Source organism: Phocoena sinus, chromosome 2 (genome assembly GCF_008692025.1).
Source record: "Phocoena sinus isolate mPhoSin1 chromosome 2, mPhoSin1.pri, whole genome shotgun sequence".
Taxonomy (NCBI): domain Eukaryota; kingdom Metazoa; phylum Chordata; class Mammalia; order Artiodactyla; family Phocoenidae; genus Phocoena; species Phocoena sinus.
The window spans coordinates 71,031,974-71,290,691 of NC_045764.1; the positions used below are offsets into that span (position 1 = coordinate 71,031,974).

The window sequence follows — 258,718 nt, forward strand, 5'->3', positions numbered from 1 at the left end:
CCCAGATAGTCTTGGGGGGCAGTGGAGGAAGGCGAGGCCCCTGCCTCCCAGAGCTCACCCCAGCAGAAAGCTTGATGGTTGGAAGGAGCAGAGAACCTGTCGTAGGAGCTGGGGTTGGGGGACCACTGACTCCCTCCCTCCCTTGCTAGTGCAGAGGTGTTTCTGAGCTGGAACAGAAACTCCCCATTCCCAGCTCTGCCCCCAGAGAGAGGCTGAGAGGATGACCCCATAAGGGGGCAAGCAGGTCTCACCAATACTATGTTCTACACTTTCCCCCCGCCAAATTCCATCTCACAGGGGCCTCAGAATCAGGAAGCTGAAACCTCCTGGAAGGGAAACGATCCACCATGAGGAGAAGTGCTGGTGTTTCATTACCTCCCTTGTTCTCTAGGGCCCCATCAGTCAGGGACCCTGCTCTCCTTGTCTGCTGTTCAGGGAGTCCTCTTCTAGGACCCTCAAACCTCTAAACTTCTTGGTCGCCCATCCTAATGAAGGTCTGCCTCTGTCTCTATTCCTACCACCCAGAACACTGCCACATCTTCTAATGGACCTCTCTTGTTTTTCCTGCCTCTCTCCCTCATACAAGGTCTACTCTCTACCTAGTAGCACAGACCGTCCAAAGGCTTCACGCTGTGCTTAAAACAAAACCCGCCCTCCCCACCGTAGTCTACACAGCTCTAAATGACCCAGCCCATCTCTCATTTTCTCTCCTACCCTCTCATGCATGGGGCTCCAGCCACAGCGACATTCTTCCAGTTCTTCAAACCTAACGAACTCTTTCTGCCTCAGGACATTTATACTCACTATTTCATCTCTCTGAAACACTTTTTTTTTTTAGAAGGTTTGTGGGTTTTTTTTTAATTTTTAAATTTTATTTATTTTTGGCTGCCTTGGGTCTTCATTGCTGCGTGCGGGCTTGCTCTAGTTGCGGCGAGCGGGGACTACTTTCCGTTGCGGTACGCGGGCTTCTCATTGAGATGGCTTCTCTTGTTGTGGAGCACGCACTCCAGGCACGTGGGCTTCAGTAGTTGTGGTGCACGGGCTCAGTAGTTGTGGCTCATGGGCCCCAGAGCGCAGGCTCAGTAGTTGTGGCGCACGGGCTTAGTTGCTCTGCGGCATGTGGGATCTTCCCAGACCAGGGATCAAACCCGTGTCCCCTACATTGGCAGGTGGATTCTTAACCACTGTGCCACCAGGGAATCCCTCCCTGCAACACTTTTTCCTTACTCTTCACCTGGTGGGCTTTGCCTAAAACTTCTAATTCTTAGCCTAAAACTCACCTTCTCATAGACACCTTCCTTCCTGACCATCCTATCATAAGCACCTTGTCTCTGCACTCATTCCAATATTACTGTTACTGTTTGTTTATTGTTTCTCCCTGGTGTCCCCAACTCGGCCCCCAGACTCAGTACCAGTGAGACAGGGATATGGTCTCTTGTCAGGGTTTTGCCACCATGGTGCCAAGCATGTAGTAGATGCTCAAAAGAAGCATTGTTGATTGAAAGACTGTATGAATCAGTGGGGGAAGGGGATGTTGGGAAGAGGCTAGGGAGAGGAGGGAAGGCCTGGGAAAGAGGCAGGAAGGGAGCAGGGTTGCTGAAGGGTTACAGGAAGGCCTGCAGAGGGGTAACAACAGAAATCCTCTTCCTACCTTCAGAGTTAGACTCTTATCTCTCGCTCTCTCGCTCTCTCTCTGAAGACCATCATCCACCTCATTCACTTACTTGATTTTCAGCTGTTCCTGAGAAGTCTCAAATCAATGGATTTTCATCCCCATTTATAGAGGGAGATTTGATGCACCTGACTCGTAAAACATTTGGTAGTAAACCTGCAGCTCCTTATTCCACAGCATCTCATTCAGACCTGAGTGAAGATCCAAATGAAGAAAAACAAGATCCTTGACCTGGAGACATTTATGTCTTTGGGGAGATAAAACAACTTATGGAGAATATTTTCCTGTAAAGAGGAACACGTGACATGATGTACACTCCAAAGCAGTTATTACAGCCAAAGGAAAAGTGTGTTTTCTGTATACTTTAAACATTGGCCCTCTCAGTATGTGAACAGTGATCTAAGTTCCAGTCTCAGATCACACGGCCCTAACCAGGGTTTTCTGAATGCACACTCCTGGCGTGGAGTCTGACCCAGTGCGTTTTCCACAAGGTCGCTGGTGATGCTTATGCTCCTGGTTGGGGGCCACACTGTAAACACCTGTCTCTTGACGCCCACACCAGCCCTGCCAGGGAGGCGGGCCATTCTCGCCCCACTGTACAGACGTGAAGCCTGGAGATGAGGATCAAGGGCCAAGCAGAGGGCAGGAAGGGCTGGGGGCAGAGGTGTCCACCCCCGACACGCCCCCTCTCCTGGGGCCGCCTGGTCGCGGGCGCCCAGGTGGGTTGGACCGCGTCTCCGCCCTGGCTCGGCCCTCGCCTTCCACTGCCCTCACACAAAGCCCCTTTCACCGGCTCGGCTTCTACTGGGCAGCCGGCGCTGTTCCGGAGGTTTGGTTAACCCCGTTAAGAAAACAAACAGCTCCTGGGCCTCGGGCGGGCAGGGGGGCGCCGCTGGGCACAGAGACTGGATGCTTTCCCCTCCCCGCGGGTGGGCGGAGGCGGACTGACCTGGAACCCCATTAACCCCGGGCAAGGCTGGGCCTGGACTGCTGGGATGGGGGCTGGAGTTGGAGGTTCTGGTCGCCAGGGCAACCTTTGACAACGCCCATGCCTCAGCGTCCTTACCTGTACCACGGGGAGTTGTGTGTAGACTAAGTGACATCATGCTTCCAGAGTGTTTGGCATGGGGCCTGGCACACAGGAAATAAACATTAGCTATTCTTATTCGACTGAATTATACAAATTCGCTGTTTTTGCAGGCCAAAACTGTGGGGTTTTGCCAATTACATATGGTCCGTCCAATATTTTGTTAATGATTCATCTCTGAAACAACAAAAGCAAATTCTTCTATTCCTTTTTCAGTATCCTGAGGTTGCAAGGTTAGCTTAAAAACAAACAAACAAACAAACATTAGTTACTCCAACTACTAACTCTGTGATCAGGCTTTTCCTGATTTTCTCATTGTGCAGCCAAAAACAGGTAAAAGAATGAATTAGAAGCAGAGGTTGGTGTAAATCAGCAACCATCCTGTTCATCCTAACAGCCTCAGAGCACTTACTAACTGCTTAATAAGTACATCTTATAAATTTGAAATAATAATAATCAAAATAAAAATTTTTATGTTGTGAATATTGGACTTTGGTACAGATGTCTAAAAAATTAGTTCTGCTGCCACATTTTAAATTACTGAGCTAGTCTAAATTCATCATTTTATAGATGAGGAAACTGAGGTGTGAGGAAGGGAGAAGTGGGCTGTGGAAAGGGCTGTGTTAGGAAGGCACCTCTGACAAGCGTGTCCTGCCTGAGCCCTGAGAGCAAAGTCTGACCCCCCGTTAGACTGGTGCCCGGCTTCCCAAGGGACAGGTAGGCTCCAGCCAGCAGTGTCAATCCTAGGAGACCCCCCGCCTCTTGCCCAGAAGACAGAGGCAGCTCAGCTGCTTCAGACAACATGATGCAAGGCCAGAGCAGGGGGAGCTGCAGAGACCACTCCAGCCACCCGGTTTCGAGGCAACAGCTTCCTGGGGAGATTTTTCTGGTGCTACAACAACTCCTAACATCCCTTAGGGTGGTATGTCAGGGGACCAACCGATTGCCCTTCTGGTGCGCCCGCACCAGGGCTCAAGGAATAAAGACATGCTCAGGTACCCTCAAGTCACAGGACTTAAGCATGGAGGAAGCCGTGGGACTAAGAACTAAGGACAACAGGGAAGCTGAGAGGCCTCCAGGTCTGGAATGGAGATGCACCTCCACCCGCTCTAGCCCTGGATACTGTCTGGGGTTTCGCAGCAAGTTGAGTTTTTACTCTCTGCCATTAATGGTCCCCAGCTACTCACCCAAGCTGTTCTCTGTCTTCCAGCTTCTGCCCCTGCCACACACTGAGCACATCTGGGGAGAGTGTCTCACAGGGTGAGAGAAGCTCAAATGCCCACCAGGTCAGGTGGGTAGCTTCTCCTTAACAGGCCTGCTACATGGATTTGTTCAGGTCTTTAAGAAAACAACTTAGTGGGTTAGTGTCTAGGTCCTCCTTGTCCATCCCCGACTGGATCGTATGGGATATGGGGGTGCAGACAAGCCGAGTCAAGCAGACTGAGTTCAAGTCTTAGCTCTGTGGTGCGACCTTGGGCAAGCTGCTTAAGGTCTCTAAGCTTCAGTCTTTTAATGTAGATAAGGACGCCCACCTGGCAGAGCCGTGGTGCTGGATGAGTTTCAAAGCCCTGAGCCCGCTGGCACAGGGTGGGTGTTGAACGCATGGCAGCTCTTGGTTATTAGGCCCCGGGGTGGGATGGGACTATCGGGGCGGTCTGGATGCTGCCCTGCATGTGTTCCTGGCTGCCACATGCCTCATCATCTTTTTCTGGTGAGGCTGCTAATATTCCCAAGGGGACACCTGCTACTGGGCCCCTGTGGTCACCATCACTGTCACTCATAATGGAAGAGGAAGCTGAGAGCTCTGAAGCTAGGAGGGGGCAGTCATTTGGAAACAATCGTCACATCCCTTTAGGGAAAGGTCCTATCTCAGTTTGGACAGGGTTTTTCTTTGGGGTTTTTTCTGGACCCAGAGGCTGAGCAGCTGGCTTCCTCTGAGCAGCCTCGGTGGTGGGGCTGTGGGGATTTCTGCCCCAGAGGTCTGGTCATCAGAGCCAGAGGGGCATTTCCACAACAGGCAAAGGCAAAGGGGGGAGGCCTTTCTGGGGCAAGCAGTGGAGCAAGTGCCTATCACCTCCCCGCTTGCAGGCCCTACCTGGAACACTGAGCACCGATCCTGCCAACCAGAGCAAAGCCTACTGAACCCCAACTCAGGCCTGATTTCTGGATCTCGTGAAAAACCCCAAGATCTGGGCCCGTAGGCTCGTAAAACAGTAATCTCCACAGCTGAAGGGCAGTCACTTCCCCCTGAGGCTGCCTTTGGAAGTGGAGGACGGCACCTAGATGAGTAGGAACACAATCCATGACCTTAAGGAGTTCAGAGCCATGGAGGCTAATGAGATAACATAACAAACACAAGCGAGAAAGACCAGAGGTTTAAGAGGATGACAAAGTGCCATGCCAAGATCTATAAAGGAGGCAGGGCTCCCACTCCAGTGTGGGTCGGGGGTGGGTGAAGAGTAGATCAAAGAAAGCTTCCCAGAGATGTACATATAAAGTAGGCCTCAAAGGATGCAGTGGATTGTTTTCCCATAATGAAAATAGCTTTATTTAATATTTACGATTATAAAATACACAGAAATTCCAAGCAATATCAAATAGTATAAAAATTTTAAATAATGCAAAATTCCATCCCTAGAGGCAACCATAGTTAACAATTCGATCAACATCCTTCCCATATATATATAATTTTATATAAATGCAGACCATATCATACATGTAATTCTATAACCTACTTTCATTCAAAAATGAGTTTTTCTTGTCAATAAATATAGCTAATATCATCTTCAATGGCTGTATAATATCTAATTACGTACCATAATTCATTTAATCCCTTCCTGCTGTACATTTAGATTGATTTCAAATTTTACAACTGTCAACAATGCTATGATGGGCCTCTTTGCACAGTCTTCTTCATGGACTTGGTTTCTACCCCAGTGAATGTTCTGACACATTAACCAATGCCCTCATCTCTATTTATTCACACTCTTATCCACAATACTGAAGGCTGGCTGTTTCAGACAGGCGTAATTCTGAGATTGAAGGGAGGGATGGGGTCTGAGATAGGGTGCTTCAGGAACAAAGCCCAATATTAATAAAGGCTTCTTAGGCCACACAGAGTGAGGAAGGAAGCAGCATATGTGGAATCCGTTTCCATGAGGTATGCGCACCGCTGTGAAGGACTAGGAGATAAACAGGAAAAGGCGAGCTGGGGTCCTCTCACAGAAGGCTGTGAAGGCCAGGTGGCAGAGCCTACAGCTGGAGATCACTCAACAGTTACCTCCTGATATTTGGCACCTATTTTAAGCCCAGATCTTTTCAGGGGCCAGGGGGTGATAAAGATGTTCCACTTTGGAGAGTTTATTGTCTAATTTTTTTTATGCCTTAACTTGCTTTTTGTGCTTCAGTCACCTGCCTCCTCTCAACCTATCCCTTGTAGCAGTTGAGCTCCTATTGATACTCTAAGGCCCAAATCAAATATTACAGAATTTTTATTGTTTGGCAGAGAGAGCCAACATTAAACCACACAAGTGGTATCATAAGACACTGGCAGATGTCACACCAACCCCGGGGCCAGAAGACAGGGATAAGCTGTTCTAGTGCATTTCTGACTCTGAGCTCAGGCCTGCCTCTTCCCCAGTGTGGAGCTGAGAATCTCAGCCAGTGACTCTGAAGACCGGGTGTCTGGTTCAGTCATGTGGCAGCTGCAGCGAAGGTGTGTCCTTCCTTGCTGCGGGAGGGATCACCATTCTCTTCCCCTCCCCTCCTCTCAACCCCCAGGCTGCTTGAACTGGTGGGGAAAATCCCACCACCTTAGGGCCTGCTGTCCCTCAGAATCCATGGTCTTCAATCCCATGTGGGCCCTAAGCACGTTCAGCAAAGGACACTCCTTCCATCACCATGTTCCCTCCTCAACCAGTTCCTGACCCCATCTTTAGACTTCCATTATCTTCTCATGCTTTTAAAAATTTGAGCTGCACAGGCATTCTTTATTTTCTTTAGCGTTCTCAGCTACAAGTGCATTCACAATGAAAAGCATCTGGAAAGAGCTTAATGTTACAAATATCTCTACGTGTGACGCTTCCGATCATTTCTACTTCCTGCATTTGTTCTGTCACTGACTACTCATCCTCCCTGGGGTCCCTCCAGCTCTAAACCCTCATCTTCAGGACTCCAGAGCCCAGAGATTCATGGGGGAAATAACCCAAGGGGAAGCAGGAGAAGTAAGACTCATCTCCATACCTCTCCTCTAAACCACCTGACTCAAAATAGGTAAACTAGATATTCCTATCTGAGAACATTTTAATTCTTCCCCAGCCACACAAAGCAGCGAGGCTCCCTGCTCTGTGTATTTTTGCATTTACTCCCAGACAGGGCTGATGGCTATTCCCTTTATCTCCTCTGAATTTTATTAACATGCTAGGTCTGACCCACCTTTAAATAAATCAAAGCCAGCTTTCACTCTGGATCTCCCGCATCTCTCAGCACAGTCCTCCCTTCCCATTTAGAGGAGTCTCTGACACGGTCAGCACTTGCTGTGCCCTCTGCTTTCCTGCCCATCTGCTCCAAACCCATTCGGCCTCCTGTATTACCTATGTCATGAAAGGCTTCACCGTCTACCCTGAAATCCAAGCCAGAAGCTGGCGGCTCATGCCAGCCACCATGCTCTCCCTCGGGCCTCTCATCAGATCGGTGGCCAGACCACAGTGGCTCTTCGCCAGGTCCTCCACCTCTCTCTGAGCTCCAGCACCATTACTACGACCCTCCTCGGCACTCTGGCAGGCTCTCCTTGCCTCCAGTCTCATACCTTCTGATATGTCTCCATCACAAATGTGACCATGTTATTTCCTGCTTAGGTCCCTCCAGGAGCTCCCCACATTTGCAGGATAATGTTCAAAGTGCCCCACAGGTCACAGGCACTGTGTGATCCAGCTCTTGCTCGTCACTCTCCGTGGGCCATCCACTAACTTAACTCTGCCCACATCGAGCCGCTTGCATTTCCCTACATGTGCCCACCTCCCACTACACGACACAGGGAGGCAGAATGGTCCCAGCAGAAGAAGCAAACACCTCTTCACCTTTAAGACAGCTCAAACATCCCCTTCTCCAGTTTCTTTCTCCTGAGTCCCCAGGTGGAATGACTCCATCTTCGTGGCACTATCCCCCCCATACAGCCCAGTCACTTAACCTGCTATTGGCCTTCTTAATTTCCATGTCCGCAAGCTCTGCACAGAAATGCACAGGCCCCAAAGACAGCTGGCCCTATCAGCCTCGAGACAGGAGGCCGAGCAGGAAGTTCTGAAACCAGAAGGGAGCCCATCCCAAGGAAATAATAAAAACAGACTTACATCAAGATGATCACTGGATGGAACAAAACAAAGCAAGGAGAAAGTTTTAAAATTTAGTCTGGAGAAAAGAGTTACAAATATGGAGAGGATAAGAATAAACTTTATGGAGCTAGACTGAAAATATCAGTGTGGATTCATGATTTTTAATATCTAATTCTTTATATCATCTATCTCCATCTCTCTCAATATTTCCATATATTTTTATCTGTAGCTATTTCCTTGTTCTGTCTGCCAAGAGCCTAGAAGCAATGACATTCCAGTAGCAATGGGCACACTCAGCACCCAGCTCTAGGTTTCTAAATATCATTCTCCATTAAAAGGAATCAAGATTCCCTGGAGAAATGGCTGATTCCAGGGCTGGGGCAGGGAAGATACAAGATAAGCCTGAAACATCTTGTTAAGCCAGAAAGTAAGAAAGTGTTAAAAAAAAAAAAAAATGAAGGGGATACGTTAAAAAGACACAAGAGCCGGCTAGAAATCTGGGACAGTTTGAGAATCAAAACAAATTAAAGCAATGGCTTGCAACTTAGAGTAAATAGGAATCCATTGATCCGTACTTATAAACAAGTAGATTAATAAATAGGGAGGAAAAATGCTGTTCTTTAGAAGTAGAATGCCAAACAATAAATGTAGAAGAAACTATGGAGTGAGAAAATCACACTGGATGAGGAATAAAATATTTACATGATATCAAAGTATCTCCCCACAAATAACTTGTTAATTACAAAAGGGAAAAGAGTAAATTTAAAAAGGGAAACCTGGCAGACATCAGCTTAACCAAGAGATCAGAGTTAATGTCAGCATTAATGGGACCAACTAACATCACATGCCAACTTAAGATGCACTGAGGACATGTCACTTCTGTGGTGTTCTTGCCCAACATACAAAAACCTAATCTAGTCATGTGGAACCATGAGACCAATCCACGTTGAGGAACATTCTACAAAATACCTGACTGTATTCTTCAAAAATGCCAAGGTAATAAAAGGCAAGGAAAGGCTCAAGAAGTCTGGATTAAAAGAGACACATGTAATCATGTGTCACAACTAAACGTAACACATGATCCTACACCAGGAATCACTATGAAGGACATTACTGGGACAGCTGACACAATTTAAATAGAGAGCACGTGTTAGATTAACAGTATTATTATTATTATTATTTTCCGGTATGTGGGCCTCTCACTGTTGTGGCCTCTCCCGTTGCGGAGCACAGGCTCCGGACGCGCAGGCTCAGCGGCCATGGCTCACGGGCCCGGCCGCTCTGCGGCATGTGGGATCTTCCCGGACCGGGGCACGAACCCCTGTCCCCTGCATCGGCAGGCGGACTCTCAACCACTGCGCCACCAGGGAAGCCCAGATTAACAGTATTTTATCAGTGTTATACTTCCTGTTTTTGATAAGTGGTTATGGTTATAAATTATGAGAGGATGTCCTTATTCTTAAGGAAAGGCATACTGAAGTTTTGGGGTAAAGGGGTACAATGCCTGCAACTTACTCTCAAAAGATTCAGAAAATACAACATATAAATACAGATAAAGCAAATCATTAAGTCATAAAGCAAATGGGATAAAAATGTAAACACTTGGTAAATGTGGGTAAAGGATATATGGGAGTTCTTTGTGATATTCCTGTAACTTTTCTGTAAGTTTAAAATCATATTAAAATTTTAAAAGTTACCAAACAAACCAGGAATCCAACAGCAAGGGATAAGTCAGAATTATGGTACAGTCACTCTATGGAAGCCTTAAAATTACACAGCCTTACAAATAAAGTCTGTGAAGATAGATAACAAAATAGAAAAAATGCTTATAACTTATACAGTGTTGAATGATAAAAGCAGGATACAAAATATTTTATGTGTATATTATTACAACTAAGCAGAGCAAGCATATAAGACTGGAAGGATAAAATCAAAGGTGGTAATAAGGATATTAGGGGAAGCTGATTCACTTTGTTATAAAGCAGAAACTAACACACCATTGTAAAGCAATTACACTCCAATAAAGACGTTTAAAAAAAAAAGGATATTAGCGGGGAGGGAGAGATTGAGTGACTTTTTCTAAAAAAAAAAAAAAAAAAAATCCACATATTGAAAAAGTACTTGCCGGCACTGGCACTCCCCGTCAGGCTGGTGGACTGGAGATCAGCGCTGCTTGCTGTTTACTGCCGGTTCCTGCCTCACGCTGCCCTCCCCAAAGGTTGACATTGCCCCCACAAGAACCGACAGAGCCGGGCATCTCTGCAGCTGGTAGGGCTGGGAGTGGGAGGTTCCTGCGTGCATGCAGCCTGCCAGCTTGTCCCACAGAGCAGCTTCACAGTCTGCTCTGACCAGCAAGCTTAGCAGCTGCGGAGAGCTGAGGGGAAGCCCAGCACGGGTGCATCCAAGACTGGGCCTCCCTGGCCAGGCCAGCACAGAGACCCCTTTGAACGCCCTCGGCTTGTGCTCACCACACTCGGGCCTCTTGCCAGCATGCTCCCTCCTGGGCACAGATAGTGAAGCTTCTTGGAACTCAGAAGGTTTAGGAATTCTGGGATGACTTTATCTAGAGCCAGAGTGCCTGGTTCTGTTGTCAGTGGGATAAAGTGCTAAGTCCTTATCAGTCCTTTACATTTTTAACATGGACCAGTCTACTGAGGACATGCTTTGATGGGCAGCAAAAAGATGTTCAGAACGCAAGGCTTTGCGATCAGAAAGCAAGACTCTCAGAGAACCCTGGGCAGCTGAGGGAAACAGGGCAGGAATAAAAGTGAAAGCTGGCCTCCTCTGCAGGAGAATTGGTTTTGTCCCTCTTATTATAAGAGATGTGTTTAAAACTCCTTCCCTAAAGAAGTAGGAGTATGAGTTAAATAGATTAAGAGACCCTCAGAACAGGTAGCTGAGGTAGACAGAGAAAAGGAAATTCCAGATCCATAGGGAAGCAGGGGCAGAAGCTTGTGAACTCCTGTGGAGAGGAAGTAACTATACCTGGCTATACCTGGGCATTTCTTGGTTAGGAGTATTCCAGACCTGCTTCCCAACTGCTCCCCAGCCTAAAGCAAAAAGCACCACCATTCTGAGTCATGTGACCCGATTTTAAAGTATTTTATTACATAATCTTTTCATGGCACCATCAGGAGTAACAGAAAATGTTATTCCCAGTTCCTAACCACATCCTGAAAAATATACATTTGTATTTATATATTTATATCAATACTCCACCCCTATCCCATAATTCCACCATCTAGTATAGGTTTTTTGCTTAAAGCAAGAAACTATTCTCTCAGGTAAGAAAATATATATGGAAGCTAAATGAAGGACTGGTTAGAGTGACTGGGGACAGCTTGGCCATGGGGGCAGGGAGGAAGGGGTGAAGTCCAGGCTAGGCAGGATGCATCACTGGGGTCCAGCAGAGGTGGAGGAGGACAGTGTATAAAAAGGCAGCGTCAGGCAGGTGGACTCTGGTGTCCTTGGTCCATTAGGAGATGGCCTTTGCCTCAGGAAGGAAGGCTTCCCAGTACTTTGCCAGCTGCAAAGAAGTGGGGTCAGTAAGCAAGTGTCCCCATTTAGTGGCAGAGCCTGAGCCTGGAAGGGGAACAGGCACAGTGCCAGGGCACTCTCCCAAGTGCCTCAGCCACCCACAGGGAGGCCTGGGCTAAGGCCAAGCTGAGGAAATGGCTTTGCTGACAGTGGACCTTGGGACAGATTGGCCAGCCAGCCACACTGCCCTTACCTCTCTAGACTGAGGGAAGCATCAAGTGCAAGGGCAATATCTGAAAACAGTCCTGGTTCTAACCTGGAGGAAGTACCCCCATGGGGGCCACAGCTTGGCTCAGCTCAGTCAGCTCCTCACAGGCAGCCACTGTTTCACATACTGATTGGGGCCTCAGCCTCAAGAGGGTTAGGTGGTATCACGGGGTTATAGGGAGAGGAGAGCTGGGGTTTGTTCTTAAAAACTAACTCATTATAGGATTAGGGCAATCCTGCTTAGGAAGAGACCCTACTGGATGCGCCACATTAGAGAACCAGGACCTACTTTCAAGTATTGATTAAGCAGGGCCCAGCCCCTCTGAAGCAGGGCCAGATCATCCTGTCACCAAAGCCATAAGTAGGCAGCTGGCCTTCGGAGCAAGCAAGAGAGGATGAAAGCCATGCATAAGTTACATACCTGCTGCTGTGAATACAGGAGTGTCTCAAGGTACTTGATCACGTGGTTTTTGAAGTCCTTGGATTTCTCTTTCTAAAGGAGACAGGATTCTACACTGACCATCCAGACAGTTGCTCCTTCCCCTCTTGATAGGGTGCTGATGTTTTTTGCTGACCAAGGCTGAGCACAGCCTCAGAAAGTAGAGACAACAGCTGGATTGGCTATAATTTCCAGCCAAATAGCCTCTTGCAAGGTTTTCTTGAATGGTGGCAGGGTGGGGAAGGGGAGTAGAGGGTTTATGACAGCTGCAAGCTTTGTTTTGTGCTCTGGTCCAGCAACAAGTGTAGGACAGCCACTTTGCCTCAGGAACAAACACACGAACATGAACACACACACACACACACACACACACACACACACACACAGAAGGCCACGCCTGTTCACAACAGCTGCCAAGTCACTGGCACCGCCATCTGTCTCCCTACTCAATAGAGACTTGGACAAAACCAACAATGTTACTAAACCAGGCACTGCACACTTGTGAGAAGCAGGATCTTCTATCTCACCTCAAACCGTATCACTTCTTTTCGGACCACAGTTGAAATCCTTTCAAAGTCCCTTTCATACTGAGTCACCCGAGACTCCCACTGGGAAGAAAAGGAAAGAAAGGATCACTTAATATATTATGGTATTAAGTCTTTACCTTTGAATAGAAATTCTGTATCTGAGACCTCAATTGGCATTTGTCTGTCCCTCTGGGTAAGATTAGATATGGAGATTCAGCACGTAAGCCAGAGTCCAGTAGAAGGCCATCTTTCAGGCTGGCTGGGAAAGAGATGCTGTGTGCCTCAGGCCAAGTCTGGTTCCTAAGAAAGCTCTGGTACCCCAGAGGCTCTGGTTTAGGTATTCGCCAGCAAAGCTGGGAGCCCCACAGAAATGAATTTAGTTCTCACCAGAGTGGGGGGCATATCTGAATCATCTTGGAGCTTTTCAAAGACCCAGCCAGGACTGCTCCTGCAGAGACTCTAATTTGGCAAGTTTGAGTGGAACAGGAAAGGAGAAGGAGGGCCAGGTCTCATGGCAAGCCTGGATCATTCTCAGAGGCTTCCCCAGCAGCTGTCCTTTAGACTCAATCAGTTCTCTTGCCTGCTGTGGGGTTCTAAGCATCTGGGTGGGATGGGACCCAGGCTCATTCAGGAGCCAGCAGAACACCCCTGCTGGGCTGCCTCGGGGGCCTCACCTCTACGATCTCATCCTTGGCCTGTTGCAGCTTGTCAGGCTTGTTGGCCCACAGCAGCCGAGCCTCAGCCTCCCGCTTCTTCTGCAGTGTGGCTTGAGCATCCTGCCAGCGCTGCCACATCTTCATGCGCTGGTCAAAGGCGGCCTGTGAAGGTGGAGGTTGGGGAAGAGCACAACCAGCCCTTCAGGAGCTCTGCTGGCTCTGCCTTGGGGGGCTCTCCCAGCAGCTGTGCTAGGGAAGGACCGAGCAAGGGCAGGTTCTGCAGCCACGTGTTAGTGCCCAGCTGGAAGTTTAACATCCAAAAGCACAAGCTTGGGTAAGACTCCTCTCCAAGGATCCAGTGGGCCAGCGCCATGCTGCTTCATGCTACTCCCAAGGCTGGAGGGCTGGGAGCACAGTAGGTGGCCTGATGCTGGTGCCCAGTCCTATGGCTTTGGAACTGCCTCTCTCAGATCAGTCAGTTCATGAGTCTACACACTTTCCCTGAGTATCTGCCATGTGCCAGGAGCTAAGAATACAATGGGGAATGAAACACATGGGCCTGCTTTCATGGAGCTTGTAATCTAACAGGAAAGGCTGACACTGTATTACTAATTGCCAATAAGTAATTATAGGTATGCAGAGTACAGAGAAAACAAGCACAGTACTGTAATAAAACTGGGGATCTAGCTTAGCCTGGGTGACACATCAGGGAAGGCCAACCTAAGGAAGCAAACTTTAAACTGATACCCGAACAATATACAGGGTGAGCTTAACAGATCTTTAAATAAACACTTAAACCTACCACAGGGACACACTGCTTTCATCTCATCCATACATTCAACTGTTCTAGGCTATCAAGGCCCCCAAGAAGCTCTCCAAAGTCCACCTGCTGGTTTTCCATGTTTCTAGCTCCTTGACCACAATCAGTGTTTCCAGAGGATAGCTGTTTGGCCTAACAAAACCATCCTGCACCACCACTGGCTTTGTAGGCTTCAAGAGGCCTGGATGAAAGACCTGCGTCTGGGGCAGCCTCCCAGCCCTGCTCCTTTTGCTCCCCTTCCCTACAAGAGCTCCCTGGATGTTTTCTAGGCCTCCTTAGTGCAGGCCTTTGCCGAGACTTGAGCCTTAGGGAGTGAAATGACTCCAAAGTTACCTTCCCCCGCATTGTCACTGCTGCTCACCTCAATTTCTAAACAGCTGAATGTCAAAGGATTAGGTAAAGGGTGACCTCAAATCCAACCTAACTCCCTGGGCTAACTGTGGTACAGCTGCAGGTTCAGCAGAAAAGAAACATCTGTTCATCTCTCCAACCCCATAGCTAGCTCATGATTACGAGGAGGGCAGGTGAGGGGTCTCTGAAAAAAGACCAGCTTGCAGTTCTGTGCTCTAAGGCGAGCTGCCCCAGCTAGGCCTCCCTCACCCCTGTCCATACTGGCTCACCTGGCTTGAAGGTCATATCCAAGTGCTGAGCTCTCCAGAGACCCCAAACAATACTGCTCTCTGAAAGCTTCCCCAGAGAGAACCCTTCCCTGGGACGGCTCTCCAGTCTAAGTAGTCTGACCAGTTCCAAAAACTCCCAAGCAGGTTATTTTTTCAGCCTCTTATCACTCTGGAGTTAGCAGCAAAGCAAACAGCAAGGGGAGAGGACACTAAGCAACCTCACAGGCTATATTAAGCACCTCTACCACGGAGGAAATGAGAGTCCTGGGTGCAGCTTGGCTCTTGACAATACAGGAGCTCTCTGGCGAGGGCGAGGTTGGGGACGGGGAGTGGAGGTGGCTCTGCTCCAACTCAGAGGCTCATACATTCTGGTCCCAACCTGGGTCGGGCAGACTCAGGCCCTTTTAGGGCAGGCGCCAGCCTCCCTCTTGGCTCTTTCCTCTGTCTCAGGGAGGCCATGTGAGAGCTAATATCACTGCCCGGTGAAGCTTCCTTGGCCACTCTGAAAGGTCAGGGGAAACCAGAGTGCCCTGGTCACCAGAAGAGAAGGTGAGGTGCTCGACCTGAGGGGCAGGCTGCAGTGTTACTACCGGTGTGGTCAGCAAAGCTCACAGTGGGCTCTGGTGACAAGCTCTCTTGGCCCCCTGGCCACACTCCTCCATGCAGCCAGTGCCAAGCCAGTTCTGTTTAGTTACCTGACTGCCCACATTGGAGGGACAAGTGGAAGCCAGCAAGAGCTCTTACCAGGGCAAAGCCGCCACTTACTGTTAAGGAGGCAAAGACCAAAGGACTGAGGAAGTCACTGCTCCAGGGGGACAAGACCGCAGGTCTGTAATAAACCTTGCTTGAAAAAAGGAGCACAGAGGATACTGTCCAGCTTCAACAATAAGGAGGGCCCTACTTGGAAATTCAAGAGTGGTCTTTTCTCCAAATTCATTTAAAAAACTGGCTGTGGGCCTCAATGTGACTCAGTGATAACTAAAAGTTTAATGGACTTTTTGGTTTACGAGACACCTTCTCTTTTGAGAGTAGAAAAAATTATTTCGAGCTATAATGGATGAAACCATCTTGGGAACAGGAAGAGCAAAGGAAAAGACAAATTAAATCAAGTGGAGGAGAAAGAGGAAAGGAATGAGACGCTTACACGGACTATGGCCAGGAGGCGAATATAGTCACTCAGGAGCTCAGCAAGGAGGAAGAAGTCATTGTTGGCCTGTTCCTGGTGGAGCTGCTCGATCTTTTCTTCCACCTCAGCCAGCTGGGAGAGTGCCCGTGACAATGCTGTGTTGTCCTCAGAGCTCCCGAGCATGGCGAGACTCTTTGCAAACTGGGATGTGTTCAGCGCTAGCTCTGGAAGGAGGAAGATAGCAGAGGCCTCTGATCTCCCAAGGAAAAGGGACAAGTCGGCTGGCACTGCAATGGATGCCTTAGCAATGCTGGCCCCCGCATGTCTGGCAACTGTGGGCTCTGTAACCTAGTCACTTACACCACAGCTAACTGTATTCAGAAAGTGAGGGCAATGCAGCTCGGTCACTTGAGCAGGGAGAGGTAACTGCTGATCTTAGTTTCCCTAGGTTAGGCTTACTTGGAAGAAGCAGCTCCAATATTCCTGGAGAACCAGGGGCCAGTTAATAAAAACAGGCCAATGGCATGATTCTGATTTTTACGTTAGAGCTTGTGGTAAGCAGCCTTCTGCAAGAGTGAGTGTATGCACACTGCATAGTTTTGCATGCGCCAGAGCAGGACAACTTTGTTGTATTTTAAGCTTTGGTTCACTCTCCCCGCCCCCGCTCCCCATCTCTTTAAAAATGTAAAAACCATTCCCAACCCAGAGCAATAGGCCCATGGCCAAATACAGCCCATGGGCTGGGTCATATTTTGCCAACCCTTACATTGCCCTCATTCTAATGGTTTTCTGCCTGTTTAGAGTTCTGATTATCAGCATGTTTAAGGCAGAAAAGGAAAGCATTCAAACTTGGTAAATTTCACTAGCTCTTAAGTAAATCTCACCAAAGAAAGGTGAAGAAGGGTTAAGAGACATATATGGTTTCCCGCATTTACATATTGCTCATTGGACCATGTAGCTAAGGCATGTAACATCATTTTGGATATAAGCCACCAACTCAAATGCCACCAACAGAAGCCTACATCCCAGGTCAAGCTGTAACTGGGATGGCTTCCTTGTACCTCTCCCAGGTAAAGAGTACAATGTCCTCAGTGGTAGAGTCATGTTTCTTGCCAGGAGATGCAGGGCATATCTTTTCGATAAGAACATCAAGGACCAGGTGGGCTGAGAATTTCAACTTGAATGGCTGAGAGGCTTGGGAACAGCATACCCTCCCATCTCCAGCTCACTGGAGACATCAGTTTCCCCCACTTCCAAGTGCATTTCGGAGGTTTGTTACCTTTCCTGTGGTTGACTAGAGTTTCTACAACGGCATGCAGTTTCCGTAAGCGCTGTTCCTCACACTCTACCTCCTGGAGCTTCTCCTCAAACCACTGAAACACACAGGCCCAGAGCTTTAAAGGAGGCTACTCATACAGGTATAGAGCAGTCTTTCCTTAGCAGTTTTTTTGTTTGTTTGCTTTTTAAAGGGACTGAATTATCATAAAAAGAAAGTCTCTAATCTCAGAAATTTCAGGACTCCTCAAGGCTTCTGACCCATAAGCCTGAGGGGGTACGGAAAGCTGAGAGGCACAGGGCTACTCACAATGTCTGATTCATTCATCTTGATGGTCATTTTGCTGACTGCATCTGTGGCTCTGTTGAACATCTTGAGGAGACCAGCACCACTGAATGTCTGGGTACCCACGGCGCGTGGCAGCTACAAGACCAAGAAGGCAGGGTGGCAAGTTATCTGCTGCCCCTATTTTAGGTTCAGAAGAGTTAGTATCCATCAGATGGCATGCCCAAAACTTGCCAAACAAATTAGTTGAACTGTAGCTTGTTATTTTCAAAGGCAGTTAGACAAATCCATAACTAGCATGTAAAGAGAAAAAAAAAAAAAAATCAAAGGACCACATTAAATAGAATCAGCAAAATTTTCAGCTTCTGATATTGTGTGCAGAAAGAAAGCAGAGTGTTACGTGGCCAGGTGACCTCACATTGAGATAGTCTGCCCACCTAGGCATGAACTGCTTAAATACCAAACACGCTTTTGTTAAAAGTCAGAAGTTCTTTTGGATGCATACTCTGCACACAGCTAGACTTAAAATCTTGAGACACTTTGAAGTCGTGCTGCAAATCCATTTGGATTTTCCTCAGTGAACAAAGGTCCAAGGACAAGAACATAATTTATTCAGATTGAGGCTACTTTTAGGGACAATCTAGTTAAGTCACGCATTCCGAATACTTAGAAACAATTTGACTAGTTCAGTCTTCCCACTCCTTTCCAAAGGCATGAAAGGGATGCTGAAGAATCCATAGTGTATATAGTATACCACGCTGAACAATTAGATTTTAGTGCCCAGGACTCTTGAGGCACTGGTTCTCAACTCAGGGCCATTTTGCCCGCTAGGGGACATTTGGCCATGTCTGGGGATAATTTTGCTTATTAAAACTGGAGGCAGGGGGGACTTCCTTGGCAGCGCAGTGGTTAAGAATCCACCTGCCAATGCAGGGGACACGGGTTCGATTCCTGGTCTGGGAAGATCCCAGATGCCGTGGAGCAACTGGGCCTGTGCACCACAACTACTGAGCCTGCGCTCTAGAGCCCGTGCACCACAACTACTGAGCCTGCGTGCCTAGAGCCTGTGCTCTGCAACAAGGGAAGCCACCGCAATGAGAAGTCCAGGCACCACAACGAAGAGTAGCCCCTGCTCGCTGCAACTGGAAAAAGCCAGCATGCAACAATGAAGACCCAACGCAGCCATAAGTAAATAAATAAATAAATTTATAAAAAAATAATAATAAAACTGGGGACAGGGAGGTGGGGGAAGGTACTGGCATCTAGTGGATGAGGCCAGGGATGCTGCTAACCCTACAAAGCACAGGACAGCCTCCACAACAAAGGATGATCCAGCCCAAATGTCAGCAGTGCCACTGGAGAGAAACCCTGCTCTAGGGGTACCAAGCAGGGCGTGAAAATGAAAAGTGGATTTAGGGATCCCAGAGGAGAAAATAGATTTAGAGCATTAGACAGAGAATTTTTAATTTAAAAAGTTCATTTTGGGGGCTTCCCTGTTGGTGCAGTGGTTGAGATCCGCCTGCCGATGCAGGGGGCGTGGGTTCATGCCCTGGTCCGGGAGGGTCCCACATGCTGCGGAGCGGCTGGGCCCATGAGCCGTGGCCGCTGAGCCTGCACATCCAGAGCCTGTGCTCCGCAGGGGGAGAGACCACAGCGGCGAGAGGCCCGCGTACCCCAAAAAAAAAAAAAAAAAAAAAAAAAGAGTTCATTTTGGGGGGGAAAATAACCCATATACTTAGTACCATTTTCTTAATTAGAGTAATACATAGGATATGCAAATTAAAGAAAAATGTAAAAATAAAATGAAAAAAATAAATACAATAGTCCTACCCTATCACTTATTTTTCTCTAGTTTTCTTTCCTATGAGATATAACATTGTTTTATTCCAGTGTTTCTTTTGATCCTTAATGACTAACAACGTATTTCTTCCGCTGTATTTATATGTTGTTTCATGTTTCACTTTTTATAATTCTTTTTTTAAACTGAAGTATAGTTGATTTACAGTATTGTGTTAGTTTCAGGTGTACAGCAAAGTGATTCAGTTATATTTCTTTTCAGATTCTTTTCCATGATAGGTTATTACAAGATACTGAATATAGTTCCCTGTGTTATACAGTAAATCCTTGTTGTTTATCTATTTTATATATAGTAGTGCATATCTGTTAATCTCATACACCTAATTTATCCCTCTCCCTCATAATTCTTTAAATGTATGCTTCCAGTGAATTTCTGTATATTCTCTGTTTATGATGGGAATTAAGTATTTGTTGTATCGATATATTTCACCTAATTCTCCAATTATTAGCAACTGAGCTGTCTCTAGTTTTTCACAATCATGAATAGCCTACGCATAGCCTGTTAAAAAAGACTGTCCACTTGAATCAACACTTTTGCTATATGCTGGCAGTTCTGTGCTCTGTGGTAACTGGTTTTGAACTAAAACCCCTCAGCTCCTGGCACAAAATAAGCATTCAATTTGAGCCAAGTAGTAACCTATGAAAGACATTCCAAGGACCTGCCCAACAGATCACTGTGTTGATCTAATAAGACAAAGACAAAACTAGGTTGCAGTTTGACCTCTACAACCAGTTACTTTTATTTATTTATTTTTTTGCGGTACGCAGGCCTCTCACTGTTGTGGCCTCTTCCATTGCAGAGCACAGGCTCCAGACGCGCAGGCTCAGCAGCCATGGCTCACGGGCCCAGTCGCTCCGCGGCATGTGGGATCTTCCCGGACCGGGGCACGAACCCGTGTCCCCTGCATCTGCAGGCGGACTCTCAACCACTGCGCCACCAGGGAAGCCCTACAACCAGTTACTTTTGACTGCAGGCAAAGCTTCTTTTATTTCAGAGGCTGAAGAATACTTGTCACTTTTGGGTGCTTACAAACTAGGATGTAGTCTGAGACTAGGCTATACACGGGTGCTCAAATATTTGTTGAATGAACTAGTTTCATTTCACAGGGGCAGATATGAATTGTGAAATTCAGTTTGTACAATACTAACCTCTTCTTTTTCCAAGAACTCCCTGACATCAGGGTCCTGTAACATGGTAGGATGATTCACAATCCTCTGAAGGTACCTACGGGGTAAGGAGTTATCTGGTTAGCTAACCCGGCCTCACAAGGTTTGGAGTATCATACAGGGGTACAATGTCTCTCATTACTTTAAAATGTCCTCAGATAAGGCACTTAAGTACAAGCACATTCAAGTTCATATTCTTCACATTTCCAAAAAGGGAAGAAAAATAACTGCTCAGAAAGTGACCTCAGAGCCATTCATGTTTGACTGTTGAAGAAGGAGAATTTGATTGCTCACTCAAGGTGGGGAAAGAAAAGAAGATGTTCTGTTCCTGAGGTGGGAAGGAAAGAGACTTAGGAAAGGTTAGAGATAATATGGAGGTAGGAATCTTTAATTCACTCAGGTTTCACCACTACTAACTCCAGCAAATATCTCATCGTAATTAAGTCTCAGTTTCTGCTTCTCATTTGTTCTCATGGTATTCAAGAAAATAGTTTTAGGGTACTTACCTTTCTAGAGCAGCCCTCCGTTTTTCAAGAAATTCTGCAGAAGAAGAATCTTCCTTCCCAACTTTTACTTTTGTCATTCCTGGAAAAGAATTTAAAAAACAAAAAAAAAAAAAAAAAAAAAAAAAAAAACCCATATATCATCATGAAAAGTATAAGGCTGTAAAAAAAAAGCCCACAGGAGGAAGGCAATGAGGACAGCTCTACAAAATACAACCAAAGTCCACGTCTATGTCACGAGCAGGCATGAACAAAAGGTTCTTTTCGTGACAGTCAATTTTTAAACTAGTCTTAAAGTGCTGAAGGTTCTACGCTCTGGGATTTCCAGAGCATATGTTTTCTAAAAGGGGGCCATGGGGCTCTGAGTAAAGATTAACAGACATCAGTTGATTGTAATGGGAAGATTCCTTGCCCCATCTCCTTCCCCTCATTCAGTTAGTACATTTCAATCTGGAAGGAACAGCAATCATTGAAGACTCCAGGATACCAATACAAACACACACACACACACACCTGTAGAAGCTAAAACCAGAGCCTCCTATTGCACTCAAAGAAAGAGACCATGTCAAAACATACTATTTCTCTAGACCACGTGTAATTTATAGGAAAATGCTGGAAATAATTTTTTTAATTAATTAATTAATTTTTGGCTGCGTTGGGTCTTTGTTGCTGCGCGCAGGCTTTCTCTAGTTGTGGCGAGCGGGGGCTACTCTTCGTTGCAGTGCATGGGCTTCTCATTGCGGTGGTTTCTCTTGTTGCCAAGCACGGGCTCTAGGGCTTTAGTATTGTGGCTCGCGGGCTCTAGAGCACAGGCTCAGTAGTTGTGGCACAAGGCTTAGCTGCTCCGTGGCATGTGGGATCTTCCCAGACCAGGGATCGAACCAGTGTCCCCTGCATTAGCAGGCGGATTTTTAACCACTGTGCCACCAGGGAAGTCCCGGAAATACTTATTTTCTAACTGCAAGAGTCTATACTGCTATTAAAAGTAGTCTCATATACTAAGTAGAAAGTATACGGCAGAAAGAATGCAAAGGAAAGAATCTAAGCAGAATTAAAGACCACAGGCTTACCTATTAGGCTCTTCTCCGGGGGAGGAGGGACGATAAAGCCATTCTGGGAGTGTTTCTCTGAAAGCTTCTCATAAAGACCCAGAAAGTCACTAAATCTTCTTTTCACTGCAAACTGTTTACTTCTGAACATTGGTAAGCTCGTCTTGGGGAAAGAAAAAATACAAGGCGATCTCATTTTAAATAGGGGATGAATGAGTATCTTGAAAGTCATCCAGCTGACATCAAGGGCATCTTTTTCCCAGATCCCTGTCATTTAGCCACTTGGTAAATAACTTTCTCTGAGATTCTTACTCTTGTTTGTTTGTTTGTTTGTTTTCTGAGCTATAATCCCCTCTGGCTGTCTGGGAATCTATGGAGCCCTTCTCAGAATAATGATTTTAAGTGCATAAAATAATATACATTAGATTACAAAGGCAACTAATTAAATTCAAATGTGGTTTTCTTTGCAGGTTAAGGGCTCTTGCTTTAAGGAAAGAGATGTTGCAATCTAGTTTAAAGCTAGAATTCTATAGTCCTCTATTAACCCATTCACCCTGCACTGATTTATTAAGGGTATTAGCTGCTGGAATTAAAGCAGCTAAACGGAAGAAAAGACAGAGTAAACAATGCCCCTAAGGGGGAGGATCAGACGAAATCTCTACACTGTAGACACTTTAACCTTTAAAGTGTCACAGGATCTAGAACACAGGGGCAGGTCAACAAGTAGTAGAGAGATAATATAAAGAAAACTTCTAGTAAAAAAGACTAGGCCTACATCATATTGAGAGATCATTTAATACTCACCAGACAGGCAAAATTTAAGGAGGTGGGGCCTTGCCAACTGCTGGCAGAGAAGTGTGTCAATGGGAACTTTTACATACTGCTGATGGAAGTATAAACTGGCACAAGGACTTTAAAAAGCAGTTTATATTCCTTTTCTTCAACATTTGCACTACCTATGACCCAGGGGAACTATTCCTGAGTATATACCCAAAAGAAACTCTTCTTATGTGTACACCAGAAGACATGTGCAAGTATGTTCACAGCGCATAATTACAAAAACTGGAAACATGCCAAATATTCACAACAGGAACATGAATGTATTATGCTATAATCACAAAATGGACTAATTAACTACAGCTACACACAACATGGATGGGTCTGAGGAACAATGGTAGTAAAGAAAGCACTATATTTAGCATGATACCATTTTAATGAAACTCAAAAAAAAAGCAAAACAGTACATTGTTTAGAGATACATATGGGAAGACTTTTTAATAAAGGAAATGAGAGACAACTCAGGAGAGTGGTTGCCTCTAAGGTGTGAGGCAGGGGATAGGAGAGGGAGAAACACGCAGGTAGATTCAATGGTACTCATCTTAAGACTGGTGGTAGGTTCGGGGCTTCATTTTTTATGCTTCATAACCTGCATACAACAACGTGTAAGTTTTGTATGCATTAATATTATATAAAAAAGGAAGACCAGACCCGAGGGGCAAAAGGTTAGGGAGAGCATTAAAAGAAGTTCCACATAGGAAACCTCAGAAGAACTGATGATTTTTAAACAGGTGATATAGTTTGGGGTGATCCGCCAAACTAGCTCTAAGCCACATAGCTCTTAAGAGGGATGGTACTATATCAGATACACCACATGTCTTAATAAAACTTACAAAGTTTCACACTGAAGTGTTAGCTCTCTGGAAGAAAAGTGGAAAGGCTCAGATGAGATTACCAAGGGGATGCAGACTTGCTCCATCTTGAGTAAACTTGAAGGAAGATGTTGACAAAGAAACTAAAGAAATACCCAGAAATAATCTGAATGATGACCTTCTTGGTATGAGCACCCAAGTCTATTAAGGTGGTCATCAGCAGGGTCACTTGGACTCACCTGTGTTGTAACTTTGTAGGCCACATAGGCATTCATACCATCCCCTGTGGGGAGAACAAGAAAGCAGGAGAGGATTATTCTGTAAACCAAAGCAGAACTAATCTTGCTAACATTTAACCAGGAATCATAAGCCAGCCACAGGAGCTGTGTACAAGAAGGGATATCTGTTTCATCTCTAGGCTTTATATACTATCCTATAATCCAGTTCCTACTTTGTCTCAGGACCTCTGTGGCGCATATCATGGCCCCATGGATGCTGGCTGGGCCCCAGTTTAAGTCAGACAGGAGAGTCAGCCTCCTGTTCCAAAGCCAGGCTCTATTTATATCCTCCACAAAGCAGCACTGGATACTGACAATCCATCGCTTGTTACCATGCCAGTATTTGGGCTAGTTACACACATCTGTCTAAATCCAAACAATTCTCTTGCTGTATAAAGCAGGAGGAGGAGAAGGAAGCAAATGATGTAAAAGGAAACAAGAAGTTCTACCCTAAGCTAGCTCTGGGCTCCATTTGCTCTTTCAGAAGTACTGCGCCAGTCCCTCCACTGGTGCTGGGGGACACTGACCCCTCTCATCTAGCATGTTCACCCAGGGCAAAGGGCCTGGCAGGAAGACACTTCGGCTGCCTGATGTCACACAAATCTCTCTTTCCTGGAGGAATTATTTTTCTGAAAAAGGCTTTGACTGTTCAATAATTTGGGATTCAAGCAATTGTTTTTCTCTGTGGTAGTGTCCTGACCTCAACCACTTAGGGACATAAAGGCACCACTGACTCCCTGAGCAGTGAAAAGACACACATTGGACTCGAGACAGACATAACTCCAGTGCTGGGCTCTGGCACATTAGGCTGGTTTCATTCCCTTCCTTCCCACCCCGATTCTTCCCCACACCAACCAGGAAAACGTAGGTCAACAATTACTAGCTGCCAAAGCCTCTGAACTGGTCCTGGGGTAAGGGCCCAGGGGAGGAACGTGCAGTTCTAGACCTGCAGGGTCACATATTACAACTTGGGTTCACTGAGATGGCTGGGAATAACTGCTTTTATAAATTACACAGAGAAGTTGGAGACTGTACAGGAAGAGAGGGCTTGCTTTCTTCATCTATCCAAGCCCTACCAAAAGAGCAATGTGACACAGACCTACTAGAGAATGGACTTGAGGACACGGGAAGGGGGAAGGGTAAGCTGTGACAAAGTGAGAGAGTGGCATGGACATATATACATTACCAAACGTAAAATAGCTAGCTAGTGGGAAGCAGCCGCATAGCACAGGGAGATCAGCTTGGTGCTTTGTGACCGCCTGGAGGGGTGGGATAGGGAGGGTGGGTGGGAGGGAGACGCAAGAGGGAAGAGATATGGGAACATATGTATATATATAACTGATTCACTTTGTTATAAAGCAGAAACTAACACACCATTGTAAAGCAATTATACTCCAATAAAGATGTTAAAAAACAAACAAAAACCAGAAACTATTTAAGTAAAGCTTTAGAAATTATATTTATTACCACTGTTAGTTCTCTTCTAAACCACTTAAACTATATTGCCTAATACTACTAAGGATGCTTACCACTGATAAAAGGAAAAAAATCTAAATTTACTTTATAAACTTTCAAATTTTCAGTTGCATAGTCATGGTCAAATGTCCAAAAGGTCAATTCCATGATTTAGTGCCTGCAATTAACGAATGACTAAGTGCAAACATACATAAAAACACAGTAGTGAAGTAGGATCTTCAGACACTTTGCCTGCTTATCAGCTGTTTTTACTGAGGCAATGTGTAAAAAAAGAGACATACTTTCATGTCCAGAGCTTATAAGATACGGAGATACGGAAATGTCCTAGAAATGCAGCAGTTTTAAATTTGTTAATTTCCTAAATAATTTCAGGAAGTTGAAAATGACATATGCAAATTACCAAGGCTCTAAAAAGCAATATCCTGGTAGTGAGACTCTTATTTAGATGCGTGTGGGAATGAGAAGCTCATGTTGAGTAAACAGCCCACGCAAACAGAAGGTGCTGTTATAAAGATCAATATGAATCTTGACGTAGCTGGTTTCTTGGCATCGACATGACTAAGAATCTACTATGGTGCAAGGGGATGAAGGTTTATCACCACAAGTGATTTGTGTTTAAATAAATCTGATCCACGGGATGTTTAAATTAGTTATGCATTGAACTGTGTCCCCCTAAAAAAGATATGTTGAAAATCCTAACCCGTGGTACCTCAGAATGTGACCTGATTTGAAAACAGGGTCTTTATAGAAGAAATCAAGTGAAAAAGGGGTCAGTAGGGTGGGCCTTGATTCAATATGACTGGTGTCTACATAAAAAAGGGACCTTTGGACAGAGACAGACACACATAAAGGGAAGATGATATGAAGGCACCAGGGAGAATGCCATGTGACAATGAAGGCAGAGACTGGAGTGATTCATCTGTGAGTCAAGGAAGCCTGAGGCTCCAAAAGCTAGAGGAGAGGCACGGAACAGTCCTTCTCTAGTGCCTTCAGAGGAAGTATGGCCTCACCAACACCATGATAAGACTTCTGGCCTTCAGAACTCTGAGAGAATAAATTTGGTTTTTTTTTTTTCCTTTTTTTGCGGTACGTGGGTCTCTCACTGTTGTGGCCTCTCCCGTTGCAGAGCACAGGCTCCGGAGGCGCAGGCTCAGTGGCCATGGCTCACGAGCCTAGCCGCTCCGCGGCATGTGGGATCTTCCCGGACCGGGGCACGAATCCATGTCCCCTGCATCGGCAGGCGGACTCTCAACCACTGCGCCACCAGGGAAGCCCTCTACCAAGGATTTAAAAAAGCTAATAACTAGCCTAAAATCAATGTGCATATAGAATATTCATAAATATTAGAGAGGCAAGAGAGAATCCTAAACATGTAATCCAAAATTCTGGTCCAGGTTCTACCACGGGCCATACATTGTGACCTGACAGGAAGGCTACATTTCATTTATTGGTTCTCAATTTCCTCTACTGGTGGATGAGGGAATTGTATAAGATGCTCATAAACATCCTACCAGTGCACCAGTCTAGGAAAAGTAAAACTCTACAGTTTAACAACAAACCATTTTGGCATAAAGTCTAATTAGATTTTAAAAATTCTTGTTCCTAGTTCAGAACAGACAAAGGGTTGGAAATCACATTTTTCCTCTTAACCATACAAATATCACCCCTACTTAATAGGAGGAAAAAGCTCTGTGCAGCCTCTTCTCTTAGAGACTATACCTGGAACAAGGAAAGTTGAGGCCTGTTTGCTCTCCGCTCACTAAAAGGTCTCACAAGCTTGAGACACAGGAAGGCTATCCTAAAAATCCACATTCTGGTCAAAGTTAAGTATTGTGCTTTTTGAAAATCTAATTTAAATTTGATCAAAATTCAACCTGGGTTCTTTAATCTTTACCTATGAAAGAGAGATGCAGATTTCCCCACTTTATTAGACTATCAAGAGTACATAGTAAAAAGACGTGTAACAAGAAATCCAAATTTCTTGAGGGAAAAATACATCCAGCATCCCAAGATTTTAAAACGTGTTTTTAGGGTGCTTAAATGGAATTTATGATCTCAAGAGGGAATAAAATGGTGTCAACAACTCTGTGGGAGAAGCCAATTTTGGGTTTTTAAAAAGGGATTCGAATAATATTTGATTTTCTGATTTTTCTTTCTTAAGCCAGAAAAGGCCTAAATAAGTACTGGTAACTGCTGTTTCTGGCCTTGGAAGCATAGCAAGGGGCATAGTTTCATAGGAAAGATAATGATGAAGTATTTCACACTAGCTAGTTCAGCTCTGGAGGTAACCATTAAGAAATTAGCTAACTGTGCTTTCCACAGCCATATCCTAACATCACAGGGAGTCCCAAGTACACTTACCTATCTTCTCAGGATCAGTTATACCAACTGTCAAGTCAAATTGGTCTTCCTCTTCTTCTTCCTCTAGCTTTTAAAGAGAAGACAAATCGTGAGATACCCCAAAAAAGGCTATATTAATTTTACTCTGCATTAACATTACATCAATATAATAACATATATTAGATATAGATATATCCTTCTACACATCAGTGTTCAGCTCTGTCCATTCCCAACAATCTTGATGAAGCAACTTCCACTACTTTAAGTTGGAGCTTGCACGAAGGTCTTTGTTACATCTATTCTCTTAAAACATTATTTTGATCATAACGAATAATTACTAGGTTTTGGAAGACTTGCCGCTGTCAGGCTAAGGAGGGAATGAGGAGACACTATACTCTTGAATATGGGAGCTTCGGACACTAAATATCATTAATGACCATTGAAAGTCTCTGTGCCATCTTCTGGGTAACAGATACTCTGTCCAGGAAAGAGTCCTTTATTGGATTTTGGCTGTTCATTAACCGTAAGAGTCTTCTTCAAGAGTCATACATGTTATATCAAGGTTCAAACGCAACTGAACTTCAGACTGGCAGCACAGTCTTAAACATCCAAAAGAAGACCAACAGCACAAATTCTCACCTCCTCATAGCTTGGCTGGGGCTTAGAAGAATTTGTGGCCTCCTGTGGAGGAAGAGAAATGAGTGTTTTGGCTGGCACCTTCTTCTGATTATTTTGTGTGCTGTCCAGGGATAGCTCCACTGTGGCATCTAAAAATAGTTGATATTTTATAATGAAAGAAGAGTCAGAAAAATTGTAAGCTAGAAAAAATGGACCTAAGATACAAATGCAGTAACACTGGGGGAAAAGTACTGTTTGCCACATCTGAAGATGACACTGTTGTTTTACCACAGTTTAAGAATGTTCACAATTACAGTTTTAGATCATCTTGCAAAGATTAAGTTATGTTTAATATATGCTGTCCAAGGGGGATAAAAATATATTGCAATATCTGAAAATCTTTCTAATCAAAATAGTTAAAAAAAAAAGTGCTAAAGAGCTGTCTTTGTCTAGGAAAATCTCAGCTGAACAGAACTCATTCCCTAAGTGCTCTAGGGAGGGGACTTTTAAAAGAGCATTATGTACCATTTTTAGGCATTACAATTTCTTAGGCAAATAATAAGAACGCACTCTAAACTAGGAGCAATGGAGCTAGAAGTTCAAAGCCTAAATAACTGAGTTTTTTTTTCTTTTTAATAAAGAAAAATATAAATATCCATTAGGGTTTGGCCTGATCAGTAAGTATTCAATTCTAGCCTTAGGGAATTCAAAGAGAACTGTTTCTTTTTCTTTTCTAGACTTTCATCTAGAGCTAAAATGAAACCAGACAGAGGGGTCTATAAGGCATAACCAGGTCCTAGATCAATGTTATTGTCATTAAAAGGGCTCCCCTGGTGGCGCAGTGGTTGAAAGTCCGCCTGCCGATGCAGGGGACACGGGTTCGTGCCCCGGTCCGGGAAGATCCCACAAGCCGCGGGGCGGCTGGGCCCGTGAGCCATGGCCACTGAGCCTGCGCGTCCAGAGCCTGTGCTCCGCAACAGGAGAGGCCACAACAGTGAGAGGCCCGCATACCACAAAAAAAAAAAAAAAAAAAAAAAGTTAATCATGTCTATAAACAAGGTTGCCAGACTGTCGGCATCCTATCAGGATTCTTTTCCTCATCAGGAAAAGAGAGGTGGTAATATAATCTGGCCCTACTGTAGGAGTACAAACCACACAAAAAGTATGCATAATGAACATGCTAGGGTGATAGGATTCTTTGAAGCAAGCAACCAGCTAAAGTATGTTTAAGAAATTCATATCATGCAGGCACCACATAAATAATTAAGTTATCCAATCCAATAAATGTGACCGAAAACGAAACAGGAATTTAAACATTTAAAACCTTTGGCTTATTAGAGTGCTACTAAAAGCCTTTTGAAGAGTTGTGCATTTTTTATTGAGAGTCCTGTGACAAATGTGACAAAACTTACATCAAAAATGCTTTTTTCTTTGTACTCTTGATAAGAGTAATGGAAGAGCCACTGGACTCCATCACAGAGATTCTGACCATCACTAAACTAATCATGTAGAAAGTATTAGAACATTTAAATTTCCACTGTCAATAACTGAAATATCTGAGAAACTACTCAAGTCCTAAACTAAATGTATCACTGTAGGCATTCCTTTCTATAGATATCTTATGTTCCTTTCTTAGTAATGAGGCAGTCATTGGCTGCTTTTGAAAACGGTTGGGGAATGAAGTAAATCAGAACCTTCATCAGCAATAAATATGTCCCTAATAAAGATCTTCTACATGTTCATATATAAAACCCAACCATGGGGTAACTCAGTCACACCAAGATTTCAGGTCTTCTTAAAGGGCAAATCATATAAATGTTAAGTTCCCAAAGATAGAAAAACTTTCTTTGCAGTCTGCCATATAACTAGATGATTCATTATTTGCATTTCTCCTCCAGAAATTTTATCCCAAATGTAAACATTAGCAGAATGAACAGTGGGCACTTAAGTTTCATAGAGGAAAGGAATTGGAAAATATTTGAAATCTTTATATTCTTTCTTCTAACCTCTTCTTCCCTTGTCATGTCTTAATTTCACACCGAGTTCAAATGTGAGAGTCCTCCCAAGATCCTCCCTTCCCAAGTCCACCCTCTCATCTCTTCCCTTCCTTATCATTCTCTCCTTTGAGGGTCTCATTCACATGGCAGTTTTAATTACCACCTCTAGGAAGTTGATCCCCACATTTAAAATTTAAAATATCTAAAACCCAAACTCACTCTCCCCACCTTCCAACTCAAAGCTAGTTTCTTCTGTAGAATGTAGTTCTCAAAATGGTACCATTTTCTTCCTAATCCTTGGGCTTGAAACTTTTGACTGTCTTCAATCCTTATTTTTGGACACCCGTTATATCCAATCACCAACACCAGATTCTGTTGATTTCAGTTTTTGAAAAGTTTTCACCTTTCTTTTCCTATTTCTATTACCTTATTTTTGGTCTTTACCATTTTATTCTTGAACTAATTTGTGATTGCCTTCTGACATCTCCAGTCTTTGTCCATTGCAATCCGTTTTATATAATAATTCTACCAGGTCAGTCTTTCCTCACTTTGCCCATATCACTTTCCTCAAAACTACCAATGGCTCTTAATTGGCACTAGGATGAAAATTCAAATTCTAATGATTACTGTTATCTAAAATCCTCCTAAACAACACTTCCAGACTTACCTTCCATGGCATCTCTAAGAAGCCCCTGTTTTGGCCCACTGAGTTTGCTGACTGTCCCTCAAACACACCATATACTTCCTGCCTAACCATTTGCACCCTTTCTCTTTTTCCTACATAAATCCTGCTTCTTCCAAGAAGTCTTACAAGATCACTCTAGAGCAGAGCTTATCAATGAGGGCACTACTGATATTTTGGGCTGGATAATTCTTTTTGGTGAGGGGCTGTGTACTGTGGGGTGTTTAGCAGCATCCATGGCCTCTACTCAGCAGATACCGGCAGCACTGCCAGGTGTGACAAACAAAAATATCTCCAACCATTGCCAAATGTCTTTGAATGTCTTTGGGGGTGGTGCAGGGGAAGGACCACCTTTTGTTGAGAATAGGGCAGTCCCTCTCAACAAAAAATTATTGGGCCCAAAATGTTAATAGTGCCAAGATTGAGAAATTCTGTTCTATACTAGTATTTTTCAAACTGCAGTCTGTTGTTCACTGGGGAATTGTGACAGTGATTCAGTGGGTTACAAACAGCATTTTAAAAAAAGAGAAACAACAGAAAATTTCAGATTGTATGGAGGGTAGTAAAGGCAAGTCATTTAATAAAACTTTTAGTTTTATACAAGTGCATAAATATTTGGATTATGATACAAAATGTATTTCTTACTATGAGTCTTGGTCATAAAAGTCTAAAACCACTGCTTTAGTCTCATCTCAGACCCCTCTGAGCTCCTGTGACCTAATATTTCTATCAGTCCTCTGGCCACATTTATATTATTGTTTAACAATTTGTCTAAATCACATTCTTAAATAACTGTATATTTATGTCTTACTCCCTAAACCTGTAAGAATCGTGATGGCAGGTACTGCCTTTTATTATGTTTTGGAATCCTCCACAATAGTATCTTACGTAGAGTTGTGTTTCTCATATATATATAGCTTTTTACTTTAACTCAGCAACTTAGAAGATTCCTAGCTTAAGTTTTGAGTCCATACTTGCCTGCAAAGAGATCCTGTGGCTCTTGGTCTTGTTCCTCATGGATCCCATTTTCTTTGGAGCCACTGTTGATGGGAAGAAGGGAAGCAATTCTCTTTGGAGATTGGGGCTTACTCTGAAAACAAAGAAATACTCTGAATACTATGAATAAAATTGTACCATTAAAAACAAACCTAGAGGACTTCCCTGGCGGTCCAGTGGTTAAGACCCTGCGCTTCCACTGCAGGGGACACGGGTTCAATCCCTGGTTAGGGAACTAAGATCCTCCATGCTGCTTCACATGGCCAAAAAAAACCACCAAAAAACAAACCAACCTAGAAAGTGACTTCTGATGCACCCCTCAGTTGCTCCCCCAGGTGTTTAGGGGAAGACAGGATCACTAGTCAGCCAGTTTAATAAGCAGCAAATCATTATTAGTTATGTAAGTGTGGCCTGAGTGATCACAGAGCTAAAATAAACTCACACATTTTAGGGTTGACTTTTAACACTATAACCCTGCTGAAATGCCCTACCCCAAAGCACATGATGCCAACATGGGTATGTGTATACAAAGATAATTTTCAAAAGAACCTGTCCAAATGCATTTCTCCTCAGTTGATGACCTTTATTCTTTCAAATGCTGACAGGGCACATTCTAGTGTCCAGGACACCACACTAGAGACCATAAATCAAGCTCTGATCCTGACTTATTTTGTGGCCTTGGCTGAACCATTCACTGAAGCCCAGTTATGTGGATATTACCAACCCTCCCGACAAGCAAAGGAAGGTATGACACTTTAATGTTGTTTGTAAATGTAACTTATCTTTTCATCCTTAACTTACAGAGACGCAATTTTCAACCAGACTCGTGTCAGGCTAGCAGAAGAAAAACCAGCCATGCTTAGCCTACAGGCACATGGTGAAAATACAGTCAGTCCATGGCCTTTATCAAAAGCTCAGTGATCCGCCGCAAGCAAGTGTGGGGTGAGGCCCCAGACCGGTACCAGAGTGAACAAAGCTGGATTGTGTAGAAAACTAACAGAAAGCTGAGAATCTGACTTCAAAAGCCATGGTGTCATATTAGAGGGTTTTGAAGTCAGACCCCAAGGCCAAATCAGTTAAAAGACCTGACTTAAGGAATCTTTTATGAAACATTTCCTTAACAAATCTGAGGGTGTTTGTTCCTTGGAAACAGGCCCTTTCTGACCCAACAGAACAAAGTGAAATGACAGATTTATTGGGTACTTTGAGTCTGTCATGCAAACAGCTCCATCCCAGTACTGGGGCCACCCTCAGGGAAAGAAACTGTTACCAATATGTAGATTTATACTAGCAAACAACGAAATTTTCTATGCTAATAAAATTTAATGAGCTTTTAGTTGTATGTGCTTAAATGTTACCAATTCTGTTAGAGACAGTGATCCTGTCTTCTACCTGCTTCCACAATCTTAAAAAACAACCAAAAAAAAAAAAAAAAAAATCACTGCCGAGACACAGACCACAAATAATAGGGCAAAACCAAACCCTACACTTCCCTTTTGCCTCTTAAATTGCCAACTACTTTCTTACATACACACGTCCATCCTATACTCTTGTGCTCTTGTACAGTATAGGGAACCTCATAAAAAGCCATCTGATGTCTTTTAATTCAGTACCCACTAATACCAGTTGCCTCTAGATGGAGATCTAAGAGAGATTAAAACTCAGATACATTAAGAATATACGTATATAAATGTAATTTACTAGTAGCTCACCAGAGAGACTAAAGAAACAGGAAAAGAACAGGTTAGAATTTACCCATTTTTAACAACACCGAGAAGAACCCATTCTTGTGATACGGAGATGAATAAAGGCACCTTTGTATTTCTGTTTTATCATCTAAACTTGGAAGTTTAAAGATTAAGAAAATTTTCTGGAGCAATGCTAGAATAGCAGTCTGTCTGGGAGAAAATATTTGCAAACGATGAGACCGACAAGGGCTTTATTTCCAAAATATACAAATAGCTCATACAACTCAATAACAAAAAGCCAAACAACCCAATCAAAGAATGGGCAGAAGACCTAAAAAAACATTTCTCCAAAGAAGACATACAGATGACCAACAGACACATGAAAAGACGCTCAACATCACTAATTATTAGAGAAATGCAAGTCAAAACTACAATGAGGTATTGCCTCACACGGGTCAGAAGGGCCGTCATTAAAAAGTCTACAAATAACAAATGCTGTAGAGGGTGTGGAGAAAAGGGAACTCTCTTACACTGTTGGTGGGAATGTAAATTGGTGCAGCCACTATGGAAAACAGTATTGAGGTTCATTAAAAAACTGAAAGTAGAGTTGCCATATGATCCAGCAATCCCACTCCTGGGCATATACCCAGAGAAAACTCTAATTCAAAAAGATACACACACCCCAATGTTCACAGCAGCACTATTTACAATAGCCAAGACATGGAAGCAACCTAAATGTCCACTGATAGATGAATGGATAAAGCAGATGTGGTATATATATACAATGAATACTACTCAGCCATATTGCATGGACCTAGAGATTATCATACTAAGTGAAATTAGACAGAAAAAGACAAATATGATATCACTTACACGTGGAATCTAAAATATGATACAAATGAACTTATTTACAAAGCAGAAACAGATTCACAGACATAGAAAACAAACTTAAGGTTACCAAAGGGGAAAGGGGATGGGGAAGGGATAATTTAGGAGTTTGGGATTAGCAGATAAAAACTACTATATATAAAATAGATAAGCAACAAGGTCCTACTATATAGCACAGGGAACTATATTCAATATCTTGTCATAACCATAATGGAAAAGAACATGAAAAAGAATATATACACATATATAACCAAACACACACACACACACACACACACACACACACACACACACGTATAACTGAATCAAGTTGCTATACACCAGAAACGAACAAAACATTGTAAATCAACTATACTTCAATCAAAAAAACAAAAGAAGAGCAGTCTGTCTTTCCCTATACTAATCAGAAAAGACAGATCCAGATGGATGGGATACTGTGGTGACAACTAGAGCACAACTACTGTCATTCTTCCTCTACCAGATCCTCTTCAAGCCCAAACCATACTTTGCTTGACTAGAACTGTGATGAGAACAAAAGCTTGTGCACTCTTAGTAAGCTAGGTAACAACTACCTTTGAGAATAGAAAACTGCTCCTCAAATATACTCTGGGACTCCATTCCAAAAACCACTAAAGGCTCAGTTCTAGGAAAGCTGAACATAGACTGATTATTGTATTTACTATTCTAATTTTTCCTCAGTAGTTCTTTTATAAAATTAATCTATATACACAAAACTTTGTATTCTGTTTTTGCCCCCTTTGTCATCTGAGCAGTTTTTTCATGTCTTTAAGGTTGTACAAAAATCCCACTTTTAGTGACTTAACTCTCTATCATATGTGTATACTACAACATAGTCATTTCCCTAATGATGGGCATTTAGACAGTTTCCAGGTTTTTATTTTTATCATCACAAAAAATATGGTTATGTCTATCCCTATATGTAAGTCTACATCTGATTATTTCCTTGGGATAGATTCTTAAGCAGAATTATTAAACGAAATTTTCAAAGGCTCTACTAAGCTCCCTTCCAGAAAAATCACAATTTGCATCCACCCCCAGGCCCCCACCCCACACCACCACAGCAACATTAAGAATTCTCTCTCTCTCTAAAAAATCTTTGTATGTTAACTAGTTATAAGTTGTCTTGTTCCCACATGTTTACTGGCCATCTGAATCCCTGTGATGTGTTTTGGTGTCCTTTGCCCATGTCCTTTTTCTATGCTAAGTTAGCGTTACTTAGATGTACACTTCTCTTACTTAAGTATGTTAACTCTCTCTCCGGCATATTGTATAGTACCCATGCCCCCAATTTTATCTCTTTTCTCTTTGTTTTATTTTTGATCTTAGCAAATTTATTCTCAATTGACTGATTTGGATTGGCACTGGCCTATTTCTTTAGGCCGAAGAGTACCCAGCACACAGTTGTCCTTTGAGGCATATTCTCAAGTTTTACTTAAAATCAAATACAAGAGAAGCTAAGCAGGACTATTTTTAAGGATAAGAAGAAATGAACCCCTGTTCATGGTACCCAACATTTATACAGGACTGTTGATAGAAAACAAGTCTTCCATGAGACTAGAGTTTATAATAATAGCTTACTTCTCATCAAAATAAATAGCCACCTGGTATTAAAACATATTTCATATGCCCAAGGTTAAAAGGCTAATTTTCATCAGTATTAAGGAATGATTTATATTAAAAAGCTAATTTTGAAGCAACAGTTTAAATTTTAGGAAGGACTCATTTTTGGGGGTGGAGGCACACTGATTACAGAGTGACAAAATCAATACTAAAAATAAGGCTTGCTTTATAATCCATATTTTAAAAATCTCTTAATAGTAAGTCACAAAACTTTGAAGGGGGCTAAATTTCTAGGCAATAGATAAAACTATTTTCTGTGATGAAATTTTTTAAATTTATTTTTTATTGAAGTATAGTTAATGTACAATATTGTATAAGTTATAGGTGTACAGAACAGTGATTAACAATTTTAAAGGTTATACTCCATTTATAGTTATTATAAAATATTGGCTATATTCCCTGTATTATACAGTATATCCTTGTAATTTATTTTATACATAGTACTTTGTACCTCTTAATTCCCTATCCCTATATTACCCCTCTCCCTTCCCTCTCCCTACTGGTAACCACTCGTTTGTTCTCTATATCTGTGAGTCTGCTTCTTTTTTGTTATATTCACTAGTTTGCTGTATTTTTCAGATTCCACATATAAGTGATATCATACAGTATTTGTCTTTCATCCTTCTCTGTCTGACATATTTCACTTAGTATAATACCCTCCAAGTCCATTCCTATTGTTGCAAATGACAAAATTTCATTGTATTTATTTTATATTTATTATTATTATTTTTTTTTGTGGTACGCGGGTCTCTCCCTTTTGTGGCCTCTCCCGTTGTGGAGCACAGGCTCCGGACGCGCAGGCTCAGCGGCCATGGCTCACGGGCCCAGCCGCTCCGCGGCATGTGGGATCTTCCCGGACCGGGGCACGAACCCGTGTCCCCTGCATCGGGAGGCGGACTCTCAACCACTGCGCCACCAGGGAAGCCCCAAATTTCATTTTTTTTATGACTGAGTAGTATTCCCGAGTGTGTGTGTGTGTGCTTGTGTATGTGTATTTTTTTTTTCACCACATCTTAATCCCTTCGTCTGTTGATGGACACTTAGGTTGCTTGCATATCTTGGCAATGGTAAATAGTGCTGCTACGAACATTGGGGTGCATTATCTTTTCAAATTAGTGTTTTATGGATATACACCCAGGTAGAATTGCTGGGTCATATAGTAGTTCCATTTTTAGTTTTTTAAGAAACTTCCATACTGTTTTACAATTCATATATATTTTATGTGTTGCAATTCATGGTCGTTATTATCATTACTTAAGCTCAAATCATTCCATCATTGGCCAGTGGGAACCTCTTCAAGTTGGCTCTGAGTATTTTTGACGTGACCCTGTAGTTTTTGAAAGCTTCCTGTTAACTGTAATGACAAGATTGTCCAGGCTCTTTTTGTACGTTTCCTACCTCACACCTGAAATCAGCCTGTTCTACGAGAACCAGAAGCCCTGGTTTCTTGAAATACTATTTCAAGACCACGGTCTGAGCACTAGGGGTATTCAGAGGTACCTGGGTTCATCAGTGTATCTAGAGCTTTTCAGTAGAAAGATATAGATACACACATTTGTTTTTAAAATGTTTCATGTGTTCATACTGACATTTTCCATTCAAATATCAAGACTACAAATTTCAAGTCTCCTTTCTTTCATATAAGAATTCTGATTCTCGAGAACACAGTGGATGATAGGATTAGACTGTCTCATAAGTATTCACTTGATTTATCCCACATTACAGTCTCAGGATAACAATGCTGATACTATCACCAACTACTATGATTACTGAAAACAGTTAAACATTTTTTTGCAAATGTTATCCCCATTCCCTTTCCTTTTTTAAAAATATAGTTGTGGGCTTCCCTGGTGACGCAGTGGTTGAGAGTCCGCCTGCTGATGCAGGGGACATGGGTTCGTGCCCCAGTCCGGGAAGATCCCACATGCCATGGAGCAGCTGAGCCCGTGAGCCATGGCTGCTGAGCCTGCGCGTCTGGAGCCTGTGCTCTGCAGCAGGAGAGGCCACGACAGTGAGAGGCCCGTGTACTGCAAAAAAAAAAATTAAAAATATAGTTCTTTTGTATCTGTAGTGTCAGAGCGTATGACCATGACATATGATGCTCTCTCCTTCTTATTCCTCCTTAAGTCTGAATTCTATAGGCAACTGCATCTTCAGTGCTCACCACCGGTCCATATGTCTATGTGTCTTCAGTCATTTTGGCTGTCTAAGGAAGGGCTCAGAGGAACAGTATTCTCTGGGTTCTTGTGCTTCTGTTTGTACTTACAAGAGCACTCAGACAGCCTAATCCTAACTCTCAGAGAGTCACTAGAAAGATATGCCAGCAAGACAGCACTTGTGTTAAGAGCAAACAGGTATTCCTTGCCAATTACTGGCTTCAAACCATGAGGCTCAGGCTACTAATGAAATTTCCTTAGCTCAGGGAAGGACAGATGTGGGCTTCCTGTCCCCCAGAGCTGACAGCCATTCAGTACTGAAAAGTACTGCTGTGATTCCAGGTATCTTCCGTTTACTTTAACCAGTTTTGATTCTTCCTCATGTTGCTCAATTGCTCTTTGCTCCAGGCAGAATCTTTGCATTATGTTCAAGGGACCTCAGAAGGGTAGTACAATTGAAATTCTCAACTGCATTTAGAGGATGAATCCAAATAAAAAGCTCAAGTAACAGTGCTTCTGGAAAACTGGGTACATACTCATTTTCCGATGAAAAATTTGGATAATTTAGTTAAGGCAATATGGAGCTACGGAATTGTGTGACAAGGAAAGGACAATTAGGAATAAGTCAACCCCAGAAGTTATACCCAGATGATAAAACGGCAGTCACGAAGTCTTTAAAAATTACGCTGGTAGGGCTTTCCTGTTGGCGCAGTGGTTAAGAATCTGCCTGCCAATGCAGGCGACACGAGTTTGAGCCCTGGTCTGGGAAGATCCCACATGCCGCGGAGCAAATAAGCCCGCGTGCCACAACTACAGAAACCCACACGCCTAGAGCCTGTGCTCCTCAACAAGAAAAGCCACCGCAATGAGAAGCCCGCACACCACAACGGAGTAGCCCCCGCTTGCCGCAACTAGAGAAAGCCCGTGCACAACAACAAAGACCCAACGCAGCCAAGAAAAAAACTTACACTGGAAGATCTTGGCATGAAATACTACTCCTTTTGCCACCTTTACTTCTGGGGAGAAATGAGCTAAGTGGGTCAGTGTATTAGTTTTCTATCATGGCTGTGACAAATTATCACAAATTTAACAGATTAAACAATGGAAATTTATTAATTTATAGTTCTGCAGAAGTCAATACAGGTCTCACTTGAGCTAAAATCAAGGTATCATCACGGCTGCATTCCGTCCTGGAGGTTCTAGGGGAGAATCTGTTTCCTTGCTCTTTCTAGCTTCTAGAAGCTGCCTACATTCCTTGGCTCATGGCCCACTTCCTCCATCTTCAAAGCCAACAATGTTACATCTCTCTGTGCCTTTCTTCTGAAGGTAGTGACTCTTTGTCTCTTCCATTTTTAAAAAATCCTTGTTACACTGGGCCTAATCAGATCATCCAGGATAATTTCCCTACTTTAAGGTCAGCTGATTAGCAACCTTAATCCCAACTTCAAATTTACCCTTCACTTTGTAACCTAAGACCTTCACAGGTTCCAGGAATAGGAGTGGACATGCTGGAGGGGGAAGTCATTCCACCTACCGCAGGCAGTGACTCCTCTCCCACACCAAGTTTCAAAAATGGCACAGATGCACTAAAAGTTTCTGTGCTTAGGAGAATGGACCTTAAGTGTCCACTGGATTTGGTACATCTTACTCTACAAACTGGGTGAATATCTAACTAACCCAAATGACTTCACAATATTACCCCCTCTCATAACTTAAGGAGTTAGAGTAGGCATTCTAATGTGGGGTCCATGAGCCACAGAATTGAGAATTGGGCCTATGAATTTAAATGGGAATAAAATTACAATTTACTTTTCACTAACCTCTAACTGAAATTCAGCATTTTCTTCAATTATAAAGACAGGCAACAAACCATGAGTAGCAGCAGTACCTGAGACATAGCTAATAAAAATTAGATATTTTTATTTGATATTACAGTTATTACATTATTACCTTAAAATATCATTTATGCTCATCTCAATTTAAAAATCATGGTATTAGACCTATCCCTAGATATTATTTAAAGCATTTTTAAAAAAGGATATAACATAAAATTATTCTAACGTTTTGATAATTGCATTTCAGTATAATTGGTTTCCTTTGTAATATTATGTATTTTATACATTTAAGAACATTATTCTGAGAATGGGTCCACAGACTTCCCTGGACTGCTAATGGGTCCATGACACAAAAAAGGTAGAGAACCTCTGAGCTAGTTCCTCTAGGACTAATGAAAATGGAAAAGGGGGAGCTAGAAGGGTGGGGGAAAATGAGCCTGAAACTGACCACTGAGTTAGTAAAGGAAAACCATGAGCAAGTGCAGTAGAGACCTCAAAGTGAAAGGCCATCCATGATCTATCAAAATTTAGCTACAGACATCCTACTGCATCCTCTGGTGTAACTTCCATACCAAATTTTTGGGGTCTCACACTAATAACTTGGAAGGGCCTGGAACTGAAGAAGGATCAGAGTACTAATGGTGCATTAGCTTCTAAATTGAAAAAGCAGAACTAACCCAGTTCAAATCTGCTCTGAAAGCAAAACAAAGCCCCAGCTGTCCATCTGGCTAAGCAAAAGAATACGCCAAAGTTGAGCAACAGACTTTTCCTGGAGATGAGATACTTATGGCTACTTGCTCTAGTAACTATCAACTACTCATGATTTATTTATGACAGCAGTTACTGAAGAGTGCTGAGAAGCTTTGAGGACCAAGGGAGAGAAATTAGAGTGTTCTTTTTCCTCTCCCTTCTCCCAGCCAAATGAATCACAAGTGGCCAAGTCATTAGAGTTACCCTGACATCTGAGTAAGTAAAGGGGCAGCAACTCCCTACAGAACCTAGAAGTCGGATCACAATGTTAGTTGCTTCTCTCATAAGCCCCAAACTCTAATTTTATTTCATTTTAATTTATTTATTATTTTATTTATTTTGGCTGCGTTGGGTCTTCATTGCTGCGTGCAGGTTTTCTCTAGTTGCGGTGAGTGGGGGGCTACTCTTCCTTGCGGTGCATGGGCTCTAGGCGTGCAAGTTTCAGTAGTTGTGGCACGTGGGCTCAATAGTTGTGGCTCGAGGGCTCTAGAGCACAGGCTCAGTAGTTGTGGTGCAAGGGCTTAGTTGCTCCGCAGCACGTGGGATCTTCCCAGACCAGGGCTCGAACCCATGTCCCCTGCATTGGCAGGCAGATTCTTAACCACTGTGCCACAGGGAAGCCCCCACAACTCTTATTTTAAATACATTTTAAGTTGGGTTCTTATTAGTCATCTTTAAGTCTTCTCTCATGCCCCTTTCTCCAAAAGTGTTTTGTAACTACTTTTGTTAGCTTCTCCTCCATAACCTTGAAAGCTAGGTTAACTGCTAGTACAATTCTATGATCAAGAAACCAATGAGTCTATGTACTTCAGGAAAATCTAAACTTATTAGAAGTTTACAATTTGAGCTGAGCATTAAAATGAATCTTCAGACAAAATACCAGTTACTGACTTTTCCAAGAACATCTGTATCAGACCTGTGTGAAAAATGTGTAATTTCAACTTCTGATCTTTTGATCAGATCTGGACCACCTGATGTGATGTTAGCTCCAAAAACAAGTGTTTGAGACAATATGCGTATAGAAAATACTACAAACTAGACGGACAGTTACCCATGACTATTTACTAATATTAGTTGTAAATGACTATACCATTAACTAAAGAAACTAAGTATTAAATCTGTTTAAAAATACTGTTGCATAGATTAACTTTAAGAAGTCTGATTAGGGAACTTCCCTGGTGGTGCAGTGATGAAGAATCTGCCTGCCAATGCAGGGGACACGGGTTCAAGCCCTGGCCCAGGAAGATCCTACATGCCGTGGAGCAGCTAAGCCCGTGTGCCACAACTACTGAGCCTGCAAGCCACAACTACTGAGCCTGCGTGCCACAACTACTGAAGCCCGCACGCTTAGAGCCCGTGCTCCACAACAAGAGAAGCCTGCCCACCGCAACAAAGAGTAGCCCCCGCTCACCGCAACTAGAGAAAGCCCGTGTGCAGTAACAAAAGACTCAACACAGCCATAAATAAATAAATAAATAAACTTATTTAAAAAAAAAAAAAGAAGTCTGATTAGGAACAGAGAAAGGACAGTATCAAGAAACTTACTGAAGACATGTTATACCTTTGGGAATAGCCACCACGCATTTTGCACAACAGAGAATTAAAATCTTAGCCAGTTAAACTATCAATTTCCTTAGAGCTTTTAATGAAATTACCAACTTATATCCAGATCTAAAGATGTTATCCTAAAAGCACTCAAAAGGAAATAAACTGGTCTTAAAAAAGAGCTGAGATAACATTGTAAAATGGTGCAACTGCTATGGAAAACAGTATGGAGGTTCCTCAAAAACTTAAAAATAGAACTACCTTATGATACAGCAATCCCACTTCCGAGTATATATGCAAAAGAATTGAAAGCAGGGTCTCAAAGAGATATTTGCATACCCATAGCAGCACTACTCATAGAGCCAAAAGGCAGAAGTAACCTACATGTCCACTGAAGGATGTATGGATAAATGAAATGTGGTATATACATTTGATGGAATATTATTCAGCCTTAAAAAGGAAGGAAATTATGATACATGCTACAACATGGATGAATCTTGAGGATACTGTGCTAAGTGAAATAAACCATTCACAAAAAAGACAAATACCGTATGAGTCCACTTTATGAGGTTATCTAAAGCAGTCAAATTCATAGAAACAGAAAGTAGAATGGTGGCTACCAGGGGCCCAAGGAAGGGGGATAAGGGGAGTTGTTATTTAATGCAGGAGATCTGTTTCACACAAATGTGAGTATACTTAGCACTACTGAACTGTACAATTTAAAATGGTTATGATGATAAATTTTGTTGTTTTATACCACAATTTAAAAAAAGCTGATTTGTTTTCCCCTCAGGATACATGTCATATTGATCATAGATGTAGGACTGGATTCTAAAAATACCATGCCCTTTTCTGTCTAAATGTTAACATGTAACTTATGTTTATATAATTCCCTATAGTCCATAAAACATTGTCAATCAGAAGCCAATTGCTATCCTTGACTTTTGACTACCAATAAAGGCTAGTGACATTGTTCTTTAAACACCAGTGGAAATATGTAAATAAGTCTTGATTAGCCAAAGACAATTTTTTCAATATATGATTTTTCATTTTCAAGTCCCCTGCTATTTTGTCTTTATCCTATTCTTTTTTTCTAGCCATTTCTCTAATTACAAGGGTTTCAATTTAAGAATAAGAGTGGTGAGAAAAAAAAATCTAATTGGTATAATATATCATCAAATGAAGAAGCTACCAGATTTGGCCAAAACCTGAACCAAGGATATCATTAATCTATGTTTCCCTCCTTTTTCTCAGCATGAGAAAGGCCACCACAGTTCTCCTCTTTTATTCAGAGGGCAAATCTAATGGTGGTCCTGGCATACTGCTAAAGAGATGAGCGTATAAGAGCTTCTGGGATGGCAGATAAAGAACTTGCTTCAATTTTACCTTTCCAGTTTAGAAGTATGCAAATAAGACCAGTGAGGTCAAATGAGATGTAAAAACATGTATGCTATTTAGTGTTTTTAACATAACAATTTTAAGAATTAGAAGAACCGAAAAGGGGCTCTAATTTAGTCTCTCTTTTTACTAAGGGAAAAATTAATCCTATCCTAGAACTAAGAAAGTTTTAACTAAATAGATACATATCTGGATTCAGGTCCAATCAAAGATTCAGATAATATATTTAAAATTTTAGACCTTTTTATTCACAGGTCCACAAAGTAAGAGGCATAAAGAAGATAAGGTCTTGAGTATTCTTAAGAACCAGACCTTCCACAAACTGGTTTTCAGGCTTAAGGCAATGATTTCAGATTTGTTTTAATAATCCTTTTAACTCCAGTCTATCCCATTCAAATAACTGGTTTGTAGATCCTAAAATGCATATCAGGGGCTGCTCTTTCCATTAAAAATCAAATCATATTTTTATTACCATATTAAGAAAGCCTCTTGGGCTCTAAAAGAGAGCAGATGGGATGATTAACAGCAGCAGCTGTTACATCAATGTCCAGGAAATTACATGCATACCAAAAATGAGTTTTAAACTTTATATGCCTCAGCTTCTCAATTCTTTAATATTCCTCTCTTTGCCTCCAACATGCAACAAAACCTAGTATGAAGATAAAAAATCAGTAGGATGCTACTGAAGTCATTAAGTGCCTACTTTGATGGCTTTTAATCAAATCAATCTTATTACCAGTTTGATTTTGATAAATTATATTAACCATTTTTAGGATTAATTAATTTAACTTCTCTAATTCATTATTAGATTTTGTGGGGTTTTTGATTCTTCGAGTAATTCTAGTTTACAAAATGCTCAACTGTTCTAAGTGTTTTACAGGTATTCTAATTTAATCCTCACAATAATGGTGGAGGTAAATACTATTACTATTCACATTTTACAGGTGAGGAAACTGTACAGAGTAAATAAGTACCCTTCCCAAGATTAAGCCAGCAAGTAACAGAGCCTGGATTTAAACCAGGCTTCAAAGCCCACTTTCTTAATTACTTTATTCTTCAATCTTGTTCCTTAAGATACAGAAGCACTGCAATCCATCTTCTCACACTGGCTCACAACTAAAGCATTTATTGTAATATAATTTGTATTGACTATTTAACAAAAATTTACAGCCTAACTAGTGAGGAATCTTGGGGTCTCGGCTTTCTGAAGATTAACATCAAGACAAGCTGCTAAAAAATGGCTTACGGGTGGCATTTTAGTTCCCTCAGCAACTCAATTTTCCTGGATCAAAATCTAAATAAAAATAATTTGGCTTTCTGTGGTAGAACAAGTTCATTCTGACCCCCCTCCTCCTCCCCTTAGATGGAAATTAGGCAAAGTATTTTCACTATCTTAGGAGACAAGTATGCATGCCTCTGGGAAGTAATCTGGTGAGACCAATCAAATCACAACCTCTTGAACTTACTTAGAGAACTTTAGAAAATAACAACTCATCTTTCCAGGGTCCTTTTTGAAAAATAAATCATCATTTACCAATGTGACCAATTGCTTTCAGAGCCAGAGTCTCTGTTTTCAGATGTTCAGTCTGAATATCTACCATCTCAGCAGTTATCAACAGTCGCTGTTCTGCATGGCTTATGAGGGAATTACTAAAGGAATAGACAAAAGATTTGTTTTAAATGGGATACAGAACTAAATTAGCAGCAAGAGTTATTTCTCAGAATAACAGAGACTTCATTTGACAGTCTGAGCTGTTATATAAGCATCAGCAAACACTTTTTGAGCTGGGATTATGGACTTAATTCCTAAATACAGTACACGGAAAAATCTAATGATTATCACAGAAGACATTGCCAAGAAACTTAACCTTTTTCCGACTTAAATGAGAGAAGCCTCAAACTTTTTCAGACACATGCTTGCATAAAGAATTTAAAGCTGTTTTATTTAGTCACTCATATACTGAGTAGCTACTATGAAGCTAAGCATTAACCAAGATAGAAAGAAACATACATTCACTCCTAGCACTGAAGAAGTTTTCAACCTGGAACTAACTGTACCAAATGGTATGAGTCAGTATTCATATAAAACAGCCCAAAAACATCTCCATTGGTTCCAGAACTGATTATTGATTTCCACATTCCACATATAAAGATGAGTTTTTTTCAATACCTAACTCTTATAAGAAACCCGGATATTACTATGGGAAACACCATTTCCTCTTCTCATTTACAGATTTGCTCCCACTGAGGTACTTAGGCACAAAAACCAGGGACAAAGCTTTCGATCTACGTAGTGGTTAATCTGGCAGGATCTCTTTTTCAACCGACATCTGGCAGGATTTTCCTAGAGATCAAAGGAGTCAAGTTAATTCTCCTAGACTAAGATCCAAAAGGACCTTTAGTAATCACCGGTAAGGATGGAGCTAACGAAAGGATTTGTGGGCAGGTCACTATCCTGGGCAACTCCAGATAACATTATTCATCCTTGGAACAGTAAGGCAAGGTAAATTAAAGTCTGCACCCCACCCCCTTATCTTGATCTATTAAATCAGCCTGGCAGGAAACCACCAGCAAACCAGCCCCGTGGGTCCGTGGGGCCGCAAGGCAGGGCCAAATGCCCGCCTCGGAAGCTCTTCGCTGTCACGGACCTCAGCTGAGAAGCCACCACATCCCTCACTCCTCACCGTCCGCCCAGGGGCGGGGAAGCCGGGCCCTACGTCTCGGTGCTCATCTAGAACCCAAGCCACGACTACTGTCACCAACGTAAGGTCTCGCCGGGCCCACTCTGCCCAGCCTCCCCAACCCTCGCTTAGCGTCGCTTTCCTTTGGGGGCGCCCGCCCGCCTGCCCCGAAGGGTGCGAACTCACGGCATCCGCGGCGCCGGTGAAAATATCCTCCCCTTCGGTGTCGCTGTCCCCGGCCTCTGGTTCTGACCCCCCGACTGCTCCCTCGGACTCCGGCTCCAGGACAGGGAAGGGCGGAGGGAGTCTTCCCGAAGCGCTACAGCCACCACCCCCCGACGCCATCTTCCTCCACCCACGGCGGAAGCCGCAACAACAACTTTATAAAGAGATAGTGCCGCGAGCAAAGCGTTCCAGCGGCTCGAAGAGGGAGGGCCGCTACCAGTCCCGCGGGGCGCGCGGGGCGGGGCGGGACGACCGGGGGCTCCTGCCCAGCCAATCCAAACCCTTGGTCTCAGGGCTGAGCTCTTAACACACGGGGCAAAGGGACAGAAAAGGAGGCGCTCGGGGACATGCATGTTCTTAAGGGCTCTTTGTGCTCTAGATAGCTCTATCTACCGGGCTTCTTAAGGAGATGAAGAAGCGAGTCTGAAAACCTCTTCGTGCCACCAACCCATGCCAAGCACAGTGGCTACATAGAGCTTCAATAAATATTTTTTTTAATTATTTATATTTTTAATTGTTGCTTTCATTGGGTCTTCGTCGCTCTGCGTAGGCTTTCTCTAGTTGCCGCGAACGGGGTGCTACCCTTTGTTGTGGTGCGTGGGCTTCTCATTGAGGTGGCTTCTCTTGAGGAGCACGGGATCTAGGTGCATGGGCTTCAGTAGTTGTGGCACGCAGTCTCAGTAGTTGTGGCTCGTGGGCTCTAGAGCGCAGGCTCAGTAGTTGTGGTGCACAGGCTTAGTTCCTCCGCAGCATGTGGGATCTTCATGGGCCAGGGCTCAAACCCATGTCCCCTGCATTGGCAGGCGGATTCTTAACCACTGCGCCACCAGGGAAGTCCTCAATAAATATTTTTGATTGAGGTCTCTGAACAGATACAGTAAAGTTTTGCTATTCATTCTTTCAACAACGTTTAGTTAATTCATTCAAGAAATATATATTGAGCATCTACTGTGTGCCTGGCACCCTGCTATGCATTTGAGATATAGAAATAAAGACGCTTCTGGCCCCCTAGGCGCTTGAGGGAGATGGGCATGTAAGTGAACAGTGCTATAATGTGCTGTGGGAGCATAGTAAAAGAGATCATCAATTCTGTTTGGAGAAATCGGGAGGCCTCAAAGAGGAGGTGAGACTTCAGTGTCCTAAATTTGATTACAAGGAAGTTAGAACTATCCTCTCAATTGCTGTGGAGTAACTGGAGTGGAACAGATGGCAGGGGAATTATTAAACTCTGAACGAAATTTTCCTGGGACCTAAATTATTCACTGGTTGTCTGGTGGGCCTAAAATCTAATCAGCTAGACAAGAGTTTAAAGATAAATGGGAGGAATATTACTCAGCCATAAAAAGAAACGAAACTGAGTTATTTGTAGTGAGGTGGATGGACCTAGAGACTGTCATTCAGAGTGAAGTAAGTCAGAAAGAGAAAAACAAATACCGTATGCTAACACATATATATGGAATCTAAAAAAAATAAAAGAAAACGGTACTGATGAACCTAGTTGCAGGGCAGGGATAAAGAGGTAGACATCGAGAATGGACTTGATGACGTGGGGTGGGAGGGCGAAGCTGGGGCAAAGTGAGAGTGGCATTGACATATACACTACCGAATGTTAAACAGTTGGTTGCTGGGAAGCAGCAGCATAGCACCGGGAGATCTGCTCGGTGCTTTGCGATGACCTAGAGGGGTGGGATAGGGAGGGTGGGAGGGAGGCTCAAGAGGGAGGGGATATGGGGACATGTGTATGCATATGGCTGATTCGCTTTGTTGTGCAACAGAAACTAACACGGTATTGTGAAGCAATTATACTCCAATAAATATCTATTAAAAAAAGATAAATGGGATATGTTATCATGGGATAATTCAGCAAGATAATCCTTACTTTCCTCTCAATAGACATGGTATGAGGGCTTCCCTGGTGGCGCAGTGGTTACGAATCCGCCTGCCAAGGCAGGGGACACAGGTTCGAGCCCTGGTCCGGGAAGATCCCACATGCCGCAGAGCAACTAAGCGTGTGCGCCACAACTACTGAGCCTGTGCTCTAGAGCCCGCGAGCCACAACTACTCAGCCCGCATGCTACAACTACTGAAGCCCGCGTACCTAGAGCCCGTGCTCCGCAGGAAGAGAAGCCACCACGATGAGAAGCCTGTGTACCGCAACAAAGAGTAGCCCCCGCTCACCGCAACTAGAGAAAGCCTGCGCAGCAACGAAGACCCAATGCAGCCAAAAACAAATAAAATTAATAAATTTATAAAAAGTAAAATAGAGATGGTACGAAACTTGTCATCAACTTTGACAAAAGGTTTCATTTGTTCGAAACTGCAAATTCCTCAACATCAGGGGTTGGCTCCCTCACAGGTCTGTGAGCTGCTTGAGGGTAAGGGCCGTGTCCTATCTTCGTATCCTTGGCGTCTATAGACCAAGTCTGGCAAATTAAGTATCGAATAAAGGTTTGAGATTTGACTGTAGGGATGGATGGATAAAAGTAAAATTAGCATCATCAACCTTGTTACTGGCATCCATCACTGCCACCAAACTGGAGGGCTTAAGACGTTCTTTTTAGGATGGCGATCTCCAATGTCACTATTGGACACACTGGACAGTCGGAAAGCTCTCTCGTTCTAAGTTATCTTGAAGGCGATTGGCAGAAATACTCAGCTCGTAGTGGGGAGCTGTGCTAGCCTGAGTCTCTAAGAGACGAGAAAACAGAAAGGAACCCCTCCTCCCGCCACGCCTAACCATCCTTACTAGGCTCCAAAGATATCCCGTTTAACCGCGACGGAAACTCACTTCCGGCCTGACTAGGACGTAAGAAAACTTTGACAGGAAGCGGCCCCCTCGGAGAAATAATAGTAGGGCGTCACCGTGCAGACGCTCTTCCAGCACTAGAAATCAAGATCTCCTTTCCCCTACCTCTTCAGGGTTTCATCTTTAGCTTATCCAGACGCTGAGTGAGGCAATTAACGGCGGTTAACAGACCGTTACCTGCCCCCGCCCACCGTTGTAGACTACAGATCCCATATTGCAGCTCGCCGTCTTCCAAAGAAAACGCCCATACGACCCAGCACGCAACGCGCCTCATGGGCCTCTAGGAATTGTTTTCCCCTTGTTCCGCCGAAACCGAGGAAAGCATGCTGGGGCTTGTAGTTCTCGTGGCTCCCTTACCTAGGTCCTTCGCGATACTCCGTCCGGTCCCGCCTATTCTCTGCCCTGGACCTTTAGGCGTCTCTTGGCCCGTTTGAAGACCAGGAAGTTGATAAGTCGCGAGGCTCGCTGCTGAGAGACGGTGGCTCGGGTGGGACAGTCGCCAGGGATGGCGGAGCGTAAGGATGGAGCGGGTGTCCGGACTGCTCTCCTGGACGCTGAGCAGAGTCCTGTGGCTGTCGGGCCTCTTTGAGCGGGGAGCTGCCCGGCAGCCCCGGATCATGGAAGAGAAAGCGCTAGAAGTTTATGGTAATTAATTTTACCCAGGGCAGCATTTGGTGGTATACGTGGAGGCGCGGGTAACGAGGGCCTCACCTGAGGGTTAAGAGTGGAGACTCGAGTTTTTGCCAGATCTCGTCCGGGAGCGTAGGAAGCTTTTTCTTCGGAGTCCTAAGTCACACGGGCATGTGGGTCTTTCTAGGACCCAGGCTCTTGCTAAACCCGGGGCAAGCCGAGCCTGGAGGTCTCAAACGCTTCATTTCCCTTGTCTGCCCCCACGTTCTAGTGGCTATCTCAAGACTTATGGGCAGAGCAAGCGTCTAGGGTGTTTGGTTAGGAAGCAAAGCTGGCCTGATTGCCCTACTTGAACCTCCTTCCTTCCTAGCCCCTGGACACACACTCCTCCTTCCGCCGCCGAGGGTACTGCTGGGTGACTGCCGAGTTGGGGACTGGCCCAAGGTCACAGCCACCCTCTTCTGCTGCAGAGGCCGTAGGCAGAGGTCCCCAAAAGCCCGGCCTTGAACTTATCGTTCTTTAACGCACCCAAGCCTGGTGTGCAAAAAAGAATACACACACTTTGAGTTATATATATGTATAACGTATATTATATATATGCACACACACATATTCTCTATTCAACCCCTGGAACCATCTTCATCGTACAGATGAGGAAATAGAGGTGTAGAGTGGTTAAACAACTACCTGGAGGCCACTCTGCCAGTAAAGAAACAGCAAAAACCAAAGCTCTTGTCTTCTGATTCCAAACTTAGTGCGCTTTTCATCACTTCATAATTGCTTTATGACTTGCCTTTTTGGGACTTATTAGTATTGTTTTTGAAAACTAAAACGACTGGATCTAACGAGCGTTCAAAGATTCCTGCTGACTTAGGGTAAAAGTATAACCACAAGAATACAGATAATGCAGGTAAGGATTATAGGCCCGTAGATAGAAGCCAGGGATGTTAAAGACCTTCGGAGTTAATCTGGTTTACCTCTTGCTAGGGGCAGGACTTAAACCCAGTCAGGTGACAAGTGTGAGTGGAATGATCTCCACAAAGCAGTAAAGCAGAGGTCCCCAAGAGCCCGGCCTTGAACTTATAGTTCTTTAACACACCCAAGCCTGGAGTGCAAAAAAAATACACACACAGTGAGTTATATATGTATAATATATATTATACATATACGCACACACACTTATATTCTCTATTCAACCCCTGGAACCATCTTCATTGTACAGGTAGGGTTTGTGGTTAAAGGTGGAGGGAGGTGTGGTCAAAAATTGTTTTACATAGCAGGTTGGAACTGGATCCTGAAGGTTTAAATATAAATGAAGAATTTAATATCAGTGCAGAGCCAGTAGAAGAATTTAAGTCAAGGGAGCAATGTGAGGAGAGCAACATTGCTTTCTAAAAAAATAAATGCAAATCCCTAGAAAAGGAGAGAAGTTAAATAAGGCGTGAGGTTTAATTTCAGAGTTATTTAACATATGAACAATATAATGCAGCTTGTATATATGAGCCTTACAGGGAAAAGGCCTAGGATGAAAGGGAAAAAATTCCTTTTCAAAAAAACCTGTTTCCCTGAGCCCTGTGTTTCACAGCCTTGTGAAGCCTCTTTTTCCTGCTTCCCTTTTCAGATTCTGTTTCTAATCAAGTGATAAGCTCAGGAGTTGCTGGGGAGAAGATAGAGTTTGATTGATTTGTTTTTCCCTGCTGGATTTCTGATTACAGGGATGCTGTGAGTAATAGAACAAAACCTCAGGCTTGAGAACATCAAGCCTGTCGCATGTGAACTCCCTCTGCTTTTTTCTACCTCACTATTTCTCTTATCATTCTCCTTTTCCATCTTTTTCTACAACCTCAGGGTAAGAAGGAAATCTTTTCCTCTCCACCTCGAACCCAGCCTCCCACATCTTTGGTCTCATTCCTTTCTGCTTATTTTACCAGCCTCCTCCCCTCCCCTCCTTGAAATTTCAGTGGCTCTTCCTCTATTATTTTTTCCTTCCTCTGTTTGATCCTTCCCCTTGGGCTATAAAACATACTCAAGTTTCCCTTATCCTTGTCATTGTTCTAGCTTTTTCTAAACGCAATGTCCTTTTTTTGCTCTTCCCTCCTTCCCTGTCAAAGCCCTAGGATTACATTTGCAGTTCCTTCTCACTTCCCCTTTTGCAAGCTGGCCTCTGCCTTTACCTCTCTACCGAAGGTGCTTTCTTACAGGTGACCTGAGACTGGCTTTAGCTTTCGTTAACCTGCATTTTTCTGCAGCATTTTTTTTTAAATTTATTTTTGGCTGTGTTGGGTCTTCGTTGCTGCACGCGGGCATTCTCTAGTTGTGGCGAGCGGGGGCAACTCTTCATTGTGGTGCGCGGGCTTCTCATTGCGGTGGCTTCTCTTGTTGCAGAGCATAGGCTCTAGGTGCACGGGCTACAGTAGTTGTGGCACATGGGCTGAGTAGTTGCGGCTCGCGGGCTCTAGAGCGCAGGCTCAGTAGTTGTGGTGCACGGGCTTAGTTGCTCCACAGCATGTAGCATCTTCCCAGACTACGGATCGAACCTGTGTCCCCTGCATTGGCAGGTGGATTCTTAACCACTGTGCCACCAGGGAAGGCCCTTTTCTGCAGCATTTGATGTTGTTAACCATCCCCTCTTTCCTTTATGCTGCGTTTTGCTTTTCTTCCTCCTATTGATCCCCAAATTTGGTGCTTCCTACAGATCCATACTTGGTTCTCTTTCCCTTTACATTTGTGATTCTCCAACTGGACTGCACATAAGAACAGCCTGAAGAATTTTTTTAAGTCTCAATGCCCAGGTCATACTGTGAATCAATTAAATCAGAATCCCTGGTAGGGTTCAGACACCAGTTTTTGTTTTTGTTTTGAAACATTCCTAGTGATTCCATTGTTCAGCCAAGGTGAAAACTATGGTTCTACTCATTGTTCTTTGTGAATCCCATGAGTTCAACAGCCACTCCAGCCTTGGTTCTCTTAAACCTTATGCCATAATTCAGTGTTTGCTGGAATGTTCCATTGGTTTGCCCCTTAAGCACCTCAGAATGATTATATATAAGATTTAACCTGTTTATCTCAGCCCCCACCCAAATTTCTTCCTTTGTTCTCTCTTCTTTTTTATTTTTATTTTTATTTATTTATTTTTTTTTTGCGGTACGCGGGCCTCTCACTGTTGTGGCCTCTCCCGCTGCGGAGCACAGGCTCCGGACGCGCAGGCTCAGCAGCCATGGCTCACGGGCCCAGCCGCTCCGCGGCATGTGGGATCTTCCCGGACCGGGGCACGAACCCGTGTCCCCTACATCGGCAGGCGGACTCTCAACCACTGCGCCACCAGGGAAGCCCCAAATATTTATTTATTTATTTGTTTGTGCTAGGTCTTAGTTGCAGCATGCAGGCTCTTAGTTGCAGCACGCAGGATCTAGGTTCCCTAACCAGAGATCGAACCCGGGGCCCCTGCATTGGGAGCGTGGAATCTTAATCGCTGGACCACCAGGGAAGTCCTTTTTTATTTTTATTCTATCTTTGTTCTCACAGGCGCTTAGATTTACAATCTTAGTCATCTTCCTTTTCTCCCTTTCCTTGTCTTCTTCATGCAAATAGTTGTCAGATTCTGTTGATTCTGCCTCTGAAATTACTTCTTCGTCTTTCCCCTCCTCTCTATTGCTATGGTCATGTCCCTGTTTTAGGCCCAAGTTTTTCAGCTAGTATCCCTGGCTCTGCTCTTTAGTTCTGAGTCTACCAGCTGACAGTGTAATGCTGTCCATGTCACTCCCTTGTTCAGAACCTCTTGAGGACTGTAGCTGACTCTAAAAGAGCCTTAATGGGCTGGCCTAAACTCTTAATAACTTCTTCCCTTATGCTGAGTTCCGTGCAAACTAAACTTGTTCTTTACTTTCCTTCACCTTAAATGGCAAATATTGAAATGTTACCCATTTTTTTGTTTTTGTTTTTTGTTTGTTGTGGGGTTTTTTTTGGCCACGCAGTGCGGCCTGCAGGGTCTTAGTTCCCTGATCAAGGATCAAACCTGGGCCCCTGCAGTGGAAGCGTGGAGTCCTAACCACTGGACCGCCAGGGAATTCCCCAAAATGTTACCCATTTTTAAAGGCTTGATTCAGATTCCATTTCTATAAATCCCAATACTGCATTCTCCCAAACTAAGTTATTTTTTCCCTTGAACTTCTATGACACTTTCCACATTCATATATTCTCTCTGCAAGGTTGGATCCAAGAAACTGGACATGAGGTAGTAATAATCCAAGAAAATGGTTTTCTCAAAAGGACACTAGTAGTGGAAATTTCTGTCAGAAACCTGGGGAGTGGCTGTAGTATTTGCTCAGACAAAAAGAAGTCAGTGTTTGGATTAGGACTGGCAAAATTGTTTGTATTTAGAATATTCACGTTTTAACATAAAACCTTTTCTCTGATGTTTCTTTAGATTTGATTCGAACTATCCGGGACCCAGAGAAACCCAATACTTTAGAAGAACTGGAAGTGGTAACGGAAAGTTGTGTGGAGGTTCAGGAGATAAATGAAGAAGACTATTTGGTTATTATCAGGTTCACGCCAACAGTACCTCATTGCTCTTTGGCGACTCTTATTGGTAAGGTTTTAGATAAAGATATTTATATATTAATTCTGAATTATTCTAGCTGATACTGACCCACAGTAACAATTAACATCATGTATCATACTTTATGGTTTACAGGATATTTTCTGTAGTTCTCAACAATTAGTGTATGAGAGGGTCAATATTATCTTCATTTTACAGATGAGGAACCTGAGGCTCAGAGAGTTTAAGGGACTTGCTCAGCATCATGTAGGCAGGAAATGATGAAGCTGAGGCTCAATTCCAGGTCTCCTGACTTTAAGTGTGTTTTTCCTTTAGCTATACCATGCTGCTTCTCTACAATTAATGGAGCCTGAGTGTGGGCCAGCTCCTCTCCTCAGTTCTGGAGATCGGAATGGGTGTTGTCAGACTAGCACTGCTGTCCTTACCATCTTCTCCTTTTAGCTGCTCTCTTGGCTTCTGTGTAGCATGGGGAGAAGTCCTGGTGGGAGGGTATTTTTTCAGGTAGTTTTCTTTTTGAGAGGTTGCATTCCCAATATTTTGGATTAGTTAGCTGTGAGATATACAATAGATATCTTTGAATGTATACTTTGTTAAAAAGAAGGTAAAGAAAGTTTATTTCAAACCAGATCTTGATCAGTAGGGAACCAATTAAATAATCAGTGATGGTGTTTATTAACAATGGAATACTATGCAGCTATAAAAAAGAATGAAGAAGCTCTCCATATACTAATATGGAAAGATCTCTATGACATACTGTTTGGAAATAAAAGCAAGTATAATATTGCTACATTTGTGTAAAGAGGAGCAAAAATGTACATTTATATTTGATTGCATATCCATAAAGAAAACATAAGAAATGAATATCTAAGATGGGTGTGGGTATTAGTGATGGTGGGAACTGGTCAGATGGGGGATAGGGTGGCAGGGAGACTTTATAACTTTTTATATTTTTAAGCTTTTGAACATTGAGACTATATTACCTATTTAAAAATAGACAAATTTATAAAAAGGATTGGAAAGGTAAATATTCTATTGTTGTTTCTACTATTGTTGTGAGTTGTCTTTCTTTTCTCACTTGTTGGACCTGGAATCCCTCAAGTAGTGGTTTCCAGCATATGGGGCACATCTTGAGGGACTAGATGGTCTGTGAATCCATAGATACTATTGTGGTTATAAAATTCCAATACTAGAAAAAGCATTCTTGAATACATATTTTTCGTCATTGGACAGTTTCTGAATCAGCAGATATCGAAAACAGATTTCAAAAAGTAATATTTATATTGTGTTTCTTAAATTATAAAAGTAACATGTTTGTTGGCAATAATTTTGAAATTCCACAAAAGTATAAAGAAGAAAAATTTTTAAAGTTGTCATTAGAATGTGTGCTCTAGGCTAAAATTCCAGCTCTGTCAGCTCTGTCACTCTTTGGTCTTGGGCAAGTTACTTAACCTTTCCAAGCCTATTTCCTTATCTGTAAAATACTGATAGTAAGGGTAGCTACTGAGTTGTAAGGGTTAAGTAATAGAAAGCATGAAGTAGATGAGAAATGTTTTTTAGTTCTCCTTAAATATTACTGTTTAGTTATATGGTCAACTATATGGTCATATAATTATATGGTCATCATTTTTGTAACCATTCAGACTACTTCTAGCCTCCTACAATTATAAATAATACTATGATGAACAGCTTTACACATAAATATTTTTATTTATCTCTAGTTATTACTTCAGGATAAATTTCTGTAAGTGGAATTATTGGGTCATATGGTAGAAATATTTTTAAGTCTCTGGGTAAATATTAGCAAGTCACAGGGAATTCGCTGGTGGTCCAGTGATTAGGACTCTGCACTTTCACTGCCAAGGGCACGGGTTCAATCCCTGGTCAGGGAACTAAGATCCCACGAGCCGCGTGGTATAGCCAAAAAAAAAGTTCATACTCTTTGACTGAGGAATTAAGGAAATAATTCCCTAGGAGAAAATAGTAGCATGTACAAAACATATATAGTAAATTTATTATAATAAATCCTGGAAGAAACTATAGTATCGATTAATACTGAAATGATATAAAAATAATGGCATTTCTTATTTCTATTGAAAATGATGAATATAATCAAGGAATCAAAGTATCTGTGTAAGAGTGGATGAAAAAGCTTGAATGATAAATTGAATTTGCGTCATGATTGCAGTTATTTTAAAAAACTGTGTTTACGTGGACAAAGATTGAGAGAGCACATGAAATAAAAATAACTGTAAAGGTGTCAAGATTAGATTATGGTTGAATTTCAGATCTCTACACCTTTTGACAGAGTTTTGTCACTTTTTTGGCCCTTTTGATATGGGTTTCATTTAAGACCATTGGCTTTTGAGAAGGTTGTATGGTAGTGTATGATAGCAATCGTGTTCAAGCAACATGACTGGAAAAGTCGATGAAGGGAGTCCTTTTTCTGGCTGATGCATTAGGAGGCATTTCCTATGATCAGGTAGTACTAAGCAGAGAAAGGCATCTGAGTCAGAGTTCCACCCTGACTGCTTAGGTTGTCACCTACTCAGTTACCCTGGTATATCATTCCAAAGACAAGGAAGACTCAAAGCGGGTGAGTGGGTAGGGCAGAAAAACCACTTGATAATCTTTTCTGTTGACTTAAACAAGAATGGCTGAAGGCAGGATACGAAGGGCATAGGGTTTGGAGTCTAGATTTAGCTTCCAGCTCTGCCACATATTAGCTATGTGATGTGGAACAAATCACTCATCTTGGTTCCTGGCTGTAAAATGAAAATGATAAAATAGTAATAGCTAACATTTACTGGATACTTATTATGCATCAACTGCTGTTTTAAGCATGACTATATTTACTCCTCATGCGTAACAACCTTATATATAGTGGTACTATTATAATACTTGTATAACAGATAAGGAAACTGAAGTTCAGAGAGGTTAAGTAACTTGCCTGGCGTCACACAGCTAGTGTGTAGTGGAGCCACTTTTGAACCCAAATTACCTGTCTCAGTTATGCTATACTGCCTATCTTGAGGATACTGATATTCAAGAAAGTGCTTTGTGAATTGTAAAACAGTTATTATTTATGGGTAAAATACCTACCAACAGTGACTAGAACACATGAGGATGCTCAAGAAACAAATTAAGGAGACAATGGGGGAGCAGAGGAAGGACAACCCTCCAGATAAGCTTTAAGGCAGATAGATACTCTAAAGGGAGACCCTTCTTCTTTTTTTTTTTTTAAGGGAGACCCTTCTTAAGGAAATTATATATTTTCTTTAGAATTCCCTAATATTTATTATGGAATTACTGTGTTGTAGACTCTAAGGTAGGCCCAATCTCATTGTAGCTCATTTAATTCTTTTTCCTTCTCTGGAATTTTTCAGATGATTCTGTTAGAAAACCTAGTGGTACTTTAGAAAACCACAAGCAAATTAATTTCATACCTCCCCAAAAGAGAGGTAGTCTAACAATTATGTTTTGCTGTGTTATGTTTGGGGTTTTGTTATTGTTGTTTATTTTTAATCAAACCAAAATACTAAGAAAATGTTCCTTATAACGTAACAAGCCCTTATGTATTGATACTAGTTGGGAGAGGAAATAAATTGCTCTAAATAAAAACCTGCAAAGCCAGGGAACTAGAGATTCATTCTGACCCTATTTTTCAAAAACTCATTACTGAGACACTTTTTCCTCATAATAAGAGCAGCTTGGTTTATCTTCTCTGTCTAGAGGTGTAGACTTAGTTAAAATTGTATGCCATATTTTATGGTGGGGGAGAAGTGAAACATTGGCACTGAGGCTCTGTTCCAAGCTGACTTTTAATTTCTCTTGGAAGTCTCAACTGGAAAAAAAAATATTGAACTGTGACTTGGTATTGGGGTGATAAACTGAACTTCAGAGGAGCTTGTTTTAGGGAAACAACTCTATTTGTACCCTGCAGGCACAGAGGATTCCAAATTTGAGAGATTGCTTGTGGTCCTTTTTTTTTTAAAATAAATTTATTTATTTAGGCTGTGTTGGGTCTTCGTTTCTGTGCGAGGGCTTTCTCTAGTTGCAGAGAGCGGGGGCCACTCTTCATCGCGGTGCGCGGGCCTTTCACTGTTGCGGCCTCTCTTGTTGCGGAGCACAGGCTCCAGACGCGCAGGCTCAGTAGCTGTGGCTCACGGCCCCAGTTGCTCCGCGGCATGTGGGATCTTCCCAGACCAGGGCTCAGAACCCGTGTCCCCTGCATCGGCAGGCAGATTCTCAACCACTGCGCCAGCAGGGAAGACCGCTTGTGGTGCTTTTTAAGTGGCTCTTACTTGGTTTTAAGTTTTTTTGTTTTTTTGTATTTTTGTAGTACACGGGCCTCGCACTGTTGTGGCCTCTCCCGTTGCGGAGCGCAGGCTCCGGATGCGCAGGCTCAGCGGCCATGGCTCACGGGCTCAGCCGCTCTGCGACATGTGGGATCTTCCCGGACTGGGACACAAACCCGTGTCCCCTGCATCGGCAGGTGGATTCTCATCCACTGCGCCACCAGGGACGCCCCGGTTTTAAGTTTTTGTGTGGCCTGACCTGTTGCAGGCATTCAATAAAGTTTAATGAGTGAATTGACCTTTGATGGAAGGCAAATTGATACAGCAGAAAGGACCTGCGTTTTGCAGTGGTTTCGGGTTCCAGTCCCAACTCTGTCATTTTACTAGCTCTTTGATCTTGGGTAAGTTACACTGTGACCTTGGTTTCATAATTTGTAGAATGGGATTGACAATACCTAGCTCACTGGATTATCATGAGGAATTCGTAAGATGTATCAATATTAAAGTTGCTAGGTAAAGGTGCCAGGCTCAAAGGAGGCGTACATTGGATTGAGCCTAAGCTCTTTTCAGCTACTGTTTTGTATAGAGACACCCAGACACAGCTGTATGCCTTTTCAAGAACCAATAAGAAGAGATAATTGGGGCTTTTTTTTTTCCTCCGCAGGGCTGTGCCTAAGAGTTAAACTTCAGCGGTGTTTACCGTTTAAACATAAGGTAAGGACTGTGTTTTTTGTTGTTGTTTTATAATAGCTTTGTTGAGATTTGATTCACATATCATACAACCACCTATTTAAAGTATAGAATTTAATGTTTTTTGGTATATTCACAAAATTATGCAGCCATCGCTACTATCAATTTTGGAACATTTTCATCATCCCAGTAAAAAAACCCATACCAATTTGCAGTCATTCCCCATTTCTCCTAAACCCTCTCCCATCCCAAGGCAACCACTTTTGTCTCTATAGATTTGCCTATTCTGGGTGTTTCATTTAAATGGAATCATATACTTTGTGGTCTTTTAAGACTGCTATCTTTCACTTAGAATAATATTTTCAGAATTCATTCATGTCATAACATGTATCAGTATTTCATTCTTTGCCTTGCCTTGTACTGTTCTTTTGTGTAGATATCACATTGTATTTATTTGTTTTATAATTTGGTAGACATTTGGGTTGTTTCCACTTTTTGTCTTTTATGAATAATGTTGCTATGAACCTTTGTGTGCAAGTGTTTGTGTGGACGTGTGTTTTCATTTCTTTTCCACCGAGGGCATATGTTTTCCATTTCTTTTCTTCCTGGATTCTATGGTAACTCGATGTTTAACCTTTTGAGGAACTTCCAGACTGTTTTCCATAGCCACTTCACCCTTTTACATTCCCACCAGCAGCCTATGAGGGTTCTGATTTCGGCACATCCTTGCCAATACTTATCATGATTATCTCTTTTTTTCATTATAGCCATCACTAGAATGTGTGAAGTGATATCTAACTGTGGTTTTGATTTGCATTTCCCTGATGGGTGACAATATTCATCCAAAAATTTAAAACCAATTAAGAACCACTTAAAAAGGGCCACAAGAAACCTCTCAAATTTAGAATCTTCTGTGGACCAAACCAACTGTTTGGTTACCCTGAGGTATAGTTTGCATAGGAATAGCAAGGTAAATGCTTGACTCTTCCCCTTTATTTACCATTTTTCAGAATAATGAGTCGTGCATAATTTTAAGCCAAAGTAAATGAGTATAGAGTGATTTTATACCACTTCCTTTGTTGTTTAGAATAAGAGTTAGTGTTATGCCACTGAGGGAATGTATATGGTGTTTTGTCTTTTAAAGAAGACTGGACTAAATGGTCTTTAGGGTCTCTTAGAGCCATAATAGGCTATGATTTTCCCCCTCATGAAAAACATTTATCTCAGTAGTAAATAAGTATATGCGAATTATATCACATGCTCCAATGTTCCCTGAAAAATAGACATATCTTTATCATATAGCATGATTTATTTACCACAAGATTTGCAATAATTTTGTGGGTTTGTCTCAAAAGCTCTGGTTCTTGGAGGTTAGCTAGTTTAAGGAAGTGAGTGCAGCAGGACCAGGAGAGATAGCTTAACCAGTATTGTACTTGAGAATAAATTTATCAAGATAATAGTAGATGAGAAAAGGAGGATACTGAAAACTATATATTGTGATCCCATTTTTGTAAAGTACACGATAAAAAGAAACTTCTAGCCTTGGTGTGTGTGTGTGTGTGTGTGTGTATGTATGTAATGTGTGTGTGTGTGAAATCTTAAATTATGTGGGTATAGAGAAAAATATGGAAGAAAGTACACTAGATTATTATTATTTTTTTTTTTTGCGGTATGCGGGCCTCTCACTGTTGTGGCCTCTCCCGTTGCGGAGCACAGGCTCTGGACGTGCAGGCTCAGCGGCCATGGCTCTCGGGCCCAGCTGCTCCGCGGCATGTGGAATCTTCCTGGACCAGGGCACGAACCCGTGTCCCCTGCATCGGCAGGTGGACTCTCAACCACTGTGCCACCAGGGAAGCCCCAACACTAGATTATTAATGTGGCTTTCTTGTGGGGTGGGGCAGGAAGAAAGCTTAGATACTGATTTGGGAGGAAGAGGTAGAGTGCAGGGGATATATATTGTTGAGTAAAACATGTATGAGATCTCACTTGTATAAAATTGTAGGTTTGTATTCATTAAAAAATAATCAATGGGAATACCTGCCGCGGGCCTTCCCCACATGACCAAAATAAAAAATCCTACTAACTTCAGCCCTCATTTTAGAGAAGAATGTGAAGATTTGTCCCAAGTCTACAGGATTTGGGCTTTCATCCCTAGACTCTTGAGTCCATTGTATATTCCACCTCACTCATCTTAGAATGCTCTAAATGTTTTGCTTTTAATGTATTTTTTTCCTAGTTGGAAATCTACATTTCTGAAGGAACCCACTCAACGGAGGAAGATAGTAAGTGAATTTTGAACCATTTTTAGAAAACAGCTTCATATAGTACTTTATCTTGGGTATTACGTTATTCTGCCAGCCAAGTATCTATTGGGTCATTTGCAAAAAGGAACAAAATCAGCTCTTAGCTTTTCCTAAGCTTTTCCTTAATCAAAGAAATTTTGATTAAACAATCTAAATTAATGGGTTCTTCTTTACTTGTACTTTGTTCAGCTTGTTTTAGGGGACAGTGGTCATTTGAAGTGTAACTAGAGTTAAGCCCTGTGGATATTGACTGGTTTAGGCTAGTGCCCACACATCTGTGAGGAATATCCAGCTCTAGGAACTTTGAATTATAAGCGCTAAAAAGAGCTTGATTCTTCTCTTTGGTGGCAGGATAGAGAGCTGTGTACTTGAAATTGAAATCAAAGGTCCAGCAAGTAAAGCTTTAGGGAATCTTGGGGTAGGTGTTGTCTTCCTGGGTTAATGTATTAAAATGGGAGTAGAGAAGCATTTTTTGTATAAAGGATCTTTAGCCTACAGAGAGAAATAAAGTGGCAGCTGCTTAAAAATAACAGAGGTGGGATTTAGGAAAAGCAAAAGTGGGATTACAGGGGATTTTTTTCTCTTTAAGTCTCCCCTTCGAAACTTATGAATAACTAGCCAAAACCTGCGTTAAGTTCTCAAGGAGTTAAATTCTATTTTAACAAGCTAATAAAATTACTGTCTGTTGCTGTGTATTGACATAGTCCTGCTAACTTTTGCCTGTGTGTTTTGTAGTCAACAAGCAGATAAATGACAAAGAACGAGTGGCAGCTGCAATGGAGAACCCCAACTTACGGGAAATCGTGGAACAGTGTGTCCTTGAACCTGACTAATAGCTGTTTTAAGAGCCACTGAACTGGAATCATTTGATATATTTGTTTAAACTCTTTGTAAAATGTAAAAGACTCATGTTTAATATGTAGGTGATTTGTACCTCAGTGCATTTTTTTAAAGGATGATTTCCAAGCAAGATTTAATTATAAGGTAGTACCTAGTTTGTTCAGTGTTTAACATTCTCAGGATTTGTAACACTTAAATGATCGACAGAAAAATATTTTCTAGTAATTATGTGTCAGATGAGTTGCTATTTTTCTGATGCCCATTCTGATACAACTGCTTTTCATGTCAAATATTTACTGTGCCCAAATGTATTCAGTTTAAATCATTACTCTGTAAATAAATAAAACAGAGATGATTCTTGTATACACCTTAGAATGTTTTTATTTAATTGTAAATTTTAGTGTAAATATTAGCACTAAAAGATATTTCCAAAGCTTTGTTTTCTGATTATTATGTAAAATCAGAGATAGGAGAACCAAAAAGAACCCTTAATATCAGGCCTGGGCCCTGACTTCCTTCAAGGAGAGTCCTGGACCCATTTACAGATAAGGAACAAATGTGAAGAGGGCCAGGTGACTTATATAGTTTTGAAGATCAAGAAGTCCCCAAAGAAATTTTGATTAAACAATCTAAATTAATGGGTTCTTCTTTACTTGTACTTGGTTCAGTTTGTTTTAGGGGACAGTGGTCATTTGAAGTGTAACCGGGTATGTTAGGAAGCTTCCGAGGTGCCCCCCCGCACCCGATGATCCTTGATTCCTGATATTCGTGCCCTTGTAGTTTCCTTCCATATTGAACCAGAACTGGTTGCCATGACTAAAAAAGAATCAGAGGTGACAGTGTGTGATTTCTGAGGCTAGATCATAAGAGATGTTACTGCTTTCACCTTGTGATCACTTGAGTTGCTCGCTCTGCAGGAATCCAGCTGCCATGTCCTAAGAACACTCAGACAGCCCTGTGGACAATTCCACATGGAGAGGAATTGAGGCCTTCCACCAACAACGAGCACCAACTTGCATACCATGTGGGGGAACCACGTTGGAAGCCATTGTGAAGCCTCAGTCAGGCTGACATCTTGACGGGAACCTCACTAGACCCTGAGCCAGAAGCCACTCCCTAATTCCTGATGCAGAGAAGCTGTGAGTGATAATAAATGTTTATTGTTTACAGCACTAAGTTTTGGTGTAATTTGCCATGCAGCAATAAGTAACTAATACACAAGGTATTAGAATAGAACTCCTCTGCCTCAGATTTAATTGAGAATTCTAAGGGGAAAACATGAGAACTTGTTCCATGGCTCTTGAACCCCTTTATCCACTTCAAGAATATGAGTTTTGAGAGAACAGAGAGGATTTGGTAAGAAGATTGATGAAGAGATTTCTTTGGTTAAAGCTGTTGCTATGCTGAGTTCCAACCCCCATCTTGGTGGAAGGGTGAGGAAATGACACCTTCTACCACTATCTGCTGAGGGGAATTTCAAGGGGACAACTCAGAGAGTTTGGAAATGTGTCCATTTCCAGCCAGAAAAGTGGTGCCTGACTCAGGCCTGAGAAAGCAAGCAGAAGTGGGCTGAAGGCTGGGGCCTGACTCCTGCCCAGGAAATCTAGAGGGTGAGAGAAAGGCAAGGGTAACTACCTTGATGACAGAGCCCTGGGATGCACAAATGTTTCTCGTGGACCATGCTGTGGGGTCATATTTGACATTGCTCAACAAGCCATCAGCAGGGCCAAGGAGACCTCAGAGAAAGGGTCTGGAGGTGTACCGCCTGGTGCCCAGGGACTGAGGAGAGAAGACGGCAAGTGAGCAGCCAGGATGGAGATGCTTTTGCCAGGGTCCGGGGGCACAGCGGGAATGCCTGGTAAGCGTACGAAAGTGCCAACCTAAGAGAAAGAGCCAGCTCTAATCATCAGGCAGAGAGAGCACGAAGCCAAGCAGCTACGTAAGATCTGTCCCATCTCTGGTGCTCCTCCCTCCCTCAGCTCCCGCAGTGGCAAAGTTGAAGAGGGGGAAAGAGGAGAGAGCAGAGGACCCCATCCCATGGCTCCACTGGAGGTTTCAAGCCTGAAGCAAGCTCAAGTTAGGAAAGAGTTGATGTCAAGTTTGTAGTTCTAACTATTAGATGTGACTAGATAATTCAGTGTAATGAGATTGTATGGTTAAAAGTGACAAGACGACTTAATCTGACAGAAGTCATATGTCTGCCCAAGTCTTCACCCATGGGCAGAGGAAGATCATGCCTTCTCAACAAAGTTTCAAAGGATTAGTGGGGGACAAAAATAAAATCAATTCTTACACAACATACTGGTTATAGAAGTCCTTTTAAAACCATCTTGGGGACTTCCCTGGTGGCGCAGTGGTTAAGAATCCTCCTGCCAATGCAGGGGACATGGGTTCGAGCCCTGGTCCGGGAAGATCCCACATGCCGCGGAGCAACTAAGCCCGTGCGCCACAACTACTGAGCCTGCGCTCTAGAGCCCGCGTGCCACAACTACTGAAGCCCGCACACCCAGAGCCCATGCTCCACAATGAGAAGCCCGCGCACCACAACGAAGAGAAGCCCCCGCTTGCCCCAACTAGAGAAAGCCTGCGTGCAGCAACGAAGACCCAACACAGCCATAAATAAATAAATTTTAAAAAATCCCCAAACCATCTTGGCTTCTGCTGAGGCTCTGCACTGTGGGAATATCCCAGCAGAGCTTCATCCCCTTGATCTTCGTCTCTTGAGAAAAACCTCTAACATTGTGGCATCCGAGCACCAGCTTTGTGGCAATGTCACTGTCGATTCTTAATCTTTTGCTGTGAAAGCTCTCATTGGCTCCTCTCTTTCTTCCCAGATCTTTAACAATTGGTTATCCAGCATACATAAATAGATCCAGAAGTAATAAAATATTGCTGATTTTTAGTCATCATTGTAATCACTTCTTTCTAAATTACAAACCCACTGGAAAGGTCCTTAGGACCAGCACTAAGTTTCCCGCTTCATGGAAGTCTGCCATCCAGGGCAAGAGCTAATAGTACCTGGTGAACACTCTGTCCCATATTCTCCCACCCAGTGCACACGTGCACACACAAATGCTTTTTGACCAGCTGTCTGCCTCTACAAGATACGACAAGCATCGTCTGAGTGGGCTCTGAGGCTCACAGACCAGGGTCAAATACACATTGATCCCCAAGTACTGACCGTTTCTCATCCCTGGAGACTTATCTAGGGCTTAAAGAGTAGGGCTGTCTTTATGTCTTCTGATGAAACCCTGATACATGAAAGTCTCATTGCCACTTTCAGGTGGCTGGAGTCGATTGAAGTCAGAGATCCCTAGTGTATGCTCTTACCAACTCAAGCACTTACTCACTGGTGCTCTCACCGACAGATACTTAGTGAGCACTTTTTAAGTATCAGGCACTGGCTTAGGTGCTAAGGATACAAAGATGGATCAGCCATTGTCTGTCTTCCTTCAGTTCATGCTTACCAACCTCTGCATTCAGCCCCCTCTTCCCTGCAGGCAGTGAGTGATGCAGGCTGTCCCGTCTAGTGTCTGGGCTTGCCCTAGCCAGGCAGACATGGAGGCTAGTCAACCAGAACCAAAGACAAAATCATCCCTTAAGGGACTGTCTGGTGAGGAAACCAGTGATGGTACAACCAGAAATGTGTTACTGCTGCAGGCACCCCCATCCTGCTGGCCCTGCTGCTCTTCAAAGTTAGCTGTAACTGCTGTACTCGCTGCTACTGTCAGAATGATATCTCTTCTATCCCTGCTATTTTGTGTGACTCACTCCAGCTGCAAAGTCCTAGATGGGGTCTCTAATGGACTGATCCCAAGTCCCGTGTCCATGTCCTGGCTGCCAGGGAGGCAGGAGAAAGGAGTATCTGGCCTGTATGAGGAGTCCGTCTATCTCCCAGCAAGACTTAACACGGTAGGAATTGCTCAAATACATCAAGAGGGTTAATGTAGTCTGATGACTAATGTCCGCTACGTTAATATTATATTTAAATGAGTTTGTACTTTATCAACCATAACAGCATCTACATACAAGTGAAAAATAGAGGTCCATAAATTCACAAAATGTGTTTGCTGGCAGGGTCAGCAAATTGTTTCAGAGAAGGGCCAGATAGTAAAATTTCAAGCGTTGCATCTCTGTTGCAACTATTCAACCCTGCTTTTGTAGCACAAAAAGCAGCCATGACAATATGTAAATGAGCACAGCTGTGTTCCAACAAACATTTATTTACGGACACAGATTTGAATTTCTTATCATTTTTATGTAGTGAAATAGTCTTCTTTTGATTTTTTTCAACCACTTAAAAATATAAAAACCATCCTTAGCTTGTGGGTTGTACAAAAGCAAGCATTGGGCTGGATTTGGCCTGTGGGTCATTTGCCAGGTCCTGATCTGTAGGGATGATTCTTAACCTTTTTGGAAGGTCTCAGACCTCTTTAAAAATCTTATAAAAGATATGGAATGGACGCTTTCCCTAGAGGAAAGAGGCACTCACATGAAACTTTGCAAGTGATTCCAGCACTTTCATGGATTTGCTAAGGAGTAAATAATCCTGGTCTCTAAATCATGCTAGCTGAGCCCTTGGGCTCCCATTCCTTTAAGAACTCCTCAGAGCCCAGGGGTTCACAGCCTTGGTTGGGAATCACTATCTAGTTAAGTAATCAGAAGCTTTCTCAGCTCCACTGTGGAGCAACTGCTATGTGACCCAAACTGCTGATGTCTCCAGCAGGAGCAGGATACAGTTAACTGTAATTAGGGGAGGACTATCTACTAGGAAGGGGAAGGATTGCTGTAATAGTGGCCTTGCATTCATAGCCCAGTTGGTGTCCCTCATGTGTTAATACAACGACAGAAAACAAGCCAGTGAACCGTGAGGGATGAACCTCATCACTGACACAGCACTACTAGAAACAACTCTATTTTTTAAGCTGCAGGTGGGTGCTGAGTATCTGTTATTTTTTACATCTTTTTTAATATATAAATTTTTTTTTTATCACTCTGGCTGCCATGTAGAGAATAGAGTCATTCCTTGGTATCCTCAGGGAATTGGCTCAAGGACCCCTGCAGATACCAAAATCTGTGGATGCTCAAATCCCTTATATAAAATGGCATAGTACTTGCATCTAACCTACGCACAGCCTTTCATATACTTTATTTTATTATTTTTTTAACATCTTTATTGGGGTATAATTGCTTTACAATGGTGTGTTAGTTTCTGCTTTATAACAAAGTGAATCAGTTATACATATGTTCCCATATCTCTTCCCTCTTGCGTCTCCCTCCCTCCCATCCTCCCTATCCCACCCCTCCAGGGGGTCACAAAGCACCAAGCTGATCTCCCTGTGCCATGCGGCTGCTTCCCACTAGCTATCTACCTTACGTTTGTTAGTGTGTATATGTCCATGACTCTTTCTCGCCCTGTCACAGCTCACCCTTCCCCCTCCCCATATCCTCAAGTCCGTTCTCCAGTAGGTCTGTGTCTTTATTCCTGTCTTACCCCTAGGTTCTTCATGACATTTTTTTCCTTAAATTCCATATATATGTGTTAGCATACGGTATTTGTCTTTCTCTTTCTGACTTACTTCACTCTGTATGACAGACTCTAGGTCCATCCACCTCATTACAAATAGCTCAATTTCGTTTCTTTTTATGGCTGAGTAATATTCCATTGTATATATGTGCCACATCTTCTTTATCCATTCATCCGATGATGGGCAGTTAGGTTGTTTCCATCTCTGGGCTATTGTAAATAGAGCTGCAATGAACATTTTGGTACATGACTCTTTTTGAATTTTGGTTTTCTCAGGGTATATGCCCAGTAGTGGGATTGCTGGGTCATATGGTAGTTCTATTTGTAGTTTTTTAAGGAACCTCCATACTGTTCTCCATAGTGGCTGAACCAATTCACATTCCCACCAGCAGTGCAAGAGTGTTAATATATAAAATATTTTATAATTAAAATGTTAAAAAACCCGCTGGATCTCACCTGGGCCAGTGGTTGTCTTTGACTCAGGTTAGGCTGCCTATAGGGCAGAGGTGAACTCAGTCCCTGTGTGAACTTGTTTGGGAGAGATGAACTAGGGGAAGGGGGAGGATAGCAGTTGCTGTGTGGGCTATAAAGTTCTCTCTAAGGGCTATTAGTATCACACAGACCTTTGAGCTTCACAATGGAGGTGGTTCAGAGCACAGGCCCTGCTGCCAACATGCCACCTTGTTCTAATCGTGAACTTAGCCACTGTGTGACCTTGGCCAAGTTACCTAACCTCTCTGTACCTTAGTTACCTCATCTGTAAAATGATGATATTTCTTTTTTTTTTATGCGTTACGCGGGCCTCTCACTGTTGTGGCCTCTCCCGTTGCGGAGGACAGGCTCCGGACGCGCAGGCTCAGCGGCCATGGCTCACGGGCCCAGCCGCTCCGCGGCATGTGGGATCTTCCCAGACCGGGGCACGAACCCGTGTCCCCTGCATCGGCAGGCGGACTCTCAACCACTGCGCCACCAGGGAAGCCCCAATGATGATATTTCATAGGACTGATATGAGGATTAAGAGGGAATGCTTATAAGTGCTGAGCACAATGCCTAAAAGATAGTAAATGCTTTATTAGTGTTTGTTAAATAAAAATAGAGGAGAGAGAGAATTCCCTGGTTTTCCAGTGGTTAGGACTCGACACTTTCACTACCGTGGCCCGGGTTCAATTCCCGGTTGGGGAATTAAGATCCCGCAGGCCACAAAAAAAGAGAAAGCCCCTTGGTGCTAAGTTACTTACTTGGTGGAGGCAGCAACTTTCCTCCCTGGCTGGGTGCTGTTACTTCGGAACCACTAGATGGCAGCAAAGCGCGGGCTTCCAGGTTTCCAGTTGGTCGTTGAAGAGCAAGACTTCTTGAAGAGTCCTGATGTCAGCTGTCCTGGGTGTTCTCTGCCCCCGCCAGGGATCTGCCTAAGGGCGCCCTCAGGGCACACTCACCACCACTCTGACTGGGCTGCATCACACTGGGGGCATTGCAGTCTGCGCCTTTGTTCTGACGGGGATGATTATCACAGAAGCCTTTCTCGGATGTGGAATTAACGATGTCAAAGTTTATGGTAATTTTGACACTTCTGACACATATTGGTTGCTGAATTGCCTTCTGAAGAAATTGTACCAATTAATATCTCACCAAGAATGGGGGTTTGTGTCCCTGTCCTGCACTAATTAATATTGGGTATTATTATTTTTTGACCTAGTATTTCAGCTTTATTGAGGTATAATTGACATAAAATTACAAGACGTTTAAAATGTACATCGTGGTGATTTGATGTATGTGTACATTGTGAAAGGATCCCACCCATCTCATTAATTAACACATCCATCACCTCACATATTTATCCTTTTTAGGGGGGAGGTTAGAACATTTAAGTTCTACTCTTTCAGCAAAATTTAATTATACAATACGGTGTTATCACTACAGTCGCCATGTTTTTCGTTAGCTCCTCAGACCTTATTCATCTTATAACTGAAACTTTGTACCCTGTTACCAACCACTCCTTATTTCCGCCCCCCCCCCCCCCGCCCTGCCCTGGCAACCACTCTTCTGCTCTGTTTCTAGCCTTCGACTTTTTTTTCTTTTTTTTAAGATTTCACATATAAGTGATTCTATGCAGTATTTGTCTTCCTCTGCCTGGCTTATTTTAGATTAATTACATTTAAAAAGTATTCCAACCCATGTCCTCAAAAGCTGTATAATCTTCCTTTACAAATCAGAGTTTTTATTTAAATTGTATAAAAACCATATATGGTTTGCATTTTTGTTTTCTTATTAGTCATCCATTTTATACACATCAGTGTATACATGTCAATCCCAATCTCCCAATTCATCACACCACCACCACCCTCGCCACTTTCCCCACTTGGTGTCCATACGTTTGTTCTCTACATCTGTGTTTCAATTTCTGCTACTTGCTCTGTGGCACGTGGCATCTTCTGGACCAGGGCTCAAACCCGTGTCTCCTGCATTGGCAGGTGGATTCTTAACCACTGCACACCAGGGAAGTCTGAAAAAATATATATATATATTAAGGTGGGAGATAAAATAAAATGTATTTTCCCCTTTGGGGAAGTTTCCTTTGATTTTACCCAAACTCCTGGGGGCTAGTTCTGTAGCACACTGTTCATATCCTTGGTTGTCATGAATGTGTTTTCTAATATTTCCTATCTTCTTCAGATGCTCCCTTTATCTCCCACAGTGTTTTCTTGTTGAATTATTTCAGGCTCACCTTGGTCATAATGAGGGGATTCAGCTTTACCAAGGGCATCGGTCTTTGGCATTTCCTACGAGGAATGCCCACCGGCCTAGGGGTCAGGAGGCCTGAACTTTAATCCTGGGCCCTCCCCGAACAAGTGTAAACTTGGGTAAAAGTCACTTCCCCTCTTTTGGCCTCCTTCTTCCTTCTATTAAATAAGGTGTTAGATAATCTCTAAGGGACCTTCTGGTTTTAACTTTCCACCTACCACAGTGGATGCTGGCTTTCTGGAGCTTCCAAGGATTCATTTACATCATTAACAACCACAGGAGTAATTAATGTTGAGCTTGGTCCGAGGTCACTAATCCGTTGATTCTTGCAGAATTAAAAATGATTATGACCCTTTAGGAAGGCTTATTAGTTGTTCTCTTTTTTTTTAAGGGATGTTATGGTTCTTAGGTCTTTGTCGTTGCTGTTGTTCTGATTAAGCTAATTGAACTAAACTGCCTCACATCAGCTGAGTTTCCTTGTTGCTGGGTTCCTGAAGCTGTCACATTGTGTTCCTCGGCTACATTAAGGTGAGGTCTGTTCAGATGAGTCAGAATATAAAATGAATACGTGTGCCAAGCTCAAGGTTGCCTCAAAGGGTGAATCTTACCAAGTTGCAGAGCTTTGCTGGACCTTCATTTCTCCAAGTGGAATACATGGCTACTATCAGGGATCATGGGGGCCAATTCCGTGTTAACCTAATCCTACTATCTGATTTTATAGGTAAGAAAATGGAGGGCAGGAGATGTTGAGTGACCTGTTCACACTCACGTAGCATGGGAGAATCAGAGTCAAGCCTATGTGGTTGGGATATATGGAAAGTGGCCTGGTTTCCAATTAAGGTTGACTAATAGTCAGTGTGTGATTCGGGCAAGTCATTTCTCCACACTGATTAAAATGAATTGAAAGATAGAATAGAACGTGAAACTTTCTAGCTTAAATATTTTGTAGACTAAAATAGGGGCTGGGTAGATTGACAAGGAACTGGTAAAAAAAAAAATAGGACATAAAAATCAAGATATGATTCTATTCATTTTGTCATTTTCATCCTTTTCTGAAGGATATTTACATCTTCATATGTCTCCACATTAGTGATGTTTACTCTTAGCAAAATTTTTTCTTTTGTAAAATTTAATTATTTTATTTTATATTGGAGTATAGTTGATTTACAATGTTGTGTTAGTTTCAGGTGTACGGCAAAGTGATTCAGTTATACATACACATATATCCATTCTTTTTCAGATTCTTTTCTCATATGGGTTATTACAGAATATTGAGTAGAGTTCCCTGTGCTATACAGTTGGTCCTTGTTGATTACATATTTTATATATAGTAGTGTGTATATGTTAATCCTAAACTCCTAATTTATCCCTCCCCCTAACATTTCCCCTTTGGTAACCATAAGTTTGTTTTCGAAGTCTGTTTCTGTTTTGTAAATAAGTTCATTTGTATCTTTTTTTTTAGAGCCCACATATAAGTGATATCATATGATAGTTGTCTTTGTCTGACTTACTTCACTTAGTATGATAATCTCTAGGTCCATCAATGTTGCTGCAAATGGTATTATTTCATTCTCTTTTATGGCTGAGTAATATTCCATTGTATGTATGTACCACATCTTCTTTATCCATTCCTCTGTTGATGGGCATTTAGGTTGCTTCCATGTCTTGGCTATTGTAAATAGTGCTACAATGAACATTGGGGTGCATGCAGCTTTTCGAATTATGGTTTTCTCTGGATATATGCCCAGGAGTGGGATTGCTGGATCATACGGTAGTTCTATTTTAGTTTTCTGAGGATATTCCATACAGTCTTCCATAGTGGCTGCACCAACTTACATTCCCACCAACAGCGTAAGAGGGTTCCCTTTTCTCCACACCCTCTCCAGCATTTGTTATTTGTAGACTTTTTAACAATGGCCATTCTGACTGCTGTGAGGTGGTACCTCATTGTAGTTTTGATTTGCATTTTCTTAATAATTAACTATGTTGAGCATCTTGTCATGTGCTTTTTAGCCATCTGTGTGTCTTCTTTGGAGAAATGTCTATTTAGATCTTCTGCCCATTTTTTTAAAAATTATTTATTTATTTATTTAGGTTGCACCAGGTCTTAGTTACGGCGTGCATTTGGGATCTAGTTCCCTGACCAGGGATCGAACCTGGGCCCCCTGCATTGGAAGCATGGAGTCTTACCCACTGGACCACCAGGGAAGTTCCCTGCCCATTTTTTGATTGGGTTGTTTGTTTTTTTGGTATACAGCTGGATAAGTTGTTTGTATATTTTGGAGATTAATCCCTTGTTGGTCACTTCGTTTGCAAATATTTTCTCCCATTCTGTGGGTTGTCTTTCAATATTTTTTTCTTTTAGCAAGATTTAAGAAAAGAATACAATGCCCTTTAATAAGTGCTATTGCTGAGTAGAAATGAGGCTGAGGAAGACTGACTGAGTTCTAAGAACTTCAGCACTCATTAGTAGGTCTAAAGGCTTAATGAGCATTAATGGGTACTAAACACAATATTTATTAATTCTTTTCTGCAATAAAGAGACCTCCACTGATACAAGCATGCTATTCTCAGAGCAACCTCTGTTGTACATATTTTATTGATTAACCTAGTTTTCTTTGATCATAGAAGCAACATAGAAATAGCAAAACCAAAAAAAAAGTCCAAAAGATACAAAATGAAAGCTAGAAGTCTCCCTTTCCACCCACTCCAGTGTTACTCCCCAATGACAACCACTCTGAACAATTTTTAGTTTTAGGTTTTTGCTAATTACCATAATAAATATTATGTTTTACTTTCCCCAACTTTTGATTTTGAAAAATTTCAAACTTACAGAGAAGTTGCAAGAAGAATTCACCTAGATTTATCAACTGTTCAGCTTTCCCTCACACTACACATATACATATTCTTTTTGCTGAACCATTTGAAGAACAGTTACAAACATAATGCTATTTCTCCCCAAAATACCTCAACATGCATGACCCAAGAGGAAGGACATTCTCTTCCATAACCACGATATAATCCTCCCAGTCAGAAAATGTAGCGCTGATATGATTATGTAATAAAACATCCATATTCAGATTTCCACAATTGTCCAATCATGTCCCTTTTAACGTTTTTAAAATCCAGGATCCAATCACTCATCACACATTGCCCTGAGTTGCTATGTCTCTTCAGCCCCCTTTAATGCAGAACAGTCCTGTTTTTCTTTCACGGCGCTGATATTTTTAAAGAGTCCAGGTGAGTTGTTTTGCAGCATGTCTCTCAGTCTGGATTTGTCTGATTGTTTCCTCATGATTAGTTTCAGCCTCTACATTTTTGGAAGGAGTACCACATAGATGATGTTATATCTTTCTTGTTCCATTTTTACTGATGTTAAGTGTGGACTTTTTATTAAGGTGCTATCTATTCCTCTGTTGTCAAAGTACCCTTTCCTCGTTGTCATTAATAAGTAAGTCTGTGAGGAGATACTTAAGAGACCCTGTGAGCATCCTGTTCTCCAACAATGTTTCGATCAGTGTTTTTTGTTTCTTTGTTTGTTTGCGGTACACGGGTCTCTCACTGTTGTGGCCCCTCCTGTTGCGGAGCACAGGCGCTCCGGATGTGCAGGCTCAGCGGCCATGGCTCATGGGCCCAGCTGCTCTGCAGCATGTGGGATCTTCCCGGACCGGGGCACGAACCCGTGTCCCCTGCATCGGCAGGCGGACTCTCAACCACTGCGCCACCAGGGAAGCCCTCAATCTGTTTTTTGTTTTCCTTTTTGTTTTTCTTTTTTGGGGTGCTTTTGTTTGGTTGGTTTTTTTTTTTTTTGGCTGTGCCATGTGGCTTGTGGGATTTTAGTTCCCTGACCAGGGGTCAAACCTGTGCCCCCTGCAGTGGAAGCACAGAGTCTTAACCACCGCACCACCAGGGAAGTCCCACTCAATGGTTTTAATATCCAATGACGTGCCACGGAATAGGAAGGCCAGCTACACGGAGGTCAGGGATCCTCCAGACGTGTGGAAGGAGACACCCGCGGACTGACCAGGTCTGGCCCTGAAGTTCCTCTTCAGAGGAAGGTGGGGAAGAAATGCTCTCCTCCCATTCTTCCCTCATGGATCTACCACAGGCCTCTGATGGGTCCGACCACATTACCAGCAAAAAGAAGGATGACAGGAGAAGGATGTGGAGAAGGAGGGCAGGGCTTGTTAACAAACTCAGGGAAGTGAAATCCTAGCTTCAGCTCAGCAGATGTGACTGTGCCATCTAGGAAGAGTTCTCTCCTTAGAGATGCCTCTCTACCCTGCCCCCCAGGCATTCAGGCACCTCTGGGCACCCTTGGGGCTCTGTCTGGCTTGCCCCAGAACATGGGATCCTGGCATTTATTCCCAGGATATCTCCTCTGCTTGGCTTTGAGGCCCCTGGAGGGCAGGGCCTGTGCCTCATTTCTCTCAGAGCCTGGCCCAGGATGTGCACCAGGAAATGTTTGAAAAATGAATGAGGCTGGAATTGAGCTGAGCCTTGGATAAATGGAGGGGAAAGGAAGAAAGTATTTCAGAGACAGAAGTAGGAACAACGTGGCTGGAGAGATAGGGCACAGGTGACAGACTGTCTTGAGAGAGGGAACCATCTGTTTTTTTTTGTCTGGGCCATACTGCGCAGCATGTGGGATCTTAGTTTCCTGACCAGGGATAGAACATGCGCCCCCTGCAGTGGAAGCGCGGAGTCTTAACCACTGGACCACCAGGGAAGTCCTGGCAACCATCTGTTTTGGGAGGGAAGCTGCCATTTGTGCCAGTGCTTTCTGAAGTATTTTGTCTGGTCCTGAGAGAAAGGTGTAATTATTCCCATTTTACCGATGAGGCAACTGAGGCTCAGAGGGGGAAGTGACTTGCCTAGAAAGTGGCTGAACAGGAATATAAATAGGCCTGTCTTATTCCTGAGCCTAGAGAAGGAGATGGTGGAATTCATAGCCCTAAAAGTGGGCATTGTTTGGGGTCTCTGGCCAAGCACCCAGTGCCCGTGTCACCAACCTCTCCCTAAACAGGAGATAGCATGTGCCTGGATCATGATCCTACCACGTGACCCCTGTGCTGGCTCAGGTGGGAGTTGAGGCAGTAAATGGCATACCTTCAGCCCTTTGTACACACAGCTACTCCCACCTAATGTGCCATCCTTCACTCACCCCACCCCCTACTCTCCTGGTTCTCTTCTTTCACGTTTGAGTCAAGGCTCTCCTTGCCTTAAGGCACCTCGTGATGCCTGCTGGAGTAGACCTGACACTTGACCAGGCATTAAGTCTATTCTTCCTCCACCAGCACCTAGCCCCAGGGGGTGCTCTTGAATGTTTGCAGAAACAATGGGTGCGCCCTTGTGCCCAGGAAATCCCCATTGTCCAGGGCTTCCAGGGAAAGGCAAGGCCTCCCATGCCCCAGCCCCTTTCAATCTCTTCTCCCCTCCCCTGCCTTATCCTTACGGTGGGGTCAAGGCCTTGCTGAGTCCAGCCAGGCTAGAGGTGGAAGCATCCACCTCTGTTTGCAAGAGCCAGTGGGCCTCCTGAGGGAGGAAGCAGGAAGGGCGGCCAAGTCTGCCCCACACCCTGACCCTGCCTGGCTGGGCGTGGGAGAGTAGAGGGCACAGGGCAGGGTACAGAGGGCTGGGAAGGACTGAGGAACCAGGCCACTTGCCACCACTGAGAGGAGGAGGCTTCCTGCCTGCCTTCTACCCAGAGGGCTAGCCAGCTGGGGAGGAGCCAGCTGTGTCCTCTCCTGGCCTGTCCTGATAGCATAAGAAAGCTGTCAGTGCTGGACCCACTGTCAAGCAGCCGGCAGTCCAGTCTTCATTTGACTCGTTGTGGACCTGCTCAGGGCCAGGCTGGGGATGGGTGGGGTGTAAAGATGAATAAGATCCATTTCCTTCTCTAGGGGAGCTCACACCAGACATTGAAGGAACAATAAACATAGTAATACTCATTGAGCACTTATGGGCCGGACACTGATCCAAGTGCACACATATCCGTAACTAATGGAATGGTCACAACAACCCACGGGGATTATGAGGCACAGAGAGATCAAGATGGTTCCCTGCGGGACTTCCCCGGCAGTCCAGTGGTTAAGACTCCACACTTCCACTGCAGGGGGTGCGGGTTCAATCCCTGGTCAGGGAACTAAGATCCCACATGCCGCATGGCGCTGCCAAAAAACAAAACAACAGAAACAGGAGAAGGTTGCCCAGGATCACACAGTAGGTTGCTCATTGGGATCCACAGTAGGCATCCGGCATCGGAGTCCCTGCATTTAGCCCTCTCACCGTGCATCCTCTATGCCAACCCCAGTGCCGGCTGCCCCAGCCCACACATGCAGCATCTCAGTCCTGGCTCTTGTCTCCTCGTCAGCAGGTTGGTAGGCTCTGTAAACTTGCCAGGTGCCAAAGTGTGCCTTAGGTTATCCCCACTTTCATTGCCCTTTAGTGTCCCCCATGGTTACATCTTCCCCGTGGGCTTGTCTTCTCATCCTGTGGAAGCTTCAGGTTCCTGTGACTCACCAGTCTCATAGGCTGGGGGAGTGTCTTGCACAAAGCAGGTGCTCAGATGTGTCTGTGGTTTGGTGGGTTGATGGAGGAGGCTTTCGTTTCCCCAGGTCTCTGGGACATGAACAAAGTGGTTCTCAGCCTATACATTGGAACCACCTGGGGAGTTTTAACCACTACTGAAGCCCAGCTCCCACTCCCAGAGGTTCTGATGTAATCGGTGTGGGGTGCAGTCTGAGCATTAGGATTTTAAAACACTCCCAGTGTGATTCTGATGTGCATTCAGGGCTGAGAACTCCTGGAATGTAATATGTGGCAGTTATTAACTTTAATTATACATCTCTCCATCCGACATATGATTAAGTGCCAGGGACTTGGGTGCCCTTGGGGGACAATAGAAAACAAGACAGTTATGGTCCCTTACCTTGTGACATTTACATTCTAGTAACTCAATTTAACAGGCTTTACTGGGTTGGGGATGTCAGGCATTGTACGGGCACAAAGATGAACTGGACACTAATTACAACTAAAATAGAGGAAGGGGAATGCCAATTAGGTACAAACCAAGAGTGGTAGGGTTCAGGGGAGAAAGGCATCTGGAGGGCAGATCGGGGAAATTTCCATGGAAGATATGTCACCTGAGAGGGCCCTTGAGGGATGGTTTGAATTTTGTAGGATGGGATGAGGGGGTGATGATGGAATGGCTTAAACAAAAGTATGGAGGCAGGAACAGCCAATAATCCAAGCTGGCAAGAAAGCTGGATGTGCACACACAAGAGGGACGAGGATGTGCATACACAGTGGGGAAATGCATGTCGGAGCCTTAAAATGCCAGGTGAGACATTTGGAACCACGCAGGAACTGAGGCTGAGGTAATTCTTAGCACTTAATCCCTGGACCTCCTCCTGACTTCATTCTGGAGTAGGTGTCCTTGCTGCCACCACCCTCAGGGTTTTCCCTTCCCTGCCCTCTGCCACCTCGGTCCCATGTTCAGTGCTCAGTAGCCTCAGGTGAGGTTCTGATGAACTCACTCCACCCCAAGCATAAAATGCATTTCCAGATGATATCTCCCTAGGCACTGCATTTGGCAAGTAGAATGGAAAGAGCACCAAACTGCAAATGGGGAGGGGACCTGGCTCTAATCTTAGCTCTGCCCCTCACCAGATGTGTGACCTTGAGCAAGTCACTTCTCTTCCTTGAGCCTCAGTTTCCTCCTGTGAAAAATAACCTGGCTGGATGGGATGATTGACAGCGACACTTCCAGCTGCGACTTCTCTGACTAGTTTGCCATGTGTCAAATTCAAGAATGTCCTTTTTGCCTTGGGCAAGGGGACATTGCTGCTGCAAATTAGGTACTAAGCATGAGACTCAGAGGGGGAAGGGATGGAGAGGCTACATGTAGGTGCTCCGCAGCCTCGCCTGAGCCCAGCCTTGGATTCATCATAGCACAGGCACCGGCCATGTGAAGGAAGAAGCCTTCAGATGATTCCAGCCCCCAGCCATTCAAGTCACTCCCACCCACTGAAGTCTCCCCATTTGAAGCCCCAGACATCGTGCAGCAGAGATAAGCCATACTTGTGCCGTGCACTCTGTGTTTCTGACCCTCAAGGCATGAGCCTAACAGAATTGTTTCATGCCACAGGCTGGGGTGGTTTGTTACACAGCAATAGATAATTGGAAATGAGGGAGGAGGTATGAGGATGGTCTGAGGATGAAGGGCCTCCTTATGCTGGTGAAACCTCACCAGTGGTTGTCCTCCTGTGGCCACTGACTTGGAGAGCCACCTCTGGTCTTGGATATTACTTTCTCAAGGTAGCCTGGTGCTCTTGGGAGAGGTGGCTCAAAGCCTGCGCTGTCCTGGAATGTTGTCAAGTTTATGAACAAGAAAGCACCGGGGTCTTTCTAGAGGCTGTCACAGACTCTGAAGTACCAGTCAGCTGGGGGGTGGGAGAGGGCTGGTTGATCTGTACATCTCAGTACCCCAGTGTTGGGAAAGGCTAAAGAGGGGACGGGGGCTTGCTCACACAGGTAGAGGTCCTCTAGGTGCATCTTACACATTCTGTCTCATTTTAGTCCCACAGTAGCTCCATTAGACGCTGTAAGAAGGAGTGTTTACCTACTTTACTGATGAAGAATAAGGTCAGGTGCCATGCCCAAGACTATACCCACACCGGGAACGGCAGAGCAGAGCTTTGAATCAAATGTAGGACTCTGAACCTATCACCCTTTCCTCTTGGACTGTCTTGAGGAGTGCCCTGGATGAATTAGGGATGGAGGCTCTGGGAAGGGGCCTTCATTTATTCTCCCTAAACAGCCTCTTGTCTTGAAATAAGACAACTGAACTTGACTTACATTCTGTTTCTATGTCCTTCCACCACCCCCTCCACTCTCATTCCTTTTTCCTCCCGGGATTTTTGGCAGAAGGAAGAGAGGAGCACTCCACTCCCAAGTCTTTCATTAGGGAAGCCTTGATGTGATGATGTGGGGTGATGTGGGGCTTCACCAACGTGCCAGGCAGGGCTGGGGGCACGGAAGCCAGGCTGCTCCCAAGTGGGGGTGGGGATGAGGGGATGGGGTGGGGTGGTGAGGAGGGAAGTGTCCCTCCCCCTCTCGGCCCCCACCCCACTATGAACCGTGGATGGTGAGGTTTCCAGAAGAATCTGTCCGTTGTCGGAGCACTCTGACTGGGAGGGAGGAAGGGGCATATTCCCTGGTGGGACTTCCTCTTTCACGGTGGAAGCGGGGGACAAGGAGATACCATTTTCTGAGTGATCATGCCAGGCTATATCCAGTGTATCAGCTCATTTAAATCAGTTTCCAGATTAGGCTTGGAGAGGTTAGCCGACCTGTCCAGCCACACATCATGTAAGCGGCAGAGCCCGCGAAGACGCCAGGTCTTGCCACTGGCTCTCGCCCCCTCTCCTGGGAACCTCAGAGGCCAGGAGGTGCACGCTCCGACCTGGTAGAGAGGCTCTCGGCCCTCACCCGGGGGCTGTCCTGAGGGGACTCCCGGTAGGGGGCGCTCCGAGCGCCGTCTCGGGCCTCCGGGTGCGCCTCCAGCCGGCGCCTGGGACGGGACCGGCCGCCCCGCCCTCTCGGCTCCTCCGCGGCTCTGCGGGCAGGCGGGCGCCCACCGCGCAGGGAGCGGAGCAGAACAGAGAGCAGCGCGTCCGGCCGCGCTCCCCGTGCCTACCGCGCCTCCACGCCCGGCGCCGCGCAGCCTCCCGCCGTGAGTAGCGCCCGTCTGCAGGCTCGACGGGCGGGACAGGGCGCAAGGCTCGGGGCTGGGGCTAGCGGGGGCAAATTGCTCCGGGGCAAGTCAGCGGCCCGGTCCCTGACGCCGCCCCCCCGGGTATGGCCGGCCTTGGCCTTGGGTGTTCTGGCCGGCCCTGGACCTCAGGGACTGCCCGCTGGGCCCCTAGGGCTCGCTCCGAAGTCTGGCACTTTGACCCGAGGAACCGGCTGGGAGCGACTGGCAGACCTGGCGCCTAGGGAGGACGGGAGACAGACTTCCATCAAGTTAGGACCCCTTGACGCGGGGGAGGGTCCCAGATTTACGGGGGGAGGAGAGGGCCCAGATCTTTTCAGCATCATCTACTTCGCATACCTCCTTCTCGCCCTCTTGCGAAGAGGTGATGCGAGGAGGGTGCTCCGTACCCAGTCAGCTTTCTCTGTGGCAGAATGAAGCTGTGGTCCCAGTCGGGAGCCTGGGCTGGGGCAGAGTTAGGGTGGGCAGTTGGTCTGCGGCAGGCTGGGGTTTCGACCCCAGCATAGGAGGGTGTTGTCAACGGTTTACCCGACTGTGGTTCAGACATTGTGGATGTCTCATGGCATGTGTGGGTCTGCCTGATCCTCACTGTAACTCTGCAAGGTGGAAATTAGGCTTCTCACTTTGGGAGGGAGAGGAGGCCCAGAGCCGTAAGTGTTGAGGCCAGGCGGTGGTAGGTTAGGAGTGCACACCGGAAGAGAGGATGCATAGCTGCTGCCTCGCTGGCAGGTGGAAAGGTCGCTGGGGGCGGGTGGCCCCCGACACCTTGTACTCAAGAATCCGGTGGGGGGCAGCTGGGGACCTCTGCTGTGGTTTCTGACATTGTATTTCTCAGCTGCCTCTGTGTAAGGTATTCCTGGGAGAGCCCTGGTGACTGAGGGGTGTTGGTACGTTGGCCTCTTCACGATTTCCTCCGGAGTCCTGTTCTTCCCCAAACCACCCATCTCCCAAGATGTGTTTTTAGCACCTGAAGTGGCCCCATTCGGCAGCTTTGGGAGAGGCTTGGGCAGGGGGTGCAGGATTTTGTGGATTTGAGTGGGTGTGTGCTGGTTTGGGGTGAGCTTCCTACTGGCAGGAAGAAGACCTGAACTGACCCTGACCCTCTCCCTAAGGCCTCCCTGGTTGTTAGATGTGGGGGGTGACCAAGCAGGCTGCCCAGCGGAGCTGGACCTTTACCAGGAAGATAGTTTTCTCATGTCAGCTTAGGCAGGTGGCTGATCTCAGAGCCCCAGCTTCCTCATCAGAGATCAGGGTGGGTCAAAGCCTCCAATGCATGGAGGGCCACTGTAATGCTGGATGCCCCTCCCTTCTGTTGGCAGCCTCCTCCTGAATGTGATGGGGGCGAGGGGCAATCATGGTCCCATTTCACAGACTTGCACTGGGTGAGGATCTCTGAGAGTTCAGCAGGGTGAGCTGGGGCCCATGGGGGAGGGGCTTAGTAGGGTTGAAACTTCCTTATGGGATGATCCTCCAGCCCTGGAGGCCTCCTCCCAGGTTGTCCCTCAGGAGGCCACCGACTTCGTAACCCTCGTGCCACCATTGGAGGGTTGAGGGTACTGTCAACAGAAGCTGGGGGAAGAGCAGCTGGAGTGGGCTAGCTGTGTGACTTTTAGCAAGTCCTTTCCCCCATCTGGATCTCAGTTTCCTCCTCTTGTAAAACAAGTGGGTTTGACCAGACAGCAGTGGTTTTCAAACTCCTCCCACCCATGAATTCTCACACAGAACCCCAACATATAGTGTAGATAAAGTGGAACTTCTCTGGCTCCCCTTCCTCATGCTGGTGGCTCCTGAGCAGAGTCTAAAAATCCCCTAGATGTTCTTAGAGATCTCTTTCTGTGAGGTTTTAGGAAATCTGTGTTAACCTTTCAGAAGTGTTGCCTAGTATTAGGGTTGGGGGGCAGGAATGTGAATTCTAGAGATTCCATTAAGAGAAATGTAGGCATTAAGATGGGCCTCAACCTTGGAATGTCTGGAACCGATGGATGGCCTGTGCCCCTGGCCAAAAGTTGTAGCTGTGCCCTCTGCCATGTGGTTTCATCTTTTCAGGGCCAGAAAGATGCCTGTATCTCTGGGTCCTTCTCCGGGTCCTAGCTGGTGACTGTAATTCCACCTCAGGATGTCTCCCCTTTGGTTTCATGTCTCTAAACTGGTAAAATGCGAATTCATCTTGGGGAGAGACGTTATGAAGGGGCTTTGAGTTGTTATCAGCTGCTTCTACCGGATGAGCTGTCTGAGCAGCAGCCTTGAGAAAGACAGCTGGGGCACTAAATTTACATCAGCCAACATTCATGGAGTGCCTGCTGTGTACCAGCTACCACAAGGGGACAGAGGTGAGAATGTCACAACTCCTGCCCTCATGAGGCTCCAAGACAACAGGCAGGAGGGAGGGAACTCACATTTGTTGGAACCATCCAAGGACTGTGAAAAACACTTAACATATGTTATCTCATTTGTCCAGTAGATATCAGACTCGTGTTTTAATTATGTAAAATTTTGATTGCCTACAAAATAACTGTACATACCATCAAGAAGCATCATTGTCAGCACCCAGAAACCTCCTTGTGTCCCCTTCCAGGCACAACCCCTGACTGAGGCGTAACAACTATTATGACTTCTAGCACCATGGATTTGTTTTACCTAGAGGGAATCACACAGTCTGTAGTCTTTTGTGTCTGGCTTTTCTCATTCAACATTATGTTTGTGAGTCTCGTCCACATTGTTGCAGGGAGCAGTAGTTCACTTTTTCTCATTGTTGTATAATAATTTCATTGTATGGGTATAACTCAATTTATTTATCCATTCTTCTGTCGATGGCCATTTGGTTGTTTCCAATTTTTAGTTATTACTGACAGTGCTGCTGTGGACCATTTTGGAAAACATCCGCATGTGTTTCTCTTAGGTACGTCCGTAGAAACTGACCAATAGTTTTCCAAAGCAGTCCCAGTGTATACTCTCCCTAGCAGTTTTGAGAGTTCTCCAAATACTCACTAACACTAGGCATTGTCTAGACTTATTTCCTATGTAAGTAATTTGAAGCCCAGAAAAGTTGTCTTGTGCTGTTTGCTAGTAAGTGGCAGAGCCGGGATATGAACCCAGGCCTCTGTGCCTGTGGAACCTGTACTCTCTCCCTCTGGGTTACACATTGACATAGATTATGAAATAAACCAGAACGTGATAAGCTCTAACCCTAAACATGTGTAAAGAGCCCTCTTTGGGAATGTAAAGAGGAAGAGAGTTTTAATCTGTTTTGGCAAGAAAAAGGGTCATGGAGGCTCATAGAGATGGTAGCATTTGAGCCTGGCTTTGTGGGAAGGGAACAGTTTTGCTAGGAGGGCCTTCCAGGTGCCCCCCCAACCCCCTGAAAAGGGCCCAACTTGAGCTGGGGCGTGGCAGGGGTGAAAGTTTTGGGGGAATGGGAAAGGTCTACTTTTGCCTGTAATATAGGATTTATGGGGGAGGGGGCTATGCTGAAATGGTGAGTTGAGGCCAAACTGGTGGGCCTGGTTTGAGCTTAGGGAACTCCCCTGGCCCCCAAGTTCTGGTCACTCAGGATGTGGAGCACAAGGCAGGGGCTCATTGTTTTCTGGGGAGGTGGGGCTTCTTCAAATCCAGCTCAGCTCCTGATAGCGAATGCAGCCAGCCTCTTGCCAAATGGAGGATCATAGCTGTTCCTGGGACCATTCTCAGGGTATCTGCCAACAGAATATTTTTGGAGTTTTCTGCTTCCATCTAGTTGTGAGAAATTAGTAGCTACTGTCACCTCCACCCCCAGGATCTGACCCAGATGGTTTATTTGGAAGTATTTTTTCAGCAAAAAGATGACGATAGATAGCAGTCCTGCCCCCCCTCAGTGCTAGTCTCAGGAGGTTTGCCAGGAATGGGGGTTGGGGGCGAAGGGGGCCAAACTTCTGACTCTGATCAAGCCAAACTTGCCAGGAGAATCCCAGTACCTTTTCCTCAGAAGGGAACAGAATTGGTGCCTCAATGGCTATGGGAAGCAGAAACACAAACAATGGCCTGGAATGAGTCAAATAATAATGATAATCATCGTTCTTATTTGCCCAGCAGTTTATGTCCTTATCACAATGGATCCTCACATGGATGTGTGAAGTATGTGATATAGACGTGATCACCCCAGTTTACAGAGGAGGGGGATTGAATCCCAGAGAGGGTGCCAATGTGCTATGGGTCACATGGCTAATATACACCCAGATTAGCCTAGAACCGGGGATCCTGGAGCCTGCTTTTCTCAGGATTCCATGCTTGCCAGGCCCTGGATGAGCATGGAGTGAAGACCAAGCAGGGAGGAGGATGTGTGATGCACAGGCAGGAGGTTGGCAGGTGGCCCTGAGAGTAAGGCCTGGGAGCCAGGCCAGCTCTGCCTGGAGGTCTTCAGGGATGTGTGTGACTCGATGGAAGGGAGGGAGGCAGGTGGCATGTTGGTACCAGAGCTCTGGTTTGTAGGGGGCAGAGGTGGAGGAAAGAGGGTGAAATGTGTACATCACCTGAGAGTTAGAACAGCTTCAGCCACTTGACACTGATGAGACGTGCCCTTAGGTAATGGTGCCTCCACCCAGCCTGGTGAAAACAGTCTTTTGGGGTTCATGGGGCCCGGCCGTGGTTGGTCTCTGATTGCCAGGCAGAAGAAAAGCTGCCAGCACTAGCCAAAAGGAGCTCTGAGAGGCCTTTGCTAATGACTCTTGAAAGATGCATCCACAGGTAGCTGGTTTTATCTTTGTGATGCGCAGGCTGTGTCCTGGGCCCTGTCCTCGGGGTGCTGTCCAGGGTGGCATGTGGCTGTCCCAGGAATGGGTGAGCTCCTTAGGGCAGGAGGATCCCAAGGGAGGATGCAGACCGTCTCTTCTGGTGGAGTGGTGAGTGCTCTGCGTGGTTCAGAGTAGTCCTGTGGTTCTCATTAAGGTGCCCTGGGTAGGCAGAGTTAGCTCCATTTTACAGATGAGGAAACAGCCTCCTCCCTCTGACAAGAGATGAGGTCATAGAGCTAGTTGTGGACAAATTGCACCTAGAACCTCAGGCTCCTAACTCCTGGTGCCTACTGTAATTTGTCACACCACTCCCAGGCATCTTTCCCTTAGGGTGATGAGTGAGAGAGTTTGAAATCAGTTCAGACTCCAAGTTGGGTGGCACAGCGCCTGTAGGAGCTGAGGCCATGCACATCCCTTACCTTTCTACTGCATTTTGTGGTTTATAAAATTAATATCCTGATTTGCAGTGGTGTTTACAGTACTAATCCCTTTTACAGATGAGGAAGTTAAGACTCTGCCGTTTAAATGACGTAGGCAACTGTGGGACTTGAACCTGGAACTTGACTCAAAAACGAGTTCTGTTTTTCCTGCATCACAGCTGCCTCTTTTCTCAATAGACCTGAATTTCATGAGAACAAATTGCCGAAGTTGCCCATGGCCCTGTTTCTCTGAACTTGTTCAGAGCAGATCTGAAGAAGTGAGGAGGGCTATTTTTGTCTCCTTAACAAATGTGATTAATATAAATCAAATAAGAATGGTACATCATTGGTCACAGGTGAGGAAAGGCTTGATCAAGGCTGTTCTTGAGGAATGAGGGCTGTGGGTTATCTTTAAATTATTAGCTTCCAGGCAGCCAGTTACTTTTGGGCCTAGATTCAGGCTGGTACCAATTGACACGTCTGTCCTAACCTCAGGTATTTTCATGTTTCAGGGCTGTACGCTCCAGGCCTCAATGAGGAGCCCAAACATGGAGACATTCAAGCAGGAGAAGGTGGAGGACTTTTATGACATCGGGGAGGAGCTGGGGAGGTAAGTGGCTGTGAGAGGTATACTGGTCAGTAGATCTTGTAGGTCATGGGCTTGTCACAGGACTCGTGGGAAGCTTTAAAAACAGTCCTGAGGTTTATTCATCTTCATGGGTGCGTCTGCAAGGAATCATCTCTCTGGAAATGGAGACTTGCCAGGAGAAAGGACTAGAATTGCTGAGTTCCGTGTTTTCAGTATAACCTGGCTGACAGTTAACGGCAAATCTAAATGATTCTTGTTGTATCTGTTACTTTGCTCCCAAAATCCTCCCCAGGCTCTGGACTGAGATGTGACCTGTTGGTTTTCTTCTCCGAATCCCACTTGGGATTCTCCGTGGCTCCCAGGTGTTGTTTTTTTTTTTTTAATGTTTATTTATTTATTTAGCTGTGCCGGGTCTTAGTTGTGGCACGTGGGCTCTTAGTTGCAGCATGTGGGATCTAGTTCCCTGACCAGGGATTGAACCCGGGCCGCCTGCATTGGGAGCATGAACTCTTAACTACTGGATCACCAAGGAAGTCCCTCCACAGCTCTCAGGATTTTGTTCTGTAAGCTCAGAGCCTGAATGGGAGGTGAAATCATCCTCCTGAAAATGGCTTTAGATTGAGTGACAAGCCACATGAGCCTAGTTGTGAAGGTTCTTCAGATCTGAGTTATTGGGTGCATTTTCAGGTTTGCTAAACCCACAACGCAGACAGGAGTAAACTCAGATCTGAAAGTAGTTACTGTCTGGAGAGAAATGATTTTCTGAAGCTCTCTTCTTGCCTCTCATTTGTAACAACTGCTAGTATTCAGGTGGTACTTTAATGATTACAGAACACCAATCTTGGAGTTTGAGTCTCACAACAATTCATGAAAATGGGAATTATTTTTACTCTTATTTTTCTTGAGGAAACTGTGGTCCAAAGAGCTTAAGCAAGTTGCCCCAAGTTGCTCAGCCAGCAAGTGACATGGCCAACGTCTGGCCAGTCCAGTCTGTGTCTGCACACCTGTCATGCTCTCTCCAGTGCACATGGTTCTTGCACACTCACACATACTTGCGGTACACCCGGCCCAACCCCTCCACACACCCAGCAGAGTAAAAATCTGGGGGTTCAGGGCCTTCACTGTATCCATGATGCACAACGGGAGCCTTTCCCTTTAAAGAGCTCCTGTGTCAGGACTAATTCTCTTACTTTCTTTTCTTCTCTTTTGTTTATTTTTTGCAAATATATGTATATATTTATTTCCTTTTATTTTAAGCACACTGAATTTATAGGTTAGTGTTTTAATACAGTTTTAAATATTACATCTTAATGTATCATACAGGTTTGCTCATGTCATGAAATATTTTAAATGCAATTTTATATTCCCTTGTGTATGCATGCCTCAATTATTCAGCCATTTCCCCTACTGTTAAAAATATGCAGTTTCCATTTTTTTTTTTTTAATTTTCATTGCTAAAGCTATAGTGAACATCCCTTAACAGACATTTCTGATCCTGTGTTTGTTTCCTTAAGATAGATAGCTAGAAGTTGGGTCACTGGGTACTTTTATTTTAAAAAAAAACTAGAAAGAACTTCAAAGCCAGAGGAGCCTTACTCAGTTAAGAATGGAAAGTGCAGTTATGGGAATTCCCTGGTGATCCAGTGGTTAGGATTCGGTGCTTTCACTGCCGGGCCAGGTTCAATCCCTGGTCAGGGAACTAAGAACTAAGATCCTGCAAGCCGCGTGGTGAGGCCAGAAAAAAGAAAGTGCGGTTTCTTCAAGTTTAGGGAGTGCTTGTCCTGCTTGACTGGATGGGTCAAGAAGCAAGTGTCTGCAGAGTCCCAGAGTGTCCCAGAGGGGGAGATTCCTCAGCCTTCTGTCTGGGCCATTGCCACTGGCAATCCGGGGCCTGTGAAGGGCTGGGAAGAGGCTGGAGGGTGGTCAGCTGGACTCTGCCTCTGAGTGAGAAGCGAGGATCTCTTCGCCTCGGGCGCTCCTCCTGAACTTGGTGATGCTGGGGGCAAAGTGGCATCCTTAGCCACAGACCCTGGCAGGCCCTACCAGTGGCTTTTGAGTCGATGGCCCCATGTTGGCCATGTCCTGTGTGTAAGGGTCTGTGCTAAGTGCCCTGGGTACAGAGATGAGCATGACATGGGGAGTCTTTGCCCTCCTGGAGCTCCAGCCTGGCTATAGGGGCAGCTGTGCACATAACGAGGGCAGCGTTGGATGGGATTATGTCGGGTGGGCTGTGAGCTGAGAAGTCAGGAATTGGGTGGGGGGGGGGGCTTGGGCTCTGAAGAAGGAAGTAGACATTTCCCGTGGAATTCATCTGTTATCCCTTCTTAGTCCTGTCTCTCCCCCATTCCATACCTCAGAGCTCTTAGAACTGGAAGAGACCTCATGCTCTGGGGTCCTCCATCTACAACAGGGTATGAAGGCCCCAGGTACCTCACAGCCTGGGGAGCCTTGGAAGAACCTCCCGTCCACCACCTGGTACCTGCAACTTTTCTAAGGTTCTAAGGTGCTGGCTGGACATAGGGTGAGTAAGAGGCAGCAAAGGTCTGAGGCCTTTGGAATGGCTTGTCGTCCTAGGATTTGTGGTCTAGAGCAGGGGTCCCCAACCCCTGGCACCGGTCCACAGCCTGTTAGGAACCGGGCTGCACAGCAGGAGGTGAGTGGCAGGCAAGTGAGCGAAGCTTCGTCTGCGGCTCCCCATCACTCTCATTACCGCCTGAGCCATCCCCCCTCCCCGTCCGTGGAAAAATCGTCTTCCACGAAAACAGTCCCTGGTGCCAAAAAGGTTGGGGACCGCTGTTCTAGAGGTCCGACGAGCTGGAAGGCCTTTAGAGGTCTTTCTTCCAAGACCCTCGTCGGACAGTTGAGGAAACTGAGCCTCAGAGAGGGGAAGAGTCTTGCCGGGGGCCATAAACAGGCTGGAACTAGAGCTGCCTTCAGATGACTGCTGGGCTTCAGAAGGGGCAGTGCTATCTGTCTCTCCTCCTCTCTTCTTCATGTAACACACTGTTGCGGGTGTACCTCGTGCCAGGCGTTGTCCGAGGCAGCGACGAACAAAATCGACGTTCCTGTCCTCTTGCAGCTTGTGTTCCATTGGCAACAAGTGATTGAGGGATCACAAAAGGACAAGTCACTATAGAGTGTGTGATGGGCTATGAAAGGAGAGAGAGGGATGCTCTGAGAGAGAATAGGGGATGTAGTTTGCCCTGGGTGGCTGGGGAGGCTGCTCCGAGGAAGTGGCTGAGGGTAAATGCGCAGGCAGGGGAAGCAGCATGGATGCAGGCCCCGAGGTGGGGAGAGCCTGGGACCTGAGCTGCTGTCAGGAGGCCAGTGTGGCCGTGGAACTTGAGCTGGGGGCAAGCAGTGCTAGATGAGGTTGGATATATAGCTAGAGGCCAGACCCAGCCTGCGAGCTCTCTGCCAACACAGACTGGTAGAGAGATTTGGCCTTTGGGGACACACAGTTTGAGGTCTGGGTCCCTTTCCTAGCAGTGCAACCTTAGGACAACTTACTTGACCTCTTTGAGCCTGAGTATTTTTTACCTGTAAGATAGGAATAATAACAGTAGCTACCTCGTGGTTGTGGGGGTTAAATGGGATGCTGGGTCTGTGGTGTCCCTCACAGAGCTGGGCACAGGGGAAGTGTTCAGTGAAAAAGAGCTTCTGGCCTTTGAAGTAAGTTTGGGTGTCAAGGCCCCATCTCCCACTTCTAGAGCCTCCCAGCAGGACAGTGTGGGTCTCTGCAGGAGGAACAGCAGGAGGGGTTGTTCTTATGTTTGAGAGGAGCTTTATGTAAACCTGTTTCCTTGGCTGTCTGTGAGCACCCTCCCCTAGACTCAGGGCTGTCTCATTGACTTTAGCTCCTCCTTAAGTCCTTACTATGCAAAAATGAAAATGAGTGAGAGTCACTTTTCCTTTTTTTACCTGTAATGACAGATGGAGCTCACACAAACATCATGCTGAACGAAGGAAACCAGATTCAAAAGAGCCCATAGGGAATAATTCCATCTGTGTCAAATTCAAGACAGGCAGAATGAATCCCTGGTGCTAGAAATCAGAATAGTGGTTATTCTTGAGGGACTAGTGACTGAAAGGGGGCATGAGAGGGATTTCTGGGGGACAGGTATTGTTCTATTTCTTGATCTGGGTGCCTCTTTCACTGATGTGTTAATTTCCTGAAAGTATGTTAAGCCATACTTGTATATGTACATTTTCTTGCAGGTATATTGTATCTGAACTAAAACTATACATTAACAAACAAGGAATCTTTAAGTCCACTCCCTGCCCTGGTCTGGTCCCCGAAGGGCATGTTTCTGATGCCTTTGGAGGCCTTGTATGTCCTTATCCTACAAATAAGAGAACATCTGTGAGAAAAGCTGCAGAATCCAGCTTTGGATGTGGACATCATGCCCTGGCCTGAGAGTCTTGGGCACAGCTGGGGCCCACCTGGCCCTGCGCATCTCACCTGATTTTCTGGCTCACATTTCGGCCCCAGCCTGCTGGGGATGCTGGAGGTTGTCAGCTGTTTCTGGGAACAGTTGGAGAAATGCTGGCCTGCAGCTTCTGGCCTCTCCCAGCCTGGGTAGCCGCTGTAGGGCAGAGCAAGGCTCATAAAGAGAAACCTATCTAACCCCTCATTTTATAGATGAAGCTAAGACCACAGAGGGGAAGTGACCTGTCCAATGTCACACGGTGAACAGGTGATAGATCAGGGTGGGCACTGGTGGTCTGACTCCTACTCTAGGGCTCTGGCTACCACACCATAAGGACCCACAAAGCACAAACTTATTTTTCTCTTTAACTTGACTGCTTTTGGGGAGTGGGGGAGAATATGTGGTAGGGTAGTCTTTTTTCTTTGACCTTGAGGGTAGGGTAGCAGGGTCAGAGTCAGAAAGGTGAGCATTTGGGAAGGATTGATGTTCCCTGGGGAAGGGTGCTGGTGGATAGGCCCAATAATGACTACTGTGTGTCTAAGGGTACAAGGTAATTTAATGTAAGCAGCATATAATGATCAGTGGTTTCTTTTTTCCTATACTTATATTACTTCACTTAGATTTTTTTTTTATGCGTTACGCGGGCCTCTCACTGCTGTGGCCCCTCCCGTTGCGGAGGACAGGCTCCGGACGCGCAGGCCCAGCGGCCATGGCTCACGGGCCCAGCCGCTCCGCGGCACGTGGGATCCTCCCAGACCGGGGCACGAACCCGCGTCCCCTGCATCGGCAGGCGGACCCTCAACCACTGCGCCACCAGGGAAGCCCTACTTCACTTAGATTTTTAAATTATTAGATGAAGCATAAAATCATAAAATGTTACTGTTGAACTGGATCTCAACAAGAATTTAGTCCAGATCTCCGTTTTATAGACAAGAAAAGTGAGGCCCAGAGAAGGGAGGTGATTTGTCCAAAGTCACAGAGCCAGCAATACAGGAGCTGAAACTTAAAGAAGCTTTTCAACTACACTGTGCTGGTTTAAACAAACAGAGGAAAACCTCTCTATATGTAAATTCAACTTTTATCCACAGCCCTCACCTCTCTCAGGGAGCCTCTCACCATTCATTACCCCACACATCCCATCATAACCTCCCCAGCTCCCCTGGTGAAGATAGCGGCCAGGAGCCCTGCTACGTATAGGAGGCTCACATGTGCAAGGCATCCTGCTAGGCACTTAACCTGCAGAATCCCCTTTTATAGGGATAGGAGCCTTGGGCCGTGGAAGGAGCCACTGCTCTCAAGCCTCACCCTTCCTAAACAGGCTGAGGAATTCCTTGGGACAGCTGCCTGCCAGATCTGAGTCTCCCAATGGGGTCCTCTGTGGTTAAGATCACCCACCACACATGCAGCTTAGCCAGAGCAACTTCTTTTGGGAGAGAAACAAAAAACCTCCAGGAAATGTGTAGAGCTCAGGTGTACCCAGGCTGGGTTCTATAGCCCAGTCTAGCCACAAAGCTCTATAGAAAACAATAATAATAGGTGTTTGGATTTACCTGTCTCTGTCCTTGGGAAAAAGCGTTTCCAAGATGAACTCAGAGGCGAAGGGGGTTTTATTATTTCTTTTCAAATTAAAAATTTTTTTATTGTAGAAGTAATGCATGGCATCTGTCATAAACTTATGAACAGTTAGAGTAGAACTCCCTCTGTCCTCCCGCTAAGTCTCACATCCACAGGTAGACTTTGATGATAATTGTCTTCTGTTGCCATTCAGAACTTAGTCTAAGTAAAGCAAGTGTGAATGTAGACCCAGATGGGATCATACGACCAGAACAATCTACAACTTGCTTTTCTCACTTAATGAAATACATTGAATATCTTTTTACAGTATATAGATCTATGAGACTTACTTTGGAGGAAAGTTTTGTTTTTTTTTAAATAAAACGTTTAAGACAGTTTAAGCCAACAAAAGATTAGCAGCCTTAACCTAGCAACTGTTTTTAGTTCTGAGTCTTACCTTCTAATCTATCTATGGCTATTTCTCATGCCCACACAGCCTCTCCTCTTTTGTGTCTGCTTAAGGCCTGCATGTGCTCAGAGTTAACATTCCCCCAAGTGCTAAGCTCCTGGGGGCAGGTTGCCTAGACCAAGGGGAGCAGGAGAAATGCTCAGGCCCTGGGATGACCGGTGATGAGATTAGGCCTATCTCACATTTGTTTGTGCTGGGCTGTCAACTCTTTGAAGGCAGGTCCGCAACTGCTCTCCTATTTTGAGCATCACGGCAGCACTGGAACAGAGGCCAGAGGCCCCCAAATCTTCTGTGACTTCTCTTTGCTCTCGCTCTTCTCTCACTCTTGGAAAAATTAAACTTTTCCCTCAAGGTCAGGATCAAATGCCATCTCTCCTGGCAAAGCCTGCCATGACCCACTCCCTCTACACCTACCCCCTCTACCACACCCCCTCTATGGACTGTATTACCTCTTATTCTGGACCCACACCTCTATTAAGTGCTAATGTCATCATACCTCATGTTACATAGAAGGTTCACCTGGTCATCTTCCCTGCTGGACCCAGGGTCCTCCATGCTGGGCTCCTGCGTACTTTATCTTTTATCCGTTCATTTTCTGCCCCTATCCACCTCCCCACCACACCCTCCACCCTGCCACAACCCCAGTAGCGTCCAGCCCAGGCCTTTTACGCTTGATAAGCGCTCAACTCCCACAGACACCACAGTTAACTGCAGAGTTGTTTGGAACCTGCCTTGGTTCCAAAAGCTCAGCCAAGCCCCCAGCTCCCATAGGCCTTGGAATGCATGAACGTCCAGGATTCCCCAAACACAAAGTGAGAAACAAAACACACTCCATTTCCTGGACACATATTGTTTTTTTCTTCTTACTCTTTTTTTTTTTTTTTTTCTTTTTGGCTGCCCCGCGCGGCATGCAGGATCTTAGTTCCCCAACCAGGGATCGAACCCAGGCTCCCTGCAGTGGAAGTGCGAAGTCTTAACCACTGGACTGCCAGGGAAGTCCCCATTACTCTTTTTTTTTTTTTTTAATTGAAGTATAGTTGATTTACAATGTTGTGTTAGTTTCAGGTATACAGGAAAGTGATTCTGGCTATATATATATATATTCTTTTTCAGATTCTTTTCCATTATAGGTTATTATAAGATATTGAATATAGTTCCCTGTGCTATACAGTAGGTCCTTGTTGTTTATTTTATATATAGTAGTGGACACACATTATTGTATTTAATCCTGGTAGCACCTTGTGAAGCAGCTGCTATTCCCATTTTACACATGAAGAAATTCAGTCTCCAAAATGTTAGGTAACTGGCTCAAGAAATACAGACCACCTGCCTTATCAAGGAGAAGGCAAGTGGGAAATTCCACTTCGTGCAACACAGCAAATCTCAGAGAAAGTCAGAAATAAAAGCCAGAAACTTCTCTAGCCAGAGCCCTGTTTGCCTCCCTGGGCTGGGATTCTCGTGCTTGTCTGATCACACACATGCTTATATTTCCTGCTGCCGGAAAGTGAAAGTGACCGACGTAAGTTAAGAATCTTCTGCCCTCATGTCAGTATCTGTGCCAAGTACTTCCCATCTTCTTGGAACAATATGAGCTGGATCACATTCCCACTTCACAGTTGTGAAAACTGAGGCTCAGAGAAGTTTTACAGTGGCGGCTGGTCACTCATGCCAAAAAAGCTTTCTGACTGCTAACACCGAGCTTGTCTGTGCCGGGCCCAGGAAGCCCTCAGCTTGGTGTTAGTGGCAAGGAGGTCTTTTGGGCCACAGCTGCACCCCAGACAAGCCAATGGTTTCCAAAACGTGAGTGAGTGTGTGTGGATGTGTAAGTGCACGTCTGTACTCATTGTCACAGTCCAGAGACTCTTCTCAGGCACCCACTGTGTGCTGGGCACCGTGATGGATAGAGGAGACTTAGGGCTCAGGCCTTACCCTAGAAGAGATTAGGGCTCAGTTGTGGCACAGGGGTACTCTCCTCCAAAGCTAATGAAATGAGACGTTGGAACAGGCCACAAGCTAATAGGGGGACCCCCAAACACGTGCCAGTTGTTCAGCGGAGGAAGCTGTCACCCTGTGTGGGGCAGCTCCTCACGGTGTAATCCTGGAGATGGCACATAACCACCTCAAGGTCAGGGCTCTGCCAAAGACTGAGAAGCAGCAGGCCCGGACTTGGGCAAGAGGGCGCGTGGAGAGGGTTGAAGGGAGGGGGCTGCCAGGAGGACAGGCAACTGCAGGGGCCCTGGAGGAAGGAGGGAGGCGCCTTTATCACCCATTGTCAGGCAAACAAAGCACAAAGCCACTCAAACAAAGTGGCTGCATCGCACATGCTTCAGTCAGAAGCTGGCACATGGTGCAAACCGCTTGCCCCGAGGTAGCGGTCTCACTGAGCTCAGTTTGCATTATGAAAATTGTAAGAGCGAGAGGGAGGTCCTATGTGAGGATAATTGAAACCGTTATATACCTGTATCTACGGGACACACTTTCCTTTCTACTTATATATTGCCAGCCTGTACATTTTGCATTGTGTTGTTTTTTGACTCAACATTGTTTTATGTATACCTTTCCATGTATCCAGAGCCCATATAACCTAAAAATATTTTTGTTTCAAAATAATTTCAAATTTAATAGCAACATTTTCAGAATAACAGAACTCCTGTATATCCTTTATATACAGGAACTCCTGTATATCCTTTATATACAGGAACTCCTGTATATCCTATTCTAGGAATAGGTGGACTTGAGCCTCCCAAATAGACATACCAGGTTTTAACACTTTGTCACCTCCTCCCTTGCTGTCTCCTTCCTTCCCCACTTTCTCCTTCTCCTCCTGCCTTTCTTCCCTCTTTTTCTTTCCTTCAGTTTCTTCTTTCCTTTCCTTCTTTCTTTTTGTCTGTCTATCTACCTACCTACTTACCTATTATTGTTTCCGAGCCGTTTGGGAGTTGGTTGTGGACATTATGCCTCTTTATCCTCAATGCTTCATTATGCATCTCCTAAGGACACGGGCATTCTCTTTCATAACCACAGTACAACTTTCAAATTCAGGACATTTCACTCTGATACAATATTTTTATCTAAGCTATCATTCTTGTTCCAATTTTGTCAATTTTCCCATTAGTGTTCTTTAAAAAAATTTTTTAAATTTTATACAATTTTAAAAGGTTAAACTCCATTTACAGTTATTACAAAATATTGGATATGTTCCCCGTGTTGTATAATACATCGTTGTAGCCTATCTTACACCCAACTGTTTGTACCTCCCACTCCCCAGCTAGTGTTTTTTATTTATATATTTATTTAAAATATTTTATTTATTTATTTGGTTGTGCCGGGTCTTAGTTGCAGCAGGCGGGCTCCTTAATTGCAGCATGCGAACTCTTAGTTGTGGCATGCATGTGGGATCTAGTTCCCCAACCAGGGATTGAACCTGGGCCCCCTGTATTGGAAGCTTGCAGTCTTAACCACTGTGCCACCAGGGAAGTCCCCCAACTAGCAGTTTTTCTCCCTGCTAAACAGGATCCAGTGAAGATCATATATTGCATCTCCTTGTCATATATCTTTAGTCTCCTTTAATCTGAAACAGTTCCTCAGCCTTTCTTTGACTTTCGTGACAAGATATTTTTGAAGAATACTGGCCTTTTAAAACAGATACAGTCCGTATGTTTTCATTAACTCATAATAATCTGCTATATAAACATCCCCAATTTACTAAACTTTCCCTATTGTTTCTCACTACTAAAAATAAGTGTTTCTGTGAACATATTTGTTAATTTCCTCTCTCTGCATTATTTCTGCCAGTGCATTCTCAGAGGTGGAATATAAGGTCAGAGGTTATGGCTGGTTTGTATAATGGCTGAAACTAGAAATACTGAACCAGTTTACCAGGTCACCAGCATGTGCTTATTTCCTTATGGCTTTGCCGATACCCTTTCATTATTTTTGTGTAGTTTAAGAGTTTTGTAAAGATACCTTAATGTTTTCACTGTGGAGAAATTTAAAGTGGTTGAAGTCTTCTCCCTTAATTCCAAATCTTGTTCTCTGTGCTACTTTACCTTTTTTCATGGTGTTTCTATTTCACTTTCATATTTTGAAGTTCTGATAGCAACACAAGGCAGGTAAGGCAAGTATAATCATTCCCATTTTATAAGTGATGAAAATCAGGCCCCGTCAGGACTAGAGGCAGAGGTCTTCCTGTAGACTCATGGTGTTGCCTTCCTCCCCCGAGAGGTAGAGGGGATTCAAGGTCTTTGGGGGACCCCAGAACTCTGGCAAAGGGTTCCACTTCTTTGTCTCTACTTTTAAAAGCTGGCTGGAATGGTTTTTTTTTTTTGGCCATGCCCCACGTGGCTTGTGGGATTTTAGTTCCCAGACCAGGGATTGAAACTGGGCCCTCAGCAGTGAAAGCCCAGAGTCCTAACCACTGGACCACCAGGGAATTCCCTGGAATGGTTCTATAAGAAAGTTTTCTGTGAGGTGCTATTGGGAGAGGGGGTGCTTGGGGAGCAGTGTGTTTTGAGGGCGAAGGAGAGAACTTGGTTTCCCTGTATTCTCCCTTGCTGGGGAGACCAAGGTGAGGGGTAAGAGCCGCGGCCAGTGGTGGGAGTTAGGGCCTTAGGTACCCATCACCTCAGCTGCAGTAAAGCACCAGGGCTCTGGCAGTGCAGGTGGGAGGTCATGTGAAGCCCTCCAGAGCCTCCCACAGAGGAGATGCTGCAGCCTTCAGAGTCTCTCTTCTGGAGATTGCTCTAGCCCCCAGAGCAGCCTTCAACAGGCTTTAAAGCCCAAGGACTTTAACCTGCAAGGGCTCCAACATTGTCTAGTCCAGGGGATGGGAAACTATAGCCCTACAGTCAAATCCAGCCTGCCACCTACTTTCAATGGCCCTGGAGCTAAGAATTTTTTTTTTTTTTACAAAGTGTGTGGTTGTTTTTTTTTTAACTTTATTGGAGTATAATTGCTTTACAATGTTGTGTTAGTTTCTGCTGTATAACAAAGTTAATCAGCTATACGTATACATATATCCCCATATCCCCTCCCTTGAGCCTCCCTCCCTCCCTCCTTTTCCCACCCCTCTAGGTGGTCACAGACACGGAAAGAATGGGTTTTATAGATGACCAGTTGCAATAGATTTGATGGCTGGAGCACTAACTTTGGACCCCAATTAGGCAAACTGTTATCTGCCCCTGCAATTCCATTCTTCTCATGGCAGACCTGTATTACAAAAAACAAACGAAACAGAATAAGACAAATGCAATTCTTATTATATTTTGAGTTTCATCAGTTAAAATTTTGTGGAAATTTAGTTTTCTCCTTTGTTATGTAAGTTCCAACTCTGTGCTTCCAATGCAGGAGGTGCAGATTCGATCCCGGGTCGGGGAATTGGGATCCCACATGGTGCAGGGCCAAAAATACTACTACTACTACTACTAATAATAAATAATAATATCCTGGATTTTATTTCTTGGCTCTCAATGCCTAAAGTATTTACCATCTGACTCTTTGTAGAAAAAGTGTGTCTACTCCTGATCTACTCCAGTATGGTTTACTAGTTAAGCAGCAAAACTTCAAAAAAGTGACTTATTCTGGGGTGGGGGACAGGATAGAAACAGATCAAAGTGAGGTGCAGTTATGTAAAAGGAGGAAGAAGAGGTGAGCAGCGGTCCACCTGTGCTCCTTCCCTGCCCTCCGTCTCACACAGCCTGTGAGGAACCTCCGAGAAGCCCAGTTTCAGAACCACTGTCCATGTCAGTCTGTCCTGTCCTGCAGGGAGTGCTGGGGTGGAAGACGGGAAGGGAGGTCTGGGTATTAGGGATTGTGCATCCTCTCTAAACCTGGCCCTGCACTGGTCATGGGCTGTTACCTAGTTTAACCCTCTTGCAGCCCTACGAGGTGGCCGGTGTTTCTCCCACTTTGCAGATAAGGAAGCCGAAGCTTGGAGAACTTAACTAACTTGCCGAGGGAAATGTCAGAGCTGGGATTTAAACCCATGACTTCTGACTCCTGGTCAAGTGCTCTTTGGGGGGGGTGGGTACCAAGCTGCCCAAGATTTTTCTTTCTGCCTGTGACCCTGGGCTCCCCTCCAGAGAACAGGGGAGGAGGTGGATACTGTTGTTTAGTGGTTTATTGGGGAATCTGCTGAGAGCCCAGTTGTCCTTGTTTAATCCATTTCCACGGCTGACACTGCTCCCCTGCCCACGCCCACCCCCTGGCTGCCTGCATCTAAGCCTGAGACCTCAGTGCCCTAATCTTGAATCCTGAGCTGCTGGTCCTTGGTGGCCTGGCCACAGGGCCTGGAGGGTGATGAATTATCCTTCCCTCCTGGGGGTGAGGTTTATTTGGCACCCTGGGCCCAGGGCCCACCAGCTAAAGAGGAGAACTTGGCTGCTCAGGGGCTGCAGTACGGTCCTGGGAGGCAAACGCTCCTACTGGTGTTTTGGAGGAGACAGGGAGATGGGGCAGAGGGGGAAAGGCAGCTGAGGGCCCCAGCAGGAGGACGGGCTCGGGGCAGCAGGCTGATGAGCCCTAGCCTGGTGGTGACTACTCCGGGCACTGCAGCCACAGGGCCCAGGTGTGATCCTGGCTCTGCTACTGTGAGCCGCTGGACCTGGGGCAGCTTCACGCTCATAGGCTCCGTTTCTTTGTGCTAAGATGGTCCCATTTCTCACAGGGTTGTTTTCCAGCCTTCTGGGGTCCCCTCCTTTAATGTCCAAATAAGAATAATGAGCATTCCATTCCAGGACAACAGGAAGTCCTGTTCCTGACTGAGCATTTCTGGGTCTCCCCAGGGAGGGCTCACATCCTCCTTGATGCTGTAGGTCTTTGGACTCAGGACCTCTTTCTCCTTCGAGACAAGGCAGCGCTCCCTCTGTGACCCTGTCTCAGGCACGGACTCAGGCCCGTTTCTGAGTGCCTGCCTTGCCACTGAGCCTGCTTGCAGGATAAACTGAGTTTCGGGTAGTGAGAGGAATTTCTGCACAGAGAAGGAAACAACTTCAAGTGGGGTAATAGATACCTCTGCTCCCCTGACTCCTGCCATCTGCCATGATGCTGGGGCCTTCCAGGACCCCTCCCCAGGCCCGAGATCTGCTACCATCCTTATACTTACCTCCCCAAAGAGACCCCCTATTCTTTCACAAGTTTAGGTCCTTGTTACAGCCTCTCCCTGAAAGGACCCTGGGCCTCTCTTTTCCAGAACCAAAGATCCTTTAAAGTTTTTCCCATGCAAAAAGCCATCTCTGACCATCCCCCCCACCCCACCTCCACCCCATTTCGGAGTCTTTTGCCTTCCTTATTACCAGTAACAGTTCTGAGCAGCTTTCAAAGTGATTCTTTTCCCATTCCTAGCACAGATGTAAGGGGCATAGCCTGGCATGTGGGAAGTACCCAGCAAACGGTTGCAGATACGGACAAGGTGATGCTAAAAGCCCAGCGGTCAGTTGTTTTGAAGAGCTGATAGGGAGGAGCTGGGTTGGGCTGCTTCTCCTCTGTTACCTCATTTGATCATGAGCCTCCACATTGGAGTAGGTGGGCAGGGAGGAAGTCACCGTCCCCATTTTACAGATATGGAAACAGAGGCGCAAAGACCCAGCCCTACCCTTGAGAGCAGGGCGGCCAGGTGGAGTGGAGATAAGGCTGGTGTCCACAGGGGTTTGTAAACACAGGTCCAAGTAGCAATCTTGAAAAGATTTCTTAGAGAAGGAGATTGTGTAAGACACCTTTGGACCCAGCTAAATCAGCAGTGTTTCCAGAGTTTGGAATTGTGAAATTCTTTCTGATGTTTCAGCTGAGCCCTGATGTAAGAGCCTTCCTGGGGTCCACACATGCCTCTGAGATTTCAGCTTTCTGCTGGTCAGGAAGCACTGCCAGGCCCTGGCTAAGCCGGTTTGGCTCCACCAACTGCCACCCCAATTCCCCTGGTTCCCAGTGTTGTTACCATCCAGGAAGTTCTGCGGCTGGACCATCTCCGGGGCAGCTGATCCACCCCTCTCCAATACACAGTCAAGAATTTGTCTCTCAGGCTCAGGTATTAAACCTAGGTGCGAATCCCAGTTTTACTACTCACTGCCTGTGTTACCTTGGGTAAGTTACTTCACCTCTCTGAGCCTTGGTTTTCTCATCTGTGAAATTGAGAACATACCACCTACTTTATCAGGCCAGGATTTGAACCTCCATCTCTCCTGACTCTAGAGGATTGAATGAGATTATGAGCGAAACATGTAGCACAGCGATTGTCATCTTGGGTAGTATATATGAATCACAGAGGAGGTTTAAAACAAACACACATGTATACATGCCAGGGATTCAGATTTAGAAGGTCTGGGGTGGTGCTCTGGCATCCATATTTTTTAAAGTGTCCCAATTTGTGTAGACTGTACACCTGGATCCAAGATCACTTCTTCAAAATGGTACTTGAGACACAAAGTAAGCTCCCAGAGCTGTTGGTTTCCTCCTTGCTTCCCTGATTGAGCAAGTCTATTATCCTCTATCGCAGTGGGCAATGTTACTTTTACCTCTGTGTTCGCTCACAAAGACCCCTGCTGGGATTCCCACCCACCCCCAACTTGTGCATGGTGTCTGCCATACCCGATATTCCTTTCTTGCTAAAACTGCCCTCTTTCCTTTTCCACCCTGAGCCCCTCACAGCCCCCTGCCCCATAGAGTGGAGCTGGGCTTGCTCTTGTGCAGGGGTGGCCCCCTGATTGGAACAGGGATGGTCACTTGACCCAAGAGTGACCCATTCATTGGCTATTTGGTGTCCTATGAGATGGCTGGCCTGAAAAAGCTCTGCCCACTAGGACCAGTGATATATTAGACAAAAGCCAATTAGATGGCCTCTCTCTGAGACTTGATGCACAGTGAGGAGGGAATGGGGCTGCCACAGAAGATGCAGTGATTCCACGAGCTAATTCCTTTGTGGCTTCTAGGTTCATTTTCTCTTCCTGTGTGTATCCTTCCAGTGACCGCCTTTTCCTCAAAGAGCCTAGGTTGCATGCCTTCCCTGTGTTGTCTGTGTCTCACCTGTGCCCGGAGCCCTGCTCCAGTTCTACCCATGCCCAAGTTCTGCTTCCTTACAGAGGCCCGTCCTGACTACTGCAGGCATGTTGACTGCAGACAGGGTTGGGTACACCTGTTCTACGTACCTACAGCATGTTGTGGATTCCCTAGTCGTCATTATTTGCCTTTGAGTCTGTTCCCGCTGTCTCTGGCATCGCCCCTTAACAAAAAGCTACCCTAAAGCAGCTTGCAGTCCAGTAAGCTTTCCAATCATAGGATCTGGAGGTCATTCTCTTATCTCCCAGTGCCTTACCCAGCGATAGGCACATAGTAGGTACACAATAAATGTTCGAATGAGTTCTGGTTTCAGTTGGCTCCCAGGGTCTCTATTCTGGCTTTGCACTGTGACGTTAATCAAGTTTCTCTTCCTCTCCGGTTCTCAGTTCCATTTCCTCCCTCAGCTCTAAAATGTCATGATGCTATGAAATACGCATCAAACATCTATTGGGTAGGAGATGCTTTGATGGGCATAGGGAGGGGTGGAGAGGGGAGTGAGTGCAGAGTTGTAGTTTATACCTTCTAGGAGCTTAAAGAGAGGTTGCAGGGGCACATAAACAAACCAACAAATAACCTCAGCAGCAATTCAAGAGCTGTCAGAACATAGTGCAGCCAAAAGAACGTTCCAGACAATCTATGTGATACTAGTTCAGAACGTGGCTATCTCCATGGACTGGCACAGTCAGAACAGGTTTTGGGAGGTGAGAGCTAAGTGAGGCACTGAGGGATGGGTGGGACTTGAATAGGCCGAGCAGTGAGTGTGGGCATTCTAGAAATTGGTGGACTTGAGCCTCCCAAATAGACAGGAAAACCCAAGGTGTGTTTGTGAGAGTGGGTCCCCCGGAAACTGGATGACGTGTTCTGATAGGGAAGCAGTGCATGAGCCTGGAGTAGCAAGGAGGGGATGGACAAAAGTCTAAGCTGCCATTAAAGTTTTACTAGTGTTGGTATTGATCACAGTGAGGGGAGGTGGGAAGGATGAGGGGAAGTTAAGACTATTGTTGATTTAATTGTCTTTTACTTATACTCTCTGTATTTTCTTAAAAAAAACTTTAAACATGTATTTCTTATGTCATATAGAACAAATTGCTTTTTAAGTATTTCATGCTCAGGAGTTTGGACTTCATACTGGTTTTAAGCTGGAAGAAAGGTTAATGGGATTGAATGAGGAAAAGGGTCATGGGGGACTTCCCTGGTGGCGCAGTGGTTAAGAATCCACCTGCCAATGCAGGGGACACGGGTTCGATCCCTGGTCTGGAAAGATCCCACATGCTGTGGAGCAACTAAGCCCATGCGCCACAACTACTGAGCCTGTGCTCTGGAACCCACAGGCCACAACTACCGAGCCCATGTGCCACAACTACTGAAGCCCGCATGCCTAGAGCCCGTGCTCCGCAACAAGAGAAGCCACCGCAATGAGAAGCCTGTGCACCGCAACGAAGAGTAGCCCCTGCTCGCCGCAACTAGAGAAAGCCCACGCGCAGCAGTGAAGACCGAGTGCAGCCAAAAATAAATAAATAAGTTAATTAATTAAAAAAAGAAAAAGGGAAAGGGTCATGGGAGGTGGCCCAGTGAGGAGTGAATCGCTATAAAGAATGTAAGGGGGGCTTCCCTGGTGGCGTAGTGGTTGGGAGTCCGCCTGCCGATGCAGGGGACAAGGGTTCATGCCCCGGTCTGGGAAGATCCCACATGCTGTGGAGCGGCTGGGCCCGTGAGCCATGGCCGCTGAGCCTGCGTGTCCGGAGCCTGTGCTCCGCAACGGAAGAGGCCACAACAGTGAGGGGCCTGCGTACCGCAAAAAAAAAAAAAAAAAAAAAAGAATGTGAGGGGATGAGGACCTGGAAGCTTCTCAAGGGAGGGATGGAGGCTTCACTGACTTGTATCCTTCACACAGAAAGAAAGGACTCAGTAAACCCTTGTAGAAAGATTAGCAAATCAGAGTGGCAGCCCCTAAAAGAGAAGGTAAAGTGATGGTAAGGATTCACACCGGTTCCTGCAGTGAGTCTCCCATCTCTTTTGCCAGAAAAATTCTGGCAGATACCCTGGGAGGTTTGGAAAGAGTCATTTGTCATTGTCCTCACTGGGCCACCTCCCATGACCCTTTTCTTTTTTTTAGATTAAATTTATTAATTTATTATTAATTAATTTATTTATTTTTGGCTGCGTTGGGTCTTCATTGCTTTCTCTAGTTGCAGTGAGCGGGGGCTACTCTTCAGTGTATGGGCTTCTCAAAACTTAAAACTATTCAAGTGTTAATAACTGCAGGTGCTCATTTAACAATAACAGTGTTGTACATTTCTTTTCTCTCTGTGAGATTGTCCAGAAGCCTATAGCATTGCCAAGATTGTCCAAGCCTTTTTAAAAAAAAATTTTATTGGAGTATAGTTGATTTACAATGTTGTGTTAGTTTCAGGTGTACAGAAAAGTGAATCAGTTATACATATACATATATCCACTCCTTTTTAGATTCTTTTCCCATATAGGTCATTACAGAGTATTGAGTAGAGTTCCCTGTGCTATACAACAGGTCCTTATTAGTTATCTCTTTTACTTTTAGTAGTGTGTTTATGTTAATCCCAACCTCCACCTTTCCCCTTTGGTAACCATAAGTTTGTTTTCTAAGTCTGTGAGTCTGTTTCTGTTTTGTAAATAAGTTCATTTGTGTCATTTTTTAGATTCCACATCCAAGCCTTTAATGACATGTTCTTTTCCTCCTTCTGAGCACCTTCTCTCTCATCTTCCTTCCTTTCTTCTACTAGTTGTACTCAGCCCTCAAGTCCAGTGAAAAGTCTCCTGTCCTTCTGAAGCCTTCCCATGGGTATTTCGCCCAGCTTCAGCCATCTATCCAGCTTCCAGCATCCATAGCCCTTACAATCTCTGCCTCATACATAATTGTTCTGAAGCAGAAGGTTTCCTGGAGGTTCATTCTGTATTCTGAGCCAAACTGTGAGCCCCTTGTAGGCAGAGGCCAAGGTTTATCATTCTTAGTGGTCCCACCACCTCTAGCATAGAGCTGGATCCATAGTAGGTGCTCAGTAAACACAGGGGCTGGTGTTAACGATAAATTGTACTCAGCCAGCACTGCGCCCCTGAGGGCTTGAGTTTGTGTTTCCAAGCCCAGGAGAAGGTAGAAATGCAGTGGCATTATTTTCATCACAGTCCTGTTCACACGACCTTCTTTGTTTTCTTGCCTGGAGGGGGTGGAGCAGGGGAACAGGCCAAGTGTGCAGAGCTGTTTGACATCCCAGCAGCTGTACAGAATGCTCACTTGTTCTCCCCTTTCATGTGCCAGAATTGCCGCACATCACAGCTTCTTCCTGCACTGGTGTTAGCCTTGTGGCTTCTGTCCTGCTCCTGCTTCTCCAGGAAGTGGCTGAGCCTGGTTCTGCGAACCCCAACGGGGTATCTAGTCCCAGATAGAGAAGATGCCAGAGCTTCCCCTTGTGGGCAGCGACCAGTCTCAACTGAGGAGGTGCCGTGGAAGTTCCAGGTCATGGTGGTGGCTTTCTTGGGGTTTTCTGAGGATAAGAGAAATGCAAAGATTCATCTGTGGCATCTGAGCCACCAGCCATGGACTTAAAGACCTTGATTCAAGTCCCACTTTAGCTGTCAATATGCTTTGTGACTTTGGGCGAGACACCTTCCCTTTCTGGGTCATGCAGCACTTTGGTGGTGCAAGTGGAACCTGATTGCAGGTCTCCTTGCTCCTGGTGCTTCCTCTTTCTCCTATTCCACAGAAACACTACAGGTGTTTGATATCACACCAAGTCACCTACCCTTTCGCTTTTGACTTGTTCCTGTTAGTACCTGAGGTGCTCTTGAGAGTAGGGACTTTCTTCAGAGGCCTGCTGTCAGAGATCTACCCCCAAAACGTGATTCTCCTACATTTCACTCCTTTCAGCCTCAGACTTCTTGGGGCTATGTGATGGGCCTGTTTGTCTCTCCTTTTTAAAATTAAAGTATATGGGCTCCCTTGGTGGCGCAGTGGTTGAGAGTCCGCCTGCCGATGCAGGGGACACGGGTTCGTGCCCTGGTCCAGGAAGATCCCACATGCCGCGGAGCGGCTGGGCCCGTGAGCCATGGCCGCTGAGCCTGCGCGTCCGGAGCCTGTGCTCCGCAATGAGAGAGGCCACAACAGTGAGAGGCCCGCGTACCGCCAAAAAAAAAAAAGTATAGTTGATTTATAATGTTCTGTTAGTTTCTGGTGTACAGGAAACTGATTCGGTTATACGTATATATAACATATTCTTTTTTCTTATCCTTTTCCCTTATGGTTTATTACAGGATATTGAATATAGCTCCCTATGCTATACAGTAGGACCTGACCTTGTTATTTAGTGTCTGTCTCTTTTGACAGCTGCAAAGAGATCCTTCCAGTAAAGGTGGGCCAAGTGACATTGCTTTGTTGAAGCAAGGAATGCCGTCCCATGACTGGGCTCCATAAAGATTTGTCATACGAGTAGATGGATGAGTGAATGAATGAATGAATTCTAGCAAGAGGCAAGAGAATTGGTGATGCCATGCGATCGCCTGAATCATCACTGTAAGAGACCAGGGCAGTCTTGGGAAGACCCCTCTGTGAAACTGACCATCTTAGGGCAGCACTTGCCCAATTTCCAGTCCTGGTGCAATGGGTTCTGTCCCCCACCGCCACCCCAGCTCTCTCTCCATGTCGATGCATTCAGCAAGACCGTGAAGCGAGAGCTGGGGTGGGAGTAAAGGCGTCCTGGCTTTGGTTCTGCAGCTGTATGTGCTTAGGCAAATCCTTTCCCTCCCCAGGGGGTCTCGGTTTCCCATCTCTAATGTTTAAGTGCCTTCCAGCACTAGCCTCCTGTGACTTTATGACCATGTGAAGCATCCTTGCTGGGTCAGAGGCCACCTACTCACCAGGGCAGGAGTCACCAAGGGCCATGGCACAGTAAAGCCTCCGGTGCCACTGAGACTGCTGTTGCTGAGATTAGACAGGGATGCTTGGCATCGAGGCTGTGCCCAGGGCCTGTTTTAGCAACACGGCTAGTAAATATTGACTCTGTGGCACGAAAATGGAAAGCAGAGATGACTGTGTTAACTCACTCAGAGGGTAGAAGTTCACCAAGCCCTGATAAGACAAGATGTAGTTACGCAATCTGTGGGCGTATCATTGACAAATAGTTGTTTAGGGCTGGGGAAAGCTGAAAATAGGACAAGGAAGCCTTCACGGCTGATCCACGGCTGCTGTCCTGTTGGCATAGGCTGGCCTGCTGGTTCATCGTTCATTTTTAAATGAATGGATACTTACATTCTTGAAGGATAGAGAAAAAGGACTGTAAGGAAATACACCAAAACATTCACTGTGACATTCTCTAGAGATGGTGAAATTGCCAGTAATTAAAAACTATTCTTCACAATCTACAACAATCACATTGCTTATAATCAGAAAAAGGTAATATATTAGAAATGAAATACCCTTTTTTGAAGAGTCTGAAGGAGCTTTCAGAATCTTCTAAGTACTTCAGATCTTTGTGTTTTGCCTACTGGACATTGTATGGTAACGTAGCTCTCAAAAACAAGAAAACTCCATATGAGAGAAGGTACTCTTCAGAATAAGCCCTGATCTAAGCGTGTTTATGTATTGATTTGTACCCATGAAATCAGAACGTGGTGGGATAAAATTCTGGTCACTTGAGATAGCAGGATTTTTTTTTTTTCTATGTAAACAAACACTGCTTTGAGTGCTTTCTGTTTGCCAGCCCTGTATTCTACAGTGACCAGGCCCGGCTTGGCCCAGAACTGGGCAGATCTGAGCACAGGGCACTCTGGTAAGTGGTTCCAGTGGTTCTGGTAAGGTAGCAGGAGCCAGGTATGGAGGAGGGACTAGGCCTTAGAATTTGGAAGGTAGGGGTGGGAGTGCCATTATATTAATAACAATAATTATCACTGATTAAACACCAACCATATGCCAGGAACCTTCCACATATTACTGATCCTTACAAAACTTTGTGTGATAGGCATTCGCTACCTTTTAGGGATGAGGAAAGCAGGGCTAGGAGAGTCACCTCCCAAAACTTCAGGGCCCATCAGCAGCAGGCTCTGGATTCAAACCCACATCTGTCTGACTGCAAAGCATTTGCTTTTCCCACCCTGCCAGGCTGCCTCTCAAGCAGTTTAGGGTTTTACAGGAGAGCACAGACACCTGCAAAGGGAGCCTGAGCCAGCAAGATGCATGCAGTCTCCATCCCGGACTGAGGGTCTTTGGAGGAAGACGCAGCCCCAAGCGTAAATCATCTGCGAGTAGCTACAGGTAGCATCCTTGTGTGCCAGCCCTGACCCCAGGACTGGGTCCATCTGCCCTCCTCGGCCCTGGGGCCACCCAGTGGGGCCATTGGGGCCACAAGAACTATGGGACAGGTGAGCCTTCTTTGAGGTTCCTTCTGGCTAGTCCAAACGGCCCTTCATCCTCATCATCCCTTGTGCGATGGGGGAGGTCATTTGTTGGGGGGGCAGTTGAAGTTTGGGGCTGCACAGTCAGGGCCTGTGGAGGAGGAGAAATTGGTCTGTAGGCCTACTTTGTACCTGGTTAAAACAACCAGTAAAAGAGTCTCATGGTGGTTTAGCTTTGTAGCTGGATCGCTAGAGCTAATTTCTGAGTCTGACCAATCGCCTCTTTCGGCCCAAAGATCCTGTTCTCACAGCCCTTGGGACTGGCCAGGAGCCTCACTTCCTCGCCCAGCTCCTCTGGAAATCTCTCTACTGTAACCTACCTGGAGAATGCTTCGTCTGCCCCCTTCACCCTGGAAGGCTTGCCTTCTGAGAATGAATGCCTCAGAGTTGAAGTTCATCAGTTAAAGTTGGTCTCCACTTATTTTGTTTTCTTAGGAGAAAGGATGTGAGTTTTGGGGGAGGGGCTGAATTGTGGTATGTGGTGTTTTTAAAAAACTATGTTTTCGGCCCAAGCAGCTGAGTTGATTGCAGCCCAGCAGCACCCGTTATGGAAATGGCTTATCTTGTGGTTCTCCAGAGTTGTGGCTAGAACATATTTGGCTTCCTGGCAAAACCATATAGGATTTTGAAATTTGATGGAGAAGCCTTCAAAGTTACCAAAATTGAAAGGAGTCGTGGCATCTGTATTCTCCTTCTGGCCCAGGGGTCTGGGTTTCTCTGAGGCTCACACCAATGTGAGTATCTGTTTTTTGACATAATAATGATAATCGTAATAATCACCTACATTTGTATAGAACTTTACAGTTTATGAAGAACATTCACATACATTATCTCATTCAATTCTTGTGGCTACATTTCTAGATAGGCAGGGACAATTAACCCTATTTTACAGAAGAGAAAATGAGGGCTCAGAGACGTTAAGTGACCTGGTCACACAGCTAGGAAGAGGCAGCATCAGAAGTTGAACCAAGGTTTTCTGACTCCAGACCAGGAAAGGCAGGGAGGTTTGCATCCAGTTTATGATGTGGACCTGCCATTGTGTTGGAATGCAGGCTCCCTGGGCACAGGGAGATGCAAGCAACCCAAGACTGTCCCGGGCCCAGCAGAGCCAGCCTCTGTAGAAGATGAGACGACCTTCAAGGTGCAACCTTCAAAGGCTCTTTCTGAGCCTTATGGTAAGTGGGTCTTGGCCCCCTGTAGACCAGCAGTGGGAGGACCCCATATTAAGAGCTCATAGAGCTTTTCTGCCCGTGGATGCCACCGAGTAAGCATCGTTGACGTCTCCCCGCCCCCTCCACTGCCGTCATGTCTAAGTCAGAGTCACCCAAAGAGCCCGAACTGCTGCGGAAGCTCTTCATCGGAGGTTTGAGCTTTGAAACAAGTGATGACAGTCTGAGGAGCCACTGTGAGCAGTGGAGAACGCTCACAGACTGTGTGGTAACGAGGGATCCAAGCACCTGGTGCTCCAGAGGCTTCGGGTTTGTCACATATGCCACTGTGGAGGAGGTGGATGTGGCCATGAATGCAAGGCCACACGAGGTGGATGGAAGAGTGGTGGAACCAAAGAGGGCCGTCTCAAGAGAAGATTCTCAAAGACCTGGTGCCCACTTCACTGTGAAAAAGATTTCTGTTGGTGGCGTTAGAGAAGACACTGAAGAACATCACCTAAGAGATTGTTTTGAACAGTATGGGAAAATTGAAGTGATTGAAATCATGACTGACTGAGGCAGTCGCAAAAAGAGAGGCTTTGCTTTTGTAACCTTTGATGACCATGGCTCTGTAGACAAGACTGTCATGCAGAAATACCACACTGTGAATGGCTACAACTGTGAAGTAAGGAAAGCCCTGTCTCAGCAAGAGATGGCTGGTGCCTCATCCAGCCAAAGAAGTCAAAGTGGTTCTGGAAACTTTGGTGGTGGTCATGGAGGAATCTTCAGTGGTCGAGGTGGCTTTGGTGGCAGCCGTGGTGCTGGGGGATATGGTGGCAGTGGGGATGGCTATAATGGATTTGGTAACAATGGAAGCACTTATGGAGGTGGTGGAAGCTACAGTGATTTTGGCAGTCACAACAATCAATCTTCAAATTTTGGACCCATGAAAGGAGGAAACTTTGGAGGCAGAAGTTCTGGCCCCTATGGTGGTGGAGGCCCATACTTTGCCAAACCCCGAAACCAAGGTGGCAATGGTGGTTCCAGCAGCAGCAGTAGCTATGGCAGTGGCAGAAGGTTTTGATTACTGCCAGGAAGGAGTGTGCTACTACAGGCTTATCAACTCTTAAAAAACAAAATTCCAGTTCAAGCTCATGGCTAAAGGGAGCATCCTTATGAGGACCTTTATCTGAGCCACTGTGCACTTCATTTTCACTGCCATGCAGTAGTCATTAGCTGCTATGCAGCTCGAATTAATCATTCAATTTTGTGAATGGACTTTTTAAAAATAAAATGCATTTAACTTTGGGGAAAAAAAAAAAAGAGCTCATAGAGCCCTGGGGTTAGCTGCTTTTGAACTTCGGGGCGGTAATTCCCACCTAGGACATACTGTCCTTGTCCTGCATGGCATAGGCAGGAGAGAGGGTGTCCTTGGCAGGGCAGGGCCCTGTGGGTCAGCCAGGCTGTGGTCTCCTGCAAGACCACAGCTGGCACAGGTCCCTGACCATGTGGTGCCCTCTCCTGCCGCCTCACCACCCTGCAGGGACCTGCTCTGCTCTTCTGCCCACATCACCTCATCCTTTCCTGCCCACCTCCTCTTAGGACGCTTCCTTTCTCCATGCCCCTTGCTTCTCTGGTAATTTCTCTCTCCTTCCTCAAAGGTGGCGCATCTTGTTTTTATTTAATGGTCTAGACTTTTCTGAGGGATCAGATCTGTTTTTTCAGTTAGACGTCAGCTCCCCTGTGGTACCTTGCCTGTGGTCTTTGGTAAATATTCAGTACCTATTGGTAAATACCATTGGCTACTCACCTGGCGTAGGAAAGTGTTTTGGGCTCCTGGCCTCGCCCAGGACCTGAAGTCTCCTTCAGAGACCTGAGAGCTGTTGGGACAATCACGCAGTGTTCAACCTGAAAGGGACCTTCGAGAGTATTTAATAATCCAACACGGGTTTTCCAGAAGAAGAAATGAAAACCCAGGAGGGAGTGATTTGTTCCTAAATTATCTGGTGGCTTTGAACAAGTCACTCACTTCCTGTGTTCTCATTTCTTCCTCTGGAAACCAGAGTGTTGGACTGTTAGATACTCTCAAAGCTCCCTTTTTAGATTGAACGTTGGATGATTGTCCCAACAGCCCTCAGGTCTCTGAAGGATGGTGTGTGATGCAGCAGGAAGTTTTTCCCCATGCCTGAGGGAGGGTCGGAGATACTCACTCCTCCACCTCTGCCCGCAGCACTGCTGTCTCCTCAGGTAGTACTAGAACATCAGACTGCAGGATGGATCACACTTTTCTCTGTAAGCAGTCTTGGAGATAACCCCACTTCCCAAGGGTCAGGTGCTCTGGGATGCAGGAAGGCCATCTTGGAGCCCTTGGTTAGAGGAAAATGAAGTAAATGAACACTTGACCGGAGTCACTGCACCTCCAGGGAGGACTCAGGCAGCCAAGCCTCCGGCTCAGAACCCTGGCTGGAAGGTGTTTCTTTCTGGCAAAGCTTCCAGTCACACCCAAAGAAGGTTGGGATTTGTTAAGTGCAATGACTAATTAGTCCTGAGGCGGGAGATCTCTACCCACTCACGATGGTATCATGATTCATTCACGTGAGGTTGGAACACTTACAGGGACTGGACCTTTGTTTCCTGTGGCTTCCATGTCCTGTGCAGACAACTGTATTTTTCCAGAATGGATAATTTCTCAAACCTAGCTTGCTTTCCCAGTTGCCGCCAGGAAACTTATAACTCTGGTCACTCGACAGGGCCCCCCTTCCTGGGTCTGCAGTTGTTTTGGAAGGAATGCATTCTTATCTGGGCCTCAGTTCCTTTCCTAGCAATGCAAGCGCTGGGCTAGCTGCTATCTCAAGGCCTTCCAGCCCTCAGGTTCTTTACTTTTTCTTGCCCCTTTTCCCAGCGGACACGTCTGTTTTCTTAAGGGATATGCTTCCATAGAGCTGCTGCAAGTAAATCAGAGACATCTCAGCTGCTGGGAAGTCCTATGCCTGGTTTCACCTTTCTGCCCAATTACTAAGTCTTAAAGGCACCTAGTGTCCTTTAAGCTGCCAGTTTTCTGCCTTTCAAGATCACGCAGACTCAATGTCTAAAATCTCGGTAAGGAAGGACAAGGTCTCAGCCCTGAGGCAGAGTTAAGGCCGGCTCACTCCCCTCTGTATTCCCTCAGAATGAAGGGTAGGACCTGTCTCACTCGTCAGGACATTTGCAGTGTCACTGTGACTGCTTCCTGCACTCTGGCTGTGGAAGTGATTTGTCTCCTCAGTGATTTGGTTGCCACCTTGTGGATCGTCTGGGGGTAGGGGTGGCAGGGGCCTCGGGCCTTATAGGGTCTAAAAATGGTTTTGCTTCCGTGCTTTCTTTTTGTCTGTTTGCCATTATGATGACACCGGAGATATAATTTATATCCTGTTTTCCCCAATTACATTACATTGTAAACATTGCCCTCTCATTTTCTCGGGGAATGTATTTATCGGCCAGGTGACATGATCAGGTTAACTTTAATAGTTGAAAAAGAAAACTAGTGGATAAAAAAAAAAAATCAAATAGTGCACTGAAAAGTTTCCTCCCCCATCCTCCTGAATCTTTCTAGCCCCAGGCCTCAGAAGGGACCATTATTAAGTTTCCATATATCCTTCCAGAAACTGTCTGTGCATACACAGCCATACATATGCATGTTCTGTATTTTTTTAAATGTAGATTGGATCAGCCTGTGCATGTAGATGGGATCAGAATGTTGTTCTGCAATTTGATTTTTTAACCCTGTGCATTTTCCCAGATCCGTGTGTGTGTGTGTGTGTGTGTGAGATGTTCTTTTTAACAGCTGCATAGACCAACTATGGATGGACCATAATGAATTTAACCGGTGACATTGAGGTTGTTACTACAATGCGCATCCTTGTATATACATCTGCATACCTCATTTACTCACCTCCTATCTGCCAAGTATGGTTCTAGACACTGACGATTCTGCAGTAAAAAAGACAGACTCCAGTGCCACACTCATACCAGTATAATTGTTAGATAAATCCTGGAAAGTGGACTTGTTGGCTGATTGATTTATCACATTTATTGAATGCATGTAGAATATTTTGTCACATGCTTGATGAATGTTTGAATTTTTGGCTGCCTGAAACTTTCTCCTTTACACTTGCCCCTGACCACGGTATCCGTACCCTCTCCTCAGCCCCCCAGTGGTTAAAGGGCCATTTACTGAGGCTTCAGGAAGGTCACTACAGCAGTGCTGGGTGATGACAGTAACATGTGTTTGCTGACAATTTTCCTTCTTTTTTTTTCTTAACTGACGTATAGTTAATTTATAGTACTATATTAGTTTCAGGTGTATAACATAGTGATTCAATATTTTTTAGATTATACTCAATTTAAAGTTATTATAAAATATTGGCTATATTCCATGTGCTGTACCATATATTCTTGTAGCTTATTTCTTTTATACATAGTAGTTTGTACCTCTTAATCCCCTATTCTTATTTTATCCCTTCTCCCTTCCCTCTCCTCAGTGGTGACCACTAGTTTGTCCCCTATGTCTGTGAGTCTCTTTCTGTTTTGTTATATTCACTTGTTTGTTTTATTTTTTAGATTCCATATATAAGTGATAGCATACAGTATTTGTCTTTCTCTATCTGACTTATTTCACTAAGCTTAATACCCTCCAAGTCCATCCGTGTTTTTGCAAACGGCAAAATTTCATTTTTTTTGTATTTTATTTTATTTTATTGAAGTATAGTTGATTTACAATGTTGTGTTAGTTTCTGGTGTACAGCAAAATGATTCAGTTATATATATGTGTGTGTGTGTATATATATATTCTTTTTCAAATTCTTTTCCATTATAGTTTATTACAGGATATTGAATATAGTTCCTTGTGCTATGCAGTAGAGCCTTCTTGTTTATCTATTTTATATGTAGTAGTTTGTATATATGTTAATTCCAAACTCCTAATTTATCCCTCTCCACCTTCCCCTTTGGTAACCATAAATTTGTTTCCTATGTCTGTAAGTCTGCTTCTGTTTTGTAAATAAGTTCCTTTGTATCATTTTTTTAGATTCCACATGTAAGTGATGTCATATAATATTTGTATTTCTCTGTCTAACTTCAATTAATATGATAATCTCTAGGTCCATCCATGTTGCTGCAAATGGTATTATTTCATTCTGTTTTATGGCTGAGTAATATTCCATTGTATATATATACCACATCTTCTTTATCTGTTCATCTGTCGACGGACACATAGGTTGCTTCTATATATTGGCTATTATAAATAACGCTGCTATGAACTTTGGGGTGCATGTAACTTTTCGAATTAGTGTTTCTGTTTTCATTGTATATATACCTAGGAGTAGAATTGCTGGATCTGTAGTTCTGTTTTTAGTTTTTTGAGAACCCTCCATACTGTTCTCCATGGTGGCCACACCAGTTTACATTCCCACCAACAGTATATGAGCATTCCCTTTTCCCCACACCCTCACCAACATTTGTTATTTATAGACTTTTTGATGCTAGTCATTCTGACAGGTGTGAGGTGATATCTCACTGTGGCTTTGATTTGCATTTCTTTGATGATTAGCAGTGTTGAGCATCTTTTCATGTACCTGTTGGCCAACTGAAAAATGTCTATTCAGGTGTTTTGGCCATTTTTAATAGGTGTGTATATATATATATATATATATATATATATAGAGAGAGAGAGAGAGAGAGAGAGAGAGAGAGAGTTGTATGAGCTTTTTATGTATTTTGGATATTAACTCCTTATCAGTCAAATCATTTGCAAGTATTTTCTCCCATTCCGTAGGCTGTCTTTTTGTTTTGCTGATGGTTTCCTTTGCTGTGAAAAAGGCTGGCACTTTTAAGTTCCTTGAGGTACGGCTTTGCCATGTGTCCTCACAATTGCGTGAGGAAGTCAGAGTGGCTGGCTTGCACTTTACAGAAGGAACTGGGGCACAGAGAGGTAAGATTGAGCTAAGGTTGATGAAGGGAGTCCTAGCTCCCCACAAAGCTGGCTGGTAGCAAGGCTGGGATGAGGACTCAGGAAGAGGGACTCTGCTTCCTGGGACTACTTCAAGGAGTGCTCAGAGTTCCTGCCATTTAAATGAAAGCATTTTACAAACAACCCAATCCAAAAATGGGCAGAAGACCTAAATAGACATTTCTCCAAGGAAGACATACAGATGACCAAGAGGCACATGAAACATCACTAATTATTAGAGAAATGCAAATCAAGACTACAATGAGGTATCACCTCACACCAGTCAGAATATCCATCATCAAAAAATCTACAAACAACAAATGCTGGAGAGGGTGTGGAGAAAAGGGCACCCTCTTGCACTGTTGGTGGGGATGTGAATTGGTACAGCCACTACGGAGAACAGTATTGAGATGCTTTTAAAAACTAGAGACAGAATTACCATGTGACCCAGCAATCCCACTCCTGGGCATATACCCAGAGAAAACCATAATTCAAAGAGACACGTGCACCCCAATGTTCATTGCAGCACTGTTTACAATAGCCAGGACATGGAAGCAAGCTAAATGTCCATTGACAGATGAATGGATAAAGAAGATTTGGTACATATATACAATGGAATATTACTCAGCCATAAAAAGGAATGAAATTGGGTCATTTGTAGAGATGTGGATGGACCTAGAGATTGTCATACAACGTGAAGTAAGTCAGAAAGAGAAAAACAAATATCATATATTAACGCATATATGTGGAATCTAGAAAAATGGTACAGATGAACCTGTTTGCAAGGCAGAAATTGAGACACAGATGTAGAGAACAAACGTATGGACACCAAGGGGGTAAAGCCGGGGGGTGGTGGGCTGAACTGGGAGATTGGGATTGACATATATGCACTAATATGTATAAAATAGATAAATAATAAGAGCCTGCTGTATTAAAAAAATAAAATTTAAAAAAATATAAGAGTTTTAAAACTGAAAGATGAAGTTAGTTTTTTCTTTTCACTTCATTCTAAAGGGCTTGCATTTCATGAATTCACTTAGAGCTGCTCTGTGCATTGCAGTAGCCAGTGGCCACGTGGGACTACTTAAGTTTAAAGTAATTAAAATTAAATAAAGTTACAATAGGTTGCTCAGTCATGGTAGCCACATTTCAAGTGCTCAGGATTCACATGTGGCGAGTGGCTACTGCACTGGACAGTGTCTACTGGATATTTCCATCATCCACAGCCCTGACTTCAAGTGTCCATGAGGCTGTAATGTTATTTTTCTCCTAAACTCATGTTTGTAGATGGAATTTTTGAGATCATCTTCACTCTCTAACTTTACAGGTAGGGAAAAGGGGTGTACAGATGGGAGGTGACGAGCTGCCCATGGTGGCATAGCTGAGGGTGCAAAGCTATAATTAGAACCAGACCTCCTCTTACGTTTCATAGTTGTTTTACAGTGTTGTGTTAGTTTCTACTGTACAGCGAAATGGAGTTCCCTGTGCTATACAGCAGGCTTTCATTAGCTATCTATTTTATACATATTAGAGACCTCCTGTAGGAGATTAGAATGATTAAAGTACAAACTGAAAATAAAGATGATTGAGAAGGCAGGCAAGCGGAGCCTTTGCCTGAAGGTGGCCTCTGTGGTTAGGAGTGATGCGAAACCACTGGTTTAAGACTGAGAGCCAAGTGGGGAACATTGTCATACTGAAAGGGTCAAGAATGCCTGTACCCCATGCCTCGTAGATTTTATCCTCCACTCAACCTCTGGCTCCTGAAAGCTGTAGTTAGGAAGATGAGCAGAGAGTACTAAGCAGTTAATAACTGTTGTTAGTATTAGTAGTAATACCGGTAATACTAATAACAACAACAGTTGTCAACTGCTTAGTACCCTGCCAATTTTCCTAACTACAGTTTTTAATTTTGGTGGTGGTGGTGGTGGTGGTGGTAGTAGTAGTAGTAGTAGTAGTAAACAGGAAGACAGGAGTTAAAAATTATGTCCATAGGGGCTTCCCTGGTGGCGCAGTGGTTGAGAGTCCGCCTGCTGTTGCAGGGGACGTGGGTTCGTGCCCCGGTCCGGGAAGATCCCACATGCCGTGGAGCGGCTGGGCCCGTGAGCCATGGCCGCTGAGCCTGCACGTCCGGAGCCTGTGCTCCGCAACGGGAGAGGCCACAGCAGTGGATATAAAAAAAAATTATATCCCTAGGCAGTCCTTAAAGGTGGAGGGAACTTTCTGGTATACCAAGATAATTCTCTTGTGTGTTTATGCTAGTGATTCTCAAATGTTAGTAGATATTGGAATTCCCCTAGAGGGCTCGTTAAACCATAGATGTTGGACCCCATCCCCACCGTTTTGATTCAGGAAATCTGGGGTAGGGCCTGAGAATTTGCATTTCTAACAAGTTCCCGGATGATGCTTATGCTGTTGGTTTGGGGGGCATACTTTGAAAAGCATTGGTTTATACCTTTAGGTGCTAAAGAGAACTCAGCTTAAGTTTCAGTGGCACAGATTTACATTTCTAACCCCCTTTTACAGACCCTCCTACCTATGCCCCAACTGTGCCCCGCCTAGAACCAGCCTCTGTACCACTCGGAAAACAGTTGTCATTACTAACCATGTCTGTGCTTCAGATTTTCAAACCTAACCACCAGTAAGTCTTGAGCTTCTACAATGTGCCGGTTTTACAGTGGGTGTGGTGGGTCACACTGATGAAGTGTAAGATATTGCCCTGCCCTTAAGAAGATTAGTCTAGTTTAGGGGTGGGAAAAACACAAACACAGGAAAGAAAAGGGTACAAAGAGATAATTGTCTTTTTGTGTACTCATCTTCGTAAGCTGAGACGCATTCAGAGGTGAGGATCCCTGGGGGTTGGCATGGTCAGGGAAGCTTCCAAGAGGAGTTAGAACTTGAACTTAAGCAGAGGTAGGATTTGACTAGGCAGAAGGTATCTCAGGATAGGCAAACGGGCAAACAGGAGAAGCCCCAAGGTGGGAATGTGTGTGTTGGGTTGTCCCTGCTGGGAAGCCAGAGTACAAAGGCCCTGGGACCTGGCCAAGGTGCATAGCCTTGACGGGAGGGGAAGACAGGTCTTGAGTAGAAGAGAATGTGATGGCATAAGTGTTTCAGGAAGATGGACTGGGGGATGTGTGGGGTGGACTGGGAATGTAGATGGAGGACTGTGGGCACGAATGCTGAGCAGGAGGTTGTGCTAAGTGTATTCATCTGTAAAAGTCTAGCTCTAGAGGGGGATGGGTATGAAGAGAGTCTAGTCAATTTCGTTCAGAAAATATGTACTGCAGCCCTACAGGGGGTCCAGCATTGTATTAGGTACCTGGGGGTACAAGGATGGGTGATTACAGGCTCTGCTGGAGGATCACAGTTCAGTGAGGAAGAGGAATATACAAAGAGAGAATTTCAGTAAAATGTGCTGAATACTATGATGTCCAGGACACAAAGAACATTTCTTTTTTCTTTCTTTGAATTTTATTTTATTTATTTTTATACAGCAGATTCTTTTTTTTTTTTTTTTGCGGTACGCAGGCCTCTCACTGTTGTGGCCTCTCCTGTTGCAGAGCACAGGCGTCGGATGCACAGGCTCAGCGGCCATGGCTCACGGGCCCAGCCGCTCTGCAGCATGTGGGATCTTCCCGGACTGGGGCACGAACCCGTGTCCCCTGCATCGGCAGGCGGACTCTCAACCACTGCGCCACCAGGGAAGCCCAGCAGATTCTTTTTTTTCAAATTTTTCTTAATGTTTCATTTTATTTTACTTATTTATTTATTTTTGGCTGTGTTGGGTTTTCGTTGCTGTGTGCGAGCTTTCTTCTAGTTGCAGTGAGCAGGGGCTACTCTTTGTTGCGGTGCACGGACTTCTCATTGTGGTGGCTTCTCTTGTTGTGGAGCTTGGGCTCTAGGTGTGCAGGCTTCCGTAGTTGTGGCACTTGGGCTCAGTAGTTGTGGCTTGCGGGCTCTAGAGCACAGGCTCAGTAGTTGTGGCTCATGGGCTTAGTTGCTCCGTGGCATGTGGGATCTTCCCGGACCAGGGCTCGAACCCGTGTCCCTTGCATTGGCAGGCAGATTCTTAACCACTGTGCCACCAGGGAAGCCCCAGCATGTTCTCGTTAGTTATCTATTTTATACATATTAGTGTATATATGTCAATCCCAATCTCCCAATTCATCCCAGCACCACCACCCCTCACTGCTTTCCCCCCTTGGTGTCCATACGTTTGAAGAACATTTCTAAGGAAAGATCAGGAGTGATAATAAATTCTGGCCGACTTTCCCGTGCTCATTTTGACAAAGAGGAGGTCTTACGTTTGTAGACTAAGAAGGGGTTCCTGCCCTTTTCTCGCCGTTGACTGTCATGTTCTTGGTGACCCTGTAGCCCAGTGATGTGTGGTAGAAACTGCTGACCGCCCCCCCTCCCAGTTCACCCCTGATTGGGTAATTACAGTTGTTGATGAAAAAGTAATCCGTGGATATAAGAAAGAAATGGAAAATTTTATTTGAGCCAGATTGAGGATTATAACCTGGGAAGAGCATCTCAGAAAGCTCTAAGAACTCTTGCACCCATTAGAAATCAAAACACAGTTACATGAGTTTTTTGAGACAGAGAGCTGTACATCAATGACGTATTATTGACAGTTCACACAATCCAGGTCTAAGTGTCAGTGTGGCCCCTTATAAGATCAAGAAGGAATGTTATCTTTTAAGGAGTTGTCTTGTTGCTGGGAGAATGTTCCTCTCTATGGTTGGGCAGGTATTCCTGTTGATGGGGGAGGTTTGGTCAATGCATAATGCAGATACACACTGCACACTAGAGGGGAGAGGGGGGGCCAAAGGGCAGAGAAAATTTTTTATGCTTAAATTTTTCTTGTCTTTCCATAAAATATGAATTTTATTTCACACAGTGTTCTTCTGTGCTGGTTGGGGGTGTCCATTTGAGTGTTTATTTTCTCTCTCTCTTTTCTACTGTTAAACAACACGGGAAGTTTTGAGAGGGAGGTTTTCACTTAACTATTTATCATCCTAGCACATTTTTGCCTCTGTGTTCTCTACTATTTTTTGGCCACACAAGTGTGTTTAAACAAAATGAAAACTGTAATCAAACTGTACGCATACCATCTGCGCATGTTCCCGTATCATTATTTTATAAACATGTCCCAGCTGCTTCTCCTGTTTATCATCTTAATGTTTGTGTCATCTTCCATTGCGACCGGAACAGCTAATTACCACCCAGTTCCTTAGTGGAAGATTTTTAGCTTGTTTCCAGATTTTCCTTGTCTATGGAGCTGTGCTCTCTCTTTTGAAGTCTCTCCATTAGCTACATTCCCAAAGAACCCTGCACTTGGACTCGGAATAATCTGATTTTAAGTTCCAGAGCTGTGGCTAGTTAGCTGTGTGGCTTCAACTCTCTGAGGCTCAACTTTCTGCTCTGTGATAATACTGACTGTGCAGGGTGTTGAGATATGACTCGGGGCCCATAAAGGACCTTTCATAAAGGACCTGCACATTTAGGCACAGTTGATATGACTCAGTAGAAGCACGTGAGTGGGTGTTTTTATGGTTCTCTTTTTATCTCTCTACGTAGAGATATAATTCACTGACCATGCAACTCATCCATTTATAGTGTACAATTCAGTGGCTTTCACTCTATTCCCAGAGTCGTGCATCACCACCACCATCAATCTGAGAATATTTCATTACCGCCAAGGAGAAACCCTGTGCGCACTAACAGTCATTCCCCGTTTCCTCCAACCCCCCCCCACCCCCCAACCCTAGGTAACCACTAGTCTGCGAATTTTGTCTCTATGGGTTTGCCTATTCTGGTCATTTTATATAAATGGAATTATATTTATGTGGTGTTTTACGACTGGCTTCTTTCATTTAGCATAATGTTTTCAAGGCTCTGTGTTGTAACATGTATCTACTTCATTCCTTTGAGTCACCAAATAATATTCCATTATATGGATATAGCACCTTTTATTTATCCATGTATCAGTTGATGGACATTTAGGTTGTGTGGTTCTTTAAACATTTTTAAAATTAATTAATTAATTAATTTATTTATTTTTGGCGGCGTTGGGTCCCGTTGCTGGGTGCGGGCTTTCTCTAGTTGCGGCGAGCGGGGGATACTCTTCGTTGCGGTGCGCGGGCTTCTCATTGCGGTGCCTTCTCTTGTTGCGGAGTGTGGGCTCTAGGTGTGTGGGCTTCAGTAGTTGTGGCACGCGGGCTCAGTAGTCGTGGCTCACGGGCTTAGTAGTTGTGGTGCACCGGCTCTAGAGCACAGGCTCAGTAGTTGTGGCTTGCGGACTGTAGAGTGCAGGCTCAGTAGTTGTGGCACACGCACTTAGTTGCTCTGTGGCATGTGGGATCTTCCCAGAGCAGGGATCGAACCCGTGTCCCCTGCATTGGCAGGTGGATTCTTAACCACTGCGCCATCAGGGAAATCCCTTACGTTGTGTGGTTCTTGATATGCAGTGCTAACTGACATCTATCAAACACTGTTGCATGCCCCAAGTTGTTTGATGTGCCAATATATAGGACTCTTGGTCCCTTTTTCGTCGTAACAGTCAAACCACAGAAATTACGTAACTGCTGGGAGAACTGTCGGAGAGCTGCCCCCCTGAGTTATGAAGGAGCCCCGTGCTGAGTAAGCCCACACGCTTTAGGAAGTTACCTTTGCCTTCCTTCCTGATGCTCACTTTCTCCAGGGCTGGGAGATCAGAGGAGGCAGCCCATTCAGGAGGCACAGAAGGCTTCCTGGAGGAGGGGCCTTCAAGGATGGAAAGCCTGGCTGAAGTAGGAGTAGATGGACATCTTGGGCAGGTGTGAGCAGGGGATAGATTGCCGTGATAGGAGAGTGGAGGGAAGATTTAGGGGCCCTGGGAACTGAGGGTGCCAGATTACAGGCTGAGGGGATCTTATACAGAAAGGGTTGTGTGGTGACGAACATGGTGAAGTGAGGTTGGGCCCGCTACTGTCTTGTAACTTTCCCCACTCTCTGTAGCTGGTGGAGGTTTTTCTGAGTGAGGTTCAAGCCTCCCTGCATATTCAGTGGCTTTCTGGAGCTGGGCTACCTGTGGGCAGGAGGGAAGAAGAGTCGCCACTTCCTTCTTGGCTCCCTGCGAGATTGATGTAATCTGGACTTGGCTCTCTCCTCTCCCAGCTGCCATGTAGGCGCCAAGGCTAAGCTGTTTGAAACATGAGGTGGGGTGGAGGGGAGGGGAGAGAGAACAGGGATGCCTGTCAGGAAACCTGTCTGGCCCTGGCTCTGTCACTGCCCGGGAGAGTAGAGGGCTCAGGCAGGTCCATCCCCTTGTCTGGACCTCGCCTTCCCCATCTGTAAAGTGAGGGTGATGGTGAGAAGTTCCCTTTATTTCCACAGTTCCATGAGCTTTGCCGACTTTTACTGTGTGCTGGAGATCTCAGACAACTTTCTGTGGTTGGTTCTGTCCTGCTATGGGGGGCTTGTGGCTTCTCTTGAGGGTCCTGATACAGGTGCTGGAACTGTGCATCTTTAGTTGGGGGTGGGGAGACAGGGGCTGACAGATATTGTAAAGTCCAGGATATAATAGGAGGAGAGATTATTTTGGTGTCTCCTGCTGCCTGACCAGTCAGCCTGGAGGGCTGTGTCCTCCGATGGCAAGGGCTGATTCTCTGACTCTGGCCTATTTTTTGGTAAACAGGCAAAAGCTACGTGTGTCAGATTCAAGTGGGGACAGACCTTGGTGGCAGGTGCCACTGTGGCAGCAGAGGGGTCAGGGCTGGCCTGGGGAAGCTGGGGGACCGGTGTGCTGGGGTGGGACCACTCGGTGCAGGTTGGTAATGAAGCCCTCGTGGGCATGATGGGGTGCCAGGAGACGGCACGAGCAGAGAAATGCTGGGCAGGCTGGTTCTGCCCGTGTGGCTGAGATTTACGTGTGTTGGGTCTTGTTCTACTCCTGCACCCAGTGCTTGTGTTCATTTCCCTCTTTTGTGGATTAGATGGTTTCTTATTTTATTCCCCTCCCTCCCCCAACTTGGCCATCTGTCTCCCAGTGTTTTCTGTTGGTCTCCAGCATGAGAGACTCTGGGCACATTGGTCCACGCCGGTTCCCATCTTGGGAGGGCACACGGCTGTCCTCCCACCTTCTGGGTTGTCTCCATCTTCTCCAGCACCTACACGTCTTCCCTGCGCTGCACTTGTATTCCTGGGCCGGCAGCTGGGGTTTAGGTCAAGGGAGGATAATGTTTCTGTTCTTGTTTCCAGTATCTGTGGTGACTATATTTAATAACCCCATGATCAAAACATATGGCCTCATGCACTGTAGCCTGAGAACAGAGCAAAATGTTTGCAATTGCTGCTAAAATCTAGGCAGGATGATTTGCTATGAACTGGCTGGATACCTGCCTTGTTCAGAGCCTCCTGGCTTCTCTAGCACCATAGGTAGGAAGATCCCTCAGGGGTGGGTATTGGACTTAGAAGATGTGTCTGTCCCATGAAAGGCAAGATCTTGCATCCTTAAGTGCAGGCTTTGGACCAGAGCAGGACAGCAGGTAGACCAGCTGAGCTCTCTGGGCTCAGTTTCCCAGCCTGGAGGGCGGGCTCTGCTAGTCTCTCTCCTTACTCACCTAAGTGCTAGAGGATTAGGTAAAAGTGTTTTGAAGAGCTCATCTAAAAGGAGCTATGGGAGGAGATGGAATTAATTGTTTCAAATGAAGAAGGAAAGAGAAGTCGTCACTGATTTGGGCCCTGAAGCCAGGAATGTGAGGCCGAATAACAACCTGTGGCTGCTGGGAGGGTGGGAGGGAGGGTGCGGCTCTCAGAGTCACGGGATCCTTGGCTCAGGTCCCTGGCTGACTCAGGAGGCGGTTCTGCACGTGCTCAGTGCACTTGCGTGTGGGTCCCAGAGCCTGTGAGAAAGCCCACTGCCAAACCAGGCAGCAGAGACCCCCCCACCCCATGCACATACAGCAGTAACAGCTTGGAAAGTCTTGTTTCCCACTAAGGAGATCAAAATCCTCAACACTCTACTGGTCTAAACAAAGCTGTCCCATCCAGGCAAAGGTATCAGCATGAGGCAAGTCGTGTTTGATGATGATAATTAAAAAAACAAAAAGAACCCCCTATTGAATTAACGAATCTAGGCATTGATCATTAGAAGCTGCTAATATCACCAAGAGAGAGGCAGCCAGGGTGCATGTACCGCCTGATGGAAGCACCACCTGTGGAGTTTTGCCAGAAACTCAAACTTGAATCTGATTAAGCCTCTCCATCCAACTACAGATTTACAGGATATACAGGGCTCAACAGAACGTGTTAAACAGCACTATGGGGGGTGCAGTCAGCAAACTCCACTCTGTGGGAAACTCTAGGTCAAAAGATCTATTATTTTCAACAAATGAATTGTGAGAAAAAGAGAGAGAGAGGGAGAGAAGGATAGGAACCTATAGATTAAAACAGACTTAAGAAACATTATCAATCAATTGCAATGTATGGGCCTTATTTGGATTTTGATTTGGAGAAACAAACTGTAAACAACCTTTATGACACAATAGGGGAAATATTAGCACCAACTAGATGATGATATTAAGGGATTATTTTTACTTTTTTAAAGCACAATAAATACTATGGCTATAGTTTTTTAAAAAGAGTCCTTGTCTTTTATATTTTTAAATTCAACTTAATTAATTTATTTTTTTAAATTTATTTTTGGCTGCATTGGGTCTTTGTTGCTGCACGCAGGCTTTCTCTAGTTGTGGGGAGTGGGAGCTACTCTTCGTTGTGGTGCATGCGCTTCTCATTGTGGTGCCTTCTCTTGTTGCGGAGCACGGACTCTAGGCGCATGGGCTTCAGTAGTTGTGCCTTGTGGGCTCCAGAGCACAGGCTCGCTCAGTAGTTGTGGCGCACGGGCTTAGTTGCTCCATGGCACGTGGGATCTTCCTGGACCAGGGCTCGAACCGTGTCCCCTGCGTTGGCAGGCGGATTCTTAACCACTGCGTCACCAGGGAAGCCCTTTAATTTTTTTTAAATTTATTTTTGATTGCGTTGGATCTTCGTTGCTGCACACGGGCTTTCTCTAGTTGTGGCCAGCAGGGGCTACTCTTCGTTGTGGTGCGTGGGCTTCTCATTGCGGTGGCTTCTCTTGTTGCGGAGCACGGACTCTAGGTGCACGGGCTTCAGTAGTTGTGGCACGTGGGCTCAGTAGTTGTGGGTCGTGGGCTCTAGAGCGCAGGCTCGGTAGTTGTGGCTCATGGGCTTAGTTGCTCCGTGGCACGTGGGATCTTCCCAGAGCAGGGATTGAACCCATGTCCCGTGCATTGGCAGGTGGATTTTTAACCACTGCGCCAGCAGGGAAGTCCCAGGAATGACACTTTAGAGATATGACGTGGGAAGGGGCAAAGGTCCCCTCAACTCTTACTAAGTAGCTGCCTCCTATGTATATGTGTGAGACCGATGGAGCTCATACATAGTCCCTGTGTTTGTGTGGCCTTTTGCAGTTTACAAAGTGTGTTCACTTTCATCATCACCTTTGGGCCTCACAGTAGCCTCACATAGGCAGGGATTACCCTCATTTAACAGAGAGGAAGCTGAGGCTGGGAGAGTTTATGACTTATCCAAACATGACAGCTATTTTGAGGGAGCTGGTACTGATCCCAGGTCATCTGACTCCTGAGATCACACATCCTGGCAGTAGATGAGTGACTCCAGGGGCCCAGAATGGGGCCCCTGCCTGTGCAGGCCTATCTTAAAAGTCAACAACCACCTGTGACTGAGGGAGAAAGGAGCATCCAGGGGTCAGCTGATGACCTTTCTTTGGATGGAACAAATAGTAAGTAGAAACTTGGGTTGATTTCTCTCTCATGGCCAAACTCTGGTGATGTTCAAGGATGGGTCAAACTTGACCCTGCTTGACTTTATAAGTAAACAAGATTCTGACTTTCTATCTCATCATCTCTCCCCAGGCCCCTGAATCAGTTTCCCACCAGTTTCACTCCACTCTTGATGAGGCGGTCAAGGTTAAGAGTAAAACTCTGGAGCCAGTCCCCTTGGGTTCAAATTTCAGCTTTGCCCCTTTCTGCTTGTGTGATTGGAAAATTGCTTCTCCTCTCTGTGTTCCAGTAGCCTCCTCTGTAAACAGGAGGCAGTAATAATACCTCCCTTATAGGGTTGGTAAGAGTACTGAGCACATTAATGCATCTTAGAATTGTGCCTAGAATATAGAAAGAAATTATTATTATTATTTTTTAAAAAAATAGTGAAAAGTCTTAAAAAACTAAGAATAGAGTTACCATATGGTCCTGCAATCCCACTCCTGGGCATATATCTGGAGAAAACTCTAATTTGAAAAGATACATGCACCCAAGTGTTCATAGCAGCGCTATTTACAACAGCCAAGACATGCAAGCAACCTAAATGTCCATCGACAGATGAATGGATAAAGAAGATGTGGTAGATGTATATACAGTGGAATATTACTCAGCCATCAAAAAGAACGAAATAATGCCATTTGTAGCAACATGGATGGACCTAGAGATTATCATACTAAGTAAGCCAGACAGAGAAAGACGAATACCATATGATATCACTTCTATGTGGAATCTAAAAAATGATACAAATGAACTTATTTACAAAACAGAAATAGACTCACAGACATAGAAAACAAACTTATGGTTACCAAAGGGGATAGCGGAAGGGTGGGTTATAAATTAATAGTTTGGGATTCATATATATACACACTACTATATATAAAATAGGTAGAAAATTCCCTGGTGGTCCAGTGGTAAAGAATCCGCCTTACAATGCAGGGGATGCGGGTTCGATCCCTGGTCAGGGAACTAAGATCCCACATGCCGCAGGGCAACTAAGCCCGTGCGCCACAACTACTGAGCTCACGCGCCTCAACTAGAGCCTGCGTGCCACAAACCTACAGAGCCCACGCACCCTGGAGCCTGCGTGCCACAACTAGAGAAGAGAAAACCCACACGCCACAACTAGCGAGAAGCCTGCACACCACAACGAAGAGCCCACACGCCGCAACAAAAGATCCCGCATGCCTCAACGAAGATCCTACGTGCCGCAGCTAAGACCCGACACAGCCAAAAATAAAGTAAATAAATAATATAATCAATTTTTTTAAAAACCCAAAAAACATGCTTTATAAAGAAATAAAAAATAAAATAGGTAAACAACAAGGACCTACTGTATAGCACAGGGAACTATACTCAATATCTTATAAAAGCCTATAATGGAAAAGAATCTGAAAAAGAGTATATATGTATATATATGTATAACAGAATCACTTTGCTGTACACTTGAAACTAACACAGCATTGTAAATTAATTATACTTTGATTAAAAAAAATAGTGAAAAGTCTTTGTAAGTAGACCAAGATTAGACTACAAAATAATGAGTGATTTGTTGTTGTTCTTTTTAAATAACTTGGAGAATCTTCCAAGGATCCTGTCAGTTCTGGAAAGAGCTCTGAAACTCCTTCCTGGGAATTGCCTTCTGTGCCAGACTGCGAACCATGTGAGACAATCAGACAGATTGTGGTCTCACTCTATGAAACTTCGGTTAGCTCTAATCCTCTGTTGAATGGAATTGTGTATGTGTGTATGCGTGACCTTTTCAGTAGGCAGATTAAACGAAAACAAGATGACATCAGGAATCTAGTTTGTATTTTAGATGTAGAACCCCAATTTCTCATACCCACAGCAGTTTCCAGGCCTCTCCAGTGAGAGAGAAGATGTGTACTGATAAATCTGCCAGTTGGTCATCTATCAGTTCATTCATTCAAAAACATTTGTTGACAATTATGTGCAAATTACTGTGGTAGATGCTCTGGAAGACACAGTGATAAATAAGAGAACTTTAAGGCCTTTAAAGATCGTTAATCTTCAAAAACATATTTGATCAAAGCACACATACAGGATATTGTTCACTTTTAGGGGAGGTAAAGCTGATTCATGTTTCTGACAAGAAGGCCCAAATCAAAAAGGAATTTCTGATGAACTCTGTTATTAAACTTTTAAAAAATCAGATTATCCTTTTCTCCAAACACCGTGGTTAATCCATGTCGAGCTGCAACATGTCCCCCAGATGTGGACCCTAAGTGCCACGTTGGAGGCTGTTTGTGCCACTCTCTCCGAGGCCCCTGAGCTTGGCTTCTCCCCTGTAACAGGAGGTCAGTAATACCTGTCCCCAAGGGCCTCCCAGGGATTTGGTGAGTATGAAATAAGAGAACTCACATAAAACCACTTTGTAAGTCATAATGCTACTTCAAGAGTAACTTATTATTCACGGAAGGAGTCGTTCAACATATTTTTATTCATTTGGGTCTGCTCATTATACTGCCTTTTCCAAGGTATGAAAACAGTCCCATAGGTCCAGACTTCCAGCAAGAAGGACCAAGACCAAAGAGGATTTGGAGGGAATTTGGGGGTACCCAGGATTCCATTAAGTAGTGGTTTGCTGTAATATTTTCTTAAATAGCACTTCTCAAACTAATATGTACATGAATCACCAGGGAGTCATGTTCACAGGTAGATTCTGAATCAGTAGTGCTGGGGTGGGATCTGAGTTTCTGCTTTTCTGCCAAACTCCCAGATGAAATCAATGCCGCTGGTCCAAGCCCCACACTTGGAGGGGCAATGTTCTCGGGGGTACAAGGTCCAGTGATGAAGAGAAGAGAGGAGGTGCAGCCCTGGGCCCCAGGAGGGAGATTTCCAGGAAGGCTATGTTGGGAGCTGTGGTGCAAGTCAGTGCCCCCACTTCCTTCCCATCCCCACCTGGAAGAGGCTATCATTTTCCTGGGCTGTGCATTTGCTCTGAATTTTGGAAACGTGCAGGGAGGAAGAGGAAGGAAGGAGATTGCCTCATCATGTATAGTAACTGTCTTTTCTCGGTGGCAAGCTGCATTTCGCTGTGATCTAGAGACAGCAGAGTGAGCCAGTTCCCACCTCCAGCGTCTGATGGGACAGTACAGCAGAATCCAGTGCAGACCAGAACTTTTTTTTTGCCAGTAGTGGAGGTGGTTGAAGAGTGTTGACTTAAGTGTTTCGAAGAAGGGAAAGACCGAGGAGTAAGCAGTCAGAGGGTGCTCCCACCTCCTTTTTTGCCAGCTTGCCAGTGCTGGGTGCTCTCCTGCTGCCCTCTAGCACCCCAAAGACCTCCCCTGCAGGGCCCGTCTTGTTCTTCATCTAAGTACCTCAGTTCTCCTCACCCCAACATTATCTCTTCTTCTATTACATCAAAATTTTCTTTTTCCCCCCAGCACAGATTTTTGTTGGTTTGTTTTGGCTATGCTGGGTCTTCATTGCAGTGTGCAGGCTTTAGTTGCAACGTGTGGGCTGTCTAGTTGTGGCACACGGACTTAGTTGCCCTGTGGCGTGTGGGATCTTAGTTCCCCAATAAGGGATCGAACCCACCTCCCCGGCACTGGAACGCAGATTCTTAACCACTGGACCACCAGGGAAATCCCCCCACCACCCAGGCATAGTTGAATTCTATTCTGCCACTTGGTAGGAAAGCAATCTAATCCAACTAATTCCTATTAAGGTATACATGACTGCTAATCCAACTATCTATAAGTTTTATGAGTTTTTGTGAGCTGTGACACACATGGATTTCTCCCCACTTCTCCCTCTCCAGGCGGACAGAGTCTAAGCCCTAGGGAGACCTGAGGCTTTGTAGAGGTCTCTTCTGCTGTAGGTGGTGATACCTCAGGAATCTGGGTGTGGGAAGAGCTATGGGGACAAAATCTAGGTGTACCTGGTATAGGTGTGTCCGTTCAGGGGGAAAGCTTCCCTCTGCCTCCACAGCAGGCTGCCAGTAAAAGCGGGAGGCTGTGACATAAGGGGAAGTTTGTAGTGGTGTGGTTTTCACATCGAGGCCTGTGTTGCAGACTTAGGGGCTGTCACGCATGTCTGTGTGTGTATATAGTAATCAAGCCGTGCTTTGCATTGTTCCCCTTTGATCTGTTTTGAACTTTAAACTTCTGTGTAAGATTTATTTGAAAAACAGTGTGATCTTAACATGAGAAAGGCTTAAAAACGATTGCCTCCGGTGAGCAGAGCTGGGGCAGGAGAGGAATGGGGCAGGGGGCTCTTGATTCCACTCTGTGGCCTTCTGTGCAATTTCATTTTTATTTATCCATGTTTGTGTGTAGTCCTTTGCTGAAGATTTTAAAAACTAAATAATGAGGGCTTCCCTGGTGGTGCGGTGGTTAAGAATCCACCTGCCAGTGCAGGGAACACGGGTTCAAGCCCTGGTCCGGGAAGATCCCACATGCCGCGGCGCAACTAAGCCAGTGGGCCATAAGTACTGAGCCTGCGCTCTACAGCCCATGTGCCACAACTACTGAGCCTGAGTGCCACAACTACTGAAGCCCATGTGCCTAGAGCCTGTGCTCCGCAACAGGAGAAGCCACCGCAATGAGAAGCCCGCGCACCACGACGGAGAGTAGCCCCCGCTCGCCGCAACTAGAGAAAGCCCGCACGCAGCAACGAGGACCCAACGCAGCCAAAAATAAAATTTATTTATTTATTTATTTATAAAAATAAATAAATAAATAATGAAAAGAAAAAGAGTTTTACTGCTAGAAAAAGTTTGGAACTCCTTGCCATAGTAGAAAGACACAGAATAGCTGTCGAGAGACCTGGGGTCTCTGGCTGCTGTGCTGTAAGCTGCTCTGTGACCCCGGGCAAGCTCTGCATGTTTTCTCAACTGTGAAAAGGGTCCTTCCTCTCCCCTGCAGTTTGACCCTACCGTTCTGTGAGAAACAGCTGGTGGCAACTGTGGGGCAGGACTGTCCCTCCCAGTTCCCACTGTGTCCTAGAAAAGCTTAGGACTGACACCCAGCCTGTGGATCATCATAACTCCCAGCCCCAGCTTGGTCAGATAATTTCTGGACTCGAGGGGAAGGGGAACTGTGACCAAATTACTCTGTGTCTTACTCACCTCTGGGATCCAAGGGAAAATTCCTTACAGAACAGAGCGTGACTGGACAGGTTTCCAGCAGAGTGGATCGGCAGCGCGCCCGAGCTGAGTTTAGTCTGTGTCAAAGTGCCTACTGTGTACTCTGTGAGAGCTTGGGCGTCCTACGGGTAAAGAGAGGTTCCACAAAGCAGCTCTGCCTTCAAAGAGCACGGGAGACAAGATATACCGAATGTTTAGTTTAGAAAAGAGGTTTCTGGGGGTGCCTTCTGCAAATACTTGCTGGCTCTTGTGTGAACGAGGAACTGCATCTTCTTCGTCTTTGTGTTCCCAGTGCCTACACGCAAGACTCCTGTATTCAGCTCATACTTACTGAGCGCTTCTAGGTGCCAAAAGCACAGCAGTGGGCAAGACGGAGCCATCCCTGCCTTTCAGGTGTTTACAGCCCCGGGGCGCTAAGGGTGGAGAGGGTGGAGCGTGGCATTCAGGCAAGTAGACAGAATACATTGGGCAGTAAGAGCTGTGATGGACGCCGAGTCCTGCACACAGAGGACACCTGTTATGGTCAAAGCAACCTCAGCTGCTCGCGGCTGGGCTTCCTCACACTTCCACTGGGTCCACTCCAGCGGTGGCCCACCCAGAAGAGACCCAGGGACCCAGGCAGAGAGCTCGGCATATGTGGGGACCCTTCTCTGTGTGTATATGAGCCTTGCCATCCAGAGCCAGCCTCTGGCAGGAGACCCTGCAGTGTCCCTGCCCTGGAGGGAACAGTGGGGTGACGGGAGGGCCGAGGGACACAGTCCATCCCCTGGCTGTCCTGGGCACTGATTTGTTGCGACACTCAGCTCTGGAGGGAATGCCGGGACCTGCCAGCTCTCGAGATGAGGCAGGAATGTTCCTGTCTGGCCAGTCTGGGCCCCGGGTGGCCCCTGTTTTGTTGAGGGAGGAGGTGATTTCTGGGATATTGAAGGGCAAGAAGGGGCAGCCTGCGGCCAGGGTGACAACATCTGTTTTGAATCGTGGTATGCACCGTCTGATTTATTCCTCCTCCACCTTTCAAAAACCATTCACTGAGCACCAAGGATATCCTGGGCTTTTGTGCTGTGTTCTCACATTTCTCTATTTAAAATTTCTCAACAGTCCTGCAAGTTAAGTGTATTATTTTCATTTTACAGGTGAGGAAACTGAAGCCCGGGGAGCTAAAACTAAAATCATATTTAGCAGTACAGTTAATGTGTATCACAACCTATGAGGTCGTTGTCATCCCCAGAGGCACAGAAAAGTTAAGAAACTCACCCAAGTTTCCAGAGCCTGCTAGTAACAGAACTGGGTTGGTGTTATCCTGGCGTCTTTCCCAGATTCGAGCCCCCTGCACCTTCGGAGCTCTGCTGGTTAACCTCTGCCCCTCTGTGACTCCAGCATGGGCCATGTGGGCGAGGTCAAGGTCACCCTGAGGCAGCTGGTGAGGGAGGCCTGGCAGGTGGGCTTCTAGAGGGAAACGGCCATGTTAGAGGCCGGGCTCTATTCTAGACAGCAGTTTGGGTAGACAGAGGAAAAACAGATCATGTTGGATGTGACGCATACCTTCCCAACGTCCTGACAGTTAGGCTTGAAAGAAACATGTCAGGCAGCATCAAATCCTGTAATGACTTAGAGCAGAGTTAGAGGAGCCTGGAAGGAGTGGCAGCCCCGAGGGCTCCTGGTAGCTGTTAATTGGGGCTGGTGATGACAGCGGAGATGGCACGGCTGCGACTCGGAGTCGCTTGCCCAACAGAGGCTCTGGCTTCTGCTGGGGAGACAGGGCTGGGTGGGAGGAGATTTTGAACAGAAATCTGCTTCTAAGAGGACTTGGACCTGTTCTCTCTACCTTGCCCCACCCTCTAGGGTTGTGGGCATAGGGAGGATGGATGTGGATCTAAAAGTCAGATCCCTTTGAGGGTGGGGATGAGGGAATGGGCCTCCTGTGAGCATGGGGCCCGAGGGGGATGGGAGTGGCACCATTTTATTCCTATGGGAACTGCCTTCTGCTCTGCAGTCGATCAACTTGTCCATTGGGATGGACTGTAAATGGCTATGCGGGTGGTCCTGCCTTGGCCCTTTAACTGTTTGGGGCCTCCATTAGCCATCTGTGAAATGGACCGAGTTCTGCCTTTGCAGGCATGCTCTGCAACTCCCTGTCTTTCTCCATGCCACAGTGATGGCAACACAGAACAACTTACAGGTATTTCCTCCTGCCCATGTATGGTAAGAACTTGAGGCAACGTACAGCCTGAGGCACACAGAATTTGAAAATAAAGGTGGAAGATCAAAAGACACTTGACTTCCAAAAGATTATGATTTATCAATTCTGTGGTAAGGCCTGAGTACCTGCATTTTTACCAAGCTCCCCTGCTGATTCTGTTACACCCTCAAATTTGAGAGCCACTGGTGCGAAGGAAGGAGGAAGGAAATACACCCAAGATCTGGGCCACTATCACTATTGTCACTGACCACCAAGACGACAGAAGGGAAATAAGATTACATCATTTTCATTATCTGAAATGAACAAGGGTATCAGTTTTTCAGGGTAGACAGACATCTTCATGGTACTAATTTCTGAAAGAAAGCCATTTCCTGCTGCAGCCTGTTTCAAAGGACACTAAACAACATCCTGGATAATTTGGGGGCAGGGGAGATGCTTTGCATCCCTAAAGGGGGTCTGTTGTGCTGGTCACCCCAGCAGCTGTGGCCCACCTTGGGGACACCAGGCCCACTCTGTAGCAGGACCTGCTCACCCTCTGATGCCATCCTTTTCTGCAGTCAACCAGTAGGAGGGGCATCGCCAGGAGCAAGAGTGGGCTAACTCTGAGGAAAGAGCCAGGCGTGGGGAATGAGAGGTTGCCTGTGTGGTGAGTTTGAAGGTATCTCTTGGACTGAGTGCCTAGGTGACCAACAAGGTCACAAGGCATAAGACACTTCCCTTCAGTGTGCCCCGAAGTCACAGCTTAGTGACAGGCAGAAGGAGAGAGAGGTAAGAAGAAAACTGGTTAACACCATCGGATGCTACAGAAGACCTAAAGCTCCTTTGTGGACAAAACAATTAGGGCAAATATTTGCAACATACACGGCAAAGGGTTCGTGTCACAAATATGTAAAGAGCTTTTACAAACAATAAGAAAAAGGCAAACATCCCAGTGGAAAAATAAGCCAGGCATATATAAGGCAGTTCAGATTACCAACAAACACGGGAAAAGATGTTCATTCTTATTTGTAATCGACTACAAGTTAATAAATTTAATTCAAGTGAAAACAATGAGATATCATCTTTCAAGCAGGAAAATGGTAAAGCTGAAAAACACAGTGAGCCAGTATTTGGTGAAATGTGTGTGGAGTGAGGAGCAGGGGATTTTGATATTTAGGGCTGTTGGGAGTATTACTGGGACATTGTTTCCGGAAGATGATTTGTCAAGTATCAAAAACTTTAAAAATGTACATAACTTTTGACTAAGCGTTCTACTCCCTGGAATTTACCTTCAGAAAAGATAATCAGGGATGTACACAAAGATTTATGTATAAGGGTATCTTATTAAGATACCCTTATTAATTATATTAACAATTAGAAGTAATATAAATGTCCAAAATTAAGAGTTTGCTCTAAAAACCATGCTTTATTTGTATGGTGGCATATTATTTAAAATCAGTTAGTAAAATAATTTTTAATGACATGAGTAAATGTTCATGATCTATTATTAAGTACAAAAAATTTTTAAAGCAGTTTCCAAAATAGTACATATGGTATCATCCCAGTTTCTTTAAAATAAATGAACAGTCTTTTTTTAAAAAGACCGTAATATGTGCTGAAAAGAAGTCCAAGAGAGCAGCCACCAAAATGATAACAATGGTTATCTCAGGAAGCTTCCTCTTTGTGCTTTTTAAAAATAATGAACATGCTCCGTTTGTAATAAACAAATATCAAGAACGTGTTCTTTTCCCAGAGAGTCTGCCAGTGATGTGCTCCAGCTGCGTGGAGAGCTGGCTGTGAGTGACAGGTCCTGCACCTCACTTCCTGCTGCCTCAGTTTAATTTAATTTATTTATTTTTATTATTCTTGTTTTTGGCTGCATCGGGTCTCTTAGTTGCAGCATGTGGGATCTTTCGTTGCGGTGCAGGCTCTTCGTTGTGGCGCGTGGGCTTCTCTCTAGTCGTAGGGCTCAGGCACCAGGGCACGTGGGCTCTGGAGTTTGCGGCACGTGGGCTTTCTCACTGAGGCGCGTGAGCTCAGTAGTGGTGGCATGTGGGCTTAGTTGCCCTGCGGCGTGTGGGATCTTAGTTCCTGACCAGGGATCGAAATCGCATCCCCTGCATTGGAAGGCAGATTCTTTACCACTGGACCACCAGGGAAGTCCCCCTGCTGCCTCAGTTTAGCTCTTCCTTTCTACACTGACGGAATACCTGCTTTGTTCTCAGTGTTCAGTGGGCCCTGTGAGATGAGTAGGACAGTTCTTTCTCCCCAGGCTCTTACGGGCTGGTTGCTGGGTAAGGTGAATGCCTCGGTCATTTGTCATGGAGGAATCTCTGCCATTTGGTGTGTTCAGCATTTTGCTGGATGTGAAGATGGTACAGGGGCATCTTTCTGAGAGTGCCTGAGATCTGTTCTTCTTGCCCAAAGCCCTGATCCCACTCTCTCTTTGGAAATTTAGTTGGTTAAAATGGGACTGACAAATCTCAGTAGCTTGAACCTGTGGCTGGACCCTGTGCAGCGGGAAGCCCAGAAATCACCCTGTGTGTCTCAGACTGATAGATGCATGTGACACCCTGACCTGCATCAGGGAATCCTAAGAGGGTGAGCTGGGATGGGGGTGAGAGAGACATCTTGGTCCAACTCAACATTTTTCTGATGAGTAAACTGAGGCCATGAGAGAGAAGGGGACTTGGAAATTGGTGACAGAGCCGGGACTCCAAATCCTGTGCTCTGCCCACAACATGGTGGTCTTCCCCATCCCCAGCCCTGAGTTTGGGAGAGGTGATCTGAGGTATTGTTAAGTATTGGTGAGGAAGCAAACCTGGGGTCAAAAACTCACAGAAATCCTGAGGAACAGAGAGCATCCACCCTAGATGGCTAAGAGTTGTGTATATTAGTGAAGATGTTGCAGCAAGAATCCCTTGAACATTAAAATCCAGGTGGACAGAAGAGAATTGACAGGAAATAATTGGTTGTGATTTTTGCACACCTTCATTCACATATGCAGATACATGTATATAGTCAGTCCCCTTCAGGGCCACCTTTTCGGCATGAATTTTAGAAAAGACCTTTTTTTTTAAAAAAATAAATTTATTTATTTTGTTGATTTCTTTTTGGGTGTGTTGGATCTTCGTTGCTGTGTGCGGGCTTTCTCTAGTTGCGATGAGCAGGGGCTACTCTTTGTTGCGGTACGGGGGCTTCTCATTGTGGTGGCTTCTCTTGTTGCAGAGCACGGGCTCTAGGCGTGCGGGCTTCAGTAGTTGTGGCACACGGACTTCAGTAGGTGCGGCACGCAGGCTCAGTAGTTGTGGCTTGCGGGCTGTAGAGCACACAGGCTCCGTAGCTTGGGCGCACAGGCTCAGTTGCTCTGCGGCATGTGGGATCTTTCTGGACCAGGGCTCGAACCTGTGTCCCCTGCATTGGCAGGTGGATTCTTAACCACTGCACCACCAGAGAAGCCCAGGAAAGACCTTTTTATCTCCAGTTAGTTCCTTCACTTGCCCAACGTGTGCCTAAACTTGCCACTGTTAAAGCCCCTCTTGGTCAAGGATGCTGCTAAAATGTGAATGTGTTACTTTGCACTGAGGGCAGGTTAACCCTTTGCCTCCCATTATCACTCAGTGTGAATTATGGGTAAATTATGGAAAGGATCCCCAGGGGATGTGGACCATGGGGAGGTCCAGAGTTCACAGGAGAGAGGCTGGGTACAGAACTCTTGGCACTAGAGTGGTCTGGCAAGTTGGGAGGGAGGTTTTATAGGTGATAAACTGTTCACTTCACCATTTTATGAGGGAGGACCCTGTCCCCACACAGTAATAACAGAACCTCGACTAGCCTGGATTTTTCTGTCTTCCTGTTGTAGTCCCTTTTTTGCTCTGTAGCATGAGCTCATGCAAAAGGTCACATCTGTTATGGTCCAGCCTCCTGGGCTCCACCTAGGCTGTGAAGGCCAATTGGCTAGCATTTCTGGGATCAAGCAAGTTGACCTGTTCTGCTGAAGTTCTTTCATTAATCAAAGGTACATCTGATTGTCAGGAACTCGGGTGGTGAGAAGGGAGCCCTACAAGCGAACATCATTGGCTGCCAGCCACTTGTCTTCCTTTCCCTCCACCCACACAAAGAGGAGAGGAAAGGGCAAGTTCAGCTTCTTGATGTACTTCCTCGAGAAAGTGGCCACTTGACAGGGAGGAAGTGAGGTAGAGAGGTGGTGAGTTGGGGCCTGCCCAGAATAAAGCATTTGTTTATCACTCCCTGCTTCTCCAGCTGTGGCGAGCTGACTCCCCCTTGCCTGTCTGCATCCAGCTTTTTCTGCCTGTTGGGCTGTACCCCGCAGGCCTGCAAGCCCTGTACTTGCCCAGCCTCAAGACCGAAGAAAAGAGCCCGGAGTTAGCGACAGAGACATCAGTGGTTTAATGGTTGGGGGGATCTTACGTGTCTGAAGCAAGGTCCTGGAGCGACACTTCACCATGTGCAGCAGATGACGGGCAGGACAGGGCAGCAAGTCTTCACTCCTGGATGGGAGAGTGAGGTTACCAGTTATAGAGGGAATTGATGTCAGGTTGGCTTATCAGTTACCAGGGAAACCAACAGAGGAGCAGGCCCCTCATGGCCCCTTTGATGAGCTATCTTGGTCAAGATGTTCTGATCTAGAGATTAGAACAATCACTAGCTGGGGCTGGGGGCTATGTAGGCATTGACTGAGTAGGCTCTATGATTAAGAGGGAAGGTCAGTTATGTGAGTAGGGTATAGGTGAGGCAGGGACTGGTCGAGCAGGGGATGTCCAGAGGACAAGAGAACAGCCGCCTTGAATGGCCTAATAGTACACTGTTGCACCTGGTTCAAATCCCACCTGCTCCTTAAGGCTTCCCCTGACTCCCCTTGGCGGATACTTTCTCCCTCTGTTGAACTGCTGCAGCGCTTACTGCTTCCCGTGCAGTTGACTCTGAGACAGCTCTTTCGATACATCCATTCCATATTTCTTTTTCCATGAGTGTTTGATCTCCCCAGTTGACTGTGAGCCCTTCAAGTTGTGGGGTGCGTCTTGTTTGTAGCACTTAGGACACTGATCCATACATGAGGGATGGAGGAGTACATTAGTGAATGGATGGATTGGTGAATGGACAGTTAGGTGGATGGGTGGGTGGGTAGTTAGGGGACTAGATGACAGGTGGGTGGATGGTGAGTGATGGGTGGTACCCTCCAAGGCTAACACTTCAAACCATAGTAACCTACCTCATGTCAGTGTCTAGAATCTAGACTCTAAACTAAGGGAAATACCAGAGGACACTGAGCTGTATTTTCAGTGAAAACCTTTCTCTGAATAGCCAAGTCCAACTTAAACGGAGCCTAATTTATTTCAGGCCTTGGACTTGTGGGCTCATGTTCATTTGACAACAGCATCAAAATGTGCTTAGACTTAAAAATAGATTCCAAAAGGTAATCAGAGCTCAGCTTGACTTGGCTCTGCTCAACAGGTCCTCCTTTTTTGTGCTTTAGGAATTTTTTCTGCCCACCCCCACAAGAAAATTGTGTCAGAGGAAGGAAGTTAGTCTGAGGGACAGGGAATTGAATGAGCTAAGATGTGAAAGCAGCTGCCACTGGCCAGCACAGGCAGACACCTGTGACTTCTTGGACAGGGGCCATTTGTAGGTCAGGGTTCAGCTCCCTGGAAACTTCTGGTTCCTGATGCTTATCCTACATGTATTCCTTACTGGTGACCCTGAGTTTGGCTTGGTCAGAGTAACTTCTTAAAAGACTAGATAATAATTTTGAGAATTACTTCATCAGTGTTTTCTATTTCTCCTTTATTTTTTTCTTTTTTCTTACAGTTTGAAATTGCTTTGGGATCATCAACGAGCATGCTTCCATGCTGTAGAGTGTACTTCTCAAATTGTGTTCCCTGAAGCCCTTGGGGTTCCATGAAGCCCCTTTAGGCATCATGTCGGTGGGCTCTGAGTAGGTGACCTCTGAGTGCCTCTCCCCAAAAAAGAAGTACTCCTTTTTTTAAAAAAAATAATTTTTTTTTATACCTGTTTTTGGCCACAATTGGGTCTTGTTGCTGTGTGCTGGCTTTACTCTAGTTGCGGTGAGCAGGGGCTACCCTTCATTGCGGTGCACGGGCTTCTCATTGCGGTGGCTTCTCTTGTTGCGGAGCACAGGCTCTAGTCACATGGGCTTCAGTAGTTGTGGCACACGGGCTCAGTAGTTGTGGCTCGCGGGCTCTAGAGTGCAGGCTCAGTAGTTGTGGCGCATGGCCTTAGCTGCTCCGCGGCATGTGGGATCTTCCCGGACCAGGGCTCGAACCCGTGTCTCCTGTATTGGCAGGTGGATTCTTTTTTTTTTTTTTTTTTTTTTTGCGGTACGCGGGCCTCTCACTGTTGTGGCCTCTCCTGCTGCGGAGCACAGGCTCCGGACGCGCAGGCTCAGCGGCCATGGCTCACGGGCCCAGCCGCTCCGCGGCATGCGGGATCCTCCCGGACCGGGGCACGAACCCGTGTCCCCTGCATCGGCAGGCGTTCTCTCAACCACTGCGCCACCAGGGAAGCCCTGGCAGGTGGATTCTTAACCACTGTACCACCAGGGAAGTCCCAGAAGTACTGCTTTTTATCTGTTTTGCATATTGGGCTTCTGTGCAAGATTTATTGGAGAGAGGGTTCCATACCTCAAATAAATTTTAAAGTCATCATCAGGAGACTAGAAAGGTATGGGCAACACGGTCAGAGAGGAGAAATGGGTTCGTTAGACAGTGGGTTTGTCTCACTAGCTGGGAGACAAGGCCATTTGAACGGCTCTGGGCGCTCTTGTGTTTGCAGGTCTTGTGCTGATGTTTCTGTCTGCTCCAATCTCCATGTGCCAGCTGCTGGCTTGGCTGCTGCCCCCGCGTGCCTCTCACTCCTCGCTTGCCCACCTAGCTCTTGACGTACTGCCTGCCTGGCTCCTGACGTACTGCCCACCTGGCTCCTGACGTACTGCCCACCTGGCTTTTGGTAAATTTTTGCTCCTTACCCTCATCTCTCTGGCCTGGAATCTTGACTTGCTGCTTCCCACTTCTGACACCCTTGTATTTCTTCACCCTTTTTTGGCTTCCTGGATGTCTGGTCCCTTGTTTGCCCTGACCTTGGGTGACTGTGTCCCGAAGTGTTTTCTGTCTTCCTGGATCCTGGCACCACCTGGGGACCCTGCCTTTCAACGGCCCCAGTTCTCTCCAGCACTATATTAAAGCTGGGATCTGTGGATGGGGTTCACAGGGGCTGAATCAGATTCAAGGCTGGGACTGGAAAATGGAGACCAGGATCCAGATATGGCGATCCAGTGGATGGAAAGAAAGAATAATTCGCGTTCACAGAGAATTATAGTTTACTTAGTGCTTTTACATACTTATCTCTCACTTTCTCATTATAACCTGGTAAGATTGGGATAGTCTTATGTCTGTGTTACACACAAGGAAACTGAGGCTCAGAGTCACAGTAGCAGAGCTGGAGATAGAACCTGGGTCTTTTGACTCTAAATCCTGGACTTGGGTATAGCAGGCCAGAAGCAAGTTGGTTACTAAGGCAATGGGAGAAAGATCTTGTTCGTGGGAATCAGGAGTGGCTGACTAGATATGAGACGTGTTGGAAGGGGGAGGGGGTTAAGAGGCAGGGTCAGTCAAGCCTGACCAGGCAGAGGAGTGGGGACACCATCCTCAGACAGGCTATTGCCCTGGGATTGGGGTGTGGGTCCTCTGGGATCAGGCTGACGTGGTTCCTGCGGACTGTAGATTTGAGCTCCTCTTGTCCACACATTTGACACATGTTGGTTGAATGTCCCATTCCCCCACCTGCTGGGCTGCACCTGGGGTGGCCATGACTGGAAGCTTCTAAGCATCATCCCCGCCCAGTGGTCCTGCAAACTTGCAGGCTAATTCCAGAGGAATCGTGGCTCATTGTTCTGGAGTGTGGGAAGAGGAACTGCAGTGATTGCTTGGGGGAAGCGGGAGGAGGAACCTGGTCCCCACATCCCTCTGACTTGGAGCACTTCCCATTTGTTACCTTTTACCTCCCATGGCATCTCCTCCCTGCGGGGTGGGGGGGGGTCTGCATTCTGTACAGCTCTGCCTCATCTCAGCCTTGACCAACTGGGGACTTTGGGGCAAGTTACTAAGTTCCTGGACACTTCAGAGTTGACTGAGAATGAGAATGAGTTAGACCCACCCTATCCGTAACCCTGACAAAACGCCTTTGGCAGTCAGCCCCTGGCAGTTGCCAGAACATGTCTAGTTGGCCATAGCCAACCTGGTGGGAGTGGGTGGGTAGTGGGAGTGGTCTTGCCTCAATGCCCGCCATGAGGGGTGCATTGTCTTTGGAGAATTCAAAACCAATGATAAAACTGAATAAAAATTAGTCTACTTTTTATTATCATCATGCACTGGCAATTCTCAATACTGTCAGTGATAAAATGCTCCTCCATTCTGGGGTGGGCCCCCTCCTCACTGTTTGGTACATCACTGCTGGCTAGTTACCTTGAGAGTCTCACTGAAGCTGGAGTCAGTTGACCTGACTCTATATTCTAACCCTGCTATCAGGGCCTGCTACCTGGTCCAACTACCAAGTCACTTAACCTCCCTAAGCCTCCATTTTCTGATCTGTAAAATGGAGCTAAGAATGGTACCTGCAAATATTAAAAGAGAGAATAAAATTACAGTTAGCTTGCAGAGAGAAAAGCTGGATGTAAATGCTGGGATGTCCACATTGCTATACAAAATCTATCTCAGGGTGTGAGATTTGGGTCACGCCCAGATTATTCTTTGACAGTGAAGAATTCGGTGGTAATTGAGCCAGGCTCTTCCATGAAGCTTAGGAGCTGGTGTTGGAGACAGCAACACTATTTTTGAGTTCTGAGAAGCCGGTCTAGGTTTACTCCTCATCTGATTCCTGGGCAGACAACAGGAGACCCTCATGGGGTGCCACCCTGGGCCCTGCCAAGTTCTGTCTGTGACTGTGATGCTGATCTTACGCAGCCTGCTCTGTTCTCCCGGGGCACTGAGTGAGTGAGGGGCTGGGCCCTTGGCCTGGGAAGAGGGGTGTGTTCCTGACATACTTGCAGGAGAGCAGCTGGCAGGAGCAGGGAAGGTAGTTTCTGTGTCTTGTGGATTTACTGTCCTTCACGGAAACCCTCCTACATGACTTTTGCAAGCCAGCCTCCGGCTCAGCGTTCCACCCACCCCCACCTCCTGCTTTTCTACTGTGCTGGATAGTTAAGTCCTTTGTCAGGCATTATCTCATGATTTCCCCAATAGCCCTGTGAGGTGGACAGGCGGGGTTTTCTCATCCACATTTGACAAGGGAGGACCCTGAGGCCCAGGGAGTTGAACAGGCTGCCCAGGGTTGTGACCAGTTAGTGGATGGGCCCTGACCAGAGCCCAAGTCTCCAGACATCAGCCCAGAGATGCAATTTGGAGAGTGAAGGGAAGGCTTCATTTCTGTTCAGAGTTGTCATGGGCTCTTAGGAGCTTTCTGACAGGAAGCTTTCTGAGGTGAAACCTCAGGTGGCAGGTGGAGGAAAACAACTGAGAAGGCAGCTCCTTGTCCAAGCCCACGAAGCTTTGGTGGCAGGTCACGGGGACCAGGAATTGGACCTCCGGACTACCCTCCCTTTGCTGCATTCAGGTTAGGAACTGACTCTTGCTAGGGAGGCGGGAATAGGAATATGCATGCTCTGCCTGTGTACATCAGTGTTTCAGCATTCCCATAATTTTTGAATTAGTGTTGGCTGTCACTTCCCTTATGGTCGGATGGCTCCTCTCTGCTCCCTCCTGGGATATACCCTGGGTGGCTCTGTCCTAACCTAGAGGGGCTCTCGCTGTCCACCCCTTGCCCCATAGCCTAGCTGAGCGACTTCTGCATCCCAGGGCCTGAATTTCTGGCTTCAGAGCCTTCCTGATGGGCAGACAAGGGCTCATCACCATCACTGCTTCCACCTGCCCTTGGGTCTTCTGGGGGGCGTGACGAAGCCACCTCAGGTCTGGCTTTCGTGCATCTGCTGTGGGTACAGTGACCAGGGGGTGCCCAACTGCAAACTTCCATTCCTGTTATTTCCCAGAGCCCGGGGTGATCTTCTGCCTTGATTTGCAAATCAAGGAAAAACTGTCCTGGTGGAAGAGATGATACTCCTCCCCTCCCATCCTTTTCTCCCCTCCCATCCTCCTTCTAATGATCAGATCAAAGAACTAAGGGAGAGGGTAATATATCAATACTGAAGAGGGTAAGGAATAATATGAGTAACAGTGGTGTACTTTTTTCACCTAGAAAATGGAGATAATCAGAAGACTGTTGTAAGTTGGTGTTTCTCAGCTTGGACTGCACGTCACGGTCACCCGGAAAGCTTTTAAATATCTTGATTCCCAAACTGCAGCCCAGACCCTGGAGATCAGAATCTCTGGAGGTAGGATCCAGGCAGCAGTAATTTTAAAATTCCCCGGGACTTCCCTGGTGGCCCAGTGGTTAAGACTCTGCGCTTCCACTGCAGGGGGCACGGGTTCGATCTCTTGATCTCTGGTTGGGGAACTGAGATCCCGCATGCCGTGCAGTGTGGCCAAAAGAAAAATTCCCCTGGTGATTCCAGTGTGCAGCCAGGGTTGAGAACCACTGCTCTAAGGATGAAAAGAGTTGGTTAATTGCTTAGAACAAAGATATCCCCATATCTGGTTGTGCACTGGACTCGTCAGGGGGTGGGGTGGGGATGTGTTAAAATCGCACTGACGCCCTGGCCACACATTGCAGACCATGTAGATCAGTGACATCTGCCTTCACGTGAGCCACTAACTAATAAGACGTAATAATCACCGTTTACTGGAGCTGCCTGTGGGCCGGCACGACATATTTCCGGTCTTCACAATTCCCTGGTAGGGAATCACAGTTCCTATTTTACAGATGAGGAAACTGCTGCTCAGAGCAGGTAGCCAGGTGGCGTAAGTTTCCTGAGGCCAGGCCTGTCTGACCCGGAAGGCTGCTCTCCCTGCCCAAGGCCTCCCTGCCCCAGGGCTGGCCTCGTGGAGCATATTCTGCACACTTCCCAGTACCAGCTCAAGGAGAGAGGGGAAAACCAGCAAGTGGCCTTGGCTCTCCTTGAGGCTCTCCAGGGCAGGTTGAGTAGAGGACCGCTGTCCCGTGAAGAGAGGGAAGACGAGTGACGTTACTTGGTATTTGGGTCTGTGTTAGTCACGCACTCTCAGAATACCTCCTTTTGGCTGGAGGAAGACGCCTGCTCGTGTTAGGCCTGACCCCCAGTCACCTCTCATTGCCGCAGCTGCTCTCACAGAGAGAACACTCAACCAGGAAGAGCAAACACTCATTTGCTTTCTGAGAGTTGGAGGAATTTTTCAGGCATGTGATACAGAAAAATGCCCCCGTTTCCCTCACAGGAAAAGGGAAAGCTCTGTCAAGGTAACCTGAAATATTTAGCTCTGCCTTATAAAATCCCTGTGCCTCCACTTCTGTGCTCTGTAAACTTAAACAAATCGCTTAAAATCCTTAAGCTTTGGTTTTCCCATCCCTCAGGGCTGCCAATGCCAGGCCCCTTGAGGTGTCAGAGAGAGAGGAAAGGAGTGTGGCCATCCCGACACAGAGACTTACAGCTGCCTGGGACTGGAGGCTTTGTCCAGGGTTTGGTGGCACCCACTAAGCAACCTGATGTCCCAAGGCCCAAAGCAGCTTCCAGTGACCAGAGATCTCACTGAATGTGTTCCCTCTGACTTCGGGAGGCTTGGCTTCACTCCACCTGTGTCAACCCCTAGTGTGTAGACAGCCCAGAGCCAATATTTGGGGCATACATAGCTGAGTTAACTCTAATAGTTTCGAGTTAGCAGACAGTGTGATAGACATTTGGCTGCACAAAGGCTTCCCAGCCCAGCCAAGCAGCCAGGGCCCTCTCCCTCCCCAGAGCTCCATCTGTATCTGATGTGTGTGCCTTTGGTCCCTGCCCCTTACTGTGCAGCTCAGAGCCTGGCACAGAGTAGATGCTCAGGTAGCACTGGGTGATTGGGGGATGAGGGGATGGAGAGATGCATGAACCTGTGTTTGGCAACATCTCTAAGGTGGTTGCCACAGAATGCTATTTAAGTGTTGGCATATATATTCCTTACTAGCTCTACTTGACTTTTTTTTTTTAAATCACTTTGGTTTATTTTGAAGGCTGTCTCACTAAGGATTATTCTAGTAATGGAGCGGTTCAGATGTGATGCTGTTTTCTGAGGTTGAGGCATATATCCAGAGCACTTGTGTGTAACTTTTACTCCAGAGCCACTAAGAGAGTACTTCTTAGGTGTGGAGTCTCATGGCCCCTTGTTTAGCCATTAAGCTGAACCTTAACATTTTCTGAGTTCTGTCTCAAGCAGTGGGTATTGTGATTGGCAAGAAAACATGGGGCACTGGTGGAAGGGGAGTGGGAAGACCCACAGGAGGGTGGCCACTGGGCAGTCACCAGGGACTTCGAGTGGCCCCCACCGATTGCCTGGACTGAGATGGTGAAACAGGAGGCCGCTGCCCTTCCCTGTGTGTGTGTGTGTGTGTGTGTGTGTGTGTGTGTGTGTGTGGTGGTGGGGCTGCCCCTGAAGCACTCAGGGAGGCTGGCCTAGGGCCACCTGCCACTCTGGCAAGGACACCATTTCATGATTGCTGTCTGGGTCCCTGGAGTGAAGGATTTTCAGGCCCAGCCCTGAAGGGCACTAAGTGTCATCTTGACTCATTTAACTATCTTAGTGGCTTTGTGAACAGTGGGCTGGGCACTCGGCCCTGGGGCCTGGCATTGCCATTAACTCTGTGATGACCTCAGGTGAGTCACTTCATGTCTCCTGAGTCTCAGTTTCCTAACATTTTACGATTCTGTGGTCCTATCAGTCTTCTCACCGTGATGAACACCCGCTGTGCTTACTAACAATGTTAGGCTGCCTCCACCCCACCCTCACCTCCACCAGGATCCCCCCGAACCCAGCTGGCATAGCCTCTGGCCTCGTCCTTAAGTGCATCATCCTCATATTAGCTCTGTCCCCTGTAGTCTGACTACTTGGCTCATGTCAGGTAATTGAGATTTTTATTTGTTGGGAGGGGTTGGAAACAAAGGTACAAACATGAGACTATAGAGGTGCTTTGTCCCCTCACAATTCCAAATAGATGAATTTGTACTTGCCTCCAGATAAGGGAGGCCCAAACAGAGGATTGTTACTGTTAGTATTTTGACCATGCTGACCACTTTTTGCTTTTTATTCTATTTATTTATTTATTTATTTATGCCGCACCTCACAGCACGTGGGATCTTAGTTCCCCAGCAAAACCTGTGCCCCCTGCAGTGGGAGCATGGGGTCTTAACCACTGGGCCACCAGGAAAGTCCTGCTTTACCTTAAAAATCTTTTCATTAAGTAGTATAAACCTCTGGACATTGTGGTTTCATCTGGTAGACACAAGACAGGGGTTCTAGCTGAGGCTTTGGAACGATGAGGCTGTGCCATCCAGATCAAACCAGTAGGCTTTCAGGGCCTCAGTGTTCCCATCTGTACACTGGGAGTGACAATACCAACATTCCTTCCTAGTAAAAGGTCAAGGATTCATATGAACAGAAGGGAAGCCCAGTACTTACTCTGTCTCAGTCACTGGTTCATGGCCAGGTGGGGATGCTGGCTGGTGGCATGATTTGTCCTGCCCTGGAAGAATGACTCTGAGTTACTGTGGCCTAGGGGTGACAACCAGGTCACTTCCCCAGTAACCACAGTGATGCCCTCTTTGTGTGGGTCTGTGTCCCCACAGCGGCCAGTTCGCCATCGTGAAGAAGTGCCGAGAGAAGAGCACGGGGCTGGAGTACGCAGCCAAGTTCATCAAGAAGCGGCAGAGACGGGCCAGCCGGCGGGGTGTGTGCCGGGAGGAGATCGGGCGGGAGGTGAGCATCCTGCGGCAGGTGCTGCATCCCAACGTCATCACGCTGCACGACGTCTTCGAGAACCGCACTGACGTGGTGCTCATCCTCGAGCTGTGAGTGGGTGCCTGGGACTGGGGGGGGCGGGGCAGCAGGGCGCAGGGGAGCTCCAGCCACAGGCCCCAGAGGGAGCAACAACCTGACAGAAGCCCGACCTGGAGGAGATGAAGTCAGTGGGAAGTGGTTTCCCTCCTTTACCCCATCCTCCTCCTGAACCTGGGCTTGCTGTGCAGCAGGGACTGAGGGCGAGGGTCTAGGTCTGACTTTCACTGGACCCTGGGGATCAGAGGGAAGAAGTGGGTTGTGCTGGGGTCCTTTCCTGGCTGGTGAGCACGTGGGAGGGTGAGGGGGGCAGAGGGTGGAAGGTGGAGCAGGGGGCTGTCAGGGAGAGTCTGTTCTACGAGGAAGGGAAGAACAAACATCCTCCAGGCTCTGCAAAGCCCTTCTCAGCCCTTTCCTGGGAAAAACCCCCCTGCCTTTGTGCTGTGTTTGATGCCTTTATTGTTATCATAGTAACTATTACTTAGAGGGCCCTGCTGTAAGCCAAGCGTTTGCTAGGTCCTTCATGTTGTCTTGTTCAGTCTTCACAGAAGCTGTGTTGAGGGTAGTGTCCCACTTACGCCAAGAGGACTTTGTATTCACTTTGCTGAGAATGTCTGTTACCTCATTTAATCCTCATAACAATCCTATCCCATGGAGACTCTTATTACCTCCATGTTACAGACAAGAACACTGAGAGGCTGGGTCATTTACAAGATCCTACAACCAGGACGTGGCGGGGCCAGGACTGGGTCCACACTGCTTGTGCAGATAGCTATGCGCTCGAGGTGGGATGGCCTTGGGCTGGCCCTGCAGGGGAATCCTTCACAGTCTGGTGGAATTTGGATGGGTGACACCACGACTCCAGGGGTTGATTGGCCAACTGGTGTCCCTCCTGGAGATGTCCCCCATGGATTGGGGAGGTGGAGGTGAGCCTCCGGTGGTTAGTAGAGTTTGAGTTGGGCTGTGGCACAAGTTGAAATGGCTGTGTCTAGTCAAGCAGCAAGACCGGGTGTCAAGAATGTTCTGAGCCTCAGAGGCGTGAGGTGTCTGCCAGTTAGCAGAGAAGTGGCAGCATTTGTCTCAGTAATCCCTGACTTTGTGACCTGGGGCAAGTCACCTCACCCCTCTGAACTATAAAGGAGGCAGCCATCCTTAACCTGCCTGTGGGTTGGGTGGACCACCTGACATTTGAGACCATTCTAATTTGAGAACTATGTTCTGGTGTTGTCAGCCTATAGATTTATGTAGCAGATGGGCATTTGCATACTTTTGCATTGGATTCTTAAATTATCCATCTCAATGTTTAAGTGCATAGAATTACCCATGCTCTCCCTTTGTCTAACTCCCAATGTGCTCTGTGTTTCTCCCAGGGACCTCTTAGCCAATTGGACCAGTCAGTGTATACACCTGCCTCACTCAGACAAGCCTGGTGGGTTCCCACAGATGTAGCCAGCCAAGTGGATGGCCCGAGGTGTGGCAAGCCCCAAGACTAAGGGTTAGCACTGGTTCCCAGCAGAGAGGGACAAGCCCACCTTTGCTGGGAAAGCCAGGCCAGTTCTTTAAAAGTCTGTTGTCAAAATTTTACAGCAACTAAAAAGGATTACATTCGTATGCCTACCACCCAAACACAGCTATTTGTTTCCCTGTGGTTCCTCTCAGTCTTTATCTATTTGCATGCAAGCATTGTACTTGTACAGTTTCCTGCTCTACTTTTCCCCCAGTGAACATAATGCCATGAATAGCTTTTTCCCTTTTAACTGACTATATCATGTTTCATTACATTACATACCCGTATCTCCCTGTTGTTGGACATTTGGTGTTTTAATTTCCAGCTTTTAACCATTACGCATTTTACTGCCATAAAACAACTTTCTTCCTGTGTTTTCCCCCTTTTCTTTAGGATTAATTTTTTTAGACAGATCCTCAGGAATGGGGCAATCGGGCTGACATTTTTAGGGCTCTTGGTATCCTCACTTTCATAGGACAGGTTAACCAGCACCACGTGCAACATGGGAGCGTTTCTTTCTGCCTGCAGCCTTGCCAGCCCTGGGTCATTTGTTTTAAAGCAGGGTTCATTATTGTCTTTTACAGTTATGATACTTTTTTGTCATTTTAATTGGCATTTCTGTCATCGCTGGGGTAGTCGTCTCTTACTCCCTGTTTGTAGAACCCCAGGAGTTGGGGTCTCGTATGCTCTTGAGATGTCCCTGTTTCTCCCAGCAGGCTTCATGGCTAACCAAGAGTTACATGCCCTCTTCTTGTGAGCTGTCACTGCCTGTAACATCAGTTGTCACACTGGTGCTCCTGTGAGCTGCTGTGTTTGTGAACTTCTGTCTGTTCGTAGTTTCTCTGTCTCCTCCTTTACTTTCAAGCTGCCTCATTGTCTCAGGGTGCCTGGCTATGGAGCTAGGGATTGCTAAGACAGTGCCTCAGTCTTGTGTGACCAGGGTCTGAGAGGAGGACCTTCCAGGAGAGAAGGGCTTTTCATGGGCTTTTATGTTTGGACGTGGTGACCTCTGTTGGGCTGCTTAGGAGCCTTTGGCCTCCTGGTCCTCACTGTGCCCTGCTAGGCTAGTGGGTTTGCCTGGTACTTAAACACGGGTGTCAGAGCCCACCTGCTCAATTGATATTTGCAGGGTTTGTGGATGGATCTACCTCTCAGCGCTGTTTAGTGCAGGGCTTCAGCTGAAGTGGCCAGTGCTCAGAGGACATTCCCAACCCTGATTTAAGTCCCCTTCAGCTGCTTTTACCCTGTCCATGATCGCCTGTGCAGCAGCTGTCAGGACTGGTGATGGCAGGGTTGGGAAGGATCGAGTTGTCCATGTAAGTTGACTTCTGTAGGGTGTAAAGAATATTTTCAAACTCTCAGTGGATTAACTCATGCCACATGTGGAGCTGGCTCTGAAAAATGTAGGTCTGCCCCGGGAGGGTTGGGCAGCCCTTCCATCCCAGGCCCCTGACCTCTCTGGGGCCTCCCTGACTCCAAGCTGTGGAAAGCAATACAGCGGCGGGAGCATACCAGGGCAGGGCCCGACAGAGCGCTCCAAGGTGGTGGCAATGCTTCCCAGGCCTTGAATTGAGTCCAGCTTTCTGGGCCCCAACAGCTCTGGCAGCATCCTTCCCAAATCACTGCCTACACAGGTCATTTGAGCACTCCCTCTAAATGGTTGGTTGCTTTTGAAAGAGTTCTGAAAAGCATTTCTAGCAGCCAGATGAAACTGCAGGGAGGAAGGAGGCAAGGGTCAGATTAGCAGGAAGGCGACTGGTCCTGGGGACACTGGAGGAGAGCAGAGGCTGGTTGTTAGGTTTTGCTTTTCCTCTTTAAGTCAAATTGTTTAGGGGTGTGAGAGGAGAGAAGCTTGGGTGGAGTGGGGATGACTCCATGGCAGAGATCTTGGGGCTGAGAAGCCCTTGGGACAAACTAGGTTTGGGGGTAGAAACAAAACCCAGGCTCCTTGATGGCCTTGGGAACAGGTGCCTGAGGATTGATGTGAGTGTCCCTGGCCTGGGTGTCCAGGGCTGGGACAGATACCCGGCAGGCTCATCAGCCTCCCACCTTTCCAAGTCTCTGGGGACGATTCTAAGGGTCACCATGGCTGTTCCCCTCTTCGTCCAAAGGAGATCATGTCTCACTCCGTCTCCTGCCCAGATCACATCTTCAAACAGAACAGCTGATTACTGTACCCCAAAGTCCTCACCCTGCCTGGGCCTTTACATCAGTAATTTTGGGTGACAGAACACATCCACATTATCATGAAGTTCTTTTACATTTACTCAGTGTTCTGTTTAAGGTAGGAAGGGCAGGATATGCCCGAGGTCACAGCCTTGCACCACCCAGCAAGGCTGGAAGTATAAAAACAAGGACTGGGCTAGGTCCTTGTGTTCCTGAGGGACACTGTGGATTTGAAAATTTACAGAAGGCTCTCGACAGGTCTCTTGAAAATGCCAAGACTTCACTTCTGTATGATACAGAATATTCTGTGCCATGTTGATATTTTAAATGTCTTACTTCTTTCCTTTTTTTTTTTTTTTTATTCGCCCACCTTCTCTTGAATGTCTTGCACAAGGTGCTGTGGAAGCAAAGGTAATCTAGCTGGGGAGAGAGCCAGCCAGACAGTGGCAGCCCAGTGTGTGAGGGCACGGATGCAGTCGGACAGGGATGGCAGATGACAGCCTAGGGCTTGGGGTGGCTTTGGGTTTTCTTTTTTGCATCAGCAACTCGAGCCTTATAATACGGGTAGAGTGTGGTGAGAGGAACACGTGGTGCACCGGGATTGAGAAGATCTGGATCTAAATCCTGGTTCTGCCACTTACTAGCTCTGTCACCTTGGGCAAGTCACTGCTCTCTTGGGGCCCCAGTTTCCTTGTTTGGGAAACCAGGACAGAAGTTCCATCTACCCCTCAGGGCAGATGTGAGTCTCAAGTGAGAGAATGCTTGGGGAAGTAACATCACACAGGTGGCAAACTCTAAATAAACTCAAAAACAAGCCCTCTTCCAGCACTACCACCCCCAACAATGATATGGTGCATGGTATTGGACTGGGGTCTGGGACTTGGACATGGTCTTGACCATGCACTCTCTTGCTAGGAGACCTTGCATGGGCACTTCCCCTCCTGTGGGCTTGGTTTCCTCATCTGTTACGGAAGAACTTCCAGGTGATGATGGTTTCTGTGCAGGGGTCACTGAGGGAGAGCGAGGAGTTTGCTTCCCTAGAAGTTTACTGTTAGCCTCTTATTATGGAGGATTTCAAACATATACAGAAGTAGAGAGAAGGATGTAAGAACCCTCATAGGCACATCCCCCAGCCTCACATTATCACCATTTTGCCAGTCTTGTTTTACATCAAATCCTACTTTCCCCGACTCCAACTGTTTGTTTGCTGCAGTACTTTAAAGAAAGCCTCAGACATCATGTCATTTTACATACAAACACTTTAGTATGCATCTCTCATTGACTGCAGTTTTTAAAATGCAGCCACCATGGATTTATCACACCTGACAGAATGATCCAACCAGCCAGGCCCTAGACCACCGAGGCTGTCTACACTCCAGTCCATAGTGATATTCCTGATGGACCCAAAGATACCTTTTTACGGTTGTTTTATTTGAATTAGCATCCAAATGAGGGAAGTCCACGTGCTGTGTCTGGTTCTTTTGTTTCCCGTGTCTCTTATTCTATGGCAGTTCTCCTTCCCTCCCTTTTAAAATTATTTATTTATTTATTTATTTATTTTTGGCTGCGTTGTGTCTTTGTTGCTGTGCGCGGGCTCTCTCTAGTTGTGGCGAGCGGGGGCTACTCTTCGTTGCAGTGCACAGGCTTCTTATTGCGGAGCACGGGCTCTAGGCTTGAGGTTTTCAGTAGTGTGGCTCGTGGGCTCTAGAGTGCAGGCTCAGCAGTTGTGGTGCACGGGCTTAGTTGCTCCGTGGCATGTGAGATCTTCCCAGACCAGGGATCGAACCCATGTCCCCTGCAATAGCAGGCGGATTTTTAACCACTGTGCCACCAGGGAAGCCCTCACTCCCTTTTTTGATGCCATTGATTTGTTGGGAGAATTAGGTCATTTGTCCTGTTGATTGTCTCACAATCTGGTTTCATCTTATCCCTTCCTCATGGTGTTGTTTAACTTGTTCCTCTATGTCCTGTATTTCCAGAAACCTATAGTTAGACCTAAACAAGATACCCTTCCTATTGGTGATGTTCAGTAGAAATATAGTGCAAACCACATATGCAGTGGAAATGCCAGATTTTCCAGCAGCCATATTGAATAAGAAGTAAAAAGATCTAGATAAATTAGGGGTTTTTTTTTTGTTGTTGTTGTTGTTGTTTTTGCGTTACACGGGCCTCTCACTGTTGTGGCCTCTCCCGTTGCGGAGCACAGGCTCTGGACGCGCAGGCTCAGCGACCATGGCTCACGGGCCCAGCCGCTTCGCAGCATGTGGGATCTTCCCAGACCGGGGCACGAACCCGTGTCCTCTGCATCGGCAGGCGGACTCTCAACCACTGCGCCACCAGGGAAACCCCGGAAATTAGTTTTAATAATATTTTTTATTTAACTCAGTATATACAAAATATTATCATTTGAACATGTAATCACTGTAAAACTTATTAATGAGGTAGTTTACATTCTTTTTCTCATCCTATGTCTTCAAAATGCAGTGTGTATCTTACACTTACCGCACATTTCAGTTCATTTGCAATGCAATGGTTAGAGTGCAGTCCTGCCAAAAAAATAAAGTTGTATTTAAAGGAAAATATTTTACACCACTTCAGTTTTTGAATTAAAATGAATTAAAATTTAAAAGTCAGTTCCTCAGTTGCATTGGCCGTATTTCAAATCCTCACTAGCCATATGTGACTAGTGGCTGCTATATTGGACAGCATATAGAGAGAATATTTCCATCACTGCAGAGTTCTGTCAATAGCACTGAACAAGAGGCTTAAGCAGGTTTAGGTTCAGTTTTTTAAGTTGCAGTACTTTGTAGGTGTTGCTGTATACTTCCTATTGTATGACGTTGTGTTCAGTTGTTCTGTTTTTCATGATGCTAAGATTGATGAGTGGGTCTATGTATGCTTCTGGACACTTTTAAAGAAAGGAAAAAAGATTCTGAGGCTCTTTATTTAGGATGGACTAGGTGGCAGGGAGTGAATGAGTCCCCAAACTGGGACAGAAGCCATTCTGGCCATATGAAAATCATTTGAGGACACTCTGTGTTATAGTGGTTGGGAGTCATTCTGCCTGGGTTTGAATCCTGATTCTACCACTTACAGGCTGTTTGACCTTGGGCAAGTGACTTAACCTCTCTGAGCCTCTGTCTCTTCAACTGTGAAATAGGAAACTAATAGTATTGTACTTTAGCTCATAGGGTATTGTGATGATTAAATGAGAACATGTACAAAAAGTATACATTATGCACAGAGTAAGTATTCAGTGAATATTAATTACCATTACTATGTTGCTGTTATTATAAAAATACAGGTTCTGAGGCCTTGCTGCTACAGAATCTAATTTGGTAGGGTCTGTGGTGGGACCCGGAAATCTGAATTTTAAACAAGTTTTCCAGGTGATCCTGAGTTCCTGGACTCTCTGGCCCAGATCCCTTCCTGAGATCTTTTCCTGGGGTGACCCTTGGCTATGTTGCAGCTCCAGAGAAGCACGTGTTGGCTGGACACTCCAGCATCTGTCAGAGGCCAAGTAAGCCCAGTAGGACTGCCAGATTTAGCAGATTTACCATTTTATCTGGCAACCATAAATCCCCAATTCAGATAAAACTGTAAACTAGTCTTTTTGCTCCATGGGTCTCTCTGTTCCTGCCACATCAAACATAGGGTGCAGGAGCATAGAATGTGAGGACAAAAGCAGTATTTTAGAGTTTTTAGAGATGAATGTAATTAATGGGTCTTGATGTTCAAGTTAGGGACATATCTTTGAAGAGGTCATCTTTTATAAGACGAAAGAAAGGGGCTTTGGGAACCATCTTGATCAGTCTGCTCATTTTGCAGGTGAGGAAACTGAGGCCTGCCTGGAGGGGGCAGGGGAGTGAGTTGTCCAAAGCCAGTAGCAGGGCTGGACTGGAACCTAAGTCTCCAGTTTCTGTCCCAGCATATGTTCCTCTTTGTCATCCCACAGCACTTGTTTCTGTCCTCTGTCACTTGAGTCATATGGTGGGGAGGGGTAGCACCTAGGATAACAAGGGACCTGGGCCTAGAGTGTGAGCAGAGACCCTTCTGGTGACACCCTAAGGGTGGTTCCTGCCCTTGTGATCCAGAGGGAGGAACACAGCAAGTAGAAATAGAAGGAAAGTCAGTCCCTGGGCTGGCTGGATAGAGCCCCAGAGATGAGTGAGGGGATTCTGCTAAGCACAGTACCTGGAGACAGGGTCAGGGGTTACACCCATGGGCTTGGGCTCAGGACACACAGGACTGACTGAGCCTGGGCCCTCCTTACTGATGTCTTGCAGAGTGTCCGGAGGAGAGCTTTTCGACTTCCTGGCCCAGAAGGAGTCCCTGAGTGAGGAGGAGGCCACCAGCTTCATTAAGCAGATCCTCGAAGGGGTGAACTACCTTCATGCCAAGAAAATTGCTCACTTTGATCTCAAGGTCAGTGGGGGCGGGGGGGAAAGGGAAAAGAATCAGGTAGGAAGAATGGGCCCAGTCTCTCCCAATGTCATTGCCAGGAGGGGTCAGCACCCACTAGGCCTTCCTCCCTCATCTTACAGTTGAAAACTCTGAGCTCCTGGGAAAGAAATGATGCCACAGGAATGTCCCCCTCCTGAGTTTCATTTCTCAGATTAGGTTTTCTTCACCTAGGGGCTGATGGCAAGAAGCTTCTGAATCAGACCACTGGCACCTTATCTCTTTCAGGAAATACACAGGGTGTAGTTTTTAAATAAGTAAGCCAATGACAGGAAACTTGAAACCAAACCCATTTCACAAGACTGAACTTTTCAGTAACCAAGAGCTAACTCCTGAGCGGGCGGAGCTAGACGCATTCAGATGAATACGGCTGAGGTTGCCTGGCTCTCTGGACCCAGCACAGTGTGCAGCATCCTTTGACCAGAGGTTATAAATCTTAGAGCCCAGTGACCACTGGCTGTACTCCCCCACTCTGCCCCTTACTGTGGCCATAAAACTGATTCCAGGGGCCACTGATCATTTGTGGTAACTGGTATTCAGGGTCGAGAAAGTTCACTGTGACCACACAGGACTTCACAAAGCAAGAGTGTAGTCAGAGTAGAAGGATCAGTTCCCATAGTAGCTGAGCTCAGTTGCATAGGCTGATGAGCCTTTAGAGTCACCGGAAGCATAAAGATCCCCCAACCTGTAATCAGAGGGACCCATTTATTGGGGAGGAGACCCACTGATTTTTTTTTTTTCGTTTTTTGGCTGCATTGGGTCTTTGTTGCTGCTTGCGGGCTTTCTCTAGTTGCGGTGAGCGGGGGCTACTCTTCGTTGTGGTTCACGGGCTTCTCATTGCAGTGTCTTTTCTTGTGGCGGAGCACGAGCTCTAGGCACACAGGCTTCAGTAGTTGTGGCGTGCAGGCTCAGTAGTTGTGGTGCATGGCCTTAGTTGCTCGGCAGCATGTGGGATCTTCCCAGAACAGGGATCAAACCCGTGTTCCCTGCACTGGCAGGTAGATTCCTAACCACTGCACCACCAGGGAAGTCCGACCCACTGATTTTTCTATCCAGAAATTCCTTTTGTGTTTCAAGCATTGTGCTGGGTGCCTGGGTGTTGCTACAGGTACAAAATCAACTGAGGCCTTGTTTGAGCTTAGTTCCTCTTTTCCAAGAACTTGTGCAGGAATCATAAAAGAGAGATCAACAACTCTAAGTGCTGTGATAGAGGGACGTACTGGGGGGCTGGGAGTCTAAATGAGAAGCCATCTAAGTCAGGCTGGAGTATCCGAGAGGGGCTTCCTGGAAGAGGTGATATTTGAATTGAGTTTTGAAGGACTGCCAGGAGTTATCAGAGGGGAAGGGCCTTCTAAGGAAGTGAGGCCAGCAGGTACATGGTCCTGAAATAACACAATGCATTCAGGATAGTACAGGCAAAGGGTGAATGTGCTGAATGGAAAAGCCAGGAGGAGAGCAGGAGGCAGACACAGGCCATGGGAGCTAAGCCAAGGCAGTTGAACTTTACACTGAGAGATATGGGCCAGATGAGCAGGGAGGTGAGGCGAGCAGATGTGTGTTTCAGAAAGAGCCCTCCAGCTGGGAGCACGGATAGAATGGGGACAGTAATCTGGGTGGGATGTGGCAAGTGCCAAACTAATTTGAGGAGGGGATAGAGTCAAGACCTTTTATAGAGGTTGCTCTGAGGATTGATTAGGTACCTAATTAGATGTGGGACATGAGGGGGAAGGCAGAGTCCAGGATGACACCCAAGCTCCAGCTGGCAGGGCTGGCCCAGAGAGGGTATGGTGTCTTGTGGTCTCAGAGGCTACATCAGGGTGTGGGCTCACGTCCCGTACAGGGATCCCACCCCAGCTCTTACTGTGCCCTGTGGGGTGACCTGCTGTGAGTCTCCCCTCCTTAGGCCAGATTGTCGCAGTATTTTGAATTCCTCCAATAGAAGACATCTTGCAGAGTCTCGCACAGGTGTCACGGGGTAAAAGTCAGGGTCACTGAGGAGTGTGTGGCCTGGGCAGGGCTTTGGACCTCAGGGTATTCACACACCAAGCAGGAAACGGGCTACCTGGATCGCACGTGTGTCTCCTTCCTGATAATGCTATGGGTAGTTGACTTATTTTCTCTGCCTTTGCTGGCTCCAGGAGGCTGGCCTCCGAATGGCCTCCTTTGTCTTTTCTCTCATGGGGCTGGTAGAGGCAGGCATGTGGAGTCCACAGGCCCCGATGACTAGAGCATGTCCATGCTGTACGGTTGGCTTCTATGGCAGCTTGCTGAAGTGGGGGGAGTTGTAGCCCGGTCAGGGTTTCACCCTCACTCTACCGTGTACCAGGAAACAACTGAACCTCGGTTTTTCAGCTTTAACACAAATGATAATGCTTGCCTGTCAGAGTTGTAAAAACGAGAGAGAAGCAGCATCAAGTTCTGGATACCAGATAGGTCCTCTGTAACAGTAGCTTCCCAGAACAGAGGAAAAGAAAACACACCTCCTGTTACAGTGTTTGGGGCCCTGATAGACTAGGAAGACGAAGCCTGCTAGTGCAATTCTAAATTGCCCAGCAGAGAGCTGAGATTGGTTGCTAGGTGGGGCTACTGGTGGGCGATCTTGTCTGGCTCCTGGGCTCAAGCTGGACATTTTCCACAACCTGGAGACAGTCTGGGTTTCCCCTGGATGCAGGTAGGTTGAGGATACTGCTGACCCCTACCCTGCCTTGTATCCTTAGAGGGGTATGGACAAGAAGCCCGCTGAATCCCCTACCCGTGGGTCCCTTGGCCCAGGCCCAGCTGGGCAACTTCAGAAGTGATGAGTAGCTGGAACTCAGTGGGATCACCTCGTGATTGACTAGACACTTCCTGGAGCCAGAATGTGGGTATGTGTTCCCCTTGGCTGGAACTTCCTGCCAGCTGGAGGGATCATGCAGAAGGTCCAGCTGGTAGCTTAGAGGGGACTTCTTGGTTCCATGTTGTTTCCCACCATATGAAATTCATTTTATATGAATACATTTCTCTTCCTGATTCTCCTTCTCCACGAGGGACCTCTGCTTTCCCCTCCTCTTGTATTCTGTTACTCCTTGCCAAGTGAGTCAGGCTCACTTGGCTGCCCCATGAGCACAGCCACCATTGTTATCTCCAGGCCCCTGCTCATGACCTGTTGTCCACGCTCACCTTCCAGCCGGAAGGAGCAGGTGATGGCGGAGGATCAGCTCTCTGGCCTGCCTTTGGAATAGGAATGACCTCTCCTCCTGTGTCAGCCATTGTGCTGGAATGGTAAGGCTCTACCCCTGCTTATGACACACTCCCAACCTTGTGGCAGAGAGCAAGTGAATGGAAAAATTAATGTACAATAAACAGCCTTGGTTAAAACAGATCATGGCATGTTCTTGCCCAGAAATCTGTGGCAGATCCTTGTCACCCATAGGATAAAAGAACCCCTTCTCAGCATGGGGTTTCTTAAACTGTTTTAAATGTTAAAATGTTTAAACATTTTTTAAATGTTTCTTAAACATTAAGGTCTTTCTTAAACTGCCTGAGCCCTGATTCTGGCCTCATCTACCTTTCCCCACTCGAAAACACTAGCCCCAGACACCAGGATGACAGATACCTGCCCTGGCCCCTCTTCTCTGTTCATGCTGTTCAAATCCAGGAAGCTGCTCGTCTTCCTTTTCTCTGCCTGTGGACTTCCTGCTCATCCTCCAGGCCCAGCAGAAATGCTATTTCCTCGGGTAAGCAAGCCTTTCCCATGCCTGCCAAAGCATAACTGAGAACCAACCTGCTTCCCTGCTTATCTTGCCCCTTGTATAGACTTCCACTGACAGCATTTATCACCAAATTCTCAGTTCTCTCCGGGCATCACTTTCTGCTCTTCTCTCTAGCGCAGTGCCTGACACATGAGTTACTCATCGTTGAATGAATGAGTGAATGAAGGAATGAATGGTTTAGTAAGACAAATGCACGCATGGAAATCATCTGGAAAATGCAAAAGAGGTGGCAGGCAGATTTCAATTCAGTGATGTGACATTTATTGAGGGACTGTTGTACACCAAGGGGTAGAGTGACAAGCATCAATAAGATATGGTACCTGCCTTCCAAGGGTCCACCATCTACGGGGAGATGGCCGTAGTGAGACTGGTGCCGAGGCCATCTAAAATAAAATCTACCCGTGACACTCACTAAGAAACACTCACTTCCGAGGGGTAACCTCTCTGCCTCAGCAGAATGAATACCATCCCAGTGTGTGGTGTAAATTCACCACAGACAGGCCCACTGGTGTGGGTAGGTAGAGGGGGTGCAGGTAGATGATGTTGCCCTGTGTTTACGTAAATGGACATGACACTGCGACTGACTGCCCCTCATCCTCGGTATCATTCAATGTGCCGTCTGGAGGATGGATACAAGGAAATGGGGCTCAGCACCACCCAGGGACCTCACCCTAGTACGTGATCCCACACAAATGAAGTCCTTGTAGAGGGTGTGTTTGTGTGGTTTTCTGTTTGTTTTGGATTTGGGAGTTTCCCCTCTGAGTATGGGTGTGTCTCCCCTACCTTCCCCAAATCCAACTTGAGAATTCAGAAATGGAAGGTGACCCTCAGGTCTGACTGGTATTTTAAGCAAAAAGAACACACCATGAGAATTGAATGAAATTGTATGCAAGCCGGGAACCTGGAACTCTGAGGGGACTTTTTGATTTATGCAAACAGTGTTAAGAAGAGTGAATTCCTGAGCAAGATACTCCAAAAATCCAAATTCCTCTGTGTCCCGATCATCCTTTGAGTTGTTTGTATGTTCATGATGCGATGGGGTCTGCTCACCAAGCTTTCATAAGAATGATACTAATACTTTAAATGTACGTTGTACTTTCTAGAATATAGCATGCTTATACATCTCTTCTCTCATTTGATCCTCACAGCCACCCACTGAGGTACAAGGTATTGTCACTTTTTTACACATAAAGCAATTGAGATTCAGAGAGGTTAAGTTACTTGTCCAAGACCACACAGGTACTAAATGATAGGGCTGGTACTTGAACTTAGCCAGTGAGGAGACACTAAGCACAGCTGAGTATCACCAGCTTTTATTTCACCAGATTCTAACAGTATGGATTTCTTACTTGCTTGCATCATGCCTTTTACACATAGTTAATCCGAAGGTTTATACTGTGCCATAAATTTATCCTTTGCACAGTTAATTTCTCATCTGGTTACCTGATTTTTTCTTTCTAATACGTTATTCCTCATAGTTCAAAAATTAATTTGTATTCTATTAATTACTATAAAATGTGCACGCATTTGAAAGTAGATCTTACAAGAATGAGATGATTTCCATACTAAAACCTTGGAACATGAAATAGAGGTGAGACTTGGCAGTTTTGACTGTCAAGGTAGGTTCGGGTGAGATTGTAAAAGTTTAGGGCAGAAGTTTGTGTAGGCAGTCACAGCCATAGAAGACTTACCCGTCAACATTTTTTATTATGAAAACATTTCAAAATGTCTGAGGAAATTAGAAGAACCATATAATGAACACCATTATGCCCTCCTCCTGCATTCAACATTTGGCCACATTTGCTTTACCTCTTTCTCTCTTTAAAAAAGAAAAAAAGGGCTTCCCTGGTGGCGCAGTGGTTGAGAGTCCGCCTGCCGATGCAGGGGACACGGGTTCGTGCCCCGGTCTGGGAAGATCCCACATGCCGCGGAGCGGCTGGGCCCGTGAGCCATGGCCGCTGAGCCTGCGCGTCCGGAGCCTGTCCTCCGCAACGGGAGAGGCCACAACAGTGAGAGGCCCGCGTAACGCATAAAAAAAAAAAAAAAATAAAAAAAAAAAAAAAAAAGAAAAAAAAATTTACATTTATATAGAAAGCATTTTATATATATATATATATATATATATATATATATATATACACACACACACGTGCATATGTGTGATTTTTAAAATTAAAAATAATATCTAATAAAAATTTAAAAGTTTTAAAATGTATGTAATTTATTAAAATTATGGTATAATTGGAAAGAAAATTGTAGCTATCTTGACACTTCACTCTAAACACTTCAATAAGCATCTCTCAAGATTAAGTTCAGTCTCCTACCAACCCACAGAACCATTATCACACTTAAGAAAATTAACAATAATTTGTGGAAGACCTTTAATTGGTAAAAAAAACATTATTCTATTGCTTATTTAGAAAGAAAATTCTCCTGACAGTGGAGAGAGAATGGATGGGAGAGAGTAGGCCAGTTGGAGGTAATGATAAGACTGTGGGAAAGAGATGAACCGAAGGTACCCCATAAACTTTTCTTAAAAAATGAAGTCAATGGTCGTTTATGCTATTATAAAAAGTAACAAAATACAGAAACATACAAAGAAGTTACCTGCAGACTCTCTACTCCAAAATAATCATTATTAACATTTGTTATATTTTCTCCAGCTTTTTCTGAACAGGGTGTGTGTGTCTGTGTGTGTGCACGTGTGTGTGTGTGTGTGCGTGTTAAGGTGTTATAACTATACTACTTCTACAATTTTCCTGCTTTTTTCACTCTACATTCTAACCCAAGCAGGCCACATGGGCTCTGTAGTGATTTACTTTGCTGTTGAGGCTTTTATACAAGTCTTTCTGATTTCCTTACCCTCTTGGCATGTTCTGAGGGTGGACCCTGTTTCCTGTTCCTCATACCCAAAGCTTAGCTTATGCCCCAGCCTCAGTATGTGCCCCATGGGCTCTTCATCTCAGCTCCATGCATCAGCATGGGAGCCCAGAGCCCTAGGGATGCATCCTGGCTGCTTCATCAACTACTGCAGGGCCACCCTAGGGTGACCCGAGGAGAAGTGAAATGAGGACACAGAGCTCCTAAATGGTTGAGGGAAGGAACAAAATGTGGCAAAAATTAAACCATGGAGAGCCATAATTGAAAGAGTTGAAATATAGCAGTAAATGTGTGAATTGGGAGCATTAAACCAACAAGCCGCTTTTTATGAGATACAGCAGGAGGCCACATGGGAAATGGAAAGAGGAGAAGATTGTGGGTCAAGCCTGCATTTAAGTCTCACCTCTGCTAGGTAAGGTTGGGGAGGTCATGGCTCTGACCTTTCCTGGCCTTGAAAGTGGAGATAATATTGCCCCTCACTTCCTCACCCAGGAATGGAGTGAGGGGCCAGGGGGAGATCAGTGTTTCTGAAAGGTCCCTGTAAACTCTTAAGACTCCTTACAAGTGCTGGCTATGAATTTTAACTAGCCTCCCTATGAGGCCACATTTCTCCCTATTCCTCTCTTTCCTCCAAAGGGATTCAGAAAGGGAGGTGGGCATGGAAGCACCCAAAGGGGTAAAGAATAAGGCGGTGCTTTCCTACCACCAGGCTGGGCAGATTCCCAACGTGGCAGGACACTGTGTGAGGTTGATATGGCTTGGAGTGAATATCATGATCCCTATTTTACAGATGAGGAAACAAAGACAAAAAAGCAGTGCCTTCCTCCTCTTTTGTCCTTACTACCTTTGCCATCACCATTAGGTGCTCAGAGTCTCTTTGCTACTTCCAGCTGCCCACGGCCCTCCACTCTGGGCCCCTGCGCAGGCCTGGCCTCCACTGAAGTATCATGTGTTCAAATAGTACCTTTTAGGTTCCATTCACATCTCTACCATTAGCCCTCCCCATGCAGCTGATCTCAGTAGGAGTGAAAGAACCTGACTCTGGAAGTGGTACAGGGTGGTGGAAAGGTATCTTGGCATGAAAAAACCTGGGTGAAAACCTAGCTGCACCACTTCTTAGTCATGTGGCCTTGAATAAGTTAATTAACTTCTCTGATCCTCAGTTTCCTCATCTGGGAATCACAGACAGTAACTTAGTCTACTCAGATTCTGCGCAGTGGTGTTCTGGTAGTAGCTGGATCTCCAATAAACATATGTACACACACACTAAATTATTATAAAGTCTACTGATATAAAGGTTTATAATGTAATTTACAAGTAATAAAATATATAAGACTTTTATTTTGTAAATTTCACAAAAATAAATTGATTCTTGTAGAACACTTTCCTTGGTTTTTGCTGACGTCTTGTATCAATACCAACCTATGGATGCAATAGACAAATGAGTGTAGTTCCAACAGGATTGTTCGTTGATATTTTTGTTTATGTTAACAAGTAAGGTGAAAATGAAGCAATGAAGATGTCTGTTGGAACTTTACTTGTTTGCCAATGACATGAGTGACTTCTTTGCTGAATTGGATAATGGTTTCTGAATATTGAAAAATATTTCTTCAATTTTCTCTGCTAGCACAAAATAATGGCTATAGACACGACACCCTTATAAGTTTAATCTCTGTTATTAAGTGATTTTCTGCAGCACTTCCTAAGTCTAGGATCAAGAAATCAAGTCCTGATTTGTAGTGTCTGCGGATTTCTGTGGTGTAAATACACCCACTGGGGCCAATTTCAAGGCACCAACTTGATGACACTGACTAGAGCTAGGAAGAGGGGTGCAGTAACATACCATGATGAAGTATTTCCCCCATTCAGAGATAAAAGGCATTAAATAACCTCAAGAACATAGAAAATAATAAAATATAATAGAAATAAAGAAATAAAATATAATAGAAATAGAAATTTATAATTCCTAATAGAAATTAGGAAGTAACACGTTTTTAAAAATTGATTTATTTATTTGGTTGCGTGGGGTCTTAGTTGCGGCAGGCGGGCTCCTTAGTTGTGGCGTGCATGTGGGATCTAGTTCCCTGACCAGGGTTCGAACCCCGGCCCCCTGCATTGGGAGCATGGAGTCTTATCCACTGCGCCACCAAGGAAGTTCTGGGAGTAATAAGTTTTAAGTATTTTAAATATAATTTAATTAAATATGTTTCTATAATTTAATTATTTTTTTTTTTTTTTTTTTTTTTTTTTTTTGCGTTACATGGGCCTCTCACTGTTGTGGCCTCTCCCGTCGCGGAGCACAGGCTCCAGATGCACAGGCTCAGCAGCCATGGCTCACGGGCCCCGCCGCTCCGCGGCACGTGGGATCTTCCCAGACTGGGGCACGAACCCGTGTCCCCTGCATCGGCAGGCAGACTCTCAACCCCTGTGCCACCAGGGAAGCCCTATAATTTAATTTTTAATATTAAAATAATATTCTTACATAGCTCAGTTTAACAACTGGCTTACAACATTCTTGCAAATTTAACAGCAGGCTCTCAGGAGCCGGTAGGCACCGGCTTTAGCCCACCCCCAGCGCTCTGAGACTCGGTTGGTGAAAGCACTTTGTAAACAGGACGATGCTACCTGCAGGCCAGCTGTGGTGGTGGCAGCAGTGGTGTAACAATAATAATGGCAGCCAGCATTTATTGAGGCTGTAGTAAATGTGCAGGCTCTTCTCTGAGTGCTCTGCATGTGTTTACTCCTTTTAACCACATGACGACCCTGTGAGGGAGGGAGGTTCCATGGTCGTGGCCATTTTATAGAAAGGGGAGGTTGCTCAGGGGCTCCTAGGTTTTATTGTGCCTCCTCAGAACCCCTTACCATATTAACATTCCCGTTTCGCAGATGAGGGGCCAAGGATCAGAGAGGTGAATGACTTGCCGAGGTCACACAGCTAGCCTGGGGCAGAAGCAGGGTTCAACCCAAGTCTGGGGACTTCCCTGGTGGCACAGTGGTTAAGAATCCACCTGCCAATGCAGGGGACACAGGTTCGAGCCCTTCCTGGTCCGGGAAGATCCCACGTGCTGCGGAGCAGCTAAGCCCGTGCGCCACAACTACTGAGCCCATGTGCCACAACTACTGAGCCCACGTGCCACAACTACTGAAGCCCGCATGCCTAGAGCCACAACAAGAGAAGCCACCACAATGAGAAGCCCGTGCACCGCAATGAAGAGTAGCCCTCACTCACTGCAACTGGAGAAAGCCCGCGCGTAGCAACAAAGACCCAGCTCAGCCAAAAATAAATAAATAAGCAAATAAATAAGTTTATTTATTTACTAAAAAAAAACCAAGTCTGTCCAATGAGAGGGCCCTCTTTAGTGCTGGTTCCCCAAACACTAGGCACTATATGATTTTGACTTTCTTGCAGAACTTGCTTTAGAAAACCAATTCTGGAGCCTCACTCCTGGTGGGTTGATTTAATTGCTTTGGTATTTTTAACACAGTCCCCAGGGGATTCCAATGGGTAACTAGCTCAGATGGGCCCCAAAGCACAGCTTGGGGCTCAGAGTGCCTGGATTCAGGCCCAGGTTCCTCAGTGGTTAAATGGAGGCTCCGACCATCCACTGCTTGGCGGCTGTGAGGAATAAGGTGATGTGTGAGGAGAGCCCAAGGCAAATGCTGGTTGTCGTGTGGCACAGACCAGAGAGCCAGCATTGCTGACTGGCCCAAGGCTGAAATCCAGTGGTCCTAGAATGGCCTTGAAAGTGAATTTTTATTTCCCTCCCTCTACCCAATAAGAGCACAGAGACAGTAGGTAGTGGTTTTCTCTGACTTTACCAGGCAGGGCTTCTAGAACCATGCAGCAGCCTCCCATAGAGAAGCAGGCCATGAGTGAATGTCCAGAAGCTGTGGTTTAACAAATCCAGTGCAACTGGGTTGGGGCCCTTCCCTAAGATGTGCATTTTCTAGGAAAAACATGGAGCTGGAGGGACTTCCCTGCTGGTCCAGTGGTTAAGAATCCACCTTCCAATGCAGGTTACAAGGGTTCGATCCCTGGTCGGGGAACTAAGAATCCACATGCCGCAGGGCAACTAAGCCTGCGTGCCTCAACTAGAGAGCCTGCATGCCACAAACTACAGAGCCCACGTGCTCTGGAGCTGGCGCGCCACAACTACAGAGTGCTGAAACTAGAGAGAAACCCACGCCACAACGAAGAGCCCAAGCATTCTGGAGCTTGCGCACCGCAACAAAGATTCCATGTGCCACAACTAAGACCTGATGCAGCCCAAAAAAAAAAAAAAAAAAGAGGAACGCATCAGTTAAAAAAAAGAAAGACAGAAAAACATGGAGCTGGACCAGCAAGCTGGTGAGTTACCAGAGCTGAGATGGAAATGCCAACTTTGCCAGCCGGCTGGGGTGATCTAAGTGGGCACCCTTACATCAGCTAGAGGAAGCGAGGCAACATGGGAGAGGAGAGAGCACACAGGCATCTTGGGCAAGCGTTTAACCTCTCTGAGCCTTGACTTCTTCATCTGTAAAATGGGGTGATGACGGTACCTACCTCAGAGAGTGAGAATCAAGTAAGAGGTGCGTAAACGCTTCGTAAACTAAGTGCTGTAGGTTTTGCTATGCGTGAAACTTCAGATTGGGTGCCTTTGGAAACACAGGCACTGCCCTCAGCAAGTGTGCAGTCTGGTGGGGGAGGCAAGACTAACACATAAAGGTCTTGGCAGTGCTTGGTGCTGCAGGTCAAGATTGCTGCACGAGTGTGGAGCTGGGAGAAAGAAGGAGGGCTGGGCTGGGTATCCAGATGATGCTTCCTGGAGAAGATAGCATTTTGACTGGGCCTGGAAAGATGGGTAAGAGTTCAATAGGCAGATGATAAAGACCTCTGGAGAGGAGCGGCAAGACCAGGAAAATAAGCACAGAGATGATGACAACGGCTACAGGCCACTTTATATGCCTTGTTTGATCCTCTTAGTAACCCTCTTGAGGTAGGTTTCATTGTTACCCCTAATTTACAAGTGAGAAGCCTGAGGCTGAGAGAGGTTAAGTAACTTGCCTGGTGTCAGACTGCTGGTAAATGGCAAAACTGGGATTCGAACCCAGGATCTAAGGCTCTTAGTCATTGTCTGTGTTGACTCCCTAAAAGCAGGTTGTGCAAGAGACACACATGTGACTACGCCGATTCTTTCATTCCTTTACCTGGTAAACCATTCCTGAGCACCTACTACATTGCAGTCCCTCTTGGGTGCGAGGGATGGAAAAGAGAGGCAAAGCCCCTGTCCTCCCCTGTGGGGCGTCAGGTTAGTGGGGAGTAGTTGTAGTGCAGTTGGTTCTCTGCCAGAGGTATGTCCGTGTACCTTGCCGGCCCTTGGGTAGAAACAACTAGCTGTGTGTATTGACGGGGAGGGGGTCACAGAAGATGTTCCAGTGGGGAAGTGCTGGAGCTGGGTGGTGAGAGGGGAGGAAGCCTGTCAGGAAGGCATTCCAGCAGAGTGAACTGCAGGTTGGGGTGGGGGTGATGAAGGTCCGCTGGCACGAGGCAGAGGGTGTGCTGTCCAGAGGTGGGAGGGCCTTGAATGTTGATGAAGGTGGACGTTGGGCCCGGGCCGCACTGGAGCCTGGTGGGGAAGGGCTGCCTGTGGTCTCATCTACAGTGTGCTGGGGGGTCGGTGGGGAGAATTTGCTTCAGCACCATGGAAACCTGCCCACAGAGCCCTGGCAGCATGCGGCCCTGCTTTCTCAGGTTGCCCAGCACTTGCTGAATAACCTGGGACTGTGCTTGACATTTCCAGGGAAGGTTCCTAGACAGCTTCCTTGTCCCCACAGCACAGACCTGGCTGGGCTCCAGCTCTGCTGAGCTGGGCAGCCTCACCTGGTGATGGGCAGGCCGTGCAGGCACCTGGAGAGGGCACTGGGCCGAGGGTCAGCAGACTTGGGCTCTGCTCTTTGCTTGGTATCCTTGGCATTTCCTTGACCTCTCTGGGCAGTTCTGCAGCATGAAGGAGCTAAACGGTCTCTGAGGTCCCTTGCAGCCCCAACATTGTGAGTCTGGGGGGGAAACGGGATGGGGGGAGGCAAGCAGAAGATGAGTGGGGGAGGAGGCAGGTCTGCGAAGGGCATGTTCTTCAGATTCAGCAGGGTTTCAGTAAAGTTCCCAGGGACGACTGTTGTCACTGCTGCATCCCTGAAAGGAGAGAGCAAACATAGCCACCCTGCTCTGAAATCTCCTTGGGCACCGCTCCTTACATGGACCATCTCCCTGAATTCTCAGGACACTGTATGCCTTGGTAGGTGTTCCCATTTTGCAGATGGGGAAACCAAGGCTCCAGGAGGTCCAATGACTTTGCCCAGGTTTCACTGTGAGAGGTAGAGGTGGAATCTGAGCCCAGGCCTGACTCTAAGCTCTGGTCTTTGGAACCTCACTTCATAGATCCCCTGAGGCTGCCTTTGTCCTGCAGGGGCTCTTAGACATGCTGTACCAGGCCAGTAGGGATCACCCGACAAGGGCCCCCCCCCCAAGAGGATCAGCTTCCAGATGGCACCATAGTAGGTGCCTCAGGCCAGATCCACTGGGCTGCTAAAGGGCACATTGGCCCACAGCTGTCTGCCTGATGGGCTGAGTTGGTGGCTTTATTTTAACAGGTGGGGAAACTTTCACCTCCTGGTGGCTACGCCATGGGCCCTGGGCTCGGCAGTGGCAGCATCTATGGAAATGTGATCCCTTCCTCCAGCCGTGCTTTGGAGGTGACGTCAGGTGTGTGGGTGAAGTATTTGGTTGAAGTAAATAAAGCTGGAGGAGAATGACAGGAGTGAGGGAGTGTGGATGGGCTCGCACTACCCCAAGGGCAGTCTGGCTTGGCAGTCTACTCTTCTTTCCTGCCCTGGAACCAGGAGACCTGAGGCTTTGTGGTCCTGCCTTGGGGCCCAGAGGAGTGGGAATTGGCCCAGCCAGCTTGGAGGATGTACCACCTGGCAGCTACAGGGCCTAGAGCTTGAAGAGGCTTTGGCTATCATCCAGGGTCTATTTTGAAGTTGGGAGACAGAGGCCCAGAGAGAGGAAGTAGCCTGCTTAAGCTCACACAGCCTTGGGTGGTAGAGTTGAAATTGGAATTTCCCAATACCCAGGCCTGGGCTCTTTTCCACCACCCTACCCTGGTGGTCAGTAGGACCACTGAAGATATTTAACCAAATAGGGTGCTGTGGTGGAGAGAGCAGGAGCTGGACTTCCCGGGAAGCTCATCCTGACTCTGCCATTATGAGCTGTTGGACCTTGGGTGCATGTTTTATCATTCTAAGCCTCTGTTTCCTCATCTGTGGGATGGGGTTGATAATAGTACCTACCACTCAGGGTGGCTGCAAGGATGACATAGAGTACTAGTGCAATGCCTGCCTTGGTAGATGTGCAGTAAGTGTCAGTCCCTACCTTGCTTCCTCGCCTCATCAGATTATTACGGGAGGTTGGGATAGCAAGAAGGAAGCCTTGCTGAAAGTCGGAGAAGCTGCAGATATGGGGTCCAGGTCCCCTGGCCAGCCTAGGATCTCCTTGGTAGCCTGGGCAGGAAGTAGGAAGCATTGGTGGCGGGGAGCCTGTGACCTCCGTGTACTCCCAGTCAGGGCTGGTCTGAGGTGAAGGTGCATCTGGTCCAAATGATCCAACTTGTGAGAAGTGAGTGAGGTGGGGACAAGGACCCAGGTCTCCACCACCTAGCAGAGCATTCTTGGGGGGCCCACCTCCCAGCCTGAAACCCCTAGACCCCCATCACTTTATGCAGACCTGTCTTGGGACTCTCTTTGCCAGGACTTCTGTTTTCTCACTGAAATGAGGGGGTTCAGCCCAGGAGGTCCTGACGCTCCTTTCTGAGTCTCTGGACACAGCACGAGGGCCAGGCCAAGGGCGGGGCGTGGGGCTGCTCACCAGGGTGAAAGCGTCACAGGAAGAAAGGCATCCTGGGATGGGAAACAGGTGTCGGGGCAGGAAAACAGCTGTGCCTGAGCCAGGGTGCGAATTTGCCCCAGGCTGCTAGGACCAAGCTGCATTCCCACTTCTTCCTGGGATAGATTCCCAGGACCCTTGAGAAGCAGGGAAGGGGGACCATTTAGTCTAGTGGTTAGGAGCACAGGCTTTGGAGTCGGACAGAAAGAGGTTAAACTTCCTGGTCCATGAATCAGTATTTTTTCAGTTTTGGTTTCTTTTCCTAAGAAAGAGGAATGATAAACACCCACCGTATAAGGTAGTGAGAGGGTCAGTGAGGTATAAAGTATGTCATGTGCCTGGTTAGCACTGGACCTGCACATTGTAGGGATTTACTAAATGGCACCTGTCTTCATTTGGGGAACATTTACCGAGCACCTGGTGGATGTCAGGCTCTATGCTAACCTTTGGGTAGTTGATAGGAGTTAAACCCTCGGGCCCAGTGGGGCAGACAGGTCGGTAAACTGACAAGCTCGAGGTAGTGGGAAAAGCACTGAAATAGGGGAGGTGCAGGGTTTGATGGGAACTGGAGTAGTGTCGGGTGTGGGCAGCAGGGGGAGGCTTTCTGGAGGAGGTACTATTTTTGCTGAAATGTGAATGTGAATTAGCCAGGTTGGGGGTACGGACAGTGCAGGGAGAGTGTCCCACGCAGGGGAGCAGTCACCTGCTGTGATAGGTTCTTGGGGTGGGGCAGGGGACAGACGGGACTCAGGTGAGAAAACGTGGCCTTGCATGGAGGTTCTCACAAGCCAGTGGAGAGGCTGTTTCCCCTGGACTGTGGGCCACCAAGGTGAGAGGATGCGAGGCAAGGATGCTTCTCACTTTTTTTTTTTTTTTACATCTTTATTGGAGTATAATTGCTTTACAATGGTGTGTTAGCTTCTGCTTTATAACAAAGTGAATCAGTTATACATATACATATGTTCCCATATCTCTTCCCTCTTGCGTCTCCCTCCCTCCCACCCTCCCTATCCCACCCCTCTAGGTGGTCACAAAGCACTGAGCTGGTCTCCCTGTGCTATGCGGCTGCTTCCCACTAGCTATCTATTTTACGTTTGGTAGTGTATATATGTCCATGCCACTCTCTCGCTTTGTCACAGCTCACCCTTCCCCCTCCCCATATCCTCAAGTCCATTCTCTAGTAGGTCTGTGTCTTTATTCCTGTCTTACCCCTAGGTTCTTAATGACATTTTTTCCCCTTAAATTCCATATATATGTGTTAGCATACGGTATTTGTCGTTCTCTTTCTGACTTACTTCTCACTTCTTAGGGAGAATCTCCTGGGATTCTCCCAGGGATTCTCCAGGAATGCCTGGGAGAATCCTGCCTCCAATTGTTCCTCCTTCCTTCCTGTGGGGTCCCTGCCCCCCACCCCTACTGCCCCCCAGTCCTGGGGACCACCAGGGCTAGTGTGTCTGCCTCTGTCCACTGCGGCTCCCAGCCCTGTTCAGCAGGTTTTGGGTGGTGGTCAGGAGGACCCGGACCGGGCCCCTCAGCCCCAGGGAGAAGCCTCAGGGCCGTTCCCAGGAAGAGAGAAGTTCCCAAAAGGTGGCTGAGGAACGTGGTGGAATGGAGGGAGGAGAAGCCCCCTGCTCAGGAGATGGTGGGCAGCAGGGAGGGTTCAGCTCACCACATGGGGTGCCAGGATGCTTGGGGTCCCTGGGCAGCCACCGGAGGGCCGGGTCAGGGCACTGGAGGGGGCCCCAAGCCTGCATCCTGTGTCCTGACCTCCCCCTGCCCTCACTCTCCTTTCTGCAGAGTGTAAGGAACCGCCCTGCCTTGGGAAAGGACTTTGACACAGTTTCAAAATAAGTTGAGAGAAATCTCCAGAGGGGGAAAAGAATAAACACACTTTTAAAATGCAAAAGGAAACATATTATATATTTTTTTTTTTAAAAAAGGAGGGATTCCTCGTCCAACACACTTGAGTGAAAGTTTCCAGCCACTGTGAAGTGAGGTCACAGAGACCAGGGAGCCAGGAAGTTCGGGATGGGGACACCTGGGCTGTCTTCAAAGCAGATTCAGAATCAGTTCAGCCAACTTTTAGGGCCACCCTCCACCTGCCCCACTCTGAGCTCTGCGCTGTGGGGGGTGGAGATGCAAAGACCTGAATCCTCCCTCCAGCTGAGGGTCCAGTAGAGCATCAAGGATAGACATCGAGAACTGTCGGACAAGAGAGAGTGTGACAACTGTCATAGCAGAAATGTTCCAATGAGCATGAAGGGGCCCCGGGGGAGGGAGGGTTCACGTCTGTGGATGGGGGGAGAAGGCTCAGTGCTGCTGAGGAAAGGTTTCAAGGAAGAGGTGGACTGAGTTAGACTTTGAAGCCTGGCTAGGATTTCAGTGGGCCGAGATTGAGCAGAGGCTTTCCAGGTAGAGCAGATGATGAGAGCAAAAGTGCAAGGTGGGAAATTCTCCAGTACTTCGAGAAACAGGGACATTCAGTTTTCTTAAACACTTATTTATTTACTTAGCTATTGATTTAAAACCGCTCTATTGAGATTTATATGTCACTAGCATGTAATTCACCCATTTAAAGTCTACAATTTACAAAGTTGCACAACTAACACTGCAATCAATTTTAAAACATTTTCATCACCCCCAAAGGAAACCCCGTACCTATTAGCAGTCACTCCGCAATCCCCTAGTCCTAGGCAACTCCCCATCTACTCTGTTTCTGTGGATTTGCCTATTCTGGGTATCTTATATAAATGCAGTCATATAATCTGTGGTTTTGGGCGACTGATCTTTCACTTAGCACCATGTTGTCAAGGTTCATCCACGGTGTGGCATGTATCAGTACGTCATTCCTTTTTACTTTTTTCTCCACCTTCATTCCTTTTTATGACTGAATAGTATTCTGCTGTATGGATATACCCCATTTTGTTTACCTACTCATCAGTTGATGGACATTTGTGTTGCTTCCACTTTGGGACTATTCTGAATATGCTGCTGTGAACATTTGTGTACCAGTTTTTGTGTAGATGTGTGTTTTCAAGGCATTCCATTTCGAATGGGATCTAGGACGGTCCTGGCGAGGAGTAGCAGGGAAGAAGATGAATAGAGGGACCTGCTCACCCACTGAGTGCTCTGCGTGGTTGGGTGGGAGTGAGAAGGCTAGGCTCAGGATCCTGTTCTAGCCTCACTGGGTGCCTGGGCTGAGTGAGGCCAGGGCAGGGCTGTCCCCCTACCTACACACCCCACCCCCTACAGTTGTGTTAGATCTGGCAACTGTTTTTCTGTTTGTTTGTTTGTTTTTTTGTGGTACACGGCCCTCTCACTGTTGTGGCCGCTCCCGTTGCGGAGCACAGGCTCTGGATGCGCAGGCTCAGCGACCATGGCTCACGGGGCCAGCTGCTCCGTGGCATGTGGGATCTTCCCGGACCGGGGCACGAACCCGTGTCCCCTGCATCGGCAGGTGGACTCTCAACCACTGCGCCACCAGGGAAGCCCAAGATCTGGCAGCTGTTTTACTGGGCTGGGAATAGTCTGGGCAGCTGGTATTTTCCCTGGAAATTAGGTGTTTTTTTTTCCTGTGTCCCACTGAGGGCCAATGTTAGTTAAACACATAGAGAAGTGTGAGCCATACCGTTAGTCTACAGGAGGGGAGTGTTGTCCACAGGAAGCTGACCAGCCAGGGGAAAGAGGTGGTCAGGAAAATGGAGGTCAATAAGCCATGTGTAAAGTGAGGCTACGTTGCAGTGCCCCTCCCCACCCACATACACCCAGAGAGGCAGTGGTTTTGTTTACAGGAAATGCTGCAAGTATCTCCCTGGCCCCATTTGACAGATGGGGAAACAGAGGCACTGCATTAAAGGGATCTGCCATTCAGAGACAGAAACAGGATTAAAGCCAGAGTCTGGTTCTGCTGTCAGCAGCAGGTTTGGTAAAACCCAGGCCTTGCCCTTGGCGTTGTGGCTGTTTTTGAGTTCACAGGAGAAGACTGAGGACACAAAAACAAGAAAGTGTTTATGCTGTTTTGGTGTCCCAAAAAAGAACACCAAACCCCACCCCAAAACCAAAGCAAAAACATAAAATAGGGCTTTAATTACCATCTTTTCTTTTATCCCCTTTCTTCTCTTTTTTTGTTCTCCAGCCAGAAAACATTATGTTGTTGGACAAGAATATTCCCATTCCACACATCAAGCTGATTGACTTTGGCCTGGCTCATGAAATAGAAGATGGAGTTGAATTTAAGAACATTTTTGGGACGCCAGAATTTGTTGGTGAGTTTTAGGCCTGTTTCTCTCCCAACTGAGAATCTGGGATCAGGAGGTAGAGAAATCCCAGTAGTAAACCCTGCGTGTGGAGCTGTGGCCTATGGGCTGAGAGATGATGCCTTGGAGACCCCCTAGAAATCTAATGAGTAGGGAAAGAAGTGTCTCACCGGCCTCTGGATGAGGGTCCAGGTGCTGGCCTTGAGCGCCCAGTGGGGCAGTGAGAGGCCAGGTGGGGCTAGAGCCCTTTGCAGAGTTAAATTCTCCCAGAGCTGGCTCCACTGCCTGCTCTTAGAAGAGATTATGAACATTTAAAATTACCTCGCCCTCTTGCATTCCCATAAACTCAACCTTTTCTGGAGTAGCTTTTGATTTCCTGAAAAAGAGAAGGGAAGTCTTCTGCCAGATGCCAGATTCAGCTGCTCGCCTCTCCTGTGTGCCTGACCTGCATTCACGCACAGGAGGCCCAGCTCCAGCAGAGCCCTGGCGGCTCTGTCTTCCCTCTGTGTCTCTCAGCCTTGGCCCAGGCCTGGTGGGACTTGCACCACAGGTCGGCGGGGAGGGGGAATGGTCATAAAGAAACAGCTTTGCAGAGGGGAAAGGAATGAAAGTTCAGAACCAACACCTCTCTGCTTTGGGAGTTGGAGTGGTCTTAGAGATGGAGGGAGGGAATGGTCTCCTCAAAGCCTGGGGGCTCAAACTTCTGACCACAGTCTAATCAAAAAGGAAGACGGGATGCGTCAGAACATCCACCCTGATAGATTTTCAGGCCACACATAGCAGCTCTGCAGGCACTGTGGAATGAAACTGCAGAGGCCCCACAGACCCCCTGGCAGGGAAACCTTGCTGTGTGCCAAGCACTATGCCTGGTGCTCTACAGGCATTGTCCAAATTAATCCTTATAGGATCTAATGAAGCAGATTTAAAATATCTTCTCCATCAAGTGCCTTGTTTAAGGCAAAACAACCAGTAGGTGGTAGAGCAGAGATTCAAAAACAGATACATCCAACATCAAAGCCTGTGCTTTTTCCATTAGACCACGTTGTCCTCTATAAGAAGACCTTGCCCTCAAGGAGTGTTCAATTTAGTTTTGGAAACAAGACATCAAACCATCAAATAAGAGTGCTGAAAGGATGTTTTCAGATCACCTGATCTAGTTTAAATGTGGACTTGGAGAGCTAGGGGATTTTACTTAAGGTCAACCAGTGGTTATTCTCCACCTACTATATGACAGTTATTAGGTACTGGGGACACAGTGATAGTAAGAAGCCACACTCAGACTGGCGCACCTAGGGTCACACAGTGAGTTGGTGGCAGGGCCAACTTGAACCTGGGGTGCAGGAGTCTAGTCTCAAATTTTGTTCAGGATAGCAGTTGCTGCCCGCCATTCACATATGTGGTAAAAATGCATGTTTATTTAAGTTCATACCAAGTGTTGAATGATAATAAATGGTTCAACTAGAAATTCAGGGCAGTCATGGAAGAGGTGACATGAGACAGGATGTGGTTAAGTGTAAGGGGAGTGATATAGACAGCTCTGAAAGACTGTTCAGACAAGATATCCACTCTCACAAGGTCAGTGGGATCAGTCCTGGCCTTGAGTCAGTGAGGGACAAAGTGCTGTCGCTGTGGGTGTGGGAGGATCTAAGGGGGGTTGGGAAGGAGCCAGGGTAGAGGAGGTGCACATCCTGGATTCAGAGTTACCACAGCAGGGGTGAAGGGCCAGAATGAGTGCATTTATCAGGGACCATTCACTGTCCACTCTATTTCTCTTTTTTTTTTTTTTTTTTTTTTTTTTTTTTTGCGGTACGCGGGCCTCTCACTGTTGTGGCCTCTCCCGTTGCGGAGCACAGGCTCCGACGCGCAGGCTCAGAGGCCATGGCTCACGGGCCCAGCCGCTGCACGGCATGTGGGATCCTCCCGGACCGGGGCACGAACCCGTGTCCCCTGCATCGGCAAGCGGACTCTCAACCACTGCGCCACCAGGGAAGCCCCACTGTCCACTCTAGATGGATCAGAGGGTTCACACGGGCTGGCAGTGTCAGTGGGATATTGATGGGCAGAGCCAGACTGTGGAGGGTTTTTCCCAGTGGTCTACTGGTAAATGTCTTAACAACCAGGTCTCAAAACAAAACAGAATACAACCCTAATTAGGTTGAATAGCATCTGCCAATTTCAACCTACCAACATGTTGTCACTGAATTCAGAGTTGGGCAAAGATGCACACAGTTGACTCTTGTGAGCCAGTGTGACACAGCTCCAGCCCAGAACTGGTCTTATTTGCACCTTACAGATATATAGGGTGGTTTCTCTAAGCCCCTGACCAAATTATGATGACTTCCTTTTCCCAAGACCCCTGAACACAGGGTATAAGCACTCTTCCCTATTCCCATCATTCTTTGAAATTTTAACCTGAGACCAGGGTTAAAAAGTGTCAGCTTCTGGGAGTGGGGTGGACCAGGTCTTCCAAAAGGTCCTCTCACTACAAAACTGGATTCTTGAGAAAAATATTATTTTTCATGCAATTCTGGACTCATAGGAAGTAAGATAAATCTTTAAGTGAAGTAACTCCTTCAGCATCACCTGTCCTGCCTATGAACGTAGAGCTGGAGCGGTGAGTAGCAAGAATATTCAATAGGAGGACCTCTCCTAAAGGCAAGTATACATATCAGCATTTATCAGAGACTAGCAAGATTTAGATGTTCAAGGATGTAGGATATTAAAATTATCAGATGTTGACTATTAAATAAATGGAACGTATATAGAAATAACAGGTAGACTCACAAGAATGAGCAGGCAACAAGAGATTCAAAAATGACGAGGCAGATTTTTCAAAGAACCAGATAGAACTTTAAGAAATTCAATATATACTCATTGAAATTTAAAACTCAGTGGATGGGGCAAACAGCAGATTATACACAGCTGAGGAGAGAATTAAAGAATTGGAAGACTGAGGTGGAAAAAATCAGCTAGAATACCACAGAGTGACAAAGATACAGAAATATTAAAGAGAGGATAAGTGGAATAAGTTTAAAATAAGAAGCCTAACATAGGTCTATTTGGATTCCCAGATGAGGGAATAAAGACAATACAGGAGCAATATCTGAATAGAACGGCTGAGAATTTTCAGATCTAATGTAAAAACATGCATCCCCAGATACAGAAAGGACAATGTATATCAATCAGAAAAAAAAAAATCTATACCTAGACACATTATAGTTAAAGTATAGGGCACCAGATACAAAGAGACGATCTTAAAAATCAGCCAGAGAGAAAAGACAGGTTACCTACAAAAGACAAAAATTAACGAACAAAAACCAATAACTGGACTGACAGCATACTTCTCAAGACAACAATGGAAACCAATGTCCAATAGAATATAATCTCCAAAGAGCTGAGGAAAAATTAAAACCCCATAATTGTGGAGAAATTATATTTCAAGAATGAAAGTAAGAGATTTAGAAAAAAAGCAAAAACAAAAAAGAACAACAACAAAAAAGACAAAACAGTTAACCTCCAGCAGATCTTCATTAGTGGAACTTCTAAAAGATGTACTCCTGAATTAAGGAAAATGACTCTGAAGGGAGTTCTCAATGCAAGAAGTAATAGGAGCAAAGATATCAGTAAAACATTAGGCAAATATAATTATTTTCTTTCCTAAAGAATGATAACGATGATGCTGATGATGAAGCTTTAATTGTAGGACTGAAAAAAAGAACTAGAAACTGAAGAAAATAACGTTAGCTAGGACAGAGTACTTGAAATTAGTGTTCTAAGTTTCTTGTATTGTTAGAGGAGGGTCAAAATTTTGATTTATGTTAGAATTCATTTGATATTCATAGTAAAGTCTCAGGGGTAGCCATTACAAAAGTAGAAGCTGGGGGAAAAAACAATAAGAAAACTAACAAAAAGCGATTTAGAAAGAAAAGACAAGAAAGAAGATGAAAAGCACAGATGAAAATGGACAAACAAAAGCACCTGAAGGACAGAAATGAGTGTGTATGTATATCGAGTAGATGAGCACTAGAAAGTGAACTGTGCTCCTCAAACTCACTATGGTGAACCACTTGGAAAAAAAAAAAAAAGTCTATCCTGGACTGCTTGTTCAGTAAGATACAATAAAAATAAATTCCTAGAAGAGTGATCACGGTTTGAGTGTCGCAGCAATGTCAAATTGCTATGCAAGTCTCTAAATGCTTACTGTCAATTTCTGTACATATCTTGTCAGGACCAGTGACAGTCTGCAGACTGTTTGCCTGCAGACTGCACTTTGAATATCACTGTCCTAGAGAAAGTCTTTCATGTGTGTCTCAGGAGACAGGTACAAAAAAGTTCATAGCAATGTTTTTCCAATAAAAGATAATAATATAATAAAAGAATAAAAGAAGTGGAAACCATCCAAATGATCAACAAGAGGATGACTAGAAGATGATCTATATTCACACAATGGACTATTATATAGCAGTGAAGATGAAAAACCATGGATGAACATTCAATGAACGCTAGAAGCATCATTTTGAGTGGGGAAAAAAAGTCAAGTGACAGTAGATCCCATGCAGTATGGCATCATTTTTAGGAAGCTGAAAAATAAGCCAGGAGAGTGGTTCCCTGCATCTGGGAGGGTGGGATGGGGGCACATCCTATAGATGCAGAGGTTTTGATATTATTCTAGATGAACAAACTTAGCCTTTCCCACTCCCCACCTTTTTCCATTCGTGGTTAAAAATTTCAGTCCCTCTCCCTTGTCTAGTTATCATCCTCTCTTCTCTATTTCATCACCAAGCTTTTTGTTTTGTTTTGTTTTGTTTGCGGTATGTGGGCCTCTCACTGTTGTGGCCTCTCCCGTTGTGGAGCACAGGCTCCGGATGCGCAGGCTCAGCGCCCATGGCTCACGGGCCTAGCCGCTCCACGGCATGTGGGATCTTCCCGGACCGGGGCACGAACCCGCGTCCCCTGCATCGGCAGGCGGACTCTCAGCCACTGCGCCACCAGGGAAGCCCCTCATCACCAAGCTTTTTTAGAGAGTCGTCTGCACCCTTATCTCCACTGCCCACACTCAGCACTCTCTGGGCACTGCAGTGAGTGTGAAATCCAACACTTGCTTCCCAGGGCTTATGGGCTTGATCACCAGGCACCATTTGGTCCTCTTCTGTCCCAGGTAGAGTCTTCTTTCCTAGACTCTGCACCTTCTCCTGGTCATGGCAGCATTCGCACGGCTCCTGTTTCCGCCTGTGTGATGGCTCTGGTCCACCCCACCCCCACGTCCAATACCCAGCCTGTTCCTGGACACCTTCCTCTGGATGCCCCTCGGGCACCACAGGCTCATCACCTCAGTGGCCACCAGAACGTCCTCCTGCTCCTCAGGTGGGACTTGCCCTCTTTCAGACAGACTCAGAGGAGCGTGGATTCCCTCTCTGCCTCCTCTTCTCCTCCATCGCCTTCCAGCGCTGACCTGACTGGTTTCCAGTGGAGAGTTCTCAAGCAGGTTTTGTTCTAGGCCGCATGGTCCCCTCCCGCATCTTCCTCTCCCCACCCTCCTCTTCCTTTTCCAGGAGTCCCTTTGTCCCGTCTTCCTCACCATCAGGATAAAAGGCAGCTCCCTTCCTCAGAATCCTTAGTGCCAGATTCACCCCATCTGCCTCTCTGATTCTCCTTAGTGAGGGCTCAGGATGGAGACACTTGGCACCAAATTCCCTCAAATTCTTTACTATCCTCTCTTCTCATTTTCATACCCCTGCTGACTCTTCAACATGGCTTCTTTCAGCTCCAGAAATTGTGAACTATGAGCCCCTGGGCCTGGAGGCTGACATGTGGTAAGTTGTACAGGCCGCCCAGGTGGCCCAGACCCCGGCTCTGGCTGACATCCCCCTTGACCGTGAAAACCTCTTCCTTCACACTGACCTTTCAGAGCCCCTGGCTCTTCTGGGTGTGCTGGACCCGCGGCCAGTTAGCACACGGCCGAGGCAGAGAACAAGGGGAGAGGTGAGGCTGGAGGTGCAGGCTCACCCGAGGCCTGCTGCAGCCACGGTAAAGATGATAGTGACGGTAGCTCATCCCACCAGTCAGCCAGGTGATTACCGGGAGCCTCATGTTCTAGGTGCTGTGCTGGGCCAGGGGATACCGCGGTGATGGATTCTCTGCACAGATGGGGCTCATTTCATGTGAGCCACGCTCTACAGTTGGCTAAGCAGCTTGATCACGTGGTTTTCTAAACTCCTCCCAGTGGTCCTGTGAGGTAGTTCTCATTATCCTCATTTTAAGAGGAGAAAGAGGCTCAGAGGTGATCATCGCAGCCTGCATGTGCGGGAGTACCTGATCTTGAACCTGGGTCCTTGGACTCAACGTCCAGCGCTTGATGACTCCAAAGAAGTCCCAGGCTGCTGCTGAAGAGTGGAGTGGGGAGGGACGTGGGACTCGAGATGGCATCCAGGGGCTGCCGTGAAAGGGCCCTCAGAACCACGTGGGGAGTCCCTTGCTGGTCTGGGATGACAGCCACGCAGCCCTGACTCGACGGTTCTTTGTTTTACAGGAGCATCGGCGTCATCACCTACATCCTGTGAGTATCACTGATCCCGGGGCTCTGACCCAGCTCAGATCCAGGGGGCAGCTGGAGGGATGAGAGGGGGCAGGCAGACAGACAGACTGACATTTCCTGAGTGCCCACCACGACCAGATGTGTTAGAGCCACACAGCAAACCTGAGGCTAAGTGCTCTCAGCTCCATTTCATACATTTGACCCTGGGCTTGGGGTTGGGCAGGAACCTGCAGCCCTCCATCCTGCACAGACTGTGTCTGCATCCCTCCTGTGGTCGGGGGTCCACCGCTCAGCCTCACCCGGACCCAGGGTTCCTGTGAAAATGTCAGTTTTCACTCCAAAGCCTTGGGACAGCCCTCAAGCTTCCATGGCCTTCCTGACCCTGCCTCTTCTTTCTCTGCCTTTCCCCCCACCTTTCTCAAGATCCCTTTTCCTCTCACATGCTCTCTCTTCCCTTTTCCCCAGAGTCTCTCTTTCCTGTCACTGAAGTATTAAGTGCTTAAGCAGAGATTTCCTGCATCGGGTAGTGGACCTGTCACTTTCCATCTCTGTGGCCTGGGGAAGAGACTGAATCTCTGGGCCTGTTTTTCTCATCAGAAAAATAGGAATCACAAACTTCCTGCCATGGGTGTGTTGTGAGGGTTAAGTAAGCCGACGTGCAAACTTCCCGGCACTGCTCAGACACAGACACGGCTGATTACTTGGTGTTCATTTCATCAGTACTTCCCAACTGTTTCCTCTCACAGCACTCCTGGAAAATGGTATTTTTATGGCACTCTGGGTAAGAGGCAGCCCACAGCCAGAGGGGATGAAGGATGGGGCACCAGCACTCAACTCTCTCAACATCCCTGTAAAGCATCCCTCTGGCTCCCCTTGGACTGGGAGCTCTGTGCGATGTGGTAGACACCTCCCGCCTCCCCCCGCCACCCCGCCCATCCTGTCTCCCGAGCTGCAGCAGCGGGTCTCAACCCTGGCTGCACGCCAGACCTTTCAATATCTACTCCAGATCTATGAAATCAGAATCGCTAGGAGCGGGGTCTAGGCATCAGTATTTTTTAAAAGCCCTGGAGGAATTTGAAGGAGGAATTTGCAGAGAGAGAGAATTTGCTGCATTGCTGTATAGTTCCAGACTAGAGCCAGAATATTCAGATGTTGACTCTTGACACCTTGATATCTTCAGAACTCTGGTTTCCATATTAAAAGAGTATGGAATTCCAGTGTCTCCAGGGCACACAATCTTCTTGTAGCTCATTGAATTCCGTACAGGTTATTGGCTGCCTGCTCCATGGTGGGCACTGTGCCAGGCACTCAGGATACTACCTGAAGGAGAATCTGTCCTGCTTGCCTGGAGCTCCCTGTGTGTGTGGGAGACACCGGACAGCGAACTCTTACCCTGTAGGACCAAGGTTATCCTTTAGGTATGAACATGGCTTTGTGAGACACAGATGGGAGAGCCACTGGTTTGCTGGGACTGCAGAAAGTTTAATGGGAGAGGGGGAGGGGGAGACAGAGAAGAGAGAGATTGATTTGAACTGGGCTAGAAGGAATGAGATGAATTCTCCTGGTAGAAAGGGAAGGAAGGGCTGTCCTAGCCGAGGAAGGGAGCGGTGAACTTCGTAAGTGTGGTGAAATATATGGAGCGTGTGGACCAACTTCTGATGCCTTGCTCAGGAGTTCAGATGTGATTCTATGGAAAACAGGGAGTCATAGAGGGTTCTTTGTGAGCTAACAATGGCAATAATAATGACCATCAATTCCAGAGTTCTTAGTATGGGCCAGGACTGCACGGAACAGTCTCTATATAGTTATTCTTCAACATTTTATATATACTTACTCACAACAGTCATGTGAGGTGGAGACTTTTCTTCAGGTTACAGATGAGGAAACTGCAGCTCAGAGAGGTTGAGTAACTCTCCTAGGTTCATACATGAGTGGCAGAGCTGGGATTCATATCCAGGATTGAAATATCAGATTTTTTTTTCCAGGGTACCTTGCTTTCACTATCCCAAGAAAGTGTCAATGGAGATAGGGATGACCTTTAAGAGGTATTTAGGAAATGGAACCGATAGAAATGGTGAGGGAACAGGAGGAAGAGTCAAAGATTCTGTGTTTCTAGCTTGGGTACGTTCATGAAGTGACATCATTAATAGAGGCAGGGAGCGCATGGAGGGGCTAGGGTAGGGCACAGGGACCTCTGGGACAATGGCACATCTGGATCATGAGTCAGGAGACAGTAGATTCAGGAGTCGCTACTTGAACAACACATTCCCCACAGACCCTGCAGGGGAACATCACTCACCCTTCCAGTCCCTAACGGCCCATCTATTGCCACACCTCTCAGGCTTTATGCTCAAGCTGCTCCCTTAGCCTAGAAGACCCTCCAGCTCCTTCTGTGACTGCTGACAGCCTCTTTGTTCTTCAGGACATAACTGATGCAAATGTCAGCTCTCCCATGAAGCCTGCTCTGGGCCTCCCCTCTGTCCTGTGCTCCCACAGCCCTTTTTCTGGCCTCCTGTTTTATTCTGTGCTCTGCTGGAGATTATGAAGAGCCAGGTCTCTGTATTTGTCTCCCCTCCCGTTTTGAGTCCCTTGAAGACACGGTTTCTCTCTATCACAGGTACTTCTCTCTGTCACAGGAGCTCTATAAAGTGTATTCAATTGGACTCATTTGAAGAGTTGCTGACTGCCCCCCCCCAGAGGGGGCAGCAGGGTTGTGGGGAGCCTCCCATGCCCACACAGCAGTACGAGTCAGGGTTCCCAGAGTCCGTCACCCCCACTTGCATCTACTTTCCCACAGTCATGTGTGTCCTCTCTGTGTGCCCAGCCTCAGTGGAGCATCCCCTTTTCTGGGAGACACAAAGCAGGAAACACTGGCAAATATCACAGCAGTGAGTTACAACTTTGATGAGGAGTTCTTCAGCCAGACCAGCGAGCTGGCCAAGGACTTCATTCGGAAGCTTCTGGTTAAAGAGACCCGGTAAGAGAACAGAGGAGGGCACTGGCTTCTCAGGTACTGACCCTCTCCTGCCACCTCTCCCAAAGCCGTGTCCGTCTGTCCCTGCTTTGCCATGGGCTATCATCGACCATTGTGGTCTAATCTGGGCAGGTGCTGAGGAGTATGGACTGGTCAAGACTTGGCATTCATCTTGTTTCCTCAAGTCGTTCTGGTTTCTTTTTCTGCTGAAATGCAAATAACTCTGTGTGTGTGTGTGTGTGTGTGTGTGTGTGTGTGTGTGTGTGTGTAGAAGTCAACCTGGGTTTCTCTAGGGCTCATTATCTTTTGCGGTCTGTCCCAAAGGCACCTGGAACTAGGATTCAAAAAGGAAAGTGGCAGGGTTTTCAAGTCAGTTCAGGATGGGAGTGGGCGGAAGTGGGCCCAGAGGGGTCAGAACAGTGGGAGAATAGGAGACCAGCTAATCCCACACCTTCTGCAGGGCCCAGGGTGAGCCCCGTGGCTGTGCGATCGAAGAAGGAGATGGGCAGGGGCTTATAGGGTGCTGGGTACCCAGAGCACGGCCTAGATGAGGCAGGGGTAAGGTCCACAGACTTTAGAAGACCATATCCTCTTGGTCCCACAGATTTTAGAGAGGGGCAGAGCGGGGTCGTCTAAAGTGCAGGGGCCCAATTTCCCTATTGAAGATCAGTGCTAGGTGGGATGGGATCACCCTACATGGGTACAGAGCAGGGAAGGGCAGAGAGTGGATCCGGGAGGCAGACAGAAAAACAGAGACCAAAAGGTTTTGCGGTGGAGAGCATTTATGACTCTTCCATAGTGTGGTGTCAGCCCCTTCAACTCCGGGACCAAAGATGAAGGTTTATGTGATGTCGTTTTATTGAGGTGTCTTCCTGGACCACTTTCTCTGGAATGCAGGGAATGCAGCCAGTTCCCCATCCACCTTATTGTTCTAGCTTGATGGCAGTGGTTGAAGAATGCCAAAAAGGAGGTCTAAGAAGAGTGAGAATGGAGACTGTTGCTCTCAGCTTCTCATGGACCATCACTGTTTTCTGATCCTCGTTGCAGGAAACGGCTCACGATCCAAGAGGCTCTCAGACATCCCTGGATCACGGTAAGGGCACAGTGATGAGTTCCAGTGAGCAGTTCCCTGCTCTGTGGCCAGGGCTGCCTGGGGCGGCCGGATGCAGGGGACCTATGGAAAGGCCTTTGCTTGAAACACTGACCCTCAAGCACAGACGAAAGCTAGTTGGGGGCTTCTAAGGGTCTGGGCTTGTTCAAATAGGTCTACAAGTTTAAGTTTCTATTTCACGTGTTCAGGTGACTTATGAAATGAAACCTTCACAAATGTCAGTTGAACTCCTTGTTCTTTGGGCCCATCTTACAAAGGGTTCTTTGTCAGAGGACACGTCACTGTCATTCTCAAAGCAGAAATCAGGACTCCTCAGTTGTAGAGAGAGATCAGTGACAGTTAAAAACCTCAACTTTGTAACCGGGGCTCCTTGTTTCTGACTTTCGAAGTCCTGAGTAAAGGATGACACTCAAACCGGTCACTGGCTTCCTCAGGCCCCTGGAGACTTCAGGGAATGGGGCTCTGAGGTGGAGGCCTGCTGGGAGAGAGAGGCAGCCACTCCTTAGGGCAGTTCCATTCTCTCTGGGGAGGGTGGGGACACAAAGGTGACTCCCTGCCTAACCCGCCTTGTAACTGGGCTTCCAGCTGCTGGGTTTTCAGAGGGCGTTGCAGTCTAGGCACAGTGAAGTGCCAGTGAAAAGCACTTTGGTAGGATAGGAATCAGGAGACTGGGATTTTGGCCCTACTTCTGCTGACTGATGAGATGTGTGCTCCCAGGGATGTCACCAGACTTCCCATTCACTGAAATTGTTAGATGGGAGAGCTGGCGAGGATGATCTGAGGGTGCAGATGAGAAGGGGCAGAGGCCCACGGGAGATGGAGAGCAGGGAGGGCTGGAGTGCTCTGGAGAAGGCCAGGTTCATCTGCTTGTTGAAGGATGGGGAAGGCCACGGGCCCTCCAGGTTTGGGCCCAGACCACAGAGCTAGGGAGTCTGGTGGGCTGCCTCCTAGCTCAGCTTGCTGAGTGTTGCCAAGGCCCAGGGAGCCCACCAGCCATGAGGGAGAGAAGCCCCCAGCTTCCCCCCATGAGCCATGGCCTTGTACGCTTCCGCCCTTGAGTGGATGCCTGCAGAATCCTGGCTCTAGCCTGCTTGTCTGTGCGAGCACCCTTAAATGCTATGCGTGTGGAGACCCTCTCTAATGGCCGTGGACCACCCTGCCCTGAAATGAGTGTGCAGGCAGCACCCGTCCTCCTCGACCTGACCTTTCTTACGGTCTGTGTGGGTGATCATTCCGCCCTGGTCCTCCCGTGGCCTGGCGCATGCAGTGAATGCAAAGAGGCTGCTCGTGTGCCGTCTGCCTGCACCTTGGACTGCCCTTGGAGCAGACGTCAAAGTAACTCTGGCCCTTCTGTCTAAACACCCCCTAGTCCAAAGGAGAGATCAGAACCCCTGAACAGCGCAAGGCAGAGCCCGCCCAGCTGAAGACCGAGCGCCTGAGAGAGTACACCCTCAAATGCCACTCAAGCATGCCCCCCGACAACACCTATGTCAACTTTGAGCGTTTTGCCTGTGTGGTCGAGGACGTGGCTCGGGTGGACCAGGGATGCCGGGCCCTGGCGGGGGCCTGTGACACCATCCAGGACGATGTGGAGACCTTGGTCTCCATCTACAATGAGAAGGAGGCTTGGTACCGGGAGGAGAGTGAGAGAGCCCGGCACGACCTGTCCCAGCTCAGGTACGAGTTCCGCAAAGTAGAGTCCTCGAAGAAGCTCCTGCGAGAGGACATCCGGGCCACGGGGTCCCGCCTCGGGAGCACAGCCAGGAAACTGGACCATCTGCAGGTGCAGTTTGAAGCCCTGGGGCAGGAGCTCTTGGCAGACTTACAGTGGCTCCAGGAACTGGTGGGCGGCTTCCAGCTGGAGAGTGGGAGCATGGACAGCCCCAGCTCCGTGTGTTGCCAGGACTCAAGTGAGTGCCTAGGGGAGCTGCTCAACAGATCACGCAGTGAGGAAGTCTAGGCCAGCTTGAAGCTCTGAGCACCAGAATCGAGTCAGGAATGCCTCCTGGATGGTTTGCTGAAGCCCGTTCCCAACTGCCCTGCCAGGGCATCGACTAGAATTCTCCTGCAGGGGTGTGTGTCTGTAGCATAGCCTTCCACCCTCTTCCCAGAATGCAGAATCACGGAGGGGCTAGCTGGTTATCCATTCTGTACCTCCTCTCACCAGCCTGGTTTTCTGGGAGGGTGGCTGGCAGGGCAGCTAAGCTGTTAAAACGATTGAGGATGAACACCCATCAGTGCACTCTCCAACGGAGGGAGGACGGCTAGCCCTGGAGAGATACCTGATAACTGATTTGTGATGATGGATTTGTTCACATCTCGCTTCCCACCTTGTAGATTGCAGGTCTTGGGTAATATTCTAGTTAACTAGGGATAACAGTCAGTTGGCTTGGTGCTTTCCTGCTGCTGAAGGAGGGATTCTGAATGCACAGAGAAAAAGATTACTTTCATTTATTATGGACTTTTCACTTACCAAGCATTTATGGCTTTGATCCTTAAAGGAACCTGTGAGACAGGAAGGTAGGTGGTATTATGATTGTTGTTACTGTCATTTCCATGTAACTGAAGAGGAAATTGACCTCCAGAGGGAAAATGACCGAGGTTCATTCATAGCTAGTTGATACGGATGCAACGGAAACCCAGGATGCCCGACTCTGAGATGAAGTATATGGGAAGAAATAGGCTCTACTGTAAAAATCCACGTTAATATTAAAGTTCAGATCCCAGAGGTAAAGTAAGCGTTTTCATGTATTTTGCCAAGTCAGGTGGAAGCCTTATACCTTCAGGCAATTGTCCTAAGAAGTGTGTCCTAGAAGGGACGCAGTTTATCGTTCCCATCCAGCTGTGTCCCTGTGTGAAGATCACCTGCAGAATAGGAGGGAAGGGGCAGCATCTTGCCCTTCTCCACTTCCCGCCTCTGGCTAAGGGCTCCAATCTCGTGTTGGGAATGAAGGCCAGAAAGGACTCAACAAGCAGGTTCCTTTTCTCATGTCCCTAAGGTCTGAAGAGGGTGGACATTAAGATTGGGGAGCCCAAGGCTCAGTGCTCCCCTCCTGACCTCAAGCTGTGCGCACCCCTCCCTGAGGACTGGATCATCTTGTCTCCCTTTTCCCGGAGGAGGGGCCAGCCAACTAGCTCACATAGAAAGAGTGTGGAGTGTGGGCCCAGTGCTGTGCTAGAAGCTTGGGGGTGAGGGAACAGATCGTATCATTTCAAAGTGCCTTCACAGACTCACAAACCCCCCGTCAGATAGGTGGGGTAGGTGTTATTCCCAATTTGGAGCTGAGGAAACAGAGAGGATGTGATTTGCCCAAGGTCACAATAGTGGCAAAAGTGGAGACTTTCTGATGATGTCCGTCGCTCCTTCTGCTTCCCCTAACTACCCCAGTCTCCAAGAGTTTACTCTCTGCTGTGGGGCAGGTTATACCAAGACACATCCATCTATGCATTCACAAAGAATTTCTAAGCACCTATCTACTGCCAGGCATTCAGCCTGGCCCCAGGGATACAATGTTGAGTGAAAACAGGCATGTTTCCTGCCCTCACGAAGTTTGCAGTCCAGTAACAGATTCCAACATTCATCAAGAACATTCTGCAAAGGTAGAACTGCAGCTGGGACCTATGCAATGAAAGAGAAGGATGCAGCACTGCAGGAGCCTGCAGTGGGGGATGATCTAGTCAGGGAAGGCATCCCTGAGGTGGTGACGCTGGAGCTGAGATCAGCTAAGCAAACCAGGGAGAAGGTAGTGCTCCCCACAGAGCTGTCATGCCAGGGCTCTGTACTGGGAGGGGGCCTGGGAGCTGAAATTGCTCAGACAGGAAGAAAGCTGGAGGGGAGAGAATAGAGTATGGTGTGGATGGGGCTGGAGAGAAGACAGGACCAGCAGGGCTTTGCCGTATTAAAGAGCTCTGCCTTCACCCCAAGAGTCATGGGGAGCCATGATGGGCGCCAGGCAGTCAACAGCCTGACGTGCTGGTGGGGGCAGGGATGCCCAGTGAGCAGCACAGATGGGGAGTGGTTTAGGATGAGGCATGAGATTGTGATCCCATGAAACCATTTCTTTAAAATCCTACCTCTAATTCTATTCGCATGCTGGATCGCTTCAAATATCATATATAACATTTGTAAGAGAACCTTTTTTCATCCACTGTAAGAAAGCATATTTTCATCAAATGTAAATGCATCATTATTTTATGACGCCAAATAAAGAAAAAAAAAGCCCAGGATGGGAAGTCCAATAGGAGATTCCACATACAAAGCTGGGACACCCTCACTGAAAGGGTAAATGGGAAATAAAGCCACCAGGCAGGAAGGGGGAGGCAAGGGAACGTGTGTGTCTCAACCTTGACACTGGGTAGAGGGATGGGAAAAATCCTCCACTGAGAATAAGAGTCCCAGGTCCATGGTACTCGTGCAGGTTTGCTTTCTGTATTTGCACAATCAGTGGGGATCCAAAGAACCTCAAACAAGTGAGAATAACAAAACAACAACAACAGAAAAACAAAAACAAAAGAACCTCGAGCAGAGAATCTAACGTCAAACAGTTGAGGCTGGGTGGCCCCAATGGCTGGCAGAATCAGTGTGGTCATCTTCCGGAAACACCTGCCTTCACTTCAGACCGACAGTAAGGATATGATGCCACTGTTTGGGAGTTAAGTCCTGATTTCAGAGATCCAAAAATGTGCATCTTGGAATCGATGGAAGATGGCAAAGCCCTGTTCCCTAAACCCTGTCTGGAAGAACTGATACAAAAGACCCATCTACGAGCTCTCCAAGAATTTTCCTGCCCTGTTACAGGACATGATATACCCATTTGGCATAAGGCACTGCAAAGATGAAAGGTCCCTTTGGCCAAGTCAACAGGTTTCCTAAGGAAAGGAAGCCCCTGACTGAGCAACTCAGGGCAAACTTTCTTGTGAAGGTCGAAATAAATGCATAAAGTAGTAAGATGTGGATGATGGTTTGAATTAGGGAGACTGGGAAAAGGGAGAGAGAAGTGGTTATTTTAGAATCCTGGCATCAGCTTCACACTGTCCATACTGGTGGGTCCTCAGACGTGAGCCACCCGACACCCTCTTTTTACAGGATTTTACAGGACAGGATTTGTCTAGAGTCCCCCAGCTAGTCAGCCCCAGAGCTGGGGTCAGAACCCTAAGTGGTTTTCCTCACAGTAGTGGAATCGTCTTCTCTGTGTTCGTGTCCAGTCGTGGGTAACAACTTGTCATTTAGATGTTTTATGAACAGACTCTTTTATGTACTAAGAGTTTCCAAAGACAAAATGAAGTGAAGTGAAAAATGCCCCCCAGGTCTTTCAGGGAAATCAGAGGAGATTGTGACCTTCCTCTGTCACCTGGCTGGTCCAACTCCCATCACCCTTTGGCAGCAGAACCTGATGCCAAGGGGAGCCCAAGGAAGCCTGTGGAATGCCCAGCCAGAGGACCTGCTAGATTCCTCCCGACACACCCACAGCTGGCGTTTTAACAGAGACATGAAGGACAGGGCAGGGCAGGGCCGATGGTGGCGGGATGGGGTGTTTCGTTGGTACCTAGACGGATGAAGACCTGGGGGACGCCGCTCTGTGGGCCGGCCCATCTACCGTCACAGAGGATCCTTTCATTCACCAGGCTGTGAATGAAAGGTCAGCCTCTGTGCTCTGGGCAAATGCCATCCTGGGGAGCGCAGGGTGAGCATGTGACATCTTCCTGAATAGCGATTCCCAAGGAGGCTGGGGAGTCGGTGCCTGGGGAAGGCAGCAGTCTGTCCCTGCTCTGAGGCAGAGGCATGCTGCACACGATTACCCTTTTGCGTGGGGAAGGGTGGAGATGGCGTGATAACGTGGTAACCGGTGATTCTGCAGATGCAGGGTCCTGGCAGTGAAGGGATGGAACAGAGTAATAATGGTAGGAGAAGCCAGAGTCTCCTCTGCGAACCCCTTCCCCGTACCAGCCACCCACCTCTCCAGGTGATCTTGAAGGTGGCGACTTCCCACCTCACTCCATCAGGCAGGGCTGTGGGCCCTTGTGGGAGGTGGCTGGGTGCTCAGCTCCCACCCCCACTGGCAGCCTCTGTACATGTCTGTGGAACTGAATGGCCTTTTCTGCTTTGTCTGTGAAACTCTTGGCCTGTGGAGAAGGTTCTTTGCCCCTGGAGAGGAGACCCAGCAGTGGGCATATTTGAGGAGCAGAAGAGGCCAGTTCATTGAACAAACACTGACTGTGCTCTGGCTCTGGAGGGAGGTGACAGATAAGGACAAGACAACCCCTGAATAGAAGACTCACTGTCTGGGACAGATGGGGCCCCCAACCAACTGGGAGGTGAGGAAGGCCATGGTGAGTGAGAAAACAGGGGTACCTAATATTCCAGAAAACAGGAGGGAGACGAACTCTGACTGAGGAAGGGTAAGAGGGGTGGCAGAGGGCAGAAACATTCTCGGGGGGGGTGTCTTGCCCCCAACATTCCCCTCCAAGCTGTAGCCTTGTGGGGAAGGTACCAGGCAGAATTTGGAGGGATATGGGCATGAGCCCAGCTTGGTGTCAGGAACCTGGAGCTGTCAAATGGAGATTAAAGGGAAGGAGGTTACAGAGATTTAAAAGAGGGAGACTTTCTGTTTTTAACTTTTTGTTATGGGGGATTTTCAAAACTTGCACAAAAGTATTGAGAATGGCAGAGTGAATTCCACGTACCCGTTACCCAGCTTTGAAGTAATTTAAAGCAAACTTCAGACTGACTTAACCTCATAAATTCTTCAGCAGGAATCTCTGATAGGGAGTTTCTTTTTACTATGACCACTGCGCCATTATCACACCTGACAAAATCAAGAATAATTACTTATCATCTGGATACACATTCTGGAGTCACATGCCCCTGCTTTTCTTTTTTTTTTTTTTTTTTGCGGTACGCGGGCCTCTCACTGTTATGGCCTCTCCTGTTGCGGAGCACAGGCTCCGGACACACAGGTGAGCTTTTGAAGCTTTTCCTGGGGATGAAAACTTGCTCAGAAAACTGAAGGTCCCGGGGAGAAGATTAAAAGTGAGAGTGTATCTATGCTGAGACCTAACTCAGAAAAGTAAGGCTGGGTTAGGCAAGGAAAGGGACATTCTTACCTCTTTCCATTGGCTTGTTCAGTGTAGGGACAACCTGCAGGAACACAGCCTCTCTGCAGCTCTCCCCACCCAGGCATAAGGAGGTAGAGACTCAGGTCCCTATAAGGCTCACGTGCTCCTTTCCTGGTTAAACAGGGAGGTAAGGCCAGCAGGGCCCAGGCTCCAGCCAGCAAAACAGCCAGCAAAAGGAAGAGGTGGAGATGCCACGTACAGAGAGATGCCACTAAGGGAGATGAAGGAGCGAGGCTCAGAGAGACAGTCCTGGGCACGAGAGGAAAGTGGGTGCTCATGTGTCCTTGGCTTTCAGTGGAGGATGGGGCTGGAGTAGTGACTCAGATGGAGGTTCGAAAAGTTGCAAACTGTTGGCAGTTTGTAGAGGAGGCCTGATATTTATTTATTTATGATGTTATTTTATTTTTTTAATAGATCTTTATTGGAGTATAGTTGCTTCACAGTACTGTGTTAGTTTCTGTTGTACACCAAAGTGAATCAGCCATATCCATACCTATATCCCCATACCCCCTCCCTCTTGCGTCTCCCTCCCACCCTCCCTATCCCACCCCTCTGGGTCATCGCATAGCACCGAGCCCATCTCCCTGTGCTGTGCTGCTGCTTCCCAGCAGCCAACTATTTTACATTCGGTAGCGTCTATATGTCGATGCTACTCTCACTTCGCCCCAGCGTCGCCCTCCCACCCCATGTCCTCAAGTCCATTTTCTAGGTCTACCTCTTTATTCCTGCCCTGCAACTAGGTTCATCAGTACCATTTTTTTTTAGATTCCACATATATGTGTTAGCATATGGTAGTTGTCTTTCTCTTTCTGACTTACTCCACTCTATGACAGACTCTAGGTCCATCCACCTCACTACAAATAACTCAATTTCGTTTCTTTTTATGGAGGCCGGTATTTAGAGAAAAGTCTTTGGAGTGCCTCTTCTGGAAAGCCAGGGTCTGTCTTTAATGCCTGGGAGGATGGCTGCTGCTTCATCTCCCTGCTCTGTGGATGTCGGTGCTGCCTAGCTCTCCCCAATGGACTTTTTCAGAGACCTTGCATGAACAAAACCTGACTGTAGCCACAAGCGTTCTGTCTTCTTTTCTCCCTTCCCAACATTTTTCTGAGACACCAGACATGCTCCTAGGAAGCCTGGTCTAAAATCCTCCACACTCTCTGGTATCACTGAAGGACCACAAGGCTGATGGTGGGCACTGTTTGTTTGCAGAAGGGGAGGGTCAGGAGAAGGTGGAACAAACTCTGTCGCCCCTCACACCCTGAATTTAATCCAAAGTGCTGGGCCACATCCCTTCTGGGGACTGATCTCACTGCAGAATTTATGTCTCTCGGTCTTCATGCCTAGATGACAACGGTGTCAGCGCTTGGTGAGCCTCTTAGCAACCACAAGGCCCATTGATTGGGAAAGGCCAGCCTGACAGGTTATAGCCTCTTCCTCAGAGTTCATGCTGTTTTGTGTAGCATATAGACAGGGCCCTAGAAGTAACTGCATCACCTCCCATGAATGGCCTCTGGGAACGGTTCCGATTGTGATATTTCAGTTGGGCATCTCTGCTCAGTGGCTGGCACTGCTGGACCAGTTGGAAGGTGGGATTCTCACTAACAGGACTCCCGAGCCTGCCTGTCAGCCTTCCATACGTGGGGTTTAGCCATCTCTTCGCCTCACAAGGGCGTCAATCGGTAAGTAGACAAAAGAGGTCCCTTCACTCCCCAGAGTCTACTAATTCCAGCTCATCAAACTGTCCAAGTGACGTGCAAGAGTGTCCCTTGCAAGGGGTTCGACTCGAAGGTGAATTGCAGACATTTGTGAAGTTAGAGGTAGAAATGTTCTGTGGGCTGGGAAGGCAGGATGGCCAGTCACCTTGGGAAGGAGAAACTAGTTGCTGAGAGGTATGGGGAGGTGGAAATTAACAACAAATGAATAAATATGGAATAAAATGTCAGGTAGTGGCGGTGCTATGAAGAACTAGGGCAGAGGCACTGTGGGTTGCATGGGGCAGCTGGGTGCTATTATTATATAGGGTGGTCCAAGGAAGGCCTCCTGAGGAGGTGACATTTGAGGCAGAGACCGGAACAAAATGACAAAGTAAATACAGTAAGACCCCAGAGACCTTGGGTTCCTGGACGCAGCAAGCAGACCCATGCCATGGAAAGCCACAGGGTACAGCAAGGAGATGGGGAGAAAATCAGGTTACAGGAAGACCCAGATGATACAGGCCTTGGGGTTCTTGGTGAGCCTGTTGGGTTCTATTGAGAGTGCCCAGAAGCTGCTGGAAGGCTTTGGTGCCAGGAAAAGCCAGGCTCAGCACAGATCAGTTGCCCTGTGCCCTCTTTTGCATCTCTCTTCCAGGTGGGAACCTAAAGCCAGGGCTGGGCTCGCGGAGGAGGTGAGAGGCGGTTAAGGAAAGAGCTGGGAGAGCAACAATCCTTTTCTCTTCTCTCTCCTCTCTACCTTCCTCCTTTTCCTCCTCTCTCCCCTCCGCACTCTTGGCCCAAACCACCGTGTCCCATTTTGGGGGAGCGAAAAGCCCCTGGCTCTCCTCATCTCCCTCACTGTGTCAAGGTTGCGTGCCCTCTCCTCCCGCGCTCCCTGACCTCCCAAGGACTCCTGCCTCTCCACCTCGCTGATTCCCAGGCAGAGCTGTGGGGAGTCATGGTGTCATGACACACCTTCCGTGGTTCTCACGGCGGGGCTGATGCAGGTGCCTGGCCTACTCACCGGAGGGAATGAGCAGGTCTGGGACTTCCATTCTGGTTTGATTCTGCAGCAGCTCAGGGAGACAGTTTATCCATACAGCTCTTCAGCACCCACGATCTTATTGCCTCTGGCATCAGGAGTGGGTAGTGAGGAAACATTGACAAAAACATGAAGAAAGTTCTTCCTGTTTGTTGCCCACTAGTGGGATGACTCCACTGCAGAGCTGACCGAGAGAGGGTTAAGTATAAATAAAGGAGCACACGTGTGTTGTCATGTTAGGAGAGAGAGAGTGTTTCTTGGGAAGTTATCTTGGAAGAGGTCATGTCTGAATTGGGCTTTGAAACACACAGGAGGCTGTCCCTGGAGGAGGGGAGATTGGGTAAACAGGGAAGGGGCCTCCTGCCAGAAGATGTCAGGTCCAGAGCAGTGTGGGCCGGCCATATGCATTGGCTTCCACTGGCACCTGGTGCCATGATGAAAAATAAACAGGCATGGAGGTGTGCTTGCAGTGTGGTTAGGAGACAAGACCAGCATCAGGAATCAATGAGTGACCTCACTCAGCGGTCACTGAGGTGCCAGAGGAGGCACTGCTGTGAGGAGGCTGTCAGAGCAGAGAGAAGAATAGAGCTGGATGGGACCTTATGGATCGCCCCAGGCAGTTTGTTTCCTGGAGTCACGGAGTCCTTTAAGAATCATTGGAAGCTATTGACTCTTCTCAGAGGAAATGTATGTCTGTACCTATACACTAAGTTTTTTTTTTATTGAGCTATAATTCACATACTATAAAATTCACCATTTGAAAATGTACAATGCAGTGCTTTTTAGTATATTCACAAGGTTATACAACCATCATTACTATCTAATTCCAGGACATTTTCATCACCCCAGAAAGAAACTTCACACCCTTTCATAGATAGTCATTCCGCATTCTCCCTTCTTTCCAGCCCTGACGACTACTAATCTACTTTCTGTCTCTGTGGATTTGCCTATTCTGGACATTTTATGTAATTAGAATCATACGATACGTGGCCTCTTGTGTCTGGCATCTTTCACTTATGATACTGTTTTCAAGGTTTATCCATGTTGTACTATGTATTGGTACTTCATTCTTTCCATGAATGGATTTGCCATTCAGTTCTTCCATTGTATGGATATACCACATTTTGTCCATTCATCAGTTGATGCACATTTAGGTCCTCTCCACTTTTTGTCTATTATGAATAATGCTGCTATGAACATTTATGTACAAGTTTATGCACTAAAATTTGCAGACCATTTCAGGAGGTTCACAGAACCCCTGAAACCCATCTCTTGATTTCTCAATCTAGGAAAACCTTTTTTTACGAAGAGGCAGGAATTCATGAGGGAATGGACTCCTCACATTGGAGTCCATTAAATATGTCCAGTTTTTTTTGTATATCAATTATATTGCAATAAAGCTATTATAAAAATAATTTATAAAAAGATGGAATGGAGAAGACAGGAAGGCTATCAATAATGTATTACTATTTATTGAGAAACTCTAAGCTAAGCACTTTACATCCCCATTACTTAATCCTAACAACCCTGTGACACAATGTTATTTATTATCCCCATATTACAGATGAGAAAAACTGAGGCTCAGAGAAGCCATGCCAGGTTTCTTGGAGAAGTCAGGGTTTAAGCTAAGCCTTGACTGCCAAGCAGTGAAAGGCAACTACACATCCCATCTCCTCTCGACCCCCATCAAAGCCCCTATTTCCTTACATTTATTTTTGAGTGGAGTACTAATGCCCGTCTGCTAACGAGGCATCCATTTTGCTAGGCCCAGAACTGGCCCAGTGCACAGTGGGCATCGTGGGCTGCTGTACGATGACCCTTCCCCAGAGTGACCCATGGTTGAAGGATCTGCCTCCTGCTCTTCCCCTTCGGGGAGGTAGGGGCTGAGCCTCCAGCCCAGCCAGCGTGCACATCTGGCTGTGGTAATAATAGCGCAGGGGTGCAGAGGGCATCTCCGGAACAGCTGGGACTTCTGGAGCCATTGCCCTCAGCGTGAGGTTCCTCTGCGTGCCCTGCCCAGCAGGGAGGTCCCGGGGTCAGGCTAAGGGTGGCGTGAGGTCAGGGGCCCAGCTGCCGTCCGAAGCCCAGCGTCAGCCGCCATGCTCTGCTTTGTCTCCCAGCCTGTGGACAACCAGCAAGCCCTGGTGCGCAGGGAGTCCCTGGTCAACCTGGAGAACTTCAAGAAGCAGTATGTCCGCAGGCGGTGGAAGGTGGGTCAGGGCTTAGGGGTGGGGGCGGGGGCCAGGTGGGCCCCTGGTTCCCTCCGGGGTCTCGGTGTACATCCTCACCTGGCGGTTCCTCTCCTCCCCCTCCCTCAGCTCTCCTTCAGCATTGTCTCCTTGTGTAACCACCTCACCCGCTCCCTGATGAAGAAGGTGCAGCTCAGGCAGAATGAGGACCTGGTGGGTAAATGCAATGCCCTCTGATTGGGTGGAACTCTGGGTGTGGCCTGGAGCTGGGGGGAAGGGGGCGGGGAGAGGAGGTGGGGCTTAACTGTTTCTGGCAGGCTCTGCACTGTGATCTGTGTTGGGCGGGGTGGGGGACGGACCACTGGGGTAGTGCTGGGAGGGGGCACTCCAAGGGGGCAGCATGAGCCTCTGGAGGACATCGAATCCTTTCCTGGTGGGCTTTCAAAGGTACTGCTGTTGCCACTCCACAGCCCCAGCTTTCCCCTGAGGACCTGTAGCCTGCCAGGGACCGTGGGAACAGTGGACAATGAGACTGCCGGGGGCAATCCAAAATCAATTCCTGATGATCCAAGGATCTGCTTTAGAATGAAAGCTTTACATTCATTTGCCGATTTTTCCCATTTCTGTTTTGCTTTAGATTGCCAATAATAATAAAAACAATAATATTTAGATGATATCTTATATTTGATTAGCGTGTTGCAGTTTTACGTACATCTAAAATGAGAGACTTACAAAATAATATAGTAGTCAAGAGCATGGCCTCTGGAGCCAGACTGCTAGGATTCAAATCTTCCACTTCCTGTGAGACCTTGAGGAAATTACTTAACCTCTCTGTGCCAAAATGTCATCATTTGTAAAATGGGGTTAACAATAGTTCCTACCTCACAGGGTAGTCATGAGGATTAAATGATGACATATTCTTAGAGCCTGGCATTTTAAGTGCTCAATACTTATTAGCAGCTATTATTGTTGTTTAAAATCCTCTTGTAAACTGTAAAATGCAGTGCTGGTGCTACGAAATGCAGTGTTAGTATTGCAGCTGGTCGAGGTTCCCTGACAGACCCTCCCCACTGCTCACGGAGTGTGGTGAGGGCCCCAGGAGGGTCTAGGATGACACAGGTCAGGACAGAAGGTGACTGCCTGCTCAGGAAGAGGCTGGAAGGCAGCAGCCTGAGGTGAATGGGCCGGCAGCCCTGGGCAGCCTCAGGGCGCACAGCACTTAGGCTGCATTGCGGGACCTGGCGCAGCCCCTGTGCTCCCCCCACCAGCCTGAACCCTTCTTGATTCTCACTCTTGTCCGGAACTTGAGGATTTATGGCTCCAGAGACCCAAAACAACCGTGTGGCTTTGGCCAAGCCATGTCCCTTCTCTGGCTGCCTTCCTCATCTGCTGTAAAAGGGGACTGGACTTGCTCCCTCTGAAAATCCCTGTTAATCACAGGCAAACTGTTCTCCAGCTGTCTTTTGTATTGTATGGCTCTGACTCATGCTCAAAAGTTTCTATTCAGCAGAGCTCGAGTTATTTTTATTGTCATAGCCGGGCTTGGTCCAGGATGTATTTGGCTAAAGTTGATCTTGACCTTGGATTGCCAGCTGGCTCAGGCCAGGGGAAGGAGAGAGGGCCCTGGGTAGGCACATGGCTGACAGAGGGCATGCCTTTCAGGCCGAGTTGCCCTGATACGGTGCTGGCCATTGGGAAAGAGGAACAGAGAGTAATTGAAAAGCGTATAAAACTCTTTCCTAATTTTTGTCCTTGTGCAAACATTTAAAATAGTCCTCTTTTTTACTCAAACAGTCAGCACCTGATATCAGCTCGATGGCTCACCCTACACGTGGAAAAGGAATGAGTCCCAGAGGACTTCCCTGGTGGTCCCGTGGTTAAGACTCTGGGCTTCCGCTGCAGGGGGCTGGGGTTCGATCCCTGGTCAGGGAATTAAGATCCCTGCGTGCTGCATGGCGTGGCCAAAGAATTAAAGAAAAGAAAAAGGAATGGGTTCCAGACATCTATTATTCAGTTTTCCAAAAGGCATTTTCCTTAAAAAAGAAAAGATACGTCCTTTTGTTTAGGAAGCATTAAAATTGAACATCTGACAGTAGATTTTTTTTTTATGACTTGCATTGTCTTTCTGAATTAGGACTTTGTTTAATAGTTTTAATAATTTAATTAGATGCATGTGGTGTGAATGAAAAAGGCACGGTGACCACCAGGGTGGCTGCTCCACTCTGGCTTAGCCATGTACGAGCTGATGGACTGCACTTTGCTCTTTTTCTCTTTCATAAAAATGGAGCACGGAAGCCATTTCCCTGGAAAGACTACATGGCAGGGCTGGCTAAATGTGCAGCTTAAGCCAGTCAAAGAAGAGGCGGGGAGGTGGCCGTCAGAGTCTGGGGAGATCCCTGTGGCTATCCCTCCCCCGTTCTCTCTAGGCTGAGTTCAGGAGACCCACCAGCCCACAGACCAACTATCCAAGTGGTCTTGATTATGTGGCAGCCACAAAGGACACCGGATATAATTTTCATTATTATTATAATTTGGCCTCTTCGGGTCCCTGATTTTCCCTAGATGCTCTGCTCTGCCTGTATTCCTTCCTCCTGGGAAGGCGGCCTCAAGGCAGTTGGTCTGGCCCCATTTCAGGTCCCTCCCCACCCCCATCCCACCCACCCCTGGTGTCTAGACAGAGCAACAGGCTTCCCCTCAATGTCCATCTCCCTGGTTTACAGGCCCGTGACCCACGTGTATCAGCTCAGGTTACCCAGCACAACCCCATTCCTGGCACCTTCTGACCCTCTTGCCCTGGGTCTCTCTTTTTTTCTGTCTTCCAGAGGAATTGTGAGAGTGACACAGAGGAGGACATCGCCAAAAGGAAAGCCCTCCACCCCCGGAGGAGGAGCAGTACCTCCTAACTGGCCAGGCTCAAGGTGGCCACCAGGGAGGCCTGGGCCCCGCAGGGCTCCTTTCTATGCAGACTCTTGGACCCCGCTTGTCGCCAGCACCCAGGCATTCTGCATCCCTGAGCACTTTGCAAGAGAGATGGGCATGCAGCATTCAGAAGCATTTGCAGGGGAGCCAGGAGACCCTGGGAGCTGTGGCTGTCACCTCCTGGGAATGCAGGAGACTCCAGCATTCCCAAAGCTCTTAATTCTCCACAAAATGGGCTTTCACCTGCTGCCAACCTCAGAACCTGGGATGGGGATGTGGACCTAAGAAAATTATGCAAATGACCATCATCATCATGGGTGAAGGTCAGATTCAGGCAGCTTTCCTCACAGGATGAGGGAGTTCAGAACCAGCCTGGTCAAAACTGACACCAGGAAGACAGAGGGCTCCCCCATGGGAACAAGATAAGAAGTGAAATGAATCTTGGGGTATGAGGGACCAATCCTGTGACCTCCCAGAACCCACATGGAGTCCACGTGTCATGCTGGCCAACATATCAAACCTTCTAAAGCAGCCCATTTTCAGCCCACTGTGTTGTAATTTTTTTCATTTTTATTAAACTTCTGGTTTACCTGATGCTCGGCTTCTTTTAGGACCCTCCCGATCTGATTTTCTTTAGCTCAGGTGCCTATGACTGTCGGGGAGCAGCTGGGGTGCTGAGTGGATAGCACCTCCGAAGGTCATACTGAACCACCCGCTCTGGACTGCAGGGTGCCTACCTTCTACATCCTTCCCTAAAGGAGTGCAGCCCAAGAAAATCAGCCCAGGTACCAGCATATAATGCCTGTACTCCCTCCGCTACGATGACAGTCACCCCTGCTGGTGTGGACTGAGTTGTGTCTCCCAACCTCTGGTACCACTGAGTATTTGGAGACAGGTCTTTAAAGAGGTAATTAAGGTAAAATGAGGTCACTGAGGTAGACCCTAATCCAATATGACTGGTGTCCTTATAAGAAGAGAGATCAGGACACACAGGACCATATGAAGAGACAGTGAGAAAGCGACCATCTACAAGCTAAAGAGAGAGGCCTCAGAAGAAGCCAACCCTGCCAAGACTCAATCTCAGACCTCTGGCCTCCAGAACTATGAGAAAATTAATTTCTGTTGTTTAAGCCACCCAGACTGTGCTTCTTTGTTGAGGCCGCTCCAGAGAACTAATACACCTGCCAACGATGGCCAAGATAAGGGCAGGGGGCTTTATGAAGATGTGGTTGGAGAAGGTGAAAGAGGGACCCTACAGGGAGAAAGGAGAGGAAAAAAAAGATGGATTACCTGGACCCTTGAGTGAAGATGGCAAGAGAACTTGGACAACATAGAAATCTGAACCCTGCTTTCCAGGCCAAAGGAATGGTGGTGCTGATCAGAAACCCACGAGAAGACCGTTGGAAGCCAGAAGTATAAAGGGTCAGGGTGAGGCACCAAGGCTGAGAAAGTACCTGGGAAGAGGTGGGAAAAAGGGAGAGAAGTTTTGGAAGGTGAGTGAGGGAAAGTGTGCCAGGAAGGAAAGAGGGGAAGAAAATAAGGGAGGGAAGGAAAGGGCACAGGGAGAAGGGGAGGCATCCTTTCCCTTTGTCAGCAGCAAGTTTTAAGCACATTGTGTGAGAGAGTGGGCCCAGCGGCCCTCATCCAGTGAATGATCCAGGGCAAAATGGCCCCACAGAAACAGAAAGGCAGTCCAGTTTCAGAAAAGCTTCCAGCCAGAAATGGAGTGGCCTGCAAGCTTGTTGAAGAAAGCTCTGCTGTTGCCTTGGACGTCCCAGTTCTCAGGAGGATCCAGCTCTGTGCCTCCCTCCAGCCTCTGGAGGATAGCCGAGGCTGAGAACTGATGCCTGTGTTCAGGGCCCCTGGGTCATGGCTGTGACTGGTCACATAGATCAGCAGGGAATGTTCTAGAACAAGGGCTCCTGGGCCCTCCTAGGAAGTAAAACGTGGTAGCGAGTAGGCGGCTGCCCTCCTGCTAGGAAAGAGGGCAGTGAATGGCTTTGACAAACCCAGTCTTGAGTTTCCAATCATGACCAAAGGGTAAGCCTTTGGGAACTTGTCTGGCCCAACCACTGCACTGTACTGAAGAGGAAACTGAAGCCAAGAGAGAGGCAGTGACTAGTTGTGCTCCACACAGCAGATTCGTGAACGTGTCTGACGAAAGCCCAGACTTCCTGACTCCTAGTACTGTGTTCATTTCTTCAGCTTGATAACTGTGGGAGACCTTTCAGGAAATGGATGGACACTTTGCTTGGCGTTGTTTTAAACAGGCTCTCATCTGTCCTTTACTGTTGCCTGCCCTGTCATTCATTTCTGGAAACGGAAGAAATGGTCACACTTGCTTCTTTCCATCTTTGCAAAGGGCACTGCCCCTGAGTGGGGATAGCTCGACAGCCAACCTCCATGGGCTGCAAGTCGGTCAGTGAACCGATATTTATTGGGCTCCCACTGTATGCCTAGGACTGTTCTTGATGCCAGGGTTAGAACAATGAACAGGACAGACTTGATAACTTCCCCTACGGGGGTCGACATTCTGTAAAGTCCTGGGAATCCAGGACTCCATCCTACTTACAGGCTGCTCCTCCCCGCTCCTTCTCATCCAGATTACATAAAGCCCTGTTGGCTGGGTCCCCCTCAGCGCAGCTCTCTGGGGCTTGAAGGCACCTGCTGGGGTTCCCAAATCCCTCAGGAAGCACAGGGCCAGGCAGTGGGCAGAGAGGAGCCTTTGAAGATGTGCATCCTTTGAGGATGACTTTGACACCTAGCAGCCCGAAGCCAAGCATCTGTGCCAATCCCATACAGGGCCCCAGTCCCTGTGGCCTCTCGGCTGGCAGATGGCTGGTGCCCTCCAGGTGTGAGGAAGGGTGGAACAGCTGGCCCAGGGGAACTAGGTGTTCTAGGTTAGTTCTGAAGAAGGCTGTGTTGACCAGCTGACACTTCAGGAGACCACAGCGTGCCCTGAGGCGAATGGAACATTTCCACTGCTGAAAGCTGTGCTCAGTTAAAAGGCAGTCTTCAAAGAGTCTGAGGGCGCCCTGCCCCCGAGTGTTTGCCTGTATGTTTGCAGGATGCTACATTAATATTTCACAAAGACACATATAAATATTTCAGTGCTCTGCATTTTAATGTCAATCCCACTGGTTTTCCTGACTCCAGATCTTGGATTTCTTCTGACTTTTCCACTAGCCTATTTATTTGCCGAAAACCTTATTTTGGAAGCAGGCGAAGAAGGCCATGCCATAAGAGGTGAACCACAAAATCTCTATTGAGAGGATAGTAGGTACGTGAGAAAAGAGCTTAACTGAGGACTGGGATATCACAAGGAATTTCATCTGACACAGGCTTATCGAACTTTCCAGCTGGTTCCCAACTTGATGTCATCCTGACATTGTTCTGTTCACCATCGTCGCTGCACCCCAAAGAATAATTGTTCCTTGGTGGGCTGCTGAGAGAATCCCATTCTAAGCAGACCTTAATAGGCTTAGGGATTGGAGCCATTGAAGAGCTGTAAACAATGGTTAATTCACATTTCAAAAAGCAGAAACACAGTTGCTGACCTCTCATTAATAGTTTCTATTTTTCCCTTTCTCCCACTAGTTCCCTTTTTCTCTCCCCCTCTATCCATTAGCAAGTCATAATATATAGCTGAAGTACATATTTTAGTAATGTCTTTACTTATTGAATAAAATTTGTGTTCCCAGTTCGTAATCGAAAGAATAGTTGGTTATATTATCTAGGGAGGAATAATTTTGTAAGTATTTCCCCCCCTGTGGATCAGTGATCCTCCCCCCTCGAGCTAGAAAAAAATGAAAGAAAAAAAAATAAGCTCTCAATAATTTTTAAAAACCTGTTCTGTAATAGGAACATTTATATACGCTTTATTTAATCCTCTTTGTGACCTTGTAGGGGAAAGGAGAGCCCCATTTCTATAGATGAAGAAGCTGAGACTCAGTGGAGTTAAGAAATTTGCATGCAGGGACTTCCCTGGTGGTGCAGTGGTTAAGAATCCACCTGCCAATGCAGGGGACACGGGTTCGAGCCCTGGTCTGGGAAGATCCCACATTCCGCGGAGCAACTAAGCCCGTGCACCACAGCTACTGAGCCTGCACTCTAGAGCCTGCGAGCCACAAATACTGAGCCCGCGAGCCACAACTACTGAAGCCCACGTGCCTAGAGCCCGTGCTCTGCAACAAGAGAAGCCAGCGCAATGAGAAGCCCGTGCACTGCAACGAAGAGTAGCCCCCTCTCGCTGCCACTAGAGAAAGCCCACGCACAGCAACAAAGACCCAACGCAGCCAAAAATAAACTTAATTAATTTAAAAAATTTTGCATGCAATCACACAGCTGGAGCATTTAGAATCTGGATTCCAGCCCAGTTTTGCCCACCCCGAAATCCACATTCTTCTCTACTTTTCCTGGAGAGACAATGTTGCGTGAACAAAGCATCCCAGAGAACTAGAGAGAGCATGATACTGTTTTTATAAAGCTCAAAAACTATACTATCCTTTGTTTGGAAATACATGTCAATGTGATAAAAGAGTGTTTTCAAAGCAAGGCAATAATTATGCTCAAAATTCAGGGTGACACTTAACCTCTGGCGGCTGAGATGGGGAAGAGGACAAGCGTGGGCACCAGGCTGTTGGCAGCGTTCTGGCCAACACTAAGTTCATGAGGGGCTCACGGGAGTTCATTTTATTATTATGCTTTCTCACTTACATATGAGTTATCTATGGTTGTCATCTATCAAATATTAAAATAATACAGGGAGAAAGTGAGGTGAAAAAAATCAACCCTAATGGTCATGAGATGCCACAGTGGACAGGACTTGGAGGCTGTGGTGACGATCCCCGAGTGTGCCTTTCCCCTCATGACTTAATGGTGGCTTTGCTCTGTATTTTTTTACCTTAATCAGAGGTCATCATGCCACTCAGTGAGAATGCCTCTGTTGTATTATTATTCCCATTTTAAAGAGAAGGGGTAGAAAATCCCCCCTGCTTTGCAGCTCACATCCCCAGTCACCACCTCCCCTTGGAATCTGCCTAAGGATGCTGGTCTGAGGACATCTTCCAAGCCCAACTACGCTGAGTTTGCCAACTCACTCTCTGGTGCCTTCCTGTCTCTCTGAGTTTAATCCCAGAGGCTGGACAGAGTTTGAAAAGCCATTTGGGGACTTCCTTGGTGGTCCAGTGGTTAAGGTTCCAGCTTCACTGCAGGGGGCATGGGTTCAATTCCTGGTCGGGGAAGTTCCGCATGCCGCATGGTGCGGCGAAAAACAAAACAAAAAAAGCCATCTGAGCCATTCCCCTGCTGATTTTGAATGGAGAGGAGGCGGTCCTGTGTCTTCCCTCAATTCCCTTCTCTAGTTCTTAGCAGTCCTTGGTATATTTCACTGCTTCACCAAAAGGCCTGGGCTAATTAATTCCTGGCACTTTTCAGCTGTTGAATCTTGGGCTTGTCATTTATCCTTTCTGGGCCTCGATTTTCTCATCTGTGCAATGGTGATAATAACATCAATGTTACCTGTCATGAGTGCCTCGTTGAGACCCATTTTGTAAGAGAGGTTTGTCAACTTTGAAGAACTTGGCAAACATAAGGGATCTGTTATTTACATACCTTAGTTGTACTCTGAGACCACAGGCATAAAGAGCAACTCTGAGAAATGTAAAAGGAGAACAACCATGGTGACAGTGGCACTCAACGCTGGTGCCCTGAACTCTGGTTAGAGGGTTCCTGGGGCCCGGGCACACCTCCTACTCACCTTTTCTGCCCCAGCACACCTCTGTGATGCCTGATTCTGCACAGAGCCTCAGCAATGGTTTATTAAACAGAAGAGAAAGCAGGAAGGGCCTTCTTCCCGCATGGATGCCAGAGGCTCTCAGTTGGCCGTCTTCTTCCCACCCCTCCAGAGGGTGCTTGCTGGGGAGGCCGGAACAGAGCCCTGCTGGGGGCAGGGTGCTGGGAGGGAGACACTGCTGCTTTGCCTTTTCGTTTAGAACTTGTGTAGCTCGCCTCAAGAGGCGTAACAACTCTCTAAACAAGTAGATGCAGGGACCTCCCTGGTGGTCCAGTGGCTAAGACTCTGCGCTCCCAACGCAGGGGGCCCGGGTTCGATCCCTGGTCGGGGAACTAGAGCCCGCATGCCGCAACTAGAAAGATCTTGCATGCCGCAACTAAAGCCCGGTGCAGCCAAATAAATAAATATTAAAAAAAAAAAAAAAAAAAAAAAAAGAAGAAGAAGTAAATGCAGGACTTAGACTATTTGGCCCCTACCTTGTTTCCTTGTTTTGTTGTTTTTGATGCTGATTTAGTTTGCTAGGATGGCCATAACAAAATACCACAGACTGGGTGGCTTAAACAACAGAAATTAATTTTCTCACAGCTCTAGAGGCTGGAAGTCCAAGATCAAGGTGCCAGTAGGGTTGGTTTCCTCTGGGACCTCCCTCCTCGGCTTGCAGACAGACGTCCTCTTGCTGCCTCTTCACATGGTTGTTCCTCTGGTCACAAGGATCCCTGGTGTCTCTTTGTGTGTCTGCATTTCCTCTTCTTATAAGGACACCAGTCATACTGGATTAGGGCCCACCCTCCTGGCCTCCTGTTAACTTAATCACCTCTTTAAAGGCCATATCTCCAAATAGTCCCATTCTGAGGTACTGAGGGTTAGGACTTCAACATATGAGTTTGCGGGGGAGGTAGAAGATGCAATCCAGCCCATAACAAATATTTCCTTTAAGAATTATGAGTTTTTCATGTCTGCCTCCTCTTGTGGGCCATAAGCTCTGTGAGAGCGGGACTGGGCCTGTTTGCTGTTTTGTGTATGGTGTCTGTGGGGGTTCAGTAAGTATTTATGGACTGAATTAATGAATGGCGTATTTTCCCCTGTGGATCCAAAACGGCAAGGAAAGCTGCAGGCCTCACGCTGGCAAGAAGCCAAAACAGAGCCTTCAGCATCAGGCACCCGGCAGCCACCCTCTCCCAGCATTCCCACCCTGCAGGACGTACTCAGTTTAATACACACTGGTGCCGAATAGGCCTACCGTGGGTCAGACTTTCTTCTGGCCTTAAAGGATGAATGAGTAAGCTTCTGGTAAGAGAAGGGGAAAGGAAGTACGGGTTAGTGTTCTGTTTGCTTGTCCTTACACCTTCCCGTGGCTGAACTTTGGAAAGTCGCCAAATGAAAGAGTAAAACGTCTCCTCTGGGTGTTGAAGTAGTAATGTGATGAATTAGGACTTTACCATTTTTCCCCACCCCTAGCCATTGTGACCCTGATTCCAGGTCAGTGACCCAGAGGGCCCTTCCAGAGAGCCAGCGGCCACCTGTTGGGCTTGGAAGAGGTGTTCAAGGTCAGGCATAGATGACAGGGCAGGCTCTCGCTGAGTCCTTTGGAGGAGTGTGTGTGTGTGTGTGTGTGTGTGTGTGTGTGTGTGTGTGTGTGCGCTTCAAGGTACCTGCATGTGTGCATCCATCTCTATGGGTATATTTGGATGTGTGTGTGTGTGTGTGTGTGTGTGTGCATCCCTGAATGTATCTGAGTTTTCTCTTTGTTTCTGTGTATGTACATCTGACTGTGTGTCTGGGGGTTCTGGGTGTGTGCGTCTGTCTCTGTGTGGGTGGGTGTATCTGGGTGTCTGGGTGTTGTCCAAAAGGACTCATGGGGAAAGTGCCTCTACCCCAGGCTTTGTAGCATCTCTTCTAACGCTGTCAGACCTCTGAGGCCAGTCTATTTGACATTTCAGGGGACAGAGTTGAGGACAGCCACATCTGCTGAGTCATAAGGATGTGGGCTCTGTGTGTTCACAGTTGGACATATCTCCTTTCACACACCCGGAGCGGAAATTTCAGACGGACTGGCTGACCCTGCATTCTTTCAGAAGGTTATGACCTCTGCCAGCCCCAGGAAGGAGCAGAAACGAGAATGCTCAGGAGACCTGGAGGTTGGCAGGGGGCGAGCTGAGACCTGGGTGTTCCTCAGCTGGCTACCCTGGGTCATGGCTTTCTCAGGCCGTTCCAATAACCAAGCTGCCGGCTTTGAAACTGATTGATGGACGCTTCCTGGTGGAGGAGGGAGCCAGGGCAGATGGTCTTGAGTGATATAAAGTGCAGACGTCACCAAACTCTTAGTGCTGACCCTAAGAGGCCCTACCAGGCCATGAGTCTGGACTCTGGAAAATCCTTCTCTTCCCTCCCCAATTCAACCAACAGATAAACAAAACCCACCGCAATAGTGTGCCTAGCCACAGTGCAATCAAGTGAGTCTCTCAAGTTTGTCTGAAATAAACAGTAAAAATTTCCCCAGGGTGAGCAGGGGCAGGAAGCCTCAGTCATGGGCTCCTTGATTGGAATGGATTTCATAGGTTCTTTTCCAAGGGCAGATAAAGAAGGGCAAGAGGGCATTTGTGGTGTGTACCTGGCAGGGCATGGAAAGTAAACGCCCCTTCCGAGAATTTACACGTGCCTGGCGTGGAAATGGGCACTGTTCCCAAGGAGCCCAGGCTGGGGGCGAACCCGCAGATACTCAGCTTACCCAGAGATGAGCTGCTTCCTGTAGCCCATGAGGCTGGGGGCACAGGTGTGGATGAGGTGAGGCAAGGGGTGCATCCAGGAGGGGTTGGTCCTTCTGAGAAGGCAGTATTCAAAGGAGGGAGGGGGCTGGCCCGGAGCAGGGGCCTCACCACTGGTCACTTCCTGTATTCAGGTAGTGAAGGCCACTGACAAAAATTCATACCAGTCTACCATCACTCGCCTTTGGCAAGGTCCAGCCAGCCCATGGGGCTCTGTGGGTCTGGACAGCAGGGCAGTAGGTTTGGTGGGGATCAGGTTCTCCTGGGGAGACAGGGGCCTGAGAAGGAGGTTGGGTGCTCAGTGCCTGCCTAACCAGGGGCTTCAGCGACTTTGTAGATGCCCACCCAACCCCACTGGAGATGCCCAGAGGTGACAGGGAGTTCACGATCTCCTGGCAGGACCCTCAAGAGTTGGTGTCAAACTGTTCACGTTGTTGCAAGTTTTTCTCAGGTTGAGTTCAAATCTGCCTCCCTGAAGATCCGGCTGTTGTCCCGGTTCTGTCACATCCATTTAACAAATATGTAGACAAAGATGAAAAAGACAGTCTGTGTCCTCAAGGAATCCACAGACTAGTGACAAGGACAGCTGTTACACAGAGCAGGATGAAATAGGGGCTCAGCTGCGAGCTGAGGGAGGGGTTCTTCATCCTGACTGATGGGGACCCCAGGAGGCAACCAGAGGAGGTGGCATTTGAAACAGGCTTAAAGGATAAGGGGATTGGTGTATGCGGAGGAGCTGTGGAGTCCAGGCCAGGAAAAGCTTGAGCGAAGACACAGAGGCAGGAGACAGCAGAGCAGTTCCTGAGGATGCGGAGTTGCCTGGCAGGGTGGTGACCTGGTGTGGAGTGGGGGCCGTGGGGGAGATGGGGGCTGCATCACAGAGGGGCTTGAACTCAGTCCTGGGCCTTTATTCAGTGGGCCACAGGAAGGCTCAGAGGTTTTGGGAGACTTTATCAGAGCTGCGGTTTACATCACACAAAGTGTGTTCCCCGTCCAGCAGTGTCAGCATCACCCAGGACCTGTTAGAAATGCAGATTCTCAAGCCCCACCCCAGACCTGCTGAATCAGAAGCTCTGGGGGAGGGGCCTAACTAACTGCTCAAACAAGGCCTTCAGGTGATTCTGATGCACTGCTTTAGAAAAACAACCCTGACAGCCTAGGGAGAGACAGGTGAGGTGGGCGGAGTCTGGAGGAGGGAGAGCAATTTGGGGCTATTAGTATCACCTGGGGGAGGCAGGAAGCCACCTGCCCCGGGGAGGGGGCAGGAAGAGTTAGACAGATTTGGGTTGCAGTGCCAGCCCCTCACCTTCTAGCTTCATGAACGTGGGCAAGGGACTTCCCTTTCCTGGGCCTCAGTTTCTGCATCTTCAGAGAGGAGTCACAGCTGGAGAAGGTAGGAGATGGTCATCGACCGTTTCAGCTTGCCCAGGACTGAGGGGTTTCATGGGACTCAGGATTTTCAGTGCTAAAACGGGAGCGACCAGGACAAACGGGGATGGTTGGTCACTCAAGCCCCCGAATGGTACCCAGAAAGAAGCACTGCTCAGGATGTCTACAGAGTGAATGCCGAGAGTAGGGTTGCTGAGGGGCCCAAAGCCCATCCCTGAGCACTTTTGGTGACAGCTAAAGTTGCCAATCCCTCTTGCTGCTGTTTCTGGTACCCGTTTGGCAGGAGCCTGTCCCCCAGGCCTCTGCTCCTCTCTGGCTCTGAAGACCAGCAGAAAGGGAGACAGGGCCCAGGCCAGGCAAGGGCACAAGGCCAGCACCCCATGGCCGTATTGCTGGCCTGGTGCCGGGGTCACATGAAATACAATATGGCTGAGGCCTCCCAGCCCCTGCTGATACTGCTGGAGGCTGAAAATACCCAGTGTCCTGGCCTGGGCGCCTGGCTGACTCTTCTGGGTCAGGAGTCAGGGGAGCGACTGTGGTGTCTGTTACTCCACTAGTCTGGCCTCAACTGTGTTCTCACCGCTTCGGCCAGGGGCCTCTGGGTGGGGGTGGGGACTTGCAAGCCCTGTGGCCTTCTAACTTTCCTACAGTTGGGTTTTTTTTTTTTAATTGAAGAATAGTTGATTTACAATGTTGTGTTAATTTCCCTCGTACAGCAAAGTGATTCCGTTATACATATATACGTTCTTTTTTTAATATTCTTTTCCATTATGGCTTATCATAGGATATTGAATATAGTTCCCTGTGCTATACAGTAGGACCTGTTGTTTATCCATTCTCTATACAATAGTTTTCATCTGCTAATCCCACACTCCCAATCCTTCCCTCCCCCATCCCCCCTTCCCCTTGGCAACCACAAGTCTGTTCTCTATGTCTGCGAGTCTGTTTCTGTTTTATAGATAGGTTTGCTTGTGTCATATTTTAGATTCCACATACAAGCAATCATATGGTATTTTTCTCTTTCTGACTTACTGCACTTAGTTTAATAATCTCTAAGGCCATCCATGTTGCTGCATTATTTCATTCTTTTTTTATGGCTGAGTAATATTCCATTGTATATATGTACCACATTCGTTATCCATTCCTCTGTTGATGGACACTGAAGTTGCTTCTATGTCTTGGCTATTGTAAATAGTGCTGCAATCAACATTGGGGTGCATGCATCTTTTCGAATTATGGTTTTCTCCAGATATGTGCCCAGGAGTGGGATTGCTGGATCATATGATAGTTCTATTTTTAGTTTTCTGAGGATACTCCATACTGTTTCCCATAGTGGCTTCACCAATTTACATTCCCACCAACAGTGCAAGAGAGTTCCCTTTTCTCCACACCCTCTCCAGCATTTGTTATTTGTAGACTTTTTAATGATGGCAATTCTGAACAGTGTGAGGTGGTACCTCATGGTAGCTTTGATTTGCATTTCCCTAATAATTAGCGATGTTGAGCATCCTTTCATGTGTCTCTTGGCCATCTGTATGCCTTTCTTTGAAGAAATGTCTATTTGGGTCTTCTGCCCATTTTTCAATTGGGTTGTTTGTTTCTTTGCTGTTGAGTTGTATGAGCTGTTTGCATTTTTTGAAAATTAAGCCCTTGTCAGTGGCATCATTTGCAAATATTTTCTCCCAGCCCATAGGTTGTCTTTTCGTTTCGTTTATGGTTTCCTTTGCTATGCAAAAGCTTGTAAATTTGATTAGGTTCCATTTGTTTATTTTTGCTTTTATTTCTAGTGCCTTGGGAGATTGACCTAAGAAAAACTTTGTATGTCAGAGAATGTTTTACCTATGTTCTCTTCTAGGAGTTTTATGGTGTCACATCTTATTTTTAAGTCTTTAAGCCATTTTGAGTTTATTTTTGTGTATGGCATGAGGGTGTGTTCCAACTTCACTAATTTACATGCAGCTGTCCAGCTTTCCCAACTTGCTGAAGAGACTTTTTCCCATTGTATTTTCTTGCCTCCTTTGTCAAAGGTTAATTGATGGTAGGTGTGTGGGTTTATTTCTGAGCTCTCTATTCTGTTCCATTGATCCATGTTTGTTTTTGTGCCAATACTGTGCTGTTTTGATTACTATAGCTTTGTTGTATTGTCTGAAGTCTAGGAGGGTTATGCCTCCTGCTTTGTTCTTTTTCCTTAGGATTGCTTTAGCAATTCCGGGTGTCTTATGGCTCCATATAAATGTTAGCATTATTTGCTCTATTTCTCTGAAAAATGTGATGGGTAATTTGATAAGGGATTGCACTAAATCCCTACAGTTGAGTTTTTAAAAACAGGGGCCTGAGCTGGAAACACCAGATAGAAAGGTTACCCATGGAAGCTTGCTCAGAAAAGTGGGGCAGCTTCTTTCTGAAGATCCCAAGGAATTTCTCCAAATGTCTTGCTGGTCCATGTGCTCATCCATGGACCAATAATGGAGACTGGCAGGGATTAGAGGATTTCTTTCGGCCTGAGAGCCAGGGCCTCAGAGCTTGGGGCAGAGACAGCTTCCTTCAAAATTGGTTGGGGGAACTGAGGCCATTGCCAAGAGAAGGAAAACAGATATTGGGAGGGACCAAACGTCTCCCTCATTCTCTTCCCGTTTGCTGCTGGGTGGTGCTCTTCACCTAGTTCTGCTGCCGGGATGCCCTCCATGAATTCAGGGTTGCCTCGTGAGCGAACTCTCTGGGTTTTGAATGGGGCTTCCACTCCCAACATGCACCCACACCTGCCCAGGAACCAGGCCTGCTGCAGCCTCCAAAATCTGCAGGCCCTACTCATATCTACCCCTCTTCCCTGGAAAGCACTTCAAGCCCAGGCAGGAGGTACTAGTCTCAGGTGCGGAGATACTGGATTTGAAGTCAGGCAAGGCTCTCTGGGTTTGAATCCCTGTTCTGGCACCTTCTTGGCCAAGTGACTTCCAGCAAGAAATTGAGCCTCAGTTTTGCCTCTTGTAAAATGGGGATGATGTCATGTTCCATGCAGCGCTGTTGTGAGGATAAAATTGAATGAACTATGCATTTAAGCTAATAGGATAGAGCACAGTACATCACGCTCAGAAAGTGTTGTTGACGTCATATAGTAAAAGAATAAAAACAAATATATAAATGAGGAAACTGGAGCAAAAGGGAGAGAAAGAGAGAGACTCTTTGTAGTATATCTGTCCAAGGTGGCTGCTCTGGTGACTGCAAAGCACGTGGCTGGCAGGTGCCTTAATGTGAATGAGGGGCCACACCTCTTATTACTAAGAGGCCACGCCTCCTGGGCCTCTCTCCATGCTGTGAGCTAGGGGTGGCCCCCGGGCCTGCACCCTCTGCAAGGCAGGGTTAGTTAGAAAAAACCTCTCTGCCCCTCCATGGGGCACATTCTACTTTCCATGCATCTGGCCACACCAACGGGAACTTAACACCCTCATATAACCATCACCAAGCACAGAGAAATCTTCTGCCGCAGCCGGCCCTCTACCTACCTGTCCGTGCCGGGGGCAGTTTGGGTGGGAGAAGTAATGACAGTAGTGGTCCTGATTGTCATATGCCTGCTATATGCCAGGTGATTTGCATATATTATCTTCGGTTTTCACAACAATCCTGAAAAAGGGCTATTGTCTCCATTTCACAGCTGAGGAAAACCGAGGCTCAGAGAGGCAAATGACTTTTCTAAGACCACATAGCTAGCCATAAACTAAAGGGAGAGTTTAGGTTCAAATCAAGTTCTGTCTGGCTCCAAAGTCTGAGGGCTTTCCACCATACCGGGGGGAAGAAGACGGCTCAAGCTCCAGGTCATTAACTCCCGTGGGATGGGGCCAACCCCCTCCCCTTACTGGTCCACAGTTTCCTCACCTGTGAATCAGGTGATTCCTAAGGTCAGGATTCTGTTTTCCTGGCATCTGACTCCTTGGAGGCCCTCTGCTGCCATGTACAGAGCACAACCCCTCCAGACTGCTTTGCCCTGTTCTCTGGACATTGCTGCCCACAGCCTTAAACAGGACTTTTTCAGTCTAGTGTGTCCTCTCCGCTGGGTTCTGCCGTCTTTGAAAAGACGAGCAGGGAAGCTAAGATGCGTATCTGAATTACAGGGTGAGGGGTTAATGGGCTCTTCAGTTGCCTTTTATCAGGAGCTTCTGGAAAGTGTCATAACCCAAAAGAGCAAGTGGCCAACTTAGTAACTTCATCAGTGCCTGCCTGAGTCCCCTCAACCCCTGCACATTCATTGTGGCTTTTGCTGTATTTAGCTCTCCTCCTAGCCTATGCACTCCCTGAGGGCAGGGGCTGGGCCTTGCTCCCTGGCTAGAGGAAGTGCTTGATGGAGCACCCAGGTCAACACACCCCCGGGGGGGGGTGACTGGACCTGGATCTGACCCTGCCTGCGGAAACAGTAGCCACTTCTTGAGCTCCCTCCCCACCTGAGCCCCGCCTGCAATTTATTCCTTAGTAGCTGAAGAAGAAGCAAGAAGGTCAAAGGAGGGAGGGAGAATGTTTAGAAATACTAGAAGCACACAGATTTCTCAGTCATTCCAGTGCTGCCTCCTCCCAGCCTTGTGGCCACAGGAAGTTCCCAGGAGCCAGGCTACTCTCTTTTGGGCAGGGGAGTAAAGTTATCAAGAAGTAACTGAGGGGCTTACCTGGTGGCGCTGTGGTTGGGAGTCTGCCTGCCGATGCAGGGGACGCGGGTTTGAGCCCTGCTCTGGGAGGATCCCACATGCCGCGGAGCAACTAAGCCCGTGCGCCACAACTACTGAGCCTGCGCGTCTGGAGCCTGTGCTCCGCAACGGGAGAGGCCGCGACAGTGAGAGGCCCGCGCACCGCGATGAAGAGTGGCCCCCGCTTGCCACAACTGGAGAAAGCCCTCGCACAGAAACAAGGACCCAACACAGCCATAAATAAATAAATAAATAAATAAATAAATAAATAATTAAAAAAAAAAAAAAAAAAAGAAGTAACTGAAGGGGGTCTTCCCTGGTGGCACAGTGGTTAAGAACCCACCTGCCAATGCAGGGGACACGGGTTCGAGCCCTGGTCCAGGAAGATCCCACATGCCACAGAGCAGCTAAGCCCGTGCGCCACAACTACTGAGCCTGTGCTCTAGAGCCCACGAGCCACAACTACTGAGCCCACAAGGCACAACTACTGAAGCCTGTGCGCCTAGAGCCTGTGGTCCGCAGCAAGAGAAGCCACCACAATGAGAAGACTACGCACGGCAACGAAGGGTAACCCCGCTCTCTGCAACTAGAGAAAGCCCACATGCAGCAACAAAGACCCAACACAGCCAAAAATAAATAATAAATAAATAAATTTATTTTTTAAAAAAGTAACTGAAGGGAAGAGAATTAACATTTATCAAGTTCCTGCTATGCACGGGCATTGTTCTAGATTTGTGTGCAGACTTTATCTGACTTCTGCCTGTACCCATTTGGTAGATGAGAACACTGAAGACCTGAGAGTTTAAGCCATATGAGATAACAAGGCTAGTGGAACTCCCTGGCGGTCCAGTGGTTATGACTCTGTGCTTCCACTGCAGGGGGCATGGGTTCCATTCCTGTTCAGGAAACTGAGATCCTGCATACCACACTATGTGACTAAAAAAAAAGAGAGAGAGAGAGATAACAAGGCTAGTAGATGGTGGAGCCAGCGTTTGAACCCAGGTCTAACTTTAAAGTCCATGTGCTCTGTGCTCCTGCAGGCTGCCTCTGGGTGGCTCCCTGGGAACCGGAGGCTGTGGAGCTCTGGAAGCTGTGCCTCGTTCCAGTCAGGACCCAGACAAGCATCCCTGGAGGCAGACTGTGTGCCCACTGGAGCCACCCCCACCCAGCCTGTGGGCGCAGGACCTGTGCTATCTGCTGGGCCTCCCCACAAATTTTTCCGAGGGATGCTTGGAATCATGTCTGAATAAGACCACTAGGTGGCGCAGTGTAGGCCATGGGACCTTGACTCCTGGATGTAAAGCTCAGTCGGTTCTTGGGGATCTTCTGTAACAGACCAGGGTTCCCCTAAGAGGTTCCTAGGGAACTTTAAAAATACAGGCCCAATCCCTGAGAGTATGGTTTGATATTCTGGATTGGGTTTCTGGAATCTGCCATTACTTTAAAATTGCGTTTTTTTGATTTTCTGAATTGGTAAATTTGAATTCTCATGGTTCAAAAATTGTAAAGTATAAAAAGATGTACAGAGAAAAATCCTCTACTCCCCAGCAAGTATTCACTATTATTAGTTACTTGTGAATCCGTCTAGAGAGTATACATTTGTATATAATATTATGTATGTAATCATCTATATATAAGATTATATGTGAGAGCACACACAGATCATAAGAAATAAGGATATACATTCTTTCCCCTTTTTACACAAAGGTTGCATATCTTTTTACTAAATGATTTTTATTTTGTCATATTCAACTTCAGAATTATATGTGTAATTATAAATTTTGGAAGAAAAAAGATATTGTGGTCTTCTTTAAATAAGACTAGTTGCTATTTAAAGCAATTAAATGACTGATCTGAGCCATATTTTATTTGATCACCTACAGATAATGTATACAGATGCCATATATACATTCAACAAAAGAAGCAGAATGAATAGATTTTAATTACAGTAACAAACTAAACCATATATTCTTTTGCTGTCTAGCAAAACACAGCAATCACATAGTAACAGTATTAACAAGCAATAGCTGTTGATTTGATCGGAATATGAGTATTTCAACCATGAACCTTATTGTAAAAATTCACTTGATTTTTGATCGCCAATCTCCAATTGTGTTTTCATGACTGTTTCGTAGTCTGGGTCAGCGGGTCTGTGAGCGTTACTTATTTTGTCTTTCTTTAGTGTTAATGAAGGATGCATGGCACCCTTAGTTCTTGTTTGCACAAGTCTGTTGAAAAACTGGGTCATTATTGCCAGTCTCAATCAACTTTCAAGTGATTTTGCTCATTTGACTTAATGGAAGCTAAAATAACATGATGCTTCTGACGGCTGTGTTGGATTCTTTCCAGATGTTGCTCAGCCTCTTGGCTTTGGGGAGCCTCATAATCTCCGTTTTGGGAGTTGGGTCCTTAACCTCCCGCTGTATGATGATGCCAACCACTGGCTGTACATTTTCAAGTACCCTTGGGGTGGGGTGGCCCGTGCCCAGGTGTCCAGCCACAGCAACCTGTGGGATACGCTTTCGTCACGTGGAGGTTTGGTTGCCTCTTGGGGTGAGAGTGTTGCTTATTATATATGCTGTCCTGCACCTTGCTTTTCTCACATAACAGTATAGAGATGTTTTCCCGTATCAGTTCATAAAAAGCTTTCGTATTCTTTGTTGCAGGTGTATAGGGGTCTACTGTATGAATGAAGCATATTTTTATCAGTTCCCTAATGATGGATATTTAGTTGTTCCTTTGCTGTTGCAAACAAGGCTATAAGGAATAATCTTGTGCCTATGTCACTTCATACACGTGTACTATCTGAGGATAAAAGTCTAGAAGTAGAATCGTGAGATCAAATGGTATGCACATTTAAAATTTTCACAAATACTGCAAAGTTGCCCTCGATAAGGATTGTACCAACTTATACTTCTCCCAGGAAAATATAAGAGTACTTGTTCCTCATCAGCTTCCCTAAAACAATGTGTTATCAAGCTTTAGGATTTTTGCCAATCTGATAATGTAAAAAATGACATCTCAGCATTTCTTTTATTCTGAGAGAATTTGTGGGATTTTTTTTCCTATTTTAAGGTCTATTCATATTTCTTTTTCTGTGATTTGTCTGGGGAATCTGTCATTTATGAAATGTTTCTCGTTTATAACCTTAGGCAAGACCCCAAATCACAAAACTTTAGAGGAAAAGATGGACATATTTCACTACATTCAAATTACAAACTTCTATATAATAAACAAGATCATAAAAAAGTTAAAAGATATAAGAGGTAAAAAATATTTGCAACATGTATTCCCAATATAACTTGCAGAGCAAATTTCAAAGGAGAAGAAGAGGCCAGAGTTCCAACTGGCCACCACTCCTCACCATCTTTATAGCTTTCAAAGGAAGTGTTCATACCACAACTCCTCAAAAAAACAAACCCACCGAAGTGGGTATTATCATTTCAGAGATGAAGACTCTAGGCTCAGAGAAGTTACGTGACCCACCCAAGGTCACTCAGCTGGCGAGGAGATGAGGTATTGTTTCTCTACCACTCACAGCTGCCTGGACCACAAGGACACCTGAGCTCTGCTTTGGCTTGGCCACTATACCGAGGGACCCCCGAGCAGGTCTCTCTTCTCTCCACCTTAGTCTTCCTGTCTATAAAATGGCTGGATTTTTTAAGGTCCTTGCTAGCTCCAGACTTGTGTGTGTGGTGGGGATGGTGGAGGAGGGTAGGAGTAAGCGTGGGGATGCACTATGGAAGTGGGGGAGGAGAGAGGGAAAGAGAGGGAGGAAGCAGGAGTTGGGGAGGGAGGAAAAAGGAAAGAGAGAGGAAGAGAAGGAAAACAGCAATGGCTTACCGAACTTTCGAAGTGAAAATCTAAAACAAACATGATAACAAATTCAAATGATGTCTATAAATACAACATAACATTCCAGAGTTTTAAGCAGGCTTAGAAGGTCTCTGCTGTTGGCATCAGTCGTGTATGTGTGTTGGGGGAGGGCTCTATCTCCTGGGGCCTCGTGTGGACCGGGGAAGGGTCAGAGCAAGGCCTGCGGAGACCTGGCCCAGATTCGGATTCATTTCTGGATGACAAGAGCTGACCCTAGAACAGGACCTGACACTGCATCTGCCCGGAGGCCTTATCCCCTCAACCCTGTGCTCAAACCAACCTCAAAGCAGAATGCACAGGCTGGCCCCAGAGTCATAGAAAACAGCTGGGGGCAGCTTTCCCAGGCCTTCTGCCCAGGGCCTGGCCCTCAGAGGAGGTGCTCACAGAGGGTCAGCAAGGCCTGGCTGGAAGGGGAGGAAGTCCTCCAAAGGCAGGCAGTGGAGCAGGGGTCAACAAGGGAGAGCAAAGGGGCTCTCCCTTGCATCCTTTGGGAAACCACAGTGGCTGGGGTAGGTGGGATAGGGGCTGCCGTACCATTGAATAAAGACTTGTTTTTCTCAGCATGGGGTTGGGGCCCAGAAAAAATCACAGGCAATCTTTGACCTCCTGCCTTCTCTGTCCACTTAATCTTAGGAGTGGTACTGAGAGTCATAAGGGAATTAAGGTTCCCCCCCCTGCCTCTGGGAGCCCACAGGACAGACTGTGTCACACATCAAACAGAGGCTTAGAAACGTGTTCTGGGAGCTGGAGATGGGGGAGGCTCCTGAAAAGTGAGGGTAACGTGGTGTAAGAGTGCATTTATGTAAAGCAGACAAACCTCATCTGTGGTGTCAGGACAGAGGAAAGGGAGGAGGTGGTGGTGACTGGAAAGAACACGAGGGGACTTTGGGGGCTTGATCTGGGGCTGGTTACACAGGTGTGTTCTGGTTTTGAAAATGAAATCAAACCCTGTACTTATGATTTGGGTACCTTTATGCATGTAAATTTCAATAAAAGGATTTTTTTTTTTTTTTTTTTTTTTTTTTTAAATAAGGGCAGCTTAGATGTTTGCTCAGAGAAGCTCACATCTGACAGGGGAAGAATTGAAACCGCTGAATACCTACCAGTTGGAGCACTTTGCGTATGTCAGCTCCAATGCTTTGGGCAACCCCTGTGAAGAAGCTACTGGCAGCTCCACTTCACAGATGAGGATGCCGAGATGCAGAGAAAACTTGAAAACTTGTCTGAGGTTTCAGGCACTAAACAACCGAGTCAGGAATCAAACCTAGGCCTTCACACTTTCTGCTGGGCCAAGCTTCCTCCCCGTCTGGTAGGTCTCTCCAATAAGCCACAGGGAGAGAGAGGGAAGGGCACTATAGGCAGAGGAGCAGTCTGAGCAAAGGCTCCTTGAGCAAAGGGGAAAAGCTCCCGTGACTGAAAGGTGGTGTTAGCCCTGATACAAAGCTAGGACTGCCTGAGGACTCCCTCCCTCCCGGAAAGTTTTAAAGCCAGGCCAAGAATTGGAGGTCAATCCTGCAGTCAACAATGAGCCATTAAAGGTCGTGGGGCAGGAGGTGACTAGCATCTTGGACATTGAAGACCCTATTCCTGGCAAATCCCGTGTGGGTTTGAACTGTCCCCCTGGCCATGCGCTGTCATGGCCCACAGAGGACAGCAAAAGCAAATCTATATAGCAATTCCCCCAAAATCCCAGAGGAGAAACAATGCGGGTTTGAGTGCTTAGCACCGTCCTGGGCACCAGGTTGGGGGTGGGAGAAAAGCAACACAAAAGGTGGTCCTGACCTCAAGGTGTTTATAGCGCAGCCGGAGAAAGAAGACACGTTCACATGCATAAAAGAGATTCTCAGAACATGGGTGAACTTGGAAACAAGATGCTAAGTGAAAAAAGCCAGACACAGAAGACCACATACTGTGATTCCATTTACATGAAATGTCCAGAATATATAAATCTATAGAGACAGAAAAGTGATTGCTTAGGGTCTGTGGGGAGTGATAGCTAAAGTGTGCAGTGTTTCTCTTTGTGGTGGCAAAAATGTTGTAAAATTGACTGTGGTGATGGTTACACATATCAGTAAATATACTAAAACCCATTGAGGGCTTCCCTGGTGGCACAGTGGTTGGGAGTCCGCCTGCCGATGCAGGGGACACGGGTTCGAGCCCTGGTCCAGGAAGATCCCACAGGCCGCGGAGCAGCTGAGCCCGTGTGAGCCTGTGCTCCACAGCCCGCGGGCCACAGCTGCTGAGGCCCGTGCAACTGGAGCCCGAGCCCTGCCACGAGAGAGGCCACCACAGTGAGAAGCCTGCGCACTGCGGCGGGGAGTGGTCCCCACTCGCCGCAACTAGAGAAAGCCCGCGCGCAGCAACGAAGACCCAATGCAGCCAAAAAATAAATAATAAATAAATTTATTCTTTTTAAAAACAAAATAAACCCATTGAATTGTGCAGGTTAAATGAATGAATTGTGGGGTATGTAAATTGCATTTCGTAAAGCTGTTACAGAGAGGGAGGTTTCTGTGGAGAGTAAGGGTCATTAGGAGCAGCTGGTCCAAGGCCTACTGGGGGGATGGGGGAGAGGTAGAGAAAGTCTAGCAGGGGCAGGGAAGGCTGAAGAAAGGAAGGGGACTTGAATTGGGTCTAGAGGATGGGCAAGATGTCCAATGCCTTCCCAAGAGGAAGCCGAAGCCTTCTTTCCCCTGCTCCCCTCAAGCGATGGGTACACTGCCAGAACAGCCATAAATTCAGATCTTAGAGAAGAGTCCAGGAGCCCATGTCAGAGGATGACTCTGGCAAGGGAGGGAATCTGGATGTGATTGGAGGCTCTCTAGCAGGTGGCTCATAGGCACGTCCTCATGAGCCCAAGTGGTTGACAACAGACTCTCATCCAGTGTTCACATGTAATACTTCTGCAGGTATTGGGAGTTTGCCACCATCCTCTGCCTGTCAGACAGGAGATACAGGAAGACACAGGCCATAGCCACAAGGAACTTCAGTGTTGCGAGGCCTGAAATTTACCGCAAAACACTTCTTTTGGAGAGGTCAAGGCTGCTGATAGAATCATAGAATCTTACATGTTGAGTACAATCTCTACTTTTTTATATATATATAAATTTATTTATTTTTGTCTGCGTTGGGTCTTCGTTGCTGCGCGCGGGCTTTCTCTAGTTGCGGCGAGCGGGGGCTACTCTTCGTTGTGGTGCGCAGGCTTCTCATCGCGGTGGCTTCTTCTTGTTGCGGAGCACGGGCTCTAGGCACGTGGGCCTCTGTAGTTGTGGCTCGCAGGCTCTAGAGCGCAGGCTCAGTAGTTGTGGTGCACGGGCTTAGTTGCTCCGCGGCATGTGGGATCTTCCTGGACCAGGGCTCGAACCCGTGTCCCCTGCATTGGCAGGCGGATTCTTAACCACTGCGCCACCAGGGAAGTCCCCAGCCTCTATTTTTATACGAGAATTAAATTCAAGTTCTACCAGCTGACCTTGAGCCAGTCATGTGACCTGTCTGACCCTCAATAAAATGTGATAAGGAAATCGACTCTGCCTTCATCAAATTATCTCATGTAAGTAAATATGCTTTGTAAATTGGAAAGTGTTATGCACACATTGGTTATAAAACTAATGACTACACAGCCTTATTCACAGTAGCCAAAATGTGGAACAGCCCAAATGTCCACCAAGGAATGAATGGATAAACAAAATGTGATATATACATACAATGGAATAGGATTCAGCCTAAAAATGGAATGGAATTCTGATGCATGAATGAACCTTGAAGATGTTATGCTAAGTGAAATAAGCCAGACACCAAAAGACAAATATATGCGTCCACCTATTTGAGGTTCCTAGAATAGTCAAATTCATAGAGACAAAGTGAAATAGTGGTTACCAGGGGGAATGGGAGTACTGTTTAACGGGTACAGAGTTTCAGACAGGGGACCTTGGCACTGCTTGACCATTCCACCCGCCTCCCCCGACCACGGGGGGCAAAACAGCAGCCTAGTATCCCTTCGTTTCCATTTTCCATTTCAGTGAGGAAAAGTCGTGGAGATGGATAATGGTGATGGTTGCACAGCAATATGAATGTACTTAATGCCACTGAACCGTACACTCAAAAATGGTTAAGATGGTAAATTTTATGTATATTTTACAGTTTTAAAAAGATAATGAGCTAAGACCTCAGAGAGATTAGGATGATATATCTTAGTCTGTGGCCTGGGTAAGATCAGAGGAATAATAGCAAATGTTTATTTATCCCTACTGTGTGCTACACATTTTGCATTATGTTATTTCATTTAATCCCCAACAAACCTACAGAGTAGGCTTCGTTATTATTTCCACTTTACAAATGATCAAACTGAGGCTCAGTCAATTTAGATGTCTGTATCCTTTAGGCCTTGCTTTGCGCAGCAAGTAAGAGAAGATTTAATTCAAAAGATCTGAGACAATAAGAGGACTTGTTATCGTCTTAAGAAGTTAAGTTAAAATGGGGCACGGAATTCCCTGGCGGTCCAGGGGTTAGGACTCGGCGCTTTCACTGCCGAGGGCGCAGGTTCAGTCTCTGGTCGGGGAACTAAGATGCCGCAAGCTGTGCGGCACAGTTCATGGTGAGTTAATTCTGCATCTCTCAATGAGGACTCAGTTTCTTCCTTTTTATAAATTAAATTAATCTTTTTATTATTAAATATGCTTAACAGTCACATAAGGAAGGGAAATAGAACAGAGTTATATACTCAGCACACAGTCCAATCACATCTTTTTTTTTTTTCTGTGCAGACTCTACAGTAGCATTCGCCAACCTTTTATTTTTATTTATTTATTTATTTTTTACATCTTTATTGGAGTACAATTGCTTTACAATGGTGTGTTAGTTTCTACTTTATAACAAAGTGAATCAGTTATACATATACATATGTTCCCATATCTCTTCCCTCTTGCGTCTCCCTCCCTCCCATCCTCCCTATCCCACCCCTCTAGGTGGTCACAAAGCACTGAGCTGATCTCCCTGTGCTATGCGGCTGCTTCCTACTAGCTGTCTATTTTATGTTTGGTAGTGTATATATGTCCATGCCGCTCTCTCGCTTTGTCACAGCTTAGCCTTCCCCCTCTCCATATCCTCAAGTCCGTTCTCCAGTAGGTCTGTGTCTTTCTTCCTGTCTTACCCCTAGGTTCTTCATGACATTTTTTTCCTTAAATTCCATATATATGTATTACCATATGGTATTTGTCTTTCTCTTTCTGACTTACTTCACTCTGTATGACAGACTCTAGGTCCATCCACCTCATTACAAATAGCTCAATTTCATTTCTTTTTAAGGCTGAGTAACATTCCATTGTGTATATGTGCCACATCTTCTTTATCCATTCATCCGATGATGGGCACTTAGGTTGTTTCCATCTGCTGGCTATTGTAAATAGAGCTGCAATGAACATTTTGGTACATGACTCTTTTTGAATTATGGTTTTCTCAGGGTATATGCCCAGTAGTGGGATTGCTGGGTCATATGGTAGTTTTTTAAGGAAACTCCGTAGTGTTCTCCATAGTGGCTGTACCAATTCACATTCCCACCAGCAGTGCAAGAGTGTTCCCCTTTCTCCACACCCTCTCCAGCATTTATTGTTTCTAGATTTTTTGATGATGGCCATTCTGACTGGTGTGAGATGATATCTCATTGTAGTTTTGATTTGCATTTCTCTAATGATTAATGATGTTGAGCATTCTTTCATGTGTTTGTTGGCAGTCTGTATATCTTCTTTGGAGAAATGTCTATTTAGGTCTTCTGCCCATTTTTGGATTGGGTTTTTTGTTTTTTTGTTATTGAGCTGCATGAGCTGCTTATAAATTTTGGAGATTAATCCTTTGTCAGTTGCTTCATTTGCAAAAATTTTCTCCCATTCTGAGGGTTGTCTTTTGGATTTGTTTATGGTTTCCTTTGCTGTGCAAAAGCTTTGAAGTTTCATTAGGTCCCATTTGTTTATTTTTGTTTTTATTTCCATTTCTCTAGGAGGTGGGCCAAAAAGGATCTTGCTATGATTTATGTCATAGAGTGTTCTGCCTATCTTTTCCTCTAAGAGTTTGATAGTGTCTGGCCTTACATTTAGGTCTTTAATCCATTTTGAGCTTATTTTTGTGGATGGTGTTAGGGAGTGATCTAATCTCATATTTTTACATGCACCTGTCCAGTTTTCCCAGCACCACTTATTGAAGAGGCTGTCCTTTCTCCACTGTATATTCCTGCCTCCTTTATCAAAGATAAGGTGACCATATGTGCATGGGTTTATCTCTGGGCTTTCTATCCTGTTCCATTGATCTATATTTCTGGTTTTGTGCCAGTACCATATTGTCTTGATTACTGTAGCTTTGTAGTATAGTCTGAAGTCAGGGAGCCTGATTCCTCCAGCTCCGTTTTTCGTTCTCAAGATTGCTTTGGCTATTCGGGGTCTTTTGTGTTTCCATACAAATTGTGAAATTTTTTGTTCTAGTTCTGTGATAAATGTCATTGGTAGTTTGATAGGGATTGCATTGAATCGGTAGATTGCTTTGGGTAGTAGAGTCATTTTCACAATGTTGATTCTTCCAATCCAAGAATATGGTATATCTCTCCATCTGTTTGTATCATCTTTAATTTCTTTCATCAGTGTCTTATAATTTTCTGCATACAGGTCTCTTGTCTCCTTAGGTTGGTTTATTCCTAGATATTTTATTGTTTTTGTTACAATGGTAAATGGGAGTGTTTTCTTGATTTCACTTTCAGATTTTTCATCATTAGTGTATAGGAATGCCACAGATATCTGTGCATTAATTTTGTATCCTGCTACTTTACCAAATTCATTGATTAGCTCTAGTAGTTTTCTGGTAGCATCTTTAGGATTCTCTATGTATAGTATCATGTCATCTGCAAACAGTGACATCTTTACTTCTTCTTTTCCGATTTGGATTCCTTTTATTTCCTTTTCTTCTCTGATTGCTGTGGCTAAAACTTCCAAAATTATGTTGAATGAGAGTGGTGAGAGTGGGCAACCTTGTCTTGTTCCTGAGGTTAGTGGAAATGCTTTCAGTTTTTCACCATTGAGGACGATGTTGGCTGTGGGTTTGTCATATATGGCCTTTATTATGTTGAGGAAAGTTCCCTCTATGCCTACTTTCTGCAGGGTTTTTATCATAAATGGGTGTTGAATTTTGTCGAAAGCTTTCTCTGCATCTATTGAGATGATCATATGGTTTTTCTCCTTCAATTTGTTAATATGGTGTATCACGTTGATTGATTTGTGTATATTGAAGAATCCTTGCATTCCTGGAATAAACCCCACTTGATCATGGTGTATGATCCTTTTATTGTGCTGTTGGATTCTGTTTGCTAGTAGTTTGTTGAGGATTTTTGCATCTATGTTCATCAATGATATTGGCCTGTAGTTTTCTTTCTTTGTGACATCCTTGTCTGAATTTGGTATTAGGGTGATGGTGGCCTCGTAGAATGCGTTTGGGAGTGTTCCTCCCTCTTCTATAGTTTGGAAGAGTTTGAGAAGTATAGGTGTTAGCTCTTCTCTAAATGTTTGATAGAATTCGCCTGTGAAGCCATCTGGTCCTGGGCTTTTGTTTGTTGGAAGATTCTAAATCACAGTTTCAATTTCAGTGCTTGTGATTGGTCTGTTCTTATTTTCTATTTCTTCCTGATTCAGTCTTGGCAGGTTGTGCATTTCTAAGAATTTGTCCATTTCTTCAAGGTTGTCCATTTTATTGGCATAGAGTTGCTTGTAGTAATCTCTCATGATCTTTTGTATTTCTGCAGTGTCAGTTGTTACTTCTCCTTTTTCATTTCTAATTCTATTGATTTGAGTCTTCTCCCTTTTTTTCTTGATGAGTCTGGCTAATGGTTTATCAATTTTGTTTATCTTCTCAAAGAGCCAGCTTTTAGTTTTATTGATCTTTGCTATTGTTTCCTTCATTTCTTTTTTATTTATTTGTGATCTGATTTTTATGATTTCTTTCCTTCTGCTAACTTTGGCGGGTTTTTGTTCTTCTTTCTCTAATTGCTTTAGGTGCAAGGTTAGGTTGTTTATTCGAGATGTTTCCTGTTTCTTAAGGTAGGATTGTATTGCTATAAACTTCCCTCTTAGACCTGCTTTTGCTGCATCCCATAGGTTTTGGGTCGTCGTGTCTCCATTGTCATTTGTTTCTAGGTATTTTTTAATTTCCTCTTTGATTTCTTCAGTGATCACTTCTTTATTAAGTAGTGTATTGTTTAGCCTCCATGTGTTTGTATTTTTTACAGATCTTTTCCTACAATCACATCTTAATATTATCACATTTGCTCCAAATGCTTTCCTCCTCCATTAAAAAAAAAATTACAGGGAATTCCCTGGCAGTCCAGTGATTAGGATTATACGCTTTCACTGCCAAGGGCCCAGGTTCGATCCCTGGTCGGGGAACTAAGATCCCACAAGCCATGCGGCACGGCCAAAAAATGAATGAATGAATGAATGAATGAATGAATAATTACAGATACAGTAAGGCCTCCTGTGGACCCTACCACAACCCCCTCCTCACCCTCCCACCTTCCCACTAGGAACCACTGTCCTTAATATAGTGTATATCAACCCATGCATAGTTGTATGCTTTTGCCAATATATTTATGTATCCATAAAGGTTATATAATATTGTTTTGAAGATTTCTAAACTTTTCAGTCCCTGTCATATTGTACATTTCCTTTTGCAATTTTTTTAAAATTCAATCTTATATTTGGGGTTAATTCTTTTGGATACATGTGGCTCTAGTTCATTGATATTAATTGCTATATAGTGTTCCATTACCTGAACTTAACCAAAATTCGGCCCTTCTCCTGTTGATGGATGTTTTTTATTATTACAAACACTGCCACACTGTACGTTCTGGGCCATGTCTCTCTTTGCCCATGTATGAATGTCTCTAGTGTGTATTCTCAGACGTGGAATTTGTAGGCCCAAGGATGTGAACATCTTCAATTTCCTAGACATTGCTACATTGCTCTCCCAACCAGTTCTGTCACTTTAAGCTCGTAGCAAGCAATCCTGAACACGTCATTAACATCCTAGTGTGAATTAGTGCATCCAATCACTTTCCTTTGGTCGGTCAGCTGGGAGCTGAGCAATTTTATTTGCCTCTAAAATACTTTTCTCCTGTAGCATTTTGTGGGACCAAAGTTCTGAGCAATGCACTGGGGACCTTGGCACTGCTCCCTATCACATCAAGAGCAAAACAGCAGTACAGTAGCCCTTCATTCCCAGTTTCCATTTTAAATCAACAGACATTTACTGCTGTTTATTGCACCTGCTGTGAGCAAGCACTGGGAAAACGCAATGCCAAACAAGACTCATTTCTGATTCTCTAGTGAGCCAGAGGGATCCAAGTATGTAAACCATTATCCAAACCACATGCAATCGACCACGAGTTACAAACAAGGCTCTGTGGGTGCTTCACAGCAGAAGTGAGTACTTTCTTGTAAATGAAGATTTTTGTTTTGATCCTAAAAGTAAAGAGTCTTTTGAAAATAGAGAAAACTGGCCATCTTAACACCCAGAGGCAATAGATACAATTGGTGTCAATGCTGGGGTGACTTGTCGTAAAGGAGGTGGCACACGGCTGTGAGGAGGAGAAAGTCTAGGCCCCGTTGCCTAAATCTGGGATAACAGCCCCTTCCTTCCTGGAGTGGAAACTATAGTGCATGGCGTGCGGAGACACCTGTGGTTAAGCCCTGGTCCAGCAAGTCGAGTCAGTCCTATCGCCTCTGCGGGCCTCAGTTTCTCCATCTTTAGAATGAGAACCTCAAGGGTTTATTTTTGATTTCCCATTTGTTCGGTCTGGCCTACAGCTGGCACACTGCATTTGTTTGTTCAAAGTCAGATTATTCTGTGATGTTTTCTTTAATAACAAATGGAGGGAAACAAAACCCAGCCCCCACCTCTCTCTGACAACAAACCCTATTCTCTCCACCCTCAGGCTCTGGGGCCGCTCTGGGTGCTGGGGATTTCCACCCTGACATTTTCTCCCACAGTTCTGGTCCTGATGACTCTGAAGCCGGAGGTGCATCTGCCTCTGGGGACCCACAGAACATGCTGGGAAGTGGGAAGTGGTGAACAAGGCTGGCACACAACAGGGTTCAGTAGAGGGTAGGAGTTATTGTGACAGCCCTACCAACCCTCCCGGTCCTGGTGGGAAATCCCTGAAGGCCAGGTTGCCTTCTGGAGGCCTGGCGGCTCTGGTCACTACTGTCCTTTTCTCATTCCCAGGGACCCCAGAAGGGTATGTAGTAGCCCCAGAGGGGAGTAACTTATCCAAGGGGAGCAAAGCTGGAGCAAAATCGCCAGATCCCTAGATCCCTGGCTGTCCCTTCATCCCACCCTGCCCTGCCTTCTCCTCGCCTTGGCCAGAGTACAGGCCTCATGGGGTCAGGCCTCACACCTCAGGATTCACTCCATGGTCAAGACTGTTGTCCTGACCCCTCAGGGCTGAGTGCTGTGAGGAAGTCTGTGCAGGGTGATTTCAGGGGTACCTCTGTACTCTAACCAGCCCCTGGCCTGCTTATGGACACCCACCATCCAGACTTAGAAATTCTTCTCTTTGATACTTCCCTGTACAGAAGAACTTTGTTTTCTCAGTCACAGGGGCTAAGATGGGAACGAATTCAGGGAGGCCCTTTCCCAGGAGCAAGCTTCTGGGTGGGGGAAGGGAAGAAGGGCCTGTACTGGGAAGTGCCTAGAGCAGGTGGGCAGGGGGCTTGGAGGGAACAAAAGGCCCAGGAAGGGCTTCCCAGGCCCCTTCTGCCTCACAGAGTGTGCTCTTCAGACTTTGAGAGAGAAAGATAGCTTACACTTCAATGCTTCTCCTTTGTCAATTGAAAGAGTGAACAGCGTGCCACAGGAAGGTGCCTCAGCATGGACTTTGTGATGAGACAGACTTGTGTCTGACCCTGGTTCTGTCACCAACTCGATATGTGACTCTGGGCAAGTGACTTCCTCTAAGCCTCAGTTTCCCCCTCCGTTAGAATGGGCCTGATAACACCCACCTCCAAAGGCTGTCATCAGAGTAAAATGAAAGAACGTATCAGAGCCCAGTGCCTGCACATAGTAGGGCTGCACTAAAAGCAGGCTTCCATTCTTCCTTCCCTCTTCCTTGTTCCCCAGTCTGTTTGGATGGTAAACCAGATGGTTCTCTGGCTGAAAGCAACAGAAGCTGACTGGGGATAACTTAAAGGGGAAAATGCATTGGGAGTTTATTGGGTTATTAACTAAAGTAAAAGAAAATGATGAAATCAGGGACTTCCCTGGTGGTGCAGTGGTTAAGAATCCGCCTGCCCATGCAGGGGACACGGATTTGAGCCCTGGTCTGGGAAGATCCCACATGCCGCGGAGCAACTAAGCCCATGCACCACAACTACTGAGCTTGTGTTCTAGAGCCTGCAAGCCACAACTACAGAAGCCCATGTGCCTAGAGCCCGTGCTCCACAACAAGAGAAGCCACCACAATGAGAAGCCCGTGCACCGCAACGAAGAGTAGCCCCCGCTCGCTGCAACTAGAGAAAGCCCGCGCGCAGCAACGAAGACCCAATGCAGCCAAAAAAGAAAGAAAGAAAGAAAAGAAAATGATGAAATCAGCCTCAAGAAGGATAGGACCCAGAGAGCCCAGGGATGAGTCTGAAGCTCAGTGGTTTGGGGTGCTGCCATTGAAATGGTCATTGGCTTCCCATTAGTTGGTCCCTCTGCACAAGATTCCCAGGAGAGAGCATCTGATTGGCCAAGCTTGGGTCAGATACCCATCCTTGGCCGCGGGGCACTGAGATAGACAGTTTCTCCTGGACGCGTGGAATGGGGAAGGAGCAGTTCCCCAAAGGAAAGCAGAGAGAAGAGAGGCTGGCTGGGAAAAACAGCAGGCATAACACTCTATAGATGGAATTTCTGACACAGATGAAGACCAACTGTAGAATGTTCTTTGAATTTAAAGCAGAGGCAGGACTTAAACATTGGAAAGGCCGAGGGAAAGCCACAGCTTACATTTGCTATAGTCGTGTATCCCAAGGCATGGGTGGAGTAGGGAGAGAGCAAAGCAACTAGAGGGGTGCTGAATGTGGAGTCAGGAAGTTTAGGTTCAAATCCCAGCTCTGTTACTTACTAAATGAGGATTGGGCAGGTCAGTTTACCTCTCTGGACCTCACTTTTTTCATCTGTAAAATGGGACTGATCCTCACCGGGATGAGGCTTAAATGAAAACGTGTGTAAAGTGTGCTTTTGAAACTGTATCCAGCACAATAGGTGTAGTGGTAAAGGTTTATTATATGTTTAAAAAACACAAAAACAAAAAACTCTGACTCTGAAACCTGGAACCTGACCTGCGTTTGTAGCCTCTTGAATTACATCCTTATTGCTGACTTTACTTGCTGTTGAGAATGCAGTCACCTGGGAAGTAGGGATACTCACCTTCAATCTGGGCTATTTGGGAAAGTATTTTATTAGGGGTTCAAGGGGAATCAGTAGCAGATCACAGTGTTCTTTTGGAACTATTAGAAGCCCGGCTGCCCTTGTGAGACAGTGGGGGGAGCAGGAAGAATCAGTCTAACTAAAAAAGTCTCTCCTCCCTCTCTCTCAAAACCCTGGGCTTATAGCAGGGCTTCTTCATGATTTTTTGTGGCATGGCCCCTTTGGGAGTCTGGTGAAGATTATGGTCCCATCTCAGAATGATGTTTTTAAATAGATAAAACAGAGGATTATAAAGGAAATCAATTATACCAAGATTTGGTTATAAAAATATTTTTTAATGAGTGTGTAATATAATCAACGTGTTTCCTTATTCACATTTTCAATAACAAAGTCTAGCATTGAAATGATGATGAGTATAAATCACATATATATATATATTTTTTTTTTTTTTTTTTGCGGTACGCGAGCCTCTCACTGTTGTGGCCTCTCCCGTTGCGGAGCACAGGCTCCGGACGCGCAGGCTCAGCAGCCATGACTCACAGGCCCAGCCGCTCCGCGGCATGTGGGATCTTCCTGGGCTAGGGCCCGAACCCGTGTCCCCTGCATCGGCAGGCAGACTCTCAACCACTGCACCACCAGGGAAGCCCCAATATGAGAATTTTAAAAAGAGTATCTCACCTTAGTTTGAACTGTTTTGATTGTTAGTGAGATTGAGTGTATATGCACATGTTTATTGGTAATTTGTAACTCTTGTGTGAATTGCCTATTCAAACTTTGTCTCTTATCTACTTGGATATTTACCTTCTAATTGGTTTGAAAAAACTTTCTCATTAAAAAGGATATTACTTCCTCATCTGTTACATGTACTGCAAATACCTTTCCCTAACATCTCATTTGCCTTTTAGTTTGGTTATGGTGCATTTTTCCCCCAGTATGAATAGCTTGAGGTTTGAGTGGTCCGATGTGTTGATCTGTAAGGTGGAGGGGTAGCCCTGCCCACTTTGCCTTAGTGCCTGACAAGTTTGCATTTGTATAATATGAACGTCTCGTATTTTTTCCCAGTACCAATTGAGATCTCTCTGCCTCTCCTGAGTAGGGGGTGCTCCCAGAGCTACTGGGCAGGGCCCAGAGTATAGTCTGACTGTCCATCCCTGGTGCATAGCCAGGTGAAGAACTCTTTCCCAACCCCACCTCAGGTTCACCAACCTCAAGTTCAAACCCCACTGGGTGAAGATAATTCTGCTGATGATGTCAGTGTTCAAGTCAGCCCCAGGGGTTCAGAGCATGTCCACCCAGAGGCCACTCTGCAGCAAGTGTGGTCAAGGCCAGTCCCAGATAACCCACTTGGAGCCCAGCTCCAGGCCCTGCCTTTAGTATTAGCCAGGACGCTCAGAACTTTGCCTGAGGCTCTCAGTGCACTGGCTTTGCCCTGGAGTGGCTATGTTATGGGCAGCCTTCCCCTGCCTGAGGCCCTATGAGCAAGGCAAGCAGGCAGGTAAACACAATGACTGAGCATCTACCGCATGCCAGGCATCTCCACTCAGGTGTCTCTACCCATGGTCTCAACAACCTTGGACTTATTAACCCTCCCCCACCCCCAGTTTTGGGATGAGGAAACTGAGACTCTGAGAGGTGGGTTATTATCCCCAATTTATTCAGCTTAGCAAGTTGAAGAACCCGGATTTAAACCTACATTCTGTTTCAGTCTCCCAAATTGGTACCAATTCACCCTAAGACCTTAAGGCTTAAGCTCTCTCCTTAGCTTCTGGGAAAATGAATAGGGGGGACTCATTTATACCAGAGTGTAAAGGACTAATACAGGTTAGCAATATCCTCTTTCCCAGTGGGCTCCAAGATCTGGGTCTAAGTCTGATCACTCTTTGTCTCACGCATAGCTGGTCATGGCCTGGGATGGCCTGGGCCAAAGAAGGTTGGGGTTAGTTGAACTCTTTCTTTGGGAAATTCCCCCTAAAGCTGAGGCATTTCCTTCTAGGTATCACTGGAAAGTTCCCAGAAGCCTCCTTCCCTACCCTCTCTGCCTAACTGCCCCCAGGCCAGGCAAGAATGCAAGAGAAAGATATGGCAGCTCTGGGGCTAGGTCTGCCCCTCCCATCCCCAGCTTGTCTGTGGTCCCTGCACAGCTCCCTGATCCTTCAGGGTAAGGGAAGGGTGGACAGTGGGGGTGGGCGTTGGGGAGACTCCTTGGCAGCCTCGCTGTGAGGAGCATGACTTAAAGGTGCCTGACACCCCAGGGTCAGGCCTGGTGTTAATTGAGGGATATAGGAATGGAAAGAAGGGGGTCTTGCCAAAGCACCATGGAGATCCCAGGGGCCACTGCAATGGAAATTGTGCCTCTGGAGGTCTCCAGGCTCAAGGAGACATGGGGGGGATTCCAGCTTGGATTCTGACAGACTGGATTTGAATCTTGGCTCTGCGCTTTTACCATTGAGTGCTTCGGGGGAAGTGACTTAATCACTCTGAGCCTTGATTTCCTCATGGTAAAATGGGAACACCACTTTATTTATTTTTAAAATAAATTTATTTATCTTTGGCTGCGTTGGGTCTTTGTTGCTGTGTGCCGGCTTTCTCTAGTTGCAGCGAGCGGGCTTCTCATTGCAGTGGCTTTTCTTGTTGCAGAGCATGGGCTCTAGGCGCGCGGGCTTCAGTAGTTGTGGCGCATGGGCTCAGTAGTTGTGGCTCGGGGGCTCTAGAGCGCAGGCTCAGTAGCTGTGGCACACGGGCTTAGTTGCTCTGTGGCATATGGGGTGTTCCCGGACCAGGGCTCGAACCCGTGTCCCCTGCATTGGCAGGCAGAATCTTAATCACTGCGCCACCAGGGAAGTCCCCGGAGCACCACTTTAATAATGGGCTGTTGTGAGCACTGAAAGAGGCAATACACTGAAAAAGTCTAGCAACTTCAATAACTGGCAGTGTCTGATCAGAGCGCTGTGTTGAGAGCGTCAGTTAGAAAGAGTGCTGGGACCAACCAGCCGCGTCTGCACAAGGTGAGATGAGAGGGGTGGCCATGGCTGGGGGTCAGGTTGGTGCATGGTCGGTGTTAAATAAATAACTAGGAAGTCCCTTTCCCCCTTTCTGGGAGGTCACCTTCCCCACTTGTCACTCCCTTACCTATAAGTGCCTGGATGTCCCCCATCTTTCTCTGCCCCCAGCCACAAACCCATGGAGCCGCTGTAAGTCTGAGGTTCACATCCCAAAGGAGGCTGCTTTCCTAACTGCAGAAACCTCCCTCCTGTTTGTGCCTCAGGAAGCACATCACTAAGAGATTCTGGTGGCTGACAGAGAACTGGCTTCAGATTGGGGAATGAGTCTAAATGTATAGATTTGGAAAAAAAGACCCCCACCAAACTCTCTACTTAGCAAATGACTGCAAGTCTACATGCTGAAATATTAACAGTGGCATTGTATGCATACTATGTGTAAATAAAAGTCGTCTACATACATTATATACATACTATATGTATGTAGAACTTCATTTCCTTTAAATACACTAATATATTTTCCATTGAACATGTATTATATTTATAATGAGAAACAAAATCCTGTTGAACAATACATTTTCCCTTGAATAATTGTATCAATGTTGCTTTCTCTTTGAAGTACTGAAATCTATATTGGCAGGTGGATCAAAGTACAGATTGAACAGCTCAAACGTCTCCCAAACTCTCCTTACTCATTTTGGTCCTTACACATTTGGGCGCCTTTGAGAACCTCCAAAGAATCCAACTCAGTATCTCTCCCCTCAACTCAATACCCATTTTCTGAACTCCATGCACCCCAGCTCTGTGCCAGGAGCTGGGGGATTATGCTGAAGACGGGTGATCTCCATCCTCAAGAGGTTGGGCAAATGAAGGATGGAAATAAATGCATTTCAGTGGCTGGCATTTAGAGATGAAAGAACTAAATACAGGAGGGAGAGGTAGAAGGAAGCTTCCCAGCTGGGCAGTGGGTCACCCCAGCTGTAACTTGGGCCCCCCAGTGTCCTCTCAAACTTTGCTGAGGCTTGGGGTCCCCAGGTGTGCTGCGGAGCGCTCTGAAAAGGGCCCCTCTTCCCTGCTGATTCTGAGGGCAGAGCTGTGGAGAGCCCGGTCCCTGGGGCGGGTGCTGTGAGGCGCAGCCACTAGGCCAGGCTTCTGTTGGCATATTGCCCACAGCTTTCCTGGGGCCTAGTGGGAGTGCTGCCCCCGGGAGCCCTCCCCTGCCTGTAGAGAGCGGCTACTGGCCCAGAGGAAGAGTGAAGCCACTGTCTTCAGGCCTCAGAGAGAGACAGGCTTGGTGAGCTGACTCCCGAGGGGGGGAGAGTGTGCCTGGCAGTTCCCCTGTGGACTCAAGCTGCTGCTGTCCTCACTGCCAGGGCTGAGGGCACCAGCTGCTCCCGGCTACTGCCGAGAAGATCAGAGAAGCAAGGCCAAGGCGTGGAGTGGGTTCAGAGACCTGGGCTCTAGTCCTGACTCTGCCACTGATTCTCTGGGCAAGCCTGGTACTACTTATTACCTAGTACATGCCAGACACCGTGTGAGATATTTTACGCATTTTTAAAAAAAAGTATTTTCTTCCTTTTACTGGTGAAGAAACGGAGGCCCAGAGAGGTTCCATAAATTGCAGAGTCACACGGCTGGAATTTCGATCCGGTTCTCTTTGGCTCCAAAGCTGCTGCTCTTTTCCCTGCCCTGCCTCTGTCTCTGGACACCCCCATCTCTTCCTCATCCTATAAAGAGGCTGGACTTGATGAAAGGAAGGGGCAGGAAGGAAGCCCTTCACTAAACAAACCTATCTGTGCCCCCCACCTACCTAGGGCTTACTGTCATTGCCCTCAGAGCCACTGGGCCCGAGGGTTCCCCACCATGGTTGGGTTTGCACCAAGGCTTCTGATCCCTGGGGGTTGGGTCCAGCGCCATCAGGTGACCTCAGACACCCCCTCCCGCCCCACCCCCCTGCAGTGGCCCCAGTCCACACAGTGAGGGCTGTTTTTATTCTTTTTTCTTTTCGTTTCCTTTCCTTCTTTCTTTCTCTTTGGCCAACTGGGGCCAGAAAATCAACTGAAGAAGGAAAATACAAATAGTCGGGAGAAGCTGTGACTGGGGCCTACTTTCTGCAAACTTTCAGGGACTCTGTAGGGTCTACCTTTCTCTACCTGAAGCTCCAAAAATCCAGGCTCCTTCTCTCCCTGCCACCCTTTGCAGAGTGAAGACCCGCGTGCCCTGTCATCTCTGCTTGGCTGGAGGACACTGCCCCTTAGGATTCTGGGCACTAACCCCCATCTGCAGTTCCACAGCCCTTTCCCATTTGTTACTTCACCCACAGCCCTGCTTCGTTGGGGGCAGGAGAAAGGGGTCAGTAGGCATATAGTTCCAGGGCCATTTGACAGATGAGAAAACTGAGGCCATACAAGTAGTAGGAGGTAGGCCTTCCATCTCCAAGTCCTGGCTCTTCCTTAGTTGAGTGACTGTGGCTTCTGACCTGGTCATTCTGCGTTCCTTTCTCTACCCTCTATGGAGTTTTCTTGCTGAAGCTGCACCGAGTCTGGAATGCAGCCTGTCTCCCTGAGTTTCCTAGGTTTGTGCCAGCAGCTTCCAGGCTGGCTCTTCTACAGGAATTGAGCTACCCTTTGCTCCATTCCTGCTGACAAGAACATCCGAGACCTTTGTTTCTCCCCCAGGAGAAATTGGAAACCTGATGGCCTGCTGAGGGCTCCATCAGAAATTACTTCCTGACCACCTGCCCTGGTCTCCCTTCACCCCAAAGCGGAAACGACAACCCTCTAGGATTAGTGCAATGGGAGGTTGGCAGCAGGGCTCTGTGGCAGCCCTTAGGATCATGTGAATCAGGGGAACCGAACACTCATGTTCTCCTTCCAGATAAGATAAAGGTTTCCTTTTGTTCTTGTTGGGGAAGGAGCCGACCCTGCCAGGTGCCAAAAATGCTAACGAGGCCCCAAGAGAGAACCTGCCTGGTGGAAAGAGCACTGAACTTGGAGTCACACAGGGCTCTGCTGATTCCCAGAGGTGTGACTTTGGGCAAATCAGGTTGCCTCTCTGAGCTTGCCTTAGAGGGTTGTTTGGAAGGAGCGATGGGGCAACACTGCAGCACTTATGGCCTTATAAAGATGCTCATGACATGTCGGTATGAAAAAGCAGGTTACAAAAAGATGTGTACAATAGGCCCCCATTACTGTGAAATACAGAAAAATAACTAAGAGCCATATACCACAATGCTATCAGTGTTTGTCCTGAGTGATGGGATCATGGACGTCTTATGTTTTTCCCTTATGTATATTTTCTAAGTCTTTTTCTAGAGTGGGCACGTGTTATATATTTATCAGCTATTGCCACAATAATGCTGCATAACAGACCAGCCCCCAAACGCAGTGGCTTATATCACAATTCTCATGCTCACAGGTCTGCGGGTCAACTGCAAGTTGATTGATGGAGGTTGGGCTTGGCAGGGCTGCTCTGTCTCAGGCTGCAGGTCACCTGGGCCTGCTTCTCACTGCAGGCTGGGCTCAGGGCTGCTCCATCTGTCCTTACTTTGGGACTCTGGCTCAAGGGACAAGCAGTTATCCAGGACTTGCGTCTCCGTCCGGATCACCAGAGCCTAAGACACAAGCCAAACCATATAAACATATATAAAGCCTCTGCTTACATAATTTCAACAACATATTGGCTAAAGCAAGTCATGTGGCCAAGCCCAACATCAGTGGAGCAGGAAAGTATATGCCACCACAGTAGAAATGGGAGGGGAGTGAATATATGCTGAATAATAACCCAGATGTATTACTTACTACTTATATAATAAAACAAGTATGATGTGCTTTGTGAGGTGTATTCACATTATCCACTAGAGGAAATCCTAAGGGGCTCTTCAAGAATAAGACAAGGGAGCCATTATATAATCTTATTGTTAGAGGATAGAACAAACGTTAGAGGAAGAGGCTGACTTTCTCTATGTTTATCCTCTCTGTTCTTTTAAGATAAGCGGCCACTACCATTTCTGGCTCCTACAGTGCCCCACAGGAAGGTGGCAAGTACCAACACAGATTCATGGGCAATTATAGCTAAAGGCCAGATCTTCCTTCGAGAGTTCCCACCCAAATCTGTCTGAATCCACTTCCTATTGACTTCCTTTCTTTTGGGTTCTCTCAGTTCATTTAACCATTCATTCAGAATATATTTATTAAGCACCTACTATGTGTTGGTATTCTTCTAGCCATGGGGTTATGTTGGTGAACAAGGCAACATTGTTTCCTTTCAATAAACAAGGAAATCTCTCTAGGGTTTACTTTCTAGTGGGGAGGTGGGATGGGTACCAGGTGTGGAGGGAGATGCTAGTGACATTGATAATGCCAAGTAGTGTGAATGCTAAGAAGTAAATAAAATAGGATAGTGCAGAGATGGATCGGGCAGGGGATGGCTGTTTTGGATGGTGAGGTCACGGAAGGCTTCCTTGAGGAGGTGTTGTTGGGAATTATTGGAAGGTGGCTCTTGGGACCTGACCTTTTTATCTGGGCTTTTCAGTCCATGACTCTAAGTCTCACCTGGCTTGGCTTCTTCCTCGCTTTGGCCTACCTTGAGGAGTTCTCTTGTCATAGCTGAATTTCAAAACTCAACCCAGCTTCCCACTGCCTGGCTGGTGCCCCAGTCAGCTTAACTAGTCCTCAACAAAGAGGAGACCCACAAAATCCTATTAGAGCAAGCCAACCACTATTAAACTCCTATTGCATACCAAACTAGTAGTGCATTTATTGGCATCTTCTGTAAACCAAACCAATAGGCATTTATGGAGCACCTGTTATATGCCAAATCAACAGTCATTTACTGAGTGCTTATTGCATACCCAAGCCAACAAGTATTTATTTACCATGTGCCTGGAACTGAGGAGAACACAAAAGTTCTAGCTATTTCTAAGAACTTGCAATTGAGTTATAGAGGCAAATGTTACACGAATGTAGCTATAACAGGCAGGGCTTAATAGAATAAGTACTATGTGGCACAGAATGTGCTCTAAGTACTTTGAGATTCTAGAGGTGATCCTAGAGATCATCATGGAATGGGTTAGTCACCGAAGGCTTCATGGAGGAGGTGGGCTTTAAAGAACAGATAGGACTGAGATAGAAAAGAAAGACAGGGACTGGGGAAGCATGGCTGGTCCTAGGGAGTACGTGCTTGGGAACCCTGGGATATGATTCTGGGCATTCGTTATGTGGGCCTGGTGCCCTGTCCTTTCTGGTTTGTCAGCATTCTCATAACAGCCAACTCCCCCATGACCTCTGTTTCTTCTGGGCCACAGCTGGATTCTATAATAATTTGCCTGGGTGATCAGAGGCTGATGTCATCTGGCTAATGTCAGAATGGGCAGCCCTGCAAAAAAGTTGTGATATTTTCAGTAGATAAGAGCATAAGCCTGGGCTTCCCTGGTGGCGCAGTGGTTGGGAGTCTGCCTGCGAATGCAGGGGATGCAGGTTCGAGCCCTGGTCCGGGAGGATCCCACATGTCGCGGAGCGGCTAGGCCCGTGAGCCGTGGCCGCTGAGCCTGCGCGTCCAGAGCCTGTGTTCCACAACGGGTGAGGCCGCAGCGATGAGAGGCCCGCATACTGAAAAAAAAAAAAAAAAAAAGAGCATAAGCCCATAAAGTTTGGGCTCAGGATGTCCAAGTACAGTCTATTTCTAGTCCAGATGTCCTCCCACCTCCTAACACAGGCATCTTTAAAAATGATCATGTTTCTCTCCTCAACCTGGAGCCTTGAGACAGCAGCCAGAGCTATCTAGAATTGATTAGATTTGAGGGATGGGCTCAACGGCCTTTTACCAGATTTCAGGAAGAATGACCCACTATCTTTTTATTACTCTGATGGCTAATAATATAGTCTACTTTCCAGAAACCAATCAGGAGAAAATCTGAAGTTATAAAACGACTCCATTAAGGATAATCATTTTTTTCACACTAAAAATATTTTCCTGGCACCCACTCCGAAGAGACTGGGACTGGGTAAAAAGGGAGAATAAGCCACAGGTTCAGGATCCCTGTGGATAAGGAGCCCCTCCACCCCTTGAATATAAGACTTAACTCAATTTATAGAGTCCGTTTATACAGCTTCTCAGGAGACTTGCTCTTTTTCGTACGTAGTGGTGATTACTCCATCTGTAGAATTAGTTTATATTTCATTTATTGGCAGGTTACAATGACTGTGGAAAGCTAAAGAGCCTTTGAACATTCTCATTGTAGAGGGAAATGTTTAGACCTTGGGCAAAATAAAAACTGAAATTGAGAGGCAGGTGTAAAACAGGCTGGAAGATTCATTCTGAGGAGGAAATAAACCCGCACAGGCTTTCTTCCCCACTGGAGTCCCTAGGAAAACTGAGAAGCAGCAGGCAGGCTCTCAGAGTTCCCTGCAATCGCAGAGGCATCCACTCTGGAAGGAAGTGAGCTGCAAAGGGAGCAGGGCTAAGGAGCCCTGTCACATACATATTTAAAGAACACCAGGCAGCTGGCTCCAGATTCATCCCGGACACTTGTAAGTGTGTCATAGCAGGTGGCAGAGGAATGAGTATGAGTTGACCTAAATCCATCCAGCCACTCACCAGCTCACCAGCTGTGGGGCTGTGTGGCTATGTCAGCCCAGCTCCTTTGAGGCTTATTTATATGTGTAGAGGTTTATTAAGCAAAAGCCTGTGTGCAAAATGGGGAGCAGCTAGGGAGGCTGGGGGAGCCATCAGACCTCAAGGCGGATCTGACCCCTGAGGGAAGGAAGGCAGGCCTGATGGGAGAGTTGAGACTGCAGTGCAGATCTAAAGAAGGTCAGCAAGGCTGATGGGGGTCCTTGAGTCAAAGCCCGCCTTCAGAGGAGTCCCCTGATTTCCAGGTCTGCCTTGGTATCCCCACAGGGAGTGGCTTGTGGGAAGCATGGCCTCAGAGCAAACGCCTTGAGCAGTTGCCTTACTTCTCGGAGCCTCGGATTCCTCAACTGCAAAAAGAAAGTTGCTGAGAGATTTAAATAAAGCAGCATATTTAAAGTGCTTGGGGGACTTCCCTGGTGGCGCAGTAGTTAAGAATCCGCCTGCCAATGCAGGGGACACAGGTTCAAGCCCTGGTCCGGGAAGATCCCACATGCCGCGGAGCAACTAAGCCCACGCGCCACAACTACTGAGCCTGCGCTCTAGAGCCCACGAGCCACAACTGAGCACGCATGTCACAACTACTGAAGCCCGGGCACCTAGAGCCCGTGCTCCGCAACAAGAGAAGCCACTGTAGTGAGAAGCCCGCGCACCGCAACAAAGAGTAGCCCCTGCTCGCCGCAACTAGAGAAAGCCCGCGCAGCAACGGAGACCCAACACAGCGCCCCCCAAAATAAAAAAAAACTTAATAAAAAAATAAAATAAAATAAGTGTTTGGGATGGAATCAGGTGCCCAGTAAATGTTCAATGGACATCAACTCCCTCCATTCCCTTGTCTTACCCCACCCAGAGGCAAGTTCAGCACAGCAACAAGACCTCTCTCCCTGCATCAACCATGCTTCCTCCACCTCCCCCCAGCGATACACACAAGAAGACAGGTGTGTGTGCCCCAAGGCTGGGGCCTGAGGGCTTGTGTTTGAGCAGCCAGGCCCTCGAGCCTTTATCATAGCTGACATGGGGCTACAGCCCTGATTAGGACCTGGGGTGGGGAGGAGGGAGACCCCGAAGTACAGATGGCATTCTTACTTAGGGGAACTCACATCAGAGTTGGAGCCATGAGCCACAACGCCTCAGGAACGTCCTCAGGGGAGACTCCCAGGCAAGCTCTGCTACCAAGAACGCTGCGCTGTGGTCCACACCACCTGCTGCCCCAGGAATACTGGGTATCTTCCCTCAGAGGGAGACTTTGGGGATGGCTGTAAGGCAGTCCCTGGCCCCTGCCTTGCCCACAGCTGCGACGTCACCCTCATGATCCTGCCGTGTTAGTCTCTGTTTCTGTCTCTGTCTGCCTCTCCAACACCCCACCGTGAAAAAAGCTAGGCCTTTGTGCCTGCTGGTCCCTCTACCTACGGGGTCCTTCCCCTTGCCTCACCCTCCTAGCGAAAGCCTTCTCCCAGTTCAGCTCAGCTGTCTCCTCTCTTGGGCAGCCTTTCCTGACCCACTCTTCTTGCTACCGACTCCAGTCCGTTTGGCATGTCTCTGTGCCTCGGTTTCTGTATCTGGAAAATGGGGGTGATGATGGCAACACTATAGCGAATTGCAGTGTGGCAGTAAAAATTAAATGAGGTAATGATAAACACACCTTATAAAGGGCTGTATCAATGAGCCTCATTGCTAACGGTAGGTGCGTGTCCAACAGACACTGGTCTGTGAACCTATAATATGGGAGAGTGGGAGTGGGGTGAGAGCCCACAGTGCAGCAACGTGGAGGCAGCGCTGGACTCAGGGGCAAAAGACCTGCTTCTGTCTTTGCCGCTGGGCTACATGTCCCTGAGCCAACCCTTGTCCCCTCTGAGCCTCAATTTCCTCCTTTGTACATGGGTGTGGCCTCCAAGGGTGCCCTCCTGGCTACCCTAGCTTGGCTCAGAATCTCCTGTGCTCTTCAGGTGTTGCTTGAGCTCTGAGATGCTGTCCGGCTCGCAGGCTGGACAGCTCCCATGGTATTTTGGGAGGCAGCAGAGGCTCCCAACTCTCAGCATCTGGACAGCACCTCAGGCTGGGAAGATGAAGGCCCTGGCGGACCTCAGGCCCTGGCTCAAGGGGTGCGGTGTGGGAGAACGGGAGGCCCCTTCCAGGAGGGGAGGGGAGGCACCAGCAGAAGGGAGGAGCTCCAAGGCCTTAGAGGACAGGCGGGAGGGGTCTGCACAGACTCTAGCCCCTTGGTGCAGGAACTAAGAGACTGAAGATTTGGGGGATTTGCCTACAATCTTTAAAGCCCAAGATCACCAAAATCAGGGTGTCATGTCTTGATTGGCTCTAATCCAGATATAACATATAAGAATCTCATTTGCTGCTATGGAAAAGAACATTTTTCCACTCTGATTGTTCAGAATCTAATTAGCAATCAAGAGCTCTATACCACACAGCAACTCTGGCATGTCGTAAATGATGGGAATTTTTTTTAAGTCCTTTGGTGTGTCTTTGATGCTAGATCCAATAATTGGCTGTTAGGTTTTAAAGGTTTGCCATTTCCATTGTGAGTCATAATTGTTCACTGACATAACTCATTTATTGCTTAATGTCACTTATAGACCCAAAAGATAAAAGGCATTGCATGAAACTTCTAAAAACTGCACTCCTTTAAACAGATTCTATGGTGTATACTTTCCCCCAGGTCTTTCATCCATTTGTTTTTCAAATGTTCATCTAGTGTCTCCTGCATGCTGGCTGGTACTCTCTCTTTCACACCCACGGGTTCATTTAATCCTCACGATCACTCCATGAGGCAGGGATTGCTATTCTTTTTCCACAAATGAGGAAAATGCAACTCAGAGAGGTTAAGTGATTTGCCCAAGGCCACAGAGTAAGTGACTGAACGAGGATTTCAACTTAGACCTTGAACTTCTAATTATATCTTATTGGCCTCCTCTTATTCCTTAGCTCCTTCCCTGCCAAGAGTCCCCATTCCCTGCCCCCCACTATTTTGAAGTAGAGAACAATGAGGAGAATTATGGTTTGGTAGAGGAGACACAGAAGGATATTGTCCAGTGTCAACATTATTTTCCATGCATCTATTCATTCTTTCAACACAGATCAGTGAGAACTAGCTAAAAAGGGACACTTGATCTTAGCCCAGAATCCTAAAGTTCTTGGTCACCTATTACATGCCAGGACATGTTCAATAGCAGGGGTTCAATAGCACCCCACTCCTACCCTGAATAAGAAGGGGGAATAAAAATGGGCACAAATAACCAGGATTCAGACAGGGGTGGCTGGTCCTGTAGAAGAGGGCCTAAGGGAATGAGAAATAGAAAATTCTACCAGTTAGAAATCAAGTTTGAACTTGAAGCAGGAAAAGAGAAAAAAAAGTCATTAATTTAAAAGACCCTCTGATTCCACTAATCTCATGAACTTTAGATTAAGACGTTTTATATAATGGCAAGATAGGGTATAAAACTACATCCTCGGGAAGGAGGTGGGTGGGTGGGGAAACAGAGGCACTGGTGTTGGCACCCATCAAATCCTGGGCATTCTCTCAGGCAAATAGCTTGATGTCTTCTGGCCTTTGTTTCCTTATCTGGAAAAGGGAAATATTTCCCATCTCTCAGGATGTTATAAGGAGAGGACATGAGATAGTATGTGCAAAGCCCTCAGGGCAGTTCCTGGCATATGGCAGCTGCTTGAAAATTGTTATTTCAATACCATGAGTTATGTTGCAGCAGTTGGTCCGGAGTAGAGGGGGCCCAAAATTTGGATCAAAAGAGGGTCCCCTGGGACTTGAGGGTTAATATAGCATAGACATGAATCTTTGCAAAGACACACTCTTTTCTCTAATGTGCTGATGAGAAGCCCACATCCCATCATAAAGTTGGTGTAAATGGAAGTGAGGTGAGCTCTAATTTGAGAATGGTAATAGACCGTTCATGTGCCAATGGCAAATGCTAATGATGATTGCAAAAAAAGAGTGTCAGCCTGCATAAATGAAGGGTCTTCTACATGTTCTGGAGGAAAACAAACATTTATATGAGACTCCTGGTTGGGTGCTTTAGGCTGAGGAAGGCCAATACCATATGGGAGACAGTATGGTGGAGAGAAGCCTAGACTTAGAGCAAGAGGACCCAGGTTCAAATCCCAGTTCTACCCTCCAACAAGCTTTGAGACCTGGGCATGTCACCAAGTGTCCTGTCTTGTTTATGGGGTCAGTTGTCTTCGTACCTGCTCTTTTCATAGAATTGTTATCAGAACAAAGAGGTAGACTCTTCAGAAAATTAAACAGAGAATTACCATATGATCCAGCGATTCCACTTCTAGGTATATACCCAAAAGAACTGAAAGCAGGGACTTGAACAGACATTTGTACACCCGTGTTCATAGCATTATTATTCACAATATCCCAAAGGTAGAAACAACTCAAATGTCCATCGACAGGTGAATGGTTAAGCAAATTTTGTACATACAATGGAATATTATTCAGCCTAAAAAATGAATGGAATTCTGGTACATGCTATAACATTGATGAGCCTTGAAAACAGTATGCTAAGTGAGATAAGCCAGACAAAAAGGACAAATATTGTATGATTCCACTTATATGAGGTACCTAGAAGAGTCAAATTCATAAAGAAAAAAAGTAGAATAGTGGTTACCAGAGGCTGGGGGGAGGGGAATTGGGAATTATTGTTTAATGGGTACAGAATTTCAGTATAGGATGAGGAAAAAGTTTTGGAGAAGGATGGCAGTGATGGTTGTACAACACATGAATGTCCTTAATGCCACTTAACTGTACACTCAGAAGTGGCTAAGATGATAAATTTTATGTTATATATACTTTACCACAATTTTAAAAAAGGACTTTAAAATTTTTTTTTTAAAGAAAGAGACAGTATAATGTCGGGGAAAGTGCTATGCAGTCTGTAAGCAATATGAAACAGTTAGCTGTGCTGAGGTGGTTAGGTTGCAGTATTTTCATTTGGGTTGGAGCAAGCATCAAAACTGGGTCCTCCACCTAGGACTTCATCTGTTTTCTAAACTGTAAACTATCAGGAAGAGGGAGATACAAAGAAGAAATGGCATCCACTAAAAGAGTTGAAAGTGGTACCTCTGGCAAGTGAAAAACAGGAAAGGTGGGGACTGCTGTATTTCCTGACACACTTTGTAGAACAATGGAACTCTTTAAATGATGCGCATATACATGTTTCACAAAAATAAACATAACTTTGGCCTTATCAGAGGTCAAATTAGAGAAAAGAAAAACTATCAAGTGTTTCCAATTCATTATTTTAATGTTCCTCATTTACTGTCTGTGCTGAGCCATTGACTCTCACTCCATAATAAAATGAACCAGGCCAAGGAAGGAGGCGGGTGTTATCGTCAGGAGGAGGGAGCTGCAGAACACTGAGCCCCCTGTGATCTTCCTCTCTGCTGGCCAGGCCCCCAGCGAGGGAGGGCCCTGCCCCAGAATTCTTGGTGGGTCCCCATTGGTAAACGAATCAATTGGCCTTCGTGTTTATTAATCAGTCTCTCAAGAGTCTGGAGCCAGGGCCTGGATTCTCCAGAGCTTGGTTCCCACAAGTGAGCTTTGCAGATGGAGTTTGACAACCTCTAAAACTAGGACCAGACCCAGGACCCAAGGGTCCCAAAGAGGTGTTCTTTGAAGCTCTTCCTAAAGCAGCCTGGAGGTATTGGCCCCTTTCATTACAAGGCTTAGCATGAAAATTAAATGATAAACTGTGTGCACAGAGGTTCATATATACCAGCAAGTAAAATTTCAATTTATCACCAAGTTGGCACAATTTCTAAACCACATCTCACAGGCAATAACTCAATATGCCATTAATTTTTTAAACAGCCTTATTGAGATGTAATTCACATACCACACAATACAGCCATTTAAAGTGTACAGGGACTTCCCTGGTGGCGCAGTGGTTAAGAATCTGCCTGCCAATGCAGGGGACATGGGTTTGAGCCCTGGTCCAGATCCCACATGCCACAGAGCTGCTAAGCCTGTGCACCACAACTACTGAGCCTGCAAGCCACAACTACTGAAGCCTGCATGCCTAGAGCCTGTGCTCCGCAACAAGAGAAGCCACCACAATGAGAAGCCTGTGTACCGCAACGAAGAGTAGCCCCTGCTTGCTGCAACTAGAGAAAGCCCGTGTGCAGCAACAAAGACCCAACACAGCCAATAATAAATAAATTAATAAATAAATTAAAATAAATTAATAAGCTCCTGCCCCAGCAACAACCCTTGGCAGAGGACCATCTTCCTACCAGTCGGAACTACTGCCCCAGCTGCAAAGTCTCATCATCCACCTTTGAAATTGCCATACAGGTCTGTTTACTAGCCAAAGGAAGACAGCAAGGAAAGGATCTCTGAGTGGCAAGTAGGTATGTGACTGCATCATTGTCAGCATCCCAAGAGTGCACTGCAGTCTAAGCCAGCTCCCTGGGTACTTGCTGTGTAGCTGGCAGGGTCTTGGTGCTCCGGCCAGGGGTCGGGCCTGAGCCTCTGAGGTGGGAGAGCCGAGTTCAGGACACTGGACAACCAGAGACCTCCTGGCCCCACATAATATCAATCAGCAAGAGCTCTCCCAAAGATCTCCGTTTCAGTGCTAAGACCCAGGTCACTCAATGACCAGCAAGCTCCAGTGCTGGACAACTCACACCAAACAACTAGCAAGATAGGAACACAACCCCACCCATTAGCAGAGAAGCTGCCTAAAATCATATTAATTTCACAGACACCCCAAAACACACCACCAGAGGTGGTTCTGCCCACCAGAAAGACAAGATCCAGCCTCATCCACCAGAACACAGGCACCAGTCCCCTCCATCAGGAAGCATAGACAATCCACTGAACCGACCTTACCCACTGGGGGCAGACACCAAAAACTACGGGAACTACGAACTTGCAGCCTGTGAAAAGGAGACCCCAAACACAGTAAGTTAAGCAAAATGAGAAGACAGAGAAACACACAGAAGATGAAGGAGTAAGGTAAAAACTCAGCAGACCAAACAAATGCAGAGGAAATAGGCAGTCTACCTGAAAAAGAATTCAGAGTAATGGTAGTAAAGATGATCCAAAATCTTGGAAATAGAATGGAGAAAATACAAGAAATGTTTAACAAGGACCTAGAAGAATTAAACAGCAAACAATTATGAACAACACAATAAATGAAATTAAAAATTCTCTGGAAGGTATCAATAGCAGAATAACTGAGGCAGAAGAACGGATAAGTGACCTGGAAGATAAAATAGTGGAAATAACTACTGCAGAGCAGAATAAAGAAAAAAGAATGGAAAGAATTGAGGACGGTCTCAGAGACCTCTGGGACAACATTAAACACACCAACATTCAAATTCTAGGGGTCCCAGAAGAGGAAGAGAAAAAGAAAGGGTCTGAGAAAAAATTTGAAGAGATTATAGTTGAAAACTTCCCTAATATGGGAAAGGAAATAGTCATTCAAGTCCAGGAAGCTCAGAGAGTTCCATACAGGATAAATCCAAGGAGAAACATGCCGAGACACATATTAATCAAACTATCAAAAATTAAATAAAAAGGAAAAATATTAAAAGCAGCAAGGGAAAAGCAACAAATAACATACAAGGGAATCCCCATAAGGTTAACAGCTGATCTTTCAGCAGAAACTCTGCAAGCCAGAAGGGAGTGGCAGGACATATTTAAAGTGAGGAAAGGGGAAAACCTACAACCAAGATTACTCTACCCAGCAAGGATCTCATTCAGATTCAACAGAGAAATTAAAACCATTATAGACAAGCAAAAGCTTAGAGAATTCAGCACTACCAAACCAGCTTTACAACAAATGCTAAAAGAACTTCTCTAGGCAGGAAACACAAGAGAAGGAAAAGACCTACAATAACAAACCCCAAACAATTAAGAAAATCGTAATAGGAACATACATATCAATAATTACCTTAAATGTAAATGGATTAAATGCTCCAACCAAAAGACATAGACTGGCTGCATGGATACAAAAACAAGACCCATATATATGCTGTCTACAAGAGACCCACTTCAGGCCTAGGAACACATACAGACTAAAAGTGAGGGGATGGAAAAAGATACTCCATGCAAATGGAAATCAAAAGAAGGCTGGAGTAAGAATTCTCATATCAGACAAAATAGATTCTAAAATAAAGGCTATTACAAGACATAAAGAAGGACACTACATAATGATCAAGGGATCAATCCAAGAAGAAGATATAACAATTGTAAATATTTATGCACCCAACATAGGAGCACCTCAATACATAAGGCAAATACTAAAAGCCATAAAAGGGGAAATTGACAGTAACACATTCATAGTAGGGGACTTTAACACCCCACTTTCACCAATGGACAGATCATCCAAAGTGAAAATAAATAAGGAAACACAAGCTTTAAATGATACATTAAATAAGAGGGACTTAATTGATATTTATAGGACATTCCATCCCAAAACAACAGAATACACATTTTTCTCAAGTGCTCATGGAACATTCTCCAGGATAGATCATATCTTGGGTCACAAATCAAGCCTTGGTAAATTTAAGAAAATTGAAACCGTATCAAGTATCTTTTCCGACCACAATATGAAACTAGATATCAATTACAGGAAAAAAAACTGTAAAAAATACAAACACATGGAGGCTAAACAATACACTACTAAATAACCAAGAGATCACTGAAGAAATCAAAGAGGAAATAAAAAAATACCTAGAAACAAATGACAATGAAAACACGATGACCCAAAACCTATGGGATGCAGCAAAAGCAGTTCTAAGAGGGAAGTTTATAGCAATACAATCCTACCTCAAGAAACAAGAAAAATCTCAAATAAACAACCTAACCTTACACCTAAAGCAATTAGAGAAAGAAGAACAAAAAAACCCCAAAGTTAGCAGAAGGAAAGAAATCATAAAGATCAGATCAGAAATAAATGAAAAGGAAATGAAGGAAATGATAGCAAAGATCAATAAAACTAAAAGCTGGTTCTTTGAGAAGATAAACAAAATTGATAAACCTTTAGCCAGACTCATCAAGAAAAAAAGAAGACTCAAATCAACAGAATTAGAAATGAAAAAGGAGACGTAACAACTGACACTGCAGAAATACAAAGGATCATGAGAGATTACTACAAGCAACTCTATGCCAATAAAATGGACAACCTGGAAGAAATGGACAATTTCTTAGAAAAGCACAACTTTCCGAGACTGAACCAGGAAGAAATAGAAAATATAAACAGACCAATCACAAGCACTGAAATTGAAACTGTGATTAAAAATCTTCCAACAAAAAAAAGCCCAGGACCAGATGGCTTCACAGGTGAAATCTATCAAACATTTAGAGAAGAGCTAACACCTATACTTCTCAAACTCTTCCAAAATATAGCAGAGGGAGGAACACTCCCAAACTCTGCTGTGAGGCCACTATCACCTTGATAACAAAACCAGACAAAGATGTTACAGAAAAAGAAAACTACAGTCCAATATCACTGATGAACATAGATGCAAAAATCCTCAACAGAATGCTAGCAGACAGAATCCAATAGCACATTAAAAGGATCATACACCATGATCAAGTGGGGCTTTTCCTAAAAATGCAAGAATTCTCCAATATACGCAAATCAATCAATGTGTTACACCATATTAACAAATTGAAGGATAAAAACCATATGATAATCCCAATAGATGCAGAAAAAGTTTCTGACAAAATTTAGCACCTATTTATAATAAAATCTCTCCAGAAAGTAGGCATAGAGGGTTACCTCAACATAATAAAGGCCATATATGACAAACCCATAGCCAACATCATTCTCAATGGTGAAAAACTGAAAGCATTTCCACTAACATCAGGAACAAGACAAGGTTGCCCACTTTCACCACTCTCATTCAACATAGTTCTGGAAGTTTTAGCCACAGCAATCAGAGAAGAAAAGGAAATAAAAGGAATCCAAATCAGAAAGAAGAAGTAAAGCTGTCACTGTTTACAGATGACATGATACTATACATAGAGAATCCTAAAGATGCTACCAGAAAACTACAAGAGCTAATCAATGAATTTGGTAAAGTAGCAGGATACATAATTAATGCACAGAAATCTCCGGCATTCCTATACACTAATGATGAAAAATCTGAAAGAGAAATTAAGGAAACACTCCCATTTACCACTGCAACAAAAAGAATAAAATATCTAGGAATAAACCTACCTAAGGAGACAAAAACCTGTATGCAGAAAACTATAAGATACTGATGAAAGAAATTAAAGATGATACAAAGAGATGGAGGGATATACCATGTTCTTGGATTGGAAGAATTAACATTGTGAAAATGACTCTACTACCCAAAGCAATCTACAGATTCAATGCAATCCCTATCAAACTACCAATGGCGTTTTTCGCAAAACTAGAACAAAAACTTTCACAATTTGTATGGGACCACAAAAGACCCCGAACAGCCAAAGCACTCTTAAGAAAGAAAAACGAGCTGGAGGAATCATGCTCCGTGACTTCAGACTATACTACAAAGCTACAGTAATCAAGACAATATGGTACTGGCACAAAAACAGAAATATAGATCAATGGAACAGGATAGAAAACCCAGAGATAAATCCATGCACATATGGTCACCTTTGATAAAGGAGGCAAGAATATACAGTGGAGAAAAGACAACCTCTTCAATAAGTGGTGCTGGGAAAACTGGACGTGTAAGAGAATGAAGTTAGAACACTCCCTAACACCATATATAAACATAAAGTCAAAATGGATTAAAGACCTAAATGTAAGGCCAGACACTATAAAACTCTTAGAGGAAAACATAGGCAGAACACTATGACATAAATCACAGCAAGATCCTTTTTGACCCACCCCCTAGAGAAATGGAAATAAAAACAAAATAAACAAATGGGACCTAATGAAACTTAAAAGCTTTTGCCCAGCAAAGGAAACTACAAAAAAGACGAAAAGACAACCCTCAGAATGGGCAAAAATATTTGCCAACAAAGCAACTGACAAAGGATTAATCTCACAAATGTACAAGCAGCTCATGCAGCTCAATATCAAAAAAACAAACAACCCAATCCAAAAATGGGCAGAAGACCTAAGTAGACATTTCTCCAATGAAGCTATACAGATTGCCAACAAACACAGGAAAGGATGCTCAACATCAATAATCATTAGAGAAATGCAAATCAAAACTACAATGAGGTATCACCTCACACTGGTCAGAATGGCCATCATCAAAAAATCTACAAACAACAAATGCTGGAGAGGGTGTGGAGAAAAGGGAACCCTCTTGGACTGTTGGTGGGAATGTAAATTGATACAACCACTATGGAGTTTCCTTAAAAAACTAAAAATAGAACTTCCATATGACCCAGCAATCCCACTACTGGGCATATACTGTGAGAAAACCATAATTCAAAAAGAGTCATGTACCACAATGTTCATTGCAGCACTATTTACAATAGCTGGGACATGGAAGCAACCTAAGTGTCCATCGACAGATGAATGGATGAAGAAGATGTGGCACATATATACAATGGAATATTACTCAGCCATAAAAAGAAATGAAACTGAGCTATTTGTAGTGAGGTGGATGGACCTAGAGTCTGTCATACAGAGTGAAGTAAGTCAGAAAGAGAAAAATGAATACCGTATGCTAACACATATATATGGCATCTAAAAAAAACCAAAAAGGTTATGAAGAACCTAGGGGCAGGACAGGAATAAAGATGTAGATGTGAAGAATGGACTTGAGGACATGGGAAGGGGGAAGGGTAAGCTGGGACGAAGTGAGAGAGTGGCATGGACATATATACACTACAAAATGTAAAATAGATAGCTAGTGGGAAGCAGCTGCATAGCACAGAGAGATCAGCTTGTACTCTGTGACCACCTAGAGGGGTGGGATAGGGAGGGTAGGAGGGAGACACAAGCGGGAGGGGATATGAGGATATATGTATACATATAGCTGATTCACTTTGTTATACAGCAGCAACTAACACAACAATGCAAAACAATTATACTCCAATAAAGATGTTAAATAAATAAATAAATAAAGTACGATATCATGGTTTTTGGTATATTCCATTATTAATCTTTAAAGATTGTAGTAAAATGTATATAACACACAATTTGCCAATTTAACCGTTTTTATTTTTTTGCTGCATCAGATCTTAGTTGTGGCATGCAGTATCTTGGTTGAGGCATGCGGGATCTTTCATTGAGGTGTGGGCTCTTGGTTGTGGCATGCGCTTCTCTCTAGTTGTGGCATGCGGGTTTTCTCTTCTCTAGTTGTGGCATGCAGGCTCCAGGGTGCATGGGCTCAGTAGTTGTGGCACGCGGGCTTAGTTGCCCCACGGCATGTGGGATCTTAGTTCCCCGACCAGGGATCAAACCCACGTCCCCTGCGTTGGAAGGTGGATTCTTTACCACTGGACCACCAGAATAGTCCCGACTTTAACCATTTTTAAATGTACAGTTCAGTGTATTAATTACATTCACAGTATTATTTCATTTAATCCCTGCAAGGACACCATTTTATAGGTGAGAAAACTGAGGCTGAGCAAGGTTAACGTTTACCCAGTTGCTCAGTGAGGAAGTGGCCAGGTAGAGCTTCAAACCTAAAGCTGCCACCTCTAAAAGCTGAGGGTTTCCCAGCTTGTCGTGTCGCCTTCTACTTAGGCAGAGAGGTTCCTCGAAGGTAAACAGCCCAGAGTAGCTGTAGGGTGGGCTTGTCTGTATCTAAACAAGACAGGGGAAACTACAGAAACGACCCCTTGTGGCTCCTCGCTTGTCCTCCCTACTCAACTTTGGAACATGGCTGGTTGCTTGTACTCTCCTTGGTGCCCTGTCATTGCTTTCTTTTGAGGACAAATAGGCCACTGTCCTAGCCAAACTTTGTGAAAGGACCCACAATTCTCTCTCTGCTTCCTCAGAGAAGCAGCCCTGTCACTCCTCTGATACTACCCCTTCCCCCATCGGTGTCACTAAGTGGTCTCTGTGACCAAATCCAATGGCTCCCTCTCTTGTGTCTGTGCTGGCTTCCACTGTGACTCCCATGGCATCCCACTCTCATGATTCTCCCAACTCTGACCACTCCTCTACCTCCCTCACTCTGCCCTTCCCTTAAATGCTGGCTTTCCTCTGAGGTCAGTCCCAAGCCCTCTTCCACTGATGTGCGACCACATCCTGGGAGTAGGACACAGAGGGATCCAGGCTGCAAGGGACTTCTTCTGGAATGCTTTGAACTCAGGCTGCAGGAACCCTAGAGAAATGCTCAGAACCCAGGCTCTGAGGACATCCTAGTGAAGTAACTGAACTGAGGCTGTGAGACTTTTGGAAAAATGCACCAAATTCAGGATGCAAAGGCTCCTCAGGGACTCACAAATTCAGGCCGGGGACTTCTTAGGAGATGTACTGATTCTGACCATGAGGATGTCCATGGGAGTCTACTAGACTCAGGTCTAAGAGGACGTTCTTGAACTCAAGTTATGGGGCCTTCTTGGAGGAGTTCTTGCTTCTTGTGGAGTTCACTGAACTCACGCTGCAAGCCTGGAATTCTGCCTGCAGATTCCAAGTCCATGTGGCTTCCCTCTGCCACACAAAACCCACAGTTATAGGATCTTCAGACAGGCATGGGCACTGACTACAGTTGCCCACAAGGTCACGGTTATTCTCTCTCTCTCATTCTTTCTCTCTCTTTCTCTTTGTCTCTCTCTGGCTCTCTCTCTGTCTCTCTCTGTCTCACACACACACACACAGACACACAGACACACACACACAGACACACAGACACACACACACACACACACACACACACGTACTGCCTTCTCAGCCCCCTCTCCTGGCTCTTCCACACTTTCCTGACCTCTGAATGAGGGATTGCATAGGGCTCAGTCCTCAGATCTCTCCTCCTCTTGTTTGCATTGACTTGCTAGGTGATCCCATCCCATCTGATGACATTAAATACCATCTGTTCTCTGACAACTCTCAACTTCACATCTTCAGCTCAGACCTTTCCCATCAATTCCAGACTCATTCATATCCAATCGCCTACTTGACACATCCACCTGGTTGGCTGACAGGTATCTCATGTCCAAAACCAGACTTCTGATCTTCCCTCCCAAACTCCTTCCTCCCACTTTCTTCCCTATCTTAACAAATGACAACTGCATTCTCTGTTTCCTATGTCAAAAAATAGTCATCTGTGGTCCCTTCTTTTACATTGTATATCAGCAAGTTCTGTTGACTCTACCTGTAAGATATATACAGAATCTAACTTTATATGACCATGTCCACCACTTTCACCCTGGGCCAAGCCATCATCAACTCTCCCTTGGTTATTGTTCTAGGCTCTTGGTTAACTAAATAGTCACCTTGCTTCAGTTCTTGCCCACCCCTAGTCTAGTCACAATGCTGCAGCCAGAGTGGTTCTTCAAAAAATGTAGTCATATCAGGGCACTCATTTTTTCAAAACCCATCAGCATAAAAGCAAAGTTCTTACCTTGACTTCTAATGCTCCAGGTGATTCTTTCTCTCTACTCCTTTCCCTCTTTCTTCACTTCCTGTCGCTCTCTCCCATGTTCACTCCACTCCAACCATCCTTGTCTCCTTGCTGTTATTTGAACATGTTATGGCCACTCCATCTTGGGATCTACTTTCGTATTTGCTCTTTGCTCTACCTGCAATACTCCTCTGTCAGATATCCACCAGCCTCACCCCCTCAATGCAACCAGATCTCTGCTCAAATGTTACCCCACCGCAGGGACCCTCCTATTCCCCGATATAAAAGGGCAGTGTCCTCCTAGGCACCCCCCACTACTTTACCCAGGTTTGTATTTTCTCTGTAGCTCTTCTCACCATCTGCACACTATAGATTTATTTGCTTATTTGTTCATTGTTTCCCCACCACTAGAATGCAGATTCCACAAGGACAAAGACTTTGTCTTGTTCACTGCAACATCCCCAGGTCCTACAACAGTTCCTGGAAAATAATGGGTGCTTAATGACTATTTGGTGAATGAATGAATGAACGTTGGGAACCGAGGAAAAATTTGTTGAATTGAGTGGCACTGGATCCCACCCTTGCCCACTATGGGCCTCACGGACCTATATCTTCCTTTTCAGAGATTTTAGGAAACTAAAAGGAATTTTCTAAATCAGTTTTCAAGGCTTTTAGATGGGAATATCAATACTTAGTGTGAGGGAGAGAGTTTAGGACTTCTAGAACAGTATAGGATGCTTGAAACATGACAGCTGAAAGGGTAACAGGACTTTAATTGTTTATGTCTGGTCTGGAAACAAACACTTCTGAGTAGTTAAAACAGAGAGTTATTAAAAAGGAGAACTGGCTGCAAAAGTAAAGGAAGAACCAAGAAACCACTGGGGAATGTGATGCAACTCAGAAATTAGCAACAGCAGAAGCCATTTCTACCTCTAGGTCAGAAGGTCAGTGGGAGGAGCTTGCCAGGGCACAGGACACAGGGACACAGAAGCTGGAACCATAGAGAGAAAGTAGAGACGCAGTCAGAGGTGTTTGTGTGCATGTTGGGGAGAAGCAGCCTGATTTTTTCCATCTTCCTCCAGTGCCTCTCATTGGCTGAATATGCCAGAAGACAGCTGATCCAGGAGCCTGGGAAAAGCAGCCTCCAGGGGTCACCTCCTATAATACAGACCAGAGCAGGGGAAAAAGAAGGAATGGTATGGAGGGCAAACAGCACAGGGCCAGGACAGGCACTGAAGCCCTCAGTGCCTTCCACAGATAGAAGATGAGGAGAGACCTAGGGGAGAGGCAGAGGCAGCAGTGGAGCCTATGAATCTGAGCAGGAAGAAAAAATCAGACCCAAATTGTACTTTCAGTTTGGGCTAAAGCTGGAGGATGAGCCTCCCACCCCCTATATGATTGTTATCGCTTGTTTCCAGTCTCTCAATTCTGGCAGCTGCTTTAAAGAGAGGAGTCTAGGGCTCCTGGCTGGGCTTCCAAAGCTGCTTCTGCTCTTCTCTTTCAAGGTGGAACCAGCTCTGCTGTTTGACACCAGTACAGGGCACTGCCTTTAGAGCCCTTTATTATGTGGCAGGCACCAGACTGGTATTATCCGTGGGCACGTGGGACTCTGACGGCACCCGGAGTAGCCACTGATATTGTAAAGACGCCACAGGTGCAACTGGTGCCTTTGATTTAGCAGAAGCACCTTTCAAAGTCTTCATTGCACTTGAAGTCCTCACCTCTAGAAGAGGGAGAGGGCTTGTTCAGCCGCAGTAGAGCCAGGACCAATGGGGACATTTCTGAGGAGGAAAGCTTAAGTTAAGGAAGAAGTTTTAATAACTAGAGCTGCCAGCAGTGGCACTGGCTGTCTTGTAAAGGTGTGAGGTTTCTGTTCCAGGAGGTATTCTAGCAAGAGTCCGTCGTAAGTGTTGTGGAGCGGAAGCCTGCAATGGCAAAATGGGCTGAATGCCTTCTCTATTGCCTCTAACTCTGCCCAACTCTATATTATTCTGAGGGTGACCGACTAGCTTCTTTATTCTGACCTCTGTTCTGGATACATCCTTTTGCAGACCAAGCCCACAGCCAAGTTCCCTGATGCTGGCAAGGGAGCATCTGAGGGGAGGTTAGGCATGTGCCACCCACTCAATGGGCTGTTCTCTTCCTGCCTGGGTTTGAGTTGAGGAAGTTGGCTCTTGGTGGGTGTGGTAGACAGAATAATGGTGCCCTAAAGACGTTCATGTCCTAATCTCTAAACCTGTGAATTTGTTACCTTACATGGCAAGAGGCACCTTATAGATATAAAGTTAAGGATCCTGAAATGGGAAAATAATCCTGGATTATCCAGGTGAGCACAAAGTAATCAAGGGTCAGAGAAAAAGGAGACGTGACAGCAAAAGCAGAGATTAGAATGATGTGCTTTGAATATGGAGGAGGGTGCCATGAGCCAAAGAATGGAGCTTCTCGGGCTTTCCTGGTGGCGCAGTAGTTGAGAGTCCGCCTGCCGATGCAGGGGACACGGGTTCATGCCCCAGTCCGGGAAGATCCTACATGCCGCGGAAAGGCTGGGCCTGTGAGCCATGGCCGCTGAGCCTGCGCATCCGGAGCCTGTGCTCCGCAACAGGAGAGGCCACAACAGTGAGAGGCCCGCGTACCACAAAAAACAAACAAACAAACAAACAAAAAAACAAGAATGCAGCTTCTAGGGGCCTCTAGAAGCTGGAAAGGCAAGGAAATGGATTCTCCCCAAAGCCTCCGGAAAGAATGCAGCCCTGCTGACACCCTTAATTTTAGCTCCATAAGACCCGTTTCAGGCTCCTGACCTCTAGAATTTTAAGATAATAAATTGCTGTTTTAAGCCACCAACTTGTGGTAATTAGTTATCAAAGTAGGAAACTAATACTGAGGACTTAGGACCAAGTCCAAAGACAACTAGCGCACAGCCTGGTAGTCAGGAGAAAAAACATATCCCATAAGGAGGGAGTGAACGAGGCAGTTAAGAGCATGGACCTTGGAGACAAACAGACCTGGATTCAA

The 258,718-nt window shown here is 46.2% G+C and overlaps 3 protein-coding genes, 1 non-coding gene and 1 pseudogene across 12 annotated transcripts; 3 read left to right on the top strand and 2 right to left on the bottom strand.

Annotated features, from left to right (window-relative positions):
• Positions 1–11,167: 11,167 nt before the first annotated feature.
• On the bottom strand, positions 11,168–47,162 carry SNX1 (sorting nexin 1). 4 transcript variants are annotated; one of them, XM_032624479.1, is made up of 15 exons: positions 46,963–47,161; positions 32,177–32,288; positions 28,541–28,668; positions 27,923–27,989; positions 24,047–24,090; positions 22,180–22,321; positions 21,113–21,191; positions 20,589–20,664; positions 17,607–17,720; positions 17,301–17,394; positions 16,040–16,245; positions 13,474–13,617; positions 12,800–12,880; positions 12,255–12,343; positions 11,168–11,615 (listed from the first exon to the last, which is right to left on the bottom strand). In XM_032624479.1, exons 1-14 carry the CDS (start codon positions 47,119–47,121, stop codon positions 12,293–12,295), a joined length of 1,497 nt encoding a protein of 498 aa, XP_032480370.1. In that variant the 5' UTR covers positions 47,122–47,161; the 3' UTR covers positions 11,168–11,615; positions 12,255–12,292. The 4 variants fall into 4 exon arrangements, with proteins under 4 accessions (XP_032480370.1, XP_032480369.1, XP_032480371.1 ...); XM_032624478.1 differs by having other exon boundaries at positions 12,255–12,326; positions 46,963–47,159; XM_032624480.1 differs by lacking the exon at positions 28,541–28,668 and having other exon boundaries at positions 12,255–12,326; positions 27,923–27,985; positions 32,173–32,288; positions 46,963–47,123.
• Positions 47,163–50,142: 2,980 nt separating this feature from the next.
• On the top strand, positions 50,143–63,493 carry CIAO2A (cytosolic iron-sulfur assembly component 2A). Its single transcript, XM_032624487.1, has 5 exons — positions 50,143–50,452; positions 54,864–55,028; positions 59,958–60,007; positions 62,220–62,265; positions 63,022–63,493. Exons 1-5 carry the CDS (start codon positions 50,329–50,331, stop codon positions 63,117–63,119), a joined length of 483 nt encoding a protein of 160 aa, XP_032480378.1. The 5' UTR covers positions 50,143–50,328; the 3' UTR covers positions 63,120–63,493.
• A 10,037-nt stretch (positions 63,494–73,530) lies between these two features.
• TRNAW-CCA lies at positions 73,531–73,603 on the bottom strand. The gene has a single exon. It is a non-coding gene; the product is annotated as a tRNA-Trp (tRNA).
• A 7,401-nt stretch (positions 73,604–81,004) lies between these two features.
• DAPK2 (death associated protein kinase 2) lies at positions 81,005–201,239 on the top strand. 6 transcript variants are annotated; one of them, XM_032623570.1, is made up of 12 exons: positions 81,005–81,131; positions 86,868–86,965; positions 147,910–148,131; positions 156,077–156,215; positions 174,940–175,069; positions 180,825–180,873; positions 181,590–181,616; positions 184,420–184,572; positions 185,617–185,662; positions 197,653–197,742; positions 197,851–197,934; positions 200,544–201,239. In XM_032623570.1, the coding sequence occupies exons 2-12, from the start codon at positions 86,889–86,891 to the stop codon at positions 200,622–200,624; spliced, it is 1,098 nt and encodes a 365-aa protein (XP_032479461.1). In that variant the 5' UTR covers positions 81,005–81,131; positions 86,868–86,888; the 3' UTR covers positions 200,625–201,239. The 6 variants fall into 6 exon arrangements, 2 of the variants coding, with proteins under 2 accessions (XP_032479461.1, XP_032479462.1); XR_004348568.1 differs by lacking the exons at positions 81,005–81,131; positions 200,544–201,239 and adding exons at positions 81,346–81,421; positions 187,050–192,010 and having other exon boundaries at positions 197,851–197,890; XM_032623571.1 differs by lacking the exon at positions 197,851–197,934 and having other exon boundaries at positions 200,544–201,234.
• Positions 110,171–111,107, top strand: LOC116749315 (annotated as a pseudogene).
• Positions 201,240–258,718: the final 57,479 nt, after the last annotated feature.

Excerpts from the sequence above, each read along its gene's own strand:
- SNX1 (XM_032624478.1), bottom strand. The coding sequence starts at position 47,121 with ATGGCGTCGGGGGGTGGTGGCTGTAGCGCTTCGGGAAGACTCCCTCCG. Across the intron at positions 24,091-27,922 it reads AACTGATCCTGAGAAGATAG|GGGATGGTATGAATGCCTAT; the intron begins GTAAGTGTACTT and ends TTCTCCCCACAG. Across the intron at positions 12,327-12,799 it reads AAGAAGTGATACGGTTTGAG|AAAGAGAAATCCAAGGACTT; the intron begins GTGAGATAGAAG and ends TGTCTCCTTTAG.
- DAPK2 (XM_032623570.1), top strand. The coding sequence starts at position 86,889 with ATGAGGAGCCCAAACATGGAGACATTCAAGCAGGAGAAGGTGGAGGAC. Across the intron at positions 197,743-197,850 it reads ATGTCCGCAGGCGGTGGAAG|CTCTCCTTCAGCATTGTCTC; the intron begins GTGGGTCAGGGC and ends CCCCTCCCTCAG. Across the intron at positions 197,935-200,543 it reads TCAGGCAGAATGAGGACCTG|AGGAATTGTGAGAGTGACAC; the intron begins GTGGGTAAATGC and ends TCTGTCTTCCAG.
- CIAO2A (XM_032624487.1), top strand. The coding sequence starts at position 50,329 with ATGGAGCGGGTGTCCGGACTGCTCTCCTGGACGCTGAGCAGAGTCCTG. Across the intron at positions 55,029-59,957 it reads CTCTTTGGCGACTCTTATTG|GGCTGTGCCTAAGAGTTAAA; the intron begins GTAAGGTTTTAG and ends TTTCCTCCGCAG. Across the intron at positions 62,266-63,021 it reads CCACTCAACGGAGGAAGATA|TCAACAAGCAGATAAATGAC; the intron begins GTAAGTGAATTT and ends TGTGTTTTGTAG.